Source organism: Rissa tridactyla, chromosome 5, assembly GCF_028500815.1.
Source record: "Rissa tridactyla isolate bRisTri1 chromosome 5, bRisTri1.patW.cur.20221130, whole genome shotgun sequence".
Lineage (NCBI taxonomy): Eukaryota > Metazoa > Chordata > Aves > Charadriiformes > Laridae > Rissa > Rissa tridactyla.
Window position 1 is genome coordinate 77,079,796 of NC_071470.1, and position 243,793 is coordinate 77,323,588.

Consider the following 243,793-nt stretch of genomic DNA (forward strand, 5'->3'; position numbering starts at 1 on the left):
AATCACGTCACTTTTTCACGGTCCACCGCTCAGATGCGGCTGCCGAAGTTTGAATCTCGCCGCTTGTGTGGGAGTGTGGCCCCCCCGAATAAATAGGGGTGTTTCTTCAGCCGGTGCCTCAGTCCGTGCCCGGGGCTGAGCCTGCTGTGAGGATGCGAGTGCCGGCTGCGGGGGGGACAGGAGCCCCCGTGCTGCTGTGGCTGCTGCTGCTGCTGCTGGTGATGTCCCACTCGGCCCACGCAGGTGAGAGGCGGGTGTCTTTGCAAGGGTCCCCACGGCTGTCAGGTCCTTGGCGAGGGGTGGGCATCTCCTGCGTCCTGCACCGAAAGGGACCGGAGGAGACAGGGAATCCTCCTGGATGCTCAGCCCCAGGGTTTTTCCTGGTAGCCAAGAGAAGAGCGTGACCTTCCTCCTTGGCTAGGACCCGGTAGCAGGGCATCGAGGCAGAGGCACAGATCAGTTTCCTAGCGTGGTCCCTAAAGCGTTGTCAGCAGAAGCAGGGAAAGGGACAATTTCTTTGGCCCTCCAGGAGATTCGGAGTTGCCGCACCTCGAAATAAGGCCATTTGTCTCCGTTAAGTTGCCACCTTCTCTCTTTCTCAGCCATCCTGGAGGTGAACGGAAACCTGAACTGTAGGTGCGTAAAGACAACTTCGGACTACCTGAGTCCGAAGAGGTACGAGAGCATTGAGATCCGGCCCGTGGGCAGCACCTGCAGGCGCACAGAGATCATGTAAGTGCTGCAGGCGGGGAAGGGGGGGTGTCGGGGGGCAGAAACCCGCTTTCTCCTTCGGCCCCCGTGGAGCAGCGGGGCCGGCGCCGCACCTTTTCTCCTGCAGCCGCCTCCCTTCTCCGCTCCTTTTCTTGGCAACTAAAGCTTTCCAAAATTGCCGGCGGAGCTCTCTCACGCTTAGGGGCTGAGAAACATCGGATCCGAGCCGACCCGGAGCTCCCCGGGACCTAAAGGAGCCTTTCCAGCAGGGGGGGAAAGCACAATCTCCTCATGCCGGCGCTTAGCGGGGAGCGCGATGGTGGGGGGCTGTTTGCAGTTTGGAGGTAGCGCATCCTCAGACACCGAGGCGGGATGAGCCATAACCAATTTTTCCGCTGCCGATACGCTCCTGAGAGCAAACAGCATCTCGGGTCAAGCCCTTCTCTCGTTACTCCTGCCCTGACTAAAGCGGCGCGTTAAGCAGAAGCATAAGATTTCTTTAACTGTTGGCTTTTGTGAAGAAAATTGTCTTTGAAGGGCCACCTCTGGCTTTCCAGCGCCGTCTCTGCTCTGCACGGGAACGTGTTGCGTCTCGCTTTTTCCCCGGCCGTCCCGCGGCTTCCCTCTGTCCCAGCGGCTTTCCGCGATCTGCCGGCGCTGTCAATGAAAGCCGAGCCCCGTGGCTCGGCTTTGGCTGCCCCGATCCCCGCCTCGGGGAGGGGAGGGCGACGCTCACGACTTCTCCTTGCGTTGCAGAATTAAATTAAAAACTTCGGGGAAGGTGTGCGTGAATCCCGACACCCCTTGGGTAAAGAAACTGCTGAAGCGTATTGCGAGCACGTAAGTTGCTTTGATTGGAGAAAAAAAAAACAAAACAAAACAAAAAACCCAACCCACAACCCTTTGGCCCAGGTGGGCGATGTCCCATCCCATCGGCGGTCCTGGGGAGCACTTGCAGGACCGAGGGCTCTCAGGGGGGTGCTGTGGGGGGCCACGGGACCCATCCCAAGGCGATGTGGGGTGAGACTTTGCTGTGCAAAGCAGCCTTCGGGCGCTCAACATGCCAATGCTGCCATCCCTGCATCCCGCTCTCCGCGGCTTGTGCACGGTGCTGTGATGCTGAAAACATTTTGGCAAAAAAATATATGTATTTTGGGGGCGGGGGGGCGGGGGGATGGCAAAAGCGGGGTTTGCTCATTGCGGGCGCAGAAGTGTGTCAACGCTCGGCTGCGAAAGCCGCCCTCCGCTGTGGTGCCCGGGTTGGTGGCACAATGTAGGGATGGCTCAGACGTGTCCCCGCGAGTGACGCCCGGGGAAATGGCAGCCGCTTCCTTTGGTTGGGGCAGGAGCTTCCTCTCCCGCCCCTCGCAGGAGCCACTTTTCTCCGCGTTCACACGTTTCTCCTCCTTCTGCTTTTTGCAGGAAGAAAAAATAAGTTTCCTGCTAAGGAAGTTGAGGTGCGGAGCCCCGAGCCGGGGGCACGGACGATGCGCAGGCGTGCGGACCTGGCCGCTCCTCCCTTTGCCCTCGCTTCCCCCCATCCCAAAAAACTCCGTGTCCGGCCCCAACACGGCCGCTGCTCTCCCCAGCCCCACGGCAGGTTTTGGAGTGGGGGGGTGTTTTCCCCCCCCGATTTGGTCCCCGGATCAGCGTAGATGTGAACCCTTCGTTTATTTACTTGCCCATAGACTGTGAAGCCTTTCTCTGCCAGAGGCTGCTCCTGGCTCTGTAGGAACGACTTTGCGACTCTCTCCGGGTTTTTATTACCCAGCGTGGCGTGTCCTCAAGTCAAATAAAATTCAGTTTTTTGGGGGGTTTTTTTTGTTTGTTTTGTTTTTTTTTTTTCTTCTGTTGTATTTTCCCTGCATCTCCTGGCTTCGAAGAAACGGGGCAGAGTTTTGATAAACCCCATGGTTGTAGCCTTGTTGGAGCCAAATTTGCCGTCATTTGCATCCGGCGCTCTTGTCTGGGTGTTCTCCCGCACGCTATGAAAACGTGCATTTGAATATATGTCAGGGGAGGTATTTCGGCTATAGGTAGGGGAGCGAGGGCAGCACCCAGGCGTGGGCCAGGCACCAGGAAAACCCCTTTTACGCAGAGGAATAAGACGAAGGCAGGGAAGGGTTTGTCCAAGGCAATGCTGGCAGCTGGGATGGGCGCTGGACCACCAGCCAGGGATCTGGCAGCCCCGGCAGAGCCGGCGGAAAGCGAAGCTCCTTCCCCACGTAACCTGTTCTCCCCCGCGGTGCCCATTTGTGGGCCACGATGTTGCCGGCAGGGAAATGGGTGACACAGGTGACGTCCCCCCCCCCATCCAAGCATTGGTGATGGGGCTGGGGCATGCAGGCGGGTGTACGGCTCTGGAGAGCAGCGAAGGCCATGAAGAAAATATAAGGGAGGGGTGCGAGGTCACTTGGAAGAGGTTTTTGGGCTAATGGCAAAAGGCAAATGCCCCCAGAGCCCAGGCTGGGATGAGCCTTGCAGGGGGGAAACCTGGGTGTAGGAGAAAATGAGTAATATCTGATGGTGCAGAAGAGAAAAGCAGCCCAAAAACCCTCCGGGCTCCTGTGGCCGCTAAGAACAAGGGCTGGGGGAAAGGACGGGTATATTTGCAAGACCCAGCTTAGGAGGAAGGGGAAAACAGAGTCAGTTTCAGGAAGCCGGGGCCCCCGCCAAGCCCGGAGCTGCTTTTATCAGCATCGTTGCAAACTCCGCGAGCGCCGTCAGCAGGGAAAGGGAGATGGGCAAAAAACCACCCCGACCGACCCCGGGGCCTCCCGCCTGCGCTGCTTCACTTCTCCTATTTTCCGGCTCAAATAGGGGGATGCCGGCGGGGCCGGGGATGGGGCCGGCATGGCTGCGCGGGCGGCCCTGCTTCTGGGGGTGCTGCTGCTGATTCACCGCCCCGGGGATGCAGGTGAGGCTCCCCGTGACCCCCCAGGCGTGGGGCTGGAGGATACTTGCGGGGGGGGGGGGTGGATGGAGGTTTTTGGAGGTGGCATCCCACTGTCACCTCTGGGGCTTAAATACATCTGAGGCTCTTCTGGAAGTGGGTCCGGTGATGCTGGTGGGATGTGGAGCGGGGGGAAGATGCATTGCCCAGAAAGGGTTTTGGGGATTTTCGGTGGGTTTTCGGGACACGCAACGCGTGAAGCCGCGGCCGTGTGCCCCTCCAGCTCTCCTGGAGGCCAATGGCAACCTGAGCTGCCGCTGCGCCAAGACCACCAGGGCCTTCATCTCCCCACGGAAATACAGCAGCATCGAGGTCCGTCCGGTGGGGAGCAGCTGCCGGCGCCTTGAGGTGGTGTAAGTGGCTCCCTGGGGGGGGAAGGGGGGGGTATGAGTCCTCTTCTCCCCCCCATCCTCCCCAAATTATTTGTTTCGTACTCTTTTCCTTTATGAGAAGTGCTGAGGGGCTCGGCTACTCCAGCCCCCCGACTAGAGGAGGATGTGCTGAACCCCCTCCGTGTTTTCTAGGATTAAGCTAAAAAGCCTGGAGAGGGTCTGCGTGGATCCTGACACCCTGTGGGTGAAGAAACTCCTGCAGGACCTCCCGCACCTGTAAGGTTCCCCCCTCCACTCACACACACACCCCCTCCCCAGCCAAAGGGGCTCCTGGCAGGACCTGGGGCGTCCCGTGGGGACCGGTCTTCACACGTTTCTCCCCACTTCTGCTTTTGGCAGGAGGAAGAAAGAGGCTCCCCGCTGAGGAAGCTGCCGCCGCTGGGACGGCCAGATGTGCCAGGCCCCAAACTGGACCCCCCCCCACCCTGCTGTCCCCTTGCTCCGGTGCGAAGGGGGGGTGCGCGCTGCTGCGTGATGTCCTCAGCCCCTTTTTCCTTTGCGTTTTATGCATTTAAGCCCTGGAAAATGCCAGTCCGCGCTTCCCCTCCCTCCCACCCTGTGGCCGTGCACTGGGTGTCCCCTTTGGGCGCCATCCAACGGGTCCAATAAAGGTGGAAGCCCTCGGTCACCGTCACTTGCGTCCCTTCCTGCGGCACGCCGGGGGTTTGGGGGTGCTCAGGCGGACCGAGTCCCCACGGGGTGGAGGGGCAGAATCGGCGTTTCTCCACCGACAAACGTGGGGCAAGCAGGAGGTTTGGGGAGGTGGCCACCGTGTCTTCCGCCTTTTTTGGCGGGGGGGCGGCGTGGGCCACGTGCGTCAGGGGGAAGCGATGGCAGGGAAGTTGAAGCGCGGGGCAGCTCCTTTTTTCCCCCCCCCCTCCTTGGCGTTTCCCTGCTTGCAAAATCCCCGTGGAGGCTGGCTATAAAGCAGCCCCCGTGGCGGCTGGGGGCGAGCGGCGAGGATGCGGCTGCTGCCGGCGGCGCTGGCCCTGGCCATGCTTCTGAGCGACCTGGTGCCGGTGGGCGGTGAGTGACATGGGGGTGTCCGTCCGTCTCCCCACCCAAACCCCTCGGTGCCCCGGATGGAGCCATGGGCTCCTCTGGGCTTTCACATTTGTCTCCGGCCCATCTTTGAGCTGGAGTTTATCCTTTAAACCCGGTGGCGAAGCTGGAGGGGGATGCATGGGACTGCCGGGGGGTTTTGCCCGATGGGTTTAAGCTGCTTCTCTTCAAGACCCCCATGAAACCAGAGCGCTTGGTGGGTGGGTGATGGGTTTAATTCATAAAATGTTGGTTTTCGAGCCCTGAGGCGCTGAACCCCTTCCGTGTGCATGAAAAGGAAGCTTTGGGAAGGATTAGCCTTGCGTCAGCCTCGCCGCTACAAACCCCATTAACACCAGTCCGTCCCTGCAAGCACCCCCATGGGTGCTGGGGAGGGGACAGGACGGTGGCAGGGGGATGGCGGGGATGGGGGGGATGTCCCCGTCTGCCTCCCTCCGAGGGGACGCGGAGAGCTGGGTGCGGGCTGCTGTGGGGCGCAGGTCTGTCGCTGGAGAGCCTGCTGACCAACATGAGGTGCAAGTGCATCAAATCCACCACCCGGGTCATCAACTTGGGGCTGATCCTCGCCATCGACGTTACGCCGCCGGGGATTCACTGCCGGAGGAAGGAGATCGTGTAAGTGGAAAGCCTGCAGACCGATTCCCGCGGGTCGCTTGCTTACGTTCCGGCGCAAAAATACGCTTCCACCCTCTCCGAAGCCCCTGCATCTCGCAGTGACTCTCACACGGGACACCGCTGCTCGTTTTAATGGGGGTCACCCCTGGCGCGGCTCATGGAGCCCCCCAAAATCCCGTCTATCTCCCAGCGAGGGTTGCAGGGGTTGGCTTATAACGGTGCCGGGGAGCAAGAGGGGTTTTCTCTGCGGACAGCGGCGCGGTTGGAAAAGCGCTGGGGAAGCGGCGTGCGTGGGGCTGAGGGGGGGGTCTTGTCGCCCCCCGCAGCCTCACCCTAAAGAAAAACAAGAAGGTGTGCGTGGCCCCCGAGGCGCCCTGGATCCAGCTGCTCATCCACAAGCTGATGCAGAGGTATGCGCTGCCCCGCCGCCCATAAAGAAGGGATGTATCCAAGGTGGGGCCATCCCTTCCTCCCCACTGCTTTATTTTCATTTCTTTCCTTCCCCCCCCCCCCCAAAAAAAAACCCCGCAGGAACGCCACCAAAAAAGAAGGGGCGTCGCGGGCACGGCGGGAAGCGGAGCGGTGGGCTGGGGGAGCGGGGCCGTGGTGCTGGCCCCCCCCCCAGATTCCCTAAAGCATCTCTCTCCCTCTCTCCTGACACGACGATAAATAACTGGCCGCGGTTATTTATTCCTCTGCGCCGTGATAACGCTGGGTTTCACGGCACAACCCTGCTCCCAGGGTTTTGGCAGGGGGTAGGAGCCTTCCCCTGCTACCCACCCCCCCACCCCCCAAAAAATACGCTTCCCCCTCGGTCACCCGGCGTCACCCTCTGTCGCCTGCATGCGATGGCAGCCTGTGCCAGGCGCCATCAATAAAAGGATGAACGTGTTTCGCTCCCTGGGCTGCAGCAGCTCTTTCTGCATGGATTTGTGTGAAAATTGGGGGGTTTTGGGGGGGGAGGTTAGACCGGACCGTGGCACCACGGGGCCCTCGGCTGCTTCATCTTAACGTGCCGCTTTTCGTCTGGCCCGGGTTTTGGTGGCTTTTTCTGACAGCTCCCAGGAGGAGCAGGTCGTGCTATGGGGACACGGGGTGGGGTCTGACCTCTCCAGCCCAGCGGCGTTGGCTCCCAGTTGGGCGAGCACGGGAGGAACGGGAGATACTGGGAAATTTCTGGCTCTCTCCGTGGACCCCCATTTCCCTGGGAGGGATGCACAGGTCCTGCGGGGACCTCGGCGCGGCACAGGGATGTCCCTTGGCCACCGGGACCAAGGTGATGCAGGTGTGACTTGGAACCCAAATCATCGCTGTTTAAAGGTCTCCTTGGCGCCTGAGGTCTGGGAACCTCCCCAAAAGGGTAGGAATCAAACCCGCGTCACCCTCCCCACCACCCAAAAGCATGTCCCAGGGCAGGGACAAGGTGTGATATCCCCGGCCGGTCCCCGCGTCCCCCTCCTGCCCACCCCTGGGCTCCTCGGGAACCACAGCAAGGGGCCAAGAGTGGTGGCAAAAGGGACGTTTATTGCCTACAGAAGGAAATAAAAGTACACAGGTGAGGAGAAACGAGATATTTCATCTTATCCATTGCGCGTGAGCAGTACCCCATCTCCACGGTGCGGGGTGGGGGTGGGGGGGGCATTTAAATTAAATTTAAAAAAAAAAAATGGAAAAAAAAATTAAAAAGGGAAGAAAAAAGTAACAGAGAAAAAGAGGATCCTTTTGTAAAAGCCAAGGGGAGAGCTGGAGAGAAGGTTTCTTATTATTTATTCTCGTGGGAAACATGGAATAAGCAAGTTACTTGGTTTTTTTGCTGAGGTCTCGGTTGAAGTTGGAAGCGTTGGTGCCCAGGGCTGGTGTCAGACTTTGGGCTGGTGGGGATGGCAGCCGCCCAGGGCCCCCCCTGCCCCAACCCCCGGCTGGTTTTTTCCATAAAATGAGATGTAAACCCCCCTAAAACTTTACTGTAAGCGTGCCCGGGAGTGACACTGCCACTGCCGCTTCCCCCCTCCCCACGTGCACTTCCATCTTTTGAGGGACAGGACCTTGCGGTTGCAAAGACAACGCAGAAGGAAGAAAACCAACTTTAAAAAAATTCCGCCCCCCGCCTCCCCGTCCCGGACATCCCAAAATAACCAGTGGGAAACGGGGGCGGGAAGAGGGGGAACCCGGGCTGGCACGGCCTCTACTGCGGCCTAAGCCTGCGAGTTTGTGAACGAAGGGCATATTTGGGTAACACGGTGCGCACAAACGCTTTTCATTGCTCGGAAAGCCAACAGAGGACGCGATAATTAAAAACGGAAAAAGTCACGTAACGTGTCACTCGTAAAGAAAGCCACGAGGAGGGTTGGGTTTTTTGGTTGAGTTGGGGTTTTTTTTTGTTTTTTTTTTTGTTTTAGTTTTTGTTTTTTTTTTCTTTGGAACAAAGACAAATACAGACAAATGCCAGCTCAGAAGGGGCGAGAGGTTTTGCAAGCTCAACGCACCATACGGCTGCCGGGGGAGGGGAAAGGAAAATAGAGAAAGAGTCATATCACTTGGCGTGCTTCGCCATCAAGGCTGAGAAATCACCCCGAAGTACCAAAATAGCCCAGCATCTCTCCATCTTCGTGCTTCTTTTCAGACACACTCCGAGAAACCGTGTTCCTGAAGCCCATCATCCTCCAACGTAGCTGAACCAGCGAACTTTACCCTCTCTCAATACCTTTTTATAGGGTCGAATTGTTTTTCTTAGGATGAAGGAGTTCTTTAAAGGTGTTGATTTTGTCCCTTTTCTGATGGTGCGATGCCTGCACCTGCCTCGTCCCCTCTGGTTTTTGTCCCTGCTCTTGTTTCCTGGAGGAAAAGCCAACCCATGGTCGGTGGCGGTGCAAAGAGTGGTCCCAGGAGAAGACACTGTGTCGCTTAGAGCTGCGCCTGTATCTAGAGCCTAATAATCTCCTAAAAAGTGTTTTTAATCTTAAAAGTGAGTTCTCGGGTGATGCTCGGCATAGAGACTTAAGAGATTTATGGTTTCCACCAGGTTCTCTTGCGGTTTGTGTGGCCTTTGAATGCCGCGGGGTGGGAGAGGGGAGGTACATGACTATACTTTGATTATATTATAAAAACTGATGAGCTGTGTATTGCAAGATGCTTTCCCTCGCTATGAGTGTCTGTCAGAAAAACCCAAACCTTTCTGCATCTAGGGCTCGTTTATTTTCCGGTCTCTAACAAAGCAGGTCCTCTGCTCCCCAGGGTAAAACCTCTCCAAGACCAAGCGCTCGGGCACCTTTTGGGACACGGGAAATGAGGCAGGCGAGGATTTTCAATGCCCGTGCTTGGTGCTGAAACCATACCCCTTCTGCAGCCAACATGAACTTCAGCCAGTCTTCGTGCGCTGCTTCGCTTCCTACCAGGTGGGTTTTGGTGGCGAAGACCGCCCAGACCATCATCCCACCCCTGTGGTGACCCAGCAGGCCAACGACCCGCTGCACCTCCTGCTGCTGCCCGGTGTACCAGGGCGTCAGATAGGGATGCGCTCAGTTCGGTCACCCCTCCGTACAACAGGGAGAAGGTCTTCAGGTTTAAATCAGGTCTTAGATCTTCCTTATCATTACAAGAGAAATATCTACGGAGAAGCCAAGAACAGAGGAATCGTAATTGCGTACAAAGCTGCGGTCGCTGGGGAGAGGACAACTAATATTTGTGACTAAACTCCCTTTTATACCAGTGCCTAGAGGGTGCGTGTAGCATTTGGGTGATGTTTCTAAGGCGGGCCGTTGGTTCGGTTTGGGTGGGACTAAAAGACCTTTCGCTCCGTCCCGCTACGCCAAGTTTCATCCCAAAGGAAGGGTCTGATGCTAGAAGCCGAAAATGCTCGGAAATGGTGGAAGCGAAGTCTCTGCTCCTCTGTCGCTGGGTTTAAATCTGGTCTTTGCATAGCTCCTGCTCCCTACCGAGAAGGTGCGAATACTGTGCTCCTGGACTAGGAATCCTTAAAGTGTTTCCCCCACCCGTCTTCTAAATAAACAAAGAAACTCTGAACTTCAACAAGCCCTTCCAGTCTCCCCCCCACCCCCGACCTCATCCAAACCAACGCCCCGAGAAACAAGTGATATGAACCTTTGAGGTCTCAAATTCTCGCTTGCGATTTGGACCCGACATCTCTCACGAGCTGGGTGGGGAAAACCAGTCTCCAAAAACCCAATATCGGGGATCAAGTGGGAGCTGCAGACGCTCAGCGTCTTTGTAAAGTGGGCAACCGTCAGCCATCCGCAGCGTTGCCCAAACGCTGAAGATGACGACGTGGTTTTGAAAGCTGTGGTCAGCGGTTGAGTGCTCCTGAAAAGGTTAAGAGTCAAAGATTTTGGCTTTCTAGTCTATAAAACACAGAAGGGTGAGGATTTGGGACTGATGAGACCTTTTCTGAATGTGTCTGCGGACTAACAGGGAGTGGCTTCCGACAGGCAGCGAAAGGTTACCGAAAAAATGACGTATTTTCTCCACGAATGCTAGAAAGAGACAACAAAAGCTTTTAAGGAGGCAAAATGGGATGGGAAGCTGGTCTCGGAGCCCATTGTGCCATACCTGACTTCAGCATGGGGGACGCAAGTGTTCACGCTCCTTAACATCGAAAGAAGGAAACAAAAATATTCGGCTACATTGTACAAAATTCTCTTTTTTTTTTTTTTCTTTTTTTATATATATATATATATATATACACACACACACACACACAAAACCCCGTATCTAACAGATTCACCGTATTGAATTTTTAAAAAGTTGCATGTAGAAGGGTGTTGGATTTTATTTTCTCTGCTTGCTTTAGGCAGTGCTGTCGCTTCGAAGTTGACACCAGGCACCGTATTTTCCAAAGCAAACCGAGCCGGCGAGGAGCGGTAAAGGATTCGGAGCTTTTTTATTTTATTTTATTATTATTTTTTTTAATCTTCCCGGCGTCGCCTGCGACGTGCTGGGAACCGAGGGTCGGAGATGGAGGGAAAGTGATGGTTTCCCATCCGTCTCTGCTCAGGATTAGGGATGTTTCGCTTTGTAATACTTCCTCTCCCCTAGGAAAAAAAACCCTCCCGTCGCCTTCCGTCTGGTCAGGAGAAAATCAGCGTCGCCATCTGGACGATGCGTATGTTTTACCCAAAGGGATCTCATCCTGCGCCGAGGGCTGCCTGCTCCCTTGAGAGATTTTTTACAAAATCACGTTTCTGCTCGGGGGGGGGGGGGAAAAAGCGCAATCCCCTTACTGCTCCTGCCGGGAAAGGGGGAAAAAAACAGAAGGAAAACTGGGAGGGAGCCAGACACGTGAAAGGCGGGTAAACACGTCCCCAGTTACATGCATGGACTGAAACATAAACAAGACTCCTTTATTTAAAAAAAAAAAAAAAATAAAAAAAAAATGCAGAGGTTTTGTGCAATGTCTGTTAAAATAACGTGGGTTTTGGGTTTGTTTTTTTTCTTTTTAAAAATCACAGAGCGTAGCGGACATTCGGAAGTGGGTTTCGCAGCAGAGAAAATCCAATTAAACACCTTCCCGCAACGGAACACTTCAATCGGTTAGAAACCAAAGAAAGTCAAACGTAAGCAGCGTACAATGTTTACCAGGTTGGTTCGTTTGGTTTTTTGTTTGGTTTTTTGTTGCTGTTGTTGTTGTTTTTTTTTCTTCTTCATCCCCATCCTCTCCCACCCCGATATTACAAAAGGATTGTTGTTGGTTTTGCTTTTTATTAACAAACGGGCTCCTCCGCAGTTCATATACAATCATAGGTGAAATTTGAAATTCCATTTTATACAAACAGCTCAAAAAATATTGGGAGTGAAGTATGGTAGGAAATATTGCTCGCGTCGCTAGTTACCATGCGGGTAGGAAAAGGAGGAGAAGGGTTTGTTAGTGCACACCTCCAGAGCAGAGCAACCCCCCCCCACCCCCCCCCAAAAAAAAAAAAAAAAAGATACAGTAGCTGATTACAGAAAGGTAATGTCCACAAAATTAAGTTTTTCATGCTATTCTACTTTCCAGTACTATACTCTCAAATCGCTCCCGCAATTTACGGGCAATGGCCAGGTGGCGAACGCTGAGGTATGTTAAAAAAGAGATACCTGCACCTCGAGGAAAATCCGTCTTTAAAAAGGGCTTTGTTTGTTGGTTTGTTTGTTTTTAGCGCTCTCCAGGGATTTCACCCGGCTGCGATCGCTTCCAATTTAGAGTAGACAATAGATGACGCCTCCTTTTTTCTTTTTTTTCTTTGTTTTTTTTGTGGGTTTTTTTAGGCACTTCTTTTCCAAGGGAGCTATGGTTTCGTTAAACCCCTCTTTGCGTTCTGTCCCACACCACCCCCTCCCCGGCCCCCAACAAGAGTCAGGGAATAGTTTCTACTCTAGATCCAATTGATTATTATTATTATTAATTTTTTCCTATGGGTAATTTCCTATGTATAAAACGACAAAGGAAACGCTTAATTATAGAGTTAGAGGAACAGCCTGACTTGGCAGTTTTGCGAGGCAGAAGATGGCTCCTTAGTATTTAAAATTAATTTCACAATTTAAATTTGACTTTTTTTTTTTTTTTTTTAAGTATACGAATGAGACATAAATATAGGCTATCAATCTCTTTAAAAATTTCATTCACATCATGGAAAATTTTTTTCATTTATTAAAAATATCACATTTTGAGACTAGAAACAGTAAAGTGCATGAAAAGTTTAAAATATAAATTCAAGAAAATCTTATAGCAGCAAAAAAGCAGAATAAGGAAAAACTTAAAAACACAGACACGACCTTTTCCTATCACTGTGCCATTTGTTGTTTTGCCCTTTTTTTTTTTTTTTTTTTTAACCATTAAGCAGCCAACCAATTTTTCAGAAAATTGCATTATGTTTAACGCCTCTTGAGGCACAAGGTTTTGAACTGGCCACCTAAAGCATAAAAAGGGGGAAAAAAGAAAAAAAAAAAAAAAAAAAGGATTTCCAACACATCCAAAGAGCATTAACAGTTGGGAATGAACCAGCAGCTTTTTAATTCAACCCTGACCGACAACAGAAAAGCGAGATTATTTTAAAAAAGGTGGGATGGCTATTTGGCAACTAGGGTCAGGAAAAATAATCCCAAGGAATGACTACGGCTACCGCTCGCTCCCCCGGTGAAAAAAGCTTGTTGCCAGCTGCTGCGCGGGCCCTTCGGAGACAGAAGAAAGGTAATTTCCAGCGGCTTCTCCCCGTACCCTACGCTTAGGCGGTTAATCCCAAGCTTCCCGTCTTTGAGACCGAACTTTGGAAAAAAGGGAAGCTAGGAGGGATTTGCAACGTCTTTACTCCCCCACAACCCGAAAGCTGGCGACGGCAATCGCTTCAAGTGCAATTTCTTACCATTTCTACGTCCTGCTCCCGAACTGCGCTGCTCAACAGCGTCGCCCCGGCTTTGCCGGAGCGGAGAGGTTCCTTTGGATCCCTGCGCGTCTCGCCCAGGAAGGACGGAGTCCTTCAGAGCTCCGGAAAAAACTAATCACCGCGGCATCGGCCCAGCAAGCGATCTACACGCAGCATTAAACGCTCACCCGCAATGTCTTGCGAGACGCAGCTTGGCTGGAAATTTCGTTGTGAAGGAAATTACATCAGGAGAATTTAGACCTCCGATTTTATCACAGGTATGAAGCCATCTTTGGTTTTCTAATATGAGTTAGAGGAGGGGCAGGGCCACGCTGCTAATCATTTATAATCAGGAATTAAGTGCTTCGCTAATGTGCAAAATTTATTTCGGATGCAGAGTTCAGTCTCCGTTTTGGGTTCAAACAAACAGTATTTCTAATAGCCTTCCTACAAAACAAGCGTTTCTATTTTTGTTTTCCTTTCTCCTAAAAGGCTGGCTCATTTCGCCACGTTCTGGAAAAAAGCGTTCTCTTGAAATATGTCAATAAGCAAGTTTTTAATCTCATTTCTCCATTTATAAGTGCAGCTTCCTACCGAAAAGAAAAAGCTTGCCAGTTTTTAAAAAAAAACAAAACAAAACAAAACAAAAAAACCCAAACTTAAATTAAAAACCTGGAAAGGGAATAATACTTTGGTTCCAGCCCTAGTGCCAAATGATACCAATATGCACCAAAATGTGCAAAATCTCATCTCAAACACATAAGGAAAGGAGCTTGAAGAAGCAGCTTAAGGTTGGCCATACTTCACTCCTATATACTTTGATTTACAACTGTACAGGTCCGTAACAACAGGTCCTTGCCCTCAAAGGGGCAGGGCTCCACACTACCTCCTGTTCGGCAAGTGCACACCGTTGACAAGAGGCAGGAGCGGAGGATGGAGTTCGAGTTGTGTTAACAGTGAGAAGTGGTCTGAAGGGATGTGAGGGTGTGGACACCCAGTGATGTTGTTGTCAACCAGCCACTGAGGGTCCAAAGGCCCCAGGACACCAAGCACGTTCATGTGAGTGTTGGAATAGAAAATGTAGTCAATCACACCCTAGGGAGAAAGAGAAACACGAGAGTGAGAACAGACCTGGCTTCTTCTGGCAACCTCAACTCGACTGGCCTCTTGGCTGCGACTCGCAGGAAGAGGCACAGCGCTGGGATTAGGGTAAGAAACGCGCGCGGCGTTTTGTGTTCAAAGCGCGGCATCCGTTCTCATTAAGTCACTGGCCAGAGCCAGGTGGGAAGCTTAAAAACACCAGCAAATCAAGGATTTGTGTGCGGTAGGAAAGCGTCCAGCGAGTGTAGGAACCAGTGATGAAGCACTTAGAGGAACAAAGAGAAAGACAGCCAACGGTCAGAAAATTAAGACAGCGTCCTGGGGAGACCAGGTCAACGCCTGCCATTTCAGAAAAATCGCTGCTTACTTTGAAATCAAAAGTGTAATTGGTGTAAGGCATCAAGTTGTTTTCATAGGCGCTCTTGAGTTGGAAGCCATGCGTTATTCTTCCTTCAGAAGCCCCGTTTTTTCCGTTGCCACTGAAGTTCATGAGACACTCGTTGTAACGCAACTCCTTGAAGTCCTTGTGGTTGTCAGCTACTATGCCATTGCTTAAGTATTCCACTACACCTGTTTGCAAAGGAAAGGATTCAGGGACTTGCTTTAAAATACAACGTTCAGGGAATGTTGGCCTCGGAGTCAAAAACCAAACCGCCAATAAAACACCCCACGAGATGAGAAAAGAGCTTTCCACCTAAGGGGAAGTCTAAACAGCAGCTGCCTTGTCCACATCTGAGCCACCTTTCCGACCGTCAGCCAGGGAACTGAGGTTCTCCAGCGGTTCTGACACCATTTTTTGAGGATTACAGGAAGCCCATAGAACCTGCACTGTAGTACGCATATGACGGGGTGCTAGAGAGGCATCTTTCATAGACATACCTGATATTACAGTATCAAACCTGTCCGCTTAGAAAGTTTTCACGTTCCATCACAAACTCACACCTTTCCTATTATTGCTGCTCAAGGCGTGGGTATTTATTTAACGATTTATGGCAGGCACAACCAACTTTTCTGGAGCGTATGACCGATGGCGAAAAGCGGTCTACTCAACCGGAGGACTTGCATTCTCTTCAGCCAGATTTCGAAGGACAGCTGTTACTGAGGAAGCTTTCATCCGTACCTACCCAGGGAAGCGCAAACCGCCCCGTTGCCCTCCGAGGACAAGAGGATTCAAACATTCTAAAAACGTAAGTTAAGAATTAAGGCAAAACCAGTCTTACCTGAATCAGGCAATGAGTTGAGATCTGCACACAGCACCAGAGGGATAGAGTTAGGATCTGCTGTTGGGCTACCGGGCCTGCTCGAGGCTTTCTCCAGGATATTTTTCAGTTCCGAGACAAACATCATAGTCTGAATGAGTTTCACATCTGAGTATTCGGGGTCCCAGTGCATGTGGGCATTGGCCACAATAAGCAGCTGTTTGTCCACATGAAGCGATTTCATACCTAGATAAACAAGTACATTTTTATCAGTGGATTTTTTTATGTGTATAGACAATCAGGGTCTACCTACTAAGGACTCCAAGTCAGACACACCAGCAGATGGAGGCATTACCTGAACCGCTATTCTTTTCTAAATTAGCAGCATTTACGTAATGTTATGTGACTAAATCTCTCCAATATAGGAAAGAAATAGCCAGCAGAATCTGATACCATTACAATTGTACCCCTTTTCTACTGCTCAGGCGGTCGTCCCTTGACCGTGCACCGCTATTCAATATTTAAGGCACAAGGGAGTTTCTCGACTTAGCTCCTACGCTGCGGCAAATTGTTCGCTTGGGTAAAAAAACCTGCTTAAATGAATGCAGCGTGAACCTGGCCGCTGCCAAACGCTACAGCTGGTTTCCCTATTTATCTGAGAAACAGTACGCTGAAAGACGGGGCATAAAGTCACCGGCAGCTCCTTCCAGTCCTGCGATTTAGACATTCTGCTCCTTTGAAGGGTGCACCGGAAACCAGCAATCAAAAAAACAGACGCACAGACAGAGCAGGGTGGCAATTTTAAGTACGTTGAAATTGTCTGCTGCCTCTGATCGAACTTAATGAAAATGTGACAGTCGGTCAATCAGGTGGCATGAAAAGATACCCGATAATCTCATTCCTCCACATCAGTACATTAGCACTGTCATATAATCACTGGGGGAGGATGGAAGGATTCAATCAAGGGGAAAAAAAGAGAGTTGAGAATAGAAGTTGAACGCTGCCGGCAACTATTGGTAAGAGCGTATGCATGTGAACACGCTGACCTTGGAAAAGCTTAATTCTTCAGGTAGAATTTAGCAGAGCAAGTCAGCGGGGACAAAAGCTTGAGAGGAGAAAGGTAAAGCTGGGCATCTGGCTGCGAGCGCAAGCAGACCAGGAAATCATGTCATCTGTGCCCCATCTTAGCCACCGACTTAGCCACACATTTCCCAAATTAGCACAGTCAACAGCGTTTGCTCATCTGCGAGCATTTGGTTACCGCCACCGAAGGCAATAATATTCTATAGAGACGTTTTACCTAAAGAATAACTCATGCCTTTACGTGGAACTGAATAAAGAGAGAACCACGGTCATACTCACTTGCTCCAAATAATTCTTTGTGCACCTCCAACACCACGGCAACTCCGATGTTGTCCTTCGTCATCACTCTGTTTAACATGGCTTCTGAACCTTCAGAGTTCGCCATGGCCACCTGGTTGAACTCCACCGTATGCTTCTGCACCAGCGTGAATCTGGTTAAACAGAGAGAATCACGTGTGAGCACGCGTGACGTCCAGCTACGGGCAAAGGCATGGTTTCTACCTGCACTCCGGTCTACCACGTCCAAGGAGAGAGCCTGCAGGACAGGGTGAGGCGTATTTCTTTTGTTTTATAAAAGGAAAAAACAGTTGTAAGAGACATTCCCCCAGTCAGGGGAGAGCTCTCGGTCTGGCAAGTGAGATACTCTGAGGGGTGATGAGAGACCTGGGGTTTGGGAAGTGTTTACTTGTTTCAGCGTAGCACTATTCAGAGCAACGCTCAGAGGTTACTGCACCTCCTCCGGCGCGTTCTAGGCAAAAAATTAAGATGAAATAGTAATTAAAGGCTTGCCTTTTACTTTGGGCAACTGCAGTATTATAGACCAGCTTCTTCCAAACCACCAGCTGTCACCACTAGTTTTGTGAAATTGGGTTTTTACTCCATCCCAGCCTTAGTATGCCCCAAAACACCTTGCTTCGGGACAAACTGAAGGCTACCTATTAAAAGGGGTTTTTTTGGTTTTGTCCTCTTAGAAGTTAAAAAAAAAAAATATCAATAGCAAAACAAGAAGATATTTTCTGTTTGTTAACCGAGAGTGCCACAGCGTAATAGCCAGTTCTGTATATACCCTTCTTTGTACCAAGGTTTGAAAAACACCAGTTGTTTGTTCCCACAGACTTCCTCTATTCAAAACCAGTCGGGTTGTTTTTATACATGATCCCAAAGGCATATTTTGGTTTCTGGAAGCAACGAAAACTCTGTAAAAGAGGTAAAGCTTTGCAAAACTTCCATTCTCATCACCGAAAACTGTTGCCAGGGGAATATTCAGAGGGATGCTCGGGGTGGTGCAACCCATCAGCAGTTTACGCAGATGAGAAGCCTGAATGCCAGCACCTCCCTTCCCTTCCCAACTGCTCGCTGTTTTTGGTGTAGCAGAACTTTTTTGGAGCGGGTATTCAATAATGGAAAGTCTCCATTCGGAAAAGCAGAGAATATTCTGTGAGACATCTTCTAATACCTTAAGCCAGCACAGTTTATAGGTCTTTGATCTTAGAGGGGGTGAAACTTCTGTCAAGCAAGGCAAAAGTTTGTAGAGAAGGTGAAGTATTTGTTAGACCTGCCAAAAAATGCTCACACGGAGCACAGAAGTTTTTACTCACGCTAGCTCTCCCGCAACTCCCGTGTTTTGGGAGAGAGAGATTTGTTCGTAGCCTGAAAGGAATGGAAGGACTCTGTCGCAAAAAGAGCAGGAAAAGGGAAGGGAGGATCATTCTTTGCAGTGAAGTTTATTTTTTGTTTTATAGCACAGTACTTTAACACGCACCCTGAGAGAGGAAAGCTTTCAGACCTACATCACGCTGGTTTTAATGTATTTTTAAAAAGCCGCTTCTGCCCCTTACTTTTCAGTTTTGAAGAATATTGCACAGCCGTCCACATGCTTTTTCTCCTGCTCGGACATGATTTTGGCACGTGACTTTGGAGAGAAGAAGCCATCGTATCCCCGTTCTTTCAAGGCTGGCAGAAAAAGGGTGAAGTATTGCTCTGTTTCCACTTCCTGCAATTGAACACAAACACCCTAAGGCTACCAAAGTCAAAGAAACCCTTCCTGCTGCTGTCTGGCAACTCGGGCCTGCCTTGGCTTGCAGGCAGCAGCTCTCACCAAAAACCAAAAGGTTCTGTTTGCACAAATCATGTCACTTCCCAGATGAACGGCCCGCTGGAAACAGATCTGCATTCCTGGATATCCTGGAATCCTCCCAAAAGGGCAAGTGACAGGTGTATTTTGAATAGCAACAGATTACACCTGGTATTTTTGACAGCTGAATGCCGATACCGTCCCAGGTTAGATCGATAGATATCCAGGAGCAATTAATATTTAATCTGGAGAGCTCTTTGGCACAAGGGTCTCTCGCTGTTCTATAACAATATATTTTCTTTGTAGTAACGTTTGGTCGCCGAGAGGATTTCAGAGGTTGATCTCTTGAGGTTTTCAGACCGAGGTAACTACTCTCTTCTTGTGCAGGATTTTTGCCTACCACAACTTGCTTGAAAGCCGAAAAGATCAGTTTAAAGGCAGAAGCATTCAACTGTTCTACACTTTGGCGATAAATTTCTAATAACACAGCAGGATACACGTACCGATGATAACTTATATTTAATTTTGACCGCGAGAATCCCCTTGCTTGCCGATGAGAGTATTTTTTTGGACTTTAGCTTCTGTACTTACAGCAGTCTATATTCTCCCTTTCTGCAGTAAACCCCGTATGCACAGAGGGAGAATATTCAGGATGCTTACCTGACGGGGAAAAGACCCAGATCTTCCAATGCAAATTACCTACCAATTTAGCTAATTTTATCTCGCTCCCTTTGTCTCATTTTGTAAAACACAAGCCAACGGGTAAGCAAGGTGCGTAAACCCCAGAATTTGTTAGTAAGCAGGCGAATATGGTGTTTTCAAGGGAGCATTTCATTCTAAAGGTGGAAGTTAATGTTTTCTGTTTCTGATGAAAAATACAGTTATGTTCCAATTACCTGAAGACTAATGATATCTGCATCACAGTTGACGATTTCTTCCATGATTCCCTTTTTTCTATACTCCCAGTTGAGTGCCCAAGATGGGCAGTAGCCGTAGAGCTGCCGGGTGGCGTATTTATCGCACAACACGTTGTAACACATAACTGTGAACGAAGCTGGAAGGAAAGAAAGAAAGGGAAAGGTTATCGGCCTCTGAAGGTTACGAATGCTGATCTTATTCAAGCCAAAACTACTGAATCTTACACGGTCTGTTCTGGAGGGCTTAGCGAACACAAGTCAGTGGGCCTATTCCACTGAGCGTTTCGTGAGCGGGAGTAAAAAAGGCCCTGCTGAGCCAGCAGTTACCACGTAAGGCTAAACTCTTCCCGAAAACAAATCAGCATTGCTACCAAAACGAGACGGCGTCGTGTGCCTAACAAAGCAATGCAATCCCGTTTCACGGTCAGTTCTTTATTCCGTCTGAGGATGGAGGAGATGCAGAGGTCGGAAACAATTAGGAACAGTCTCCCTCTGAATTTGGGGGTAAGGAGAAGGAAAGCAGCAGCCAGATGGAATCAAAACCCAGTATTTATTGCATGAAATGCCCCGATAAAGCAACTTCAGGCTTAAGCAACCGGTACAATTCTAAAGCAAAGGCAAACCCAGGCTGCTAAAGCAGCTGATACCATGTCATGACACCACAACATCATAGAGAAACGCTGCTTTAGAATGCTTCATTTTCAGACAGTCTCATTCCAAAACATCTGTACAATTTTCCAAGAGCCTATTCAACATTTCTAAGTAGTATCTAGTTGTATCTGTGTCTATCAAGTCTGAGGGGGAGAGAGAGGTCTGGGTGAGGGCAGGGAAGGGAAGGAGAAATGAAGTCATAAATTAGCAAGCAGCTAATACGTTATTTGGTCGCATTTTTTTTTAAAAAGAGAGAGAGTAGTCAGCAGGCAGCTCATCAGCTCGTTCAACCTGAAACACACTTCTTCCACACAAACTTCTGAACTCCCTCAGACTTCACATCAATTTAAAAAGATAAGTAAATGCAACATCCTAGCACCCTGCCACTGGGAAAAGACTGCTCGTATTTGCAGGGAAAGAAGTGAGGTTTTACTATAAGCTGTATTTTTTTATACTACCATGAAATATTCCACAGCTCACTTGCCTAACTATGCTTTCTAAGGACTTCTGAATTCTATTTCTGCTCAGGAAGTATAAAAAACAAAACCAAGGTCCACAAAGCTCCACCGAGATACTGATTTGTAAGGGAATTTGAAACAGAAATGCAGAACTTAATGTTGTGGTGGCTTACGGGACTTTGGCATCTCTCATTTCTTCCTTTATTTTTTTTCTGGTGTGTTGTTATTTAACAGAAAAAAAGTGACAGATGATCTTAGCTGCAACATTAGCCAGCCTAACGCACAACCGAGGTAAGTTTTGAAGACCTGCCGTCTTCATGTTTCTAAAAAACTGTAGAGGACCGCCACGTTATTCTCGCTGGTTATTAATCTGATCATCTGCAATAACAATATTAGTATTTTTCTTCTTTGTACAAGCCCACAGATGCTTTTTGAGGGCTATATCCAGGATGCGCAGGGGAAGAAGAGCCACTGGATTTGGACAGCCAACGAAACGCTGCCTCTTGCACTTTACCAAAAGCAACAATAGAGGGCATTAAATTAACTTCATACCAGGCGCTCCAGGGGTTTACTTGCAGATAGGGACTTCTCAAAGTCTCACTTTAGTCAGCCCGTGCACGGACACGGCATTTTCAGACAGTTATTTTACAGTTCTTATTATTTCTGAGAAATAAGGTTTTTTTAAAAAGCTCTTTGGCTTGGGCATCCGTGGCTAGAACAGTTATGAGAAAGCCTAACGTGGAAAAGAAATGACCGGCATCCCATTGAAATTACAAAAACGATATTTACAGCACAGCTGTATGTCAATTGTTTTAGCACGGAGGAACACAAACTGCTATTTTCAACCCGATCCATGTGAGGCAGACGACTCCTCTGAAAATCGAGCCAAAGAAAAGTTTTTCGGTGCGCCATTGTGCGAATACGGGGAAAAGAACCACAGATTTACCTGAGGGCAGAATTTGGTCTCGTTCTTTTAAAGTAATCCATGGCCTTGGAGGCAGCTGCTCTGGATGAACTAAAAAAAAAAAACAAAAATAGTGATTTATTCGGGTTTATATTTGTAAGTTACAATTTCTAAGTCAAAATGACAACCGAACAGTAATGTTCCATACTGTGCTTTGCAACCCCAAGTCTTTTTACACTCCAGGGGAGGCAAAAATCATTTAAATGGCTAGCTATAGTAAAAGCAAATTTGTCAGTTTTAAGATTCACAACTACGTTTGTCTCTTGCTTGCAAATCTAGAAGCACCGCTGCAATATTCCTGCTGAAGAAGGAGGGATAAATCCTGTAGTGGTTCAGGCATCCTATACCCCTCCGTTCTCCAAGAACTTCACCCTATAGCCATCATTCCTGCAACGTTTTAACTTAGCGGACGTCAAGTGGCAAAACAGAAAGCTCAGTTACGGCACCACGAAGCAGGATTTAAGTCAGGTAATGGATATTCTTAATCACTTTGGTATTTTTAGATCTCAATTTGCCATTCTGCTAGCATTTGGATTATGATTTCTACTGGGAAGTATCAAAATGGCTTCGGTAAGGAAGTACTTTGCACTTTGTTGGTAACTGAAGGGTTTTAAACAGAACAGTGGGAACAACTGGCTGTAACGTGGTAACATGGGAAAAGCTCGGACAATATATGTCAACCGCTTCCACTGTGTGTGCGAGCGTGTGTTTGTGCGTACGACTGGAACCGCTTGACAAAAAGGCAAAAGCGGTTAGGAAATACTCTCCCTTCAGGGGTTCGGAATCTTGTTTTAGCAGGAAACGCTGTCAGAAATGCACGCTTTGAAACCACTTCGGTCAATCAGATTTGTAGGGCTGTCACCTGCTAGATTGTCGAGCATGTAGTTCAGTAGCTTTCGAGTTCCGTCTGGATCCTGGTAGAGGCTGAGAATATCTTGTGATAAAGGATTGCCTGCCAAGAGGAGAAAACGACGACTGGGTGATTAGCTGCCTGACTTTCTTGAGGCTTTCCAACCAAAGAAAATCTCCCGTAATGAGAACAGACAAATTGACCCTGAAGATATTTAGGTTGCTTAACTTGGAGCTGTGGAATCCCACAGCAATAGATGCTATAGAAATAGCTAACACACAGAGACTTTCTTACTTCGACTCACCTCAATCAATAACACAGTAGGTTAAAGGGTTTATTTACCTATCTACAGGTTTGAAATAGGCTCGTAAGGAAGTTTAATAGCATTAAAAAAGAAAAGCATTGTTTTCCAAACTGGCTGGTCATTTTTGCTCCGAGCTTACTATCTCAAATAAACTGTAAGAAAATGTTGAGGTAATACACAAAGCTTTTGAGCCCCGTAATTCAAGAGTGCTCCTAGGAATATTTAAAGGTAAAGAACTCGCTCACCTTTCAAACCTAGGGTTTGTAGCTGGAAGAGACGTCCAAGTTCATAAGGCAAAACCCGTAACAGATTGTTATTTAAAAGCAATTCCCTGCAGCAAATGCAAAAACACTTTTGATGAGTATCACTTCACAAGAAAACTCTTAAAGCGCTACGTGCCGCTCATCTTCAAAGATGACATTTTCAACATCTTTTTTTTTTTTTGTATTACGGAAAGATATGCCAATCTTCCCATTTCAAAGCACGACCAAAATACTTTCATTAGAGGGGAAAAAAAGCCGCAAAAGCCCCAAACGCGAAAGTAAATCAGGGAGAATTTAAACAGCAAGCAATCACCAAGTCTCAAAGAACGTTTCAGAGCAGAAGACTACGTAGCTTACAGACGTTTATCTGTAGAGATCAGAAAAGAAGGGTAACGAACCCAACAGTAATTATTGGAACTGAAGCTTTGCACCAATCTTGAATTTTTTTCAGAATTATTTTAAATACAAGAATGGAAAGCAAAATAAGATTCTCGGTCCCAATCCCAGAATGTAGATTTTTGACTAGTGAACCGGAATAATTGCTCTCACCTGAGAGATACCATGTTTCCTAGTTCTGCTGGTAAACTTCTGAGTTTGTTGGATGACAGATCCAGGTAAACCAGATTATGAAGCTTGGCAATATCAGGTGGAATGCGAGTAAGATTATTGTCATTGAGGTGCAGAGCAGTCAAGTGCGTCAGCGACCAGAGAGACGTACTTAAGCTCCGCACTCTACCTAAAAAAGAAAAACAAAGAACCACCTCTTCAGTCAGGTTTGTGCTCTCAAACCATCAGATACAAACTGTGGGGGATGTCCGAATATGGGATTTTCGGGGTGGAAACCCTACAACTTCACTGGAACGCTCAGTGATGCTTGCGGAAGATAACTCCGTGTATCTTTTCCACGAGCAGATTTTAAATAATTATTTAATCCTCCCAGTTAGAGACTGAGGTACAGTTCTCGGGAAGCAGATGTGCTACCCACGTCCAACCTGAGTTGGCGTTTTAAATCAACTGGGCCGAATATGAGCCAGCCAAGCCCAAAGGCAAGCTGGTAAGTCACTTATTCTTCCTCCCCCAGCTCAGAAAAACTATTTTCACAACAAGATCTCCTGTCTGAAAGCATCTGGTGCGATTCTGGGGTACTGACATCTCCGCCGAACCAAAATTCAAACCCAAATCAACTCACCCGAGATCTCCAATTCAGCCCAGTGCGACTTCTTCCCGTTGGCTACCTCTTCTGCTGACATGATGGTGTAAATTCTGCGAGGATCTGGAGGATCATATTTTTCCTTTGGCATCCCTGTTAGTCTGAAAGACCATCACAACCGTTACGGTCTGCCACTCGCCAGCGTTTCCTCATTTCTAGCCCGCCAGATTACCTTCCCCAGTGACACTCTGCAAAAACACATGCCCTGGAGTTTATGTACAATAAATATTATGCTGATGTCAGCCCAACTGCTCCCAGCGCAACGAGTTAAGCAGGTGCTCAGACCTTTGCAGAATAGGGGCCCATAACGGAAAAGGGCATTTCTTCCTACAAAGTTTGGTTTTCTGCAGTTATCTGCAGTGTTACCTTGTACCGCCCTGATGCAGACTTTCTGGATTTCCTAGTTTATCCCCCCCCCCCAGACCGAAGCCTAACGTACGTCATCGCTGAGTTATTTGCTGTGTGCAGAACCTGCAGACAAGATGACAGCGTTTCGCTGTTCCCGGCGAAAGCGCAGGGATTGCTCCCTCCTGTAGTTTTCCCAGGGAACCAACGATTGAAGGGAAGGCTCTTCTCTTTGCTTCTACAGCCATTATTTTCAACATACAAAGTCCTACTTTTGCGCTCCACTTATACAAGACTTGAAATGGCAACGTGAAGGGGAATTAGCTCAAGTTTTCCATGAACTATCTAGGATTTCTGTTCTGTGCTTTTTCACACTCAGTATCAGTCAAGACCTTTTTACTCCTAATGGCCTAGGAGACATAAAACGAGCTCGGGTAAAATTCTCGTTAGCCGTTCTTATACATACAGGGCTTCAGCCCATGCCAAAACTTTAATATCAGATGCACACATGTCTTAAGGCTGAGCTTGCGCATGCACAAATTCAACCGATCGCATTTTCCAGATTCTTGTCACAAGGGAGTTCCAATGTCCCGTTCAAAAAACAAGACACTTTCCAGATGACACGGGGAGAAGTTTCCCTCCACACCTCCCCGGTTATCATCGTGCTGAGAAAGACTGGGGCGGGAGAGGGGCTGTTTGGTTTAAAAACATAAGGTTAGCTGAACTTGCTGTTCACTGCTCTTTTCCTCCCCAGACACACAAAATACACAAACCTTGATTTTACACAAATCCAAAGCAGCTGTTTTACAGGCTGTGTTTTTTTCCCTCACCCATACGTCTCTACTACAACTGGCTGCAATAGCTGCGAAGCTCTTAAAACAACTCCAACTCGTCTGGTTTGCCGAACTGACAAGACAGAAAACTATGAAGAATTTGAGAAAACTAGTTCAGGGGCTTTTTTAGCTAGTCCAGCTAAACAAAGACCACACGTCCCCTTTATGAGCTTAACGTACTGCAGTTTTTTCCAACTGATGAAGACCAAAAAGAGCGTTGCGGCATTGCACGGGAGCAGGAGCTCTCAGGGCTGTCCCCAGCGAAGGCTCTCGGTTACAGGTCCGGTGCTTCCTTACCCGACAAACGCCCGAGGAAATTCCATTCACGCTGAATTAAGGCTCCCTGTTGCAGGCGCAGGGCAGATGCGAGCCCCACATCTAATTATAGCCGACTTCTATTTACAGGTGAAGTCACACGGCGAGGAACGCTACAGGGTAAGAGGATTCTGCGCTCACGCTACTCAGCTGCAGCAATTCAGTTCGAGGTGATGAATGAAATAGATAACTTAAGGACACGGGATTAGACCTGAAATCGTTCGATCCTCATTTCAGAACCCCAAAATCGGGAACGGTACTTCCCGATACAGTCAGAGTTACAGGCTGTGCTTCGGATGTGCTAAATCTCCAGTGGTCGGGGTTTGATGGATTTATTTTCACTGTTAAATACGCGGATGTGCAGAGGCAGGGAAAAAACGGATTCCTCAAAGCCCCTGCTGAAAGCCACAAGAGCCCTATTTCACCTTTTTTCTCCCGAGCATCCCTGCCCTTAGACGTGTATGAAACTAATCCACATTCCAGCAAGTCTCGACATGGCTCTGCCTGGATTTTCTTCGACCCCCGGAGCCGACCAGAGACATCCAGCAGAGCCGTGAATCGCTGCCGAGACAGGGGGGGCCGAGACCCGAGCGCTGGGAGAGCCTGAAGTCCCTGGCAGCTGCGGAGGGCACGGCCCCAGCCCCAACACCTGCGAGGAAGCAGATCCCAACGCTACCGCGCTTCGTATTAAAGCCTAATTGCCTCCATCAGCACCGAGTGTATTATCTAGCGTATTACTCAACAGAAATTTTACGAGATACACACCCAAATCAAGACGACAGTCAGACGCAGCATAAATGGAGCGAGCCTATCCGTGCCAAAAAGCAGCAAGCCAGTTTTGCGGCAAGTAAAGCTGGCACGTCACTGTCACACAGTTACCTACAGTAATGCTTTACTAGAAAATGAGATTTCATTGCCTGGCAATATTTATTTCATCCGCAAGGCGTACTGCACACTAGAAGGGGAAAACCTAAAAGCTGGGTGGTGGAAATCAAGCAGAATACCAACAAAGGATTAAGTGTTTATGGCAAAAGGGAGTTTTTTGGATCTTTTAAGTCTTAATTATCGAACATTTGAACTGATCAGGATGGGTATTCATTTTGCTTTTTTAATCTGTCATATATTAAAACAATCCGTACTTCCACCACATCTGGACCTCGGACATCGCAAACCTTGCTGTGCAATACCCGGCATCACCATTTGGGTGAGTGCTCTGTAAAACACGCTGTCCTCGCCGGGTCTTCGCATTCTTGTTTTCTACAGCGTAATATTATAGTAATATCAGACACAGGCAGATTTACATTTCAATTCCTGCATTCTGCAAGTCCTCCCTGCCCTGCATCCTGCTGGCAAAAGCTTTGGCCACGGTTGCTTCTCAAGGTGCGTTTCCAGGTTAAAAAAAAAAAAAAAAGGCAAGTGGGAAATTAGCTGTATTTCTGCTCGCCGTTTCATCGCAAGCCAGACACAGATGGCTACGAGCCCGAAGAAGGCTCAGTCCAGCCAGTTGTCCTTGCTGTCACACACACGTTGATTCGAAGTCTGGAGGCGGCAGAGGTCTTCTCCAGCTGCTGAGCAGCCTCGCCGGAAACCAGAGCCGAGGCTCACCGTTCCCACTGCCAGATGCCAGTAGCTTCACTCCTCGCAATGGGAGAGAAGTCAGACAAACACCCCAGAGCCTGGTGATAAAGTCTTTAAAACTGCGGTGGTTAAACCATCTGAGTCACCCCATACTCATCCATACCCCTCCCCAGGCCAAGAGATGACCACTGACCAGGTGACACCATCAAAAAGCTTCAGGATTACAGTTTCCTCCTTGGCAGGGAACCCAATTAAATTATGTTGAAGTATGGCTCATTATGAGAAGTGCTCTGCCAATTTAAAGCAATTTGCGGCAGTCAGAGGCCCTCCAATGAAATGAGCCCTGAACGGCGAGTCAAACGACACGCACATTTTTCAGATATTAGTCACTTTAATATTATTTTGAAATAGTAGTGAGTCAAACGAGCATCAGTGTAATTTCCACAGTTACAGAAAAGGGAAAACAAACCTAAATCAAATATACTCTTTTTTTTTCTTCTGCGTCACAACAACATTGAGCAAGACTTGAAAGCCACCACATGTATTTTTTTGAAGCAAAAATGAATTCTGCCTGGGTTCCCAACTCCTATCGTTCCCATCTCTTCTTCTGCTTGTCCTGGAACTAAACCAGTATCCAAAAATCTCAGCCTATTTTTCCTCGGTCTTCAGGGAGCTACACTGAGTTCCCTGAATCAGTTAACCCCAAAATCGGATGGGTATTAGCAAAAGGAACAAAGCAGGAAGATGCAGCCAGGGATGTGGGAACTGAAGCAGCACTGATTTAGGTCAGCTTGAGCTGTTGCGGAGTTGCACCCTGTGGGTTCAAGCAAGGCCTTTGCTAAAATTCAGCTTACGCAGGCATGACATGCGCAGAATAAGTGCACTCAGTTTCTTTGCTTTTCAAGTGGGATCAAAAAAGGAATTCTTGCCGGTTTTTCTTCTAAGGAGTTCCCTTGGAAAACTTCGGAAGCTGCTAAAACTTTACAAGTCTAACCATGTAAACCTAAATTGTATGACCCTGATACTGTGTTAGTTAAAGAAAACTTGAACATGAGACCATCACTGTATTAGTAAAAGCAGTATTTAAGCTCTGAACAAACTTCAAAATCCGGGGGTTCCTAACAATGTCATGTTTATGCGCTAACTCTTTGGCTACAAGTCCATCCCTCAAAAGCCTAGAGCTGAACTGTCAGAGCTGGGTTACTCAGCTGAAACCCTTTGTGTGTCCCAGGTGAACTTAATCAGCTCTCACTCAGGTGTATATAAAAAGGGCTCGGGGGAAGTTGCTTGGTTTGGAAGTGTTGCAAAGGGTGGGTCTGTGGCTGCCTTTTTTTTACACTCTTGTTTCTATACGCTGTTGTTTTTGCTGGTTTTTGTGTATGGGGCACACTGACTATCAATTAAAGCCCCCCAAAAAGGAATGCCTTAACAGTAGTGAAGAGCGGCAAAGAAGAAAGTTTTCAGCTATCAGGCTGTGTCACTGGCTTTTACTCTGAAGACATGTTTTTTTGGCAACAAACAGGAGCTTCTGCACTCTCGGAGTTTCAGACAACCAGGTAATAACAAAAAAGAGGACTGCTATTTTCTATTTAACTGTCTAAGATCCTCTGAAGTTATACAGGTGTGGAGAATAGGAGATAGGGAGGATATAGTTAGCAGTATGAAATATAAACTGTGATTTTTCTTAGGGAGAAGCTGAAGGCAGCCCTCCAAACTGCATCAGCACGAGAGAAAAAAGGATGCTATGCTAGGGATTAAGAAATTTCTTAAATCACAGTGTATTTTTTCTTGTATGGGTGGGGGAAATCAACAGCAGCTGTGAACACAGGAAAACCTCTCCCATTACACAGCACATCCAAACCCACCAAAGTAACTACCTCAGGGTCACTATGAGAGATGAACTGCATCACTACAGTTTTTAATGAAGTCAGATGTCGTCTTCCGAAGGCAAATACCCCTCATCAGGCAGTGGGATTAATGTATGTTCAGAGGAAAGAGAAAGCCTGCTCAAAGCTGTCCAGATTATTTGGTGTCTATGTTGCAGGAGGACTTTGAAGCCAGATAGGTCAAAGGCCCTTAAAGCAACGTGCTGCTCCAAAATAATGACCAGTCCCTTCCCCAGAGAGGTTAGAAGATGCATTTCTTAAATTACAGTGACTATAACGTGTCGTTCCATTTAAGTTTTCCTACCTCAGTGCATAAGGTCTGCCTCTAACGAGGAAGCAAATCAAAAAGAGCTGCAACTTCATCTCGCTTCAGCCCTGTGTTCACGGATGTGTTGACGCAACTCAAAACCCTCGCCTCTGACGGCGTGCCGTTCTTTGTGATTTTTATTTTATTTTTTTTTTCGGTCTCTGGATAGAGATGAGTCAAACTGCCGAAGTGTTTTGAAAACTATCCAGGCAGACGGCCCTGAATCATTCCTCCTTCCTCTGCGTGCTAACAGCCTACTGTCCATCCACTTCCATATGGTGATCCCTCCCAGGATTTAAAAATCCTGCTGGCTGATGAAGCCAGAGCGTGTGCGTACGTGTGTATACACGCGGGCACATGTTATTTAATGTTGGAAAGTTGGACCACAACCCGGAAAACGGTGCCATTTTTATGTGTTTATTTTGTAAACGGGACTAAAAAGTTGCAAAGGGAGGAGAGGAAGGCTACTCGTCTGTAATAAGCGTGCTCTGCTTTTAAGTGAGTGTATGACAAAAGTCTCCCCATTTTGGCCTTCTGAAGGAGAAGTACAGTCAATACCCACAAACATAAAAAATTCTTAAGAGTCCTGTGGGGGGGATGAAGATCAAGAAAATAAGGTGATTGTTTGAGGGTATGTTAAGGGGATTTAAAACAAAACTGCTAATGCTCGGATATGTATATATATGTTAGCTTAACGTAAACTACTTAGTGTATCAGTGTATATATAGTAACTAGTGTATATATGCTAGCAAGAAAACATGCATGGGGAATTTGGATCGTCTTTTGCTTGGATCTGAATTTCCTTCATTGTGCTTTCCTGCAGGAACACGTTCAAGCACCTCTGTGTACGCCATCCCTACCGAGAGAGTTCAACGAGCACCGCGAGTCTGCCAACAAAGGTACTGTCCCTTTTCAGTTCCTTATTCCAAGTAACCTGGTTGGGAATAGAGAGTATCAGCAGAACAAATAAAAATGCCTCATTGTGGGGTTTTTATTAAAAAGAGGAAAATAAGCGCTTTGTTGCTGTCATTTCCAATGCTGAGATTTCAAACAATCTTTGAGGAAAATATAATTTAAGTACAGAAATAGCAACTACTTGGACACAAGTATCCTACCAACAGGAGGAGTTAAACAGTAAGTGGAAATAAATCGCAAGGCAAAAGATGCAATTTGAAGTGAATATTACATCTAAGGAATAACAACGAAAATGTCAAGCTTAGCAGCATGGAGCTAGCAACAAATGATGAAGTCCACAAGTACAACTGAAAAAAAAAAATGTTTTGTTTTACAAATCTGTGAAAAGATGTATTTATTTTCACGCCATCCATCCAAGAAAATTGTTTCTCGTGAGAAGGCACGCTGATTCTGCTGTACAAAGGGCTCCTCTATGTGAACTCAGTAGGACTACTGATCTCCACTCACTAGCAATCTCTTATTTACCAGGAAGAGTCCAAAACCACATAGTGAGGAGACATCTAGACCATTAAAGATGATCTCCTTTCAAGTCTGTAGTAACTGCTTCTATAGTAACCTGTAGGCAGGGCCTCAGCCCGGTTTGCTGCTGCTTAAATAATCTGGGCTCCAAGTGTGAAGGAGACAGGACCTTACTTCTGTAATGCTGTTAGCAAATTACATCAGCTTGTATTCTTCTCGTCTGCTAATACATTTAAAAATACAGCAAGGTAATGGGGGGGGGGGTGGTTTCTTCAACCACATCAGTCGTGCATCTAGAACCAAACTTGCTCTGGTAAGACATCTTTGTTACTCTTAGGTTCGGTAATTAAATACCTTAACGTGAAACTTTTAGAGAGCATTGACACATAGCGCAGGCTGAACATTTCAATATAAGTGCCGCTTCTGCTACATGATCAAGATAAATACTAGATGTAGAAAACATACCAACAAAACAAGCTTCGGTCCTTCCACGTACCTATCACAAGGCAGATCTCCGTCAAGGACTATAGCTTTATGTTGCAGCTGATGTAGGCAAAATACGCAGAAGTGGAAAGACTTTAGTGGGATCTCTATACTGATGCCAAGAGGATGAAAAGCTGTTCCTCTAAGATGTATATATATGACCTATAACTGGTCAGGAGGCATGTTTGTGCTGAGAAGCAGAAGGGACCAGACTCTTACTATGGTGCTGCCCCTGCCTGGCAATTTTATCTTTGCCACAGTCGAGGGAAACTCACAGCCATCCATTGGGTTTGGAACAAGGTCGTACAGGCAGGAGGCATCTTCATGGAGTAACTTCAGGGTTGGGAATAGAGCACTACTCCTTGATGGACTTGGCTGACAATTTGGAAAGTGTTGCCATCCTTACCTGAGCGGTGACAACCCTGCGAGAACCTGCAGGCGGGATTTTGGACTTGCATTCACCCACTCCAGCTAGCGAGGCCAGAAGCGTGGTGAAAAGGATGCGTCAACAAGTAGCACGGCAACAATACGATGGAATTTGTCCAAACCTTGCTCTAGTTTTTATTCCATGTGGTACTTAGATTAGGCTCAGCAAGAGGAGGCTATTTAGGTTTTGCGTGTTCAGTTTCACAGATGATCCTCCCTTTGCTCATTAGCGAGTTCTCCATCGCGCGAGAGGTGCAGCAGTTCATAGGGATCTGCCAGCGGCTGCTGTACAAAGGGACTGTTTTCAGGGATTGAAAACACAGTAGCTGTTACCTTAACTACACAGCTTTCTTCCTTTCCAGCAGGGAATTGCCTATGCCCGGCACACTGGTTAGGGTACCGGCTCAGCTCACACTGAGCTGCTTAGGTGCTGTCGAGCCCCTGTAGGGCATGGAAAACAAGACGTACGACCGGCTGCAGGGATGTTCAGCAACCACATCCTGCGAAGCTTCTCGCCTCCTCGGCCTGTCAGACATGAGGCACAAGCCCAAGCGCAGGGAAATTCAAGTTTGGGGTGGGAATTATGAAACGCAAGTGCTAACCAAGAACCTGCAGCTGACAGTCAATGCCGTGGTGAAGGGATCCCAGGGGGCTTCGTGTTATCACTTCAACAAAGACCATGAAAGCCTAGAGAAGCATAGAAAAGTCATAAAGCAAATCCTGGAGAAAAAAAAAAGGCAGCAGAAGCCAAGGGGAGGAGTGGGAAGGGAGGGAACGAACTGTATTCGATTAATTCTAGAGCCAACTGGCACTCACTTGATGGAAATGCTAATTGTCCTACTGACATACACCCACTAGTTATTTCCCCCTGTTCACTCATCTCCTCTAAATGAAGTACAGAGTCTTTTCTTAAATCACAGGTAACACAAGAATATCCAGGTTTCCACCCTTCCTCTTCCTCTATGTCACATCCCCACTTACAAGAACAGCCGAACTATTTACTGCATGGAAAGAATATGTAGCATTACGCAGCTATTTTTAATTTCTGTACTTAGTTAACACTTCGGTCCTCACTCCAAAAGAACAGTTTTTGCTCTGTTTTAAATAGTCTGTTACCTCTTGTTGTGTGTGTATATAAACTCTTGAGTATCTGCATCAAGTCACAGGGTAATACCCGCCTTTGTCTGCAGATGCCTTTTATTCTTATTGCTTTCAAAGGAGCTCTCAGGGACTAGTTTACATGCAAACACAGGGTAGTAGGCAGCTCGTCAAAACCAAAGCTCTGATTAACAGAAATGCATACAAGAGGTCTATTATAGGGCAAGAAGAGGTTTCAACAGGCAGCCTGTAAATAAACCTAATCAGAAGCCCCCAGAGGGATGGTTTAAAGAGTACATTTATTTACACAAGTATCTCACACCAGTTCAAAGAAATGACCCATTTGCAACGCCGCCCCATCCCCTGGAGAGCATTGGTCTTTTAATGAGATACAGGACAGAGTGGCTTAAAGGATTAAGAACTGAAGTCACCGGGAGTCCGGGGAAGGAAGCAGGCAGTGCCGGCTCAGTGGCAAGCATCAAGAAGGAAAGCAGCAGTGCGTGGCTGCAGTTTAAAGCAGGAGTTTTTCCTAGTACCGGTTTGACAGCGATAGGACCGGGGACGCAGAAAACTCTCAACACCAAGAACCGAGCACGCTTACAGCGTCGCGGGGTGTGCGAGCGTCCCGCCGAGCCTCGAGGGAAAGAGCTGTTCTATCGACAAGCCTAATCCCGCACCTCAGCTCATCCAGGCACTCGCTTAGAAATGGTAAAGACCCTGTTCAGGTCGCCCCGAGCCAACACCTTATCTCATTCAACCCCTCAGGATCAATAATTGGAGAGAAGTCAGCTATCGACCTGTTTTTTGCACAAAACTACACCGGAATTGTTAATTCACGCACACCGCTGCAGCAACTTGGAAGTGGTCTTCTCAGCGAACGTTTCCTCCGTTCTTTAAAATACAATTCGAATCATCAATAACCTTTCATCCTTCAAAGAAAAGTTTGCTAGGAGAAAAGAAGAAACGAGATTATTTCTGCGGCTACGACATTATCTTACCCTTTTAAGTGGTAGGCTGCCAACACTTTTAACAAAATAAGCGAAGCCCAGCAGTACTTCAGCTACTCTCCTTATATGATAGAAAGATAACGGCCAGCTTATCGCTCACAATCTGTTCTTTGCAGCAATAATTAACAAGAGAGAAATCTGCCACCAGAAAACTTAGCTTTAAAGTTACACGGCCTGCTCTGCTCAGCTACAGGTAGGTTTGGATGAGTCAAAGCTCAAGATTTTAAAAGGAAGGGGGGTGGGGGTGGGGGGGGAAGACATAGGAATAGGTACACACCAATAGTGGAAACTGTTTTGCAATCGCTGGCGCAATAAATTAGTCCTTTAATATTACAGCCCCGTTTCGACAGGCCACAGGATGCTGCATCAGTGCTCAAAGTAGCTAGGCTTGTATGCTCAGAAGAGGAGGAGAAAGAAAAAGGGATGTCTTTAAAATCAAGGCGTTTGTAGGCATAACCCCCTTTCTCGGTAGGGCACACTTAAATGTACTTTACCTCTTTAATCAAAGTATTAAAAAAGCTTGCCTGATAGCCTAAGAAAAGCATATTGTTTGGATATCGAAAGATAGTTAGTTCAGCTGCTTCTGTATCTGATTACACAAATCTTTCCCGTGCGCATTTACACCACACTTAAACTTGCAAATACTACATTTAGTTTTAAAATCAACGTTGACAAGTAACAGATACTCCTCTAGCTACATTCCAGCAAGGTGGAAAATGAGAAACTACGGCAACGGTAGCCTAAGACAATCTGTGTGGGGCCCAGGAAATTCACCTCTCACAGAAAGGGAGACGCGGATATCCGGAGGTTAAACAACGAGCATCTGTGAAATCTGACTGCAACAAGACACAAGATCTGGGATCTCCAGTGGGTTAAAACGCTACCCCGTGCAGGAGGTAGCCTGCTCTCTAAACCAAAATTTGCAGAAGGCTACTTCTGTTGCCCAGAACGATCGCTGTAATGTTTCATTTATTAGAGGGAAGCAGGCCGTACAGGAACAAACCCTGAGGTCTGTGTTAGCTGTCAGGGGGCACGGCCGAGAGCCGACATGAATTTTACCCTTTCCTCTGCCAGAAGATAGGTTGTACTTGGGTGGATTCCTCTGTTCAGCCACTTGAAGGGATTTCATCTAAAGTCCATGTGTTACCTAACAAGGGAATACCTTTGGCACTTCTTGCTGAAGTTTTTCAAACCGGCCAGTTTCCTGCTAGTTCTTAATATGCCAGCATGAGAGAAGTTAATTCAAGAGTTTCCTAATGTTTGTGTTTGCAAAGGCTTCCTCGTGGTCCCCCCTCCCTCTCCGGCATGCTGAGTTTTGGTCACGGTCCTTTGCTGCGGATTTGGAGTAACGCAAGCCATCGGGCACCATCGGAAGAGCTGTGGCACTAACACTTTCGAGGCACTGAGGTGCTAGGAGGTCCAAGTGCTCATGGCACTAAGTACTATAAACCTGCAAAGAAGATAATGATCTCTGAAAGGAAGATAAAGAGGAGGAATACAGTCCGAAGCCCCGGTCCTACCAAACATCCCTCACCGCTGGGTTGCAGGCACACCGCCGCTTTACAGAAGCAGAGGCTAAAGCAAGAGCACAGAGACAGTGGGGTATGCGGAAGAGGCAGGTAGGCATTCAGGAATGCTGTAGCATTGTTGACAGCTTGAGGTTTTAAACCAGGTAATTTTCCAAGTAGAAAATACTTATGAGTTATACTCATCTCCCCGCATGCATGTCCAAGGTTGTTTTGTCCATACCTGCAGCTGCCGTGAAATATATGGCCATCAATTGAAAACTGAGCGGTACCACCTTTACCTGCGCGGGGAGCTTTGTTTGGCAGCACTTAGGGATTTCTGCAGCAGGCAGAAAAGCATCTTGCAGTTCATCGCAGGACTAGTCACTGCGCAGCCTTCAAGTCACACCACACACCAAAAAACACATCAAAGAATGAAACGGATATCCTACGGTCAAAGCCTCGCTCAGGCTTTGCTACTTAAATCTGCAAAAAAGCCGTAGAACCTTGTAATCCGAGACATTTGAAAGAGATCTTAATACTGCAAAAAAAAAAAAAAAAAAAAAACCAACCCCAAACCTCCTATTCTATCAACAGGTCTCAAACACTTAATATATGTGCTTCTCTCATCCACTCAAAATATTACTAATTTACCTGATGAACTCCACCCCTTCACAGTCTTGTGCTCCAGACCAACAAGGAGAAGGAAGAGGATCATTGCACGGGTACAGAAATGCGCCTAGAGATTGAACTACTCCCAGTGGTAAAACGTAATTTGGCTGGAGTTAAAAAATGCAAGCCAAGGGCCATCTGACGAGCTGAACCCGAGTCTTCCTGGCACTTGTGACTATATTCTGGTACGTGAGAAGCCGTCTGGCCCCGTTTTCCTTTTGCTTTCTTAACTGTCCAAAACAAAAAGGGATTAGAGGAAAGGCGTTCACAAGTGGAAATTTCTGCTGGGTGGATAATTCATCCTGTGCTAGCTCTCTCCCACTTGCAGGGCCAGTCGTAAATTCACGTAACAGAATAAATACAAATTGAATGTTAAGGTATAGAGGAAGCAGTAACAAGTCTTCTGGAACTATGCTCAGCACTGCCCCAGTTGGTCTTCTCCTGCCAGGAGCTGCAAACTCCACAAGCCTAAGAAAATGCAAAGAGGAGTGTTTTTTTACCTGGAGAGCATGGTTTCTGACAACTGTTCTGCTTTTATGTCCCTTGCAAGCCAGTTTTAAGTTTCCTGTCTGTATCAGCAGGAAGCTCTATCTTGCAGCAGCCCTTGCGCATACTGATATGCGCTCCGACAAGAAGCGAGCGAACCAACCCTTTCCGAAAGGCCAGGAAACACTGGCAGTTTCGCAGCGCTGGTAGCGGTTCCTATCTGCGTTTCTCTCCGCAGGCAACGGGATGACAACTTTACGCTTTCCTCCGAGCGTCTTAATTCTGCTCCAGCTCTCAGCCTGAAGCAATCAGAAAAGCAAAGGGTATTCTCCACATGTGAAGGCTGACTCGAGATAAAAGACATTTATTTGAGGGAGATACGCACCCCTTGTGCCATCGGGAAGCTTATTGATTTCACACAAGTACGTATGGCAAGCAAGTCTCAGGTACACATCCACCTCCACCCCCGAGAGCAAACTCCCTAGCTTGCATGGAAGAGACGAATGTATCCGGAGTCCTTGAATGGGACCTTTCCATCGGAAGCTCTCAAATACCTTTCTAGGCCATAAAATCTTAGCCTTAAAGCACCAGGAGCAGGAACAGCTGCAGGCCACAGAGCTGAAAATTTAAAAAACGTCAGGATCTTTCCACTTGGCTGTTTACAAAACTCAGGACGGTAGTATCCAACAAAACATACTTTGTATGTTTTCTGCTTTCTCCCTTTCTGAATTTTCCAGCTAGTATCGCGTAGAAAAAAAACAGACAGAACTCTGCAGGAGGAAGTCTTCCGCAATGTGCTTCTCTCTCTACACCCTTAAAGCCAAGCCAGAACTTTCAAAGAGAGCCTTTAGATTGATTCCTTAGGCAGAAAAAAAAGCAAAACTAATTTGTGATTAGAAGGCACAAAGATGGTCAGTCAGATGGAAGCATTCCTGAAAAGCGAGGGGAGAGCGACCCAATCAATTCATTCAGCTGCCCTGCAGGGTAAACAGCCAACTTGAGCCCAGTCTACAAATCCTGATTATTACTAACAGCTTGACTAAAAGCGGATGTTTTTTTGTAGTTATCTTTGTACTCGTGAAATCTGATGAACGGAAAAAAATACGTTGGACAGGCCCCGCCACCAAAGCAAAAAGGACAAAAAAGAGAGCGGGTTGCTTTGCGCTACTGCTCCCAGTGTGAGGTTCGGGTCCCTCACTCGGAGAATAAACTTGCTGAAAAAGGTCGTTTCGCCTGGCAGTGGGCATTCGAAGAAATGAAAACAAAAGAGGCTTTCTGGGTTTCAGATTTACCCGAAAGGCTTACATCTTAGCACTCACAAAACTTTGCTTAGCAGCCCATAAAAAAAACTCCTTTTCAAAATGATCTGTCAGTAAAGCAGATTTCTGGAGCTGTTAAAATGTCTTAAGAAGAAAACCACAGCCGTTTTTTACATGGCGAAGGCTGCCTTTTCAATACCAGGGCCCCGTAAGGTGAAGGCTCCGTACCCTTTCTGTCCGTAGCTGTGAGCTGTGGCAAGTGTATTGCCACAGCAAATGCCACAGCAAAAGGCAACTCCCTCTCCCCCTCGGTTTTCCTGAGACCGTTCTTCTCCTTGCCCGCTCTGAAAGCGGACAACGGAACTTCCCTCTGCAGCAACACAAGGCTAAACGTTCCTCTCTCTTCCAACTTGCAGAGCTGCTTCAGTCCACCAGTACTTTTTGCCTTTAAAAAGCATTTAGGATATTTTAATTTGGTTTTTAGTTTCAGGTGGTTGTAGGTAGGAGACTGGGAAGCTCTTGACTTGCAGTAGTAGTTGCACGAGACTGGTGGCCAGGATAAAGGGCCCTTAGTCGGGAGCTTTGGCTTGCCTTCCCCTTCTTCCTCCGGAGACCTCGGGAAGGCAAAGGCCCACAGGCTCTTCGGAGGAGAGCTGCCTCCGGTAGCTCCCCAGCCATAAAAATTCCTGCTGCTCCTAGCCGAGGGCACAATAGGTTTGGCTTTACGCTTGGTTTAGGGTAAGGAATAATCCTGATTCACATCAGCAGGGATGAGGGCAGGCTGCTCTGAAGGATTAGTTGCTCCGTGTCTGTAAACAGTCAAAGATTTACTGATCCTCAAGCCGCAAATGGCGGGGGAACCCTTAAAACTAAAAGCCCTTCTGAAGGTCCATCACCCCATGGACTCAGTAAGTACGTGACCCCTCCCGGGGGTTGTCATCTTCATTCCTAGACTGATCATTGTCATTGGCATGATGGACGCTTTGGTGGGACAAGTAAAATAGTACAGGAGCTCCTGTGGACCTGCCTGAACTGGAGCCAGATGGCAATGCTGCTGTTTTGATCCTGAGATCCCTGTTTTTGACACCTCCGCTTTTCATCATGAGCGTCATCAAGCAGGCCTCAACTTGCTTTTTCGGCAGCGAGGCAATGAGCGAAAACGCCTCCTCTTCCTCTCTCCTCTGGCCCCACTCTCGCTTTTGTGCTCAAAGTGGAAGTTCCAAAAGGGAAAAGTATTTCATTTCTCTGCTGCTACGGCAGAGACGGTCTGAGCACCTTTGCTAACAGGACTGTGTTGGAAACCTGTGAAATCTGTCTGCAGACAGCGTATGCGCGGTGATAGCTTTATTTAAAATATGCACCTATACCACAGGCTTCGTATCCTAGGAAATCTGCAGATAAGAGTCCTACAGCCCTTTTAATCTCATTTTTTATATACCTTTCTCAGAGAAAACATAAAGTTCCTTTGCAGGCAAGCAGAATGGGAAAGACGATAAACCATTTAGCTAAATGCTAGGCATAAACAGCTACAACGCCGTGCAATCATAAAACGCCATTAATCATTTACATCAGGAAATGCCAAAGTAAGGGCGAACACACACCACCTTATCTGTTCCTTGTGTACACATGTGGGTTACAAGCTTGAGTTGAATTGCTTGTGTGCCTGACACACAACGGCTAAATGAGGTTCGGTTCCTTGCTCCTACGTGCTGACTTTGTACAACTTCAAAAATTTGTGTTCGCTGATCGTGTGTGACTTGTATCTAAAATTGTTTGTAGCTGTTTCTTCATCTTGGAGCACTTTTACAGGTGCTGGCTTAACTTGTCCCCTTGAAAATAACAGCATTTGTTTCTTGTAGAATATCGTATAAGGCCTTTTTGCCCTATGTAAGGCACTTCTGCCTACCTTTAATCATATTTTCAATGACCACCTCTCAGACCCTGGAGAGAAAGCTTTCTGTAGTGTCTGAACGTTAAAGTCACGCTTCTTGATCCTGTGTAGGGAGATGTGCAAGCGGCTGCAAAAGTTGTTATAAACAAGATTCCAGAGCAACTTTTCTGGAGAGATTTTCTTCCAGTGCTGCTCTTTTTTTTTTTTTTTTTTTTTTAAGAGTAATTTTAGTTTGGGGTGGGGTTTTTTGGTGGATGTGGTTTTTTTTCTCCCGAGTAACAGAAACCAAGTCATGTCCAGTACCTTGCCATTACAGGTAGCTGTCACGTAGCCCTTTTGCGAATTTTGCGGATTTACCAAGCTTCAAACAAAGCCAGTCAGTGTGTTCAGCCAAGGGCCTTACACGGTCTTCTCGGCACCTTGCTCTTTGAGATCTACTCCGAGGCACTCCGGAAAGAGGCACGAATGGATCCAGTAAATCCTGTGCGTATAAAGTCTTTTTGCCATCCCCTGTGGGATACTGCAGAGTGTTTGCTTTGTTCCCTCTGAGCTGTTTGATTTTTTGGGGGGGTCCTGCAGTGGGAGGTACACACGTGAATTTTGCTGACACAGACCTGAGACGCACAAGCCTTTTAAGATGGGGAAGGAGAGCAACAGAATTCCAGAAACATTGTCACCAGCTAAAGATACCAATAAAGAAACGTCTTAAGAAAGTCTCTGCTTTTATCTTTACAGGTGAGATGGAGAAGCTGTACAGACAAATCACTGCAACCTGAAGAATTAATCAAAAAGTGAAGCTAGAAGGTACTGTTGCTGCCAACATGAGAATCAATGCTTTTAAAAAAACCACGAATGCTTTGCAGCCTCCATCTCCTGTTTTGTTTCTTTATTTACTGTCAGGTTAGCAAGCAAAACTGCCTCAGCACAGGGTCCAACCAGCGGCAGGGCTGGGAGCAAAGCAGCGCTTCCCCTTCCGGCAACCAGCAAAGCTCCATCAGCTCAGCCGGGGACACTTGCACCGTCAAAACAGCCTGCTGCGTGTTTTCACACATACATTAACTGATAACCTGATAAACGCAGGAGAAGGAACACCTCGTGGATTTAATCAGTTTCTGCACGGCTTTCTAGAGCGACTGGAGAGCTGACAGCAAGGTAAGTGCAGGGTTAAAGGCAGTTTGCTCCCCTAGCCAGAGCCACCAGTGGTGCACAAGGGGACGCAGACAAACGCAGGATATCTTTATGGCGCTAGCAAATCTGCTTCAGACAGGAGAAACGCTCTGATAAACTGAAGAAAGGAAATAACAAGCACCCAAGCCTCGATTACAACAGGCTATCGTCAAGAGAACCACAGAATTTGGGGGAAAAAAAAATATATTACAAGAGGCTTAGCATTTAATGCTCTAAAGCAGTAAATCCACAGCAAATCCTCCTGAAACTAAATATGCCTAAGACATATTTTAACTTATTTTTTTAAAGTTCTCTCAAATGCCATCTTATGCTCCCGAACAACTAAGCTCCACCGTTACATTTGCTTTCTCACTATTCCGCAAATCAGGCTACAGCCAGTGCCTCGAGTGCCCTTTTGGCATCCCAAAAGCTCTTTCCAATAAATAGTAAGCAAGCCATTTATTCGTATTTATCTTCCCCTTTTAAACACAAGTAACCGAAAAGCGTCCAACAGATTAAAGCTGATCTAAGCAGGTCCGGGGTTTTTTTCAGTTCAAGAAAGTTTGCTCAAACTGCACTGCAATTGACGTGCAATTTTAACACTTAAAAACAGAATGGCCTCGGAAAGGTTATAATAAGAAAAAAGAAATACACCTCCCCATTTGTGCACACTGACTCTGGACAAAAAAGACAGCGGCTCCTGCGACCTATCTAAATGTAAGTTTTTGTTCTCAGTGTTTTAGATTTAAATTAAGTAAAGACTTACCCCAGTGTGGAAATTAATTAATTTTTCTCCAGTGGTGCCTTTTCATTTTACTCCCAGAGTCCACATGCAGCTTGGGATCACTTTCTGGCTTATTTCTTGTACGACTGGTGTGAAAGCTAAATATTACTGTGCTTGGCAAACCTGATCAAAAGCCTGTCTCGCTCTTAGCAGAAACAAGGCTGTCATGGCAAAACAACCACAGTCCACATGGAAAAAAACATAAAAATAAATATCCCAGCTTTATCACATGAAATGGAAGTTTTAGAAACACCTCTGGAGGGAAAGAAAACAAGTAGCAGCTAGAACACTACTTACTTCCACAAGAGAATTCCCACCGCAAGCGTGACCGAGCTCCTATAGATGGTGGATGGGCAAAGGAGAGCCACACGCAGAAAACACACCCTGACCAGTCGTCCCTTCCAAGTCAGGTAAATAAATGACCAATTACGCTACATCCCTGCAAGCACGGGGCTTTCCTGCCAGCGGCACTGCTAGCAGGACAGGGAAAAACACCCTTTAGAAAACGAAAACAAGCTATATCAGTAAAAGTGCGCTTTTGCAGATAACTGCTTCTACAGCTGGGACTTCTGCTGGCACAGCTATGTCAGTCACGGGTCACACTTCGTCACAGCGCTCGCAGACAGAGCTGTGCCAGCAGAAGTTTGCCATATAGACCTGGTGGGAAACTCAGCAGCCACTAAAATGAATGTGTAAAGTGTCGTGCTGCCGCCAAACTAAGTTTTTCTAACAGCCTGATGATGGGTAGTCTTACTTCTGTGCCGCTGACACGTTAGGATCTCGGCTTCCAAGGACAGAAGAAATCTAAACTTAGCTCAGGAACATGGCAATACCTATCAGCCATTTACATTGTACTTTATCCTTCAATTAAATACACAAACTAAATTAGAAAGAGCCCCTGTAGGAAGGAAAGATAAGACGGAATAAATTAAATACTGCTGTACTTTAGCACTCAGACCGCCCTCATTTTTAATAGTAAGAAGAGAACAAAACTGAAAGTGTTTAATTGGATTTGTTTAGCTGACAGCAAAGCACTGCAAAATTCCCACTGTTCAGTTAAACCAAACAGTCAAACTGTAACGGGGCTTTTGTCACCTTCAATCATCTTTGAAGACAACGAGCAAGGAGATTTAACGCCCGAGCTGATGCTCAAACACAAGTGCTGTTTGGGTGAATCGACACGATCCGGCGGGTCGTGCGTACGGCAATGTGTATCGTTACTCCAGAGCACGGAGCAACAAGATGTCAGAAGCACACGCGCGTGCTGCCGGTCTGCTTTGGAGCAAAACTACAAAAATCAAGTTGTAAATAAACTCCCACCACCCTCCGTGGGGGGAAAGAAAGCTACAAGCGAGTGCTTCGGTGCCTCCGAACCCGCTGGCGTTCAATAATGAATAAAGCTGTGCGAAGCGCGGGGCTGTGGAAAGGAGAAGGGTTACGTACAGGAAGTCAGGTCAGGCTGCGGCGCTTGCACGCAGCGCAAAGTAAACCTCAAACGTAAAGCCTGCCTTTATTTTTCAGGAGGTATCACCAGCACGTGGCCCTACCTAAAGCGGGCTGCATGTCGGAGGGGCCGTGTTCGGCCATACAAATTTCCCCCCTGCTTCTTATTTTGATAGGGAGAACACAGAAATAAAATCGCTGGCGGTGCTGTGTTTGTAAAGGCCGTGCTCCACCTTTGTCAGAGCCTTCTGGCCCTCCAAACTGGGATACAGCTTCTAGGAATTCCTGGGGTTGTGTCAGAGGGAAAACTTTCTTGCTAGAAATAATGCCTTTATTAAAAAAAAAACAAACCCACACTAAAAAATATACTAATTTTTTTTAGGGAAAAAAAAAAAGCACCAGGGCAAAAACATCTCAAAGGAATGGCAGAGGCTAAAAATAGACACATTATCATCACTTTCATTATCAGCCATGTCTACACACACAAGAAGTATAACTCTGAGCGACTTCAGGATGAGGCATTTTCCCCTCCACGTTAGTTTTAGTTTGCGGGGGAGCACATTTGGGCTTGGCTGAGCGTTGCAGGGAGGGGATGGCATAGGTATTAATTTAATTGTAGCAACCTCCCCCCTCCCGCTTAAACAAGGCCGTCTAAAATTCATATCAGCGGGCTGGCTCGTGAGAAGTTGTAACTCCCCAAAGCAAATACTTAGCCTATTCAAAGTTTCAAAAATTGCCTGATAAAGGCTACTCGTCTAAAGATTTCAGAAGGTCAGATAAAACTTGGTGTGGCTGCGAAACGGCAGAAAGCCACCGAGCCCTCGGCCATATTTACCAAGAGCACTGAAGTTTAAAAACCAAGCCCCAAACTGTCCCGAAAACTCAGTGTTTAGGCGCATTATTTTATTTGCGAGCACCACCGCCTGAGCTCGAAGCCCTGCTTTGATCGCAGGTGACATTCCTGCCATCCTCCTCCTACGGGACTGCTGGGGGCCATGGGGAAAAAGCGCTGAGACCCACGTCTCCCCAAAAACACCCTCCCCAACCCCGCCGAGGGGTCACCCGGGTTGTCCCATCCCGGGATACTGGTGGGTCTGGAAGGGCCCGGGGCCGAGCACTTGTGGTTGCCCCATGGGCAGGTTCACCCCACAGCCGGGGTTCCCCCCACAGCCAGGGTTCACCCCAAACCGGGGTTCACCCCACCGCTGCCACCCTCAGCCAGGGCTACGGGGTGAGCCTGGCACCCCCGAAAGCAGCTCGGGGGGCGGCTGCCAATACGCCCCAGCCTCCGGGGATCCCCTACCGCCGGGCCCGGGCCCCCCGCTCCCTCCTCACCCCCCGGCCCTTCGGAGGGGGCCCTATTCCCCTCCGGGACGCCCCCCGCCGGGGATATGCCCGCACCCCGTCCTCCCCCGCATACACGGTGCCCGTGAGGGCGCGGAGCGGCTGCTGCGAGGCGGCCCGGGCCCCGGCGGCCGCCCCGGGTGCTGGCCCCGGTGCTGGCGGGGCGGCGACGGGGCCCGACATGGCGGCGCGGGCCCGCTCCCCTCGCTCCCCGCCCCGCCAGGCCCCGTCGGGCCGCGGCGCTCACCTGCATCCGGCGCGGCGGGGCGGCGGGGCCGGCGGCGGCAGGGCGGCGGGGCGGCGGGGCGGCGGGCAGCAACGACATGCAGGCGGCGGCCCGCCGGGGAGCGGTGCCGGGCCGGGGACGGAGCCGCGGGGGCCGGGGCGGCGGCGGCGGCGGCGGCGGCGGCGGTGGCGGGGAGGAGCGGGCCGGGGCTCGGGCGGCGCGGAGGGCGGAGGAGACGGAGGAGGAGGCGGGGAGGGAGGCGGGCGGTGCCGGGGCCGTGGAGGAGGGGGACCTCGGGCACACGCCGGGCCTTGTCACCGGCCCGCAGCCGGTGTCAACACCTGCTCGGGGCAGGGAACGACGCGCTACCGGCCCGGGGCGGGGGGGCATCACCGGCCCGGGGGGACACCACCGGCTTGGGGGGACACCACGGAGCCGGGAGGGGGACACCGGCAGGTCGCCGAAACACCCGACGAGGGGAAGACACCCCATTTTTACCTCATGATTTTGTCGGTGACAGCTCTGCGGAGCGGGAGCCGAGGAGGCGGTTGTCATCGGCCCCCCTCCCCCCCCCGGGGGGACGTGGCTGGGGTTTGGAGGAGGCTTCTTTGGGGGGGCTGCTTGACCCCCCAGGTTATGGAGGTGAGGAGGGTTGGGAGAGCGGGAGAGGGAAACGGCCGCCGGCGAAGGCGGGGGGGCCGCAGGGCCAGACCTCCTCTTTGAGGGTGCAGGCGTCTCCTCTTCAAGTGTCGGTCCCGCTTGTTTCTCCACAGGCTCCCTTTTTTTCCGGGCAATCCTTTTCGGCGCCCCAAATTTCAGTTGTACGGACCCGCGTGAGACGGGGGATGCTCTTCCCGGCAGCTGGGGCGAGGAAGCGCAGGTAAATGTGGCTCCAGCGTTAGAGCCCCCCCTCTTCTCTCAGGCGCACCAACATCCCGTCGGTGGCCCGTTCCGCGGTCGATGAGGAGGAAACGTGGGCCTACCGTGAGGGAAAGATGGGTTGAAAAATAAAATAAAAGCAGCAGCCGGGGACGGGGAGGGACGTGGGTCTTTGCGCGCTGGCCTGTGGGACAGCCCGGGTGGGAAAATGGTGTGGGGAGGTGTCTGCAGGAGCAGCAGGCGGCGGAGGGGGCACAGGGTGGGACGAGATCAGGGCCAAGAGCTTTTTATTCCAACCTGGTTTCTGCCCAGGCTCGTGCTGGACCAAAAAAGCTCATTTTATGCTCCGAGAGCGGGAAGTGCAGACGGAGCCCCTGCAATAGAGGCGGGGGGGCTTGGGAGCAGGTTTCGAGTCACGGGGAACGGCTGCACGTTAACCGTGAGTCCGTGTTTCCCTCCCAGGGCCAAAATCCACAGCAGCGACCCTGCGCGTGACGAGCCGGAGCCTCCCAAGGGACCGAGGAGTGACGGAGGGCGACCATAAAGGATGCAGCTCGTTACCTGATGACCGTTTAAACGGAGCCACGGGGTGAGTCTTGTGTGAAATTGCCTCCGCTATGGGAGACACACGCGCCTCGTGCCCACCCGAAAAGGCGGCCTTCCCCAAACCCGCTCTTGCCTCTGTGATTTAAATTCACGCTTTTTCACTCCTCACTGAGACTTTTTGAACCGAGGAGAGGGTTTTGTTTTGGTTTTTTTTTTTCCCCGTCACCCTCACGCCTCCCCATCTTGATCCTTTCCCAGGACGCTGAGCGTATAGTTACATCGGACCGACCCGTATCGCTCGCGTTACCGCTCGTTTTACACATGCACACACATCCGATTTAAAAATAACAATTCTAGTTCAAGAGTTCTAGTTCACAGCGTATATCTGAACAGCTTAGGACCCCGCTAAACAAAGCCCTCATAGGTGGACGCTGCTCCACGAGGAGGTTTGTAGACCCGGCCCATCTTTTCCTAACCCATTTGCGAGGGAACAAGAGTGATGGCAGACGGAAAATCTCTTTATTGAATTACTTGGGATTCGCAGCAAAAAACGTCCAGAGTGAAACGGCCAGCGTTAACCCACGCAGATGGTTTTTTTTTTTGCGGCGGAAAGGGGCCGGTTTCTGAGGGATGGCAGCTCCGGCCGCCCGCAGGAGGCGCCGGCCGCCATGTTTGGTCTCTGTGAGGCAGGCCCAGCCTCCTGACCCCTTCCGGGGGCGTGTCTGTGTGTATCAGTTTTATCCGAGGTCGCCTTCCAGGCCGGTTCAGACCCGATCTGGAGGTTTTTAATCCGGCCCCGGCAATAACCCCCTCAGCGGGCACCGGCAGCAGCGGAGGGGGGGAACGGAGGACCCGGGACCCCGGGCGGCACTTCCGGCCGCCGCCGGAAGCTTCCCGCGCTGCACCGCGCGGCTCCGCAAGATGGCGGCGCCCGTGGGACGCTGCCTGTGGAGAGGTGAAGGAGCTCCAGCGTCTCTCTCACTGTCGGCCTTTCCCTTCGTGGTGGGGAAGGGGGGCGGTGGGGTCTGTCCGGGCAGGGGTGGCGGGCGGAAGGCGAAGCGAAGGAGGCCCGGGCGTCTGTTTGAGGCGGTGTTTGCTTTTCTCTCGTAGCGCTGGCCCCGCGTCGCGGATGGGTTTTCCCCGGGCTCGACCAGCGCCTGGCCGCCGCCCCCGCCGTGGTGAGCGCCGCGCCGCCCGGCCGGCCGTACGCAGCCGCAGCCAAGTGAGTCCCTTCCCTCCCCTTCGAAGCATCTCTCTCGGCCGTTGGGTGTTTATAAATGTCAGGGTGTTCTGGAAGCGCTGGGGGGGATGTGTGATGTTTTTGGTGTCTGCAGTGTCGTTTTACCAGCCGAGCTGGCCTTGGCGGCATTCTGCAAGTTGTTAGCTCCTTATGAAACAGCCTGGCGAGAGAAAAGTTTAAGCTGGACTTGCAGGGAGTGTTTTCTCTTGCTGTGGCTTACTCTAGTAATAATGAACGCAATGGTTATGGGGAAGGTTTTACTTGATATTTCTGGTGTGTGCTTTTAGAGGGTATGGCTGGATTACAGCTGAAGGTGCATTATCAGCCTGAATGCTGGTGAGCTTATGGAATTGGTTTCACACAGTTCCTTTTCTTGTTTCAGGTTGCTTTTTATTGTTTAATTTGTCATCTCTTTAATATTACGGCGTAAGCGGGAGAAGTAAAACGGACCTCTGTGTACAAAACAGCGAAGCGTGCTGTACAGCAAGCGTTCTGAAGCGTTGCAGACCCTTTCACCATAGTTACCAGAGAAATGGAGTATTTAGCTATTATTTTAATATTTTTTTTCTTTCATTTGCGAGCCTTTGAAAATAGGTGGGAGAATAAGGATTGGGGCTAGCGTTTGTTAACTGCATGCAAAATGATACAGGAAAGGGAGGAGAAACCTTTTTTGAAAGGTGGGACTGCCATGATCCATGGTAAGAAGAAGAGAAACTCTGCAGGCGTGGGTCCTTCTGATAACCAGGAAAAGGCGTATGGCATTTGCTTGTATTTAGAAGCAGCTTAGGCACAGTGCCCGCTGCCAGCTTGCGCGAAGGCAAGACGTGTAAAAGTGTGTTATCTCAAACTGGTGTTGTTTTGATATGGTAGGAGGCCATTAATTTGGTTCCATGATGCATAAATGTGGCTATGTTGTTTGAGAAGCTTAATTGCCTTCAGAGTGTTTGATTTTTGTCTTGGCCATCTGAGGCAAGTAACTGGTATGACTTTAGAGATGCTGTTCATCTTTGTGTAGAACATTTCTTGTTAACTGGTTGTTACTTAATAAGTAACACATGTCAATATTTACTTTTTTGTTTTGGAACATGTGCCAAACTTTTCATTTGATGATCTAACACTGTTTTTTGTTTGTCTTAGAACTGCAAAAAAAGGTTCACAAAAGACCAAGCAGGAAGAAACAAAAAAGAAACCAGCGACTAGGAGGTGGCCGCTGATGAGCAAGCCTGTGGATGATGTATACTTAACGTGGTATTATGAGCGGCCCTCCTATGATGTGGAAAAGGCTGTGGGTATGCTAAAGAAATTTCAGGAACTGGACTTCACTCACCCCAAACAGTATGTCTATATTAACGTATTCCTAGATATGGCGCTACAGAAAAAGGTAGGTTGGAAGCGTATACAGATTTTGATACTTGTTTCTTTTTAATGTGGGAAGGCTGTATTTTAAGCACAGAGCAGATGCTGCTGTCGGCCTTCTTGGCTGCCTCTTGCAGCTTCTCTGATTGGCAGAATAACGTGTGCTTTTGCAGGTGGCTTTGTGCCTTTATACATGTATAATTATTAAACATCCTTCACATTCCTGAGCTGAAGATAGCACAGTTGAGAATTTGGAAAATAGGCAATTATGTGACTAAAATTCATGTCCGGACAGAACCGATCAAACTAAGCCTTACATCTTTTCGTGTTTTCCATTAAAAGATGCGTTACCAAAATCGTGTGTGTGTTTTGTTCTGGGATGATTGTTGACCGGGAGAAATGTGAAGACAAGCTTCTTCCCTCCTCTGTCCTTCACGTTGTTTTGAATTATTTTTTTAATAATGTTCCTTGAAAGTATGGTATCGCTTGTTTGCCTATGACATTTTTGATTTAAAGGTGTCTAGCCCAGTTCAGTCTTTCCCTAAAACTCCTTCTGCTTCCCCCATAAGTAGAAAACATTTAGGCCACTTGAGTGTTGATTTCTTTGCATGCGTAACTAAATATCCCTTTGGTAAACCGGGGGTCCTGTAGGGCTAGAAAATAAGCTGATGCTTACGGAAATGCAGAGCTCTTGCACCTGCTTTGGGAGGCTGTGTGGTATTCGTGAGGCTTGGTGAGAGACACATTCCTTGCCGATGCTTTCCATTGGCCATTGCATCAGAAATATCACTTAGATAAGCTGCAACTACAGCACAGTTCGTTATTGACTGCACCTGAGCCTGGTAGCGATTCTACACTGGAGTTGCTAATCCCAGCCTTTTTCTCTTGGGCAAACTCCAGCATAATTAATTCACGTCTCTTAAGTCTGAGGATATACCAGACATTAAAAAGCAGTCCAAACTTCTGCATCGTGCTTGTTTGTTATGGCCTCGGTGCAAGGAAATTGTAAGATAGATTGCTATGTAGGGCACCCACTCCATGTGACTGTATAACTTGCCCTTAAGCCCTTTTTTTTTTTTGTTTGGTTTAATATTTTTCTTTCTTTATAGAAAAAAGTGGATCCATTTGCAAGCAATGTTCTTCTTCCATATCGTTTTACAGATGAAACGAATAAGGTCTTGGTTTTCACAGAGGTGGGTAAGCCTGAATTATTTGCTTTAGGCATGTTACGTATGCTGTTGCAACTAGTTCCCATGCAAGTACTACACCTTTTATACCCTCTGCGCATGCTTTACAGAACTCTTCAGCCTGTCTACGATTCATTTTCAGCAGCGTCTTAATGTATTAACAAGCATCTTACAGGATTTCCTTCGTCTTGATAGTTTTACGTATATGTAGATTATTCTGGCAGGTCACTTCGGGAGTAAACATCTGCATAGATGTGACTAAGGCAGAGATGTTTAAAGATCACTTAGAGTAAAACCTTTGTCACCTTTTTGTTGTACAGGCAGATGGTTTGGCGTAGCGGCTGTGTCCAACCCTGCTGTCTTAAGCCTTAGTAGGAAGTGTGGATTGGAAGAGGGTGTTATTCACAGTAACTTGTGCTATAACAGGATGCCTTTGGGAGAGGAGAGGAAAGTACCTTCTGCTTAAAAACCCTGAACAATTTAGCAGCCCTCTGCCCCAAACCCTTTGCTCCCCTAGTAGTTTGTGAAATGGTGTGTAGAGCGGTTGTAGCATCTGCATGAGACTAGTTTCAGCCTCTGCTGCTGTCCTTTGCTAGCCAATCATTCAAAGAGAACGGACGTACAAATATGTGTATGAGATTATCCTAGAGAACCGTCACAGATCTAGTTGACTGCCGTTTGGGCTCAGTTTTTGTGAAACTCTCTACCTGAGCTACAAGATGAGAATACTCCTATAGAACGGAGGGCTGACAAAACACCCGAGCACGCCAGGGTCTTTGGTGCTGCACCTCAAACTTTCTTCACTCGAGTTTGTGTGTGATAATAGATGCCATGCCTTTTGAAGGTGTGTATGTGGAAAAAGACTGAGCGACTGAAAAGCTTGCGAGTGCTTTTGGATGGAGGGGTGGAGCTATTCAGTTTATTCTTGTGAGGAAAAGTTGATTCTGGCTTTGAGTCACGAATATCTGCTTGTATCAAAAGTTCGGGCCAAAGTTTTTACAGAACTGATGCCTTTTACCTTTCCATATTTCAGACTATTAAAAGCGGAACCTTGCGGAGGACAGATGGGGTTAACTTCAAAATGAAGTTTGAAGCCAAAGTTTAATAGGAGTTTCATCGGTCGAATAGCCTTATTTTACAGTGGGTTATAGTAACATGTTTTGTGCTTTTCTCAAAGCTTAGAGTAAGATGTTGGCTCCATCCAGTGGTTGGTTGGTTGTAGTTTCCAGGGCATGGAAGTGGGAGAAGAAGAGCTTTTGATAGAGCTCCTCAGCAAATGCAATGGGCTTTTCTCCTTCGTCTCCAGTAGAAGTTGACTAAAGGCTTGACTATTGCTTCTTATCGGGATCTGGCGTGAAGTGGAATTGCTGCTTCTATATTATATCACCAGCATTAGATATTTTTGGTCTTTGATGGCCTTAAACCATTTTTTCTTTCTTAACCTGTAAATAGCCTGTTGTTATACCCAGTTATTCAAGATAAATCACTGATCCAGTGCCATTGATACAAACTAATTAGCAGTACAGATGTTACTAAATTTGTGTTTTTTCTCTCAACAGAATGAGCAAGAAGCTGAAATAGCTCGGGAGAATGGAGCTGCCATTGTGGGAGGAGTTGAATTAATCAAATGGGTATTTCTTTTTCTTTTTTTTTTTTTTTTGAGAATCACATAGTTCTCCTAACTTAAACAGTGACTGGTGGGGAGCAAGAAACCTCATGTCCAGTAAACTCTAGCTTGAAGTTAACAACCCGTATGAAGGGTGAGAGATGGGTTTCTGGGCTCAGACATGCTTGTAGGTCAGCTTGTGTACCGAGGTCATTTATTGTATTCCTTAATATATTTAATTGTTTTTATTATAGATTTTGGAAGATGAAATCCAAGTGGACTTCTATGTAGCTGTTCCTGCAATAATGCCTAAGCTAATACCATTAAGGAACAAACTAAGACGAAAATACCCAAGTACAAAAAGAAGTAAGAATCGATTCTTTCTTATGAATCTCAAGTACTGAACAAGATTTAACTCTAGAGGTGACACTGAAACTTTTTTGATGAGAATGTGTAATGACATTGAATATGAGACTGTATGTGACTGAACCGCTTGTTTTGTCTCAGATAAGGGTAGTTTTAGGAACCTAGAACTGTGTTTTCCTCCTACACCAGGAAGATGTGGGATTAGAATCAAGATAACTTTGCCTCCTTGTTGCCCCTGTGCTTGTTAGTTCCTGATGAACCATGATAGTATTCTGAAGTTACACAGTAAAACAGAAACAACTTGAAAAAAACATATTCATTGATAGTTGCGCTGTCGAACGGTTGTGCAGTTGTCTGGATATTGGCTTCGTGACTGCTACTGCTCCTTCTGCCTGTTCATTACTGCTCAACAACAGACACATCGGTCCCTCAATGCTTTTATCCTCCCTCGCTGACTTAATTTATTTTAGCTATGTGTCAGGGGTCTATTTCAAGTATGGGAAAAAAAAAAACCAACCTGTTTTTCAGACACGGATCCTATGCCAGCTGTGTGAAAGCACTGAGGCTTGAACTGTATCTCTTCCTTCCCTGACCCAGCAGTCTAAATGCCTTACAAGCTGCAGGCAGTGTTTTTAGGTTGAGACAAACCTATTAACCTGTCCAAAACACTGCACCAGAGACTACTCCAAATACTTCTTGGAGCAAATGAAAGCTATATTATGCCGTTAAGAACTTGGTTTGTAGCGTCTCCAGAGCTGATTTCTCTTGGAGCCATCAAAAGATGTGTAGGAGAAGTAATACTTCTATTTGAAGCAATTGAGTGATGGTGTAAATCTGTCAAAGTCGCCCTTGCAGCTGAGATAAGAAACAACGTCTTGACTTGTGGGAATGGCTGGATTTGGCAAGGAAGACTTGAGGCTTGTTCTAAACCTAACTCAGTAGGTTTTGGTCTTTCACACTACTTTAATTGCATTAGGTAATAAAGCTTTGTTTTGTATATACATAAATAGGTTCTTTATTTGAAGTGAAGCCGACGCTGTTCGTGGCTGCTCATTAATGAGGAAGGAGGGAAGATAGATGCAATTTAGATAGTATGTGTTGTCTTATCTTCTCCGTGAAACTGCATTTTTGATTGGAGTTTAACTGCCTTCATTGAAAGATTGAATTCTTTATTAATATCACGCTTAGCCCCGCTAATAAGAATTACTCAGATGACTTTTTTGCTTTTTTTTTTTTTGAAATTAGATTCCCTGGGCCATGATATTCCCAAAATGCTGCAACTATTCAGAGAAGGTCTTGAGTATATGGTAGAAGACGAGCGTGTAATCAAGACAAGAATAGCAAGAGTAAGTTGTATATACACTTCTTAGTGTTTCTGTACTGCGCAGAACTAAAGTTAGTAATAAAACAGGGAGAAAAACATGGTTTTAATCTGTGTCTTCCCAAGATTTTTACCTATGTTCTTTAACTGACCCGTGAAGTAAATGGAAGTCTTTGTTGTGTGACATCTTCAGCTGATGCGAGCCCTGTACGTTGTTAATGTGTGATCATAGGAGATGGCTCCACAAAAACTGAGAGCAAGGCATACCCGATGCTAGGAAGTTAAGGATGCTGAGAATGGGCATCCTTGTTTTGGCAAGGAATTGTAATAATGAACAAAATAGAATGAAAAAGGTACTATGCCTAATAATGTCCTTGTGAGGTGACATGTTAACGTAGGCTTCCTGTTCCTCCTGCCTTCCCCATGGCTTTTCTGTGGGTAAAATAAAGCTTATTTGATAATTTTTTTTTTATAAAGTAAATAAACGGTGGGTTGTAAGTCCATGGTCAATGCGCACAGGTGGATCAAGAAGTGTTTGGTTTAACCTAATAATTAAAGACTCATTTAATTTGGATAACTTTTGCTCTGCACCGGAGCAAAAAGCAAGAACTGTTTGCGTTACATCTGAGATATAAAATTAATGTGTGCTTTGCTGTCGTGTAAGAAATTGGGTTATATAAGAGTATTTTTTCTCTTTTTCTTCCAGGCCATTAGTATGTTTTCCTTAATGTTTTCTTTCATTTATTTATTTTCCTTGCTCCAAACTGTGTTTTTTGTTTTCTTTCTGTCTTTTTTATAATCCTGCCTAACTCTTAGTTTAACCGATGGTGGTACAGAAAAGAAGCGTACGGGATATCTAACCCCGAAGTTTTGTCTGGCGCTGTTAGAGATAAGCGAGTTTATTAGTTCAGGCTAGCTGCTCTGAGTTGTACGTGTGAATTTCAAGGCCTTTCTTGTCTATATGATACTCAAAACTGAGGTTCTTGGGACTGTTCTGCGAAAGCATGTTACATATTACACTTGGATATGGACAGGAAGTACCTTTAGCTCTTTGTAAGTTTAATGGGCTGTGTGAAATGCTTCAAATCCATAGATGAGTCTTGGTTTCAAGTGTTGTGACGGTGTTCTTTAATTTTGCTTTGGACTGCTTAAATTTTAATCATTAGCCTGTAGATCAGGCTAAAAATACTTGCAGTTTAAACTTACTGTAAAGTTTCTTCTTGTTTAGTAAAGAAGAAAAATCATGTTTTTAATAAAGGTGAATGAGGAACTCTGATGTCTTGACAGTATTCGGTACAATTGCAGCTGGTTCTGCTTAGCGTAGCGTCCCGCAGCTGCGGCGAAAAGTTAAAACCGCGTCCTGTTACTGGTGTAAGATGGTGGTGTTAAAGATGACCTTAGGCTCTGTGTCTGAGGCAGCTCAGCCCTGCCGTTTTGTGGCGCTTGAGAAGATTCGGTGCAGCCGGAGATGTCGCTCTGTACAAGTAAACAAGAGGTTCTTGTGAATGAGCTCTTCATCTTGGATCAGAAACAGTCCGATGAGGGTTTGCTTACGGAGAGGGTTCTCATCTGCTAAGTTAATGTCAGCTACGTGGCAGAGGTGACTCTTAACACTGCGCGCAGCGTGTGACATGCTCTGTCGCGGTGTTGTGTGTTGAGTTGTGTGCAGCAGGGTGACTCAGTTGGTTATGGCTAGCGTAAAAATGTCTCCGCCCTCTCTAGCTACTATCCTTTACCTGACCTAATTTTCTCACTGTTTGCGTGGCGGCGCTGGAAGGAAATCGAGCGCAGGCGAGGCTGCGAGAGCCTTGAGTGGTTCTGCGTATCTGCTCACCACTAAATCAAGAGCTTTTTAAGTTTAAATCTTGTCATTGAGAAAATAATAATTTACGAATTACACAGAAGGATGGAGATCTATTGTTGTGTTCCAAACAGTAGTGTAGATGTTGCTGGGAGTCTGCCAAGCTGGTGTTTCTCAAAGTGATGTTTTCCCTGGCGTGCCGCTGTCTCACGTTGCCTGTTAGTTCGATTATGGCCAGCGGCTTGATCTAATGCTGCGCTCACACATAACTGTGCAGCCCCAGTGGTGTTTTCTTAGTAGTAATTGAGATGTCTTTTGAAAAGCCCAAAAGTTGGCAGCGGTTAAGTTTAATTAGTAGGTCTGAAGCTGTGAAACTGAGAACATAAAATGTTATTTTAAGACATGGAGCTTAAAAGCAGAAGGGAGACAAATGAGGACGCTCGGGATATCTCCTTCAGTATCAAGCTATGTGCAGAGGATAGCTCTGGAACACTGTTTTGTTCACAGGGTTAGACGTATGGAGAGAGGTGTGCTGAAACAGGGATCTCAAACTTGGTAACCAGAACGTAGAGGTGCGTGGAAATGAGGTTTGAGGCAGGAAACAGAAATGCCGGTTTGCACTAGAAGTAGCATCTACCTTCCTCGAGTGTTAAGGGGATTGAAGGCCTGAGTGTGAGTGTCCCTTGAAAAAGAAGGGGCATTCTGCAGAACCTACTTTATCCCACACGAAGCAGACACTCCGTACTGCTTCTACCGTGAAGAACAGCTTTGCTGCGTCTACTTGTGGGTTTTCTTACTGGCTGGTTTCTAGCTTTATTTTCCTGCCCTACGATTCTTAAAGCACTGAGTTAAATAGCTGGCAATGATCTTGGTTTGCAGAGCGTTCATCATTTTGTGTTAGTCACTTCTCATCTTCTACCAAGCGTTTCTGCCCTGCCACGACTGTCGTTCTCTGCATGTGTGTTATATTTGAACTGCCTGGTAGTTAAGTCTGCAGTACAGTTTCAGCGCTCTGAACGATCTCTTGATAGAACTCTCTTAAGTACAGTTTAGAAAAGCTGTTCTGTGGTTAAAGCTAGTGTTTTAATAGCAGGGCATCTTTTTTTTGTTCATTTTCATATTCAGCCAGTTGCAGTCTTCTAAAGATCCCCTTAGAAGATCAGAAGCATTGAGACTTCATGAATCAAGTTTTAAAACGGCATCTGTTTTGGTCAAACTTGTGCAGTGCTGAGTATTAATAGGCAATTCCCCATTAAGCAGCAGAGTTAGCGGGAGGCCCATTTAAAGACAAATATAACATATGTCCTAATTAAATAATAATAATAAAAAAGGAACAAATAACTTCCTTGAGCCTTTTTACAGCACCTTATGCTGCTCTACAGAGAAGCGTCCTAAACTTTAAATGGTAAGATAGGTAATACTTGATTTCTGTGTTCTGATTGTAGTATGAACTGTCATTTTCAAAGGTACTTTGTAGTTGAATTGTATTTATACAAAGTGGACTAGAAATTGACTTACAGTTGCTCCCTCCGCAGGCGTGGTTATTCTTCAGGAAGGCTCAGGACTTAAAGATATTTAGCTCTGACTGCGATCGATCTGAACAGAGTAGCTTGCACAGCCTTGAAGACCTGGTCCAGAGTGCTTTTGTCAGTTTGGTGAAGGTTTGAATTAAATATCTAAGTGCTGACACACAGTGACTCTGTGTACCCAAGGAGTTACTGTGGAATACTTATTTGGAAGCTGGAATATTTAGTTGGATGTGGAAGCTATTTTGAAATACTTGGAACCCTCTGAGCGTTACCTGTCTTCATTAGGGAGCTGTCAGCCTCTCAAGGAAATTACGGTGTGTGTGATCTCTTGGGATGCGTGGTGTTGTCTGACAGAATGCAAGTCACTCTGTCCTATTTTCCTGTCTTAACAAACACAGAGTATTAACTCATGTCTTTGTATTTTGCGTCTTGTCTCATAATGTGTTGTACTTCTAAATCCTTAAGAGACGTGTAACTCGTTTAGAGCAACTTGCAAATTTTGTCGCTTCTGAATGCTTCTAGACTTAGTTACAGGTGACGAATGCCAAGTAGCTTACTCAAACGGTACAACTGAAGGTTTGCTTAAGACCTGAACTTCGTGTAAGGTCTGGGAGCAAACACTCTTTGAGCTTCCGTTTGAAGTGTAGTTTCTGATTAGTTATTACCAATGAATTGTTTCGTTTAAACGGTTCTGAGTATTCCTTTATTTTGAATTCGATACACCGTGGTGAGTCTGCCAGCAGAGTGGAATGCTCAGCGTTAACAAACAGATTGTTACGTCTGTAAATTTATGAATGATTAAGCACGTTGCAATCCACATAACAATGATAAAGACAAATGTGTTCTGGCCTGTGTAACAGAGGAACAGCATTTGGACTGTAAGTCTGCCAGAAGAGCATAGAGAGAGATTAATGGGCCAGATCTGGGAGGAGAGCAGTCAAGTATAACAGTATTTCTGTTGCAAAGTAACGCATACATTTACAGAGAAGTGAGATATTAATAAAATACGCTCATGCTACCTTGGGAGGTGGCAGAGAGGAAGAGAGCCCAGCGATGCCTGTACGCTCCCCTGAAACAGAGTTGATCCTGTGAGAATAAATGCTATGATTTTTTCTTAATTCCATAGCTGAAACCTCGAGAAAAATAACTTGATTTTTCATCCAGATGGAGACAGGCGGATGGTATGGGTGAGACCAGACAACACATTAAATAAAGCATAGCAGGGCATTACAGCAGCCGAACGTTAAGTTCTGAGAAATGCACGTTGAGCTCTGCAGAAGCTGAGAGATCGGTCAGTCCTGGCTTTGACTTGAGGGGGTTTTCAGGTTGACACGTCTCTCGATCAGGAGTTGCGCGTTCTCGAAGAGATGAATGGCGGTCGTGGTTTAAGGTAATCGGTGTAGGATGGAAGATGGAGGTATTAATTTTTTGGCAACGATGTTCACTTACAAGTTGATTGGTCCAGTGAGGATCACCTATGTGTCTGAAGTGAGGTGTGCTTGAGTGCTCTGTTCGATGAGGACATTGGGCAGAATGAGGAGCCAGCAGCCCACGGTTTTTGCTGGAAGGTCAAAAATGTCATGGACAGGAACCAGGGTGTGTAAAAATAGTAGATCCAGAACTGGTATGTGTTTAGAGCTCAATGCTTCCATGTACGTTATGGAAGCATTTCTATGAAACAGTAGAAATTCTGTGTAATATGTTAAAGTGGGAAGGAAAAGGGGAAGGAACTTTATAATTTTTAAATGCTTGATTTGGTTCTGCTGAAGTTCTTAATATCTTCAATTTTAGATGCTTGTGTTTTTTGACTTGATCTGTCTTGTGGTCTTTGATATCTACTTCTTGAAGCTTCTTTCCTCAATTACTTTATTTGAATATGATTTTTGAAAAAAAACACCTTGTACATATATAGTAGGGTGGTTTTTTTTAAGACTTTTTGCCTCTTCAAGGCAACATGTTGTTGCAGAGCCATGGGAATTTTATGTCACGAGTAGAAACATGGAGAATAATGATGAGCGTATAACCACGTATAAAATAGGTTTTTTTCTTCTGAGTCATTTGGATAAGGCTGTTAATGGGATTTGTAACTCCTTAACAGGGAACACAGAGAAACAAAATCTCTCCAAATGTAGAATAAGTATGTACCCAGTGCTTTCAGATTTATTAATCCAGGCTTTAAGTATCACCGTGGCTAACTTCGCATTATCCTTTTTCAGCTGGATATGCCTACTGAGCAGATAGTTGCCAATCTAAAAGCAGTTATCCAGGATATCTGCACGTTCAAGCCATCGACTCAGGGTAAGTAGTTGTTATTCTGATGTGGCAGTTGAAGTTAGAGCAAACAAAGTTAAGAAATGAGCGGTCTTCGCTGGGTTGTCGTTAAATCACCTTGCTGCTTTTGCACGAATAGCATGTGCTCTCATTTAAATGAACTCTCATTGCACCGCAGCACTGCCTCAGTGTCTGTGTGAGGAAAGAAGTGAGATGATGTACAAAACTAAGTTTGCAGGCTTGATGCTGAAATGGATTAAAGCCAGAGAAGGAAACCCTGGTGAGAAATGGGGCCTTCAGCGTCCGTGTGCGTTGGTTTTACCCCACTGACGTGACGCTGTTGTGGCTCAATGCAAAAAATCTGAACCCAGAATCCACCTGCAGTTGCCTTCGGTAAAACCCGTGCTTCAGTTAACATCTAGCCTGATGTTAGCTACCCTGTTTGAAGGTATACCACCATTTTCTTTTCTGTAACCAAGACAGTTTTAAAATTTCTGCTGCTACAAGGGAAAATGTGTTGATCTTTTTTTTTTTTTTAAATTTTTATTACTTGATGAAAGGATCAGGGTACAAAAGAGCGAAGGTGTGAATTCTGGGTGGTGTTCCTGTGGGTTGTGCTCACAGAGTGTGAACAACTAACGCACTATCTGCTCTTTGTTGTAATGAAGTAAACTTGAAACAAATGTCGTCTGCTTTACTGGAGTGGAACGGTGATATATGAACATAATTTTATGGAAGAATAGCCTCGTTTAAGTTAAGAAAACAACTTTTTATATTCATGTTGGCTTAACATCTGCATAAAGAATCATCTTGCATCTCTTCCAGTGATGCAGTTAACTACTGTACGGAGAACAGGCTGCAAAAAGCCAAGGACACATGCCTCTAGAAGCATTTCAGCCCAAATAAAAAGTGTAAGGGGTCGGTTGACTTGAAATATGAGTAAATAGAAGCAGAAAGTGATGGTATTTCTGTCCTCAATGAGTTTATATGTGAACTACACCAACCTCGTTAAGTAAGGGTAACCTCTTCTGGTCTTAACGCTTCTACTGATTTTGTGATATCAAGCTTGATTCTTGTGGTGGGTCTTTTACTGGCTCAATTAAAAATATTTCCTGTTTGTAGGAAGCAAACTTGATAGTTAATATAGCTTTACAACAGTGGAGTCTAGATACGCTTGCTAGCTATCAGTCCCTTAGACCAACTAGTTATAGATATCTGTTCCTTTCACACTTTCCATGTGTACTAGCACGTCTTCGTGCAGCTATGCGGTTATCACTAAAACAGCATTCCTCTGCCAAGTCACTTGATCTAATGCCAGACTAAAAATACCACCAGGCAAATGTTCTCAAAGTGTAATGTAGATCGATTTCATCTTCCCTAAAAAAATCGGACTATTTCTGTAGTAGTTATTGTCAAAATGTTCCCACAGCGTTTCATGGTGGGATCCTGAATTAGCAATGGTTTCTTTTGTGCTCTGAGTCATGTAGGAATATTTGGGTAATCGGCAAACTTCCCCACCCCCCCATATCTTGCCAATCAAGATTACTTCCCAAAGTGAGTTTGCCTGTGTCTTGTTTTTTTGGAGGAGTGTGTGTGTGTGTGAAGCTTTACTTGTATGTTCTAAGGCCCAGGGGCACCAGTGATGCCAAGCGCGAGGTACCAAAGGAATAAGGTAGCCGTTAAGTTAGTATCTGTTACAGTGCCTGAGTGGGAATCGCATTTTGAACCCAAGCTGCCAGGGTGGAGGTTAAACTCTCTGTACTAAAGGGATGTGTCTACAGGTGTAATTCTGATTCTGGTCGCCTCCTTGACACAGTGTGGATTAATACTAAGATAAATCAACCTGGAGACACGAAAAGTAGAGTGACCGAATTGGCGGTGCGGTGTTCTTTGTTTTCCAGGTCCTTTTGTGCAGAAGTTGGTTATTAGATCTTCAACCAGTGAAGGTTTGCTATTGAACCTTGATGGACTTCTACCTCAGGTGGAGAAGGCAGAAGGAGAAAAAAATGTAGAAGATGAAGAGGAGCCTGCAGAAGATGAAGAAAAACGTGTCCAAGAACCTGTTAGTACCTGATGTCTCTCCTTGTAGACCTGATGATCAAGCTTGGAAAGCAAATGGTGTAATTGAAATCATACTTCATGAAAAGAAAAAAATAAATCTAACTTGTGAATTTCACTTGTAAATTCTGTGTAACAAGAAACATTGTCACAAACAGAAGTCCGTTGTCAAAACCGAAGACATTTTAAATTCCTTCTCTTGGTAGCTGAAAGCTCCCTACTTTGTGTGTGGTTTTTTTTTTTCTTTGCACGTTATAGTTCGTATTTTAATAAAAGTATTTCTATGACTTCTGAAGTATTGCCATCCAATTTCCACAGTTGCAGCCGAAAAGCTAGCACATGTTATATCCGTAATGCTGGGTTTTTTACTCTGGGAATTGCAGAATCTTCAATGCCTTTGTTGTCTTGACTCGGTCTCCCCCAGAGCAACTAATGCAGCTACTTGTGGCAATACGGCCGCTGTGTAAATCGCGAATGAAAGAAACTAGTTTTTGTTTACTATTCCATTTTTCTGCACAGTCCGAGATGGTGGTCTTTTTGAGTTGGTGGGAGTAACGTCTGCATGATGCCTGTGATATCTCACTCTCTTTTCGTTTAGTCTGCCTGCCTAGATACCGCAGGGATATACAGAGGATTACTGCTCTGCTACTTTGAGCCTCTGAATGCAGGTTAGTCTTTGTGACAGACTGTAATGGGTGAGGTTATTCTGAAGAAAAATGAGATGCTTTCCGTGAGAGGAGTGGTGATGCACCTTGTCTTTCAAATAATGCTATTTTATCTGTACATAACTGATACGATGTCCCTCAGAGATGAAAACCACGTACGTAACGGGAGCAGTGAGTAGCTAGGAGCTGTAGGGCTGTGGTCCTGGGCCAGTTAGTCGTCTTGGAGGTACGCTGGGCTCTGTAGACCTGGTTAGAAGACACTGATTTTCTAGCGGCTGGATGGAGGCTCCCCATCCCCTCTGACGGTGTAGGGGGGGCAGGCTGTGGGGTCCACCTTTGGTTATCGACCTGCTTAACTTTGTTCCTCTGACTCTTAGTAGCTATGCATACCACTTAGATTTGGCGTAAAATCTTGAATGTAAAGATTCTTTAATGGCAATAGAGGTCTCTCTCGGCAATGGCACAGTTTGACGTTAGTGGTAGATTCCCAGTAAATGATTTGAACTCTTGTTGGGGTTTGAGCTCTTAAACACACCAGAAAACTCAGCTTGGCGACGGTTCCGTTTCTTGCACAGTTAGCGTTTTGTTCTTGGGGGCTGGTTGGTGTGGGTCAAACAGATTAAAACCAAAGCACCAACCCTTTTTTGCAATAGCCAGTCTCGAGCGTGCTCGTAATGTAATCTTACCGTTCTGCCTGATTTAATTCAGTCTGTGGCAATTGCTGTGACTTTTTATTTTGCTTACCTTGTTTTCCTCCAGCATAGTTCTTAAATATAAACTGGAGACCAGCATAAATATCCATGCAGCTTTTAACTGACTGTTTAAAAATAGGTGGGTTTTGCTTTGTTGCAGAACTTCTTTCCCAGTTTTTTCCACATTGTTTCCAGCAGGTGGCATTCTTGTTCCTTTCTGTAGAGGTGTTAGGGAAAGGGTTTCTTAGTGGTTTGGGTTTTTTTTTTTGGACTTTGTTGCTAAACATATGTTACTACAACTGCACCCTAAAATGTAAGATGGTTCCAAAAGGGATGAACTTATCCAAATCTGGAAGGGTGGTTTGTGTTTGCAGCTTTAACTCATCCCTATTATTGGAGGCAGGGCTCATTTTTCAAAGAGGTTACCCATATCTGTCTGCATAGACATTCTTGTACCTCCCATCTGAAGCACCGGGCAGCTGTCGGACAAGGTGCTTGACAGATTACTGTTAGACCACGCTGCTGTATTTTTGATTACGTGACGTGCTCTGCTCAGAGTTCGATCAGAAAATTCTCTTAGGGGTAAAAGAAGGTTTCACACGGACTTCAGTAAACTTACTAGGTAGTATGTGAAAACAGCAATCCCGATGTGCTTGAGTAGCCATCTAAAAGCATTTTTTTACTGTGGGCGGTGCTCATATGCCTGGTAGAAAGAAGAAACTTAAAACTGTTGCTTTTCAATGTGAACAGTTGACGTGACTGGCAAAAATACTCAGATATGTTCGGTGATGTTAACTGCCCTAAACATCCCATTTGGTCCACATCTCACATCAGGAATTGGTGATGAGGAGGCTGGTAACGGTAGTAACTTGTGTCTTTAGGATGGATAATGTCTTGGTTTTTGTTGTTTTTTTTCCTCCTCCTTCTGTTCTGCAGAAGTTCAAGTTGCAGAGTAAAACTTTTTTAGCTCCCTAATACTGATTAGTTAGTCTATTAATTTCTGGTCTGGAGCACCAGGCAAGTTTCAGAAGATGGGTGAGGCGAGGTAATCGAGAAGAAACAGGGTTTTTTAGCGCGTTTCAAATCTGTGGGTTTTTTCCCCTCCACCCTGTACCCTAAATAATTGATTGTACTGATTACTGATGGTTGTGTACTGGCAAGTCTAGTCTGTGCCAACATGGAATGGGGTAGCAACTTAATCAGTCTGCCGCAAAAGGCTTGGTTACTTATGACGAGTTTTACCTAGATGTTTTTTTTCCCTGATGGAAAAAAAAAGAATTAATCATATTGCATAAGTGCCTCACCTGCAATATGTCTGGCGTCATTAGCCCGAGTTACAGCATCCTCTGCAAGTACATCACTTAACGCTGTAAGCTTTTCCTAGCCGGGGTTTGTGCTGGGGATGCATGTGCTTGCGTGAAGGGGAAAGATGGGGCCATGGGGGTGTGCTTTTCTCACCTCGCACGCATCCCAATTCAATTACAGGTGGCTGATTAACACTGCATTTCAGCAAAAGGTAGGATATTGTTTTACAGGAGCGTTGTTTCGCCCTGCAAATAATGTTTTCTGCCTGTGTGAAAGCAAAGAGTGTTTTTATCACTCGTGAATTACACATACAAGGAATATTATGGGATATTACAGTAGTTATGTGCTGGTTTGTGACCCGAAAGTAGCAATGCGAAGCTAAGTTACCTGTTGGTGTAGAGAAGGAAGGGTTACGATATCATTTGCATAGGTTTCTTGGTCTCTTCTCTATTTTTTTTCTTGGCTTATTTCAAAGACTTTACTAACCATTATGGAAAAAGGTAGACCTGCCCTTTTGAAGATGGGTGGCTTTTTAAAGAAGTGATGCTTAAGCGTAAATATACAGGTGAACTTAAATCGTAAGCTCTCAGACTGCTGGGTGTACTTTCAAAGCCGGTGAGTGTGGAATAATGGGTGAGTGTGGAATAATGGGTGAGTGTGGAATAATGGGTGAGTGTGGAATAATGGTACAGAAAACTGTACTCTGAAAATGTGAATGCTATGGGAATACTGTAAATCTGAGCCTCTAGAACTCAAGCGATCAAAAAAAGTAGCTCATGAACTTAGCAAATTTTCAGGTGCATTTGTTGAGGTGTAATCATGCGGTTCTGAATACGTGTTACTATGCTACTGATTGATAAAGTAATAATGCTCCTGGTCTGTGTAATACTGAAATAGCGTTATACAAGCTGTCGAGTACATTGTGATTTTTAATCCTGAAACGCTTGATCGGCGCGCGGGAGAGATGAAAGGGAGGAAGACAACATGAGATTATTCCCCTTGAATAAACTTAGTCCCAAAACATGAGGAATGGGAATTGTACATGTGGTTCTTGTGCCAGTACGCCTTGGAAACCGGTTTAATTATTACAGTAGCGTAACCAAAATGGCATCGCTGGCTTCTAGAAATTGATACTAGTGTACTCATTGCAAAGCGTGGAGTTGTAATGCTTTAGTTGTTTCTGATGAGTTAGAGCAGTACGTAAATAGGTTACCTGTCTTGAATGTTAAGTTCTTGTAAGTCCTGTATAATAAGAGGCACCCTTTTCACCAGAGTTTGTGTTAACGAGTGCTTAATACTCCTTTGGTAGGTAAAGAGAGCACACATCTTCTATCAAAAGCAAAATGGCAGTAGCTCAGGACCTGGTTACCCAAATATGTGGTGAAGCGAGAGAGGATGTGTTATGAGGCATTAACCAGTCCATGCAGTAAGTGGAAATTTATTTCAAGTAAGTTACTCCGTAGGGAAAGGAACTCTAGGCAAACTCTTTGCACATACTTGGGCATGAGAGCACGTACTCTTGGGGCCTGTGGAGCAGCTGACAAGTTCCTAAATTTTCTCTCCCGTTAAGAAACGGTACCTTGCTGTGCACGCGTGGCCCTCAGCAAGAAGGGGGAGATGCCTGGGAGGGTGATGGAAGGAGGAGACCGTCTTCCAATATACCACAAAAGTGAAGAAGGCCGATCGCTGTGCCCCAGTTCTCTCCCAAAGGGCTTTGTGTTTTTCAGTGCGTTTACCCTTCGTTTTCTCCTGTCTAATTTTTAGCTGCACAATCCAAGCTATGCTGAATTTGCTTGGCAGTTTAATTTCAACTAAAAATATTTCTTGGGGAAATATCGGGTTACGGCATTGGAGGTCGCAGCCTCTTTGCCTCTAAAAAGTGTGCTCTCACTGATGGTAAGAAAGCAGGAGTTGATGTATGGGGCTCGGAATCCCCGCTATTTATGAGCATTGAAAAAGTTCACTGAGGTTCCTCGTGGAAAAAAGGGAGTGCTGGAGTCCATTTAGTAATGCAGATGATGTATGATTGCTTTTAACATTGTCTTATATGAAAGTGCTGTTAGTTTAACTAAGGGAGAAGCAGACAATAAACTGGGATTCACAGTTAGTGCTTACAGAAACATTTGCCCAAACAAGGAAGAAATTGCCATAGAGGCATGCACGCAGTTGCGGGGAATGAAGGGTTTAGGCTGACACTCAGCCTAAACCTAGACTTGGACGGGAATTAGTTGCACTCCAAAAAACTTTTGATTCTCTACAGGTCAAACTGAGTTCACGGGGCTTTTGCCGTAAATTACGGCATGGAGGTAAAGTTCGAAGAGCAGGACAGGGATGTTACAAATGCCGTGTTCAAAACTGATGCAGGGAAGACTCGCCTCTCCATACCCCCTGGGGGTTTTCCAGGGTGCTGGCGGTTGGAATTAGCCCTAGTCCCACCGTTGCGGTTCTGCTGTGTTGTGGCTGAGCATAGTCTTGGAAACGTCAAGTAAAATCAGCCTTGTACGCCTCCTGAATTTAACTTGTCGGGTATAGACACCGATTCTAATTTCCCAGGGACAGAGCTGCCAAGTCGTGCTGCGTGTCTGCCTCTGCTCTGAAAGTCAGGCTGGTCTAAGACGTCGGGCCGAGCGCTTCATTTGAAGTATGTAAAAATGCTGGGCTAAGCACAACACCCAGCCAGGCAATGTCACTGAGGAAGTTTGTTTAAAAATCTAATTGGGCCTACAAGGGGTAAGATGTTCCCAAATGCTGAGACAGGCGTTATGAATGATTGCATTCGTATTCTGCGGTACCACTGGTATTGTCAGCCTCCAAACTTCGGGTGAAGCTAATGCTGTAGCCTAAACTCTGTCCGTGTGGTAGAACTTGCATTGACTTAAATAGGCCGGCGGGGGAAAAAAAAGCTGTTAATACTGACTAAAAATATTGTTGGGGATAAATATTGTTATTTTACAAGTGGTTGTTTCTGTCAGTGCCTCAGCTTGCAGGTGACTAGAGAGGCTTCATCCCACAGCTACATGAAGAGGCAGTTGTCGGAGTGAATTCCTCCAAATGTTGTACCTTGCAGTGCATCTGCAAGTGGTTTTAATGTTGGGTGGGGGGGGGTGCTGTGGCATTCAGGTGGAAAAGAAGTTTGGGAGGAGAGCAATGTCCTCACTTCCTTGCGCTGTTCTTAGAAAACAGGATTTTTTTTTTATGCCGTGAGGATAAGCAGCATGGGAATTGGTCCATCAGGGGTTTGTACTAGCAGCCTTTTGAGAGGTGGAGGCTTCGTGAGAGACTTGATCTGGGTACACTCATTGACTTTCAAGGTTTAGTACTGTCTTTCATCAGTGGCCTTCAAAATAAGCGGCTTGTTTTTAGGGTTACCTTTACCCCTAGTGGGTAGTGTCCTACCATTTAGCGAAGGCGAGTGCTCATTTGTGACAGTTTTGAGAACAAAGATGGGGCTTTCTGCTAGAACTGCCTGTGAAAAATGTGAAAGTAGTTGGAAGAGTATTGAATTTCTTAAAGTCAAATCCAGTTATGTTAAGCATGAAGTTCTTCATATCCAAGAGTACTTGGAAAGCAAGGGGGAAAACCCAGTCTGTCCAAATTGCCAGGTACTGGGAAATGCTGGGTCAAGATAAACTGTTACTGCACATGGCGACCGTGCAATGCCACATCGCTTCGGTCGCTGGCAGTGCTGGACGCGTGGATGTCGGGGGCTGTGGCGCTTAGAAGCCTTGGTGTGACCCTCAGTGGGGTGGCAGGTCTTTCCGTGAACCTCTGTGTTCTTCTAGCGGGCATCTTTATACTAAAATCCCGTCCCGATGGTATTTATTTGCAGCTGGAGTTATAAAGGTCTTTATATTGTTGAAGCGGAGAAACACTTGGGGACTCTTCTCTCAGCCTAAAGAAGGCTTAAAAAAAAAACAAACAACAAAACCCAAGCCAAATGTTTTCAGAAAAAAGGGTAGTGATTAAAAAAAACTTTTTTCTTTCCGTAAGCTTCATCTTGCCAGCAGGAGGAGTCTTGCGATTACATTGCTAGCGGTGTGGACTGTGAGTCACTGGGCGGAAATGAAAGAGAAGTAAGGCAAAGCTTTTTTTCTTTAGGATGCCCCTTCTACGAAATCAGAGAAACTTCATTTGTCAGTATTAGTGAAATCGGTTATGAGGAGAGAAATTTGGAAGCGGCCTGTACGCAGGCTAGCTACTATTTTTAGGGTTTAGGGTGGGTTTTTTACCATTTAGAAAAGGTGGCATGCTAACAAGGTAGACAGTGACCTTATGCTAGAGGTGCCCTGTGAAAAATAAAGCTTTATTTCAGGGATTTTGAACCATCGTAAGCATGGTTCCTGTAACAGGGCTTTCCCAGGCGCACCTGCTTTCAGCTCCGAAGGTTTGTTGGGGGCACTCGGTTTGCGGAAGCGTCACTCTTCTGCTTCTCAAGGGCTTTCCAACGGGATTGTGAGTAGATGAGACGGCAGTGAAACTCGAGTTCTTCATATTTCAAGAAAACTAGTTTTCAATATTTCATTTTTTCCCCAAATCCTTAAAAGCATCCGCTATCAATGGATAGGGGCTTGAAAGAGATGCATTTTTTTTAATGGCCTAATCTCACTGGGTTTTAAAAATGTTTACGAACAAAATCTGTAGTACTCTATGTACTGCACAGAGGTGGTGTCTTATTCCCTGCTTGTGTGCAGAGACATTGGGAAAAGATTGAATTTATTTCATTTCGGTAGTGATTTGTGGCCTTAAATGTTATGTGAAGGGGTGAAATATCTACTAAACATAGAGCTTCCAGATTCTGAAATGCGGACTCTTCTTGAAGTGTGTCAGAGTGGCCTTCAAGTTGTCATTTTCTCCCCAAAGCCTTTATAAGTTGGAGAACTTGGAACTAAAATCAAAGACCGGCACTGTATCCTAGTGTGTGTGTGTTTATTGAGCTACAGACACTTAGGTATTTTAAAAGTATATTTTAATGTTTCTGAGGGAGATTGACCAAGTGGGTAGAAGGTCAAATTCATAATCTTGGAAGGCATCATGTTAAAAACACATGTGTCCTCTCCAAAGACATGTCTTGGTAGATAAAGGAGTTTTGCTTACCTCTGACAAAAGACAGGCTGCGATTCAGTTTGTAGTAGTCGAAGGTGGCTGGGGTGTATCAGGCTTCATGCTGCATGAGAGAGAATTTAATCTCCCAGCCTTATCGCAGCATCAGAATATTACGAAAGGAAGTTGGTTTCTCTTTGGCCAGATAAAAGCCATTCAGATCTTGATCTCACGCTTAGGCTAGGAAAAATGCTTTCTTTTTTAAATTAAAGGAATAAATCCTTCATTCTTCCGGGTAATACAATACCACCTGCGAACAACCACGAACACATTAAAGTCAAGCCAGCTTCTAGTCAATGACAGTGTCTTGACACGTTAGGGAATGAGTGTTAAGTCCTCTCCCAAAAAAACTTGTGCCACTTTATACGGCGTTTGTTTACTTTTCATATGAGAACTGGGAATTACTTACGGCACAGTTGCAGCCTCTGGCACTTTATTGTTCTGTGCCAAGCAAAACATCCACCGGTAGAGATTTTCGTTCGACTTTGACGGGGTTTGCTGCTTGGAATTCAGCAAAGCACTTTGATAACAATCAAAGATGGATTGGTTTTGCTATTTAATATTGATTAGGAGACTCGCATCCGGTGTGCGCTTTTTAACTCCAGGGAAGGGAACAGGATACAGTGTAATTTTGTTGTTCGTGGATTGCTTGTACCTGTAGCTATTGCTTCCTTTGCCCTGAGTTTTCTCTATGGAGAAAACCATGTACGTTTGTTTCTTTTCCTCCCAGAGATGCTAAAAGCTCTGCTCAGCGCAAGCGCGGCACTGACTCTGTTGCTCATGGAAGAAGGTCAGTTTGTTATACCACTCTATGGACTTCAACAGATCAGCTTGTTCGTAAAGAAGAGAGAGCAAAAGTAGACCAAGATATCAAAAAAAATCAGCTCTGGCAAAATTCTGCTCGTGGGACAGGCTGGAAATGTTAACAATAGGAAAAGGAAGAGCTCTGCAGATTCTGGCCTCGTGTTCACCTTCTTCCACTGAAGAGCGATGACTAGTTGGACCAGAAGTTCGAAGTTCAGAGGGATTAAATGTAATTAATACATACAAAAATAATTTACACAACGCATTACTATAATTTAGCAGCCTTAAAGAAAGGAGTGTATACTTAGATCAGGTAAAATTTGGAAGGATTTTTAACTGAAGTGTGAAGGGATTCTGGAAGCGGGGAATTTGCAGAAAAATCCATTTCATAATTGTCTACTTGTTAGGTTTTTTAATTGTCCCAGAAAGCAGCTGGCTTGATTCAAGTGTAGGACTACATCTGAGTCTGCTTCTATCTGACAAGTTCCTGTAGGAAGGTGGCAATCTTCTTTGGAAGGCTTAACCCACAGATTTCCCAGTATGGACCGCGTGGGCTAAATTCCAAGAAATTCGCAAGATCCCGAGAAGAGACCCCAGTCCGCGGAGCTGGAATGAGATGCATCCTTTTCAGAAACGTGTTTCTTCAGCTATTCCGTGTAAGTCTGTGCCAGCACATGCCCGGCTTTCAATGAACGTTAATATCTGGCTCCAGTTACTCAAACCAGTGATTTGCATGCCAAACTGAGAAACGGATCCTTAACACCAACGTGCAGAAAACTGACCTCTGCCTGGAGATTTGATAAAAGGATGGTTAAAAATGGTTTATTCCTACAACCTCAGTGACTTTTTGTGCCGCTAGCTCCAAGAGCCGCAGCTACAGTTGACAGTTGGGTCGTTGCTTTGCAAGATGCACCCTTCAAGCTTTCCATCTTAGAAAAATCTCATATTTCTTTAGACAGTCTGAAGCTTATTTTGTATTTTTGTTTGTTGTTAACTTGTAAATGGACTCAGAACAGAAATGCTGCTTTTGTATTGAATTAGGAGCTTAAAAAAAGAATCTGAAGGACGAGCATTTATAAAACTTTGAATTTCTGAAACTGTGTGGGAGGCCTTAGTGCAAAACTTTAGAAATATCTTCTTTCAAGTGCATATTTTCTTTTCCAGAGGGAAAAGCTCTTCATTCATATTGTGGAATGGGTAAATTTCCACAATTATGTAAATTAGGGATCTTGAGTTCTTCTGACTTTAACAGCTTCTTTGGAACAGTGTTAATATTCATTTAAGTCGCTTCCATGGTCGCCTCAAATGATTTAAAACCTGTAGCACCATCTGCCTTGATAGCTAGTGGCGAAATACCTGTTCTCTGCAGGTAGAAAATCTACTTTTTCAGGTCTGGTGAGACCAGAATGGTGTAAATTCTAAACAAGGAGCGTTTTGCTTCTCTGTGTGGGTACATTGGTGAGGCAGGAAGGAAATGATTTCAACTTTAGCTTTTCTCCTGTGTTCCACCAGGACTTGTGTTATGGTCTGAAATAGCTGTGTGTAGGAATGGATTCCCTCGGGGATCACGTACCTTCTATTGCTCCACTTGGATCCTTCTCTTCTTCCCTGCTGGCTATTAACACACGCCTAAAGGAGCTGCCTTGGTTGGCTTCGAGGTCTCCTCAACTTCCTTCTTAAATCCTTTGGTTTCTTGGTAGTAGGGCCAAGGAGGGGACAGCACGGAGGCAAAAGCATCACAGCAGAAGGGCTGGACCTGGTGGGCATAGGCGAGAGCTGGGATTGGGAAGGTAGGAGAAATAGGGAGGGGGAAGCAGCAGCTGAACAAGAGAAACAAACTGTAAAAGCCCAGAGAATAGTAGCAGAAAGATGGACAGCAACACAAATTAGTCAAAAAATGTGCAGATAAGCAGTTTGCTTGGTGGCTTCCTTCTCTGTGTGCATCTTCCCCCTGGAAAAAAAAAGTGGAGGGATAGCGAAATAGACCGGATGCAATTGAGCTCAGCAATGAAAAATACACGTGAAAGGAAAAGACCAAGGAAACTGACTCCCAAGTACAGCTGCTGTGAAATAATGGCTTATTTCTGTCTATTTCTTTCTATCTTGAGTAGTAAGGAAGGACCTGTCTTGCTTCTGTTAATGCCTTGGTAAGAATCACAATCTCACCGAGCGTGTGAGCAGGTGGTAAATTTTTGTTTCAGCTGTTATGTGGAGTGGTGTCGATCAAAAATCCCTTATTTTCCTGGATTATGCTGCCTCTTGGAGCTTTTCTCCTGCGCTGCCTGAAACGCTCGGATGTCGGAGGCTGCATTTCTGCATCTCTTCCGGTGATCCGAAGCAAAGAGCCAGACTGCTCCGCAGCCGTAATTTGACAGGAGCTGTGCAATTTGACAAGGTGGGTTTTATGGCAAGAAAATATTGGCAGCGTTGTCTTCGTTTGCCTTGGTTTTACCGGTAATTAACAGAAAGTGAGGACAGGGGGCAACCAGAGGTGTTCCGCCTAGTGGCCGCTTTGTTGAACGTGCACCTCGTCTCTACGTGGCAGGCATCTCTTGGATTTTACACATCTGTTAAGTTAATGAGCCCTGTATGTGCCTGGCTCTTCTTACTAGGAAATATTTGAATTAGACAAAATTATTTGTTTGGTTAGTGTTTGTGTGTGCAGTGGTAGTAATTATGTCTCTGTCTGCTCCTATTTTTACAAAAACTACCTCCTGATAATAGTTAATGAGTAATAACTCGGTGAAGCACTGAGAAACCCATCATGCAAATTGCTGTTTGGATCTTGGACCGGTGCCACGCTGTACGTTTCACTTCGCACATTTGTTGCAGGAATTGCGGTACAGTAATTAATGGCATACAATCCTGGGGGGAAAAAAAAATGACCTCCAACTCAGAGTTCAAGATGGTAGTGTTCATTTGAAAGTGAATCAAAATTGAACAGATTGAATTACTATGAGGAATTACTATTAAATTTAGCTGGTATAGTTGCGTTTAATCAGATAGGCTTTGTTTAAAGCAGGCGAGAAAAGGCGGCTGCAGAATTCCGGCTTTGTACGACTGACTGACTGCTCTATGATAATTGGGATACCGCTGTGAAGCAGGTACGTTGCAATTAGCTGAAAAAGATTATTTCTTTCATAGACTGGTAAAAGTAGAATCACTTTTCTAGCTCATGTCAGTTTTAGGTTTTTGCACGTAGCAGTTCAATGGCTGTGACTTCGTGACTTGTGGCTGGTTTTCTTTATCCCGTCACTGAAAAAGAACCCGACTCTGATATTGTGGAAGCACATGGAAAAGTCGGCTCTGGTATCTTCTGGTGAGTGTGCAGAGCTGGAGGTGTGAAATTAGGATTTTTTTTACCGACCGTCCGGGAGCTGGCGAGTGCCATGGGTACTGTGTGTGTAGGGAAGAGCCTTGGGAAAGAAAATGTTAGAATGGGAAGTGGTGAGCTTGGACTTTGGTAGTTTATTTTCTTAGTTTGTGTGCTCTCTCGGTGATTGCTGATGCTCGGGTCTCCCTTGATAGAGGATATCTATAGATAGAGGAGATCTATACAATGGGTGAGGAGCGCAGGAACTGAAATTGAAGGGAGAAATTGAAAGAATCTTTCAATGTGGACCTGTGTGAGGAGAAAACAGTCCTCCTAGTAAACAAACCATGCCCCATTGATATTATTTTTTTTTTTATAATCCCGCACACAAAAGCGAGATCCAAACATAACTACCGAAAAGCTTCAAAACCCCTAGAGAGGATGACTTCTCCGTTCCAGCCCCTCATTTCTGACCGGGATAAATCCCCCTCCCGCAGCTCCCTGGGCTGGGAGATCCTCTTGGGGTTGGAGGCCTGCAGGGTTTTTCCAACGCCGTCGCCTTTTCGCCCCAATCGGGGGACAAACGGGGAAGCTGTCACTGCTGCGGGCGGGACGGGCTGCGGATTTACCGGGGAGGAGGAGGAGGAGAGAGAGCCTTCCCCCGCCAACCCGAGGGGCACGGCCGGGCAGGGCCGCTCGCCTTCGCCCCCCGCCGAGGGAGGAGGAGGAAGCGGGAGGGGGGAGAGCGCTGCCCGAGGCGGGGCCGGGCGGGGCGGAGGGGAGGGGAAGGGCGGGTTACGGCGCATTTCTTGCGGGGGCCGCCGCCGCCGCCGCTTTGTCTGCGGGGGGAAAGTTTGGCGAGGAGAGGCGAGGCACTGCCCCGGCACCTGCCGAAGGGGCGGCGGGGCCACCCCGCCGCCGCCATCCCCTTCCTTCCCTCTCGTCCCCTGCAGCCGGCGGCGGGGCCATGGGCGCTCGGGCGACGCTGTGCCTCCTCAGCGCGGCGCTGGCGGCTGCCGCCGCCTCAGGTGAGTCGTTCTCCGGTCCCGCGGGCGGTGGGTGCCTTGAGCTCTCCCACGCTGAGGAGGGATCCCCCCCCTTCTCCCCGGGGAGGTTTGGGGGCATCTTTCCCTCCCTTCTCCCCGGCCCGGGCGGGGGTCCGCTTCCCGCCCCCCGCCATTTTGGCGGCCTCTCCGCAGGCGGGGCGAAGCCGTGCCCGGTGCCTTCCCGCGTCTGTCCCCCGGCTCATCCCGCTCGGTGGTGGTGGGGTGCCCGCTAAACGGCTGAGGGCTGGCGGGCGGGAAGCGGCGGGGGTGGAGGACCGTGTCCCGCTTCGAGCGTACGGGGCCGGGGGGTGCCGCCGGTCGTCGGGCTGGGGCTGCGGGGCTTCCCCCTCGCGCTCGGCGCCTTTTCCTGAGGGCGAGGAGGCGGCCCAGGACAGCGGTAAATTCCCTGCCGAGCCGAAGGAGGGGGGTTACCCAAAAAGGGTTTTGTGGATTTTAGTTGTCCAAACCCACAGAAGGAGCCCGGGTGTGAGCTGGGTCAGTCAGCGGCAGGGCTCGGGGCAGAGCCACCCCCTCAGGGCTGTCGCCGGGGCTCGGGGCAGAGCCACCCCCTCAGGGCTGTCGCCGGGGCTCGGGGCAGAGCCAGGCTGTCCCCGCACACCCTCCACGGGTGTTGGTGGCGGTGGTGAGGGCTCAGTCGCTTGCCCAGGGGGCTCGGAATGGCTATGGTGTGCACTGGTCATCTGCTGCCCTGGGCGGCTGTGACAGGAGCTGTGGGGAGTCGGTACCAGTCACCCACTGAGCCTTGTTTTGGGAGAATAGGGCTGACCTGCGCTTGGCGTGTGTGGATGTTGCTCTGAGAGCGCCTCAGCAAGTGTTGAGCGTTGGTTTCTTCTGTCCTTAAAAAAAGCCTTCAGGACAGACTTGTAAAAAGCGCAAGGTTACGATCTTGTGATGCTGGCAGGCAGTAGAGTTACTAATGTTTTAAGTTTGGGAGTGCAGTGTGGCTGCATTTGTGCCCTTAGGTTGTTTTCCCGCTTTTCCTTTGGCCGCGAGACTGCAGGTTGTTGGTTTCCAAAGTGGCGGACTCCCTGAGTGCAGCTCCCACCGCAGTCCCACCGCTGTGATTCCCATTCGTTAAGGGAGTTTTCTTAGTGAGTAACAGTACTTAAAAGTAGCTATGCGTGCGTGAGCTGAGGAGCTGTTAGATAGGAATTTGGGATATTAACTTTTGAGGCAGTGCTCTGAGAGACTTCTACAAAAAAAACCCCACCCCAAGCCAGAAAACTACCCTGCTAACCTCCTGCATCCAAGATGCCCAACAAGAAAATCCGAAGGCAGAAAGTTCGGGGATTTCTTCCCAAGTGTCTTCAGTATGTGAAAGGCAATAGGATCATTTGAGGGAAACCCTTTCAGGTGAGCTTTGCAAACAGTCGTTAATCACACTGGTGACTTGGAGTTGCATGCAGAGCCCAGGCACTGTAACAAAGAGCGATGTTGCTTAACCTGCGTGTCATGTCGTGGGCTCGCTCACAATTGGGAGTAAAAAGATAGCTAAAAGGTAATTGTAACTAAGGATTTTCAAAGTCCTGTAAAGATGGGTTATATCGTAGTTATCCCCCTTGATAACTTGTGAGGGAGTGAGAAATGTCTTAGGTTTAATGGGGAGGAAGAATCAGACTTTCTGTGTTTGCTTTCCAGTCCCGCATGGGCCGGGGTGAGCCTGTCTCTACAGAGTGCAGTGGGGGGAGCTGAGAGAGAAGTTTTTGAAGGTCTGTCTCATTCCTGCTGTTGCCTGCCTGGGCTGTTTGAGGCCTTGGTCCTTACTCTGTGCTCTGGCCCTGCAGAGGACAAGCTCTTTGGCACATGACTGCTCTTTCACAATGTGTTTGTAGTGCCTGGCACAAAGGGCCCTAGATGTAATTACAGCCTCTTGAAGCAACAGTAGGAAATAACGATTCATTTTTTTCTTTTTTTTATAGTTTCCCGCTGTCTCTTTGAGGTTTTCAAATCCTCAGTGGGGGCTCTGATACCATATTCCACGTTTCAGTGTATCAAACCATTGCTACATTGGTACTTTTACGGAATTGTAGGTGTCAGTGAGCAAAAAAGAAAGGGCAGCCAGCACATTTTTTAGGAGTAAAACAGTCCAGTTGTGCTGTTTTTAACTAACTGGTATTAAGTTTGGTTTTTCTTTTTTCTTCCCCACATGCCTTCCAACAGTATGTGACCTTGTATTTTGCACGGAGTTTTGAGGTGCAGCTGGATGATGAACCTTGAAATTATCTATTGCCAGAAGAAGAGTGTGGGGGACAAGAGAGCTATGGGGGGGTAGGAAGATAATTGGTATTTGAAAATCAGTGCAGTAACATGAAGTTGAGGTATGGTGAAGTGTTTCAGTTTGTTTTTTTTTTTTCTGTAAACACAAATTGCTATGGAAGTCAAGTAAATAAATGAACAGGTAATTGCTGAGACTCTGAGTCTTAGTTGCATTTGAGTAACTTGGCACCGCCATGAATGTGCAGAGCTTGCCAGTCAGATGTGAAGTGGTTAATCGTAGGGTTCGTGAGGTGGCGGGGGGATACTATGCAGATGTGGGAGTGAAACCCCGTGTTTCAGCATGTTAGTCCTCTTTGGTGCTCAGTCTGTGCATGCGATGGGTAGGGCTTGATTTGTTTACTGTCAATATGAGTAGAAAGGTATCTGTTGAATTTGAGAGAAACACGATTGGGCTCTTGTGGCTCATCTTCTTGGCAAGAGAAAATAATTCCTGATGGTGCATCTGCAGCCTCTAGTATCTGAGCCGAAGACCAGCTCGAAGGAGGAGTTTTTGATTCGAAGCAGTGTAGCTCCAAGGTTTTCTGTACAAATTAGTCTAATCTGCATTTTATGGAAAACACCACTCTCTGACGAGGAAATTCTTAGTTCCCTGGGTGGTCCCTTGAGGCAGCTTTTCCCGCGTTCCCAAGAAACTCGAAGATGAAAAGAGTTGTTCTTGATTTCACATTGTTGTCACGTTTTCAGTAGGCAGATATGTGTAGTTGTTTGAGAATGGCTGTTTCCCGGAAAATCAATGAAAGAACCGTCATTCAACTTTTTCATGGTTTTATTTTCGAACCTCTTATTTGATTTATTGAAGTAGAATATATAAAGTATACTTGAATGGGTGTATATCATTTCCTTGAAGGACCTTTCTCTCAGCTGGGAGTGTAGGTGGTGAGGGCTGGGAAGGCTGAAGCAGGAGGAGTCCTGTGAGCCTGTCATTAAGTGAAATGTGACCCATTGCCCATGGAGGAGTGATCTGGGAGCGGGAATTCAAGCCGTCTCTTCTCACCATGATTGCGTTTTTATGCATATATTCACATGCTTATTTGTTTCTCCTGTCAATGGTAAAAGGATTTATAGGAGCACAGAGAAGAGGCTGCTCTTTAATATGCGATTTAAATGCCATGTAACCCTGCATTTTTAAGGGCCATATTTTGCCCTTGAGTAGCTGCCCTTTATTTCAGTGAGAGCTCGGGCAATTATTTGAAGTTGAAATAAAATTCTGAGCTTCATCTTACGTGTATTTTGTGAGAATTCCCATCTTATGACGGGTAGCCTTTGTGACAGTGGAGGAAGAGAATGAGTGCCATCAAATGGCTGAATTTGTCACCCGTCTGAGAGAGTGTGAGGTGATTGCGGGAATGGGTTATGATACTAGCCCTGTTCAAAAGTGAGTTGTTATCCGTGGTGGTGCGGTCAGGTCCTTCTGAGGTTTGTGTCCGCCCCTGTTCTACTGCCTCGAATTCTCCTGCTTTCTTTAATCGTGTCCTTGACTGCTGTCTGAGAAAGATTCGGCAACTTCCTGCAATTGTGATGCTGCCATGCTTCATCAGTGGTCGGGTGAGGTGCTGCAGAGGCATGTGCTAACCTCTTCTTTGAAGATCAGCTGCATTAAAATCCATCTTGGCCAGAGTCCCTGGCAATGCAGTCTGAAGCTTACCCAGAGGGTTGCCCTGCTGCACCAAAACTGCATTTGTTTTGTTGCTGGCAAGCGCGTGGCCAGAGGTGGCAGCTCAGTGCTGCTCGTGCTGTTACGTAGCACGTCTGCTGGAGAGGGTGCTGGTGTTACTCGCTTCTAATCTATTTTAATTTTCTTTTCTTTTTTGTCTCGCAGGTGCCTGTATCTACCAAGGCTTGTTGTTTGAGGTAGGTAAGCTTGAACGTGTTAGGCTCGGCGAGTGTTAGACAAGGTGCTGTTGAACTTGACTCTAGTTCCTGATTTTTGTCACGCCTGCAACTGGGATGGCTGATCTTGCAGCAGGTCACAGAGCTGTGAGCCCTTGCAGAGGTCAGAAATTCTCCCTGGGCCTTTGAACCCAACCATTCTCCTTCTCAGCACAGCTCTGCCTGCTGCTAACTGGGGCTCCGTTGTCCAGTGCGTGAAGAGATGTGAGAAATTTCAAGGTTTTTGGAAGCCGTATAAGTCACAAATGTGCAGTCCTAGGCAGGATAGAGGTTATGTTTTGTAAAACATTACTGTGATGCTGGGGTATGTTCTGTGTTAATTTCCCTGAATTAATAAGGTATTAATGACAACAATTTAACACCTTTTCCTCTCAGCTGTTTATGGTGAGTACTGTGTACCCTGACTCTTCTTTATAAATCCAATGTATTTTCTTTTGTAGTCTTCCCCTTTGCATGTACATTATCCATGAACAACTTTGTACAAGAATCACGGTTTTTAACAATTTATAAACATTGTTTTGCTCTGTAACGCTTGTCTGCCTTGCTTCAGTACTCTGGGCTAAAAGGAAGTCCTTGAGCAACTTTACGTTTCTGGAGGGCTTCTGTATCTGCCTCCAGTCCCACAGCAGATGTGCTCAGGGATTTGCTACCGTAGGCTGGGAGGCAGCAGCTGTCAGGGAAAGCCTGGGGTTTTATTTCGCTTGCAGCTCTCAAGCAAAGCTGGATGAATGCTCTCCGTGTGTGACATGTGACCGCTGAGTATCTGGGAAATAACTGGTGGCAGCTGGTTCCTTTGGCCTTCCAATGTGGACTCGGGGTCTTGGAAGTTTTTCTGCTCTGAGAAGGGAATGTGGGGGGAATTGCTGGAGGCGAAAGTTTTCGGTGGGTGGCTTGGGAGGAAGCTGAAGCAGGCTAAATGTGTTTGCTGCTCTTAAGAACGTGCCGTGGAGCATCAGTGTCTTAACAACAGTTGGGAAGTTTGTCTGGATTCCAGCTTCAGTGAACTGTGTGGCAGGTCACTTTCTGCTGAGTGTTACAGCTTGGTACGGGCAGTATCAGAGTGGAAGGGTTAGCAAGTGAGGGGTTTCATCTGTCGCTGATTACTACTGCCATGTCAGTCACAGATTTTTTTTTTTTTTTTTTGCCTTTTGTGGTTTCTTGGTGGTCCGATGTTTTTTCTGTCCTTTCTTTCATTGCTGCTGTGCGTTTGAAGTGCCAGTGTGGGTCTCAGTAATGTCTTGCCATCACATTTGTACATAAAGTCTATGGGATATTCTAGGTTAGATGCTTCCTGTTTAAAGCACTTGCTCACAGTGTCCTTGGTTTTTGTCTTTATCTCTATATTTAGTAAGATTATTGGGTTTTTATTAATAAATGACTTCTGTAACTGTAGTAGTTTTCATTAGCTGTACAAGAGGGTTGCTCTGCTTTACAGCTTGGAGCAGACGCAAAACTGATGCAGGTATACAGCTGGCATTTAAAAATCAAGTAAAACTTGAACAACGGGAGGTTGCCGTTCTTGGAACAAGGGCCTGTCCTGTCTGTTGTTTGTTGTCATGTCTGAAGATGTGCTGCTTTCCTCTCTGAGTGATGTTTGCTGTGGAAACAGGCCTTCGCTTGCTTTGCCACGACTATGTTGATATTTCTTCTATGTCCTATGTACTAATGTAACAACTTTTGATTGCTTTTTGGAACTGAATACAGATCAAAGGACAGGCTCTGTGGCTTCAGCTAGCAATCTCAGAACAGGTACTAAATCCACATTCCACTCATTTCCACTCAGACGGGCAAAATATCACATGCAGTGCACCAAACTAGTGGTTTAAATGAATATTCCTCTGTAATGCTGCTTCACGGGTTTCTTTGGGTAGCTGTTTTCCCTGAGAAAGCAGGAACTGCACAGGCAACCATGGAAATTACAAATGGAAAAGAACCTTCAATAGGACTCGTTTCATTCTCTGGTTTGTGCCACTCCCGACATCAGTACTGGAGTTGGCTTTGTTAAATAAAGCTGTATAAATCAAACACTAGAGGTAGCGTGTGAGTGATTTCAAGGCAGTTAGTACTTGTGGGTTGGTGGCACATAGCTGGGATAGGGCTGCAGAGCTTGTGTTACCTTTGCAGAAGGCCGCTGTCTCGGACAGGTCAGTTGTGAAGTGGAAGATGACAAGACAAGCAATCCTGCCGCTGCCATCGTTTTGGTTCCTGCAGTTTCCCTGGCTTCAGAGTGAACGTTGTTTTCAAAAAAATACGAAATCTGAAGACCCATGTGGGAGGCACTTGCTCTGTTTGTTAAACTCAGTGCTTGTAAAGCGTTGATGCAGCTGTCTGACAAATAAAGATGAGGAGCTATTGCCTCGTGGCTTTGCTGGTACAATTGTGTTTATTTGAGCTGGGGAGGAGGGGCTTTCTGAATTGGGATTGGGATTCTGGCGGTGCAAGTTGAAATGTCATATCTGTTATACTGTCGTCTTAATGAACGCTTTTTTTTTTTCTTCCCTACTTTATCCCAGATCATGAGAAAAGTAAAAGCCTATTCTGCCTGTAATCTGTGTCTGTGTGTTGCTGTTTATTCTCTCTGTTAAGACTGGTGGGAGCTGTGTTCACCGGCCTTTTTGCCAGGGCTGGTGAGTTTGTGCAGAGCCAGCGCTGCGCTCGAGCTGGTGGCACAAAGCAGTTCTGCTGGCACTTGCGACCTTGGAAAGTTCCACATAAAAGAACATGTTCAGTGAGGAAATGTCAGTGACATGATAAACATGCAAGCTAAGGATGTCATCTCTGTAGAATCTGTTCCGGAGGAGGAATGTGCCTTCTGGGTGTGTTTGCTTACAAACCATTTACTCATTGAGAAGATGGCTTTTCTGAATGACAAGAAGGCATCGGGCCAAACGCTGCAACCTCATCTGATGGCTGTCACCCACAGTGGCAGCAGCACAGTGTGCCTGTGGCACTAATAGAGCTGTTGACAACCTCCAACAGGAATCCATAGAAACTTCTTTTGTGTTTTAAGCTGTAGTTAGAAACACTGTTTCCTTTCAGTGTCTTCTGTTATTCAGTATTTTCCTCATTGTTCCATGTGGAAGTAGTTGTAGATGAGCTGTTACTGGATTATTGTAGGAATGCTATTTGCTGCAAGTCGTGCTTTATGGCATTTGGCTGTCTTGCTTGTCCTGCAAACCCAAACTCTGAAATCACTTGAAAAAGCCAGGGAGCTGTTGGAGCGGGGCCAGAGGAGGCCATGGAGATGCTGGGAGGGCTGGAGCCCCTCTGCTGTGAGGACAGGCTGAGAGAGCTGGGGGGGTTCAGCCTGGAGAAGAGAAGGCTTCAGGGAGACCTTCCAGCCCCTTCCCGTCCCTCAAGGGGCTCCAGGAAAGCTGGGGAGGGACTCTGGAGCAGGGAGGGGAGCCACGGGACGAGTGGTGATGGTTTTAAACTAAAAGAAGAAAGATTCAGACTAGACATAAGGAAAATACTTTTTACAGTGACGGTGGTGAGACACTGGCCCAGATTGCCCAGAGAGGTGATAGGTGCCCCATCCCTGGAAACTTTCAAGGTCGGGTTGGATGGGGCTCTGAGCCCTGCTCTAATTGAAGATGTCCCTGCTCACTGCAGGGGGCTTGGAGTAGATGGGCTTTGAAGGTCCCTTCCAACCCAAACCATTGTACGGTTACTTGAGAAATGCTTGGTGCATAAATCAAACAAGTAAGTGTAGTGAATGCAAGCACTGCAGAGTTGCTTGAATTGGTAATGCCGCAAAAGTTCTGCGTCTTGCTTGACTGATGTAGCTGCTTGTATATCAAGGGGTCAGCTTGTGTTCATGTGTTTCCTCTGAGGAAAAACACATCTCTCTGATTTCCAACTGCGCTGAGGAGGTTTGCATTCCTCCCTCTGTCTTCACCTCTGAGGGAGTTTTCACGCCACACAACCAGCGCAGCCTCTTCCTTTACTTAGCAAAGAAGAAAATATACATTGCTGTTTTTTTTTCTCAGCTGGAGGGTAGTGTAGGTGGAGATGAGGAGACATTCATGCCACAATGAAAATAAATGTCTGAGAGAGGCATTGATCAAGTGTGTGTCTGCATCTTTCTGCCAGCCGGCTTGTGCCGAGAAGAGTTTTCAGCCCTGGGAGAAGGAGAGGGGAAGCGCGGGGCTGTGATTTCAGGTGGGAGTTGGTCTAAATGGGAAGTGTGACTTGATAAATGGCCCTTCATGTCTGGTAGACACTGCAGTAAGGAAGGACGAGTCCAGCTGAGCAGTCTTCACTAAATTTTTTATTTTGGCTGTGTTAAAACATGGATGTTGTCTGCTGCAACAGCTGCTGGTAATGCACATAAGGATGAATTTCTGGACTGGCAGATTCCTTTTGTAAGTTTCAGGAGACACATATGGGGCTTTTTTAACACTGTAAAGCACCAGAAAAGCCAAGCAGCTTTTCTTGAAAGGAAATATGTTTTTAATCTTCAAGTTTGAATGAAAATTATGAACAGGATAAAAAGCCTTAACTTAATCCATAGTAAATGGTACGTTACTTGTGCTTCTACCAAAATTTTGCTTCCCTTTGGAAACTGCCTGAAAAAAAGATTCAAGTTGATTGAAATGCGTAGTTGACTTGAACATCTTAAAAGAAGAGGCTTTGGGTTTAGCAGTCAGTCAAAAGAGCAATGTGCCTATTCCAGAAAAGAAAAACATAATAATTGTTGTAGTTCTTCAGATAGTTCAGCTTTTCATCTTTTCAGTTCTGTTCTGCAGTCAGTCATGGTAGAGGTCACAAAATAATAATAAATAAAAAATTGACATGTTCACAAGTACCTATTGTATAAATACAACTTCCATCAGCTCCATTATAAATCAGCTCATTAATTTAATGTGCACGTTAACTATAACTTCTTGTAAACACTTGGAAGGTGTTGGAATGATAGGGGCGAACACCAGGAAAAGATGAGGAGGTGAAATGTAGTTGCTTGCTCAGCTTCAGAGATGTTTTGGTTTTTTTGTTTTTTTTTTTTTTTTTTTTACATAATTACGTTTGGTTTATTTGGCTCATTTCAGTGGCAAGTGTCATCAGAGTGGGGAAATCAAGTGCTCATTTCAAGTTCTGTGTCTGAAGAAAAAAAGTGCTGATGCTAAAAGTTTGAAGCTTATGTCAATAAAAAAATTTGAAGTACCTGATGTGACTGACTGCATTGAACACCTTCTGGTTCAATAAAAAGTATCCCTTTAAATCTTCTGATTAACTTGATAACATTTTGCAGTTACATATGTACATTTTGTTGCGAGAAGTTTAAAGAAGGCCTGATTTTATGCTTTTTAATTCAGATTTCTGTTTCCATCTACAGTTTGTGCTGAGTCAGAAATGAAAGGGAAAATATAATAAATAGAAAATACCTTTTTTTTTCCAAAATTTTACATCTCCTACTTTAGATAGCTGCTATTCTGAATAAATTTAGTGACTACTTAAAATAAATATTAGCGGGTGCAGAGCGCTTCTGGTTAGGGAATGTTTCAAATTTGCAATGGAAAATGAGCTTCACTTTAGTTTCTTTAGAAGGGTAACAAGTTACTATTGAAAAATGAGATCAGAATTGAAGATTTCAGTTCAAGTTTTGCTTGCTAACTTTTACAATGGTCAAAATGTTTTGGGGTTTGTGTTGTTTGTTGTGGTTTTTTTTTTTTTTAAATAATGTGATTTAAATGCCACTCCTTAGCCTTGGGGTACATCCTCAGCTCCACCAGGGAACAAAGCTATAAATTTCTGGTTGGTAGCTATAAACTCTAGTTTACAGCAGCATGAATCTGCCTTCTGTATAATGTTGACATGAACATTTTAAAGAACACGACGACATCATCCACTTTGCAGTGGGGGTTCCTCTTGGAGCAGCCTGAGGTCCGTGCTCTGGATTTGCTCCTCTGCTGTCTCCCACGCTGCCACGAGCAGTAGGGAGGTAACAAGTTTTTTGTGTCGGAGGCTGGGAAGATCGAGGTCGCTTTTTCCTGCTGTTGCAGGGTGGTTGCATTCTTGTAGCTATGGGTTGACTAATATGCTATATATGATGATTTTTATTTATTGGACAGATGCAATGAGGTGCCGTAACCCTCCCAGGACTTGAAAGCGTAGTGATGGAAAGACTGGGAGCATTTGGTGCAGCGGGGGCCTGGTTCTGCAGTGCCGTTGTGCAGTCTTCTAAGCCTGTTTAGAGCAAGCTCATAACACTTAATAATTGTTTTATGCGGTGTGTAGGGCTTACTAGCCAACTTATCCTTGCTCTGTGTGGCTATGAATGGAAGCGCAAGCTGTGATGGAAAATAGACCTCTCAATTTAGATGAATGGTATGCAGTTAAGGTTTATTAATATAATAAAGAGATGCTTCTTACGTAGGAAATCCCTTCTGCTTGTGGGTTTCAGAAAGCTGAGATCAACAACAAAGACAAAAGTGTTTTTTGAATAAAGCATGTGCTGCACGTGTGTTCCTTCTTTGTGTTCCTTGAAAATAACAGTATAATGTAGAGCAATGGGGGTAGGCTCTTTATTTCATGGTACTGGGTTAAAGAAACTTAAATGTAAGGTGAAGATTCTCCTGAGGATGGGGACAATTCTTGTCTTTTAATCAGTAAAGGTTTTTTGGTTTTTTTTGTGGACTGAAGCACACATTTGTAATGTATAATAATTATTCTTTTGTATCTTAGTGGTTCTCCTACAGAAGGTGTCTAAATGTCATTTTTTTTGGTCTGAGAAAATGAACCCTCATTTCTGTAAGGAAACACAACACGGCGTAGCTGAGGGTTGGTATGTTCTGGAATCATCACATTTATTTTGTTTTGTTGCGACTTCAAACTTGTTCTGAATACTAAATAGCACACAGTGAAAACTTAGAGAACTTGCGTTAGTTGCCTATGACATAGTACGTATAATCAGTACAGTTTGCGTGTCAGTGGTGGTTTAGTTTGGGGTTTTTTTTGCTTTTATCTCTGCGAAGAAGTCTTATGGAGCTCTAACATCTTTACACAATTATCGTCTCTGTTAAAAACTTCTGTAATGAGGAAGTACTGAGACTCGGGTGTTAAAATCTCTTAAAAACCCAGAAGGATCTGCTTAAACTGTACTCCTACCCTACTGTAAGGAGGCGGGAAATTACGTTTTAGTTGGAAAACCATGGCCCCAATCCATAGCGCTTTGACAACTCTCTAAGCTGATGCTTTTCATGGGTTTTCACGTTTCAGGAGTGCTGTGAGGGTATTTGCACATCAGAAAAGAACTGTGGCTTTGCCTCCGGAAGGGTAAATGCTGCTCCTTTTACTTGCTATGTTTGTGGTTCAATGAAGAAAGCGACAACTGGGACAATTTGCAACTGAACTGCTGTTCGTAAAATGGAAGACAAATTCATACAACACAAACTTCGTTCAAGAGCTGCCTGTACGTTGCTCTGTGATGGATGCAGAAGGAGATGAACACAGGGGCAGGGGCAGAGGGTGGCAGGGCTGGCTCTGTCTCTGGGGCCACGCATATTTCTCCTGCAGCTTGGGCCTGTGGTTGGTCCTGCTGAAGCAGCATCTTTCAGTTCCCCCGGTGCTTGGGGCTGGGCAGGAGTTTAGGTCCCCATCATCCTGTGTCTGGGAGCAGCAAGTTGCGTCCACAGGGCACCCTCTTGGTTTCTCCAGGTGCTGCTTGTTGACAGCAGCCATCTCCCTTTTCATGAACTACATAAGTAGTGGTGAAGCAGACTTTTTTACATCAAGCGCCGTGCCTTAACGTTTAACGTGATGCAACTGAAGCACGAAGCTGGTGTCTTTGCTTACCCTGGGGTGATTTATCTGCCATACTGACCTGCTCTCTCCGCAATGAGCTTCCAATATGCTACATTTATCATCCAGTTCCACCCTCCTCAAGTCTTCTGTGTGTATGTACATGCCTGTCTTTTTTCCTGGTACATTTACTGGTCAGAAAGTGTTCTTTTTTCCTCCGTGTAAATGGGATCTCATGTTGTAGCAGTCCGGGGCCCAGCGGTGAAGTCACGGTCCTCCTCAGTTGTCTCTGTGTGTTTAAGAACAGCGTTTGAATCTGCGGGGTGCTTTTTCTAAACATTCAGGTGCGCGTGGTGTTTGTGGCAAAAAGAGATTTTGAAACAGCTCTTCTTTACTTTAGGTAGCACAAAAGAAACGAACACAAATTAATGAACTAAAAGAGACGATTCTATGGGTTGTGGGGCTTTTTGAGCTTTAATCAGAGACCCTGGGCTGGCCGCAATGACTTTCTGCAGCCTGTGGGGTTCTTTCCTGGAAGGTGTTGAGTGTCTGCTGGCTCTAATATTCTGCTTCAGGGGTCTTTCCTCTCCATCCTCTGTCCTGGCTGGTGAACGACTCGTGCTTTAATCTCCACTGGGTCACGGGAGGTGATCTGGCATCAGTCTTATTTGGAGATCAGGGTCTTTACAAGAGCTGCCCTGTTCCACATTTTCCGTTTCAGTGATCTTCCTGGATGGTAACTGTTCATCCACAAACACTGACTTAAGTAGATGATTAACATTTAATAACACAGTTATAGGAGCTATATGCCAGAGCCTTGGCAGGAGATGGTGGATTCTCGTGGATTTTTGCACCAGGACAACACTTTCACAATTTCCTAGCATTTATAAATTTCACAAGTCATCGTGCCTTTTACCTTTCTGGGTGCGTTTGAAGAGCCTTGTTTAGGAAACAACGTCTTGTAATTTGTCATTTACTTTTCCTTTTTAAATTCCCAGCATGAAAAATTCTTTTTTCCTTTGCTAGGTCACTTCCTCATTCCTTCCCTCTCCTCAACCCTATCAAAACCGTGACCAGGTTTCCCATTTGTGTTTTCTCTTTAGAGTAGGGGTTGTGCTGTCTAGTTAATTGGTAAGAGAAATGATGGAAATCGGGTTTGGCCAGTGGAAAAAGCCTATAATGCATTGATAGTTGAGACCCGTGGAGTGTGCAAAGTAATGTAGCTATAGGAAAGATGATAGCTTACATCACGTGGGCACCTGCCTCACATGTAATTTCTCACTGGGCTCAAACTGGCAACAGACCATTGTTGTACTGGTGTGTGTGCCTGACTTGGGCCTTGCTTTGAAAACTTCCCTGTTCTTGCTTTGGGAGCGTCAGTGCCAGCTTTGGAGTTGGAAGCAGTGTCCCACTGTGAAAATGTTGGGAGAAGATAAAATAGCTGTCTTCGTAGTGGGTTATATGATAAAAGCGTAAATGGAAAATGGTACTCGTCAAATCTGTAGATTTATTATATTCTGCTGGTGCTTTTGAAAGCATAAGCCAACGCTGTTCTTTGTGGAGTGGTGAAGTATGTCTGCAGGTGAAGTGAGAAGTGGTTGTGTTCAGCGGGGTTAGCAGGAGTGGGTTTACGTGCACATACACGTATATGAGACTGGGCCCCTTTATCTCTCAGGGGCTTTCAGTTGTGCCGGGCAGCGGCGGGTCTGTGTGCCGCAAGCAGAAGAGGCAAGAGGGCACTGGGGTTGGAAGTCATAGCCTGCTTTTCCGGAAGGAATTTCATCGTATCTGTGTGTGTCCAATGTGACTTTAGTTTTGAACTATCAGCCCTTGCTTTTCTTTTCTTCTTTCTTGCACGAGTCATAAATGACAGCTCACTTGAAAACTGATTTTTCCCTCTCTCCAGCACAATAATTCTAAGCTGTAGAAATCACCCGGTGGGACGCAGTTTTGGAGACAGTCATCTTACTCTTTTTATGGGCTACTCAAAAATCTGTAATCATATTCCAGGACCATAACGTTAATGTTCGTCAGATGACTTTTAAAGGTCTCAAACTGATCAGGAAAGTCAATATCGTTTTAATTATCCCCAGACAACGTTTTACAGAAGTAGTGTTTACACTCTGAATGTACGTGTACATCAGTGGCTTTAGGAGAGAGAAAATGAAGACAGAAGGCTGCAGCAAAAAAGTCAGGAGAATTTGTCGTTCCTTTTTTGTGTTAGAAAAGAAACAGAAAGATCGTGTATTGGAAAGAAATTTGAAAGCGCGCTGTCGTGAAAAGAGCCCACCGAAGGTAATATAAGCTCACTTGCTTGTAACTGGAAGAGGGATATAACCTCCAGCTAGAGGTGTAGAAGCAAGTCTGCTTTGAGTCTCACTTTTCCTCTTAGCACCCACGCACTCTTTCCAGTCCCCTTGAGGCAGCAGGTTCTTTGCATGTGTCTTTCTCCTTGGCATATGGGGTACAGCATTGTTGCGTTAGTGTGACTGCAGCATATGCTGCGACGACACGTAGATTCATCCTGCACCCAGCAGATGGTAGGGAGAAGTTTACCACTCCCTGAACGGAGAAAGGAGGTTTTGTCTGGCAGCTTCAGTGCTTTGAGAACGGATCACTTCAGCAAAATAACTTGAGATGTTTGCTTTCTTTATTGGCTGTGGCTCGCTGGAGCAAGCGATTTGCCCTAATGTGTGTGCCTGAGATGTTCTTTCAACTTCCTAAAAACACACAGATCCTCTCTGTATCACTCTGTGCAAGCGTGGGCAAGTCCCATTGAAGGCTGTTGTGATCTGGGAACTTGGGCCGTTTGCTTCTAATGTTGGTTTTCTCCTGGAGGGGGCCTGCCAGATACCGCATCTGAAAAAGACAATGTAAACACCAGTGAGGTTTTCGTGGGGGGGTGGGGTGGGGTTTGCCACCTGGTATCTTCTAGTGGAGAGGTGAACTTGGTTTTGACTGTTTCATTTGATCTAATAGGTAAAACCAGAAATGATACAAAGAGGAAAATAACCGTAACGCCCTTTCTGCGGGAGACAAGGCTGTCTTCTAATGCGATAACAGAAATGGCACGTCGCCTTCTGCTGTCACCTGAGCGCTCGGTGGAGCTGAGCGAGTGTGTTACTGAACTTCTGCGGGAAATTGAAATTCCATCCTAACGTTGCCTGCTGCAGGGCACCTTAGAAAGTAAACATGGAATTTCTCTGCATCTAAAGAGTGCATCTTTTTCTGGCCGCTCTGGGTTCTGCCAGCTTTTGATTTCTACTGTAATGTTAGTTATCAGAGGTTTATATCACAACTGTGAAAGTTTTCTTTGGCATGACATTGGGCATTTTGTGCTAGGATTTTTTTGGTAGTTTGAAAAGTAATTGGCCCTGGATACGACTGCTGAGAACTAATAAACTTTGCTGTACATTTTTGATGACACCCAAAGAACTTTTGGATTGAATTTGTTAGATAACTGAGGAAAATGGATCCCTTGTTGGGATTGACTGGAAATTGGGTACTTTTCTCTAGTACGGGTATAGGAAAATCCTAGGCTTAATTTTTAGGTAGAAACGTTGAAGCTACCAGTGTGTATCAGCAAGAAACTGTCTCCCTCTATAGAGAAAAACAAACCTGAACCAAGCTGGTTTTGTGTAGAAATGGAAAAGAAACTGTTAGTATAGACTGAATTTCTTCTGTCCTTCCCATGTAAATGGCTGTCTCGCTGTGGTACAGTATCAGTTGACATGAAAATGGGTCAGGACAAATGAAACAGCCCGGTTTAGATGGAGCTGTATAACACAAAATGATACCGAACATACAAAAGACAGTTTGGATGCGATCTTTTTAACTGAATCTCAAAACACTGGAAAAGTCTATTAAGGTTGAGCTTTGTAGTTGAATAGTCACGTGGGCAGCAAAAAAGGGCTTTTAGTATTGAAAAGCAGGATTTGACGTGCTCTGGTTCAGGGGTCAAAGCAGAACTACTTGGACTTGCAAAGCCTAGAAATGTTTGTCCTTTGTCCTGTTCCTTTAGGTGTGCTTTCAGGGAGGCAGCTGGGAGAAATGGCAAAAGCTATGGAAAAGAGCTGCCGGTAGGTGAATTTGTGGGAGTTCTGTCTGCTCCAACGTGCCTTAGAGCATTGGAGAGGCAGATTTGCTCTATACTAGTACCAGGCTACGCTTGCACATTTACCAGCCCAGGATGTGTTGGAGACCTTGTTCTTCATCCTCAAAACATCTTGGGTGAAGAAGTTGTGAGGAACTGGTGGATGTTTGCTCAGTCTTTTGAGATAAACCACTAGTGCTTTAATCAATCATAAAACTTAGGCAAAATTGGACTACTGTGTCTCGACAGTGGTCCCACGTGGAATTTCTTGTCTTCCAGGTTGGTTTCATGTGTTTCTTTTTCTCTTTTTGTTTTTGCCTTGAACAACTCATATCCCCATCAGAAATGCCAGTATGAAACCCGCTCGTCGTTACAGTTCTTGCACAGGCTTGTTAAATTAATTCATTCGGAGTTGTTCAGGATGAATCATTCTCTGAGCCTTTTCAGTAAACATCAGCTCTCCAGTTGTTGCTATTGTAACTCCTGAATTTCACAAGGAGCCTAAGATATTCCTTGGTGCTTTCAGGAAGACATATAACAGATGGAAAAAAATCCCAAATATGAAGCTCTTCCAGATGGGTGCATTGATTTTATATCACTGCTCAGATCTGTCAGCCTTCAAAGCGTCTGTAAAGAGAGCCACACGATGCTGTGTTGCTCTGAAGTTTATGATGCTAGGATATCTATATTTCTGCCATGCATATTAAATAGCTTCTAGTGGGAATACGTACAACAGATTTCCATTGGAAGACCACTGTAATTCTCCTAGTGCTGTGATTTATTGTTGAGTCATAGATTAAGGAGACCCGTTAGGATAAAATACTCGGTGCTTACTCGGTTTTGTAATCATTATAGCTACTTTGGAATCATTCAGTAATGAATCCTCTAAATAACCCTGCGAGCTCAGCATCCGAAGTATCGTTATATTACCAGCTGGAATACTACGGCTAAGGGAGAGTTCTAGACACCCTTAACTGTGTTTCTGAGGATCAGTGAGGGGAAAAAAGCGCTCCCTCCTCCCCCAAATAATAAATCCTGAGCATGATTTCTTCCTCTATTAATTTGAACAATTTTAAGCCAGATGTTTCATGACTCAGAAAAAAAATAAGAAGTTTCATAAACTGCTTCCCGTGTGTTTTATGGAGATGAAAATTAAACTTTTTGCAGGCTCAAAACTGGGAAATTTTAATTCAAGTTTCATACTGAGCATAAATTTTCAGTGACATCCAGGGGAGCTGAAAGTTTGGGTCTTGCAGCGGGGTGACAAAGATGAGAAATTTCGGACCTTGCAGCTATGTACATACCCTTTTATTTATCTCAGTTATCAGGCTGGAAATCTTATTTCTAATGGGAATGTAGTCTCCCTGAAAATTTTAACCTTTTCATTTCCTGGGGAATTCATCTGTTGTCCTACGTTAATATATTTGGACGTAGTCATGTGGCAATAAGTTACTTTTGGGTGCTTAGCCAGCACGAGACCAATACGCTGTTAAGTCAAGTCTTCTTTTCTGGTTCAGGATATTCATAGTTTCAGAGGAAATACACGGTCGGTTATTTAGTTAGGAACTTGAAATCCTGCGCTGATTTAGACAGAGTTGTCATTACTGACACACTAATAGCCAGCTCTGAGTTAGTGGATGCAGTAAATCCTTTTATGCACTGAGCCTGGTGGAGTGGTTTCAGGTGAAAACATGAGCAAACTTGTTAGCAATTTCTTTCCCACATTTTTTGCAGTTTTATAGGTTCTTCTATATATGTAAGAAGCCTAATTTTCTTGAGTATTTAAGGAATTAATTTACAGCTAAATTCTCAGTATTTACAGAGTAAAGGTAACTTGCTACAGTTTTATTCTGGTGGATTTGTTCGTTTGTTTTAAAGAACCAGAATTTTAGAAGTGTTCCATTTTGAAAGCCTAGGTTTGATTTTAAATTGGAGGCACTTAAAAATCGGATCAGTAGATCCGATCCTTTCTATCTCAGTTTCTCAGTGAAACTGGGGGTCATCATGCTTATGGACAGAGAACCTAGAAGTGCCTCAGTCTACCGTTGTGGAAAACCTTCCAAAACAAAAGGGAATTATGTGCTTCTAAATGTAGTACATCTTGCAACTGCAGAAGTTTGGGCGTGACTGCAACGTAGTGTTTTTCTGCATTTTTATTTTTTTTTTCAAATGCTGTAATTTTACTTCCTAAGAGGTTTTTGGATGCTTGAGTGCAATCCAGTGAGTGATCCTATGTATGCGATGTGTCATTGACAAGGTAAAATGAGGTCAATCCATGATAACTGAGACACATTGGCATGGTAAAAAGTAGAACACACTTTAAAATAATTTCCCTCTGTTTTTTTCTGTCTGGTCTATTAATACTTGGACTCTTCCGAGCAAACTTAATTAAGACAGCACTGATCCTACAGTTTCTTTTGGAAGATGATGTAGCTTAACAGCCCTGTGTCTGTCCTGCTTTGGTATTGTGCAACTTAGGGGTTTCTCTTAGTACTTTTTTAGCAACAGCCTGCCCCATAAGGTCACGGGATCCTTCCCAGTGAATTTCAGAAGAATTTTCTGGCTGTGGAAGAGTGGTGAGACCTCTGGATCTCCTCACGCTTTGGAGAGGAGCGCGCTGGATTTACCACACATGCTTCCGTCTCCTCTGAGCGGCCCTTATTGCAATGCTTAAATATCTTTCTGTGGGGGAAGATCTCAGCTCACAAGATGTAAGAGTGTCAGTTCTCCTTCTTGCTTCAGGCAAAGAAATATCTATAAGATCAGAGGCAAGCCTCTCGAAATCCCCAGGAAAAGGCGTCATCCATGATATTTTGCATCGTAGGAGTGCGCTGTGCAATTAAACTGCTTTTCTTCCTATGATTAGCATCCCGTGTGTTGTTCAGTTATTAACTTGGCATGGCATTTCTCTCTAGTAATAGTTGGATGTGGGTACCCACTGTGTCATGCTGTACGTTCCTGTATGAAGCACTGATTTGTATTGTGAAGCACTTTCTAATTATTATCATAATGTCGATTTCCCTAATAAAAATAGGAAGTGTTAGTATCAAAAATAAATTGGGAACGACGCTTTGCTGAGCTTCCCCTGCTTATCAGCAAGGGACCAACAAGCAGTGCTTGCTGCTTTTGACGTGTGGCTTTGTTAAGAATATGTGAGGTGCAGGCAGCTCTGATTTAAAAAGCCTATCGGTTGTTAGGCTTGTTTCAATTTCGAAGCTTAACAGTGCTTCGATAGGTGCAGTGTGGTTTAGTAGACCCTTTTCTAATACTAAAATCTAGCACAATGGACCGCAGCAGTTTGTTAATATATGATCATTTCCTTCCTGTTAGTCTTGCATTTGAGTATTTTGTTTTGCAGGTACCAGCAAAGGGGCTGATCTGATCTTCAAGGTCATGTCTTTTACTCAGCGTCCTGTTTACACAGATGCCTTCTTTAGCCTCTACAAAAAACTGATGAATCCACGTGAATCCATATGTTTAGACTGAGGAAATGATAATTTCTCATATGGCAGCTCTGATAGGTAACCTCCTTGTTAAAATCAGCAGTAGTGCTGTCAGTGTAAGAGCTGCAATGAGGTCTCCACACTTAACATTTTCAGTGCGTTCTGTATGATGCCAGCATGTTTTTAACCTTACTGAAGTAATTTCATGCTTCTGTAATTCATTGGCTTTTTAGTGTATTTATAGAAGCTGTTTTTTCAAGCACTGCAGTAGAAATGATGAGAGCATCTGGTTAAATCCGCCACATCTTGTAGAACAACCTCTTAACGGTTATTCTCAGTTAGCTAAAATAGGAAAAATAACCTTGGTAATTGAGCCTTTCCCCCTTTAGATGGTTACACCAATATTTTAAAGGCTTTGGATATTTAATATAATTAGAGTGCCATAAGTGTCACCGCTGTGCTTTTCTGCGATGGAAACCGCATGAGTTAGCTATGAGAGCTGTAAAAACAGAGACACGTTTCAGCTTACACTTAGTTCCAGGGAGCTCTGCTTATAACCACTTGTACCGTAACATAACAAAGAACGCATCTGGGAGCTTTAATTTTTCTGAAGAAAGTTTTCTTTCTCTTCTGGGGTCCTCTAGTTTCTGTGGCGTTCCAGACCGGTCTGTGCAAGCAAATCCAAAGTGGATTGAATTCAGCACCTCAGTCCAAATATGTGACAGGAGTAGAGGAAAGGAAAGCAGGTTTGTATAGGAGGACAGTGACTTACCTGGGTTTAGGGTAAAGCCGTCTAAGGGCCCTATAACTTAGCTGAGAGTTGGGTAAGGATTTTATTCCCTTCTGGCTATGTTATATCCCTTCCCTCTCCTGCCGCAGCTAAGAACACACTGATGCAGATGTTGGCTTCACATTGCAGAACTTGCTTCCTCCCATGGAAATCCCTGCGCTGAATGGTGTCTGGTTTACTGGGAATGTGGCCTTTCCTGTTATCCCTGATCAGGAGTTCCCACGTACTCACCTCGTAGGTTGGCTGTTTTTTATGGCTGTTGGAGTGACCGATGCTGGGACTGCATCACGGACCAGAGACAGGAGGATGTCTGAGGGAGCGTGGTCTTTTCCTAATGTTGCTACACCTACGGAGGTAGCCTGTGGTGGGGTAGTGCTACCTTTTAAGAGTGTAATTTGTGTAATCCCTGTAAGGGTATAACTCATTTGGTGCAGTTGTGGGTGCCAGACAACTTTGTAGTGTTGCGTGCAGGGGATGTTTTCTGGTATTTGCTCTCCCAGCAGTATGGGAGTGGTCTGTTGTTGTTACGGGCTTACCCTGACTCTTGACTGCAAGATGACGTAGAAACGAAAAAGCTGTGATTTGTTGACATTCATATTTGGAAACCTCCCTGAGATGGCGTTGACAGCGGCATCTGTCCGGAGGGACAGAGCGAGGTTATGTGAGGATCACTGGGCAGGTCAGAAAGCTGAGAAATACCCGCCCCGTGCTGGCATGGAGAGTTGATCTCTTTCTTTAATCTTTCAGTCTCTGGAAAGTGATGCCGGAGCGATTTAGATGGTGACTGTAGAGTTGCCAGTTTGCAGTGTTGCAGAGAAATTGGAGGTGAGGCCAGAGTCGCTTATGGAAACGTGATCAGCATATTTCTATTTGGGGAGCCCACATTCCCGCACTCTTCAGCTTTATAGGGCTGGATCCTCAGCTACTGTAAATGGCTGTAGCTGCTTTGATGTCAGTGGAGCTGGGCATTTTGCCATCTGAGCGTTTGACCCTAGCGCGGGCAGTCAGCCTTCGAGCCACTGAGCTTATTCAATACATGAAGCAAGGCTGCAAAATGGCAACTGGTGTGCCAGTTGGTGTTTTCCAAAGAGAGCATGGGTTTACCTTTTAACTTTACTTGCAAGAGATTTGCAGTAAGCCCAGCCACTAATCTGTCTCTTGTTCTTACCTCATCTTGGCCCTACACGGGAAGTTTCGGCTCCTTTGAGTCAAACTCACGTGTACGCATATGCAGAAATGATTCAGCATTGGATACGAGTAAGCGGTTGTAAAGGAAGCTGGCTTTGGGGAATGTGTTAAAGCAGATGTGCTGATGGTGGAATTGAGATATCCTTCGCTTGGCCGTCTTCAGACGGTTCCCTGTGTTATTCTTGTTCTTATTAACTGTTTTTGTGGGCCGGTTTGAAGTGAGGGGTGGTGATAATTGTTTAGGATTCTTGGTTTTTTCGTGTGTGTGTGGGTTCCCGAATCAATTACAAATATGCTTGCAGCATACAATCTTACTTGGCGGCTCCCAGACTGACCAGTCTGTGAGATCTGCCCTAGTGTGTAGCTGGTGGGAGGGAAGAGAGAAGTTACTCATTAATTCATTCCCTCTCTGTGGTGTTTGCTGTTCCTGTGCATATGAAGATATCGCCTCTAAGGCTGGACTGGTTGGCTTGGGCCAACTTGTTATTTTCTTAAACCAGTCTGTGCTCTGTTTCTTCTGTGTGTCGTGAAGAAGTCCCTCCCTCGGAGTAACACTTCATCGTGCCAGCTTCTGAATACAAAAATGATGGTTAAGTGGGTTTTAATAGACTAATAAGCAAAAGCTCTGGGCTTTTGTAGGCATTACACAGTATTTGGGGTGTCTGAAAGCTTGAGGTTAAACCAGATGCAGCAACGTAGACCCTTGTGTTAGATGAGGGGTGTTGGGGATTGCGTGTAGATGGAGAGTTGTGGGCTGGACTCCCTCGAGAGCTGCCTTTGGTGTTACCCTTCTTGCCTTTTATAGTATCATCCGTGAGCTGCTGGTGCGATTTGAGATCTGAATTACTCCACACACTCGGCATTAACACTGGACCTGATGGTGTGTGCTGGGCAGCGTGCTCTGGCATCCCGAGGCTGTAGCCCAGGCTGGAGTAGGGGAGCCCTTAGAGCATAGATGTTGGCTGGTTTGATAGGCCCATGGGTACAGGCCCTGTCCTGACGGGGTTCTTGTCACTGTGTGAATTTGACAGAAAGGGCTATATTTTGTACTCCGCACATATTTCTGCAGTAGTTGCCCTGAGGTTACTCTTCCTCTAATCGAACATGACTATCCTTGCCTTCCCAGGCACTTCGAGTGTTGGAAATCCATCCGTGCTTTGCCTCTGGCTTCCCCGGGAACAGCTCCTGGCTCTGGTTTGTGTTCGTGTCTCTGTTTCCTGGCAAGGCAGTTGCTGTGACTGCCGAGAAGTCAAATGAGGTCTTTTACTGTCGTTCATTTTTTTTTTGGCACAGTCAGTTTGGTCGCTAGGAAGGTCGTGATCCCCATGTGTCTGAAGGAATGGGAAGACAGTGTTTCAGGAATCCAAAGAAAACTGCCTTCCCCTTCAGTTCCCCTTTCTCTTAATCATCATTTTATATAGACTTCCAGAGGATTTTCTAATGAGCTTTTAGCCTCCTTGTGTTCCAATTGCTAGTTTATTGACTACATTGTCCATGTGGCGACCTTGAAATGAAAGCAATGCAGCGTAACTGGTGTGCTGGAGTCTTTTGCTACCTTTAACACAGAAGAGAAAGTAAAAATTTATCAGTGACAAGGGTTTTTTTTATAGCGAAGTTCCTGAGATCCTTCCCTTGTCCCATTCTCTTTCTCCTAGTGTTTTCCCTGGCTTTTTAATAGGAGCATCTGTATGAATAAATAAAACTACCTGCAGGCATCGTGCTTTTTTGCACAGTACTTTTAAGGAGCTACACTTAGAGGAGCCTGTTCGCAATTTTATCAGATTTCGTTACAGACTTAGGGGAGGAAAGAATGTCTACACCGTTACCTGTGGACTTTATACAGTCAGTGGAGGCCGGAGTTTAAATCCTGTAGGAGAAGACAGATCCAAAAAAAAGGGCATTGTAGTAGTACTTGGTCTGCATTCCTCTAAGATGGGTACCCACGTTAGGAGGAGTTCATTTGCAGAGCCACGGGTATTTTCTGTGCATTGATGCCGAAACGCCATCTCAGTGAGCTGATTTGCGCTTGTCTTTCAAACATCCGTTACACGATTGAAAAAACACACCATTAAGCTGAATTGCCCGCCAGCCAAAACTATGCGATGTGGTTGTTGTCGCAAGGTGCCAGCACACCTGGGAATTCACAAGCACCAAAGCTAGTATTTTATTCCCAGAGCCCTTCGTTGCAGTGCAGAATTAATTCTGAGATGAGCCCTGTCAGAGGGAAGGAGATGTGATAGTCAGCTTCGGGTGAGCTTTTTGACAGGGCATCATTTGCAAAAACTACTGCTGTAGGAATCCATCAAATGGTTAGCAGGGGACCCTGAACATCCTGAAGACCAAATGTGTAGGTACCGGATGTAATCCAGCTCTTACTTGGTGGTTCTGGGGAGTATTTTGACGGCATAAAGCTGTTCTCGGGGCTCCTGGTGTGGCTCCCAACTGCGTGGTTCTGTTGTGAACACAAGCCAGGGCTTGGGGATATCCACAACAGCTGATTTGTGTAAGGGTAAGCCGTACCCTGAACCTTTGAAGTGTTAAAAGCAGGTATGCGCATCATGTGCCAGGTTTTTGAGAAAGGTGTGTGTACCCTTTAAAAAAAAAAAACAACTTGGAAGCTGATCAGAAAGGCGGTTGATTATGTTTTTGTGCCCTTAGGTTTACTGCAGTTTTGCTTTCTGCCAGATGTTTTGCTGAGCTTATTTTGTGTGCACAAAATCTGAAATGTGGTTGTTGGTAAACGCAGTATTTTGGGTAGTTCCTCGGAATAACATTTAAAAAAAAAACAAAACCAAACCCTACAGAATTTTTCAGTCCAAACAAAAGAGGTTGTGCATGAAGGTTTTTGTTTGCTTTCAAAGTGTTTATTATTTGAAAGGTTTTGGTTCAGTATTTAGAGCAGCTAAATGTCATCTTTGCTGGGGCTGTAGATGAAGGTACTCTGGAGAGAAGCAAACACTTTTGCTGTCGCCTTGGCCCTTTCACTGACACCCCCACCCCAGTAGCTGAGCAAAGTCCCTTCTCCTCTCCGAGCTGAACTGGCCTTCTTTCTCTCGGCTTTAGGTTACCTCTGCCGCAATCATGTGAACTGGCACTTGCTCTTTGTGCTAAGCATTTAGGCAGAGGGGACCCTGAGCCCGTTTGGGTCTCCCAAACTCTGTAACGCACATGAAAGTTATTAATAAAAGTTGCTGAGGGCATCGCTGTGAGCAGAGATGCTTAATTTTGTTATTCTCACTTTGAAAGTTTTATCGGAACTGAGGCCTTCTTGCATATTTCTTTTTACCTCTGTCTTAGTTTCTTCTGACCGGGAAACATGGGGGGTTTTTCCCCCCCTTTGAGTCATGTTTTTTTGCTCCTGTCCCTCTGTGACAGGAAAGACCAAGGTACTGATCTGGCAAAGCCCCTTACTCAGATGTTTGTTGGTGTTTCAGCCTCTTGCGGTGGTTTCAGAGGGCAGTAATTGCCCCTTTCAAATGGGTGTAGACGGAGCGCTGCTCCTCTGTTTAGAAGTTACTGTGTCAATGAAAGCAGCTTGTCTCTGAGCCTTCACGTGTCATTCGCATTAAGCATTTATCCAGCGTGGGATCATTTGCCAGCCCCAAGGAGAGGAAATCCAATTTGTTCAAGCCAACAAACTACGGAGAAGTTCAAAAGCTTAGGGGTTGCTCCTCATTGTTTGTCTCAACCAAATCTGTGAACTAGAAATGCAAAGCTGGATTTGCTTTGGAAAGCAGTGATTTATTGTGTGGAGTCAATAAACATGTTTGCACGGCTCCTTTGGGCATGCATAATAGTTTATCTTGGGAACCTACCACAAAAGCATTCGTTTCTTCTTATCTTCCACCAGAGGCCAGGGCCAGTTGCACATTTTTTTTTCTGTTGCCAAAGAACTGTCTGCAGGCAGAGAGGAGTTAGAGGAAAGATATTCAGGGTCTTCAGGCATTCAGCATTTGACCTGTTTCCTACCTGGTCATGCTTCCCTTTTCTCAAAGAACAAACTCCTCCGTCCTTTTTCCTTTATTTGTTCCCTGGTGAAAGAAGGTACCACACTTCAAGGACACTTTTGTTTTCATTTCTTTTATTGTTTAAGGAGTTCAAGTGTGCTGCTAAAGAAGAGTGTCTATGAATGTGGTCTTGATAAATGTGGCCATAAGATATAGGAGAGGGCAGTTTTGAGAAATCCAGGTTTTTCATGCTTTCCTGTTTAAGGTGTCTTTGGGTGACCTTTTTAAGGAACTAGGCTGACATAAAATTAGTATGGTTGCTAATGGACAGCTTAAAATCTAGTGGGATGGTCTAAAAGAGCTGTTCCCTTGCCTGAACCCTTCGCTTCATCTGCCCAGTGAGCCCCACAGAGCTTAGTGGGGGGCACGTGGGGAGATGCACAAGGATGGGGAGGGGATCTGGAGGAGAGGCATGATTCCTCGTAACAAAAGACTTGAGCTCTATCATCTGAATCATTTCTCAAAGGGAAGGTTAAAGGGTGATTTGTAGAAGGCTACAGAGGGAATAGAAATTCTTATAAATAAAACTCTTCTGTCCATAAGAAAATAGAGTAGCCAGAATATGAAAGCTACATAAATTCAGCTTAGGAATTAGGTAGATTTTTACTGCGAAGATAAGGAATCATTGAAACAGTTTCCTGAGGTGTGCTATGAATTATTCTGTATCACTAGAAATCTTTAAAACACGGTTGGCTTTTTCCCTTAAAGTTATGCTGTGCTTAAATTGCAGCTTTTGGGCCGGGATCAGGAGTTCATTTATTCAGTCAACTAGAACAGGCCTCCTTGCGTTAAAAGACAGGCAAGCTCCATTTCGCTATGAAATCTGTGAAGGAACAGTAGCAGACAGACAGCGTCACGAAGAAGGTGTAGTATGCATCCCACCTACTTTTTAATGTCACACTGAAGGGGAGGCTGAACTCTTGCTGAAGAAGCCGTGTGAAAAAATACACAGAAATGGTCAGAATTATACATCATTTGTGTGCTTCTCAATTTCTGGCTCTGGGAAAAGGGAAGGGAAAGAAAAAGGCAAGGAAAGAGGAAAAGGACTCCTTCCTGCCTGCCGTTCCTGGTAACATCCAGCTCATTTACAACCTTTTCCTGTGGGCCGCGTTCCCCGCTGGCTGATGTGAGTGGCCAAATGAATGCAGAAGAAGATGGCATAAAAATGACGCGAGATCAGAATTACGGAGGTTATAAGCTTGTACCACATTAGAAACACAGCTTGCGGTAACAAACTGTGCAGCGTTCTAGCTCCTGGGAGGATTAATTACAGATGGTAGCTGTGACAGCTAAATCAAGTACCTATAATGTTGTGTAAACTTCATTAAACACACTCGGTAGCAGTGCTGTAATCTATGAGAAATGGGATAGGATGACGAGGGTAGAAAAGGAAAATACTCTGTAGGAAGTTTAAAAAAATCTTCACTGTCTAAATCCGCTGAAGCAATTTCTTCTACCTCGTGTGCTTTAATGGTAGGACTTTAAACCACAAGCTTTTAAACTTCTTATCTGGTAAAGCCTTGGTAGCCTGAATTAATAACAACTTTCTGCTAACGTCTGCTGGGTTCCTCTTAGTCAGCAAGTGCTGTTTTTGTCTGATATGCTAAATCCTTCCTGATATTCTGCAACCGCATATATTTGATCAATTCTTTCTTGCGTGTGGAAATCTGAGAGGAAAAAGCACAGAAGATCAACTTCATTGTTGCTGCTATGGTTGATTATGGTACAGGGTTTGTAGGAGGCTTTGATTCTAACTTTGGCTGCAAGTTTATGCTTTAAAAGTCAAGCATTTCTGTATGTTGATATCATAAGTGATATTTTCTAATTTAAAGAAAAGTCCAACAAATGAGAGTTCACCACATGCCAGCTGTCACCAGTAACGTGAGGGTGTCATTTAATATTGCACCGAATCGTAGGCAACCGTATGCTGCCACACTTTCCCCTGCCTCCCTCAAAGGCAGAAGCCTGAATCAGGGAAAAGTGAGTAATTCTCTGCTGATTTAGCAAGTTGAATCTGCTCAGCAGAGGGTCCCGTGAATGGCAGCACCGGGGCTGGGAAGCAGGGCACGAAGGAGGACGGGTCGGGGAGAGAGTTCACCATAGAGGCCACAGTGGGATTAGTCCATCTGTAACTCATCATTTCACCCTTAGCAACTCGGTTATTGCAGTAGTGAGGAACTGAAAGGCGAATTAAATTAACTGAGCTTTTACTTTCCAGACAGGGAGAATTAACCGAGGAGGAAGAGCCAAGTTTCTGCTTTGAAGCGCTTCTGCTTTTAATACGCCGTGTCTTGGTGGCCAGTGCAAAAACTTGGTGTGCTTGTTTAATTCAGTTGTTTGTTTGGAATTGAGAAGTTGAGGTTGTATTAGACATTTATGACTATATACACTCCCAGCTGTGCCCCTTTGCCTGGTAGAAGAATAAAGCAGATAGTAGCTTGTCCTTAAAGAAATTACAGTATATCTAATACCCGTGGGAGTATTTTTTTTTTATTTTTCCCTCAAAATAACCCTATTGTCTCTCCATCCTCTCCCAAATCACTTTAAAGTCACTTTAATGGTGACTTGCATAGCTTTTCCAAGGTCAGGAGGCTAAAGCTAGGCTGTGGATTTAGGCAGCCTGATTTTTGATTCTTTTCTCTGCTATTTTAGCTGTATGGTGGCTCCCTTCGACTTGCAGAGGGTCAGCTGAATACAGTATTTTTGGAGAATAACACTGAACATTTTGGTGCATAAATTTAGGTTTGGGAGCTTGACTTTACTCACCTATTTTGGAAAATGGTGACTTTTAAAAACGTAATCTTTCGCTTGTAATTTGGGAGAGCTTAAAATAGAAACCAGTCTTACCTAGCGTTCCTTTTCGATGTAGGAAGCAAGTAGAAAAGTTGTACCATTTAAATAAAGGTAAAATTTGGGCAGCGGAATTATTTCAGCTTTCATATTGTCATTTCATATTGTCAGTTTTTGGGCTTTTTTTAAATGCATTTTTGTCTTTAAAGCCTTCTTTAAGGAACCCAGGACTAGAAGGCTGAGCCTGCACTAGCCTGTAGGTGAGTGCTCATAGGAATTGCTGCTGTTTCCCCATACTTTAGATGCATCTGAGGAGATACTTTGGCCTTTGGGCCTCATCAGGTAACATGATATAGTCTCCTTGTTTGGCAGGTCAAAGACATGTTTTTAGGGGAAATGTCAGAGTTTTTATACTTTGTTGTAAAATGCTGCAAAATTCCATTTTTCTTTTCCTCTCAAAGCTATTCCACTAAAGGGAATTCCTCAGCCCTGGTCTGAAAATGCTTTGTAGCTGGTTATGCGTGCGCCTTTCAGTGGGAAACACAACACAACCACCGAATGCTGCCTTGTTCCTTCCCACCTTTGCTCTCTCCTCCTCGGGTACGGCCCAGGAAGTCCGCGTGTGTTCTGTGCCCTGGGTATGATCAAACCTGAGTAGTTTTACAAAGCTGATGAGTGGAGTATCAACGGGATCTCTGTTCGCTCGTTTTTCGGCAGGGCGGGACACGGCTTTCCTAAGACCGTGAGTTGGGCAAGCGGCCAATCAACTCAAGTACCAAAAATAATAAAATCTTGCAAGTCCAAACCCGTCTGAATCACAAACGACTTTGAACAGTCATGACCTTTAGCCAAAGTGAAGATGGATTTTTTTTTCCAGGTTTTTATCACTTTTTTCCCCCCATGGCCTACTGCTGTGACAACATATGATCGTCTGCAGACCCTGTTTCAGCACGGCTTTTGTGTATTCAGACTTTACAGTAAGAATTTTCTGTTGGATTAATCAGGCAGTCACGTAATGCGTTTTTGCAGACGGGAAGGTAGGACGCGTTTGCCCTTCCTATAAAATCACGTGCCACTGTGGTCTGTATTCACTTTGCCATCATGGTAGAGAGGTGGCATTCATCTTGTTTCACAGATGACGTGCTGAGATGCTAAACCATTTGCCCAAAGCCACTTTGCAGTCCGTGACGGAGCTGAAAACCTGTTTTTTCTAACTTCTTCTCTGTCCTGCAGCCTTCATGCCGATTTCCTTGAACTTTTCCACTTGGACTTTTTATGGCCCTGTCACTTCTGTGCACGCGTGCATGAAATGATAAACTGTTTTGTGGCTCTTTTCCCGAAGGGCTGAGGAATTTTACCTTTCTCCCGGCTCTCTTGTGGTTTCGTAGGTTTACAAAGCCTTCTATTTTTTTTATAGCGCATGGCACTGTGGTGTGCTGCAGTATTAGCCCGTGGTCTCTAGGCGCAACCGTAGGACAGATTGCTCTTAAACAAGGCTCTTGCCTGGCAGAGATTGTCCATTTGTAATCATTACTTCTTCTAAAGCTGACAGAAAATGATATGTTTCTGAGGTTAACAAACAATAAAATCCTTGTTTGCAAGCGCGGGAGATAATAATGGTTTGAATTATTGTCTCTTCCCTATAACCACTAGCTAGTACTTGACTTCAATAAGCATCAAGGGCAGAGGCTGTTTTAAGTGAGAAAAATAATTTTAAATGGCCCTAAAATCACAAATTACAGGAGACTGCAATTTTTCAGAGTAAGACTCCTGCTGCAGTAAATACTTTTTAAACTGTGGCTGTTGTTTCTGCGTGGTCTGAGCTTTGGGTGATTTAACCAACAGCGTTGCTTTCAAATTCTAAGCTGTTTCTACACAGGCAATAACGATGGAAAGGTCCTTATTCCTTTTTTTTTTTTTTTAAAGAAATACGGCTTTCTGTTCACTACAGGGATGGTATGTTGTTTGATGAAGTTTCAGCAAAGAAATCACCTTTTGCATTGCAGTAGCGTGAAGCATGATTGCCCAAGAAAGATGGGTCCCCAAGCAGGGCTCTGTTGGCACGGGGGACGTTAAAAATGGCTTTGCTAGTTCTTTTCTGGGACTGTCTGCAGTTCGCGTCGCATCTTCTCGCTGCTGCCTTCTGCTCTGGGTCCAACGCGTAGCTGAATCACGTGAGTGAGGCCTGCAGTGACCTGAGGCGGGCAGGGGGATGGACAAGTGCTACGCGGACACTCTCCGTAGGTCAGCTCAGAACGGTTCTTGAACAGGGAGAAATTCTTGTACAAACTAGGGACGTGAATCAATAGGAAAAAGAAGAGAAATCTGACTTTCCACCTGTTCTTTACAACTTTAGGCATTATAAAACGCATCTTTTCTCAGCTGCTTTTTCCTTGAGCATACTGGCAGGTACCAGAGATGTAGTTGCACAGCTGAAGTCAGTTAAAGCATATTTAAGGCCATTATAAGGAAAAACCATAGCATTTTATATACATGCGGGCAACTAAATTGCTCTTCAGACTTGATTGAGTTAAGTGTAGTTTTAAGTTTTGTTTTAGGAGTTTTGGGAAACAGACATGTAAAAAAACTGAGCTGATGAAAGGTGGAGTGACACCAATTCTGACAGTTAAAAGCCCACAAGGACAAAGAGGAAAGACTGATAGATCGGATTTAGTCTGCTGCATCCCTTTTTTTGTGAGCTTTATACCTCAAATGTGAAAAGGACTATAAGGATATGGGGGAAATAGAAATTAAAAGATAGTTTAGACACTGGTAGGAAGTCTGGTGGGAAGGGATGGCAAATACCAGAATGTTTTTGGCAAATATTAGTGGCTGGGCCACAGGGGACCTTGAAATGAAATCCAGTAACCCCAGTCGGATGAAGTTGTTTTATCACAGGGAGCGTTGACGCATGGTACGTGGGGCTTTGTGACTGCCCTGCTTGCTGAACGCCGTCACTAAAAGCACCATTCCTGTTCATAATTGTTGTATAGCTGGTAAATGATGTTCAGCGAGGCTGGAAATGTTCCGTTTGCTTCCCGTCTGGTGTCAGCTCCGCGAATTTCGCACTCAGCATGTGTTTTCTGAAACTGTGCTTGCATCTTAGCCCTGTTACATCATTTATTTTGTGACTTTAGAAATGTCTCTCCGTATCTGTCACTGCTGCAGAAAAAGGCCATTCACTTTGGTGGCTGAAAACACTTGAGGGTTTAGCAGATGTAACAATTGGCCAAAAAAAGTACAACGTTTCACGTCTGTCAAACTGAAATGAAAAGACATGACCTGTAACAGGCTTACTTGGTATTCAGGATTTCATAGCCCCTTGTCTCCTACCTGATCCAGCAACCAGCTGTGCATTTGGCCTTTTTTTTCTGTTTTTAAACTTCCTGCTGTTAGGAATGGTGAATGTGCGCCAAGAAACTTTTTTTTATTAACTATAAGTGCATAAATGGGCATAATGCAGACTTTTTTACAATATGCAAAGGCATAATTTTGGCACTTCAGGGCATGCTCTAGTGGCAGAGATTGTAGGTTGTTTGTTTGTTTGTGGGTTGGGTTATTTTTTGTGTGTGTATGGTTGGACTCGATGATCTCAAAGGTCCTTTCCAACCATGAAGATTCTGTGATTCTATAAATTGTACCTACAGCGTTATTGTGTACAATTACACTACCTTGTGCTAAATGCAGCAAAGATCTGACTTGTGTCATTATTCCTATTCACCTTATCGGACCTCAGTCATTAAGGTAAGGCACGTGTAAGTCTGCGAGGTCAAGGACTTGTTCTGCCCAGAGCTGCTCTTGCTTAGGCCTGGCCATCTCGGAGCGAGTGCGTCGTGTCCTAACACTGGTGCGTTCCCATTTACCACGGTGTTTGTTTTGCGTGTGAGGTCTGTGTCAAGCCCAGTAAATACTTTCCTGCAGATGCTCTGAAAAGGAACATTCCTGCAGAAATCTTAGGTTTATCATCATCTATTTGACATCTTTTCCTTCCTGCTACGTGGAGTTATCTGTATCATTGCGAATTGTGCTTGCTCAGGAAAGGTATTTTCCAAGAAGAGCGTTTTCTTGTACTGAAGTTAATTATTCACAAGAATTGCAGAGCTTGTTCTGGCTTTTTATTCTCATACCAACTGCCTCATCTCCAGGGTATTTGTGGTAATAGAAAAATCTTGCGTAGACCTCGCTTAGTTTTTTGCCGGTTGCTAAATATGGGCTTTTTCCTCAAAGTGGGAAATAGCTGTGTCTTGTGAAATACCCGCGGACCATTTGCTGTGTATTGAGAACGGATTCTTTGATTAGGAAACAGGAACAGCACCAAGTGTTTTTTGGAGACTCCTCTTTGTGCAGAGCCATCGTGTCTAATAAATTCTGCTTGTTGCTTGCACTTTGTGAAGGTACTTTGTGCGTACAATGTCCCGTGCAATTAACAGATGACAGAATAAAATGAAGGGTGCAGGGTCAGCTTACAAATATTGGCATCTCTTCAATGGAAAACTGAGACATAAATCACCACCTGGGTCAGACTGCAGCCTGCGCCGTGAATGGGATCACGGGTAAAGCTCTCCCATCCGGGCAAACACACCAAAAAGGGCAGGCTGCCGTGCATAGCTGATTTCGGTGAGGCATCTAGGGATAGCTTACCTTAGCTTTTTCAATCCTGACTTATCGCATTTCCCTGCAAAAGATAACCCTGTTAGAATTAAAGGAGAACCTAGCTAAAAGGTAATGCAAAATCTAATGCCCTTCTTTTTATCATAAAGGAAAGGTTTATTTTAGGTGACTGAAGAATAGGTCAGACTTCCTGAAATTGGGATAATCCTTTTGTATTGAATCAAATCGTGCTGTTTTGCATTTTGAGACTGCTCCCGTGTACGGGTAGGATTCAGAAACCTTTGCCTCCTTTGTAGCTATTACTTGGCATAAAGCAAGAAAGCATCTGAGAGAGCTTCTCGGTTTCCCGACCATCATCTCTAAGGATAAGCTGCATAAACTCTAGGAGACTTGGATTCATTCTGCCCGTTAGCTGTCCTTTTCGTTTATTTGAGTCCCGCTGTAGACCTTTTTCTTTGGCAAAGCTCACGCGGAAAGATCATCTAGGCATTAGGAGTTGGTGATAATGAACTCTGACTTTGTTGTCATTCATCTTTGTTCCCCAGCTTGTTGTTTTGTTAGTAGACCCAACCTGTGCTTCTTGGGAGGTACCTTTTAAATTGGAATTTTAAAAATAGATTTTAAATTTGTTTCTTCTTGAGGTGTCTGTTAAATGTCTTATTTTGGGGGTTTTTAATTTTTTTATTTTTGCAGTCTTTTTAGAGCAGACGGTCGTCTTGTTGTGCGCCGCTGGGAACTGTGTTTTTCCCTGGAGTTCCTTTGAATTCCCAGTGGAAAAGTGAGACCCTGTGCTCATGCAAGCTCCAAACCCAAATACCCAATTCAGCTTCCATTTTAGAAGCCGTGCTGCCGAAGGGGCAGTGAGAGACTGAGAATAGGCTGTTAGGAGTGGGATGGGAGCTGATGCAGGCTGGAATGCGCAGGATTAGATTTCAGCAGGAGAAGAGGTTCCCCTCTTCCTTATTTTTGGCTCCTCTTTGTCTGGAAAAGGAATTTGTGTGAGACGAGAGGGTTCTGTAGCAAGAGATAGATGTAGATGTTAGCAGAGGTTATGTTCGACAACCAGCTGTGACTTGGATGTCTCTATGTCTGCTGTTTCCACTTCATATTTTCCTGCAGATATTCTTATTTTGGAACACCACCTTCCGCAGAACAGCTGTTGGTACCATGCGCAGGCAGGTACTGAATAGTACGGAAATCTAGATGTAAAAGCGTCATATTTTTGCGTTGATGCTTTTCAAATGGATGAGTGCCAAAGAGCCTTCAGATCTATAATCCTACCAGAAACAGGTCCGTATAGACCTTACCTCTGATTTCAGCAACGTTCAGCACGTCTGTCTGTTAAAAACTTCCTCGGAGTCCATGCCAGAGGGAAGCCTGCTGTTGATCGCAGGGAATACACAGCGAATGCAACCTGGGGTTGCGTGTGTTATTTGCGAGCACCAGTCTTTGTTTTGTCTGAAAAATCCTGCTGAAGTTTGAAAGGTGAGAGGACAGCAGTGAATGTAGCTCATGGTGTCATAGACACGGAGAAGGGTAGAGTACGACTGGGCAGACTTCTATATTTTGGTAGGGAGGCAGGTGCTGGGAAAACTCCTGCCCGAAATTGAGATCCCAGCCAGGACAAAACGCTCCCCACCTCTCTGTCCCTGGAAAACTGTAAAACATGGATTCTTTGGGAGGGTTTCCAGAGAGTCTCTTGTGAGGATAGTTTGGTACTTTGGAGTCAGTTCTTTTTTTCTTACTTTAAGAAGACTAAATTAGGTTTTGTGGCCTTCTGGGTAAACCTTGTCTTAATTTGCATCCCTCTTACCTGCCTTTGACTATGGGAAGCTTCAAAATGTGTCTAATTAGGGGAAACATTTGAACGAAAAGCAATTAAAGCGTTGTTTCTGATGAGGTTTTGACACTAGCGCTCGTGCTGGGAATGGGAAAGTAAAGGAGGAGGGTACTGTGTGTATGTGCTCTCCGGGGCTGAATAACTGGGGGGGTTTGGTGGATCTGGGTAGCCACTGGAACGCATTTTGCGGCTTTGGGCAACAGTGAAATTACTGTTGGCTCTGTCTTATTTTTTCACAGCTCTGCGTGGTGGGAGGTAACAAGCCGTATCTGCTCACGCCAAATGGAGAGGAAAGCGGCCTCCAAGTCCCAGGAGCTGCTGCCTGGCTTAGAATAAAGCACTGCAGAGCAAGACGCTTCACTGGAGGCCAGCTTTAGATAACTCCTCACCCATAACCATGGGGTTTGTTGGGAGAAGGGAAGACGGGTTATTTTGGGGACTTTGCAGCCAGCGTAGGAAGCTGCTTTGGGGAGAGGTTGGGTCTAACTGTTCAGTGGTCTTCAATCAATAGGAGACGGTGTTGCAAAGAGTCTTATTGATGGAATCTTCACTGTTTGTTTGACCAGCCTCAAATCAAATTGACCCGTGCCTTTCTTTGGAGTAAATTGCTGAGCACTTACTCAAATGAAATTATGAGTCTCTGTTCCAGCATTGACAAACAAGTGTAATAATGAGTGCTACAACTCATACAACTGTGGTTGGTGCGGTGCCTTTAATTGCAAGTTCCTGCAAGTCAATGACTTTTAGATATCGTGTAAAGGAATTAAATCCTAATGGCCTGACCGTGTGATACAAAGCCCTGTGACAGTTGGATGGATGATAATGATTCCCTCAGTCGCTGGAGATGTAAACAGACACTTCACGCACCATTTTCCCTGCAACTGTGCTTTAACTCTGTTGTAATGGGAGGATTAGTTGTCCTGAATTTAACCAGATAGGAAGAGGGAAGGAGAGAAAAAGAAGAGAGGAAGCCTGTACTTGCTCATGTGTCTGTGAAATGCTGAACACACAAAGATCAAGTGATTGAGACGAGCCAAATGTTTATACAAGGGCATTTCTAGTGCCCCCATCCTTAGCAGGGCTGAAGTTCAGTTTGCCTGGAGGATAGGATGAAATGAGATGATTGTAGACCAGGGACTTGTTTTCTTTTGTTTATCTGCGGGAGAATCAAAGCAGGGCAAGGTACGGCTTTGATGCAGGGTCAGACGTGGGTTTTGTTAAGTGCAGCTTTTGTTTTTGATTCATTAGCTGGAAGCAGAGGGAGGAGAGCTGGCCTGGATGAACACCAGCAGGAACAGTTGTTTTGCTGGGAGAAGAATATCTAACAGTGGAGGAAAGGGTGCATTTCTGCTGACTTGTTGGACTCCAGTATTTAAGAAGCGAGGAGTTATGGCTTTATTTCTGGATTGCTCATGGACAGATGCTAAAATAGCCTTCAGAAGGGCAGCTGTCTGCCATTACCCGGTCCCTTTTAAAGAGTTTATTGTGGACCCCCTTCTCTTATTCCTCTTTACAGTCAGTTTTCTGAACTGGAATAATGGAGATTCCCTTATGAGGAAGGTGGTTTTCCTCATTATTACAAATTACCTCCTATCTATTAGCACTGTGTCGTGTTTCAGAGTGGCACCCGGTGCGTGCTTAGGTATACTGAACAGCCAGTGTTCTCCTTGAGTGCCAGCAAATATACCTGGCTCCTAGAGACAGAGTTTGGAGATTTTGGAGAGAGCAAGTTGTGTAACAGTAGGCCAGCAAAGCATCGATGCCTAACACTTTTGTTTCTAAAAATGCTAACAAAGGGCATATTGCGGCCAAAACTTCCCTAGATAGCTTAATTTTGGCTGCTCCTGTCTGTTCTGGTGGAAGTGCTTTGTGGGGATCAGATTATCAGTTCATCCTCTTTAAGATTTCATTTGGTTTTGTCCATTTTGCTGGAATTGTCATTTAAGGGGGACGCTTATTTCCGGCTGTGATTTAGACGTGTGACCGTGTAGGAGTAAAGCTGATGCTAGCAGCTCATTTTATGAAGGCCACCAAACAGGAATGACCATCCTTCATTACCAGCTTGTTGGAACAAAAGTGGAAGGCTCTGCTTTTCTGCCAGTTTCCTAAGAGGTATGGTTCCCTGCTGTCTCGTTCCTTTGAATTTGTGCAATTTGCCGTTATATTGGAGCAATGGACGACGTACGAGTATTGTATGTGACAGGCAGCTCCTCCTAGGACTTCCATCTTGCATAAATCACTTTTCTTATGCCTCTCTATAAAATTTAAATGACATCTGGAAGGAAGGGACTTGCCAGACCCATCCATCTGAAATATCAAAGTTGTTTTACATTACATTGGCATTGCTCAAATCAAAATCTCAGCTCTTGGGATGGGACGTGTGACCAGCTAAAAATGAGGGCACGGCATCCACGGGACATATTTTGGAGAGAAAAGATAATATTATTTTTTACCTTAAGCGTCTTTGAGCTTTAGATTTTCTTGTCGTGTTACCCTGGCTGCTGTGACTCCTCTTTGAGAGCACCGACTACTTGCAGTCCTTGGATTTTGGGTCAGGAAAACTGAGAGGCTTGGGTCCATCTTACTTTCTGGTCCATTAAGAAAGAGTCCCTGGCTGCCAGCTTTGACCGACAGCGTGGTAGCAATGGATACCTTCAGGCCGCTTGCGTTTTTCTCTTGTGCTATTTGAATGAATCATTGCTTGCGCCAAAATTAGGGAATGATTTCAATCTAGGAACTGAGGGTTTTCCCATTGTGTTATTGTGAGGTGTTAACGAAGTTGTAACGCTGTCCAAAATAATCTTCTTGGAAAGAAAGAAAATAGTAACGAAAATTTCCAAGAATTTGGAAAAATTCTTTTTCCAGAAAAAAAAAGAATTTTAGATGACTAAAATGTCATCTCCTTTCAGAGCATTTTTACATTCCGGGAATGTTTAAAAACTTAAAAATTAAGAGATTCAGAGACTTTGCAATCTGAACATTTTGAAGACATTTGGATAACGAGATGGCACCAAGATGGCAAAATTTGGATTTTCCTTTTGTCACACCGTGACTTTCCGCAGCCGGTAAAGTTTTGAAAAGTTCCTGAAAGTAGCAGAGCCGAGCAACAAAACAAAGTGAGTGCAGGGGCAAGTGGGAAAGGGTAGATAAAGTAAAATAGCCTGAATATTAAGAATTTAATGCATGATGGCAATGAGAAATAGAAAAATAGCAGGGAGGAGAAAGGAGAAACTGTGGGAAAGAAGGACATTATGGGAAGAGGAAGAAATGCTTCCCTCCCCCAGATTCAAAGCGTTAGAAATAACATTTGACGTCGTCAATTTTCTGAAGATACTCTGCCTTTCTGCAAACCACCACCTTGCCAGGCATCTGAGTTTCAGTTCGGTTCCTTGAGCGTGCGTTGCAGGGCTTATCGGGGTCACGGTGTGAGGCTGGATTAACATTCCTAACAGGCTCGCATTTTTGGATAGTCCGTGGGATCTTCTGTTATCCCCTGCTGTGTGGTGGGAACCGTGTGCTGATGATGCCGAGCAGGTGGCGTAGCTGGAGGAGATTATTGGAAGTGCCGGTCCCTTTTCTTTACCCTGGCCATGACTTGGAGAGCCAGCAGGGAGCCTGGGGGCCTGTCCGCTGTCCTTCTGCCACTGGCTGTCTTGCTTTTTTGCTCTTGGAACCAGATGTGTTCACTTTAGCATGGCAGCATGAGTAAAACCCCATCTTTTCCTGGCATCCCGTATGAAATATTTCCATTGTGCTTGCAAACCCAATGTGTAAATGCAGCTGTAATAACGTATGGATGACTCCTAGGGTAGATAATCCTCTTCCTGGAGAGGAGACTCTCTTATTTTATAAAACTCTTATTTTCACAGTGCAAATTGTGGGGTGGTGAGGGGTGGGGTGGACGCGATACGACTTGTGTGCGTGGCTCATGGGCACTTTAATCGTGGAATACTGTGTCTGCAGACATGGGAGTGGTACCCGGATACAGGTAAGAGGCGTAAAAAAATCTGTGTGTTGGCTTGCTTTCAAGCCAAGTATGCTCTGAGCTAGGCTGCGAAATTCTGCATCTCTCTGTTCCTCTTCAGGGGATGGAAGAGCCCTGCAGATTAATAATGGGATAAGAAGCGATATTTTATCCCCCAGTAGATCCCTGTTACCAAGCACAGCGTGGCCTGGCTGTCTTAACGTCTCAGCCCGGTGGGGGTTGGTACGGGACGTGGGGAATTTGGGATTTCCCTTGAGCAATCTGCTTTTGCAGGGAGAGCCGAGGCTTTCATCGAGCATCTTTCATCGGCCAAAAGAAGCGGTGTTGCGTTGCAGGCATCCTCCCTCAGCTACACACCGTGCTTTGGAGGCTTCAAAAAGACTGACGCCCCTTTGAAGGTGGGGGGAAGCTGAAGAATTTTTAGTGTGCTGTGTTGAGAAGGGTTTGCTTTTGGTAACCCTCTGTGTTTTTAGGAGTCTGTTCTCTATTTGAAGCTGCCGCGTGCGTGTTTTCAAGGGCAGGATGCTAGGTGGCTGCGTTCAGGCTTCACAGGTGCAATTCCCACTTGGTCTAGCTGCTATTTTAACGCCTTTGTCCTGGAAGGTGATAGTGCAACCGCTTTCCCACTCGTCCATCACCGCACTACTTCTGTTGAACATTGTAGTGCTAGTGCAAGGACGGTCGGGTATTCCTACGGATAGGAGACAATTATAAAATGACGCTGGTGAGTCAGCTCTGCCAGATGTGTGTGTTACAGCCTTTTGTACTACTAATGCTGTGTTATCACAGCTGATTCTGGACTTGTTTTGTGTGGAGGCACAGAAACTTCAAGCAGATCCAACTCTAGGATGTTACGTGGTGATCTCTAGGGTTTTTTGGCTAGAGTGGGGAGATTGCTTGAACTCTTTGGCAGAGGAATGACGCTGCCCTGCACAAAAATGTTCTTCTTTAGGCTGTTGCCTGGTAATTGGTGAGGGCTACATTTACGATAGCTTCTTTCAGGCTTTCTCAGCTTGCAGAATGAACCCATAAACCTGTACTTCAGGTCGCAGGACTTGAAAGTAAGATTAATAGCAGGACTTAAACACCTATCGGATGGATTTAAAGTGCAATATTTACTGCAATATAGAAGAGAGCACTGAAATACTTAAGGTACCCGAGCCACTGAAAAACAGGCTGTCTCACCATGACTGAACATTATGGCAGTTTCTTTCCAGAGCCTTAAACAACGTTTCTCATGGCGCTGAGTAGGAGGAAACAAGAAGGAACAAGTTCAAGGCTGTGATTAGGACTGTGCTTCCCGCTGTTACTTCATTTGTTTCCGGGCAGCTCATTGAGAAGCAAAGTTTCTTGGATTCAGGCAAAATATGGCCGTCTGGGGAATGCCACTTGGAGATGAGAACAGCACACTGTTTATGAGAACAGCTCATACCGCCATAGCTGTCTCCTGCTCCAACTGGACGGTGGGGTGGCCTGGCTCTGGTGCTGAGGTAAGGTGGGAGGCACCTGATTTGTGTCGGTGCGGTCCGAGACCTGTGCCGCATCCAGGGAGTCGTGGTTATTTCCCTGCAGGCAGGGAAAGAGTAAGCCTGGCTGCGAGCTTCACTCCGGTAACCCACATTGCTTTCCTTTTTTTTTTTTCATTTTGAGGTAAAACTAACTAAAGTTGCAGGGAAGAACATGAGCCGTGGAGGTCAAAATCAAATGACGAATGAAGGTGTTTGGAAAATCCATCATGCCGCTGTGCGTAGACCTCTTGAAAGTATTGCAGTGCAGAGGAGTGAAAGAGCAGTGCTGGAGAGGATAGTTTGCCGGCTTGCTTGTCTCTGGTGGTGGCAGTAAAATAGAGTGATTTCTCTTGAGCTAACCCTATCGTCATTAATATAGTGTGGATTCCTCCCTGGAGCTGTATCATCTCTTCCTTTCACAGTACTGGACAACGTTGCATTTGCACATGCCCTGCATTGTGTCTGCAGCGTGTCGCCTGTCTTAATTACAGTCCATGGCAGATGCTTCCAGGTGTCTCATGAGAGTGGAAATGGCTGATTATGAGTTTCTTTCCTTCTCAAATTCCTTGCATTCTCAACTGTAATTTGTTATGCCGTCTTTACAGTGAAACGTGGAGTATGTTTTGTTTTAACATCATTCAGTCTAACGGGCGTGTGAATCTGCCGTGTCTTTGAGTTCAAATCAGCATTTATTTGTGTGTTGAGGTTTTATTTCTCCCCTTCCAGATTATCAGGTGGCCATAGGTAAATATCCTACAGAAAAGACAGTGAATTCAGTAGTCTTGCATCTCCCAGTTCAGTTTTATTTCTTTGCTGGGGGAAATAAGGGGGAAGAAGAGGAAGGAAAAATATAATCGAATGTTTTTCTAAATCTCCTATGCTTTTTTTATTGTCAGGTTGTGCTTTATTTACATGCTGCTGATTTGAAAAACGTGGAAAGTAACTTGTAGAGAGACACATGAAAGTATTAGAAGCACCAAGGCCTTGGCGGTGGGAGCTCCCATCACCACCGTCTTCGGGAGAGATGGTTGCGCTGAAACAAGGCTTGTGTTTCAAGTTGCTGAAAGTTCTTGTCAGGTCTTGTAGTTCTGGGAGCGTTCTTCGTGCTTCACTGCAGTGTTCATAGAAATAGGTCTTGTGCAGCAAAGGATTAACCTCCTTTTCTTTTGGAGGTCTTCTTCCTTATAACTAAGTTCATCCATGCAATTAGATAGGTCACAGTCCTACCTTTTGTGGGATTCCTTTAGATCTAGGAAGTCTCCAGGCTGCCGATTTCATCAGCTGCATTTATGGCACAGTGTGAATCGGGCAAGATGAAAGTGGGGAAATGAGAGGGTCTTTGAAGCTGGGATTCCAGAAAGGGGTCAGATATTTTATGTGGGTCATGAGCTATTGCAGCTGGTGCTGAGCAAACTTCTTAAGGCCTATGGAATCTTGCGCCTGTGGGTTTAATGCCATCTTGGGCTACTAGACACCCAAGTGGGCTTTAATGCCATCTTGGGCTACTAGACACCCAAGTGGGCTTTCGTGATGATGTTGAAGGACTAAAGCTTCTTAAGAAACTACTGTTTTCCAGACCACATTGCACACATCAGCCAGCCAAGCTCCTTCGCCTGCTTGGTGAGGACAGTGGTTTTTGCCTCCTGACAGTTGCTTGACAGCGTGCCTGGGAATAAATGACGCATGCCGTGTTGTGGTGTTACTGCTTGGCTGCTCTGTGCCTAATCAGTTAGCAGAAACTTGGATCAGGAGGAAACTTGAAATCAAGAGAGACCCAAAAAATGCAAATCGGTATTTTTTTTTTTTTTTTTAATGTGTATTGGGGTGATGCTTCCAGATTTCTTATTCTGAGCATCTGAGTAATGGCAAGGTGAATAAAATGCTGGGGCAGTCATCTGTGCAGCAAGTAGGTAAGCCCAGTTTTGTCGTGACTCTTGAAATGGAGTTACCCATTTGTGCGTGTGGAAAAGGCGGCCACGAAGCATCTACCCACCGTAACCTTTTCTCAGCAGATTGTCGTCTTTGGCAGTGTGTGCGTTTACCTGCAGGACTGTACCTTTCCCCACACTGAGGAGAGGATGAGTGTGATAGCTCTTCTGCTTTGTGGCCCTCTCAGAGCCTCTGGTTGGCTGCGGTAGAGGTGCCGACGTAGATTTAATGCCCTGCTCTCCCTGCATCTGTCCTCATTCCGACCCCAGACTGTACTCTTCCCTGTGAGCGGGTGCACAGGTGAGAGAGGAACGGGAAATACACTCTCCACGTGGTGATTTTCATTCCTAACCCATTCAGCGGAGAGGATAGTTCCTTAAAGACAGTTTCTTGTGTCACTTTTCCTAAATCTCTTCATTTTTCAGGGAATGAAGTGAATCATTCAGGATACAGGCAAGCATCAAGTATGGGATTCTTCCCAGACTTTCTGAAAGTAGATGCAGATAAAGGAAAACTAAAAACCTCACCAGGATCCTGCAGGAAAAAAAAAAGCATTGTAGAGGTGTTTCCTAAGCCCCATAAAAAAACTACCTGAGCAAAATCTTGAAAAATGGGATTTCCTTCTTCAAGGAAAAAAAAAACTAATTAAAAATACCTGGGCTCTGTAACAGTTAATCTGTTTCATATCTTCTTTAAGAAGAAAAAAAAAAAAGAAAAATGGAAGAGAAGAAAATTGCAAAGAAGAGTTACACCATATCGCAGTGTCATTATTGAATTTGTAATGAGGCAGCAATTATTTCTAGCCAAGCGTGAAGTAGCACGACAAGCATTAGCTCACACCACGTCAGTGAGCCGTCTTCCGACTGGCAAATATCCGTGGCAGCTCTGAGAGTGGTGTGATGAGAGCTCTCTCTGTCTCTCGTCTCTGAATGCGTGTGGACATCGATGCCTGAGGCTTTGTATACCCAAGAGATATGCTTTGAAAAACGCATTGCCAAGCATTCGTTTAAGCTTATTAAGGAAACAGAATTAAAATGGTTAACGAAAGCAAATTCTGAGGTGTTCTTTTCAATACTGTTCAGCCCATTCTCGCGTGCCTGTGGATGGAGGGCAGAATGCTTTTTCTTCTTCAGCCTGAACTTAAGGGATGCACGTGTTTTGCCTCTGCTAAATATTTCATAGAGCAGCTTCTGCAGATTAAGACAGCACTACAGTGAAGGAATAAAGTGCTTTGATATAAAACTGTCCCTTTTTTAAACAATGAGCGTTGGAGAGATTTAAGGACCACCCAGCCTGTTTTCAAGAGTCTAAATAAGTGCTTATGCGTGTGCTCTTTCTTACCCTTACTGCTCCAGTCACCATTACGGGCTTGCCATATAAATCGTTCCTAAGCTTTTACCACCGATTTATTCCGAGCAAGATGTTAAGTACTGAGAAGGGGGTGAGAGAGAAAAATTCATGTGCGTGAGCTGTAGAGGTTATGGTAATCTGTGTCCCTTAGCTCGCTTCTATTGTGGACAGTCAAATTTTGTAAATTTTCTACAGAAGAAAGAGTGTAGTAAAGGGAGCAAACTGGAGAGCTGTGCAATGTACGAATTGTATTTATTTTCAGAGCAACTCCTGACATCTCCCTGGCATTATATTGGAAGAGCAGTTCTTGGAATCATGGCATTACACATTCTTATGCATTGAAAAAGTAAATATACTTTAGATAGGATTATAGGGCTTTAATTTTAAATAATTTTTTTTTTTGGCCATGACCTTTTATGCAGCGCTTCTGAATAATGAGCTGTTCCAGCACGAGCCCAAAGACATCTGCAATTTATTTCCTGTGGAATGCTGCCACTTATGAATGGATAATATGATTTATTTCTGGCTGATGGCCAGTCGTGCTAATTAACACAATGGTACTTCTGCTGGGACCGGCTGTGCCCTGTTTTTTGCTTTTCTCTTCTCTGTCTCACCAGCGGGAGTTTAAATGCCTTTACGCAACTGTTTCTTATCCCGGCCTCCCCGAAAAGCCACGGCTCGTGATTCATCGGAGCACCGTTTTCGGCCCCGCAGTTATTTCTTGCCTCCACTGCACCCGCTCTCAAAGACTGCTCCTCCGTAGGTGTTCTTCAGAGGTTTTTGCAGCCTGCTCACTCCTCTTGAACCTTTCTTGCTCTTTGTGGTGCTTACTACCTGGTGCCAGCCTGCGGTTGAGGCTGTAGACCAGATGTGGCCCATCTTGTCAGTGTTTTCAGTACCGTGAGTCAGTCTTTCTTGATTTTTTTTTTCAGGAAAATAGTCATGGATGGTGATTTTGGCATTGCATAGCTTTCAGGTTTGTTGTTAAAAAAAATAAAATACTTGGCATTGGATGTGGACGGGTTCATAACCTTAATAAAGAACAATATTTGCCTTGCCATCAGTAGCCTGTTGGACTGGAGTACAGCGGTGCTGAGTGCCCAGCTGAGGTATCATCATTTTGGGGTGAAACTGCAGCAAAGTGGACATACTCTATACTTTGCTGCATCCCGGCAAGGTTTGTTTCTTTCTAAGAATCCCTGTCATAATTGGTGACCAGTTGCTTATAGAAGCAATTGCCCTTGGTTCTTCAAGGATATATTTGTCGCCATCCCCCATTTTCTCCCCTTTTCAGCTGTTTCTCATTGATTTCTGAGCCTCCCGTGTACTGTTGTGGAGCGATGCGCTCTGCTGCTGAATGTGCCCTCCGTCGCAACCAGGTGTTTGGCTTTTAGCTAGTATTAGCTTGAATGACAGAGTTCACTGCGGTTGCTCGGCAGTGGCTTTTCTCAGGGCAAGTGACATCTCGCTCATTAGTGGGGCTGTCACTGAGCGAGGCCATGTACCAGGTGGTGGTCCCCATTCTCTCTAGCTCCAGCGAGCTGTGCGTGCAAGCTCTTGTTATTTAACGGTGCAATAAAGAAAGAAAAGTTCATAAAAACTGAATAATCCATGAAGAGGAGGGAAAGACTCGAGAGAGAATAAAAAAAGGCATTAAACAGCTCCCCAAGCAAGGCCTGGTCTTGTCTCATTACAGTTCAGTAGCAAAAAATCCTGTTAACGGAGACGTGTGTGGAGGCAATGAAAACAACAAGACACACAGGGTAACCTTACACCCACGGAATTCCTTCTTTTGTAGAGCAAGAGACAATTAGCTGTAATTCTCAGCTTGTTTTGCGTGGGCTACACTTTGTTGTCACTGTAAAAAAATAACCACTTTTAGAGCGTGTGCCACCCAATTTATAGTAGGGACCACGTTGCTTAACTCAGCTGCTGCTTCTCTCCTTCCTCCCACGCTGTCACTCTCAATCCGTCCTGATAATCAATCACCGTCCCAGTGCGTGGCTTGGAAACAGTCTGGACTACAATTCCAGGCATATATTGTTTTTTTCTTTAGGTAGTGAGTGTGCCAGAGGAGATTATGGCTTTTATTGCAGCGTACACAGATGGAGGGATGAGCACAGGAAAGTCTCTTTGTGTCTTCCCTGCTTGTCCAGCAGTAATCTTGCTGGGAGTTACAATCTGACTTTGCAGTGGGAGTTGTGTTTGGTTTGTTGTTTTTTTTTTTTTAAATATTTGCAACTACTTGGCGTTGTTGTTGTTGTTGAGTTGTTGGGGTTTTTTTTAAGTCAGGCAGGAAAGAAAGGCAGTTCTGGCATCTTTCAAGGTGAAATGGTTGCGTGTAATGTTTTTCTGCACACTGTCCGGACAGTCAAATGTGCTGATAATGCAGATAACGACTGGACAGATGTAATCCCTAAGGCAAACACTAATAAAAAATGTGCTGCTGGAGGAGTTGCTGTTTTTTGGGAGTGGTACCAACCTGTCACAAGGTAGTACACCCATCCACCCCGATATTTCCTTCCAGCGCCACCTCCCTTTCCTTCTAATCGCTTAATAGAGGAACTTCTTTCATTGTAGGATGCTTAGGCTGCTCCTTTGGGAAAACTGTATTTCTCTATTGCCAGGACCTTGGGATCTGCTGCAGCCTCATGCTGATACCACCCTTCGATGCAAATATTGTTGTTGAACCCACTATTTGATTGAAATTCCTTCTTTCTTGCCAGACACTCTCACTGTGTTTAAGCATCCGTGCCAATTGCTTCTGCAAATGAACTTTTCCCACCCGTCCTTTAGGAGCTGGGCAGTTGTATTTAATAGCTTGATGTGCGTGTTCTTCACCCACGCTGCCTGTTGCTATTGTGAATCCAGGTATTACAGTATTTTGGCTCTTCAAAGACGAGTTCCTCAAAATAGTCCCTCCCTCTGTGGGGCAGAGAGGAAGAAAAGCCTCTTCGTGTTACCTGATTAACGCATGGGGAGGAGAAATGTTAAACACCGCTATCAAATAGAGAGGAAATAAAGCAAAAGATGGATGGTATGAAGCGTTTAAAAACCACTGTCTTTTATTACATCTTACCTATCAAAAACGGTCAGAGACCTCTTTCCTTAAAAGAAGCACACAAACGCATATATCATTTTTGCCCTTTTCAGGCTATTTTAAGCCTGATTTTGTTTTCAAGCCTGTAGTTTCTGCGTGCCACAGTCAATTAATTTAATCATTTGTAATAGAAGGCAAGACGGAGCCTGTGTATTCGAGTAAAATACTTAGCTGTTACGTACCTTTTGCTGCCATTAATTTCAATCTGTTTGGTCATAAAATTACCACCTTGTTAAATCTTGACAGCTACCAGTGAACCAGAGGCTCTGGAAACAATACTAGAGGACAGGAAGACAGCCTGCGAAATCCCTTTTTCTACAGGCCTTTCCTAATCATTTTTGTTCAGTAGTGAAGTCTTTGTTCGCAAAGATTAATGACTCTGCGGGACTTTTGCAGGGGTCCCCTTCCCCCTTCGAAGGAAAGAGAGAACCAGTTTATTAATCTGCTGCACAGGGAGCTGAGATTGAAGATAAGGACATAAAGGGCTGTACTTTCTGGGAGCTGTATGAGAGATTACTGCGCTTGGATCCACGGTAACACTAGTAGGATTCGTGGTGTGTAATTCCTTGCATTGCACTTTGAAAAGACACCTCCTAAATACCCAGCTTGGAATCGGAGGTACCTATATATTTGCTGAAGCGGCTTGCAAAATTGCTCTAGAGTGTATCGGTGCCTTCAAGAAGTAGAAACAGAGTTATGTTTCACCCGGTGCAGTACTTCGGAGGGCCTGTTGCAAATGACTTTCACTGAAGGATATTTTCTTTCTTTGCTGAATCAGCTGGCTGAGTGGCAATGATTTTCATGCCCTGATGGTTTGGTTTTTTTTTTTTTGTTAGAAATGGGATAAAAGGCTTAGCTTGTCTTGTTCATTCTGTCTGCCCTGGCTAGATACATTCAGCATCGAAGCATTTGGCCCAACACAGCCTGTATTCAGCAGCATGACAGCATGAATTTGAAATTATGCATCCTGCTGGCAATATTACTTCATCATTTGACATATCTGTGTTGGGACCGCAGAGGATATTCCCTCCTCCTTTTGAAAAGGCTGAAAAAAAAAGCTCAAAAGGCCAGGAGTGTTTCCTAGAGGGTACAAGGCAGGCTGTGCTCCGCAGGGAATCCCTTGTAATATATGCACCGGATTAAGTTGGTTTAATGGCCAATTTCAAACCTGTGATTATTTTTTTTTCAGGCTGTTGTTCTGCGCACGCTGGTTGACAGCGGTTGCCTGCAGTTCTGCAGCCCTCAGCGTTTGATGTTGCTTGCTAAAGTCCTGGCGGCTTTCACAAGTTCAATTCTCAAAGCAGCGGCGTCGTTTTGAGGAGGCAGAACATAACCTCCGCAGTGCTCTTGGACACGTAAAGCTGCGCTTTGCCTTAGGTAAACCTAAGGCATGCTTTGCACGTACACCGGAGCATCGCACAGTGGAGATTGCGACTCTTGCTGCTCCAGAGATAGCCATTCTATGGCAATAAATACCATAATTAAAACTGCGATCAAGTTTAGGTTAAATTAATCCCTTACCTCCCTTCTTTTCAACAGCTGTTCCGTCAAACGCTCTGGGTTTGATATCTATTCGGAAGTCTTTTTTGGAGGGAGGATGTTTGAAATTTGCCAGTTCTGGCAGGTTAGGAACTGTTTGAGTAAAGGGGGGAAAAAAGTAAAACAGCGGGAGGACCCCAAGTGTTTTTCTGGATGCTGAGGAGAATTACTGGTGTGTGTGGCTCCTCAAACGTGGCGTACAATTTGGCATGGAAAAAATTGCCAGCGAAACTAAAAGGAAGAAAGCCCCCACTTTTTAGCTTAATGGTCATCTCCCCTGTGTGCCCTTTCCAAGCTTATTGCAGCAAAGGTATGTGTGCGAGGGGTGGGTTTGTTCATGGCCTGGTGGCGTCAGCGGGATCAGGCATGGATCGGCAGCGCTGCCGCTTCTTGGCTGGCTCGGTTGAGCCACCGCAGACGGCATTGTGTCCTTTTCAGGCCTTAAGATCAGAGCACGTGATGCCAAATGCTGGAGAAGGGTGTAAGAAAGGCTGGTCCTAATGCCAGGAAATTTTCAGGGCAGCCCGAGCATGGAGAAGGGAAACATCTTGCCTGGGATCTCAGAAGTTGTCTGCAGAAAGGGGAATTGAGTGTAGATCTTCTAGGATTTTCTCTTTCTTCTCTTTTTTTTGCTGCCCTCCTACCCTAAGCTGCTGAGCGGGGAAAATCCCTGTTCTCTGCAAGGATCCAGTCTGTGTCAGCATACCATTTATTTGCCTGACCCACCATTTTTGTCCCTTTTTCGTAACAGCATGGTGCAGGCTTTAGTTCTCCACGAGGGAGATGCTTTTTTTCGCTCTGAGTGTGATAAAGCACTAAAACCTTGCTGTAAGATGTCGATGCTTAAAGTTTATGTGAGTTCAAGGGGAGACTGGAGACATTCCCAGAGGAGAAATCTGTGAAGATTATTAAATACAGAAACCCGACTTCTGACTTGGGAAGTCACTGAACTGTGAACTGCCTTGGGGGTTGTTTTGGAAGAAGTATCACTTTCTGTATTTGTATTCTCAGCTCTCTGATTCTGGCTTTTGTCAAACGCAAGCTCCTGGGCGAAATGGTTCTTTGCTCTCGCTGTGTCCAGTGCTGTTAAAATTGCAACCCCTTCCCCTCTAGCAATTGTTTTTGCTATTAGTTGTTTGCCACCTCCTTTTATAGATGGACCCAACAGGTGAAGAAAGTTTGCAAAGAAGCTGCGAGCTGGTTTGGGCCAGGCTTTCCTGCTCCTGCCACATCGTTGGCGCTTAAGAAGATGTTTTTAAAATAGGTCGAGTGGAGGAAAACTGGAGCCGTGCAAAAATGCCTCACCGTAAGCGTTCTCGCCCTTCATTTCCTAACCCCTGGGATGCTGATTTAAGAGCAGGCTGTGTTGCCCGTGGTTAGGTGGTCAGAGCCCGCGCGCGCTTTTTTCCAGCGGTCCTGGGTGGGTTTGTTGAGCTTCTGGATTTTTTTCAATAAATATACAGAACAAGTGCAGCGCTGAGTCAGTTTCTGGCAATGGTAGCCCCCTATGCAGGGACCAAGGAAATAATTATTAATTTCAATGTATTCAAGCACTTTATCCTTTTTCCTTTAAAGCTAAGGGTTAAAGAGCATGGGAAAACCCCCGTTCTTACAATGATAAAAGCTGGGCTGAGATCTAGGTCTAAAAACTTAATAGGATGCAACTATGTTACCTTTAATTATTGCTGTTAAATGCAAAGCTTTCTCCCAAAATACTCATCGCAGAGGAAGTTATTTAACTAATACAGATTACTTCAGAGATCGTACTGCTGTTAATTTTTCGTTCTAGAAGTGCCGATATGAATTGATGAGAAACGGGGAGGAATGCGTAAGTATCGGAATAGAAATGTGGTAAACTGCAGTCCCTTGAGTGATTATAGGGCACGGTGTTTCTTCCAGTCAGGGAAAAAACGAAGTGGAGTGTTTGATATAAAGGATATATTTGACTTTTTGATTTTTGGCAACCAGAAGGCACTAACCTCTAGAGAGGGACACAGCTGCAGAAAAACAATTGGCCTGTTGGTCTAAATAAAGATTTCTGCATGCTGATTTAAATCATGATGAGAACTGATGATTTTAAAAAATGGCTTTAATTTACCTCTCCTTTTTGCTCTGAGCTCTTTCCTGGTGACTGCTTTTGTGTCTGTATGAAAGATAGGACAAAGTTTACAACGGCGCCTGAGGAATTTAAGAATATCTTAAAATATCATAGCCTTCCCAGCCCTGAAATAGCTTAGGGCTGCTGGGAAATTTTAGCTGTAGACTCTTGATTTTTACAAGGCTGGTACAACAGGCGAAAGGCTTAACCGTTAGAAAATGTAGAAAAGCATCAGACTAACGGACCATGAAAACAGTACCTTAATTTTAATTTGTGTAACTTTTTCATTCCTTAGTTGGAAGAAGGGGGAAAATAGTTGCTGATTCCTGAAGGAGTGTGTTCGTGTTAACGCGTTGTTAATCAAGCTGTGTACGCTCTGCCTTAACTGCTCTGTGCTCCACCAGAAGTGTAGGGCTAAAACTTGTTTCCACTGAGATGGGCTGAATTTCTCTTTGGTTTCGGAGACCGAGCCGTTCCTGTGTTGTTCTGCTTGTGGCCATGCTGGAATAAGCCCATTAAAAACCCATTTTCAAGGGGTTTTTATTATATGCGAGCGCATACCAGATTTGAAAACCTATTCGGTGGTGGCAACAGCTCCCTATTGCAAAAGATAAAACATCAAGTCTAAACCCGAATGGACACTGGGAATCCTTTATGTGTCTCTGAATTACTTTCATCTCTTCATCACTCCATTAACGGATGTCCCCACAGACCACGCTGCGCTCTCTCGGCTTCCCTTACATCTGGGTTTCTTCTGCCAATTGCCTGCTATTGTCAACTAATTGGAGTGGAAATGATAAATGCAAGCGGCGTTACGGAGCTGCCAAGTCTCTTCACTTGGCAGCTGGTGGGTGATGCTGGTAATTGTTACCAAAAATGTAATTGCTACGGATTTCAACAAAGCAGCCTGGTATTCCTTCTCTGAGACACCCGATACCTGCCTTTCTTCCCTGGTCTCCGGCGGAGGACGACTTGTGAAATAAATCCGAGCCGGTGCCCATGTCGGGGAGCGCTTGGGCTGGGGGCCCGTTGGAGCGTCGCTCCGAGAGGGGCGGCAACCCCTCTCCCTGGGCTCCCCAAAGCCAGGGTGCCGCCTGGTCCGGGAACAGAGCAGCCCCTTGGAAAGTAAATCGCACGAGTTTTACTGGTTTCTCATCAAAGCAGGAAAGGTAATTAGTAGGGTGCACCATAAGCAATAACCACCTTGTTTTCGGCATGACAGTTAAAATTTCTAGCTTGGTTCCTGGCTAACGTAAAGGCTTCAGCTGTAGATTGCTGGTTTCACCCTGCTCTGTAATTGCAGCAATACCACCAACCAGATGACCGGCTTTACGGGCCTGGCGTGCTACGGAGGACAATCCAGCATCCAGTGACGTTTTATGGATTGACTGAATATTTTCGTGAAGCCGTAGGAATTGAAAGGGGGCTGGGGGGGAGGACACAAACCAGCTGTTGTATGCTTCTTATTTCCACAGTCGCTGCGCCAGAATAGAGCACGGATTGTTATCTAGTGTGATGATATCCCGTGTTAAGCGGCATCTGATCAAATTACCGAGGCTTTTTACATGTTAATAGCAGGCTCTGATTATTTTTGATTTGTTGGGCGTGTTTTTTTGCTGAGGTAGAGGAGGAACAGGTGCAGCTGTATGAGGTTATGATAGCCGGTTGAAAAAGCCACGGTCAAAGGGATTGTGGTCTTTCTGTGCTGCAGTTAATGTGACAGTGTGGCACCAGCAAACCATGAGTGCTCCCAGCTGCTCTGCGTTCCCACTTCCACGCTGGGTCTGCTCTTTGTCTCTTCAGCTTATTCTTTGTTTCAGCCCTCCTTTGCTTTTACTGCTGGTTGCTTTCTTGCCTCTCCGTCTTCTTTGTCTTTTCTCTCTCCTGCCTTTTCCTAAATCCTCATCAGTATTCTCCAAACCCTGCACGTGCTTCCACTGTGTTCCTGCGTCTTGGGTTTTATTTTATTTCATCTTCTGTCTGGGTGCCTGCGAGCTCTAAAGCTTTGTGAGCGTATGTTGCTTTTTTTGGCCGCTGTTCCACAAACCGACCAAGTAATGTAGATATCTCTTCTTGCAGCGCGGCGTTTTAAAATTCAGTTGAATTAGGTATCGTTTCTTCTTTTGATGTAGGGAAATCCAAAGAATTAATAAATTATAGCGGCACTACTGGGCGCTTAAGGAGAGCTTTCCACCTTCAAAGTGCTCTGTGCGCAGTATTTCATTATTTATACTGTTAATTATATTAGTACTTGTAAGGAAAAAGCCCCTTAAATTGTCGTTGATAAAAGTACACTCTTAACGGGATAGGAATTCAGCGCTTAAGTTGTAGCAGATAATTTGTCCACTGAGGTCCGTTGCCTTGGAGAAGATGTAAGGCGGATTTACAGCAGTTCTTTAAGTGTCTACTGAAAAGTCTTGCTTTATGTTTAAACCAGTAATACCTGGGAGCTTTAAAGTGTCTTTGTAAGTGCTGGATGAATACTAAGGAAGCCTTAAGGCATGCAGGACAGGTAGGTGAGACTCTCATTTTGCAGCTGAGTGATGAGTATTTCGGTTCCTATCTGCAGAGTGACTTAGGAACCTTTCCTACGGTACTGGGGCTCTGGGTCACTTGAACACGTTGCCCCAGTTTGGGTGGACCAAGATCTCACAGTTAGCCTGGGGCAAAACTGGGAAGAACATTCTTAAGCTGTTGGCCCACCTTTGGTTGCCTTAGGGATAGTCACATTTGAACCGAAACAAACAGAAAGAATAATTAACATCCTAGCAGTCTGCGTTCTGCAGGTCGTAAGAGCTCTAAATGCACCCCAATAAATCTTTTTATGCGTTCCTGTATTAGCAGCTGTCAGCCACGCGCTTCCCTGTAAACAGGGAACAAATTAAAATGAGTTTGAAATGTGATCCTGAGATAGTCAGCAGCCAGGAATACCACCAGAAGTAATTGTCGCAATAACCTCCCCGTTCTTTTATGTATTTCCACCATGTGTATGAAGTACCTGTGCTGCATTTCTCTCCCATCTCCAATTAAATGGCCTTACACTTCAGATGGCTCGTAGCCAGACCATTGCATTTTGCTCAGTTTTCCTGTGGCTGTAGCATTCAGACGTTTGGTAGCATTACAGAGAATAACCCCCCACCTTTCTTTCGGGAAATGGGGAAACTTAATTGTCGCCAAACTTTTCAAATTTGAGTTTGGCTCTGTTGCTCCACGGTCAGGAATCCGAAGCTCAATGTTGAACCGTCAAAAGAGCCGAACACCAAAGACCCATGAACTGCCTGGAAGACTCTCATATCTGAAAAATCAAGTAGTAGTTTCCTGCCTATTAACTAGGTTCTGAATTCTTAAAACCTCTGCAGAGATGTGCCCCTTTGGATCTGATACTGGCAAATGGAAATCACTGACGCGTGCAGACTTCCAGGCCTCTACCAGGTGGATTTAGAAAAAGCTGATTTGAGCCCCCAGATAGAAGTCAGCCAGCTTAGACTATACTAGAATACAGGGGAGGGAGAAGACCAAAGAGAGGGTTTTCTGATCAGAAACTTGAGCATTTAAGTCTCAAAATATGAGTAAGGGTGGCTCTGTGCTGACCTCTTGCCATGTCCTTTGGCCATTATTCCACTATGGAAGTAATTCTTTTTTTTTTTAATAAAGGAGAGGCCACAAGGTGAAGGTTTAGGAGCCAAGTGATGAGGCACTACATCTGCTCTCTCCCTCTCCTCTGTCGGTGCTTACCCCATGCCTGGCTTCTGAGACACCAGCTTCACCCCGCAGGGAGCTGCCAGCTCTAAAACGCGGAAATTCAGGCTGCTTTTCACGGTTCACATGGTTCTCGCGCAGGCTTTCTCCTTGCCCACACGCTGTTTTGGGATCCTTCTTCCAGCCGGAAAAAAACAAGCGAAGGCATAAATCAATAGATATATCAAATAATCTCGTCGAACAGATTAAATGTCACTTTTTGCCAGTGGAAAGATACTAGGAGTTCTGGGTATTATGGGTTTAGGAGTCTTAGGATGGATCTGAGTATGATAAAGCTTTGTTAGAGAGAGCAGAATGAGTTAACTCCGATGTGTGTGTTAGCCAAAGCTTGGTACCCAGGTAACTTAACCTGAATTTATTCTATAACTGCACCATAAATCAGAGTTTGAAGTCATGTTTTCTGTCGTACAGCCACCGCCGTGTGTACGCGAGAGGAGAACCGGCTGTGTCCCCAGAGCAGAAATTGCCATTTCTCTTTGTCTTGTTGACACCTTGCCCCAAGGGGCTGTGCAGTTGCTGCCACCTCTTGCTGTTACTAAGATTCGTGTTGCCACCATCAGCATGTTTACAGAGAGTCTCCCTAAATTTCTGATGGCTGCCGGAGTGTTTGTTACCTGTGCCGTGAACCTTGCCACGAGAGAAGAGCACAGTTTGAAATGAATTAAATGCTTTTGTAAAGCAGCAAAGAGACGCAAGGATTTTTCCGCAGTATTTCTGGTTATCCCGCTGTTTCCTGCTTTGCACTTTTTTATCCAGCGTTGTAGCATAAGCCGTTTTGTTTTGACAAAAAGCACAGTTTTAGAGGGGACGCGTCCGGCCTTTTCTACTCGACAGTCGGCCCTGGATGCAGGATGGGTCGAAGAAGAGAGAACCTCTACCAGTGTCCTCCCTGAGCAACTCCGGTGTGACGAAACCTTCTCAGACACCTAGAATTGCCTCTCCCCGTGGCTTGCTTTGAAGTACATCACATTAAGCTTTCAGAAGAGCGCAGCAGCCAGCAGCTTCTGCGTAAGTGCCTGAGCGAGTGGCTGGATTTTTCAAGATTGTTTTGCTCTCATTAAGCAGTCTAATGGGCCTTTAAGGCACATTTCAGTCTTTTATCATTACGCTTAACAATTTTAGTAGTTAGCCCGAAACGTGTTCTTAGTAGTAAGCTGTTAATCATCTTTTCATATCTTAATTTGCCTGAGTTGTACTTTACACTGTTAGTAAATCGCTACATCATGTAAATGAGTAGCAAAGTCTCGTCTTCTTTCAAGTCAATTAAAAATGAGGCTTAATGGCTTGGATAGCGGCTGGCTGTACTACACGGGAAAATTTCCCGCACGGCGTAAATTTGGACTAGTGTACGCACAGGGGTCGTCTAATGGAAAAGAGTTGTTTAGATGAGAAACTGATCTTCCGCTTTCCGTTTTCTTTTGGTGGATTTAACTGAAGGCTTTTAAAACCAGGTAATTAAATGCGAACGTAGCAATTGTATCATTCAGATTACCTCCGTATGTAGTTGCTGGTTGTTTTTTTTAAACTGGCAGAGAAAGGATACATGGCATGGGCGAAGGGACCCTGCAGAGGAGCTGAGTGCAGGCAAGACATTTTCATAGGAAGAGGGGATGACAGGCAGACTTGGCTGCTTCTCTGGGATGCTGCTGATGCTTTTTGATATCAGGATGGCTGGAAGTCAGCATTCAGGAGTAAAGAGAAAGGCGGCTTTGTTTTCCACGTATCCTACTGAAAGTAATGAGTCCCAAGAGGCTGCTTAGACCTTGGAGAAGCTGGTGGGAGGCAAGGAGAAGCTTGGCAAGTGTTCAAGCAACGGGCTGAGGGCCTGAGATGCCTTCCAAAAGCACGGTGGTGGCGTGGGATCATGACCTCGGCGCAGAGGGAATGGGAAGGGGTCAAGCAGGGGTGGTGAAAACCCTTAGGAATTAGCTGCGTGTGTTCCAGTTGGGTGCACTGATGGAGTGGTGGCGACAGCCATTTCCAAATCTGTTGGACTGTCTGCTTGGCCAGAGTCCCCTTCGTGACATTTTGGAATAAACGGGGCCAGGTAGAGCCTGTTCATACCTGGCTGTGCATTCAGTGTCTTTGACTAAATCAGTAGAATTGCATCTTAGGCTCTTCAGACCTTCCATCTTACAGCCGAACGTAATGAGCACAGTTTATATCGTGGTTTTGATGTGAGAACTCTTTATTTCCATGATCCTGCAGGCTGAAAGTTTTGAATGTTGCGTTCAGCAGCTCATTGGGATTCAGGCATGTCGATATTTCCCTGCGTTCCCCATCAGCTCCTGGGGTGCTGTACGGTGCCGCCACTGTCTGTCCAGGAGTGGGTCAGCCTCAAGGCTGGCTCGGCTGCCTCCGCACAAGCTGTGATCGTAGCAGTAGCTGCAGTTTGGACAGTCTGAACTTGATTAGAGAGAAGTTTGCCAGAGAAGGTGTAATCACCTTGAGTTTATTGGCGGTGAAGTCCTATCGATTATCTTGCCATTGGAGTTGATTCTTTGCCGTGCATGGCCTTGTCTTTCAACTGCGTGCTGGATGGAACGAATAGTGCCAAAGTTGTGCCTGGTAAGCGTGTGGGAGTTTGGGGTGGTCTGTCGCACACTTTATTCTTCCCGTCTGTCTATATTGAGCTATTTGAGCCATTTGTGGTTGCATAAAATAGCACAGACCTTGTGCTCTACGGGTCTAATTTAAAACGTCTGTTTATTTGCAGAATAACACAAGTTGGAAGCCAGATTCTTGCCAAGACTGCCGTTGCCGCAGCAATATTGTCACCTGTGAACCTACCATCTGCAAACACCCTCAGTGTGACTTTCAGAAGGTAAGGGCCTGCGACTGTCCAAATGCCAGCTGACCCCTTCTGTGGGGTGGGAGAAATGTCAGGTCCCTCTGGAGTTCCCAGCCTTCCCCTGCTTTAAACCCCTGGAACAGTTATATCTCAAAACGCTCGTTTGGGTCCCCCACACTGTGTTATATGTAAAGGAATGGTGGGGGCAGTTGGGGTAGTTGTTCCTGCAGTCCCTCTGGAAGCAAAGGTGAAGAGGGACACAAAAAGAGGATGCAGCATGAGGCGCTTCCCTGGAGAATCTGAAGGAGGTGAGCTGGTTGCTTCGCTTTGTACGCCGCGGTGACAGCCACCGTATCAACCTTCTGGGCTCAGCTGCAGCTCCCTTTGCACCCGAGGATGTGATTTGCAGCAGGATTTGGGGGAAACAAGAGGGAGCAGTGAAATCCCAACTGTCCTCCCAGAGTGTGTGTCAGGCACGGTCTCTCTGCCCTTTCACTTCCAATGGGTGCAAACCTGCGCAAGAAGCACACAGGCAAAACCCAGCGTGTGAAGCCTTTGTCTCCTTCGCCACCCTACAGCCAGAGGCTTGGTGTTGGGACAACTTGCCGGCTGCCTGTGCCCCAAGGGAGGTCTGGTCCCCAAAGGAAACCCCTGAACTGGGTTTGGACCTCCCAGCGTGAGCCCACAGCTTCCAGTTCACCCTTCGTTTGAACGCGGAGCTGGGTCTCCCTCAAACACGCAGATGGACGCTTTCCACTCCGGTGAACAACAACAGAGCTGAGATTGTCTGTCTTTCAGCTTCTTCTGCCTTGTGGTGGTGGTTGAGCTCTCATTGTCTCCTGTTTATATTTCTCTGTCTGAGCCTTCATTAATGGTTGCAGCTAATTGGCCATGGAATTGGTCTTGCATTAGCATCTGGATTACTGGGGTAGTACGCGTGAGTGACAATGAAAATTAATGTTTTAAAGAGGCACTGCCAATATAGTTATATGGCTTTATGAAGCAGGTTAAAGTGTTTTCCAGTGCAACGGCACTAAAAAGGAAATACTTTTGATTCTTCCCGGTTTTCCCTGTTATTCTCACTGTGTATTGATTAAAGCAAGACTGAAATACTAGCAATTTTTATGCTAAAGAGGAGAGAAATAAAAAAAAAGGGTGCTGTCATGGCACACAACAACGAGCGGGCTAGATAAGAAGTTGTTCACTTTAAAAAACTGGGTAAATTAAAAGGTGGTGACTTTAAAGCTTATAAAGGGAAATAGATTTATAGTGAGAAATGAATCTGCGTGACTCCTTGACACGGGTAATATTCAAGATAAAGAGTTTAAGTGTTCCATAAAGGTCTGGACATTTAAATGTTGAAAAGGATCATCAAGGGTCTCAGAAGAAAAAAATCTGATCATCCTTCGAGCATAAACAAACCACGGATGAACAAGGTCAGAAATCGCCATCGTCTCCATGGCTTATTTCTTGTCTGCTTATTATGAGATTTATGCTAATATTGCTGATCTTGTTTACAGCAACAAGGCATAAACAAAAGCAGGCAGCCCTTGCAAAAAGCATACCCAGTGGTGTTCTAGGCATTTGTGTGTAAAACCTACTGCTGTGCGTGCCGAATGCTTTGAGTCGGTGGGAAATCAGCAAACGTTATTTCTTTTGCGTGAACCAAACCCAGCCCACAACCAAGAAGGGTTCCTCCGCAGCAGGATCACAGTTGAATAGGGTTTAATGGTTTAAGCTAAATGAAATTTTTAATTTTGTTTCCCACCTCCTAAAAATGGTGGCATTGAAGGAAACCTTGAAGGGAAAGACTTTTTTCGCTTTGAAAAATCAAAATGTTTCTTTTGGAAAGCAGGGAAAGAAAACTGGTGATGTTTGAAATGATTCTGGTTGCTTTTATCATATAAATAGAGAAGTGAAAGGTAAGACGGTTTTTTTTTGGCATCGCAGTGCCTTCATTTTTTATTATAACAAAATAAATAACGACTCCCTTCTGAGCGGGAATCCCTTACACGTTGGCCGTGCCCTTTCAAAGCGGAAAGGATGGAGTATGTCTCCTGAGAAACACCATTGCAATATTTGGAAGAAAGTGACCTCGTGGATAAAATTTTTCTACATTTCACTTCCTCAACCTGACATGTTTCTCTCTGGTTTTCCTTTTCTGTTTTCTCCCTCTCCAGCCCCCATGCTCACCTCAGTAAAACTGTTTGTTATTGTCACTGGCTGTGTATTATTGTGTATTATACAGGAGAAGGAAGTGCCACCTCTCAACAAAGGGACCCGGTGTAGCAGCATTACATATTTCACTTCATACGCTTCCTCTCTAAACTGAGAGCACTGGGTCCAGCAAGGCCCCGTGTCTTTACCTTCATGTTGAAGTCTATTTCGTGCGAACTGCTTATCGGAGTCTTGTCTCTTTTTAGGGAGAAGTGCTCCAAATAGCGCCCAACAAGTGCTGCCCTGAGTGTGCCTCCCGAGCTGAAGGATTTTGCCAGCATGAAGGACAGATCCGCAGCGTGAGTGCTCTGTCGTATTCCTCAGCACGGGCAATCCTTCCCAGTTTTTAGATCTCTCTTTCATTCACGTCCATGAAGGATGCTTAGCTGACATGCGGGAGAAGGATAGTTCATTGGGATTACATTCTGTCTCTATCAGATAATGTAATAAATCGGGAGTTTGGTCAGCAGGGTTTGCAAAAAGGGAACGTTGCTGAGCAATGGCGTGTCCTGCCTGGCTTAAAAGGAGACGGTTTCCCACTCATTCATTCACTTTCCTGTTTCTGTGGATGACTGCGACGATATAATAATGTTGGGAGGGGAGCAAAGCACATTGAACTTGACATATTAGCTAGCCTGAAAGAAGGCTTTTCTCTCAGCAGCCGTCTATGCTGCAAGAGATTGATTGCCGTTGTGCATTTTGTAACCCCGAATTATTCAAGAAGCAGATTCCAGGATGCGGTTTCACCTAGAGGGGCTGAAGGGCCAAAAGAATAAGAATAAGTGTCTACAAATAAGGAAAAAACAAAGATTCATGGGCAGCAGTTAATGAATCATGTCAAACAATAGGCAAATGTAGAAAAATGGCTTAACAGTGAACCCAAGTCCTGTGTCTGGTCTCTTAAAGACTTTTCTGTTTGACGAGAGGCAAGTCAGGTCCAAATCTTAAGAAATATGCTAAAATGCCCGGATACGTTTGAATATCTGGACACCTGAGATGGATGCTGTAACCACTGTTTCAGCGTGGGGCACAACCAGCGTGATTCTGCTACAAGCTAGGCAAAGACTGGAATAGGAGGGATAACGCATCCATCCTCTTATGTTTCTTTGTGCCTGCCATTTGGGTGATACTATATTACATCATACGGCATTGTATTTCTTCTGGTTGTTGCTGTTGCTGCCTTTTGCTGTGTTGTATTTTTGGTGCAGCTTTTGTCTTTTTCTCTCTCTGTAAGCCTGTTCTTTGGGACGCAGCTCAGGTGGATAAGTAGGCATCCCCACAGGGACTGTAGACATATTTGTAGCTAGAGTCCAATTCCACTGTGAGGGGGTCATTCAGCCGTGTTTGTGTCAATGCAAAGTCTCACCCTGATGATTGGCACAGATTTCCTGAAGGAAGAAGTTTTCTTTTTGGTGATTAAGCCACTGTAATGGTTTATGACTTGACCTTCATTCTACAAGTATCTAGCTAGCAACACTGGCCCTAGTGGTAGCTCCATCAAAGAAAATATCTGTCCTCTGTTTGGCAAGAGCCTTTTTACTCCCTGCCTAACTCAATATTGCATATTTTGTAAAAATTAGCATTCTCTTATTTGTTGGAGAGTGTCACAATGCACCAGCAGGTTTCTTCTTGGGGCCAATTTTTCCTCACCATGCCTCAGGGTAGAGGTGTTTGTTTCTGCATTAATGAACACGCAAATCTAACGAGATTTTAGTGAAGTGTGTTAAGTATGTGGGGCAGGCGGTGTTCACCCGACCACCTTGTGATGAGGTGTGTGTCAGGGCCCATGATGAATATTTCTCTAAAGAAAACAAGTCTCTAAATGTAGAGTTTGCCCTGCAGAAGCTGTAGCGGGGGGGCGGGATACAATAGCCTGTTTTTTTTGCAGTACATTGTTGCTGGATGCCACACTGCAACAGGAAGGAAAATCAGGCCGATCCCCAGGTTTGCCGCTTTACCAGTATTAACTTACTTTTTGCCCCAACAACGCAGGCAGGAGTAAGGGCTATAGCGTGCAAAGATTGACCGGGCCTGCAAAAGAGTGAAGTTAACACTAGTCTAGGGGGCATTAAAAGGGAGAAGAGATATTTACGGGTCTCACTGGCAGCTGGATTCACGTCTGTGTTTTCTGTGCCTTCGGTTGTGTCGCGCCACAGCACGGCACGCAGTGGACCACCTCTGGATGTGTCCGGTGCTCCTGTGCCCACGGGAAGGTGAACTGCAGCCCCACGACCTGCCCGGCCCTCACTTGTGGACGAGGGGAGCTGGAATACACTGCTCAGGGATCCTGCTGTCCCAGATGTGTGGGGCTCGGCGGTGAGTGTTGCATGTGAATGGGGCACTGTCTGGCTTCGGTGGTCCGAGCGGTAGGTCACTGGAAATCTCCTTTTAGTAACAAATCTGGAAAGCTTTTCTCTTGTTACTCATTTCTGTTGGGAAGACGCTGGTGTCAGGTGTGTCTCTTAATTTTCTTTATGTCCTGCTATCATATTTACATTTTTAAGGGCTTCACCCACAGGCCAAGAGGAAGTGATAAGCTTTAAGCAGTGAGCAGATATGCCTAATATGTTCTTATTTTGGAGACTAAAATCTGGATAAAAAAGATGCAAATATTTCCTACGTGCTGAGGGTACCTTTGGCACTTGCAGGCCCGGACTGCAAGTTCCAACAATGGGATACCTTTTCTCATAGAAGTCCAGTGGGAGAAGTGCACCCAGAGCTCTTAACTCACAAGTCTAAACCCCTTGAAAACTGGTGGAATTGTTACTGTCCTTACCTGCTTGGACAAACCGGAATTTTGAATTCTGAGATGCGCAACATCTGTGTTTTAATTATGGGTGACGGAAAGGGATTAAAGGGCCCTGGAAAAGATGATTACCCCTTGTTTCGTATCTCTTAGAGCCTTGCTCCTTTGATGGACGCTTGTTCCGGGATGGTGAGGACTGGCGCCTCGGTCGGTGCTCCAAATGCGTCTGCAGGGACGGCGCGACCCAGTGCTTCACAGCTTCCTGCCAGCCTCTACTGTGCAGCCAGGTCAGGACCCATCGGCCTTCTGTCTTTCCCTCGGCAAGGGCCATTTCTCATGCAGATGGACGAATTAGCAGGCAAATCTTCTGTCTGACAAGTGGGCGATTTGGAAAAGGGAGTTTTGATGTATGGAAATGATGTGGAGCGGTGAAGTCTGTCAGTATACACTTGCTGTCTGTCTCATCCCCTGTATCTTCTTTCCCCGTCATTTTACTCTTATCATGCCTTTGCTGGCTAATTAAGTACAGCTACTGTCTGAAGAAGCTGCTTTTTGTTTTATACTGTAAAAATTATGTAGGGTTGATCAGGAAATGTTTTATTTCTGTAAGGGAAGGAAAGAAAGCACAAGATTTTTAATGGGGGTTTATCTTCACCAACTTCAGTGTATGGTTTGCGGCTGAAAAGTTTGGTTTGCAGGTCGTGTTTACTTTTTTATTACGGGAACTCTAGAAATACAGTTGAAAGTAGTCAAATGCGGATGAAATTCCCTTTTTGACTTAAAGAGTTTAGAAATACAAAACAAGTTCAGCTGAAAGAGAAGCCTCAGAGCACTATTCCTTACCTGTGCTTGTGTTGAGAAATCGACAAAACCAGTAAGGTAAGTTAGGGAAGCTCAAGTAGTAACTCACGGCGTTAGTCCAGTTAAGAGAACAGGGACATTTCTGTCTCCAGGGACTTTTCTGTGGACAAATGATGAGTTCTTAGCACTTACTCAGCGATCAACCCAACCGAAACGCTACAAGATTATATACAGTGTTAACAGAGGGATTAGTAAAGGCAGCAAACTCTACACAGTACTCCACACTCTCTACAAGTGACTCAATTTTTTGAATTCTCTTTATTATATTGAAAATGCTTAAGGGTGTGACCGTGCTCGTTCGATTTCTTTTCACTGGGCCCATTGTACCAGTTGTCTTGGGCACCGTGCTGTACTCCTCTACAACAGCATGCTGTCCTAAGGAAACGCAGGAGCCGGCTCCCTCGAAATCCCTCTTTCTGACCTTCATTTATGTTGTAGGGGCTGCCATTTCCCAGATATTTTTTAATCTATTACCATGCTCCAGTGATGAATCCAGGCGCTCCCTTGGAATGTTTCCTCTGGCTGAGGGCACTTCCCTGTAGCACTGAGAAAAACAAAAGCAGTAGTCATAAACTTCTCTTCCTGTTGACGCTTACCCAGCTTTCTATTACTGGACCAGGTGTTTGTGCAATTAACACTTTTTTTTTTTTAATAGAAGGAAAACCCACCTGTTTCTGTGCCTGCTAATTGTTGTGCTTTGTCCTGAGATGACCAATTAGTATTCGTTGACTAAGTACTGTGCATTAAAACAAATTTATGCCTGCTTTAGATTCCTCTTTACCCACTCCAAATGGACCGATGTTACCTGCTGACTGATTGCACTAATGTTTAATCGGCTAATCATTAGGATTCAATTTGTGGAAGCAGAAACGACTGTGTTGTTGCTGTGGTGTATCTGAGAATGGTTGGCTGAGAGCATCCAAGTTAAAGCAGCAGAAAGCCGATTATGATGGTGTTCCAGATATTTCCTACCAAGGTGCCTGGTGGAAAGGACATCGGCAGGATGTGCAAGGATCCCGTTCTGCTCTCAATCACACCTATCATTTTCTCGCCTTTATCTCTGTCACTTTCTTCATTCTGCACTCCCCGTCAAAAGCAAATACATAAATTTTCCCAGTATTAAACTCCCGTCTTCCGTCTTTCAGATAACTGTGTCCTTCCCTGGGTCCTGAGGGAGAGGAACTTCAAAAATGCCTTGTTGCATGCAGGAGTGCACCTGAACGTCCCACCTCATATCCCACCGAAATCCATGAAAGGCTTCTTTTAACTCTGCTGGGAAATCTTATCTTTATCCAAAGTCTTCCACTCGTTCCTTGAAAGCTAGTGATTTGACTAAGAGAGCAGAGGAGATAATAGTGCTTGGCATTTCTGCACTTACTTTCAGTCCACAAGTCAGTCTTCTGGTCCATCCTGAGGTGGCCGGAGGGAGGTGCTGGTGAACGCTGCTATATCCAAATTATTGGATGTATGTGAAATTGCAGCTGGGGAATTACAGACACGTTTTGGATGGCCGGAGTTGAGGCATGCAGAAACGGTTATATTGATGTGAAGTGCCAGCCTATTCCAGTGTGATTGAAATCAGTCATGAAAAAGTTTAAATTAAGGTAATCCAGCTTTAAGCATAATTTAACACCCGTACAGACAGTTATGCTCTATGGATTTAACTAAAGCAGTGCAAATGCCTGAGAGATGGCAAGTGTAAATCACACTTTCGAAGCCTTAAAATGCGGCAGTACCAGGAAAAAAACCTCTTCTCTTCTCCGTCTCATGCTTTTCTGTGCTTCTCTACATAGCTTTATATATACTTCTTCTTTCTCTGATTATCTGTATACAGAATTTATGTACTTTATCGTGTGTGTGCGTGTGTCTTTATTGGCTTCGATAAACCTGTCTGTGTATTTGGAGCTCGGTTGCCATTCAAAGAAGCCCAGAAAATGAGTTGAAGGAAATATCTTTCTAGCTTTCTACGCTGATCTCGTGCTGTGAAGCCAGATACCGGAGCCAAAATGAAGCCTTGAGTGGCCGTGGGTTATCGCACGGATACTAAATACCTGGAATTCCAGGCGGTGATGCGGAGCTCCACATTACCCGTTCATCCTCTTACTTGACTTCTCTCTCCTGCTTTCTGTTTAGGATGAAGTTATGGTGATGCCTCCTGGCAAATGCTGCCCAGAATGTGTCCCAAAGCCCTGCTCGGTGTCGGGAAGAGTGTACCAGGTAACTTTTGACGAGCCGCACCGAAAGGCAGTTGTTCACAAGTTCTGGCACAGCTCTCTCTCCCTTCTCCGTGACATCTGACTTTCTGCCAGCACTGATAGCTTAGCACAACCGTTGCTTTTTTTTCTTCCTGGAAAGCCAGAAGAGTTGAAAGAAATTAGGACTAGATAAGAATTTGCTGGCAAACGGAAAGGAAGTTTGCAGGGTGAAGCAGATCAGGCACTTTCTTTTCACACTTTTTTGAAGGAGGGAAGCAGAAAGCACTGGTGAAGGTCAAAGTATTTATTGCGTTCTTGTATCTTCTGGAATTAACTTGGTGCATTGTTTAATGAATATATGTAGATGGGATTTTCTGTTAATGATTATTTTTTGCTAATAGTAGTAGTTAAGGCCTCACTAATGTACTAGCTTGCAATTAATGAGAAACACACACCACAGTGTCATCTAGACTTCCTACCTCTTCTTCCCGTTTGCTGATCTTGTAGAGATAAGCATTTTTTAAGAAAACTTTATTATCGGGTACAGACATGCAGAAGGAGCCTTGGTATTCCGTAAGCAGCACAGATTTCGGGAAAGAGTGTGGTCATTTACAAAGTGCACTTAACAATTGCATACATGTTCTTTTTGAACAGCATGGCGAACAGTGGAAAAAAAATGCCTGCACTGCATGTGCTTGTCACAGAGGGGAAGTCAGGTGTCTGAGAGAGACCTGTGACCCTATTAACTGTGAGAAGGTAGTTAAAAATCGTTCACCTCCCGTCCCCTGGCTGCACGTGTCCCTGTACCCGTGCCGGCGGGTTCCGGTGGTCCTGCTCAATGGTTGCTGCTGTTTTGTAGGGGGAGAACCAAGCGCAGCGTCCTGGGAAGTGCTGCGAGGAGTGCGTGTCTTCCAAGGGAAGCTGCTTGTATGATGGCACTGTCAGGTACCACGGCGAGATGTGGAATGGTACCCGCTGTGACTTCTGCGTCTGTGAGGAAGGGCGAGTCACTTGCCAGGAAGCAGAGTGTGCCAGAGTGGAGTGTGCCAAGGTAAGAAGGATTTTCTTCTTTCAAGATGTATCTGTCGAGTCTTGTGATTGTTTTTTCCCCCCCTTTTTTTCTCAACCGACATCTTCAGACGCTTGAAGAACCTGCCCTTCTCTCGGGGCTTGTTTTGTGCAATTCCCTCGCAAACACTTTTGCAGGAAAGGAGAGTAAGCTTCGGATTTTCTATGCAAGGTTGACTGCTAGTAAGCTTGTATTGTGAAGCGAGCCGGTGTGAATCGGTGACTAATTGAACTTGGATTCCCTCCCACGCTGTTGTCTGCCTGCTCTAATGGAGGGTCAGGCACCCAGAGGTTTCAGCGACCACCGGCTTTACCAAGAGCTGGACGCGGGGAGGGACGTACAGGTCAGAGGTAGTTAAAAGCTTAAGAAATGTTCCTTTTATCTCATTCTGTATGCTACAGGGGGCTTCGGTAGGGTACTTGGATCTGGAAGTCGGTGTTCCACTTTTCTCCTTTTTTTTCCATGCCCTTTTTGGCATGGAAGTGAAGCTGGTAAGATATTTTATTCCCGGTGCTGTTTACTCCAAAACTGAATCTCCCCCCCCAGGTTACGTTAGATTTGCTCTATAGTGGACGTGCAAAATGCATTAGATAGGGTCGAATGCTTCATGCACAGACACACACACCCACCCGCCCCCCGGAAATATGTTTCGAATTGCCTTTTTGCAGTGGGATAAGACTTCTGTGGTGTTTGTCACTGCGTCTGTTTTAATTGGTGGGCTAATATCAGCTTTGTAGCTACTACTCCACAGCGTCAGTGAAGAATAAGGAAGGAATTGTAGCCTTCTAAGTTTTTCTAAGTTTTCTCTCTCAGTGGCTTTTCTGGCGACGGCCTGCAAGCTAAATCTTGAGGAGCAGCGCTCTTTTGTTGCGTCTGAAGTCCAGCCAAAATCCGGACATAACGGATTCACTGGATTAGATTGTTTTAATGAGTGTTCAAAAAAGTGAGAATCCACGCACAGCGTCCCAAATGACGATCGTGCGGAGAGGATGTATCTAGGAATAAAAGTCCTTCTTCATCTCATACTGTGCCTTGTAAATAGCAAAAATCCGTTGAGTGGGGGACCCAAGCTCTTGTCGCTGGCGTAGGACTGCTGACGATCGTCTGACCTTAAACTGCATGGAGAGATTTTGCTGGGCGGAAGGTCGTGGTTGTCATAAAATCTTGTGCGCTTGCATCTGTTTCAGTCAGCTTCCCGCGTGCTTATGGCTGTAAATTGGATCATTTACACTAATGATGATGGTGTGCTGTCACGGCTGAGCAGGGAGAATTATTTAATATTCATGCTCATATCTTGGGCACTGACGAAGGATCCATTATTCAGAAAAGCCAGGGATATTTTACAGAACAATAGCTGAAGATGTTAGCGTGTAGGGTTCAAAACTGGGGAGTTAAAAAGTGTGCAGCGTTATCACTCGCGCAGCAATTTTTCAAACGCAGGCTCTCACAAGTAACCACCCCTCTACAAGCCCGAGCATCTAAAAAAGTGGTACTATTTGTCAGAAGACGAACTGCTGCAATTTTGAATGGAACGAAACATGATTGCTGGGGGGACAAAAGGAGGAAGGCGGTGTCCTTTGTTGCAGACAAGAGTTATGGTCCCGCTTGATAAAAGGTATTTGCCCAAGGATTTGTTATCCTGCATGGCTTCCCTTAAGATAAACTAGCTTCCTCAAGTCACGTTCAGTCGTAGTTTAGCTCAATAGTACAAGGCGTGCATTAAGTAATGACAATAAAATATTTACCCAAAAAGCAAATGCTTTGCTTTTTCCTTGTTGAGTTGCAGGTCTGCTTTTTAGGCACCTGCATCAATAAATCAGAGCTGATGTGAAGCTGGGAGCATTTGGAGTCGTCTCTTCATTAAGGCATTATTAATTTCCTGGTCACATTGTCCTATTTAAAGTGTAATGAGGCCACAGATACGAACTGCAAATCCTAGGCAGCTCGACATTATCTCACAGCGTTACGTGAGGGTCGGGTAGAGGTTTAGCTTATAAACCCTTTCAAACAAACCTCTCCAGCAACCGTCAAATGAAAGCGTCTGCGGTGATTCTGACCTAATCTTCAAAAAGCCGTTTTCAGCAGGTTACTGATGAGCTAGGAATACAAGTTACGCGGCGGGCTGGGATAGCCGTGGATGTGGATGCGCTCGACCAAAACCACTCAAACTGTCAGAGCATCAAATCATCCCGCTGGAGCACTTGCCGGCACCCCAGCTAAGTAAGGACGCTCGTGACGGTGTTCAGAGGAGGATGGGTGCTGGCAGGGGATGCTGCAGCCCACCCGAGCAGGCTGGCGATGGATTATTTCTGTTGGCAGCCCCGCCAGCCCTAGAAACCACAGGATCAGTAAGATGGAGCCTGCAGGGTGCGGCGTGATTACCGTACAGCCAGCGCGCCGCAGGGGTCTTTCTGGTATTTAGAAGAAACGGAGCCGGGGTGTCGCGAGTTACGGACGGTGCACGTGGATGTGGGTGTGTACGTGTTTGAGAGACATGGCACAAAACATCATTTTCTCTTTTCTGCCTCCCAGCCCGTCACTGCCTTTCAGTGTTCTCAACCTGGAATATGATGAATCTCTCTCCAGCAAAGCCACAAGCCATCTCACACAGCCTCTCCCTTTGCTGAGCCCTGGCAGAGCAGCGTGGTTGCATTTTTTTTGGCTAGGCGAGCCATGTTCCGTGGCTAGTTCTTCTCAGTTTTCCTATAGTGTGCGTTTACGTGTGTGGGTGGGGACATGGGCAGGGATGGGGATGGGAGGATTTACAGTACATAGTAGTGACGTGAGATCCAACCGCTGCCGATGGCATCTTGAAGTAATGATTTAAGAGCAAAAATGTGTGGAACAGGCAGAGAGAGGTTTAGGCTGTGTGTGGTCCTGCACGGCGAAGAACCGTACGGTTTCTCCTCTCTTACCCGTTCTCAGAAATACGTGAGGGTTGCCAGAGCGTGGCCTGGCTTAATTGTTCTACCTTGGTGAAACTCACTGTGGCCAGTGCTGTTATTGCGCTGTCTGTGTCTAAAGTAATTCACAGACACAAATTGGTGACCGTGCCAACGTGGCACAGTGAAAAATCCCCTGGAATGACTGCTGGCACAGATGCCCAGTTGGTGTAAATCAGCAACTCGGTAAACTTGGCGCTGGGCTCAATTTTGTGAGCCGAGATCAGAAGAAAGCAGCAACACACTGAAATGGAAACCGGTGTGAGCTGTGTGATTGCACTGGGTATGCGAGCCCCTCGCAGACATTTAACGAGCGGTCACGGCTTCTCTTTTTGTCGCAGGTAAACGATCAGCCCAGTTGCGAAGTGAAGATTATGCCCACTGAGATTTGGGATGGGGATTAACACTGACATTTATTGGGCATGGGTTAAACAAGTGCTCAGTGCAGAGCAGCACCAAATCTAATTTAGTCGTTCGTTTATAACTTTTTAATTGTAGTGGTCTTGTATACGTATGTCTGTTTTCTGACTAGTATGTATTACCTTACCTGTGTTTACAGCGCGTGAAAATCTGGTCCAGGAAAGCTGCTCAGGTCAGGAAATCAAAGCTGTTTCTTTCGAGCTGTGTCCTGGTTCCCAAGGACAGAGTCTCCCTCTTTTCGAAACGTTCAGCTTTCACTTGGGCACAAAAAGTTGTGAGGAATTAGGGCGCTTTATTCCCTTCTCCTGCTGCTAACTTCTTGTCTTCAAACTGAAGTTATTTAAGTGGATTCTGTGGAGTTGTACAGTTGTAACAAAGGACAGGCTTTTTCCATCTGGGATAAGTAGAGCATGTGCTTTGAAATTCTCTTGGGGAAAAAGAGTAGAACATTCAAAATGAAGGTAAGCTTCTATGCATTGAAATCGTGACAGTGGTCCAGTAAAATCCTAGTGATTCACAGTAAGTAAAAATATGGCATTCCTATTCTCCGTCCTTGCGGTGGATTATACTGGGGGGGGTCTCTCTTTGCGCGACAGAGGGATGGAGTAATGGCCTTATCGCTGAATTCTGTGGCCTTTTCTGAGGTTCTTTCTGCAACTGCCGTATTCACTAAGCACATTTTTCTGACTGTGCCTACAGAGATGAAGTAGGATAGAGAGAAGATAAGGTGAAATTAGATATCGAAGATTGCATTCCAGGGCAAGAGCTGTTCTGCCTCTGCATTCCACAGTATTTTTGGTGGTGATGTTTCCGTTTGAATTGCTGCAACCTTTCTCTTTGCAGGGTGAAGAATTAATTCACTTAGATGGGAAGTGCTGTCCTGAATGTAGTTCAAGTAATAGTTACTGTGTTTACAAAGAACATACCAAAGCTGTGAGTATCCTGGTACTTTGGAGCACGTAATGGTGAGTTCTGCTCGTAAAGATTTGGAGGAGTTGGCTCTGCTGCTCGAGTTCAGAGAGGGATATTATTTGCAAGTGTAGCAGAAGAATAATCTATTAATATTGTCTGCAGATTGCTTTTACAATTTACAGAACACGCTTGTTTATAACGTATGCATCTGCTGCAGAGTTTAAGTTTGCCTGGCTTTCCTTTGTGCGGTATAATCAATCATTTCCCTTTAATATTGAACCTACATACTCACAGGTTTCCTGCAGATCTCGTGGTGTTAAAGATGCCTGACTTTAATCCTATAAAGTACAGGCTGCAGAGCTGGGGCAACATACAGCTCTGTATCCCACTGATTATAATTTTTACTGCCACAAGAGTCCATTATTTTATAAATACTGTCAAGGAACTTTCCTTCTGAAGTTAAATAGAAAGGAAACGTTAAGTATCTTGGCTTAAATATACCAATATAGTGGACTTTTCCTTGCTCTGACAGATGAGGACTGGAGCTAAGCGCGGCTGTTTGCCAACGGGTGTGAGAAATGGGAAGTTTCACACTGGTTTGGGGTTTTTTTAATGCCAGTGCTTCCCTTTCCTTCCTCAGATGTCTCTCTCTGACCCAAGTGAAGTAAAACGTATGATGGTGTCAGGTTTATTCCCGTTTGTGCATTATCCCTTTTAAGAGAGGACCAAAAGCTTCACAGGATTTAAGATCCTTGCTCTCTCTTTTCTGCCTTTTGACTTCCTCACGGGGTGCCAGCAGAGCCCCAGCCGCTGGGGGCAGCTTTGGTGGCCTTCTGAGGAGAGCCAGGGATGGAGATCGCAGGAGGGGAGCAGCGGGCGCGAGATCTCTCCCCTCCATCCACTGGTCAAAGTGCAAGTGTCAGGTGCGATGGGTAGTTTTGACGAAAGCTGCTGATACCTCTTCATCTCCGTGGTGTTTCAGCCAGTCCTCGATGATGGTAGACAAGGCAAATAGAAGAGAGGACGAGAGAAAATAAAATGCTGTGAAAGTTAGAAAGAGCTTTAAAGTGTGACAAAAAGGTCGTTATGCAAAGAGATAGATTCAGACAGAGGACAGATTACGGGCATCTGTCTGTTCTGATAGAGAGCAAATTCAAGCACTTGTTACCGGGCTGTGGAAAAGAAGCGGACAAGTGAGGCAGCAAAATTCCGAGACAGGAGAAAATGCTTTGAGTGAGAGAAAAAGAAGGGAGGTGAAGAAGTGGAAAGGACTTACTGCTAACCGAAAAATGCCCTGCTTTGGAGGGAGTGCTGAGAGGGAATGTGTTCACGGGCCTAGGACTCTTCTCAGTAGGCGCTGTGCAGGCTGCCTTATTCTGGAAAGGCAAAGAGGGCAGGAGGGTTAATGGTACAGAGCCACACAGTCCCGTGTCGGCAGGCCTCCGTGCTGAAACAGTCCCCAAAACGTTTCATTTATTGCTAGCACTGATGTAGCCTTGCCGTTTACCCAGAGATTTCTGTGCGTGGGAAAACCGCTTTGTGCTCTCTCCTTTGCTCCTGATGCTGTCTGTGCGGTTCTTCTTTTGCAGAACGGAGAGAAATGGGAAGACGGGCCGTGCGGAGAATGCGAATGCCGGGATGGGGAGGTGACCTGCTTCCAGCGCTCCTGCCCGCCCTGCCCGCCGGGCAGCCTGGCCGTGGAGGCGTGGGGTGACTGCTGCCCGCGCTGCGAGCCAGGTCCGGAACCAGGGGCCGGCATTCCGTGCCATCCCTCCTGTTGGGTGGGAGCATGTGCATCACACGCACCTCTGGCACGGGGCATGTCCTGGCCTCCCTACAGCCCTCACTGATACCTGCGTTGAATTTTATCTTGTCTTCAGTGTGCACTTGCTAATTAACTGGTTTCCATAGAACTTAATTAGGGTTCTTAAGAGATGTTTAGAGCTCCATCCAAAGGCTCTCCCTGACTTCCCCTGATTTAAATGTCAGTTTTCTTTTCTTTTGGCAGAAGAGTTTTTCCTTGAGGTTGGTGTTTTGGAAATGTTTTGTCTTCTTTCTTTTTTCTTCAAGCAGAGTTTTATAAGGACTGCTCCTTTCTGAATCCTGACGTGGGTTTCGGAATTTCTGGGCTCCTGATTATTTCTTGGGAGCAGAAAGAAGAACGAACCTGCTTTACACTGTTATGCCACAAGCTCACCTGGGGCTGAGTGGCTGCCAGTTAGTAATTGTTTAGAAAGATCAGGATAGCCTTAGCTTCTGTGTTAATTTTGCATATAAATTCATTTTTCTCCAGGATGTTGTGATTTTCCTTGATTGACATTTCATAGTTGGTAGGCTTGAGCTGTAGTTTCCTAACTTTTTTTCCTAATTTTTCATGTTGGTAGCTCTTCCTTGTTGCATTCACGTAACTTTGGTTTTATCAGAGCGCTCCAGTTAATGTTTGATCTCAGTCAAAAGAAAATAGCTCCACAGTTTAATTATGCTGTCATTTGCAAGAGTGCCTTGGCACGTTTACCATATGAATGTTTTAAAGCTTGTTATTTACTGCATGCTAATAAAAATGCAAAGCACTGCAAATTGAAAAGTGAGGCAAATGGGTTTTGGATAGTTCAGATAAAGTTGTCCTGGATTTGCAAAAGGGAACAGCATCTGCACAGGCTCCTAAGGAGGGGACGGATAATAAAGTGCTCTCAGCCCTGTTCTTCTTATCAAGATATCCCACTGTGTACTGGTTACCCTTGAAAATCTGACCTTTTTGTTTAGCTTTCACACCATTTTGGAAAATACAGGTTTTGAAGTCATGGTATTGTCCGTACTGAGCCAAACTTGCATTCTTGTGTCCTAAAAGGTAAATGGAAATTTCATTTACCGAAGCCTGTTGTTTTCCTTGTATCTTTTTCTTGGTTGCATTGGATGGAATGAGAAACAAATGCAGAATACAGCCTGCAGCCGTTCAATGTGTGAGCCCAGAGCATCAGTCCCCATCATATCTGCTTCATTAAAGCCAGCAAAAATTTATTGCTGCTTCTCACAGACGTGCTGGGGGAAGCAGGCAGAGGGAACCCATGCATTCTCAGCTCATCTAAAGCATATAGCCCTAAAAATAGCTGCGTTTACGTGAAAACCGGCAAATACGACCTCTGACTGAGAACATTCGGGTTGGAGCAGAGGGAATTTTTTTGTACCCAGAGAAGTAGTCGGTTCATTGTCGTACTGGAAGGATGGGGCTGCACATACCCTTGGAAAGTTATTGGAAAGAAATGGGTAGAGACAGAGTCTCCTAGTCATTCCTCCTGTTTATTGCTGTGGATTCGTTGTCATCTTCAACTGTATGGCTTCTGTAGCTCTTGATTCCTGATTTTTTTCCTTAGGTACATCTCCCTGGAAGCTTGCAGGTTATTTAGTGGAAATGGAGGAGAGTTTTCAGCATTGGGGTCCTTTTTGCGGACTTGTCAGGAAGGAACCGACAGCTTTTCTTCCAGCAAGCGGAAGTAGCTCAGTAGTAAAGCGAAGGTTACCCTTCGCTTGGCCTCTCCTCTGCAGAGGGAGCAGCCGTGCCATTTGAGAAAATACCTGTGGTCAGAAGACGCTTGCTACGGTGCTGTGGCATAAAGCTTTTGACCGGCGGGAGAGTGGTCTGCCACTGCTATGGTGGCATGGAAAGAGTCTTGACTTATTGCAGGGTTTGACTGAAGGAAACTCAAATTCAGGTTGTTTCGGACCATTGATGCCTGATGACTTAGGACTTTTATTGCTGAGAAACCATGTGGACAATGAATATCCTTTTTATCAGTAGTCTAGAAAATCTGAGTCTGTGCAACGACTTCTCAGATGCTAGGATACAGCACTATAATATTTAGCCCTTTTCCTGCAATCTTGGGGGAAAAAAACCACTCCAAAACTAACAGGCCTTGAACCACCAACAGAACTAAGTAAAGAATTACACTTGGATTTTGGAGTACGCATTGTTTTGTGCCTTCCTGATGGAAAACGCTGCTGATGGTTTTTACCTTTGTGCCTTTTCCTTGTGCCAGTTGAGTGCCACCCGGACTGTTTGACCTGCTCTCGCTCCTTTGATCACTGCAACGCCTGCCGCGACGCAAGGAGGCAGCTGCAGAGCGGGCGCTGTGTGGAGACGTGTGACTTGGGCTTCTACCAGGACGGGGGTACCTGCTTAGGTAATTCCTGCAAGGGGTTCTTACCCTGTCAGATGGCTGTCTTCTCTGTTGCATCCTCTGCTTTGGTTCGTAGCATCCCCCAAGCTTATTATGAAGAGATTACCAGGCTTTGTTTGGAAAAGCATTTAGGCGCGCACTGAGTAGTAACCATGTGCTTAAGACTGGAGGAGGTTTCAAGTGGAAGCCCTTGAAAAATGCAAATTCTCAAACTCTTTTGCCAAAATAGAGGCAAAATTGTCTCGTTTTATCAGAGCAGGGGAGTCTTGCTGCATCGAGGCACTTGGGATTAATACATCTTCCTTCTCTATTCTGATTTAGTGTATCTTTCTTCTCTGTTCTTTCTCTTGGAAGCCTGCAATGAAACGTGCTCAGCCTGTACCAATGGATTTGAGTGCTCCTCGTGCCGGACATCCCTGCTAATGAAGAACGGGCAGTGTGTGACGTCGTGTGGGAAGGGATACTTTCAGGATCAGCTCCTCTGCACAGGTAACTCAAGGCAAAAAAGACTGCAACAGTTTGTGACAGCGAAAGAGCAGACAAAAGCTGTACCCGAGGTATTCGATACACTCTCCGTTGGGGGATCTGCTGTTGACATAGGTGTTAATGTTCACCCTAGAGTAAAGGAAGGAGTGAACAGAGGAACTAAGTCATACAGTGTAAAATTGATTACTGGTTGGGGAAATATTCATTAAAATTCCTCAGCGGATCAGTTCTGTTGGTCTAAAACTCGCTGCTTTTGAACGTTGCGGTTTTTCACCGCTGTCCTCTTTCAATTCAGAATTCTCTTTTGGAAACGTGACCGTGGTTTTTGTGGCGTTAAGGCCACGGAGCAGGATGTATGCACTAATTTTACTAAGGATATAACACCCTGAGGCACGTCTGGCAATCCGATCCGTGGGGTTTTTCTTTGAGTTCGGCGCAGACGAGCTGCAGCCGCTAATGCCAGACTTCTCAGGAGGTGGTACTTTGAGGTGTGTGGAAAATCGCTTGGAGGGATGGGGGATTGATAGGACTCAGAAAAGCTCACGGAAAATACTTTTTTGGAAAAGTTTTTTGCTTTGTTTTGCCGTGCATTTGTTTCATATGGTGCGCTCTTCCTGCAAGTTGATTGGACTAACTGTTCTCAGGAAACGTGTTTACAAAGTAAATCAGTAATTCTGTAAAACACTGAGATATGTCTAAATCCCATATCCAAGCAATTGGAAAGACTGAAAATAAGATCGGGAAGTTTCAGTTTTCTCTTTGATGGAACTGTGCTAGTGCTTTTATGAGCTTCCCCTGCTCCTTTGAATACTTTTCCCAAACTGTAAGGCAGCTGCTTTTTCATCACGACAGTTTAATTGTTTTCTCTAAAGATAACGCTTTTCTCCTCTTGATGTTGGCCTTTTTAGAAGGCTTCGAAGTATTCCTGCAGCTCTAATGCAGCAAAGGGATGGAGCATACGCTTAACTTCCTGAGACATGGCTTTGGGAATAGCCCTGCTGCTTAAAATTAAATACAGGCTTGGGGCTTTTGGCAGATTTCAGGGGGAAAGCACCTTAGATTGTAAGTCCAGCTTCCTTTTCTGAAGCGTTTTTTCTTGAAGAGCTGACCGTTTGTTTTGAAAGTCTGAAAAACCTCTGTCCTCCAGCAGTGACTATAGACTAGGGCCCCATTGTGCATGTATAAATAGAAGAGACCCAGTCCAAAAGAATTTATAGACTTAAGTATCAAATAATCTGCTACTTCATTTGGTTTTATTTTACCATTTCCTTTCCACCTGCTCCTAGTGTTTTAATTGGCAGCGCCCACGTACTGCTGAAGCGGTGGGGAAAAGCTAATGTTTCATTTTATTACTGGTTTGTAGATTACTGATTGTACATTCCAGCCAAATTTGCAGTCACGCATGCCTGTAGCTGAAAGTTGCTGGGAAGATTTGTTCCTGTTTCCTCAAGGGAATTAAACCAATTTGCTTTAGTTCTGCCTGGCTACATTTTCTGCATAAAGTCAAACCGGTGGAGAAAGTCTTAAATTTCAGATACGGTCCGTAATTCATTGCCGTTCACTCTTTCTTTGTATCCTCTTTATTTTGACAAATCTCTAATCTGATTGTCCAGAGGAGCCTTAGGCTGTTCAGAAATATTTTTCTCGTAATGATTTTAACATCTCCAATAAGCGTGTTCCAAAATCACGAAAGGGATGAACTAGACTGTGTTAATTGCTATAGTTCCAATAAACTCCCTCTTGAGGAATTAGTTCTGGAGATGAAAAAGACCTGTAAGACCAGGTTTCTCACTTCATCCTATTGTTGAAACGCTGTTGTCTGCGTTGTAACAAAATACAATGAATTAGTCTTTCCTTTTGTTCATGTTTTATAACATCTGGTCTAATTGAATCTCTCTTGAATTTTGGAATACAGTCGTTTGATCTCTGCCCTATTTTAATCTTACACCAAGATTGTTTCCTGCCCCCGTCCCTCCACCTGCTTTTGTAAAGTATTAAAACCGTTAAGAGAAAAGTAAAGTTGAGAAGAAAACGTAATAGATTCCGTGATGTAGCAGTGTATTTAACGATCCTCGGTCAGTTTGCGTCAGGCTTAGAGCAGAGTGGTAGATGAAGTCTTCTGTGTCAGAAATAGGCCGTGGAAACAGTTAAGACACCCCCCCACCACAGGCAAAGCAAAGGGGAGCAAAACTAAAAGATGTCTGCCTCGTAGAACAGAAAGGCTCGAAGGACTTGCAGTGTTCGGTGCTCTCACTGCATTTTTCTAACTTAATTATTTATGTTTTCAAGATTATTCAAAAGCCTAGGCAGAGCCCAAGTGTTTCTGCTTTGAGCTCCCAAAACGCGAACGTTGAAACGTGTCACTCGACACTACCAGACCCGGCTCACTCTCTTAGCAAAGCGCTTCCGTTTTTATTCACAGCCGGTTGTTTTTCTCTGCCGTACCTGGCTGCCGAGGCTCACTTCGAGGATGAACGACTGAACACCACGACGCTGAGCTTGCCCAGCTCGTGCTGAGGAGGGCGGGTTGGAGGTGGTTGGACCCCATCTGTGCTTTCCCAAAACCAAGCAGTGATTTCTTACTGTGTTTTTGCTGGATTGCCATTTACATTAGCCCTCCTGCTGGCGTCAAGCCTGGGAATGTTATACCTGCGCTGATGCAGATGAGAGGCGGTGTGGTGAGTGGATCTTTAATTGATTCTCTGACTTCTGGTCAATCATGAAGGAATAGAAAGGTCACTTTGCAAGACCTCTCATCTTCTAAAAGCCCAAGCCTGTGTCACTTCTGTGTGACTCCTACATAACACCCCCGCAGCTCCTAACAGAGCAAAGACCCGTTGGCTCAGGAGCCACCGGAGTGCTCTGGCTTTGACCAAGAAGCGAGACCATGGAAGTTTTGTCTGTTTTCCACCAGTTTTCTGGAAAGACATGTTACTGCAGCTCAATGAATGCTATCACGTCAGCTGAGGCAGAGTAATGGCACGCACTATTGCACCTGGAAGGTCAGCTGTGTTCTTTTGAACATCTTTCCTTCGGCAGCAGTGTCTGGTTAAGCTGCAGGGTCTTGCCTATAAGTCCTGTGTCCGCACTGAAGAGAAGGAGGCAATGCAAAACGGCCCCTACAGATCTGAGCTGAAAATAGCCGGGAAGGGTGAAAACAAGTTTCCTGGCGATGCAGTCCCTTCTGTTGATTTATTTTCACACAGCCGCTTCGTTGCTGTAGGCAAAGATGTTTTAGCTGACGGTGGCTCATTGAGTGCTTCCATTTTTTCCCGGGCTTTTTCAGCAGAGTTGGTTACTTGGCTGTTGGGGCGAGGAGCAGCTGTTGGGGCTGGCGGTGATCCAGCGCTGAAAGAGCCAAAGCTTCTGCGGGCAGGCTGTGCGTGAGTGTCTAAAAACACAGGGCAGGAAGGGTGTGGGGCTGCTGTTCCAACCGCAGGAATCCAGGTCCTACACGTTGGGTGTCCATTGGTTACAACTCCAGTTGTCCCATCTGATGGCAAACGAGCGTGGAGATAGTGGCTGGGATTTAGTAGCTGCTGGACTTGCGACAAAAAAAGTCCTCAAGACGTGAAAATAAATGTCCGGGTGCCTGCGGCTGCAAGCACGAGAAGTGAAGGATTGTATCTGTAGGAGCATGAATCAGGCTGCGCGTGTTTCTCATCTGGAGACTGGCAGGTGATAACTCCTGAAGGCGCTTGCCACCTCGCATACAGAAACGGCAGCGTCGGAGGGGTGCGCGGAGCCTGTTCCCGGGGAGGGCTCGCGGAGCAGAGCTGGTGATTGGCGCAGCGCGTCAGAGCTGAGGCTCGTACTGCAAGTGCTTTTTTTTGTTGTCCCGCCTGCGGAAATTGTTACCGATCTGTACTTTTGAGTCGTTGGTACTGCTTCCACATGCTAAATGTGGCTGACTTGCTAAAAATCAGGTTGAATTCTTTCCCCTTTCCTTCCTTTCTTCCAAACCCTGCTACTTCGATCCCCTCCCTTTCTGTCTCAAAGAAGCCATTTGGGCCTGATCTTTGTCTTGGGGTCCGGAGGATCTGTTTCATATCAGCTTGCCACATTCACTGCAGCTTCTCAGAAGGTCAGTTGACCTCTGGCAGCTTCTACTTCATCTTTACTTCTCTCACTGTAGCCTTTCCGTAGCTGAGATACCACAGAAGTCACCCCCCATCTAGGAAGACAGGCAATTTTATCCTAAGAGCTGCCTTACTGGAAGACTTGAAAGCTGCTGTGATACCCAGGAGTGGATTTGCAGGATCTTTGCCAAGTGCCAGTGAGGGCCAACTGGGAACTGGAGAGAAGGGAGTAAAGTAAGATGTTAAACTCCTCCAGCCTGCAGATAGTGCCGGTTTGTATCATCACCTGGCTTGAGCCTTGTCTAAAACACCCTTCCTTTTTGTCTGGCTCCCTTTCTTGGTGGCTGTGTTTAGGGTGATATTTGAGGTGAGTTTCTTTTGGCAGCGGGGAACGGGGGAATGAGCCAGGCTGGCCTGTCTGCTGCTCTCTCAGCCCTACGGCCACGTGTCCATGGGGGAGCCGGAGCCAGAAGGGAAGGTGAGCAGGGAGGGAGGGTCGTTTGCACCGCAGTTAGCTGTGTGCAAGGATAGCGGTGGTGGTGACAAAAGCCCAGCAGAGCGGCCGTGCACAGACTGGCAGAGGAACAATATTGCCGGGCAGCGTCTCCAGAGAAGGGCTGGATGGGGTGTGGGTCCAGCCGCACCAAAGACCTTTCCAGCCTGGGTGTTGTTTATGGTAGACTTATATCCAGCAAAATGTGTGGCGCTGGTGGGAGGCGAAGACGTTATTTTGACCTACATAGAGGGACAGCTTGAGGCAGCTGCTTGAGAGAGGAGCCTGAGGTCAGGATGTTCTCGGGAGCACTCGGTCCAGTGCAGGCAGCAAATGGTGCGTGGTGGGAGCCAAAGCATGTTTGCCCAACTGACCTGGCTTTCATCAGAAGCGCTTTTTTAATACAGCTGTATGCAAGGCGGCATGTTTAAAAGCAGAGTCTGGAGACCGCGCTGCCAGGAGAGAAAAGCGTGTCTTGGAAAGGAGCAGCATCTCTGGAGAGGACTTGAGAACTTTGCAAATAACCGGGTATGTCCAGAGGCGTCAACATATTGAGGCAGGTTAACAGCAAATGGGTCAAGCTCTGCCGTGGGAAGTCTGTAGTTAAAAGGTCTGCATCCTGGTGCCCGCTCTTTCAAAAAGATGTTGGAAGTTAGAGTGAGCTCAGAAAGGAGCAAAGCATCTGGCAGGTGAAGTGAGGACATTTCAGTACTTCGGAATTTACAGCGTGAACTCGTACTCTGCGGTTAACTTTCGAGTGTAGACGTGCCCCGAGAGTCATCCAAGCTGGAATGAGATGCAGCTTTTTATCAGCAAGGGAAATTACCGACTGGAGCAGAAAAGTGCGCAGTCTTTGCCTCGGGATTGGATGTTTGGTATTCATTGTCTTGTGATTCGGCCACAACTAGACGCGCTTGATAGTCGTGACGGCGCTTGGTGTAGGAGTCAGGGAGAAGATCCTTTCACGTACAGGATGCCCAGCGTCCTTATGAGACGCTTCTCACGTAGGAGTGAAGTAGAAAAGCCACAGCATTCTGGAGAGATCAGGAATAAGGCGGTGGTGGGGAAAAGATGCAGGAAGGTGAGATGGGGGAAAGCAAACAGCTAATTACACGGCAATAGAAGAAGACGAGAAAAGGGAAAATAAGCAAAGACGGAAGTGTGGAGAAGGAACATCCAGAATGTCAAAGGACCGTGTGCTGGGCGTGAACTCAAACGTCCCGTGTCTTGGCCCCCTAAACACTCCCTGTTCTAACCCCGTGCGTGTCACATCGCATCGCTGTGTTTCAGTTCCCTGCGCGTGAGATGGAGATGATAACGCTTCCCTGCCGCGGGGAGCGGTGAGATCCGCTAAGATGGGGTGTTTATCTCCTGCTGCGCAGTGTGACTCATCTGCGAGCACAAATGTAGGTGCTCCGTCACACTAATTAACGAACCCAAGAGCAGCTAAGGCCTCAAGCGGGCAGAAGCAGCATAGAAACAGGAGTGAGATGGGGAGTAGTGGTGCTCACTGGTTTGCTATAAACTTACCTTGGGGCTGCGTGGATTGCAGACACGTTCACTCTCGCCTGTTACTGGGGAGAGGAGGAATTGACATCGCTTAGGGGATTTGTTTTGGCAGGAGGGCTTTTGTCGCTGCTCTGTATGTAAATGTGCTCTTAGTCGTGTGGATGAGCTGCTGCCGTGTCTGCCGGTTCCTGCGGTACGCTGAGGCTCCTCACGGAAGAGTTTTTTCGTGGTTGGCTGCAACTTAAGACATGTTTGCGGATACAGGGCAAATGTCAAAAAGTTCTCTTTTCTCCCACCTGCCGTGGTCTGGGAGCACAAGCATGTGCCTGCCTTATTGTGAAATAATAAATTTAAGAACACCTTTGGAACATATTTGGGGGTAATGGAGAAAAAAATATGATAGCTAGAAGAGCTGTGATTTGCACAGCTCCCGCAAGCACTGGTAGCACAGGATTTAACGTGAGTCTGCATCACGGCTTCCATAAACAGTAACCGCAGTGGGCTGAATTGCCCTCGCAGCTGAACTTGGCCCGTTTCGAATAAGGTGGCTTGTTCAGCAGCTGTTCTGGGAGGCAGAATTGATCCCTGTAATGTTATTAGTTTAATTGGAAGGTGTCGTCGTGCTCTGTTTTGCCTTTGTGTTCCTGTACCCAGGTGCCGCAGAGAGGGCATTTATACTGCCTGCACTGCAGGAGTGTGAAATGCTTCAGGAATATCTGAAATATTACTGTGTCCTAGCCATGATACATGGCTCACCCACAGAGAAAAGTACCTGGTCGCTGAACTCAGTGAGGGAATGCCTGTCCCTTCAGCTGGCGATGTCAAGGAGAACACAGTGCCCGCTGCACTGGCCCTGGGACCCACTGCCCACCTTTCCCCAGCAATGACTCAGGCTGAGCACGTGAGGATTTCTGCCCTGCCCGACCAGACCGGCCAACAGCCAGTTCCTTTTGCACCAGCGTGGACTCCTGGAAGGGCAGAAGGAGTTGTTTCTAGAAGCAGGCTGTCTTCTTTTTAATTTTGCAGGATCTTGGTTGCAGCCCTGCAAGTGTACAAAACATGGAGCTGGGTTAACGTCAGTGGTCTGCGGGTCTGGTTTTTAAGCAGTGTGTGATGGGATGCCTTCCGGTTTCCCTTTGTGCTTGCACAGCCCCTAGCACCAGGAGGGACAGCATTTAACTGCGTTACCAACACTCCTCCTCGGCTGATTACAGCTACAGAAACCGCTCTGATGTACGCTGCATGTCATATTGCACCTACAGAATGAAGCTGTAAATCGTACCCCTGAGAGGGCATGGATGAAAGATCCTAACATAAGTAGAGCAGCATTTTTTTTGTTTTCTTTTCCTTTTGTGAAGCAGTGAATGCCTGTGAATTTAAGAAACAAAACTGGGGAAGGAAAAAAAAAGTGGATTACTACAAGCTCTTCATTTTAAAGAGATGATTGGTAGTTGATTGTTTTGTTAATCCTGCACCTTTCTTTCCTGCAGCTTGTCACGAATCCTGTTCCTCCTGCTGGGGTGCTGCCGAGGACAATTGTTTGTCCTGCAAAGAGCCATCGCGCGTGCTGAAAGCCGGTCTCTGCGTGGCCAGCTGCGGGCAGGGATTTTATACGAAGGACGGAATCTGCAGCGGTAAATACCTGTTTTCTTCTCCAATTGCAAGAAGTTTGAGAAGCGCTCTGCAAAAAAGGAATCAATATTTCATTTAGCCACGTAGCAGCTGTGATTTTATTCGTGTCTAAGAAGCCAGATGCACCTTCTGCATAAATATCGGATGAGGAAAGCTGCTGTTCGTTTGTAGGATTATTAATTCGTTTAAGCTAATCAGATGCTGAAAGGTTTAAGGATTTTTCCCACACTGAGCAGCATGAAAGCCTAAGTGAGTTGTTTCTGAGGGCTTGACAAATCCGTTTGTCTGCGGAAAGAAAAATGGCCTTTGCCAGCAGGTTTCTGTAAATTTGATTATAATTCAGCATCACAGTAACTAATACCTGCGCAACGGATGAGGCTTGGGAGCTGGGGAGGTTTGCTGAGAAAAGGGGAAAAGATGGCTGGAGGGAATCAAAAGACCTGAGTCAAACAGATCATAAAGGGGGAAAAAAAATCTCAAATAAATAAAGAATCTACAATTTGCCGCAACCATTCAGGTCAAACCTGTGTTTTTGCTGGCAGCTGCCTCCGGCTGCTTTGAAGGACTGTCCGGCAGAGTCAGTAAAAATGACACAGGGGTTGTCTGTCTTCATGGAGGTCTGTCTGAGCCACAGCCAGCTAGAGAGGGCTTAAAACCTGGAGCACGTTGACAAAATTGTTGCTCTTCTGGCCGCTTCTGGATGAATTTCACTTTGCCCAAGTTCCAGTAAATGTTACTCACCTGCGTTTTGAAGTGTGCAGGCTTGAAATCTTACATCCGTAGCCAAAAGTCCTTTAAGCTTAAAAGGAAATTTAACTTAGATGCAGCTTGGCCATAATTTTGATTTTTATTGCCAGTGATTTCTCAAAACTGCATAGTTGTTGCTCACAACCTCCAGGATTCAGGCCTCTCATCTTCTGTCGAAAACATGCATTTTGATACCCAGCTGGAGAGCTGTAAGCTGACTTGGAGGGGGGCTGTCTGACCGGTGAAAAGAAACAAATATTGGTTAACTAAAATGCGTGGGCCTTCTGCATATACGGCAGCGGCGGTGCCGCTGACGTAGGGGAGCCAGAGTTTCACAGTGATCGTAGGCAACAGGTCAGTTAACTTCAGAGCTGGCTGCCTGGGGAGAATATAGACCAGAGGAATTGATAAGTAACGTTGTCATGCTTGATTTTAGATGTATTTTCACACTTAAAACTTTGACTTGAAGAAAGAAAGCAGGGGGTGTAGGAGGATCACAATTTATTTTATCAACTCTTCCCCCATCTTTTACTTCCTGAACAATCTGATAACTGATGCTTGTTGTACAAAGGTATGTGAAGGTTTATGAGATGGTTTTTGTACATGAAATTGTTCAGAACGGTGCTGCCCGTTCACAGACTGGTGGCGAACAGGAAAAGGATACTACACTAGCTGGCGGGGGTTGTGTCAGGAGCGGAGGGCGTGCTGGGGTAGGCCCATTTCTGGTGTTTGTACTTACTCAGAGTCCTAGACGGGATACAGGTCAGGGAATACGTGTCTGCACTCGCACGTCTGCCTCCGTGAATGTCGCTGACTTATTCCGGGGAAGTGCGAAAGGTTACTTGTGTTGGAGACGAGGGTTTAAAGATGCCTTTCTGGCAAAGAAAGGACAAGGCATGGTTTGGCTTACTTTATTTTGTCTGTGTAGCCAGGCTCTGTTATTCTTTGCTTATTGAGTGCGTTTCATTAATGAGCTGTCCTCTTTGGCAGCTTGTGACCAGACCTGTGAAACGTGCTATTCCGACCAGCCCAGGTGTTTGACCTGTGCTTCGGATAAGTTCTTACATGATGGGAAGTGCGTTTCAGAGTGCCCGGACGGATATTTCCCAAGTAGCAATGGAAGATGCAGAGGTAAGAGGCGTATTTACATGACCGTTTCTAAGGCTCTCGAGACACCCTCCGCGTGCTGTCATCTTTTCCCCAGATGTTTACCTGTGGGGGGGGACTGTTAAGAGCAAGAAGGGCCACCAACATGATCAAAGAATTGGGAAGCCTGCCATATGAGGAAAGGCTGAGAGAACTGGGTTTGTTCAGCCTTGAGAAAAGAAGGCTCGGAGGAGACCTTACAGCATGTGCCAGTCTTTAAGAGGTGGCTGCAAAGAAGATGGAGACTCCCTTTTTACAGCGAGTAAAAGACAAGGGTACAAGTCACTCCAGGGGAGATTCCGGTGGGACACAAGAGGAAACATTTTCACAGTGAGAATACTCAGCTACTGGAACAATCTCCCCAGGGAAGTGGTGGATTCCCCAACATCAGACACTTTGGAGATTCAGCTGGGCAGCGTGCTGGGCCATCTCATGTAGACCGTGCTTTTGCCAGGAAAGGTTGGACCAGATGATCCATGGGGTCCCTTCCAAGCTGGTGTTCTGTAATCTTTGATTCTTTGAAGTGCGAGTGGGGATGGGGAATTTGATTTTTTGTTTTCTTTGGTGCACTTGGGAGAGATTATTTTAAATAACCTCTTTACCTTGAGAAGCATATTAAGACATGCTGGGATACACACTCGAAACACTGTGTGAGTGAGGGTTATTACTGTTAGTAGCTGTTAATACCTGTGCCCTTCTGCTCTCCTTAGTTCACGTAGCTGAATATCATGCCAGCTGGGAGTTTTCATTGTTGGCCGGAGGAGGCTGTAGTCAGGAACACCACTGTCACAGAGGAAAAAATGGGATATTTCAGTTCTCTGTGCTCTGTTTCTTTATCAGCTTGCCATGCTTCGTGCTCCACATGTGAGGGACCTCTGGCCACCCACTGCACCTCCTGTTCCTTTCCTCTGGCCTTGCGCCAGGGCCAGTGCCTGCAGGGCTGCGGAGAGGGTTTTTACCAGGATCACGACGTCTGCAAGGGTAAGCTGTGTACTTAGATCCCCAGCTGCTGTAATCCAGTGTGTCTGTATTGGCTTTTGTGGGGCTGTGCTCGGAGTACGCAGCTACGATGCCGATCCTTTGTCCTGTGCTGAACTGGTCAATGAGTAATTCCTGTGTTTGCCTGCTGATCGTTTGCTACTTTGAGAAAAAGCAAATTTTCTCAAATACTCTCTGCTTTCATGCCCTCAGGATTTAGTGATCTTGGGGACATATTTTTTTGCTCTGTGCTGTTGAAATAAACGTACATTGCTTCCAAGTTTTTCTTGAGTTAAGAGAAGGATGAAATTCTACACGCACCTAGTATATCTGCTAACGCTGAGGTCATTTTTGCAGCACTGGAAAACCTGAAAATTCGGAAGATGAATTTATGCTTCCTATGAGTGCTTTGGACTGCCATTTCTTGCTGTCTCTCCTAGTGGGATTGTGTTCACCGTTGCGGTTCCAGAAATTAAAGGAAAATTGACTGCCTGTGGCACAGAACTGCAGTTTTTTTCCCCAATGTTATTTGTTCACCGGGAAAAGAGCTGTTATTTTGGGGGTGGGGGGAAAGACGTCGAAGTATTTTTCTAAAATCCCTGTTCCGTTATAGAAAATACAGCACCCCATCAGATTCCTTAGCTTGCGAGTTGCTGCAAAGGGTGTGCTCTTTGCTAGTTCTTTGAGCATCAGCTTATCCGCGGCAATACAAAACCGGAAAGAGGGATGAACAAGAGGACCCAAACCAGTTGTGTTCTCCCCTTTCTGTCTCGTGTTCACGGCCAGATTCCCAGGTTTGCAGGGTTGTTGGACCTTGTCTGTCTCTCTGTCCCCAGAGCTGTGGCTCTGACGGCTCTCTCGATCTGTGCACAGGTTGCCATCCGTCCTGCCGGACCTGCGTCGGCCCGGGGGCCTCTCGCTGCCTGCAGTGCAGGACGCCAGAGGACGTTCTTCAGCCTCAGCAGACCGTGGAAGGAGCCGTACGTGGCCTTTGCCTCTCTCACTGCCAAGCCCGGTTCTACGTGGGTAGCACAGGAGTCTGCAGACGTGAGTAGAGGGTGGGAATGGCTCTTCAAAGCCTTCAGCACAGGGCTGCGCTGGATTTTAGGCGTTCAGGGTGATTGTTGTGCAACGTTTGATTCTTACATGCTTTGAGCTCCTTTGTTTGCCTTGTGTCATGAATGTTTAAACTCAGTAACTTTCAGAATGGCGTATGCTAGTACTTTCGAGGGAAAATATACATATAATTTCTGATTAAAGAATTCAGGTACTTTTTATTTTAAAATGACTGTGTTCAAGTCTGCACGGTTTAGCTTAGCTTAGCTTAGCTTAGCTTTCTTTTCATTGAAGTTGAGTGTGTGATTTTTACCACTGACTTATTTTGAAGCAGGATCAGTCCTTAAATCCTTTTCAGAAAAGACTGAGCTGTCTCCTTGTTAGCCTTTGGAGCGGGTCAAGACATCCCACAGCAGTCTGTTCTTTTGAGGAGGCTCTTCTGATAGATACCCCGCAGCACTCGTGCCATCTCTGCTCCTGAAATACCAAGTAGGAAGCATTTCCATGAAGACTAGAGTTTGGAAAAGGGGCTGATGTGGTGTGTATTGGGGATGTATGTGGTTTCACACCGCTTCGAGAGAAAACCGTTGTGGAGTTCAGCGAAAAATATTCCCTGGATGGATTATCAAGCCAGTCCATCTGGCTGTACAGAGCTTGTGGCAGCTGGTGTGGATGTGTGGACAACAGACGTGTTGCAGTATCTTGAAAATAAAGCAGGCAGAAGCAGGCTGAGAGGTAAGACGGAACGTCTTGTGCCAGCACAGCCCACCCTAAGCCTAAGGAGAAATGATGCTTTCAGAAATAGCAGTGATTTCCCTGTGTGGAAAGACCAGTCCTAGAGGCAGTGACTCTGCAGTGCTTAAGTAAAGTAACAGTAGTAATAATAGCAAGAAGACTACTGGTTGCTGTTTCTTCCTGTTGTAAAAACATTGTCTAAAAGTGGACGTAATTGAAAATCCGTTTATTTTGATTTTATCTCTTCATCTCAACTTGATGGAAAGAATCTGTCCAACTCTTTTTTTTTTTGCCTCGGGGGATCTTAAAAAAGCAAGAAGTGGCATTTTTTTGGGTGGAATGATTCCGTCTTTAACGGTGACCTACACAGACCGTAGGGTATCCAGTGCTTTGGATTGGTTCCCGAAGGCATTAGTGTAGAGCCTCCAATCCACGCAGTGGCAATTCCTTGGCAGGGAATGGGTTTTCTTGGCTGGGTCCAGGTTATGGTGTAGAAACTGAGTGAAGAAATCCATATACCACTGCCTCAGATGGGTGAACAGACCTGTACGAACAGGCCTGAGCAGAGTTCGGTGACAATGCTGAAGTACGTCATTGGGCAGGAATTCCGGCACAGCCCCACGTGTTATTAGCTCTACTGTATTAGTAGTGGCATTAGAATAGCAGTTTGATTTATTGCAGAAGGCTGTGGAGATTCAAGATGTCAGACTTTGAGCTACCCCTGGAAAATACTTGTGCAGAGTTCGTAGATGCACCTTTTTGAAAAAGTAAACCCACAACAGATGTGTACTGCGCCTACCTTAGGTTACCATGCCTACGCTCATATTTAGGTTAAAATGCTGGTCTGGAAGGTTTTACCTGTGTGGTTGTGAATTTCTCACCGAACCGCAGAAATACCTCTGTGTTTTTCTAATGCTCGAGATTTCCCCGATGAGACTGTAGGAAATTTCTCTCTGATGTGATTTGAGTGACTTGAACCAAAGATAGTCCTGGAGGCGTTCAATTTGTGCTGAGGATCCCTGACTTTCGCTCCTTGGCTTTTTGGCAGACAGATAAGTGTACTTGTATAAATCATTTTATTTCATTTTGTTTCTTTCCTTTTCTTCTCCCCCGCCCCGTGTCTCTCGTGTCTCCCTAGAGGGCAGGAAGTCTCTTTTTTTCAGCCGCGACTCACACAGTGGAACCCGTGGCCTCAAGTCACTGCTGTAATAAATACTGGGTTTTTAACTAATGAGTTTATATATTTATTTAATTGGATTGCATAGTTTAAGGTGGCTTGTTTTAGCGTCACTACCAGCAAAGGTGAGGAAGTCTGACTTTTTAACTGCACTCTTCTCATTCTTGCTGAATGATCCTTGTAATGACCGTTCACTTACTAGCCGTAAAATCAGGTGGCCAGCCCACCTCTGCGTTTATTTGCTCTTACTGCTCCGGAATGGCTAATGATGCTCCGAAATGGCTAATGATAATCACGGAGTGCCGCTGGATAGAAAATCCTTCCAACCGTAGGGCGATAGCAAAAGATGATTCCAGAATCTGGTAAGTTTGCGGAACCCCAGAGCTCTTATAGGGAGGAGAACGGTGTTACACGGCGTTGTGCATCTCAGCTTTCCATTTCAGTAATGAATTGTGTGGGTGCAAAAATGATTAAATACATGGTTGCTCCTTATCTTTAAGAAACGTGCTGTGCAGCCTTTGTGCTCTTGCTCTTTCAACCTTTCACAAGCAGAGAAACCTGTAAAGGAAATACCTTCCTGTGTCATTGGGGAGAAAGAAATCCAGCCGTACTCTACGACAGTAACAACCAAGATAAGCTAGAATTAATTGGGCGCTCTCTGTCTTGTTTTTCCCTTCCTTGCAGGGTGCCACTCCTCCTGTGCAGGCTGCGTCGGGAACACTTCTCAGGACTGTACGGCTTGTCTGTCTTCCCACGTCCTGCTTGAAGGCAGATGCCTCTCTGAGTGCCCGGAGGGGCTGTTCAGCCACGAAGATCGCTGCTATTGTGAGTGCGTACGGGCATCTGCGGCTTACGCTGCTGAATTTCATTGCATGCGCATTTTGTAACGCATTTCTCAATATAATTAGAGATGCTGTCAGTTTTATATGAGGCTATTTAAGTATTTTCAGGGGAGAATAGGATAGTCCAATTTCAGGAAATGGAATCTCCTCCTAATGGGAGAGAGGCGTACACATTGAATCATACATTATGATCAGTTTTGCTCCTCTGGACTGTTTCCCTGAAGGTATTTTACGTTCCATTTCAGTAGGCTTGGAAAATGTTCTCAGCCAGCGTGCTGCGGCAAAAAAGGTCTTTATTGGACCGCACTGAAAAACGGTCTGCTTTTATTAGATTAGATAAGCATATTGTCCGTATGAGGAAGCTTTATTTTTAATCCACTCCTGCCTATAGGGCTGGGTTTAGAAGGAAGGAATTCTGCCGATACGGGAGAAGAGCAATTATACCTATGAATATGCCCGATGGGTAGTGGGGACAGCATTATTTATGTGTGTCTCAGCCTTGCCCACCAGTCGGCGAGTGGCCTTCGTTCAGCTTGTTTGATCTCATCTGAGCAGATGACTGTGACTACTGACCTTCTGAGTGACTCCAAGGATTAAATCCTGTTTGCCACTTGCAGAAAAGGGTGGCCTTGGGGGTATGCCGTTCATTATGAGCTGCTAAGTACAAAGGGTGAGGAAATGCGGGCGTTTGAAATCTGATCGGTCCCTTCAAGGTCATCTGAAAGTCGTCTGCTGTTTTTATAATAGATATTATAAAAATAGGGCAGGCATCATGTATGTGTTCTGGCAGTAGGAGAAATTTACTGGTCGCTTCCCTGGAAGGCCTCAAGTTTAGAGAGAAAAACCTCTCCGAAAGTCCATTGCTCTATTTACCCAAGGAACAACTCTATAAATATGTTGATTTGGCAGGCCGCTGTAAAGATTCGTCAGATTTGAGGTTGTGCGCTGCCACCTTAGAGCTGAGGTAGCTGCCGAATGCTGCATTACGCAGTTTCAGGCCTATGTAAATGTCTTAAAAACAAAATTTCCGTGTCAGGAAAAGTGACATCTTTCTGTACGCTGCCAGCTTAGATCTCCTGCTGGTTTTGAGCAGTGAAGCTCGGTTACTATAGGTGTGTCTAGAAAAGGGATTCTTCCTTTGGAACACTGAACTCACGAGCGTGAAGCTGAGAAGGTGGTGGGACGGGACGCGTTTAGGTCTTAAACGCTTGGAGCTTTATGCTGTGGCAGCTCTGAAATGCCCAGCTTCTATGTGGGGAGCGAGGGATTGTGTGTAGCTTGGGGGAGTCCCGAGGTGGGAGATTTTTCAAGTGGTGTGCTTTTATTCATAGAAGAGCTTTAAAAGTAGTTTTTAAGAATTTTTTACAGATCATGAGCCATAGTATTTCTGTCTCCCTCGGATCTGTAGCACGGAAATCCTGGAAATACGGCACCTGTCTTTAAAGGTGGAAGAATACAAAAGCAGCCTGAGTGAAATGGTTTTGAGCAATCTCAGCCGCGTTCTCTGCAATCTTTTCACTGAGCTTTTAGCAGACAGAATCGCCAATGAGCTGGCGTGGCATTCAGGTTTTATAGATTTCAGTTTGGGAGGGCTTTGTGCACCAACCATTCCCGGATTTTCCACTCGTTGATATCAAACTCATGCCACTGTGATGTTCAGACAAACCCAGGATGTTTAATTTATCTCCCCTGTGCATCCCACTGTCTTTCTTATGTGCGCAACCGTATGCTGGAGGGAGGAATAAAAGGGCCAATCTCTTTATATTTTTTATTTTGTATAGATTTATACCGTGATTAATGCAGCGAACAAATCCCATTTTTAAATTGCCAACTCATTTCTCCCCTTGTTTAGTCAAAACGACAACGTAAGAGCCTTCCAAACCACAGCTCTGAGGTCACTGGTGCTATTAGATCGTTGTATGTCTGTGTTTTGTAGGAGTAAATGGTTATTTCGGGGGCTGGCTTTCTGGGGAGGGGAGAGCGTAAGGTGGACTGTACCAAGAGCGTAACAAGCGTTGATTTTTTTATCCAGCCTGTCATCCATCCTGCAAGACATGCCGTGGCCCTTCTGATTCGGAGTGCTTAACCTGCCATCCCCACGCGACTCTAGCCAGCGGAAAGTGCAGGACAAGCTGCAAGGAAGAGCAGTATCTCAACCTGGTGGGATATTGTGTGGGTAAGTAAGAGGAGATGGCGTGGGTCGTCCAGTGTGATGATCTTTCTGGGGCGTTACCCAGCTACTCGTGCACACACCGTGAAGCAAATCAAAGTGCCTGTTAGGAGTAAAATGTCACACAGATGAAAATACCATGAGGAAAGTCTCCAGTGGGCATAGTATATAGCACAGCCACTTGCCACTCCTGGTGTCCATATCTTTAGTAAAGCTGCGTGAAGTTAATTGCACGCTGTTTAGGGCAGATAGTCGGGAGAGGGAGACAAGGTTCTCCTTCGCCAGGGTTGCTGCTGCATGGTTTACGTGAAGACTTGAGGTCACTTGTACGTGGGCCAGTACGTCTGGGAATCATCACAGCATTCATGTACTTACTAATAATATAATGAGCTTGCTCTTACCAACAGGATGGGCTGCCCCTCCGCTCTGGTGAGTGGCGATGCGCTTGCCTTTGCCAGCGTCTCGCTCCAGTCTGGGCCTTAGAGCGTACAGCCTGGCACCGTAGAGCCAAGCCTGGGGGACCCAGAGCCGGGAAAGCTGCTTAGGTCCCGCACAGAGCTTCAGAAAAGTGAGTTAAGGAAACATTTGTGATTCAGAGAAGCAGTTTGTGGGACCCTAAAGAAAAATTGGCACAGCTAGCATTGCTGTGTGCATTTTTGGGTGGTAACAGGAGTTCTGTGTAGGGGTTATAGTTTGTGGGTGCTCGGTGCCCGCACTTAAGCCTCTCATCAGAAGCCACTGATTGCATTTATCTGTTTAAAAAGAAAAATCGCTTTTAATCCATCATGCAGGCATGTATAAACGCATCCTGGGAACTGCTCCAACAATCTGAGCTTTATCAAGCCATTTTTTTCTTTATCAAAAAAAGATATGGTGTGTGAGGCTTATTCTAGGATGAACAGTTCCAAATGAGATAAGGAATCCTAACAAGAAAGAAAAATGCATTAGAGGTAATAAACGTATCCATGGAGAGGCTTTTGTTCTCAATTTAATAGAAATGACGTCTTTTTGTTTACTTACATGTGTTGGGTTTTTTAAATGAAAGACTTGTTTCTTTACTCTCCAAGAGATTAATTTTATGAACCTTTTCTTCATCTTCCGTTTAAATAACAGTTACTGTTTTGTCTGCAGAGGCAAAGAGGGAAGGGAAGCAAAGTATCTGAGGAGTAGGAAAATATCCTAACAGTATTGTACAGCTCCTTAGGTACGCAAGAAATCAGGCTGGGGAATCGTGATGTTTCATACAGTCAAATAATTACAATATGGAAATAATTCAGCATTTCAGTGTAAGGAGCTGTCTCTGCCCTGTAAAATTTCAGGGGCTCCAACGATGCTTATTAATGGCCTGTCACATCATAGCTCTAGGCGCTTTATTTCTTCTGCCTTATTTTCCCATTACTTTGGATTATGCTTCCTATGAAAAAAGGCCTGTGGGAATGTGGTCTTCCAGCTGTAAATTTTGCTGGAAAAATTTCACTACTACCGTATGTCATAAACCAGGATTCTTTCTGAGGAGGGCTTATTCTGCTGCTTGCTGCGTGCGATGTGCTTTAATTATCCCCTTAGACTGCTGTTCCCTGTAAGTTTGGCGAGGTGTCATGGAGCGGTAAGCGTGCTCCCCAAATCCCAGGCGATGAGGTGGACACCATGGTGCCTGGCAATAATGAGGAGCAGAAATTGGAAACGATGGGCTTGTTCAGGCAACGTGGAGGGCAAGGTTCGACCTCCAGACGTGCTACGCTGACAGTGATGGATCATCTGCCAAGAACCTTGCCTGGCTTTCTGGGCTCCAAAGCAATTGCAGGTGGTGCATCCTTTCATTGCAAACGAAGAAGCTTTATTTCAAAGCCCTGTAGGTCATGAGCATGGTCCGCTGTTTGGAGACTTGTCTTCTCGCAGTAGAAACGTGTTTTTAAGGCTTGGTTCGTAATGCCTGGCATCATTGCGAGATATTCCTTGTAACGTAGGAAACCGTAATGTTCACGTGGTCACGCACATAGATTCATTGATGTTTCTTCATCTAACTGAAGTTTTGAAAATCCTTGTAGAGGAACGTAGTTATTTATTGCCTTTAAAAAAAAAAAAAAGCTGTGCTTTGGTCTCGATCTGCAGTCTGAAGGCTGTTGCTCTTTGTGCCAGATTTATGTCTGATGTTTAAGCAAAGGATGCGTGGTGCCAGTTCTGCTAGAGATAAAGAGCTCCACATCCAGGTTGTTAAATTTCACTCGTTCTCAGTCAGCACTGATTGAAATGCTAAATTTGCCCTTGCAAGTTCTTAATTACCAGTTAAAGAGCAGCTGTCCCATAAAAGAGAACATTAAAATCCCTGACACTTGCGTAATATATGAATTGCGTCAGGATCTAACAAAGCTTTCTCCTTTGCTTCGCAAAGTAATATTTTTTTACGATTATCTTCCCATTTATCTCTAATTCCCGAGCCTCCAGGCAGAATTGTGTTACAACGTATGGAGGCTGCTGTGCGTTATAGCTGCCTGCCAGACTTTTATGGACCTGCAGGGGAAAATCTTTCATACCGGGTGGAGAAAACCAACCGTCACTCGAAACCATCGCCTGGGAATTAATGTTGTTATTGTACATGTTACCTGAATGAGGATTGGAACATTTGCCTTGTTAATAGCGAAAAAGATCTTGTTTTCAGCAGTTTATCAAATAAGCATTTCAAATGTAAGCAGGAGAAAGACAAAATGGCCTCAAGTTTCAAAAGATTAATGAGTTTCTAAGCTCTGGTTTGGGCACGCCGAATCTCTGCCAATCTTCTTTGAGAGTGCTCAGTTGATTCATTTTATTTTACAGCTCAAGTGTATGTGCAGGAACGTGTTTGTGGCTTTAGCCGTCCCCTGTTGAGTCTCGGGGCTTTTGTGGTTTTTGTTTTCCCAGTTTGAAAACACTCTTTGATTTCCCTCTCCCTCTTATCCGAGGCAACTTCAGCTTCGGGAGACGTTGGAGTCACCGGTCTGAAAAATAGGACCATTGCTAAAACCATTGTCCCGCTCATAAACCCCCGCCCTTACTTTCCTGATTTGGATAAGTCATACACCTGCCTTGAGGTTTCCTTGTTGATCTTGGGGCTTCCTCCTTGATCTTTTCCTGACTCAGTGGAAGGGCAATTAGAAAAAACGCAGTGGCCGAAGCAAGGAGTTCACAGCCTGAGCTCTGCTGTCTGCTGGGTGCTCAGCTAAGCCGTAAAGGGATGCGAAGGACATCCCACCGGAATTAGGAGGAAGGGCAGCTGGCATGAAATAAAACTCAAAGCACCCGCTGGTACAGTATCCCCCAAGGTCCTGTCTTAACTTCCAGCGGCGTCTTCCTTGAAAGGGAACTCCCAGTCCCCATGTTCAGCTGCTCGGGCCCTTGCTTTCTGTGTGCAATAGCAAAAATGTTCAAAGATAAACCAGAAAAAACTCACTCAGGAGGAGGCCTGTAACAAGCCTTTTTGCCTTGCTCTTAAAATTCCAGAAGGGACCCTCTGACAACAAGAAATACATTCGACTCCTTGTAAAATTAATGAGCTGTTGCCGTACTCTCAAAAAGACATTGATACCATCACAAAGAGCTGGCGTTTCGCTGAGCAGAGCAAGAGGGAAATCGGGGGCTTAGCTCTGCTAAGTCACTGGTGTGCGACCTTCTGCAGAAATGCCCAGCTGAGCTGCCAGAGGAGGAAAATGGAACATCATTTCCCTACTTGGCGCTGGGCTCATTGGTGCCAGGCACCATCCAGCTGCATTTCCCACCTCACGCTGCCGAGAGAAGCTGCACCAGAAGGTGCAGGCAGATCCTTGCAAACCTGGTAGCACTTCGCCAGGAGTTCACCTCGCTTGTTTGCGTGACAAATTCCCTTTCAGGTCTTCTAAAGGAGAGGCAGAAAACCCCTTCTAACAACCAAACCAAGACGAAAATCCTGGTCAGTGCTAGGTGTCCTTCTGAATCAGCCGATTCTGATTTTCTTTCTGGATTTCCTGTAAGGCGCTGGAGAACGTTTGCGTGCTGACATGCCTGTGAATTGCATGGGGTTGTAAGTACTGATTGAAGAGTGGTGCTCTGTTGTAAAGCTCGTACCTTACCTTAGAGTATAGTACGAAACTTGCGTCAGGACATTTTTTTCTAAAGAGCCCTTAAGAGAGGAGTTGTATTTAAACTACACAAGTGGTTGATTGCTTAGCAAAGGGTGGAACTGAGAGGTAGAAATGCCTCTGGTTTCCTTTGTGAGCATTCACAAACACTTTACAGATAATTTTGTCTCCCCAAACAGCCTTCTCTGCCTGGACAGGCGAGGGAACGGTACATAATAGATACTTCCCATGTAGGAAGGGCCCTATTTGTTTTGTTTTCTTTGCTTGTTAAGAGAGAGCTAAGGAGGTGTGGGAGCATAGTGACCCTGGAAATGGAAATCTCTGTAATTGTATTATGCCTTACAATGAAAGTTGCTCTATAGGAAGATCAGTGATAGGTAAGGTGGTTGGTTTGGGGTTTTTTTGTGCATAGAGGTGAATCGACAAGGAGGAAATTCGAGCCAGCTGAAAGGGTAGCAGGAAAAAGCTTTGTTTGGACAGTGGGAGGCAAGTCAGTAGTCTCAAAAAGGTGAGGAGGGAGGCATCGGTGGCACTACGAGCAAGGTGGTGACATGCTGCCCTGGAGAATCCAGTCTGGATACTGGAAGAAGTCAAAGGGAATGAGGTGATGTGTTGTACTGACCTGCAACAAACAGGGCACGTGAAGCCTCCGAAAGCCCAAAGCCCGCGGGCAGTAACTCGGCTGCTGGCTGAGCCGGAGTGAGGATTGACAGGGAGAAGGCAGAAGCAGGGAAACAACTAGGGCCGTGCGGTGTTAGTGAGAAGCATAAAGAAAACACTCCGCTTCCGTTAGTCCTCATTTCAAAGGGAGCGTGCTGTGAAAAATTTAAATAAGCTTTTCCAAAACAAAGCGCTTCAGTTCTTCCTCTGCTCTCTCACTAGTTCCCCAATGTCCCTCAAATTCACCACGAGCGTCGGTTCTGGGGTTTTAGTTGGTGCTGCGTGCTCTTTGATCTCCAGGCTCGCAGAGGAACAAGAGAGCGATGGGGCTGATTGATCCTGAAACAGTAGCTGAGAAAAAGAACTCTCTGAATACAGAGGAGCAAACATAGAGGCTGTAAAGAGAAAACTACTGCAACAGGGCCTAGTTTTGTAGATACTTAGCTTTTTAAACATTGGTTTGGGAGAGTCTGGTTATTTACAGTAGATACTGGTTATTTGGACACCCTAGGTTTTCTCTGTCTCATTTTTGTGCTCTGTTTATGGCACCTATTGACAATGTACAGTGAGTTTTGTTACTTATTATATCCAGCCAAAGCTCTCTATTAGAGACCAGCGGCTCTGGCAAGAGATTAAACTGGAGGAGTATTATTTTAACAATAAGGGGAGTAGACACGTTGCCAGCTAAACGTGGAAGCATGAGAAACTGATTGGATTTATGTTAATTTTCGTGAATAGAAGCACATAAAACTCTTCACCTTGCCTCCAGCCCCGTGCATACAAATTACATACGGTGCTCAGGGCCTTTGGGATGGTATCTTAGTCCTTGCTCTCTGCGGTGAGCTGCGTGTGGTCATTTCTGGCTTCAGGGGAGCCACAGATAGATGGCAGGTCTTTCCACTCCGAGGTCAGCACAGGTTCGGGGTCTTTGGCTGTGAAGATTGACGGGATGATGCCTTGGGTATTGAGGGGTTCACCTGTGCAGTCAGAAGCTGCAGTACAATAACCCCTGTACGCTGTTTTGAAGTTTGTCATCAAGTTTGGGAGCGTGACCTTATGCGCTGCTTTCCTTTTCTTACAGCTGTCCTGACAGTGAGGGATCGAGAACCGACAAGGTCCCTACCTTAAGTCTTAAGCATCATGTTTCTTCTCGCGTGCCTTTACCTCCCCTCTGGCTGTTAATGTCCCATCTGCAAGGTTGAGGGCGTGGGGCAGAAACTAGATGGATTCTATACCCTGTAAAGTCAGGAGGTGAAGGCGGCGGCTGCTTTAAGGACTTGAATCCCTGCATGCGGTCAGAGTTGTGCTCATTTTTGAGTGACATCTGTGCTTTTCCACCAGCGTTTGGTAAGAATCATCTCTGTGTAATGTAGAGAAGTCAGGCTGGGTTAGACTGCGGTCGCTATCGCATTCTTGCAGGTATGGATGCAGAATTCCCCGGGACTCCGATGTGAGCCTGTCTTCAGCTTGTAAAATTAGATTGCCTGACAATCTGTAGTAATGCTGTCACAAGAGACAAAAGGCAGAAAGTTGAACCTTCAGTAGAAATCTGACAAGAGGCCAGGTACTCAAATCAAGCCCCATTATTACATTTCTTTCAAGACAGTCGTCATTTCCTTTATAATTTTCTGAATTACCATAATGAGGATTAATTTGGCTTCCAGGTTGCCTTGCAGTGCACCGTTGCGCATACAAAAGCCTTGTTGTAAAAGCTTTTGAAGCACCTAAGTTCAGGCGGAGGTCAGGAGACACGAGCTTGTGTGCTGCTGGGGAAAAAAGGGAAAAAGGAAAAGGTTTTGAGGCACTCTCATGCAGCTCTGAATGCCGCTCTTGGCTTGGCTTTGGGGTCTGCAGTGGCCTCTTCAGGGTATGGATGTCTCGTTTGTGTGGGAAAAACCTGAAAGTAAGAACTACGGGAGAAGGTTGTACAGCTGTACAGGTTGCGCTCTTCGTTTTTCAGCAGTGGGAGCAGAGGGAGGTGAATGCCTTTGTTAAAGACGAACCCGTAGGTAGAAGCACCTAAAATCAGAGAAGGGTTTGGGGCAAGCGGAGAACTTTGAACTGGCTTTGTACAAAGCTTTCCCAGACTCACTTAAGGATGGGAAAGAGGATGCGGAGGATGTGGTTGCTGAGAAGGAGTGAAAACATTGTGATGCTCAGGAAGAGCACAAGACGGGGAGGAGGGCAAGAGGAAAAGAAATGCTCCTGGAATGCGGTTATTTCTGGTCATCTCTCTTGCAGACACCTGGAAGTGCGGAGCTTAGCACCTGACGCCAGCCCTTGTGCACCAGTTAGCAGAAAGGGGGCTCTGAAAGTTACGTGCCTAATGTCTTCCTTGTGTTCTCAGCAACGTGTTCCCCCTTAGCAGTTCTGTTTTGTCCCTCTGTGATCACAGTGTCTGTTACCCCCTGCTTCCTTTAGACTGCCACCCTTTGTGCCGTCAGTGTGTGGCCAACCTGCGGGACACCGGCAGCATCTGTCTGAAGTGCCAGAACACCCGTCACTTGCTGCTGGGGGATCACTGCGTTCCTGACTGTCCGGTGGGACACTACGCGGAGAACGGTGCCTGCAAAAGTGAGTAGTCCCTACAGATGCCTCAAGGAGCTGCACGGGACCGCCTGGATCCTTGCGCGATGTTCCGTGAAATGGTTCCTTTTTAGCAGAGAAGCTTTGTCCAGCTGGCAGGACGCTGTACTGGGAGCTAGAGGTGTCCTTTCTGGCTAATAACTCTGCCAGCTGAGTTGCTGCCAGCTCTGCCAAGTCTCCTTGCTCCCCGTAACCTGTGTCTGCGTTCAGACTGTGAGTTCTGTGAGGCAGATGGTGCTGTACCGTCCTGAGCACATGCTGGGGCTACTGGGACCTAATCCACTGTGACAATACAATTAATAAGTGTAACGAGCACCAGACAGCAGTATGCTTGTGAGGAGGAGGCGAAGGTGAGTTTTTCTCTCCGGTAAATCCCATCTCTCAAAGGTGGTGGCACGGAGAGTAGGACGACAATACACTGTGTTCTACCTGGGATCGCTCCTAGGAAGAGATGGGCTTCTTAAGCGCAAGAAAGGATAACTTCAAACAGAGTTATCACCAAGTCTCCAATTTGTGTGGTACCAGCACAGTTCTGGGATGCTAACACTTGGAAATACTTTCTGTCTACGTGCTTCGAAGGGCCCTGCAACTTCTGCTCACAGAAGGCAAAACTCGAGCTGGTAGCAACTTCTCAGGAAGTTTGCAACCTGGGATGGGGCATCATCCTCGCTAAGGTCTCTCACTGAGACTTGTCTTGCTACAGTAATGGTCCAAAAGGTGATCGTTTGTAGCAGCTTCTAATACAAAGAGCCAGTTTCGTTCAGCCTTTTGGGCTAGCATGATAGATGGAGCGTTCCAGCTGCCTGGGTGAAGCTGCACCAATAGCACATTTTGTTCTCCAGCCTTCTGTGCCTTCACCTATCCCTGGATCTCCCCCAGTTTTTGCTCTTGACGTGGTTTCATATTCCAGTCATTGTCTGAGCTGCTTTATATTTCTTGGTCTCGTAGAAGGAAATAGCTTGCTTTTCTTGTTAAATGGTCAGCAGAGACATGTTAAAGCCCGATGCGTCTTAAACTGAGCAAAGGGTATTGCAGTTTATTTGAAGAGAAAGAAATCAAGACAAGAAATCACGTATATTGGAATTAAGATGTAGATGCTCCTTTTGCAGGAAGTGGCATTTCCTAATCCAGTCTAATACCGGATGGTTAGTCTTTCAAAGCTTCTCTCAGGCACTCCATGTTGTGCAGTGTTTTTATTTACCTGTTTTTGACAAATGAAATCTCAGAGATGTATGAAATATGCTCTGTGTCATTTAATTGGAAAGACCCCTGAAAGTGATATTGCCGTCCTGGAAGCTGAAGCCTAGGGATACCATTTCTTCCCTTTGGTGTAAAGGTTTCATTTAAAAGAAGTTTTGCATTATTCAGACTGTGTCAGAGCTCGTGTTACATTTTGTGCTGGCTTTGAAGATCTCCAGCGCGCCATAATGCAGTCGCTTCTCTGATTTCTTTGCCCACTTTCGCTCATGATTAATTTGGCTGGATAGATGTAATGATGGCATCAATCCTTAGGTAAAGGCCTATCAAGAAATAAAGTGGACTAATAATTTTGTGAGCGTGTACCCCCTTTGGAGAAATTCATAGGATACTTTGGCCTTATCCGCTGTGGTATTTTAAATCTCTTCAATCAGACTAAGAAGCACAAGAATTGGCAGACCAAGGGATGGAAAGGAAACAGGGAAAGAAACCAAGATGGGTAGCATAAAAATGTCTCTTAAAATGCAGGGAAAGAAAAAGATAGTGATGTACCTCCTTACTCGAGGCAGTCGGAGGGATTTGCTGGCTATGAAGGATTGCAGAAAGATCTTGGAAGACTTGAGTGTCTGGGCAGTAGCGCCAGAGGTGTAAGTTTGGGTTAGGCAGGTGTAACGATGCACACAGGGAGACCCGGTTCTAACCTCACACGCAGAATGTCGGCATCCTTGCCGTGATCTCCAGGTAGTGATCCGTCAGCCTGTGAAAATGGCATCTCAGCGTTGAAAGGGAAATGAAATGTTAGGTCCTAAAAGGAAAGAGGAATAGAAGAATTCATGCCGAATGCTGAATGTGGGGGATGAAGGGCTTCTGTGCGGTGAGCAGCTGAGCGGAACACGGTGCTTCAACCTGAAAACCAGGGGACCTTAGGAGGGGGGAAAATACGACAAAAGCCCACGAAGTAATGAGTGAAATGGAGAGGGGGCGCGTAGAGATTGCCTGTTCTCTCCTCAGTGTTGCTTTTTGCAGTAGGGGGCAGCTGTGCAACTCCTGCCGAAGGGAGGGATGTAAATCTTCAGGGAGGTGTGGAGGTGTCGGAAAAGCACTAGATGGTTCCTAAATAGGCAAAGGGCATCAGGCTCAGGAGGATCTGACCTGCAACTAGTTCGAGAGAAAGCATGAGAGAGAGGTACTGATACGTGCTTGCCCTTTTTTCGCTCTGTTCTGATCGACAGGTCTGGGCCAGATCCTGTGGGGTTGTTCTTAAGGAGAAGGGAAGGTTGAAGAGAAGAGGAATGGGTAAAAAGAGAGAGAAAGGAGAGGAGGAGAGGGAGCTAGTATGCGTAGCACACGGAGCACAAATAAACCCATTTAATCCATCTGTCCCAAGCTGGATTGCCTGTTTCTGCTCCTGAGCACTATGCAGCCGTAAGGGCTTCGACTTAGCGGGAGCTTTCGGTACGCGGTGTCACTGTGCTCAGGCTCTGAGAGCACTTCTGCTGAACCTTGTGAAGCTTCCTCAAAGATCTCCTTTCCCTTGAACAGAAACACTTCTTGCTGTCCTTGCAGGGTGTCACCCCTCGTGTAAGACCTGCAGCGGCGGGGGTCCTTTTTCCTGCTCTTCCTGCGACACCAGCCTGGTTCTCTCCCACACCAGCATGTGTGCGCCAGCCTGTTCCCCGGGATACTACAGGGACGACAGGCAGACCTGCAAACGTGAGTGTCTCTCTCCTTTCCACGGCGTATTCGCCGACATGCCTTTTCTTGTTCCTTCGCTTAGTGTTCCTCTCGCCAGGAAAAGAAAGATTTCAAGTGCCTAAAAATTGGCTGCGAGTTGACAGAGGTGATTAGCTGCCCTAGAAACGGAGCCTACAGCGTGGGTTCCATTTGAACGCAGTTGTGGTGTTGGTAGCGACTTCAAAGGCAAGAGGCTTTGGGTCCCGTAGTTAAAAGCTGCAGGAGGGTTTGTGTAGGCTTCCTTGTGAAGTTGTCTAGGCGGTACATAGAGAAGTGGCCAAAAGTCCTGGTGGATTCTGGGCTTTGTGAAAACTTGACAAGTTTAGACCGGTTTTAATCAATTCTTGCTAAGGCAAACCCCCTCCCCGCTGCACAACCTGCCAGCACCTGCCGTGGAAGCTGTTTTAAGACTGCAGCATTTATGCTGAATTTTTCCACGTGTAAAACGTCGGTAGAAACAAGGTACGGCTTGGGAGGCACAGCCCCCACTGACTTGAGCTGTGATGTTTTTACCTCCTAACGGTCTGATGCAATTGATCTGGTGTTAAGTCCAGTAATGTTTTATCCTACTCCTGCTATCCCGTGTGAACCTCTCGGCGCCTCTCTTTTCCTTTACTAGTCTATGTTCGCTCTGGCCCTGACATCAGTTGGGTTATTCCTCACATAGTTGTGGGGCTTGGTGTTCCCAAACGGAAAATTATATGGCCCAGAGGCATAAAACAAATGTGAAAAAACCCTGCTTGAATTGACCCCCTGTAATACCCGCACCTGAAAATGAGTGAGTGCTTCAGTGGTGTGGTTGCTGTGAACCTGAACGCTCAGATTTCGTAAGTCCTGGTTTAAATTATCCCCGATTTATGATAAAATAACTCTGTTGCACCGCACTAAGGATAGGTATCGTTGTCATCCTGTCTTGACCCAGTTTCTTTACTGATGAGGTCCTGCAGGAGGAAGCTGGTAGCAGCTGTCAGCTTTACCCGCCTTTTGTTGAAATATATGGTTCTCCTGAAACTATTATTTCCATCTTGCAAGCAGAAATGGAGACACCTTGCATAAGTTCAAGGAAATAGGTGGAAGACTTTGTACCGTTCTTCTGCTGACAGAAAAAAAAAAGGCTATTCAAAAATAATGAAAAAAAGGAAAGTGATAAAAAAGATGAATAAAAAAAAGGAATCGTGGGATTCTCACTGTCCTGCCTAGTTTCCTACAAGCTCTACGAGATATTCACTGTTCTCTCCTGCAGTATGGATTCTCTTATTGCTAACTACACCAGAATACCTCCCTTCCTAATTAAAATGCCCTTTTCTAATGAAAACTTCCCTGTCAATACCTCCTCCCTCAGGACATCGTGGTCGAAGTGGAACGTTCCTGAGGACTGTCCCCTTCCTGAATTTGGTTTAGTAGCTCAAGTGCAAATAGATTTTTTGCGAGCAAATTGAACGGCTCCAATCTCCTTAGTGCAAATGGCTTTTCAAGAAGCGCGTGTAATCCTTGCGGCAGGAGCCTCACGGCGAAGTGCATCGGTGCACTGGAATTTTGTCATTCCAAGTGTCACTTGTGCCTTTTCAAGTGAAGCACTGCTGATAAGCCACGTAGGTAGAAACTGTCCCAGGCTGCTGGAAAGCTACCGCTTAGAGGTAGTGAAAGTTGTTTAAACGGAGGTCGGCTCTTAGGCTGAGAAAATTTGGTCTCTCTTCAACGTTTATTTTAGTCGCGTTGCACTTTTGAGGAACTCGGGTTTGGAATGAAGTTCAGAGAGATGCTGAGTGCAGGTATGGGCTCTCGGAGATATTTTTAAACTCAAGGACCTACTGGCCGAGGAACAGGGCAACGCTTAACAAGTTCTTCATGGGTTTAAAAATGCAGATAGGGACTCAGGCTAATAAAACAAGCAGACAGGATGGATTTCAAATACAGTTTTTGCTTGCTGTTCTGGCATGCCTTCACGGGTAACCCAGCTTCTATAGATTGAGACCTCGTGTGGAATTTTTAACATACTTGTAAGAGTTGGCTTTTCGTGGCACTTAGAAATAGCACTTTTTCCGTGTAGTATTCTTAAGTGAAGGGAAATCAAACAGGCACCAGAGCACGTAAAACCAGCTGCCAGGTTCTTTAGATAAACATCTTGTTAGAAATCATTTGTACCTCACTAAAACACAGGCCTTCTGTGACATTTTTTAGATGAGCTAAAACGACTTCACTGTTTTGAAGAGCGCTGGGTTATCACTTCAGTGAGAGCAACACGGCTATCTTCACATGTACTTTGGTATTTTGAGGTTTTACGGATATAAACCTCTGTCTTGAATTACAAGCAAATTGAAGTGCATTTCCACGGTTGGCATACCACTAAATTAGCATCCCACAATTAGCGTGTCACTGACATGGTACCGCAAGTAATGTCGGTATATAGCACCTGGACTGTAGTTGTGCTAAATCCTAGGAGAGGTTTTGTTTGGTTTTTTCCATTAAAAATGGCCAGCTGTGCTTTGTTCTTTAGTTTAAACACGCAGGGCTGTGTTTTCAGGGCTTTTTCTCATTTATCGCGAGTACAGAATTGAGCTTGGGCAAAGATGCCGACTCCGTATGGATTTAGGGGTAGTTGGCCAGGAGTTTAGGAGTCCCTTTTGCGTACGCCATCGTGGTACTTGCTAACAGGGTGGTTACAGTTGTTGGTATAAAGCAAACGTGAACCTCCATGAGTTTCCCGCATGTTTTATTTTATAAAGTTTCTTCTCACCAGAATCAGAGCGAGCTTTTCAGTGCGTAGGCAGAGGGCTAGGAAATATTTTTGGTCTTTCATAGCTATTAAATCTTCTGCTGTGAGTTAACTAAGAGCTCTGACATCAGCACTGCGTGCACGCGGCTGTTAGTACAGCATCCTGAGAAGTTTAGACCCTGGACATCAAAGAGGTGAGTTGAAATATTCTGAACCTCTGGACTTTGATCCTAGATTCAGTAAAGCCCTGAATTCTTTTGTTTCCTGGCATCCTTTCTTTGCTCCAAAACTTCACACTGTGTGCAAATAAAAAGATGGAAACCTGAAGTGAAATTAAACAGGTCTTCGGTCCCACCAAGGTTTGCTAACTGGATTGCAGCGCTCTTCTGTGGTCTCCAGATTTGTGCGTTCACGGGTTAAGTCTGGAATCGTACGAAATGCAGGTTACTTAAAGAAAATAGGAAAAACAGAGGCAGGGAAAGCTCTTACTTGGTGATTTGAATTCAAGGGTCAGTGTTTTACCCTGACCTGTCCAGAGGAGAGTGAGAAGCAGCGTGAGGAGACGTAACAGTCTATTCCAAATGGAAGAAGGCTTTTTACATTTTGGAAACGGTGAAATGGAACATAAGCAGCAAAAACTCTGAAGTCTCCGCAGGCGTCTTTCAAAGAGGACAAGAGGAGGAGCAAGCCTACAGGATAATACCATTTTCACGTGTACCGTTGGCTGGCGTGTCAGTAATTACAGTTATTTTTCGTTGTCTTTGTCTTTCCACAGCTTGCAGCAGCCAGTGCTCGAGCTGTGAATCAGCTGCCGGCTGTACGTCCTGCAGAGACCCAGCGAAGGTCCTCTTGTTTGGAGAATGCCAGTACGAGAGCTGTGCTCAGCAGTATTACCTGGATTTTTCCAGCAAGACTTGCAGAGGTGAAAAATACATTGCCACTTTAAAGAAAAAAAAAATAATAATAAAAAAATAATTGCTGAGACTGCGGTACGTTGCAGCGTGATCTGTGCAGGTGGCCGGCTTTAAGAAGCGTGTGTGAGACGGGGAGTTGTTTGGCGAGAGATTTCTTGTGAGGCTTTTGCCGTTTTTTCTCTTTTTCAGCACTTCGCCGTCACCTATTTCAGCCTTTCAGCGAAACGAGATTGTTGCAAACCTGTGTCTTGTAAATGATTTAGTAAGTGAGCCAGCGAACTTTTCAAGGGTCGGGGCCAGCAATTCGTTTGGTCACGGGTCAGCTGAATAATGAGTGAGCTTACCGGGCTAAATCTGGTTTAGAGTGCTTGTAGGGCCTCGTGTGCTTACCTGCTTCTCTCCGTCTTAGTAAATACTGCATCACTGGCTGAGTGCAGAAACAACAGTTTGGAGTGATTTAAAAGACACATGACTTGAAAGATGTCCAGAACTCCCAAGGAGAGTGGAAATAAGTGAGGATAACGTGGCTTTATTGCAGCTAACGCCACTAAGACCAGGATAATAACACAAATGAGTTGTTGTTGAGTGCTCATTTCTAGCTGGCTTGCTCAGTACCCGAACCTGGCTTGGCTGAGTAGCATCCGTCCCTTTAACACTGTGGTTCTTCAGAGAGGTGACATTGGTGTTTAGGGTGTTGGAATGAGGCAGGGCTCTTGTCCTGGCTTTGTCTTGGACCTGCTGCGTGGACTGGAGTAGTTCTGCTCACCTCAACGAGTCCTTGTTTCCCCCCTTTTTGCTTTTGCCTGTTTGTCTGTCTCGTCAGCCAAGTGGGTCTGTCATTAATTGCTGATACGGACCGTCTAAGTGCCACCAGGAAGCGAACAGCAGTGTTGGCAGCCGGAGTAGTCCTTGGGCACGTGTGCATGGTTGGGACTCTGCTGAAGACTTGGAGAGGACATAGAACAAGGACATGTGAAGGCAGATCTGATCCCAGCCGGATCCAGCGTGTTTCTGGCCAGTGGCCTTTCCAGAAGGGCATTTGGACTGTGAGCGACAGCGATTTCAGTTTCTTTTGGTCGGAGTCATTTGGAAGCATGAGGTTGATGAAGCAGGGTGGATAGTTGCTAGTGAGCAACAAACTCAGTGTTGGCAGAAAAAGAGCGTTGCTCCTTATGGGATAAAGTCAGGTAACAAAACTGTGCCAGTGTTAGCGGGCCTGAATGCTGACCAAGAGCCAACCCTGCTCGAATTTGACATAGTAGAACGTGTTAAGTCCGAGAGGGGGAAAAAACCCCGCCAGTATCTTGAATTGTAATACGTCTCTGAGTACAAATCACGCTTTCTTCTTTTTTTAGTCTCTCTTTAACAGTTTTTTACTGTGCTTTTTGCTCCTAGGGCTTATATTCCCATGGCTCGTAGACCCCAAGTGCTAACGTATAGGGTGAGCGCCCCAGAAAGGGCTGCCCTGCATTGACTTTTGAATTGTTTGAATTCCAGAGTGTGACTGGAGCTGTAACGCTTGTAAAGGTCCCCAGAGGACCGACTGCCTGCAGTGCATGGAGGGCTACGTTCTCCACGAAGGAGCTTGTGTGGAGCGGTGCCCTGCAGCTTTCTACAAGGAATCAGACACTTGCCAGAGTGAGTTCTTCTTGAGCGTTACTTCTAATGGCTGCTGCCGGCTTGTTCCCCCGATTTGTGCACGTCTTGCATTCAGAAGGCATGCTTTAGCTTCAGATGTCTCGCTGCCCTCCAGCACACACACGCAGGAGGGCTGCGGTTCCTGCGGGGTGTTACAGCGCGTCTTTCAAGCCGTTCAAAGCGGTGTCAAGCCGAACTCTTTTCATACGACTTTTAGGGTGTGACCAACGCTGCCTTCAGTGTCGCCAACCAGATGAGTGCAGCCTTTGCGAAGCCCCCTTTTTCCTCTTGGACGCTCGTTGTGTTCACAAATGCGGGAAGCGATATTACGCAGACGACGCACAGCGAAAGTGCTCAGGTAAGCAAAGCGAGCGTGATGTGGTAGAGAGGGACCAGGGTTGTAGGCTCTGTTCTTTATATGCTGCTTTTTCTCTCCAAAGCTGAGGTGAAGAGGAAGAGCTTAGATGCTGCTGAGGTGATGCCGTCACCTGAGAATTAGATAACGGGCTGCATCTGCATTTAGATGCGCCTAATTCAGGAGGAATGAGATTCAATGTAGATGGCCGCTAGTGTGTGTGTATGTGTGTACGCACTGGAAATAAAAAGCCAGGTGTCAGAACAACATTTTTAGAGAGGTTTCAGTTGTATTTGTGGGTTAACAAGCTGTGTTGGACCTGAAAGTGTGTTTGGAGTATTTTTTTCAAATAGGTATAACAGTTACTTGAAAACGTGTTCCTTCCATTTGGAAGATCGTCTCAGGTGCTCTGTAGTCAATGGGAAACAGTCGTCAAATGGGGAAGGAACTTCTTAACAGCTCTTTTATCTCAACTCCCCGCCCCTTCTTTTTTCATTATTTTGGCAGGTAGGTAAGACACAGACAGCAGTGGTGTTTCTGTTCTGAGCCCCGGGGGCAGCTCTGCGCACCAGCGGACGCGTTGTTTTTGCAGTGTCTCAATGGGGTTGTGCTTTCCGTCCGATTCAGCTTGTCCTCCTGGATGCTTGGAGTGTGACGGTGACAGCCTGTGCCACCTCTGTGACAGCACCACCTTTCTGAAGAATAAGATTTGTGTTTCTGCCTGTGGCCAGGGTTTCTATGGCAATACGTGGACCAGAGAGTGTGAAGAAGGTGAGTGTCTCTCATGATAAAGCAACCGAGCCGGCAGACATCCAGCAGATTTTAGGGCCAGAAGTAGTGTTCATTCAGTGGCATTTTTGGAATTCAGTTTTGTGCAGTTCCGTGTTGACTGTTAAAAGTTGGCAGCTATTTTTCTCCAGCTTTTTTTTTTTTTTTTTGTGCATGGATATGGTTTTCTAGTGAAGTTACCTAGTTAGATATAGCGGCGTGTGTGTGTTGGCTTTGAGTTTTGTGACGGGGACCTCGAGATGGGAGTGAGTTGCCCAAGCGTCTCAAAATCACAGTGGGGACTGGGATGGATTGCGGTTCTTCTCAAGCTGGCGGTTGTCCACCTAGGTCAGTAACGAAGAGGGCATTATAAGGGTCCGGTCTGTTATCCAAAAAGGTGGTAGTGACAGGCAAGATGCTAACGCAGCCCATGGCTGCAATTCATTCAGTAATACTTTCCCCTTCTTTCTTTTTAGCCAGCAAGCATCCCCCGAGCTTCCGTGGGAACAGCACCCTCACAGTAGGAATTGGTGGGGTAAAGCCCCTGGACCTCTCCTTCCTGGGTGTGCGTGATCCGGGTGGCGACAGAGGACGGCTCTTGTTCCATATCGACGGTGCTCCCTCCAACGGCAGGCTAGTGATGGCGGTGAACGGGAAAGAGGTGCCCCTGAGCAAAGGCGACCGCTTCAGCTCCCAGGATGTGAAGGAGAAGAGAGTCCGCTTTGTGCACAGCAAAGAGAAATCCAGGTGACCGTGCCGAAACTTTTTTCAGAGCTCTTGCCTTAAAAAAAATGACATATCTTGAGAACAGGTATTTCCTTGTTCCTTGGAAACATTCTTCCAGGGAAGCGCACTTTTCCCTGCTGTTGAATAAATTACCAATGTACTTACACCGCACCGTAGTATAAACGATGGTGCAAAACTTCTCTGTTTATGGTATAAGAGGTCACTGCGATCCAGCTACCAAACCTGTTGTGCTTTGGGGGTGCAGGAGTCTGTCTCATCTTTAGGGTACTCTGCTGTGGGTTTAAAACTGGCGTATTACTCTAGTTCTTACAACAACTCCTTGATACCGTCAGGAAGATGGTCCAACGATGCCACCGCTATGCTCTGCGGCACAATCTGCGTTCAGCCATTACTTCTTTGCCTGCAATATGAGCTCTGTTAGTGTCGTAGGATAATTAGCGGTGATTAGTAGCTGGCAACGCTCACGCTGCCAGCATGTCACAAGGAAGCAGATTTTTTCCTGCTGCCAGGCAATAAGCCAGTCGTCCTGCCAAATTTCACGCTTGATTGACATCACCGTAAAGCCTTGGGACTAGACTGCTATCAGTGGAATTGTTCTAAATGTCTGCCTGTATTTATTAGGGTGTTCTTTGATCCGTTGTTCTCGGTAAGACTTGCAGGGTGTCCTTCTGATGCCAAGGGTTAGCTCATCTTCACTAGACTTCAGGCACGTGTTTCTGGGTCATGGTTTTTTTCCTGGTCTGCCTGGTCTGGAGCTTCTGTTCCAAAGCCAGAAGAGTGAAGTTTTTCTTTCGCGGCAAATAACTGACATTTAGAATCGGTACTTTATCTTGGAGATGCCGTCCTATGTGCGTATCATTAGTTAAAGGGAAGCGAGGGTATATTATTACATAGTTAAAGGTATTTTGTTACCTGTTGTGACTATTGTGAATCTTCAGAAAAAAATACTATAAAAACATAATTGAAAAACCTTGAGCTAAAGCTTCTGTCACAAAGCTGGTAATTTACTGAATATATAATGTTTTTATCATTATTGAGTCCTGCACGAGTACTTCATTAATTTATATTATCCTGTGTTTTGGCTTGCTTGGGACTTGTTTAGGAAAGGACAGTTTTCCTTGAAGGTCAGCGATCAACAGTTCTTCTCGCGTCCTGAGGTGGTCAACATTCAAGCGTTTTCAACACAGGTAATGTAACAAAGCTTGGAAACAAGCGCAAATTCTGTACCATTCGGAGCCGTGGTTTCTTGCAGTGATAAGGAAGGAGCTGGGCAGAACTTGAGCTGGAGTTGAGGTCAGGCAAATTAGACTTAATTCTTACATAGTTGAGAGGCAGCCAAGAGTCACATGGAAGAGCTGGACTTGGGGTAAGTGACTGAAGAAGCTGCTCCGTGTAATTTTACTTGTGTGGGGAATTGTAGCTGTGCAATCCTGGAGCCATTATCAGTGAGGGTTAAGGAGCCCCTGCTGTTTAAATTATTCTTTGGATCCGCGGATGGTCTAGTTCGGTCTCTTAGTGCAGGGCAATTGAACGATGATTGATCCCTGTGGCAGGGGGGCTTTGACAATCAAGAGCATTTACTTAACTGCTTTCTTCCAGGGCAGTTGGGAATTAAATCAGCGTGAGCCGGTTAAAGTGTGTCTCTTAAACGTCTCACCACTTGTGGCAAGTTGATGGTACCGTCGAGTGTCCGTGTCGCTCGTATTATTGTTATTTAAGGTCTGTAGCATGGTATCGTGGAGGGGCCTCACCCAAGGGGTGGCACGGAGGCAGGACATCTGTGACTCCTTTTCTGAGGGTAGGCTTTCTAAAAAACAAGGTATGAGGAGATGTTCAAGATTACCTGCCCTGATGTTCAAGTCTTACCTGCTCTAAGACGACCCTGCTCTGGCAGGGGGGTTGGACTAGATGATCTCCAGAGGTCCCTTCCAACCCTATGATTCTACGATTCCCATTAAAGGAGAGGACACAGCAGCAGAGCAAAGAGTTGTTCAAGCCCAGCCTAGCTGCGTGTGCCAAGCGCAGCCTCTCAGCCTGTCGTATCACCACATCCCTCCGCACAGGCTTTGATCCCGCTCAAGCTCCAGTCGTTCCTCCAGGGCAGTGGATGTGCTGGAGCTGCCCAGCCCAGCTTCCCCCTTGCTGCTGGTCCTGCTGGCAAGGAGTTGGCCGTGGACTCACTTGAATGGGGTCCAGGTTTCCAAGGAGGCTTTGCAGCTTGCAGCGAGCTTTCTCCATAGTCGAACAGTCTAGTTGAATGCTCGATGAGATAGCTTTGCTTGGACGGAAGTTGTGGCTACTTGGCATATTCGAGCAGTGTAAAGAGACTTTAAACTGCAAACGAGAGTCTGCTGCTCTTAAGGCCCATTTACATCCTCAGAGGAGCATTAAATGGCTTGATGAAACTGTAACTGGAAATCTGGCCATCATCCTTTCCCTTTTAGTGCTGACTCCTTCCTGCCTACGAGCCTGACTCGGCGTCCATCCTCACAATGAGGGATCGAAGAAATGAATTCCTTTTAATCATTGCAGTGGTGGACGGGGCTTGTGTCTGAAGGTGCTGGTGCTCTGCGGTGCCTCATGCCGAGTGCAGCCAGCAGCTCAAAAACATGGTGAGCTGCTGCCTTTGTCACCACGTACCGTGCTGGGGTCCTGCGGGGGGGTCTCCAGTTTGATACATCTAGTGTTCCTTATAGGAAGCAGCTCCTCCTGAGATGGGTGATTTCTGTGCTTCTCTGACAATCTCGAGACTTTGCGCTGCTCGGCTTTTTTCCAGTTTGGGATCCTAGAGGTGTGGTAGCTTCAGGGTTAGGAATTGTAATTTCTTTTAATTGCACTTTGTTGCTTTTAATCATTGTGTTCCGTATTAGTCGTTCCGTAACTTCTGGAAATTACAAGTGTTGTAGTTTGTCCTTTCGTGTAAGAAAAACCGCGGATGTTGATCCTGTTGCATGTCTATTGATTCTGGCTGGCGCTGAAAGCTTTGCTTGGTCGAATCTCTTGTTTACCCTAGTAGGACATTCACCTAAGGAAGAGCTGCAGTCACTGCCCCAGAATACGTAAGTGAGGTTTAATAATAGGAGTTTTGCCTGCCGATCCTTAATAACCCTGACGAGTTGTCCGCAGGTGAGACGGCAGCGGTTCGCGTTCTACTGAACGTTCCCGGGGCTTTGCCTTTGTCTCTGCGGGATCTCCCCCCTCCCGAGGCAAGGTATTACTGATGGCAAATGATGTTTTATCGGGATCAATAGACACTGCAGATTTAAACTTTTTTGACGGCGAAGAACTAGGGAACTAATTTAAACCAGCGGAAACGTGGACTCTAGCTGGTCTTCATTCTAGGAGGAGCAGGGCTGTGTGGAGTCTTTGAAAATAAGTCTTTGAAGATAAAGAAATAATGATGCTGATGACATCCAGTTTTCCTGTCTTCAAGGTGGACTTCATCAGTGCGGGACAAGCAAAAGCACATCCTTCAGTGTCACTTGATTCACTCATTTCTACTTAGAAGCGTTAATTCAAGCTTCTGCCTCTCAGTTTGGCTCACTGCTCTTAGTGTAACCTGTGCAGGTTATTCTCCCTCTCCTTTCGTTCTTCCTTGCTTCCTTTTTTCCCCTCTCTGCAACTCATTTGAAACAGGTAACCTGGGCGTGCTGGTTGTCTGGGGTCTTATTCTCAAGCGTCAGTGCTCTGAAAGATGTCTGTCTGAGTTATCGAAGCTGTAGGTTATACGCAGCGAGAATATGGTGTGTCTCCATCCCCGACCCACCCTGAACTGATTATTCAGATGTAAATCTTCAGCATCTGAGGTGCCTGCATTCCCGTTGGGCCTGCAGACATGCATGGAACACGTAGACCTCCCAAAATAGTTGGGGTCCGCGTTTCCGTTTGAGTTTCCGTGGACGGTAATAAGGCAAAGCTGTGTCCCTTGTCTCGTATCCATGCAGACGGCAAAGGGAATACAGGCTCTAGCTGATAACTAAATTGCTTTCTATATAAATGTCTATATAAATGTTTTTTTCCCTTCCTAAGCTAGCTGTGGTATGAGAATCTTATTTTAATGTAACTAAGTCAGTCTAAATTGCTAGCTATTCTTCGATCTGGCCGCTGGGGGAGAAAGTGTGGAGAGTGATTCTCTGCTGCTTAGAAATAGGAGGTTTCCAGGGATGAAGTGAGCTAATTTCCGTAACCCCACATTTTGCATTCCAGACTATGATCATGATCAAATTGCTACGGTTTAGCAAACGCCTAAGAGCTGCTTTTGTGTTTCAGGCCCCCTATGTGTTCAGAAATGAGGCCCTCCTCATCCGCAGAGGGAGAATTGGAACGATAACAGAGCTGTTGCTTGGTGTGAGAGACAGTGACAATCCTCAGGACGTTGTGCTGATGGTTTTAGAGCCTCCACGTCACGGGCGTCTGATCAAAGCTCCTGGAGACTCGGCTTCTGTGGTCCGCGTATTCCACCTGGATGACCTTGCCAGCGGACTGCTGCGTTACGCTCACGATGGCTCCGACACTCGGGATGACACCGTTCTGTTGCAAGTGAACGATGGGTACCACTTCCAGAACATCCTGTTCCACGTTAAGATTGCTCCCGAGGTACGTGCTGTGGCATAAACCCTCGGAGACAGATGCGAAGTCTGGAGAAGTATCGCTATGTCCCTGAGGTGTCACTAATCCCACATTACCAACAGGCTGTGGTCACAAGACAGGAGAAAGCGGGGGATCGATTGAGTTTTGGAGGTCACCTCAATTTTTGGTTTGCGACAGGAATGGTTCAGCTCAAAATGTGCAGCTTCGGACAATTCGAAGTCCGTAGTTGCTTGATAAAAAGATTTTCTGGAGTTGCAGGTGAGAGTTTTGCAAAGAATTAGAGAATTAGAGAACGAGCAGATGGTGGGGACAGGGCTGATGAGAGAGGCAAACCAGTTAGTGGGCTGATGGGAGCGTGGTGGGAGACACAAAAGGACCACACGCGAACCAAACAGTGTGGCTGACAGGGTGTATCAGTGGTGCTTCGGTGGCGGTGTCTCCTGCTGTTCACTCAGCGTTGCTCCGCTGAAATCTTTCACTTGATGCATCTTTCTGTTGGATAACTTCCCGAAGGACAGGGCACAGATACCTAGATTCAGAAATTATTAACATGTATGTTAATTTTTGTTTCTTGCTTTTATTGCAGTTCGTAATTAAATAGTGGTCGTTTGTCTCTTCTGTAGTTGGAACATGAAGTGGCGCTTTATATTAAATTTTAAAGAGATTACAGCAGGAAAATTAGAATCAGGGGTGCTTTTCCATTTGTTTATGAAACAAACCCCAGCCAAACAAGGCGTGAAGTACGTATGGTATGTGTGGCGGAGCCTTGAAAAAAATTGAGTTTTTAAAAGCTGAAAGTGCTTGCAAGCATTTCAGTTCTGGTACTGTGGTATTGTAAAAAAAAAAGAAAAAAAAAAAACAGAAGGAAAAAAAGCTGAAAATGTCCTTATCCCTTAGTTAATGTGAAAGGCTAATGAAAAATGGAGCTGTCAGAGAAGTCGTCTGCTGTTTGCAGTCTTTTTCTGTACGGATCTGAGAATTACACAATCTTGGAGCGGTTCTGCTCTGGGAAATGGAGTCAGGAGCAGCTGATGTCAGCCCTCTTTTGTCCCCTCCTCTGCTGCATTCGCTGCCTTTCACAGCAAGTTGGGCATGAACATTTTCAGCCAGGTTTACAAGCGCTACTGCGTCTGTGTAGTTAGCACAAGGAGGGACCGATCCCATTCGGACCCTGCGGGCGCTCCTGAAGCTGCGGCAGTAATTAATGGTAATTAGTGGCACGACTCACCCGTCAGCCTGGGAATGAAAAAGGGGCTGCTTTCAAGGCTGGTGCTGAGTTATTAAACTCCTGGAATAAAAGCAACCCTGCCTGTGGTTTCTTTACCCAGATCACTGACGTTGCCCTAAGGAGCCTGTATAAGATCGGAAGGACTCTAAAAGCGCTTGGACACCACGCTGTGCTGTTTGTAACACGTTTTAATTTTTTTTGCTATTGATTAAGCAGGTTCTCGTAAATGCCAGTACGGGTTGATTGCTGAGTAGTTTCTTTTATTGGCCCATTTTGCGCTCCTTTGTCTCTCATTTTCCTTCCAAGTGCAGCCCTTGGCTACAGAGAAGAATGAAGGTTGGTGACAGAGGCGAGAGCGGAGCAGCTTTTAGTGTGAGGGTAGAGCTGGCAGATGCCCAGCTCCTGCCTCATCCTAATGATCGTGGGTGTGGAGTAGCCTCGGGAACAGAACTGCGTGCAGGGTTTGGTGCTGAAAAGGTGCTGTTGAGACACACACGCAAAGACACTTGTTTTTTTTCCCTTGGTGTACACCAAAGATGGCTAAAGAGCCTGGTAGGACCCTGGCTGGGGCTGTGGGAGTTCAAGGTGTGTTTTTATAACCACGTCGCTTACCTGAGTACCCTTGTTATCATGTGCTTCTGGATGGTTTTATATAGTCAGAACTGGTGTGAAAGGCCATTTCTAGGATTCCTGTTCCCTGGGCTCAGACAGCGTAATTCTCAGCCGTTAATCCATAGGAGCAGTGCGGTGGAAGTGGGAAAACATAAACGAAGGACAACATAACCTTCCAAGTGTTGTGAATTAGAGGGTTTTATTTCTTCACAACAGGTATGCCTTGTTTTCTGCAAGGTGCTTTTTTAGTCCCTTTGCTTGCTACCAGCCTGCTTTTCCCTGTTTGCCCCCATCCAAACACTTCGTTTGACCTGCTGCCGTCTGAACCGCTGGCCTCTCTTTTCAGAGCTCTTAATAACGATTTGCACTGCTGTATATTTGTGTTGACGTTCTCGAACAATTACGGCTTCTGTGAAGTTAATTTGAGACCTGCCGGTGCTTCGTTTTTGGCAGAGCACCACCGGTGGTGCTCCAACGGGGAGTAAGGAACCCATGCCCTAGAAAATGGGATTGCAGGCTATGGACTGTAAGTCAGAGGAGCTCAGACCTACCCACATGTCACCTGCCCATCCCTGACAGGATATGGAAGCCTTTCTTTTCCGAGAGAGTGGGGGGAATGCAGGAAAAAGACAAAAGATGTTTGTTCTAGGAGTGTGTTGGACCTCTAGAGGAGATCCAGCCAAGGGAGGTCTCCAAGATATTTGCAAGGCACTGCGTCTTGGGCCCTCCCTGGGGGAAGGTAGGTGAAGAATGGACCGGGGAGATTGTTGCCCTCCCTGGGCTCTCCAAAAACACTTTTCCCAGGCTGTGAATGCCTTCCCACAGTTTGCTAACGGTGTGCTCGGCTATCAGTAAAAAAAAATAGATAATAAAAAATCTACTGCGATTCTAGCTGTTTTGCGGAACCCAGGGTGAGCGCTCAGATCAGACCATAGCCTGTCGCTAAATATATTTTTTAAAAAGATGACCAAGCAAAAAGAGCTGTCTCCTGACTGTGTTCTTATTAACAAGCAGGATCGCAGCATCAAAACCAGGTGGAAATGCTATTACAAAACGTGTGACTGGTTTAACGTGGCCAGTGAAGGAATATTCAGTCCTTTAGTTAGCAAAAAGCCGCAGGGTTCTATGTTTATAGCAAACCCACAGCCTTGTGTTTAATTAACGTTCGCTTTGAAATATTTTATTTTCAGACAGTGCGTTTTGCCTGTTACTGTTTGCGGTGTGGCTAGTCCCGCTTTTCTCTCCTTACACAATAAATCCAGGGACCTTTCTGACCTTTTTAGTGTGTTTTCTGGTCCAGAGTTACGCTTCTGTGTGTGATGTGATGGAATCGATAAGGTCAGGGGAAAGTTATCATATATATTGGCAGGGTTCTCTTGGCTGGCACAGCGCCTGGTTTTCTTCTCCGCTGTTCTTCAAAAAAATAAAGCAACCATTGTGCTGGGAAACTCTTGACCTGACGCGGTCGAAGATCACGCGGCATTTTAGAAATGAACACGGTGCGAAATAAGCACAGTACGAAATGAATCTGTGAAAGTAGCTCAGCAGACGTGTCAAAATGGAGATGAGAAATCACCCTTTAATGTGATTCTTTCTCACAAACATCTTTTTAGCTCTCTCTACTGTCTCTATTGCAGATTCAGAAGAACATGAGTGATTTATCAGTTTTGGGGCGACACACGGTTACGTGGAGTAGTAAATGAGGAGGAAGATGCCACGTAGGTGGAACAGTCAGGATTTTGACTGATTATGCAGTTCGCCACAGCCAGTTTCAAGGCGAAACTGCAGAAATCAAGAAGAAAAGTCCCATTTACAGCAACTGGGCTTATAAGAAAAAACCGTGTCACAGAAGAGGTCACCGGGGGTTTTGGTGGCCTATCCAACAGAGCACGAACTAACAAAGTAATTTAGAGCCAAGAAGGGCTAATATAATCCTTGAATGCCAGAGTAGCATTACCGAAGTAAGTGAAAATAGTAGTGAAACCATGCCTGCATCCAGTCCTGACATCCACATTTCAGGAAGCGTGAATGAATATCGGATAAATAGTCATTTGAAGAAAAGGCGCAGGAGTAATTTGAAGGTTAGAAATCCCACCAAAGTAGCAAAAAGCTTTGATGGACGCTCAGGCAGACTTCAGTTTTAGAAACGTGGTGTAGAGATGACTTGACCATGGGTGTAAGTCCCCACATGGAGAGAAGATATTTGATCTAAAAGTCTTCCTACAAATATGTTCTAGCTTAGCAAAAAACGTGATGTGGGTTTGGTGCAGTAGCTACTAAGTGAACTTTGTGTATCTGATTTCTGAATGTTAAACTGCTTCTGTTCAAGCAAAGGATGGAAAACCATCATAGTTCATGTTTCTGCCAAAAATTCATCATTAGTGTTTGCATACCCTGAAGTTCCTTTTTCCCCTGTGGTGTAGAAAAGCATGAGGTTGGTCTTGAACCTGGGTTTGCTCCTGAAGAGCCATTATAGATGTGTGTAAAGATAGTGAAGGTGCCATAAGGAGATAGTTTCAAATGGGTAAGAAGCTGTTGTTCTCCAAATACCTTTGAAAGGTGTGTATTTTTAGGAATAAAATGAAGAGATGTGATAGAAAATGTGGATCAAATCAAACTAGTGTAGGAGACTGCATAGTTTTTTTCGGATGTTGTTTCCACTGTGCCGTGGAGATCAATTCTGTCAAGGTATGTCGAAAGTCAAGTGGAGAGAGAATGAGGATGGTGGTAAAAGACAAAATTACAGAGGGACACGGAGGTCAAGAAGGTTTTGGGTCAGCAATAGGAATTAGAAACATTGGAGGACAAGGTCAGTTCTACAGGGTGAGAACTGGGTCCGAGGGACATAGGTGAAGGATGCAAAACCATTTCTTGAAGCAGACAACCAGAGCTGAACGCATGAGAAATTCCAAAATACTCTGCTTGATCCTTTTCACTTGAAAATCTGTTTGCATCAGTGTGGCCTCGCTGACGTTGAGTTAATTTTTTAACTTTTTCTGCTGTCCCCCTGCATGCAGAAGGACAGAAGCCCTCAGCTGGTGACAAATTCCCTGGTCTGGGTGCCCCAGGGAGGCATGCTACAGATCTCCAGGACAATTCTGCACGCCGAGCTACCCGGTGCCCGTGACTCCGAGATAACCTACACCATCATCAAGGACCAGCCAAGACACGGTAAGTATCTTCAGAGTTCTGTTGTCGAAAAACAGCTGTGGGGCGTTGCTTTTCACCCCACACGTCCCAAGGTGTCCATCTGCTAAATAAAAGTGCAAGGTTCTGGTTACTTCTGGGAAAAAGACCTATGGGAATATGGTTCTTCCATGGTATTTTGCCCACAACAAATAGCATTTGAGGGAATATTTCCTTATAATACTATACTGAATAAGTGCTGCTGACCTCATCTTTTTCCAATTCAAATGAGCATGCAAAATAATGAAGCACTATCAGCCTGCCTGGTAATCTGAACTTCTGCAGCTGCGCTTCCCTGGTTAAATTCTGGTGGATTTACAGCCTTGGGAGGGCAGATTCTTACTCACTGCCAAAAGATAATATGCTGTGATGAATGTGTAGTTTAAGAGCAGCGTAGAGTAGTGTCTACCTCTGGAAAATGCTGAGCAAATGTTTACCGTGAAGAATTGGAGAACTCCCTAAATTCCACGACATTTGATTTAATTTCTTCTAATGGGAGGGGTTATTGGCTCAAGCAGAAATTGGTGACATTCGCACCCGTATATAATCCTTGTCTCCAAATTCCTTTTGAGACGCTCTGATCTCATCTCTCAGAGCAAGGGCTTTCACGAGCAGCCCCACGCGTAGGACTGCAACTTATAGAACATCTTCTGAACCCGAGGCAAGGAGGAGCATGGAAGGTGCTGAGATTTGCAGCTGAGATACAAACGGAGAGAAACTGGATGCAAAAGAGAGGACGCCATCTGTGGAGGGAAAGGAAATACGGACAGAAAAGAAAAATGCCATTTTCCTGCTCAGCATCACCGTTTTCTTCACTAGAACCGTGTCTTTCAATAATACATTTTTGCACTTCCATGAAATGATATCATTGATTTAAATTGTCTGAGCCCGATAAAATTCGAGGATCCCTTTAGCAACATCAGTGCTGGGTTTTTTGCCTTTTGCTGTAAGGATGGGCCGGTTTCCATAACAGCTGCCAGTACCTGATGGAAACAGAGATTATGTTATTTTTGCAATTTAGAAGAGAAGTAATTAATTTGTATTCCCCCTTTAGTCTACTGCAAATGAAGGAGTGTCTTCTTGTATTTAATAAGCATTTACATGAAAACAAGAATTTTTCCCGGAGGAGCTTGTCTCCTGCTGCCTAACCCTAACCAAAATTTATAATCCTGTATTTGTATCACCATAATTATCTCTACTGTAATTAATTGCAGCAACACAAATGGGTTTGTAGCTGCAGGTGAGGAATAAGCAGTAGAAATCAATGAACTTCAACATTTTATCTAGAATACTATTTCACCGAAAGGGAGGAAAAAAATAAGACAGAGAAATGCAGGAAATGTGTCCTTAATGAGGGAGGGCTTATCTGCCTATCTTAGTATTTGAGTAATGGAAAAGATATTCATACCTGTAGAAAATACATAATTTGAGTTTTAGATAGGAAAGGAAACCACTTTAGAATTATCTACTACACGTAGCACAAGCGCACGGACCAAGAAGGCTTCTCACCCTTTATTTGGAGACTCTGAAACCAAAGCAAAGGGCTGTAATTAGGGAAGGAGGATCCCTGTCCGGATCCCCTCCTGCTGCAGGGCTTGATTTGGTTCTGTGCGATGGGGCACCGGCGAGAGGTCGGTCTTTCTAAGGATCTCTTTATGCCGGACCTCTTGTTTTATCTCTAGAAATAGAAGCGGTGTCTGACCTGGCTCTCCTCCCAGCATGCAGGATGCCTCAACACAGCTCTGATACCTGCCAAAAATACGTGCTTCTGTAGGAGTAGGTATCGTTATGCCCTAAGCTGCTCCACGTGATGTACCTTCTTAGAGGATGAGCTCTCTGATGCCAGTGAAAAGTGATGCAAGTGTCCACTCTTCTTAAAACGTGTGAGACCGCAGCGCCTGAATCCTCAAGACAGCTCTGGAAATTGCAGCTTTATAGTCTCCATATGTTTTAATAAATTGCCTGAGTGTGCCCAAGTTGTACATTCGTGTGTGTAACCAACGAACAGGTGCTTTTCTATTTAAAAAAATGTGTTTGAAATGAAATGGTAGTCGTAAACCACATAAGGAAACATCACAGAGTTCTCCAATCTGATCGCATTAAATATTAATTTATAAGAAGGCACGCAGGCATGCGTCTTGCTTAGAACAGCTGTATGTTCTAATTGTTTCTTCTCTTTGGGAGGGATAAACAACTTTCAGGCCCTGACTCCTTTGGGTATGTGATTAGCATCTTTAGAAATCCCACGGAAGATTAAGGTGGTGAGCTCCCATGGGCAAAAGCCTAAGATGGGGAGTGTAATTAGGGCCCTGATAAGGGAATATTAGCATAGAGTTTGACGATAAAAGGGAAGTGTGATATTTCAGCCTGATGAATTATTTTCTTATTTCTCCAACAGTTTGAGGGTGGTTTTGGGGAAACGAAGTGGGAGAGCGTAGGATGGGTGTTTTGCATAACAGAATGATTAATGCTGTAAGGAGAGTTGAAGTGATTTATCATATATGTGGCTTCTGAATTGGTAGCCATGAGGGATACTTTCAAAGACTAATAGAAAAGCACAATATACAACTCTCAAGTTATTTAAGGAGCAGCCAAATTATATATACTCAAGAATAGTAAAGACAGGGGAAACATATAATTTTTTCACAGACTATATGTTAACTCCAAACCAAGTAGATTACATTGTAAAATAGAAAAATATGCCATTTGTTTCAATACCATAGCTCTTTGTCATGTTTTAATTTCCTTTATGTGGGTGCTTGGGAAAAACGGTCACACCAATGAAATTGCTGACCAAAGTTTTGGTACCCTTCTCTTGGCTCTTTGAGTAATTTTATTAGAATGATGTTTTTGGATTAAAGTGCGTTGAACAGGAGTAGCGACATCAAAATCCAGCCCTTGCAGGCGTCTGTGAGGAAAGCTGATGACCAGGGGGTCGTGCCCCCGTCCTGCTCTTCTCTCTCTTCTCTGCAGTGAAGCCAGTGATGTTGCGGTCCAGCTGAGAATCTGTTTCTGATACAAAAATCAGAAATAAGCTGGACGTTGGAGATAGAAACGCTACATACTCTTTGGAGGAGAAGCGACAAACCAGGACGTACACACTTTGTGTACAGCCTGTGATACAGGGCTCCGTCGCTATCTCTGGTGAAGAGCTCTTGTTCAGCTGAAGACTTCTGTTCAGAGAAGTCGGTTGAGTATACTTTTTGGCATAATAAGTACCCAAAAGAGCTGACCTTGAAAGAAATTAGTATGCTGTATTCTGGTGCTCACGTTGTGCCCCTGAAGGGAAGATGGAGAGTCTCCTGCAATGCTTTTTAACCCTTTCTGGGTCTCACTTCTCTCTTGGCCCTGCGCAGGCACTCCAGAATGTCCTTTGCGTCTTTTTTTCTGCTCAGTTTATGAAACAGGCACGTTTCAAGGTTGAAACGGGCTGGTCAGCAGGCAGAACGACATTTTGGGAGCTTAAAGTTGCAGATGCTGTTTTTTGCTTGACCGTGTATTTCTTCTGTCTTGCGCTGCCAAGAGACGAGATAAAATTTCCCTGTGTCAGTGGGATGTTGCAAGGTCCATTAGTGGTTTTTAGGAGCTCTTCTGCTATTTTTGTTAGTCACACTAGATGGAAAAAACCTAAGCCTGGATGGACATTTGTTTTGGATGCTCATCGGTTGGTGAAAGGGCGTCTGTTCCTCCTTGTTTTCTCACAAGCTGTGCCCTGGTTGTTCGTCTTTGCTTTCCCCAGGTGAAGTGGTGCTTCTGGTCCCAATGCCGGCAGATGGCCCAGCAGACTCGTGGCAGCTTTTGCCTGATGGAAGAGCAGCCTCGCCTACAACCTCTTTTACCCAGCAGGACATCAACGAAGGCATCGTGTGGTACAGGCACTCCGGATCTGAAGTAGAGAGTGACTCCTTCCAGTTCCAGGTACATTCACGGGGAGGGTCACACAGCAGTTCTGCTGGCATTTTTCTCTGAGATTACTCAGTCTGCCATTGCCTGTATCTTATACCCCAAAGTTTTAATAGATACACATACGTGAATACAGGCATGCACACAGAAGTATGTTTGCAAATACGTATTTGTATTTACGTACAGACTTATGTGTATATCGGTGCACGTTGCATGCCTGTAGATGAATATGAACGTGCTTATGCGTCAGGGTGGATGCAGCCCACCGTTGTATTCGTGGGAGAGTCTTCCTCATGCGCAAGAGAGCTTTTGCTGCGTGTTGATCCCCAGGTTTTAATCTGTGGCAGTGGAGCCAGCCAGCCACCCACAGAGTTGAGCCGCATGCGATGGCATTAACCTTCTGGGTGTCAAATCACAGGCCGTCTTGCAAATCTGGAGAAAATGGTCTTTCAAGTAGCATCTAACATTTAAGCTATTAAACTAATAGCTGGCCTGATTTTTTGTGGAATAATTCCATCTCGGGGAGGAAAGGGTTTTGTAGAAAAGCTCGCTGAGATCGAGTCCGCAGAGTGAATGGGCAAAACAGATCTGCACTTACAACTTCCACAGGATGAAACTAGCAGGTTTGTAACATCCCATCAGCGTGACGCAGTGTGTCCAGGGACTCCTTTCGCCCACCCTTCTGCGGGATGAGGCTGGTCCCTGTGGACAAGGGAAAAGTGGGGAGGTGGGTCCAGACAGCTGGGGTTTGTCTGTCCTAGAGGTCCTCCAGCTGGATCTGCATGAGGAGACCCATACCTTCATCCTCTGGCCTGCTCTCCTAAGCCATTCCTGCCACCCAGACCTCTGTGAAAGGACTTCCCTGTGCAAGGTGTGATGCTGCAGCCCGTATCTGGCCTTTTTAATGCCCCCTTTGCAGTTCGGAGAGGGAGGTTTCACCCCTTGGTGCTGCACGGCGAATACATTGCCCTCTCGTAAAACCTGTAATATTTACTCCCAATTGCACAGTGTGCAGAGTGCCTTTTTTAAAAATTCTTTGGCGAGCCCCAAAACCAAGCGACCCTCCTTCGTTCTGCAGTCCCTAAGCTAATAATTTAATTGTTCTGTGGCGTACTTCTTCTTGCGAACAGGCAAGAAGGCACAAATACTCCCCAGCAGATGTAATACTAAAATGAATCCCACCTCCCCACAGGTTTTACGGCCATAAAATTCCTCAGACAGGTCCTTGTTGTTTGCTTGGAAGGTTTAACAGCCTCCCATAATACTAAGCCTACGTGAACGCTTGCACGCAGGATTTGTTACATCTGGTTTACAAGTCAGAAGCTATTACTGTAGCACCAGAGAGGCAATTAAGGTAATTTCTAAAGTAATTAACATAAGCGATAATGAGGAATTTGTGAGTGCCAATGTTGAACAAGCTAATCTTTAGCTTAATTGCTACATTCCTCTTTTAGAGTATGCGTTTTGCATGAGTTAAATGTGTGGGTTTAGTATCTTGGAGCGGTAGCAATAACCGTCCGGCAAGCCCTACGTCACGTCAGGAGACCGTGACACGTCTCTCTGAGTCTTGAGCTGTGGACCGGGGCATTTCGGAAAGGGCCAACACGTCATTTTCATCCATATTTTGGCTATTACCATTCGGATGACGGCAACTCAGAACAGGGCCAGCAAACGGCTAAAATAATTTCATTCATTTCAGAAAATCGATGCGCTTTTATACATTTTCTTGAAATGAAGCTTGTGCTGAAGTCCGTTCTTGCTCACAAAGTGCTCTGTTGAATTCAAGTGCGGAATTCCATCCTTACTCTTTATCTTTCATAAAGCCATAACTGTCTAACAAGGAAGGGGACTGTATTTCTTTGGGTGCTTGCCTTATCTCAGGATTGCTGTGAACATTTGCAGGCTTATCTCTAGGGCATGGCTTTGGTCCTTTGAATTTTTACAAATTCCACGTTATGTGTTTTATCTGTCATTACTGCAGGTTTGCTGTTACGAGTTAGATACCGTTGACTTCACTTAGGTGTTGCAGGGGCGTATGGGACATTTTTATGGGTCTCCGTGAAACGCAAGCGCAGCCTGTCTTGGAAGATGTTGGGATCGCAGGGAGTCCCTGCCGAGGCAGTGCCCTTATTAAAAGTCCAGTTAATTTCACCTTGTCAGCACAACTGGTGGTCATTTTGAGGGTGGGAGGAAGGTTTAAAAACCCATTCTTTTTTCCTGTCCCTGTGATGAAAAGTTCCACTAAGCTGCAAAGACAGTTGGAGTAAAATTCAGCAAAAAATTCAGAAGCAGGAATGAACAGCAGGTAGGGAATTTGCAAGCAGACGTCTTTCTAAATGTTAATAAAGAGGTAAACCCTTTCTAGATTGTACAGGTAATAACGGAGAATCTGGTTACTATTTAAAGGCCTATATGACTATTTAAAGGTTGGTATCTGCTGGAAAGGTGTGTCTTTGCCTTCCCAGAGCAGCAGGAGAGGAGAGGGAAAGGAGGATGAAAGTGGTCTAGAAGAGCAGCGGTGTCCTCTGTCAGGTCCCCACTCATGTGATCTTTCCTTCCCAGGTGTCCAGCTCTGCCAGTGCGCAGACCACCTTGGAAAGCCACGTCTTCAACGTTGCTGTTCTGCCGCAGACGCCCAGAGCGCCTCAGCTTTCCCTCGGCTCCTCTTTGCACATGGCCGTAAGTGGGAACCGACCGATTATTTCTGTTTTCCCACTCTCCTTCCGGCGCTGCACAGGGCCCGGAGCCTCGGGCAGAGCGGCGACCGCTGAGCCTTGATTCCTGTCCTTGCTATTGTCCGTGCCGTTGTGCTTGGTTCAAAGATGGAGCTGAATCTGCAGAACAAGGTGTTACGCACCAGATAGATATCAGGCAGAAATGAGGGAAAAAAAAGACAGGTTAGAAGAGTAGCTGGAGAGGAGAAAACAAAACCATAAAGTTGAAAAATTCAGTATTAAAAGTGATGACTGTATAGACTGGAAGGGGGAGGGAGAGAGAAAAGAAAAAATTATGTTTAACGTCTCTCGAATGGAATTCTTAACATTTTGAAAACCCCTTTTCCTGAGAAGCCATTAGGAGTGGCAAGAGTGAAAAACTGCGGGTTAGAGAGACTGTAACGAATAGATCTTGCCTGTAATTCCACTGTAAAACTTTATTTATCAGAACTGCAGCCCACCCGCATTAGAAAGTTTTCATCCATCATCCTGACATCAGGAACACAGACTGACGTAGGTGGAAAACATTCGGGCGAGCCGATTATATCTGCATCCGTGGAACTGAATGCCCTTTTCTTGCGGCATCAACTCTGGGAATGACCATTTTGATAGAGTGGTCTCTCGAATGTAGTTATTTCCCTGGCTGTTAACTGAAAAGATGACCTCGAAGTTTAAAGTTGGTTTGGGGAGCTTTGTGCGTGCCTTCTCGGTGTGTCCCCGTCACATCTGTGGGTGAAGTCCAGCTTTCCTCTCGACTTCTCCTGCTGTCTCCTGTTCTTTGATTCCCTAGGGAGGGATCCCGAGTGGATGAGCTAGAGGAGAGCTTCAGGGCTCTGCACCTTGGGACACACGGAGAGCCAGGACCCCAGAGGCAGGGAGTTTGTTTAGTCATCACCTTGGCTTTGTTGTGGTCTGTGGGGCTTTCAGAGGGGCACCAGGATCATAATCCCCTGAGCAGCAGTCCTGAGCTGGCTGGGACAGGGCAGGCTGCGGTGAAAAAGCAGAGCTTTGGCTCCTGCCAACCCTTCAGGAGAGCTGGGCCTACAAACTTGAAGGGAGCGTGCAGGCATCCTTGGCGTTATTCATTCCCGATGATTTATTTAGAGCGTCTGAGGTGCCAGCAGTATGTTCAGTGTTATCAAACAGAAATCCTGTGCCCTTGGGCGCTCTCTGACAGATAAAAGCACGCTGAGAGGCCCATGCGGTGCAGGAGAGCAGATGTGGCAGACCTCCCAGGGGCAACGGGTCCCCGGGAGGAGCCTCCTAAAGGAGGCAAAGGACTTGTAAGCCAGCACAGCTTGCCAGCCACGGCACCAGGACAGGCCAAAGGAAGCTGTGGGAGAGGGATTAGTGAAAAGTCCGTGACACAACGGCCTTGTCAGGGTTTAAAATAGTGGTGACCTTTCGTGGGCAATAATAAAACATGCTCAGACTGTTCCTTGGAGCAATAGCCGGCGATGTATCTTTCTGCTCTTGACTTTTTGTTGTTGTCATTATTGGCAAAATTGATGGGGGAGATGTCTGGCTGAGCCATGCAGTGCTGGGTTTTATAGCTAATTACACACCACAAAATTCAATAGAGCCATAAAACACGTTTTACTGAGGGGCGCCTTGCAACCTGCAAGTCCTACCTTTGGGAGAGACAAATAGGCCTTGGAGGCAACTATGAAGCAACCATAACCTTAAATCTTTTCATCAGAAAATTGCACTTCCTTGCATCAACATGATTGAGTTCTGTTCGTCCGCCTTCAGACGCCTTCAGAATTAAACTGGCTGCTCGGCTGAAGAGCGAGCGCAAAATGTTAAAGTCTTCCCATACCTCCAGCCTTGTCTTTGAGTGTCCTGCTGGGAAAGGTCAGAGAGAGTTTGGTGTCTCTTTGGCGGTTAAACTGGACGTAACATCTGTACTGGTTTTTCTTCAATCAAGTCACCTGTTTCCCCCATATTGGTAAAAGGAGCAGTTTCGCTCTAGCCGGATGCAAACTGGGATTGGGTTTGTGAAGGAGAGAGTTTTGCAAGCGTATGGAGGTGCTCCTCCCTTCCCTTACCGAAGTGGCTGTACGAAAGGGACACCACTGTTAATTTTAAGCCTGCCCTTTTTATGCAGAGCTGTTGATAACGCAAACTTTGTGGCTTTTGGTTCCAGTTAGATCTGTGGCACTTTCACCTCTAAGAAGGACTGAGAAGGTTTTATTTACTGCTTCACAGCGGTCGTTCACCGGCTGCGGTTTCGCCTCTGATGCCTTTGGGTGAAAAACCCTGTAGAGAGACGAACTGGGGGTTTGGTGGCATTTGTGGTGGTGTCAGGAAACCTCGCCTTGCCGGTGCCCAGGCCAATGTCCAGTCTGTGACCCAAGGCCAGCAGAACGAGACGCAGGTTGGACAGGGTGGCCTTAAAGATGTGTAACCAGCACAAGTCAGCGGCCAGTGGCAACCTGTAATTTGTTCCTGAACCTGATCATTCCGTGTTCCAAAGCAGATGAATTAATTACCTGTATCCTTAATTTAGCTTGTTCTCTCCATGATTTTGTTCACGATTATGAAATGAACTGAATGCTTTTCATACCCAGCTCAACTATTTAATTCAAGTGACTTCTCGTAGCTGTTAATTCCGCAGGATTAAGGTTCATGAACACATGCAAGTTAAGGGCTTTTGTGCACTTAAGTCTGTTCATGCAGCACCATAATTCCTGTAACACACTGCCAGCCTTTGGCTAATGATAATCTTGTAATGGAAGGATCAGAACAATTTTAGGCAGATTTAAAACAAAAGGGAAAGCTTTGATTCCTCTATATTCCAATGGAGATGGCTGAGTCATTTTCAGGATTTCTTTTAAAAGGAAGTCCAGTCCAGACACATCAGACTATACCAGAAAACTACGTAGGCAATTAATTATGTCTTCATCTAGGGAGTTTTTGATCAAATTAGATTTTCCTTTACCTCTTCTTAGTTGCCGTAGGTCAAAAAAGAAACTCCTCCACCTGTGAGCATAGAGATTGTGCCTCTGTAGGGGACAGAGTGCACTAAAAACAATGCCATTTTCCTGGACGACCTGGAAGTGGGCATCAGCTCATAATTTTATGAAGGAGGAGGTGTGTTTCTCTTTTTCATAGGTTTATAAGCCCCTTCTGATCCTCCAGAAAGGACTTAACAGAGGTGGGCCTGTATAGAGCTCTCTTCTGTTGAGCATCACAGTACGCAGCTTCTGCGTTACACATTTGCTGTGGTTGACGGGTGAGCTGAAAGTGGTCTTAGGTGGACCATAAGATTCTATCACATTTTACTCATTATCAGGCTTTAGTGTCCTCTGTAATCTCCTCCCAGATAATCCCTATTCTGTACAGGTTTGAGAGATTTGGTAAAGGCTCAACCCATCCATCCCTTGTCAGTTTTAGGTCTGAGAACTAGGATTTTACATTCAAAGACTCCCTGATCTTTAACTAGAGCAAAGCAAATTCTCTTTCAATGCATTTTTGGGTGACTCTTCCCATGTCTCTGGCCTTGATGCTCATGGTCTGATGTGTTTATTGAGGTGCTGGAGGACCGTGTGACAGTGATTGAGCCCCATCACCTCTCCTTTGTAGACCCGGAGATTCCCAGTGAGAAAATCCTGTTCAACGTGACCGTCCCTCTCCTTCCTGGCCAAGGCAAGTGTACCTGTTCAGAACCTGGCAGCTTGCTGCTGAATTGGTGGCTGAGCACATCTGATTTTTCCCTCAAAATATCATTCTGTGGAGGCATCTGTTAATCTGTTCAGCTTTCAAACGCCTTGTTTCTTAACCCAATTTCTTTGGCTCGTTTGGGAGTAGGCCACAGAGCTCATTTTTCTTACTATTGTCTGGAATATATTGAATGTTGTACTCCATGACTTTCTGCTTTCCACCTCCCTCGTGAGAGGTATTTGCAGAAATGACTAAGTGAGGAATCTGTCTTTAACTTCTCATGTCCCAAGAACCCATCCTCGGCGGAGTTATGACCATCTGACTCATACAGGAGCCGCTGAAGACGTAAAAAAAAAGTACTTGGGGGGGAGAAGAAAAAGCTGTGGCCTTTGGTATCTTGTTTTAAAAATGAAGTGCATTCCTCCTGTTAATACTGAGCTCCCTCCCTCCGTAGGTATCGTGGAGCACAGAGACAGACCGCTCTCCCCCGTCAGGTATTTCACCCAAGCAGATATAAACCATGGCAAGATTGCTTATCGTCCGCCGACTGCAGCTCCTCACCTGAGAGAGATCATTGCCTTCTCCTTTGCGGGTAAGGAACTGAATGTTCTTTGTGTCAGACTGGTGGAGGTAGCTGGGACTGCTGGTCTTCCTCCAGTGCCGGAATGACTTGATGGTTATATCCATACTCGCGAGGGCGTGAGGCTTGACAATGCAAAGGAAGTAGGAATCTGCCTTGGAGGAGCGTACCAAGAGTTCACCCGTTTCTTGTGACTTGAGCAAGATTTTCCCCTGCGGTTTGGTGTAGCAACATTCGGTGAATTATGGGGATGCGGCAGTGTTCGCTGCAGCAATTAGCGTTGCCAATGCTAGATGCTGTGCTGGGCAAACTGCTGATCAGCTGCTGTGTGGTTAGGAACTTGTCGTCCCTCCTGTGCTTCAGATCTTTGATGCACTGAGGGCTTAATCCTTGAGGTTGAGACTAGAATTGATCTAGGTATACCCTATTGAACTAGGGTATTAAAAGATTGCTGCCATCAGAGGAGAAACAGTCTGGAGCAGGAGGTAGAGGGGCAAAAACAGGACAAACGTGAAGCACGTTTGACCAGTTGATGCACAGGATTGTGTGATGAAGTGACAGTGCATGGTCGATGGAGTTCTATGCATCGCCATGCCCTCCACCGACATCAAGAGGAGTTTCACAGTTCGGAGGAGGGGGTGGCATTTTATCTCTTATTACTTGAAGCAAAGGCAAGGAAAGAGTGCTTTCCTCAGTGAGGAAAGACTTCGGTCTGGTAGAAACCTCTTGCTTTCTCCAAAAGTTGTTCAAATCCACGTCAGTATGTGTCTTCCCGTCCTGACCACAATTAACTCTGTGCTTGTGTTTGTCCTGTCAGGTCTCCCAGAGTCAGTGAATTTCCGATTCACAGGTATGTGAAACATCTGCTCTCTCCTGGACGAAGCGGTTTTTATCCTCGTGCCCTTCACGTTGCCTGTTACTCCTTGGCCTTTATTCTGCTGCAAGCACACCTGTGGGTGCTCAGGAGGGTTTTCGGAAATGCACGTGCCTGCAGAATATTAATTCATGTGTGTCCCAGCAGTGTTTTATAGAAGCTAAGCTGCAGCTCAGTAGACACCTTTTTCTAGTAGTTGCCTGGAATCTATCCTAAAAGCCTGATTCATTCCTGTTATTTTTCCCAATGTGAACAAGGGCATCAGAGTTTTGGGCTTTTTTTTTTTTTTTTAAATATAGCGTGGAAGCATTTCCACAATTAAATTGCGTAGAGGCGAAGAGAACTACTCTTTGCAGGTGTGAATTGCATGTGTATGTTCATTGACAAAGGTGGGAGAGAAGTCAGCCGTGTGGGGTGGTGATTTTGTACAGAAAGGTGAATTTCCCAGCTGAGTTGCCCCTGAAAACGCATCCCTACACTCAGGCGTGGTTTTTGTCTGTGCCTAGTGTCTGATGGAGAACACACAACCCCGGAGATGGTCTTTGTCATCCATTTGCTCTCTGCGGAACAGCAGCCTCCAGTCTTCCAGATCACAGCTCCCTTCCTGGAGGTCAGCCAGGGGGGCAAAGCCACCATCGGTGAGTAGGGTGCCAGAGATGGGGTGCAGAGCTCAGCCTCAGACACGGTGTTTGTTGCCAGGAGGCCGCATGGATGGGGCAGAGGAGGGTTTTGGTCTTGCTCACCTCTGTCTGTTTGGCTGAGGAGCTGTGCTTGTGCGGGTGTAGCAGCACCCACTGAGAAAACTGCAGCGGTGCCTCAGAAAAGTGCCTGGAGATGTGGCAGTACTCCTCCAGCGTGTGGCAGGACTGTTCGTGGGCTGAGGCAGGGGAGAGCAGCATCAGGGACCTGCTGCTCCTTTGCTTTTTCCCTCTTAGGCTGCTCTGCCTAGTGGTGTGATCTGGCTTGTTAAGAATAAGCCACTTTCTGCTCGCGTCAGGAGGTTCTCTGGGGATTTTGTAGATACTCCCCCTGCTATAGGAGCATGGGCACATCTCTCTCATAAGCTGAGGGTTTGCATAGCTGTCATCTGTGAGCCATACTGGTAACAGCTCCCTCATACAGCCTCTGATCTGAACATCGTCAGGGGACTAATTATTTCCACGAAACCAGCAAGCCCTTGGGCTAGGGCAGCTCCAGAATTATTTTACTTTTCACGTGCTGACTGAATCACAGTTTTTTGACTCCATTCACGAGAGCACATCACAAAGGGATGTTCCCAGTGTCGTGTCTGAGGATGCTGAAGCCGTGCTCCCTTTCCCTGGCGCAGGGATCCAGTTAGCCGTGAGCGACACAGATACGGCTCCCGAGGGTCTTTTCTTTGAGCTGGTGGAACCTCCCCGTCATGGCATTGTGCTCAAGTACAGCGCAGGCGTGCAGGAGCGCATGAGAGCAGGTGAGTCGAGCAAAAGTCTTCCTCAGCGCCGGAGAGGGGTAAGCGTGTGTTTATCCACGTAGCTGGTGTAGTTGACCAGGAGGAGACCGATGCCTCTGGCAGATAACGGCTGCATCCACAAGCGTGCGAATTTTCTGCCTGGAAGTGTGCGCCTGCAGGAGAGAGCGCGTGAAAGGTCTTTTCCCTTCTGTTCCTGGCTGAGTCAACACGTTTCCTCTGCCAAGGATGTGTGGGCTAGTTGACAGTGACTCTATTATGATAAGTGTAACCAGCTGCTAATCACGGAATCACGGAATCTTCAGAGTTGGAAGGGACCTCTAGAGATCATCTAGTCCAACTCCCCTGCTAGAGCAGGGTTGCCTAAAGCACATCCCTCAGGGCTGCATCCAGGCGGGTCTTGAAAATCTCCAGAGAAGGGGACTCCACACCCTCCCTGGGCAGCCTGTTCCAGTGCTCTGTCACCCTCACTGTAAAGAAGTTTTTCCGTGTATTTGAACGGAACTTCCTATGTTCTAGCTTGTGCCCATTGCCCCTTGTCCTGTCGCTGGGAACCATTGAAAAGAGCCTGTCTCCGTCCTCCTTAAACCCACCCTTTAGATACTTGTAAACATTAATCAGGTCCCCCCTCAACCTTCTCTTCTCCAGGCTAGAGTCCCAGCTCTTTCAGCCTTTCCTCATAAGGGAGGTGCTCCAGTCCCATAATCATCTTGGTTGCCCTACGCTGGACTCGCTCCAGTAGTTCCCTGTCCCTCTTGAACTGGGGAGCCCAGAACTGGACACAGTACTCCAGTTGTGGCCTCACCAGTGCAGAGTAGAGGGGGAGAATGACCTCCCTCGACCTACTGGCCACAGTCTTCCCTATGCAGCCCAGGATGCCATTGGCCTTCTTGGCGACAAGGGCACACTGCTGGCTCATGGATAATTTGCTGTCTACCAGGACCCCCAGGTCCTTCTCCTCAGAGCTGCTTCCCAGCATGTCCGCCCCTAACCTATACTGGTGTTTGGCATTCTTCCTTCCCAGGTGCAGGACCCTACACTTGCTTTTGTTGAACCTCATTAGGTTCTTCTCTGCCCAGCTCTCCAGCCTGTCCAGGTCACGCTGGATGGCAGCACGGCCCTCTGGAGTGTCGGCCACCCCTCCCAGCTTGGTATCATCAGCAAACTTGCTGAGGATACACTCTGTCCCCTCATCTAGGTCATTAATGAATATATTGAACAAAATTGGTCCAAGTATTGACCCCTGAGGGACACCACTCGTTACAGGCCTCCAACTGGACTCTGTGCCGCTGATCACAACCCTCTGAGTTCTGTCACTCAGCCAGCTCTCGATCCACCTCACTGTCACCTCGTCTAGCCCATACTTCCTCAGCTTCCTAATGAGGATGTTATGGGAGACAGTGTCAAAAGCCTTGCTAAGGTCAAGGTAGATGACATCTACGGCTCTCCCCTCATCCAGCCAACCCGTTATAACATCATAGAAAGCTATCAGATTGGTCAGGCATGATTTGCCCTTGGTAAATCCATGCTGACCACTTCCAATAACTTCCTGTTCCTCTATGTGTTTGGAGACGACATCCAGAATGAGTCGCTCCATTACTTTCCCAGGGACAGAGGTGAGACTAACCGGCCTGTAGTTCCCTGGGTCCTCCTTCTTGCCTTTTTTGAAGATTGGAGTGATGTCAGCCTTCCTCCAGTCCTCAGGCACCTCTCCTGTTCCCCATGACCTTGCAAAGACAATGGAGAGTGGTCTAGCGATAACATCTGCCAGCTCTGGCAGATCAAAAGGGATGTTTTGTTTTACCTGGTAAGTTATATCTGAAGTAATTTGGTGAAGTAACGTAGTGAACGTTTCCACTGAAGTCCATGTAAACCTGTTGTGACCCCGCAGTCGAAAGCTCCTGTGGAGTTTCACTGTTGATTTTGGTGGCAGCACTTCCCAGTGTGTGATCAGATGAACAAGTGTTGTCTGTAGGAGAGCAGCGCAAGCAGAAGAGGTGGAGAGGGAAGCTTTACCTAGCTATGACAGGCATGAGCTTACAAAGCAGCTGGGAAGAAAGCAGGATCTGTGCGCTCCCTGAGAACCGCAAAGAGTCGCTGTGCCTGTGGAACTGTGAAGGTTACAGCTTTTCCTCTGCCCTGCATATATACTAGCTCCTTCATAAATGTCTTCATAACTCACATCCCTGTAAGGTTGGTATTAAATGCCAGTTTCGTACGTGATGAAGTGTTTCACTAAATCGGGGCCTTAGGTCACTTGAATTGGAGTGTTGCTCTGAACAGAATCTTTCTGACTTGTGCATTTTCTTTTGGGGAAGGTGACACCTTCACCTACGAGGACGTCACTCGAAATGCTCTGCAGTACGTGCACGATGGTTCAGCAGCAGCAGAGGACAGCATGGAAATCTCTGTCACCGACGGTGTCACCACAGTGACCACAGTGCTGAGGGTGGAAGTGTCCCTGCTGGATAACAACGGACCGCAGCCAGCCCCGGGCTGCTTGTTGGCAGTCACCGTGGCTAGTAAAAGCTCTGTGACTCTCTCTCGATTGCACCTCGCTTATATTGTAAGCTTTCATCTGTTTCTAAACCCGGTGAATGCTGCCAGCTCCCTTTCCAAACCCTTCGCCACACTCACCTCTCTGCCTTCGGCGTGGATTCTCGGCAGAGAACTCGAGTTGTGTCTGTGTCCTGACAACTGCTGCCAAAAAGGGGATAATAGACTCCTTCGTCATGCAGGGATTTAAGGCTCTCCCTGTTTGGCTGTAACAGAGGTGAACCACCACGCTAAACATGAGAACTGAGTTAATCCTAGATTTTAGTATCAAAACAGACTCGCTAAGAAAGCACATGGATTTGCTAAGTGCTAATCCCTTGAAAATTTCCTCCCCCTCGCCTCCCTTCCAAAATTGCCTGGTTCTTTTTCTGGACGTATTTGAAGGGGGGAGGTTTAAGCGACCCAAGATGCTGCGCTCTTCGGTAGCTTGGAGTTGGTTGCAGGGATTGCGTGTTGTACAAGGGTTGTCCTGCTGGTGGAAGGCAAGGTGTTTTACTCCTCGCAGATGGTTTAGCAGCAGAGGCAGTAGCAGCGGGTTTCAGGTATGCAGATGTGCTCCCCTTAGCGAGGAGGGAGGAGAGATTGCAGTGCACGTGTGAGGCTGGAGACACCTCAGGTAGTAGCTGTCAGAGGTGATGAGGGAACTGCAGGGGGTGAGCTGGGATAAGAAGGCAGGTGAATGCTTTTTCCAAGGGATCAGTCTGGATACAAGGCTGGGGACTGTCCTGTTCTCCTCGGAAGGAGGAGGGCTGACAAGGGAGCTCTTCAGGTTTAATCTGAGTAAGAGAACAGTTGGGGAAAAGAGGATTTCGTTCCTGACCCGTACGCTGAGGATACGATAATTTCTGCTTTGGGTCTTCTCTTTCAGGCAACCAACAAAAACTTCTAGAAGAAAGATGACATCTGAGTTGCGATGTCATAGAGATGGTTGTATTTAATGTAGTTAAAAAGAGCCAAAAATTGGCTTTTAGTTTGATTTGAATCTGGCTTTTGCAGCATTGCTCCTCATTAACCCTTGTTTTACTAAGAACTGAACTTAGCTTTGTGTCGCTGAAGCACTGGTGGGCAACAGTTCCTCCCTGTGCCAGCCATCAGCTAAATTTTGGCTCGCTTTATCTGGAATCAGGAAATGCCTATTACATAAATGGTCCAACAGTCCATTCGAAAATCCGGATTCGAAAACAAAAATACCACGTTTATGTCTGGGAGATTGTGCTGATGCGATACAAAGACACACAGAAAAAACTCTGTGAGCTGAGAGAAGATAAAAAGACATTTTGTGGTAGATTCTGAGGATGTCAAGCCAATGGAGTCTCTTCTCATCAAGAGAGCTTCATTTAATATTCATCAGCTGTGGGTCTGACCCAGCTAGCTTGATGTATTTCCCTATAAAACATCTTATTCCTCCCATTTTTAGTGGAGGGAAACAAAAGCTAATCTTGTCTTGATTTGGTTTGGTTTGTTCCTTCATGTTTAGGACAACAATTCTCCTGACTCAGAGATAAGAATCCAGTTAATATCTCTGCCTGCATACGGCACCCTCTTACGGATGTCTGGCTCTCACGACGAAGAGCTTTCCAAGGTTTATAATTTCACCATGGAAGACATCAACAACCAGCGGATCAGGTATCAAAGAGCTATTCTCCTTCAAGCTGTGCCAGTTAAAAGCTGAGAGGGCTTTCCGCAGGGATCTCTGGGCTATATTATGTTAGTACAGTGTATCAAAGATATTTTTCCCTTTCTTGGCCCTGGTATCCTGTGAGATTATAAATGAGAGCCTTTCCCGCCTGCGGAATTAGGTGTTTGTGCATGTCTGAAATGCCAGCAATTGGTGCGGCTTCAGATTATGGGAATTTGTTCTGTATCCGCAGTGTCGTGGTGATACTTTAGGTGGGCGGCACCGAAAACCCCTGAATGCAGAGATGAGATGTATTTGCCTGACTGGCAGTGAGACTCCCTGACCCAGATCGCGTTCTGTCTTCCCCAGCTACTCCACCACGTTTGAGACCAGCAATCAGCCAGTTACGGACATCTTCCACTTCGCTGTTTTGGATGCTGATAACAACCGGCTGGACAGACAGATGTTCACCGTCACTATCACGCCTGCCCAAACCACGCCGTCGCTCCTTGCTTTTGCTGACCATATCACTGTAAGTGGCTACCCAGGATACTGGGAACCGTGACAAGAATGTCGTAGATGTGAGGAACTGAACAGCTTTCCTGAACTGAGGGGAAATCACAGAAGAAACACGGTGTCGTGCGTGCAATCCTGTGAGGGCAAAGGGTTAACAAATTACTTGGAGACCAGAGAAGGCTGACAATAAGGCTGCATCCCTGAACCTTACCTTCTTACATCTGTTCCAGTCAGGAGATGGGTTCTCCCTAGGGTGTCCTGTTGACATCAGTGGAACAAGTCTCCCTTCCTCCTGTTTAATATTTTGCCCCTTATTTCCCCAGCTTGCATGTAAAAAATGAGCAAAGACAAGTCTGAAAACATCTGGTGCTTTGGAGTGATACGCAGCATTTCAGACTCCTTATCAAAGCCTTTTGAAGTCATCTCCCACCTTTTCAGCTTTGCATTCCCCATCCCTTGCCTTCAAAAGGCTCTGCTCAACAAGAAATGCAGATCTCGCCTCCCAAGAGGTCAGCATGACTCTGCCAGCTCTCTTCTTGCCCCGCAAAAGCACTCGCAGGCTCCTCTTGGGGGCCAGGCAAGCTTTGTTCTTCCCGTCCCACCTCACCTTCCAGCTGATTTCGTGCTTAACAGATCTAGGGGAGGACAGGGCAGGACTTCGGAGACCGGACAAGCCTCTTCCATAGAGGCAGACTTGTTCAGTAACCATTTGTGTGTAGCTGTGTGTTGTGTGTGTTTCCAGTAGTTCTGTCACCTGCTTTTGCTTTCCAGGTGGATGAGGCGGGCAGGGTCCCACTGCTGGCCCATCACCACTTAGCTGCTGATTATGATACTGCTGCCAAGGAAGACCTGAAGGTCACAGTTATCTCTCTGCCTATGTATGGCTACATTGAAAACACTAAGACAGGTAAAGTGCTTGGCTAACTCTTCTTCCTCATGGCTAATGCAAGGGAACGTAGGAATTGCCGTGCTGGAGCACATTCTAATCTGGCTCACCGCAGTTCCTCGGTGCGGTGCTGGTTGGCGTCGGTTGATCATAAAGAGCTCGTGAGATCAGCGTTAGGAGATAAAGTGTCTCTGGGGAGCATTTCCTCCTAATTGTTGTTTGTTCCAGACTGGTCAATGTTGTGAGATTGGGACATGAAAAGCTTCTACAAGCCCATGTGATGTATTTTCATCATGCTTTATTTTGGCTGTCCTCATTACACAGAACAAACTTTGCTAAATCCCTCTAAATGTCCCAGCAAGCTTTAAGGCTGCGAGAGCTGTGGCAGAGCGTGGCCAGTAACGTTCTCTTTTCTCATTGCATTATCAAGAAAAGGTAGGATTTCTACCATATTGTGCAAAGATGTTCCTCCAGGAGACTTGTCTGCTTAATCCTGCGTGCTGTCCTAACAGGAGTGGCATATATCGTTTGACTTAAATCATAACTCACCTTTTTAAAATATCACTGTGGATTTGCCAGTCTAGTGGCTTGTTACAACCGTGATTGCCTTTCTTCTGGAGAGCACAGGTTGAGAATCGTTACACATCATCCCTCCTAATTGTGGCCTATGAATGAACTCCGGTTTGTGCCATTTTGGTAATGGTGAGCCTCTCTCCTTGAATATAGGCAACGGCTGGGTGGTTTTCTTAAGCGTAAGACTTAGTTTTGCAAGGTGGAGCTGGAGGTAGAGATTATTTTGAGGCCAGATGGCACATCAGCCATTGTCTCATCTTTGAAGAAAGCCTGAGTAATTCTGGGACGTGGCATTGCTTGTATTACACATAAAACTGCAGCTTCCCTAATGCCTGCTCTAAGGCAGCAGATGTTCCTTTCTGCAAAGGTCACAAGATGTGTGAAAGCCGTGTTGTAGGAACGGGCATCCTTCTGCACCCTTCACAGTGTGCCATTCTTCTCCTGATCCTGCTGCTTTTATTTTTAGTTCGTCAGTGAATTGAACAGCCTTTCACTGGCAGCGCTCTGGTTTGCAGGTGAGAGTTTTGGCCCGCAGAGTGAGTCTGCTGTGACCGGAGACGCATCCTTTTCCCTTCGAGATGTTCTAGAGAACAGCATTTACTACTTCCAGAGCGTCCATGAGAGCATCGAGCCAACAAGCGATGTTTTCAGCTTTTACGTGAGCGACAGCTTTGGCCAGTCTGAGTTGCAGAGCATCAACATCACAATTCAGGTACGTCTGTGCTCAGTGGCTGCCAGAGCCCTCTCCTTTCCCACAGACACATGCCCTTTAAAGCGCAAGCTTTGCGCACTCCTTTGTGGGAAGGGGATTAAAGGGAGTTTCCTTCCTCCTATCTGTTTGCTTCCCCTAGTGCAGCCCCGTAATTCCCCTGTGACGCCAGAGTTGTGCGTCGCAGTGTCTTCCCCAGGGCTTATTTTTCAGATGTCTCCTCCCTCTTTAAAAGATGCTGGATAGATTTGGAGAGGCTGGTGTAGCCCATTAATGGATATCAGCACCAGTACTGTCATTCGGGAGCCTGTATTTCATTCAGGGAGGCAGCGGTCTTTTCCCCTTGGCCGTTTCCCTTTTTTGACTGTGTGCCTTTGGGACCCGTGCAGCGGCGGAACGATGAGCCCCCAAAGATGGTGCTGGAGCCTGTGAGAGTGCGTGAGGGCTCGGGTGTGGTGGTTACCAACGCCTCCCTCAACCTGCAGGACTTGGACACCCAGAACAGCGAGCTTGTCATCGTGGTGACCAAAAGTCCTGAACGTGGTAAGTCCTGACAAGCTTGGGGGGGCTGAGAGAGAGAGCGAGAGAGCATGTCTTTGTGCGTCCGTGTCCGTGTGTCTTTATAGCTGAGAGAGGAGCCTGGCGTATGTGTGTAAAGCACATTTAGTCTGCGTTTGGAGCAGCAGCCGCAGAAAGATTGTGTTTCAGAACAGACCTGTTCTTTGGGAGATGTCCCTGGCTGTTTGTGGGAGAGGAGGAAGGGGGACTGCACGCATTTCCCTGGGAAGTTCCCTTTTGTGTTACCCCATTTCCTATTGCGGGGTTCAGTTCCAAAGAGCTGAGCACCTGGTGTCTATCTGCAGTGTGTCAAGTGACGGCTAGAGTCATGTTCAACTAGTGAGGGCTCTGCTCCCTTTTTCACCTCTCATCTCTGTAGCCAAATTCTTACCAGTTTTGGCAATAAGCAGGTAACTTCCTTCAGTTTTGCCGGTAAGGCTACGTCCGCCTCTGTGAGCTGGCATGGAAAAAGTCCCCAGCCGGCTGTCTTCTCCCCATAATTTTCATCCATCTATTTGTCAGGTCATCTCCGCAGGAGGCAGACTGCCACGGAGCCCCCGGAGCATGGACGTGTGCTGTCCATGGGCTCATCCTTCACCTACCAGGACATTTTGGATGAGCTGATCGTTTATACTCAGAGCGGTGCGGCAGCACAAACAGATGAGTTTGGCTTCTCCATCACGGACGGTCTCTACAGGCAGACGGGGAGGCTGGAGTTCTCCATGGACCTGCCGAAGAAGCAGCCCCCCACGTTAGCTGCCAACAGGAACCTGCAGCTCCCAGCTGGTACGGGGAGAGGGAGAATGGTATTGCTTGGTATTGCTGTATGGTCCAGTCTAAACCAGTCATTTAACTGGACTGGCCTGAAGTTGTTTGTGGTCTTCCTTTCTGTGGTCCAGGCTCTGCAGCACACCTCACAGATCAGCACTTGAGAGCAGCAGCTATTTATTCAGATGACACGACGATCAGATTTGTCATGAAGAGAGATCCCAGCGTGGGGCATCTGCAGTTGACCAAAATCGATAATCCAGTCCAGATCTCTGTCGAAGGACCTGTCAAAAGTTTCACCCAGGCTGATATAAATAAAGGTGAGAGTGCTTGACTTCAGATAATCATGGCGAGTAATATGTGGCCGTCTTAGGTAGTCCTGCGAGGCACAGCGAGTTGGACTCGATGATCCTTATGGGTCCCTTCCAGCTTGAGATGTTCTGTGATTCTGTGATCTTTTTGAGCGGAGGAGGATGACTTGAAGCAGGGGAGGGAAAGAAAGAAGATAAGGTTGTTATGTTACAGCAGAAACACGTATCGTTAAGCAAGTGTTAAAGAAAGTCTCTCTCAGCGGGAGAAAAAGCATAAAGAGAAAAAGTAATGAAATCCAAATCCAGGAGCTCTGTCAAGCCCCAGGTCCCTCGGCCTGTGGTGCCAGCCTTGTTCCAAACTAAGGATTAAATGGTGCAGCCTGTAATAAACCACCTCTTTTCTCCTGTCCCTCTCTCCAGGACAAGTGGTGTACAGTCACAAGAAAGGGGATCCTGGCGGAAATTTCACCTTCACCTTTGATGTGATCGATGCAGACGGCAACAAACTGACGGACCAGGTTTTTTATATTACTGTGTTAGGTAAAAGATAGTGCTGAAGCTATGTTTTCTTTGCTGAGAGCTGAGGCCTTCATAGGTGCCCGTGCCACGTGTCCTGCAAGTTAAGATGTCATTCTTGAGATGCACTTTTTATTTGCGGTTAATTCAAGTTTGGGGCATGGGGAGAGTTCATGGACGTAAGGATTAGTTCTTTGGCTTCTGACAAACTCAGTGGAATAGGTAGAAAAATTCCCCTTAGTATCTTCATACTGTCTAGATTGTCTTTAAGACTTTATAATGTTGCCATCCCCTCGATTAATGCCGAGGCCCAGAGTACCTGTTTTGGAATTAGCAGTCTGGGAGGTGTTTTTGTGTATGTTGTCTTTTGCTTTTTTTGCTTGAGCACAAGTACCTGGTTTGGATAACAGCAGGGAAAGGAGGGTGGCTGTCTCCTGACTCAGCTTTGCATTTAACCCTTTCAGAGAACAGATTTCCCCCCTCCATCATCGCTAACAAAGGGCTGGTCTTGGATGAGAACTCGGCGAAGACGATCACAACCCTGCAGCTCTCTGCCACTGACCAGGACAGTGAGCCCACCCAGCTCCAGTACAAGCTCACCAGGCAGCCGCAGCTGGGGCGCCTGGAGCGTGTGGCCTCCCCAGGTAAGCAGGGTGGTATTTTACCCGCTTGGTTACTCCTAGCAGAAAAGCGCCGGAGGGGCTTTTAAACCCCCCAGGGTCACTGCAGAAAAAACGTGCTTGGAGGCAGCAGCGAAGGGTTATGTTTCCCGATAGAAATCAAATGGTCGTTAGCCCAGAGAGGTGGAGAACAGGGTGAGTGGAGACAAGGCAGCCCAGTAATCACAGATGAGGATTTATTCAGCCTCTGCGTGAGTTTATGCCCCACGGGAACCTTGCCTGGTGGAGTTGGCGGGTCAGTCCCGCTGGCCGCTGTGTGAATCTCCTCTTTCAGGACTTACTGCTGCGGACAAACCTTCAGCCATTTCCGTGACCACATCCAGGACAACTCCCAGAATAATCCATCCCCTGTGTCCATGGTAATAGAGCCCACCTTGGTGAACAGACAACTTGCTTTCAGTCCCCTTTTGACCAGTATGGCCCTTCATCCCGAAACACCAGCCTCTTTTCCCAGCTTTGGAGAGAGGAAGGGAACTAACCACAGGGTTAGTTTTAGTTGTGGCGAGATGGATACGCTGGATAATGAATTCTGGTAGTTCGGAGAGGGGATATCAGTCAATCCTGTGAAACTCGGAAAAGGATTACCCGCAAATGTGATCTGAATTTTAGATTTGCCTTCCATGCCCACTGACAGTATGACTGTCCTACCCCTCTCTGATTAATTTGTCTAAATCTGTGCTGTCATAAAATACGCTCTTCTGATTTAGATCATACTCATCTAAGACTATATTTCTTCTTAGAATTAGATCTCTCATTAACATGAAGCGAAAGCGGAAATATCTGCTGTATGTTTTCAAGATGCAGACAGACCCTGTACAGCTGAGATTTAGTGCGTGGTTTGCCTCATTTTCTCACGGTGTAAGCTGTCCTCTGGCGAACGCGTTGGAAGGGTAGGAATAATGAATCAAAGTTATAATCGGCAAACCCCCTGCTGAGAGAAAATTAAGAACTTGCAATATTTTTGTCTAAATTGCAAACTTAACAGTGAATCTTGTCCTTCAGAGACCTGAAAGAGCTTGATTAAGGATTTTATTCCTCCTGTTATGTGATGATTCTGATTTCTGTGCTTTTTCATGTCTGCGATGGACTAAAAAAAGATACAGAGTCGCACACTGTGAAAGAGTTCTCGTGATTTAAATGACCTAAACTTAGGGAGAGAGTACTGGAGTCTTCAAAAGAGAACACGGACTTCTAAAGCTAATGAGCCCTGAGGAAACCTCGGCTAATCATCCAGTTTGGGCTCATTTATTTATATCAGATCCCGGTGTCTTTTGTAGTGTGGCCAATACTTGTCAGTAGCCGTTTAGCGTGATAAAGTGGTGACAAACGTTTTGTCGGGCTTTTGGTGGCTGTTAAGAGCAGTAGGACTGTCGAACGCAGCAATGAGACTTAAAGGCTCAAATGCTTTTTAAAATGCTTGTCGGGTACCTTTCTGTGTCCGCGTCACACCTAATGACCTGTAAAGATGTCACAAAAGAAGTCAGCGTTGAAAGTGGGGCTTACTCTGTCTAAATGCAGGGGCGCAAGGAGGGGAAGAGAGAGCAGAGACTTTAAAGGCATTTTTGAAAACTGCTGTGAGGCCGGGAAATTTTTTGCCCATACTCAGTGATGCCCTGGTTAGATCAGGCCTGAACAGGAGTGAAAATCCAAGTGTTAAATCTACTGTTTTTCTCACAGCTTCTCTCTCGCTCTCTGCCCTGAGAGGCCCACCCGTCCCCAACAGGGTCTCCTGGCAGTGTGAGGTGCCTTTCTAAAATTGTAAGTTTGGGAAGAAGTCTACGCTGCTTTTTGCAGAAGCATTGCCGCTACGTTAATTTACAAGTTGTTGAGCAGAATTTCAGGAGGCTCTGTGCCAGCTAAATCCCTGGCTCAGCTCAGCTTCATGGTACAGCCTGAATTGGAGCAGAACAGGCCAAGACTGAGTGCTTATGGCTAGATATGTCCAGCTCCCTGTATTTTTCCCTGCCTCGCTTTTTCTGTTGCACATTTTCCCCTATTTTTTCTTTTTCTAGGGACAAGAATTAGTTCTTTCAGCCAGGCAGATTTGGCCTCTCGCAGCATCCAGTACGTCCACACCAGTGACATCGAAAAGCATACGGATGCGTTCACCTTTTCTGTGTCTGATGGAACGAACGAGGTGAGTCTCAGCACGGTTTTTTGCCTGAGTCAGAGCAGGCTGCTGATTCTGCAGGATGCGATGGGACTCAGTTTTCCTCTTGCGTGCTTGCAAGAGACAGTTACACGTAGCAAAGGAGATGAAACAAGCCGCCTGTGGGCTTGTCGTTTGGCAATGGTGGGAGCTCTTACTTCCCCTGCTGCGAGAGATCTTAGGTACCACAGGGAAGGGAGCAAGCCCTGGGAAGGAAAGCCACCTGAGATGTAGCGTCATGAGAGTGGCATACTAAGATTTCGTGCCTGGTTTTCATCTGCTTGCCAATTGCTCCTGGAGCTCAGCTTTGATCCAGCGCACTGACAACGTACCCAGAAGCACAGTTAGACCCTTGAGAAATGTCTCCTTCCTACTGTCTGAAAGGGAAGAGTCATAGCTGCAAATAGAGGGAGAGGGACAAAGGAGAATGAGGGAGCGAGGGGAAAGGGCGTATCCATAAATATCACAGAAAGAGGAAGGATAAATTAGTGGGGAGGGATAGAAGAGGCCACGTTCACAAGATCTGAACTTAGAAGCTCTTGTTTACTTACTAAACAAGGCCAAACCAAAGTGACCCAAACTCAGTGCATCACGGTGGTCTGCTGTTTCAATGGAGTTGTGCTCTTGGTAGGCTGAATTCGTCAAGAGAGGCTTTTCCTCCTGTTCCAGGTGAGCCAGACATTTGACATCACCATAAACCCTGTGGATGACTCCTTACCCATAGTGCAAAGCCTGGGGATGACAGTTCAGGAAGGCGTGAGAAAAACCATCACAGAGTTTGAGCTTAAAGCAACAGACGCTGACACAGAGGTAAGGCAGGACTCCCCCTCGCCTCCTCCCTCCCCTCTTCTGCCGCACATCTGGGCTATCCGCAAAATGGGCTTGTGTTCAAAGAGAGAGATTCCGGGGAGTGTCGTCTCTCCCTGTGATCATACCCCGTCTGATCCCAACATCAAACAAACAGCTTGTGGGAGGCCCAGTTTGTATATAAACAGATGAATGAGTGAGTGCGTGAGCGAAGCAAAGCCCTGGCTTGAGAAACGGCGTCATCTGGGGCGTCTCTCAGACACATAAGCAACAAACCTGCGTGGAGAACACTTAGAAGTTGTGATAAGAGCTGATGCTTGCCCTGTCCCACCTTCTCTCTGTGGATTTGAACTCAGCTTATGCCTAGCCTTGACACTGAGCTAGCACAGGTGAAAATGACATTTCCTCCTCCTCCTCCTGGGTCTGTCTCAGGTGTCACGTTGGCTCTGCCTCATGCGCCGCAGTTTCCCCGCAGCAAGAGAGCTCCTGGCTGCCGGTTATTGCCCTGAGCCAAAGATCCTGCCCCAAAGGTTCTCGCTGCTTCCACCCCGACAGAAGTGACAAGGGGCACGTTGCTTAGAATGGCTGCAAAAATGGGGGACTGCTCTTGTGTTCAAGGGGTTGTCAGGAAGGCGGGAGCCGTCTCAGACCAGCCGAACCAATAGTTTGGTGTGATGGCTCTGGCATAGCTCTCCCTGACTGGGGTTATTTTGTAGATGAAGACAGGGCAGGCCTCAGGATGAACCAATTCAGCGCACGGTGCCGCGTTTCAACCCCTGGTTGGAAACACCGCGCAAGGAAAGCTGTCTGGGCGTAGAGTCCTTCTCCAAGTATCTCGAACTGGCAGGACCTGCCTGCCCTGTTCCTGGGCTCAGATCGTCAGCTTTGCCACTCTGTCTCCTTGCTGCAGGCTGAGTCTATTACGTTCACCGTCGTGCAGCCCCCTCGGCACGGCCTGATTGAACACACCAGCAATGGGCAGCGTTACCACCAAGCCACCACCTTCACAATGGACGACATCTACCAGAACCGCATCAGCTACAGTCATGATGGCAGCAACTCGCTGAAGGATCGCTTCACTTTCACTGTGTCTGATGGCACCAATCCCTTCTTCATTATGGAGGACGGGGGGAAGAAGGTAAGGGGAGGAGAAGGGATGCGAGGAAGATCTTCTATAGCTAATAGAAAACTACCTCCTCTCAGAGAAGGGGAGACTTAGCTGCTGTCGCTCCGCTGAAGGTAAAAGCTGAGTATTCTCAGTTATGTGTTGCCGCACGCTTTTTCCCTGGTGTACCAGCCCTTGTGTGTGCAAACTCACCGCAGGACCTTGATCCCAACGGAGCTGAAGGGAGCAAAATTGGTAATACGGTGGATGAGGCTTCGACTCCCAAAGTAACATCTGTCTCTCTGAACTTCTGTCAGGTTGTGACAACAGCACCGCAGCGCTTCAAAGTGGACATTCTCTCTGTGGATGATGGGACACCCAGGGTCGTCACCAACCTGGGGTTGCAGTGGCTGGAGTACGTGGATGGCAAGGTAACTGCTTGCTTAGTTTGTTCCTCTGGCTGTTCCAGGAGAAGGAGCTTCACGAGAGAACCTCCTGAGCCCTCAGCATTTTTATTTTTGTGACAGAGCACTGGTGTCCCTCTGTGCCTCTTGGAAAAGGCAGAGGTGTGCAGGGATGCCTGCCCTGCAGCTCCATTAGCTAAACCGTGGCTCCAGGGCACTAAATTGCTTCCTGGGTCACCTCCTTCCCTTACATCAGCAGGACCGCCAAGCCTGGCTCTTCTTGGTTCTTGCACAAGAACCTGGGTGGACACGTCCTGCCCCTCGTCCCTCCTCCCCAGGGCGGTCTGTTTTCAGCTTTGCTGGTGGCAGAGAAGTCTTGATTACGTGCCGCAGCAGCCATGGCAGAGATATCTGGCTTTCCAAGAAATGCGGCATAGGGATTTCTTGCTGTGACGCGCCTTCGTTTTGCTGACGTTCGAACAAAACCCCCGGAAACTCTCACGCCTGCTTTTGAGGACCCGGCGTTAATTGCAAAGAAATACTTCAGTTCTTCCCAGGAAAAAGGGTTAGAAGACGCTGTAGTAGGAAATTGCATTAAGAAGTGGCTATCTCAGCTCAAATTCCTGACTGCAGAAAAAGCACTCCTGCAGCCTCAGGCAGCTCAATTCTCCTTTTTCTCCTGTTCTTAAAGCTGGTTTCTTTTTAAAGAGAAGGCAAAATGTGGTGGAACTGAGGCACATCCCTGTGAGGTCATTTGAAGGAGGACTAGTGCAGGCACGCTAAAGCAGCATGAACTGTCCTGAGCGAATCGTTCAGCTCGAGGCGGTTTGCAAATGTTTTGGGCAAAGCCAGGCCTCACCTGAGCATCAGCACAGTTCACGGAGCAGCGGTTTCCGGGTGAAACCCAAATATTTGTCGTAGCTTTTAGCCCCAGATCGATAGGGCTGGGCAGCTTGTTCTGGATTTGCTTTTCTTTGAGCCACAATGTCTCTTTTCTTTTTTTTTTTTTTTTATTAAACAAAGCAGATGTGAGGCAGAATGTGAACCCTTCCTGTGCTGTGTGCTCTGTGCTTTTACATCCCCTAGCTTTTCCCTCGTGGAGCACTGTTTGACAGAGGGATGGTTGGGCTTTTTGGATGAACGGTCAATCAGGCTTGCACTGCTGGATCTCCAGAGTTTTACTCCCTTGGTTTGGCTTTAATCCAGGCAACCAATCTAATCACTAAGAAGGAATTACTGGCGACGGACCCTGACACAGATGACAAACAGCTGATCTATGAGATAACAACTGGTCCCAGAAACGGTTACGTGGAGAACAAGCTGAAACCGGGGACAACTGTGACCACCTTTACGCAGGGTATGGAAGTTGGGCTGTGTATTGTTGCTTTTTCCCTTCAGCCGCTTCAGTTTGTCAAAACAGCTTGTGTGTGGGGAAGAAGAAAAGGTGGGAGGGGAGAAGACAAGGGGGAGATCTCAGAGGTGTGTCAAAAATAAGAATTGAACTTAGCTCTCGATTGCAGAAATCCTGTAATTTCGTAGAGATGCCAGCCCGTGTCCCGTAGCACACCCAGGTTCTCCAGACTTGTTAGAGCTGGAGATTTGACTCGGGACAGTAAAGAGGAGTTGTAGGTACTGTATGTGGATCTAATCATCACAAGGTCTGGTCGATGTTTAGACTATCGAGGGAATGTCTTGTCACAGCTTGTAGGCTGGCTTCCACCACAGGTAAGACCAAGGAAGTTAGAAAAGCTGCTGCAGCATAAAGGGTGTGCGGAGAACCCGATCCCTGCGGCCATGCAGATGCATGTCTCGGCACCGCTCATCTTTAAAACTGCGTTGAAGTCCTGGGTTGGCTCATCGGATGTCTCCTCCCTGCAGAGGACGTGAACCAAGGCCTCATTCGGTACGTGATGCACGAGGAGAAGGTTCAGGAGACCGTGGACAGCTTTCAGTTCCTAGTGAAGGACAGCAAACCCAATGTGGTCAGCGGCAACATCTTCCACGTCCAGTGGTCTCTCCTCAGCTTTACGTACACCAGGTAAATGGCATGGGCTTTACAGCACTCTTCTGACGGTTGGGCTCTTACCTGGAGCGGGGCAGGTTGAGCTCTGTCATATGTCATTGGACCTACAGCATGGAAATGAAATTCTGGGGCAGTTACCATCATTTCTGCCTGTATTTCGCTGGCGCCCCATCAGGACGGAGGTCGCAGTGCTGTGCACTGTAGCACCACACGTGGCATTCCTGTTGAATTAACGCTGTTGATTTTGGGGAGAGGGCAACAGCAGCCAGCGTGGAAGTGGGAACTCATGTGCGCGTCAGCAAGAAGAAGACCCAGCTGGGTTAAACCGGGGAGTAGGGTTGCGGAATAGCTGCCATCTGCCCAAGACCCTGCTTATTAGCGTCCCTTGGATTTTGCATGGAGGCCACAGTCAGCCTGAGTCTGTGGTGCTCTGCATCAGCGTGAAGACATAGGGTTTGCTCCCCAGCCTGTTATTTGTATCTGCTTGATAACATTTCCAGCTACAACGTCAGAGAGAGCGCAGGCTCTGTGAGCGTCACCGTGAGGCGGATTGGTAACCTCAACCAGTACGCGATTGTCTTGTGCCGCACTGAGCAGGGAACGGCCACCTCCAGCTCCGGTTCGCAGCCAGGAGAGCAGGACTACGTGGAGTACGCAGGGCAGGTAGGTTGGGGACACCAGGAGAGGGAAGGTCTGACTATAGAATCATAGAATTGTCATGGTTGGAAAGGACCTTTCAGAGGTCCAACCATCAACCCAACAGTGCCAAAAACCACTAAACCATGTCCCTAAGCACCACGTCTACCCGTCTTTTAAATACCTCCAGGGACGGTGATTCAACCACTTCCCTGGGCAGCCTGTTCCAATATTTGATAACCCATTCTGTGAAGAAATTTTTCCTAATAGCCACCCTAAACCGTGCAGGCCATCAAGCCTGGATGAAAGAACTGATAAATACACAAAGGAGATGATTTCCTTTCTAAAAATTAGTGGTTTCTTTGCTTTCAGAAGAGGTTTCACCAGTTTTCTTGTGTTGGCAGACACACTTTGCAGCAGTGTTCTGACAGACCGCAAGTGTCCCAGGCTGCCCTGAGCAGGAATGTCATTCCTCATCATGCAAAGGGCTAAAACCATGACTGAAATTAGGGGGCAGGGGGCTGTGCACTGCCTTTGCTGCTGCCTTTGACCTCCCCCAGCCATTTACCCTTGGTGAAGGTCTGTGTCTGATGCCACCCGTGCCCAGGGTATGTGACTCAGGCCAGGGTAAGGCAGGAGGGACAGAAAGTTTCAGAGCCCAGTCCGAAGAGAGCAGGCCACTCGCTGCCTTCCAGGTGCAGTTTGAGGAGCGGGAGGACACCAAGGCCTGCACCATCGTCATTAACGATGACAACGTCTTTGAGAGCACGGAGAGCTTCGCCGTGGAGCTCAGCATGCCAGCCTATGCTCTGCTGGGGAACGTCACCCGGGCCACGGTCACCATCATGGACGCAGAGGACGAGCCCACCCTGCAGTTCGACAGGAAGACGTACCACGTCAGCGAGAGCGATGGCTTTTTCTCTGCTCCTGTTGAAAGGAAAGGTGGGTTGAGCCAGGCAGAATGACTTTCATAGAATCATAGAATGGGTTGGGTGGGAAGGGACCTTAAAGCCCATCCAGTCCTACCCCGCTGCCCTGGGCAGGGACACCTCCCACCAGCCCAGGTTGCTCCAAGCCCCGTCCGACCTGGCCTTGAACCCCTCCAGGGATGGGGCAGCCACAGCTTCTCTGGGCAGCCTGGGCCAGGGGCTCACCACCCTCACAGTGAAAAATTTCTTAATATCTAATTCCTGTGCTCCCTGGTGCTCTGTGGCACGGGAGGGAGGGAAAGCAGCTCCGCAGGCACTGCTGTGGGTGAGACGTGCGGAGTCTGAACCCACTCGGCAGAGAGAGCAGATGGGGAGCCCTGGAGACTGTGGCCAACAGTAAACTGGGGACAGAGAGAACTGAAGCCCCTGCGGACAGACTGTGAACTATGTGGGGCTGCCTAGAGCTTGGATTTTAATTCTGTGCTTTATTCTGCAGTCTTTTATCGCATGACGAGGATTACTGCAAAGCTGCCGAGGAGTCTTTGCACTATATACCTTTGCCGGGCTCAGGCAAACGACTGCTTCCTGCGGCAGGCAAATAACAGTGACCCCCAAAACAAGTGGTGTTCCTTGGGATTTGTTTATGATTTTGGGGTGATTCTTTGATTTTTTGGAAGTAGCTTTGTGGCGCAACTGAAATGACAAGCCACCACAACAGGGCAGATGTTTGGGGTTTTTTTATCTTTCCCAGCTCTGCTGTAAGATTCACCAACGCAGTTAAAGCTCCTGACTTTTGGATTCATTTCTCCTCCCAGCATGAGCAGGAGCAAACCCTTGTATTTACTTGCAGCTTCTCTATCATCTGGATACTGTGTTTTCTGTGGACCCTAACACTGTCCTGTATGTTCTTTAAGAGGCAAGTGCCACCCGTTTCCTGATCACAGTAACCAAGAGCGCAGATTTGGAGGGTGCCTTCCTGGAAGTCAGACCTAAGCCAGCTTTTATGCAAGTTTAGGAGCAGGGATGGTGTTCTTTTTCACTCCTCTCCCTCTTTTCTGAATGCTGCTTTATTATTTAAGTGAGTGGTGTCCCCACCAAATAGAGTAAGAATATTTCCATAGCTTTATGGAATTAAAATATATCCGTAGCTTTATGGAGTTAAAATATTTCCATAGCCTTGAGTTTTTTTCTGTTGTGTCTCAGGGGATACCAGCAGCACTGTGTCTGCCGTCTGCTACACTGTCCCCAAATCAGCCAAGGGAAGCAGCCTTTATATGCTGGAATCCGGCTCCGACTTCAAGTCCCGGGGGATGGCGGATGACAGCCGCATAGTTTTTGGTCCGGGTGTCACCGTGACGACGTGTGACGTTACGCTGATCGATGACAGTGAATACGAAGAAGAAGAGGAGTTTGAGATCGTCTTGGCCGATGCCTCAGATAACGCACGCATTGGCAGCCGGGCTTCAGCCAGCGTCTTCATCGGTGGTCCCAACGATGCCTCTACAGTGTTCCTGGGGAATGCTACTTTTACCGTCAGTGAGGCCGCAGGTGAGGAGGAACAGGGGGCTGTTTCTTCCCTCTGCCCCTGTGGGGAAGGCTGGGGGTTGTTCTCCGCAATAGCCTGGGTGCGGGAGCGGTGGTGAAGGGAGAAGGGCATGCTGAAGGGAGAGGAGCGGTTTTGTGGTGCGTGGCTGCTTTCTCATCTTGGTTCTCTTTGACATGCAACTGGTGATGCAGGGAACATAGAGATTCCAGTCCTCCGGCAGGGACCTGATCTCTCAACCCCCGTCTCGGTGTGGTGTGCCACTCGGACGTCAGACCCTCCGTCTGCCAGCCCGGGAATCGATTATGTCCCCAGCTCCAGAAAAATAGAGTTCAGGCCGGGCAAGACAGAAGAGGTGAGAGGCCACTGTGACTCCTGATGAGTCTGCTCTGTCTGGTGACACTTCTCTCCTGTTTATGTGTGTGCTCCGTGTTTGCCATGTGCCGGTTTTGAAAATCGTCTCGGGGCCACTTGAGAATTGTTAATGAATCTGCCAGGCACAGACCCACACCTGATCAGCACTTCAGCCGGAAAAGATTCGGTCAGGCCACCTCTCCCAGGATAAAGATGGCTGCCTGTTCTCTGAAGTGATGTGCCGGATTTATCTAGAACGTCGTTTCCGTTGATTAATGAGTTCAGAAAAGGCCTGACGTAATGACTTTACATTGGACACCCAACTGTGAGTGCCGGGAAGGGTGAAAACCTTGCGTCTCTAAAAGCAAGACTTCTGCTTTCCTTCTAGTCCTGCACTCTGACAATCCTGGACGATGCGCAGTACCCGGTGATAGAAGGGCTGGAGACATTCGTTGTTTATCTCAGCTCACCCCATGGAGCCGAGCTGACAAAGCCATTCCAAGCGGTCGTGGCCATTAATGACATCTTCCAAGATGGTGAGTTACCCGTGGCAGCTGTATCTGGTCAATCCTGGCCTCTTCCTTAACACTTCCACGCAGCAGGGGGCTAGTGCGAGTTAGGTTGTTTCTCGGCTGGATTTAGCCTGTTTTCCTGGGATCCTCCCGTTCCATTTGTCTGCCCTTTCTTTCCATGCCTCACTGGCCGCTAGAGCTTGGAGTTTTCAGAAGTGCAGAATGAATTTTCCCGTAGCGTTCCCGCACTTTCAGCCACGCTTTGCCTCCTCTGCTCAGAGCTCAGTCCTTGTTTCATGCTTTCTGGGAGCTAAAGTCCCCCTTACTACGTGAGAAAGTCTCACTGCACGTTTACTTTCTCCTGTGTTTTAACGTCTCCCGCGTTTGCTTGCCTAAGGAAAGCACACACTGTATAATCGAACTCTGTAGTAGTCTCTAATCGTTTCTGCCTTTGTATCTTTTGTTGAGGTCTGCCCTCTTTGCTGCGAGCCGTTTGTTCCGTGTCTGTCCCCAGACAGCAGGATAATGCTTTGAGACACAGCATCCATTGCAGGACTGAGTCCTGGTGTAATCCCTTCCTGACATGCCTGGCAAACACAGCGTCCCCGTATGGCCAACCCTGTCTTGTTCTCCAGCGCATTGCAACGGCACCAAAACGATAGGGAAGGAACAAGTCTCGTCAGCTCTTGAAGTTAGGTGCCTGAGAGGTGACAAGGAGAGACGCCTTCTTTCTGAAGCGCTGCAGGGTCTCGATCTTGTGCTCTATAGAGGGTTGATGGCAGTAATGGTCGCTTGTTTGTTTGAAACCAAATCCTGCGTTGAGGCACAGTGAAGCCATTTATTCTCCCAGGGGGTTTGTGTCTCGATTAGCTCCTGTCTCTCTGTGGAGCTTCAACGCTGCTTGACTCTTTTTATTACCTCCTGCAGTACCAAGCATGCAGTTCACCAGGGATACGTACACAGTGAAGGAGAAGGAGGGTACTCTGCACATCCCCATCTTCCGCACCGGGGACCTGAGCTACGAGTCCTCTGTCAGGTGCTACACCCAGAGCCAGACAGCAGAGGTCACGGAGGACTTCGCGGAGAGGAGAAATGCGGAGGAGTCTCGCATCACTTTCTTGAAAGGGGAGAAGGTGAGCTGAACCTGGCTTCTAGGGAGAACGAAGAGCCATTGATGAGAGAGGTTCAGATGTCCTCCTCGACTCTGTGTTGTCAGAGGGAGCTGACAGAGGCTGTCCAAACTGGTCTCATAGATGCTTAAAGTCACAAATTCTTCTGGTCCTGGAAATATGCAAGTTGTTGAAGGGGTTGTTTGTTTCATGATAAAGCTGGTTAAAACATGAAATGCGAATCCTCTGTGTCAGCAGGACTCGGGATTGTTGTGGCAGAGGGCTGTCGGTTTGTGGAAGTAGATGTTTTCGCTGCTGTGCCTCGTCATGTAACACTGTGGTTCATCCACACTGAAGTAGCAGTCTTAAAAATAGAAGTGTTTCTTCCAGGATTGACAGTTCTCGGACATTAAACCCTAGATAGCGAAGTACAGTGAGGCCTTGAAGTGGCTTCATCAGATTTATGAATGTTTGCCGTTCTCTCCGGCTTACTTGGCTTCAGGTGAAGAACTGCAGTGTTTATATCAGTGACGATTCTGCCTTTGAACCAGAAGAACAGTTCCAGGTCTATCTTGGTAGCCCGCTTGGAAACCATTGGAGTGGAGCTAGGATTGGGAAGATGGACGTGGCAACCGTAACTGTCACCAATGACGAAGATGGTAAGGGAGGACACTCGGCAAGGATGTAGGATGCAGTTCCAAGGTAGTCAGCACAGTCTCATCAACAGTTTGCGGTTTAATTTAGTACATGTAAAATGCCTTTGGTGACACAGTCACAGCTCTGTGTGCAGGTCACTGATGTGATGGCTTTGTGCACTCCACTGGTTTTAAGGGAAGGATTGAATAACGGTGGCTCGAACCCACCATTTGTCCCATTTCCCATCCCCCTGCAGTGGCACTGGCAGTTGCTGTGCTGGGAGACGAGGCCTTCCCTCCACAGCGTGACAGCCTGGAGAGATCTGTGGGGAACGCCGGGTCCCTCCGATGTGACTGACAGTGGGGGCTGTAGCACCATCGTGTGGCCTGGATTTTGTGTAACCATAGAATAGTTTGGGTTGGAAGGGACCGTTAAAGTCCACCTAGTCCAACCCCCCTGCCATGAGCTGGGACATCTTCAACTAGATCAGGTTGCTCAGAGCCCCGTCCAGCTCCCTATTCCCAACCTGGCCTGGAGCGTTTACAGGGATGGGGCACTGACCACCTCTCTGGGCAACCTGGGCCAGTGTCTCACCACCCTCAGTGTAACACATGTCTTACTTCTATCTAGTCTACATCTTCCCTCGTTCAGTTTAAAACCCTTGACCCTTGTCCTGTCACCACAGGCAGGGGACGGGAGAATCATTTGCCATCCTCCGTAGCCAATACGTGCGCTGAGTTTTGCCCAACCCTTACCCTGATTTGCATCCAACCCTTAGAGCTGCAGTTTGGGCCCCTGCTTTGAGGAGCCCCTTGCTCTGAAGGTGTGTAGATAGTGTCTAAAAGGAGCTGAGCTTAGCTCTGCCCGGTTGCTGAATGCCCTTTACGTGTAAAGAGTCACCTGCTGTGCAAACCTGAGGCTTTTCCTTCACTGCTGTTTCTTTAGCACCCACCATTGAGTTTGAAGAAGCTGCGTATCAAGTACGGGAGCCGCCTGGCCCGGAGGGTGTCGCTGTTATAAATGTCAAGGTGGTCCGGAGAGGGGATCAGAACAGGACCTCGAAAGTCCGCTGTAGCACCCGCGATGGCTCAGCTCAGGCCGGAGTGGATTACTATCCCAAGAGTCGAATGCTCAAATTCAGCCCAGGTAAAGGGTCCTTGGAGGGAAGGTGGCATCACCAGTGTCATTTTGTGTATATCGGAAAGGAGCATTGAAGGGAAATACTTGCGAGATTTGGAAAAAGCCACTTTTTGCACGGGGTTTACAAGACAACACAGGTCTAACTGCTCCCAGGGAAGTGATCTGCATTAGCCGTAAGAAGGCATAATACACCCTGAGATGTGGGGGTTTAGATTCGATTTGGGGTTGGATCTTGGGGTCATCGTGGTCTTTGCGGGAGGAAACACCTATCCAGCATTTCAGTGGCGTGCAAGACTTCTCCCCTTTCCTTGCGTGAGACCTGTCCTTTCCCCTCTCCCCTTCTGGTTGCCTTCTTGGTTCAAACACGCTGGGCTTCTGAGCACCAGCCCTCTCCGCTCGGTGAAGCAAAGTGCCAAGCTGCTGCCCAAGCCGGGGAACAATGAAAAGGCGGAGGGAATGAAAGCCCGGCGGTGGTGAGCTCTTTACCGAGCAGACCATAAATGCCTAAGGGGACAGAAAGATGGTTGAGACTTTCCGCTCACTGGAACTGATGTCGCTTGAAAAAATGGGAAGGCCGTCCCACATCTTGCCGTATTTTCTCTTGTGTACAACATTTCATCCCTTCACAGTGCCCCACGGGATGGGAAGGATCTGGGGTTTGGTTTGTTTGTGGGGTTTTTTTCTGGTTTTTTTGGTAATGTATTTTAAATAGAGCACTTACTGTGTGGTCTTTTTTTAAAGTGTGACTCTTCTGGGCTGCAGCCTTGCGCTCTGCTGTGGCTGTAATTTTTTACCGCAAAAAGACTGAACTGTTAAATGAAGGGTGATCAGAACACGGGAAGAAGAGCTAGAATCGGGCAGGCGAGACTAAAGTGCTCTTCAGAAGACGTAAGGCTCAGCAGAGATCTTTCAGGATCCAGTGCAACAGCTCAGACCACATTGCTGGAGCGAGAAGCCCTCACCAAGCAGTTCTGCATACTGGCGTGAGAGAGAGCAGGGCTGCCCACAGCAGGGGTGGGGGACGTACTTCGAATCGTAGGTTTTTACTACAGACAGCTAATACAAGACGGGCATTATTAATCCTCGGGTGGCATCTGCTAGTAAATCTTATCGCCCCATCAGTTGGATCAGTTGTCATAGCTGGAGTTGTATGTATAGAGTAGACTCCTGTGCAGGCAGGGCTAAATTATTAGTAGAAATGAGCGGAAATAAAATCTATAATGCGTATTTTATCATAATGATTCAGTGGTCATAGCCTAGCCCCGCTGTGCGTTTTTTTCGTGGGGACTTTAGAGCAATATCTGATGATGAATCGAGTTCTCTCTGTTTCTCTTGCATTTCCTCTCACAGGTGTGAACCACATCATGTTTAAGGTGGAGATCATGTCCAATGAAGACCGGGAGTGGCATGAATCCTTTTCTCTGGTGCTGGGTCCAGATGATCCAGTGGAAGCTGTTCTTGGAGACACCAGCACCGCAACAGTGACTATTTTGGATCAGGAGGCAGCAGGGAGCCTGATTCTGCCAGCTCCTCCCGTGGTAAGTTGCCCATTGCAATGGATGTGATTTAGAACCCCTCCAAGTACAGACTGAAAAAACCCCAGTGGGGTTTCCGAAATAAAATTAAGAGCTGCGATGATGTAGCAGGCTTGGAGTGTGTGGGAAGGATTGCCTTTTCTGTCCCTCCCCTCGGCACCAGGCGAATGCTGCCGTCTTGCGTCCGGACAGGTCGTCACCCTGGCTGATTACGACCGGGTGGAAGAAGTCACCAAGGACGGTGCTAAGAAATCCCCTTCCCCAGGCTATCCCCTCATCTGTGTCACTCCTTGTGACCCTCACTTCCCCAAGTACACGGTCATGAAGGAACGCTGCAGCGAGGCTGGGATCAACCAGTCTTCCATACAGTTCAGCTGGGAAGTAGCAACCCCCACGGACGGGAACGGAGCCAGGTCGCCTTTTGAAACCATCACCGACAACACACCGTTCACTAGCGTCAACCATAAGGTACGTGGCCAGGTGAAGCCGCAAGAGCGCGTGGCGTCAGAGGCTCAGTCTGTGTGCTGTGTGGTCACTCACATGTGAAACGTGGTTGCCTTCCTGCAGCTGAAAAGTCACGCGCCTGAAAAAGTGGCTGCGCCCAAATAAGAGCTCAGCGCCCCGATGGGACCTGTGTTAGCAGGGTTTGGCTGGGGGGATTGTCCGCTTTCCTTCCGTCCCGCTCGAGTTGCGGGAAGGGCATAGCTCAAGTTACGAACCGCTCTTCCTTCAGGCACTCGGTTTGCTGCACTGCTCCGTGTGTGGCCCAAGACTTCTCTGTCCCTGGACTGCTCACGTCCTGCCCCACAAACAGAATTACTGTTTTCCCCTGGGGGCTTTTCCCAGGCGCTCCCGACTGTGATGTCTCAGCTCTTCTCAGGCATCCAGGTGTGTTTCTAGACCGTGCCAACTCGTGCGTGAGCCTGAGACATTTTTAGTGGGTAGCGCACACTTCAGTTACGCAGAGTTGAAAACGTAAAATCTCCTCGGGTTTGGGAACTGGCATGAGACATCTGGGTGCTTCCTTGGGGATTATTGTTTTTCTTTTGGCTTCAGAAAACGTAGCGCTGTTCTTCACTGAGCCTGCTAAAAGCACCACTTCTGTTGACGTGGGAAGCAGCAGTGAACGTTCAGACGCTTCAGGAAATCCCTGGTGGCAGGAGACAGATGGAGCCTGGCAGATCATAACAGCTCAGGCTCCCTCTTCCCCTCCCTTCAGCATGTGGGCAGAGTTTGGAAGCTGCAAAGCACCCGCTATACTCGAGTATCTACTACAGCGTAGGTAACGAGAAGCCGACCACATCTGCGTGTCCAAGCGTTGGTTGGCACAGACACGCTCCTGGTTTGCGTCTGCCTGTGCCTTGGCTCCGTGCGGCCTCAAAAACAGCAGGACAAAGTGATTTTGTACACGGCCGGAGGTTGCGGTGGTGGCGTCTGACCCACCTGCGTGTTTCTCCCTCCTCGTTCCCTGCAGGTGCTGGACAGCATTTACTTCAGCCGGCGGTTCCACGTGCGCTGTGTGGCCAAGGCTGTGGACAAGGCTGGCCACGTGGGCACCCCCCTGAGAAGCAACGTGGTTACCATAGGCACAGACAGTGCCATTTGTCACACTCCTGTGGTCGCAGGGACAGCCCGAGGTTTCCAGGCACAGTCGTTCATCGCCACCCTGAAGTACTTGGATGTCAAGCACAAGGAGCATCCCAACAGGTAGGAGCCTGGAGGAGGGGAGAGCGCAGTCCGTCAGCGGGGTTACAGAGCTGGCTTGGGCCAGGGGGAGAACGTGTGTCTGAAACCACGTCCCCCCACGCGCTGCGCCCTCTTGAGCAGCGTAGGGTGCTCAGGGTAGTGCTCCCGCTCTCTTCCTCGCACCCTGCTCTGCTGAGGGGGTGCCCTTTCCCTCAGGCGATTGGAGCTGGTGGGACAGCTCAAGGAGCGGGTGTGGAGATGGGAAAATCCAGCTAAAACTAAATATCAGGCTGCCACCAGCGGGCTCAGCCCGTCTGTGCTGGGGGGTGAGGGGGAATGGTGAGGCTCCCGTGCCCGCCAGGGCTGCTTTTTCCTGCTCTCTCATCCCCTGTTTGTTCCAGAATCCACATCTCGGTGCAGATCCCCCATCAGGATGGTATGCTGCCCCTCATCTCCACCCTGCCGCTGCACAATCTGCATTTCCTGCTCTCCGAGTCTATCTACAGGCACCAGCACGTCTGCTCAAACCTGGTCACCATCAGGGACCTCAGAGGCATCTCAGGTAATCTTTAAAGCCAGCCTTTGCTTTCTGAACTTGGGGGCGGGGAGAAGCCAGTAAAGAAATGCAGAGAAAGAAGGTTTTGTCTTCCTCTGGGCTCTCTTGCCGTTATGTAAATAATTATTAATCATCCTGTGCTACCAGCAGCGAACAGAGTTGCCCAACAAAGTTGTCTTGAGACTGTTTAAAAGATAACGGGGTTAAGCGGCGTTGCTCTGTTTGAGGAGGTCGTAGGTTCACACCATGCCGGTGTTTTTCTGCTCTTCAAATCTGTCTTGCGATATCCCTGCGGTTAGAGAAGGATCCGCAGGAAGCAGATCACCGTGTCTGTGTCACCGAGGTCTCCCGCCTGGCAACAAGAAGCAGCAAAAGCAAATTCACTGCTGAAGGAAATGCCAGAGCCAAAGAAAAAAAGCAGTTTGTGTCTCTGTCGCTCAGGGCAACGTGGTCCGCGCTTGTCCCATGGTGGGCAGGGGGCGGTTGTGCTTCATTCTCTTCATTTCATACTCAAGCTGTTCTGCGTTTCTTAAAGTTTGACTTACGCCTTTCGTTAGTAGGTTCGTAAGTTTGGTTTTGAGGATTCTTACCCCATTCCTATAACGTTTTCCCCTGTGTATATCCGGTTTGACTTCTAGGATAATGAAGGGAGAGGAGCCCATTAAGTTCTTAACGTAATAAAAGTCACTGACGTGATTTGAGAGTGAAAATGGGACCTCAGTACTTGGCTTCAAGCTCTTTAAAATCTGGAGCGCTCAGTGTCCTGATGTCTCTTAATCCCAGAGGCAGGGTTTCTGGATGAAGTGACCTACGACAGCATCGTTCTCGGTCCCGGCTATGACCGCCCTTACCAGTTCGACCCCACCGTGAGAGAGGCCAAGACAATCCAGCTCTATAAACACCTCAACCTGAAGAGCTGCATTTGGACTTTCGATGCTTATTACGACATGACTGAACTAATCGATGTCTGCGGAGGCTCTGTCACCGCTGACTTCCAGGTGAGAGGCCGTGTTTAAAAACTCTTCCACGTAATCCATGATCTTTCTCAGTCCTTGGGCAAAGGTCCACTTCGTGTTCCTGTCCATTTGCTGCCTCGTACAACGGGAGCATGGCTTTTTCCCTCTTTTACCTAGAAAAGAACGGTGCTTTGTGAAATGCACTTGATGAATTTATTTTCGTCGGGTAACATCAATTTTATTCTCTTAATCCTCAAAGCACCGGTAAAACATTTATTTTAAATACAAGGATGTATTAGAAACACAAAACATTCTCGGCTGTGCTCAGTTCTTTTACAATTTTGGCTGTATTCTTAGCCAACGGGAATGAGAAAAGAACAGAGCAGAGGCACATCAGTTCGTACTCCGCAGCGGAGCGAGGTCGTGGGAATTTTTAAGTAATTTCTTCTTTAACTGACTGGCAGACCAAAAGCCAGAAAATGTGAATCTATAAAATAACAGCTTTCGCTACTAGACGCGTCTCACTGCCCTCTCACGGGTGGATTACACATGCACATCCCGCTTGAGTGAATATTTCATCTGCGTTACGTTCTTGTATTAAATTCCCCGTCAGAATGTTAGGGCCAACGTCATCTCTTTTAATTCCTGCCAGTTTGGAATACATGGTTAACTTTCCTTTTATAGCTCCAATTATTTGCACAGATCCAGAGAAGCTGCGTAAACGGAACAACTGCAGAATTTAGTACGTGGAGACTGGCACCAACCAGTCTGGAATGTCTCCCGGAGCTCCCTCGGGGCCTTGGGGAGTACAGCTGCGCTCTGCAGATAATAAATGGCGTACATCGAGCCGGAGAGCTGTGGTATTTCAAATCCTCTTAGGGCCAGTCCTGAACAAGCAGAATTGCTTATTTTTAATTCACGGAATTGGAAACTGGGAGGAGGGGGGGAGGGTTTGAGGCGAAGTTGTGACCACAGCTCCTTTTGTACCATGGCACCGGTGTGTTTCAGCACCTACCCTTATTTAAAATGCAGGTTTGTCTCAAGTACCTACAGTTCAAGCTAAGGAAAGTTCAGACAATCGTCTCTGAGTTAATTGTAGTGTATAAGGAGCGCTCTGCGCTTGCATACTTCTTTCCCCGCAGTCCATTATTATTTTTCAAATGGCAGGCCGGCATTAACTTTTTTGCAAATCGGCTAATTGTTTGCCAATAACGCTCAGTCTTTATGGAGCAATGACATTCTGTAGCTTTAGAAATACTTCGTCCCCACGTTATCCTCCCTGTGTTTAGGGCGTCCACGGTCCAGAACTAAAAAAAGCGTCTTTTGTTGCAGGTTCTCTGGCTTTTTTTCCCCGTTTGCAGAGCAGAACGCGAATGCCATGGGTGCTGCGAGTCTGGGCCGGTGTCTCTCCTTTGGAAGGCGCATAACCACCTTTTTGGGGTTTATTGACAGGTACGGGACTCCGCTCAGTCCTTCTTAACAGTCCACGTCCCACTTTATGTGTCCTATATTTACGTGACAGCGCCGAGAGGTTGGGCATCTCTTGAGCATCACACAGAGATGGAGTTCTCCTTTTTCTACGACACTGTTCTCTGGAGGACGGGTAGGTCCGAGGCATTTGAATTGTTTTGTTCTGGGGGTTGGTTTTTTTTCCTTTCTCTTAGTTTCTGCGCTGCCAGCGCAGTCCTGAGCATGGGGTAGCACTCACTGGAGTGAAGAGCGCGCAGGCTGAGTCCGGGTACGCCTGCATTTGTGTAAGCTTGGCGAGGGGGCTGTTGTTTCCCCCCGAGGTGTCACTGGGACCCAGAAAGTGCTGCAGGAAAAGAGCTGTCTCTTCATCAGGGTCTCCACAACCAGGCAGAGGTTGCTCCCCACGGGATATTCGGAGTGACTTCTGCGACGCTTTTCAGTGATTCTCATGCGGGAGCTGCAGTCACCAGTTCTTCAGCCTCCTGGCTCTCACGGATGGACTTTTTTCCGTAGTATCCCTAAATCATTCCTATCCTCTGCTGGCGGTTGCATCCAAGACCTTACATCCATCCGTCTGTGTGTGGTTTATCCTGTGCCTCCGAGTCTTCTATTTCCAGCTTGTTAATTTTCCTTTCCCACGATACCTGGAGCCTGTGTGTGCTGTGAACCCGAGCCTGTGGCCCTGAGCAGAATTGCGGCTCAAAGGGCTGCGAGGAACAGACGGTGCCTCACCTTGGAGTGCCTTCTGCCGGCGGTGACGCCAAGTGTTGTAGAGGAGGGACGCGCAGAGCTTTGTTCATGGCGGGCCACTCAGGAATTAAGGCCAGGAGTACCCAGAAATAATGATCTACAAGTTATTATGTTAAATAAGTTACATTCCCAGGCTAATCGTAGCGGGAAACCCAGTGTATTTCCTTCCTTTATGCTTAAGTGAGACTTAGGCGGCAGATGTGGGTAATGGAAGAAGTGTGTAGCTGATTCACTGGAGCATGATCCCAATTAAACCGTGGCTTTTTGGAGCGCTCTCAAATGCTTCTGGAGCCCACCTGAGGCCTGACTGCGCTGCGTGGCCTCCCCGCTGACTCTGTTCTTGCTGCTCTCCACAGGGATTCAGACGGACAGCGTTCTCTCAGCCCGGCTGCAGATAATCAGGATCTACATCCGCGAGGACGGCCGGCTGGTTATCGAGTTCAAGACGCAGGCCAAGTTCAGAGGTGAGAGCATTAGCCCTGATAAAGAAAGAAATCAAGGTACAAATACAGATCCGCTCTGAAAACAGGTAGCGGAACAAGCCCCTCTTGCCGTGAGGAGTCCCTCTGGGCTGAGGTGTGCAGCATGGAGCGTACTCTGCCTTATCTGTCACCTCCTTGTCCTCGCCCCAGGGCTTTTCGTAATGGAGCACCACAGCCTGCCAGACGTCAAGTCTTTTTTAATGACCCCAGACCACCTGGGAGGGATCGAATTTGACCTGCAGCTGCTGTGGAGCGCTCAGACTTTCGACTCTCCCTACCAGCTCTGGAGAGCAACCAGCTCCTATAACAGGTGAGGACGGCGGGTTCAGCCACCTTCGGCAGCTTCCCACAGCGCAGTGTTCTTCTTAACCATGAACGTGCGCGTAGGCGAGAGCAGCAGCGGAGCAGTTTCGGATCCCGGCCGGAGAGAGCAATCCCTGTCGCCCTTTCGGCAGCCACAGCGATAGCGCGGAGCGGCCGGGAGCCAGCCTTGCTCGAGGCCTCAGAGCTGGGAGCACGCAGGGCGCCGCTCTCGGGGCTGAAACGCTCCTCTACTGCTTGTATAAGTAGAGGGGAAAATCAGTTCATCTCCTTGTAAATGCATTTTTCTAGCAATTAAGGCAGCGCGTAGGTAGATACCAGAGGTGACAGTGTATTCAAGGCCGTTCTGCAGTCTGCGAGTTAACAGCAGGGTTTCTTGGCCATGACTGAATTAATCGGTAGCACTGTGCTTGGTGGAGGTGGGTGTGTTACGATTTAGTAATATTCGGTTCACTTTTTTAAAAAAAAACCCTTTTCATTATTGGTTCTGTGTGTGACTGCTTATTCTTACAGTCTGTGCTCCTTGCACAGAGGGGCGAACGAAACACCCCAGGTCACATTTGTCCCTCCTGCGACTGCTGGAGGAGATGGACATCTCTGGGGCGAGGGAGAGGTCCTGCTCTGAACTTTGTCTTGCCTGCTTACGCCACTTGCAAAATGGTGGATGTTAGACAAACACCTCAGCTGGGCGAACAGCTGGGAGTCTCCTTCGGTGACCGCAGCGTCTCCTGTCTGTTCCCAGGAAGGACTACTCTGGAGAGTACACCATCTTCTTAATCCCCTGCACTGTGCAGCCCACGCAGCCCTGGGCAGAGCCCGGAGACAAGCCCCTGCCCTGCACGGCTCACGCTCCCGAGCGGTAAGGAATCCCTGTCGTCACGGCAGCGGCACGGTTTCAGCCCGTGCGGGTTGTTGGCGTGGTCCCAGCAGAGGTGGGACACACTACAACGGCAGCAGGAAGGGGAAAGGGGAGGGGAGGAACCTCCCCTTGGGCTCAGGAGTCCCCCTGTCACCGAGACCGTCCCCCTCGGGGTCTGTTACGCCTGAGCGCAAGGCAGGCGTCTGTGCTTTCTCTTGAAAAATAAAACTTCCTTAAAAAGAGTTGCCTTCCCCTGTGTGCCTGCCTTTCCTCTGTCACACCTAGCGAGACTGTGGACACCCCGAACAGGGGCTGCCCTGGGCTGTCCTACGTCTCGGCGAGGGGTTTTCAGCCCCGGGGGCTGCAGAAGCCCGCGGGGCCTCGGGTCGTCCCCAGACAGAAAGAAAATCAAACCTGTTCTGTCCCCGGACAGAAAGAAAGTCGTCGATCAACCTGTTGGCTTCAGCTGGTCCCGCAGCATTCCCGGAAAACTGGGGCAACGAGTCCTCTTGGGCTGGATACCAGCTTAGACTAGAGTAGGCTAGAAATAGTGAAGCAGGAGGGAAGAAAGGGGTGAAGCACGCTGCAGGTAGCTTCGCACTCGTCCAAACTAAACCTCTCCTTTCTCCTTTCGTTGTCCCGATTTTAGATTTTTGATCCCGATCGCCTTCCAGCAGACGAACCGCCCGGTTCCTGTCGTCTACTCCCTGAACACGGAGTTTCAGCTCTGTAACAACGAGAAGGTCTTTCTGATGGACCCCACCAAGTCCGAAATGTCTCTGGCAGAAATGGATTACAAAGGGGCTTTCTCAAAGGGTAGGATTTGTTTTCTTTTTCTTTTCCTGTTCTGCTTGTACCTCGTGTTTCTCTGTCTTCACAGCTTCCGTTCCTCTGAAAGAAGGGTAAAACCCGCATTTGGCTTTGCCTCTTTTACAGCAAAAAATGGCATTTGGAGCGTGTTACAGGCCTGTAACGGCAGGACAAGACAAGAATGTGCCCTGGCACGGTATTTTGTCACCTGCACGCACAAATCAAAGCCCTTCAAAACCCAGCGCCGTGGGTAGTTTGGCACCAGCAATGGTTCTCTCCTGTTGGAGAATTTAACCTGACCGTTTTCCTCCCGACCTCCGCAGGGCAAATCCTGTACGGCCGCGTCCTCTGGAACCCCGAACAAAACCTAAACGCCGCTTACAAACTGCAGTTGGAAAAAGTCTATCTGTGCACGGGCAAGGACGGCTACGTGCCTTTCTTTGACCCGACGGGCACCGTCTATAACGAGGGGCCCCAGTATGGCTGTATTCAACCCAACAAGCACCTGAAACACCGATTTCTCCTCTTGGTAAGTTTTTTGCGGTGCGCAAAACCGCGATGTGGAATATCGTGTGTGATCACACCCGGAGAAGCCTGGTCTCAGCCTCTTGCTGACCCAACGGACCTGGGGTCAACATGGCCTCCCTGCTTGTGGGGGGAGGCATTGCCCACGTTGATACTTAGCTACTGTTAGCTATTTCAGTCCCGTGTTCTCGCTCGCCCGACTGTCCCAGGCGATGCAGCGCGGTTGGTTTTCTCTTTGAGAACCCCAGGCACCCCCAAAACCGCCCCCCCAGCGTCCTGCAGAGTCGTCTCCCACCCTCCCAGCCGCCTGCGCCTTTGTGCAGCCACCGAAAACCAGAGGCAGAATGAAGCGTGGTGCCCGCGCTAAACCCGACGGTTTCGCCTCCTCGTCTGAACGCTTCCCTCGTCCGTGAGGGGTCTCAAATACTTGCAAAACCGCCCTCTGCTTCTGCTCTCTTGGCGTTGTCTTTTTTCCTGACTACGAACAGATTCTGACTGCAAAGGGCTGAGCGGAGAAATGCGGTGGAGCTTTTGAAATACTGGGCAGAGAGGTGCAAACCGTGAAGGACAAGATCAGCTTTTCCTCGGTCTTTATCCATGAGTGTTTCTTAGTCTAACAAAAAAAAAAAAAAAAAAAAAGAAACCACAAATTAGGAAGAAAAAGAAGTGAGGTACCAAACTCTTAAAGTTTCCCGTGATCTCTGCAACCCCGTGGCTTGCAGTTGACACACTGGCGTCGTATAAAGGGAGATTTATTTACCAGTGACACAGAAATTCTTGTATAAACCTAGAATAAGCTCCCGGTGTGCGTTCAGCTCCTTTTACATGCTTTGTAATTAACATTTGCCAGCGTCCTCGCTGGCAGCCCCGCTCACCAGACAAGGGTAACGTTGATGGTTTGAGTTTGGATCAAACTCGCTGCTCAAATTCTTCTCCTCGTCTTCGCCTCTGCAAAGCTCATGTTGACAGAATCGGTGCTAAAACAGTGTGAAGTGCCTACAAATCGTATCGGTCATCAGTATTTCCCGCGCAGTAAGCTACGCGTTCAGGGAAGTGTCCGTACCCACGTGTAGCAGCGGGGACCGGGCATTTGGGTTCCGTTTCTGCAGCGGTAGGTGGGTGTTATTCAGTGACCTGGCTTCTGGCATCCCTTCGGCAAGACGACGGCGTGCGCTCCTCTTCATCACGCCTCTCTGATTTCCAGGACCGAAACCAACCAGAAGTGACGGATAAGTATTTCCACGACGTGCCTTTCGATGCCCACTTCGCTTCCGAGCTGTCCGAGTTTCACTCGGTAAGCAGCATGCCCGGCGTCGACGGATTTACTCTCAAGGTGGATGCTCTCTACAAGGTAGGTGCCAAGGGGTACGGGTAGCCCGAAACTCCCTTCTCTGCCCAGGATGTGCCGAATCCTTTGTGAATTGTAGGCTCTGGGCCTGACGCTGCTTAGAGAAACCAAATTCATGCTAAGGTGGGTCTTGCAGCCTTCTGCAGCTTAACGGTAACCCTCAGCTGACTTCTCTGATGGTGTGGTGGGACGTGATGTCTCCACACAACAGCACTTGTTTGGCTTGTGTTGGCCCTCCCCAGAGAGGCCCTCCTTGTAACTCGGTGACCTCTGTCTGCTGAAGGGGCTTAGAATCATAGAATTGCCGAGGTTGGAAGGCACCTTTCAGCTCATCGAGTCCAACCATCAGCCTGACTCTGCCAAAAACCACCACTAACCCGTGTCCCTCAGCCCCACGTCTACCCATCTTCTAAATACCCGCGGCGATGGTGACTCCACCGCTTCCCTGGGCAGCCTCTTCCAACGCGTAATAACCCTTTTCAGTGTAAAAATGTTTCCTAATATCCATCTAAACCTCCCCGGGCGCAACTTGAGGACGTTTCCTCTTAAGGCATCTTGGCATTGCTGAGATTGTACCATAAATTAACAGCGGAGCCCGTTAAGAAGCAAACTCCGGCACAGAAAATGGAGATGAGGAATTTATTCTGGTGATTAAGATGATTTTTTTTTTCTTTTCCAAAGCACCCGGGAAAGCAGCTCTTTCAAAACATATCATTAATGTTCCTGAATTAATTATTGCCGTTGCCAAAGATGGAGAGCAAGACTGAGCACCTCACTCGGTGATAAATATTATTGCGGGTGCTCACAAAACCGCTGCGCTGCTTTTGTTGCTGTTTGCATGAGGAACGGGACACAAAAAAAAGCCCCAAAAAAACGCAACCAGCTTTTCCTTTCATTAAGAAAAAGGCTTGATTTAAAAGCCGTGGTTAAAATTCCCTTGCGCACCTCTCTTCCCGTTCTTAAAGGTGGAAGCCGGCCACCAGTGGTACCTTCAGGTCATCTACGTGATCGGGCCGGAGAGCATGGCGGGGCCTCGCGTCCAGCGATCCCTTGCCCGCCGCTGGCGCCGGGACCTGGCGGACGGCGCCGGGAGGCTGACGCTGGACGACTCCTTGGTCTACGACAACGAAGGCGACCAGACGAAGAACGGCACCAACATGAAGTCGCTGGTCTTGGAGCGGGAGGAAGCCGCCGTGGCAGCCTCCTTGTCCCAAGCCGGGGCTTCCCTGGGAAGCGCCTTCGCCGCCCTGGCCCTGCTGCTGCTGGTCCTGTCGGGAATTTGCCTCCTCAGCCGCAGGTGTCGGAAGCTGCGGAGGAAGCGGGAGGCTGCCGGAGCCCCCCCGGAGGAGCACCCCCTCAACACCAAGGTGGAGCTGCCCAGGGGCGCGGGGAGGGCCCTGGACAGCCGGTACTGCACCGTCCGGAACGTTAATATCCTGCGGGAAACGGGGGGTGCCTGCGAGGGGAAGGGCAGGAAGGTGAAGCAGGTGAACTTGGAAGTCAAAGTCCACAGCAATTTGCACGACGGAACGGAAGTTTAATGGGAGCGCGTGCATGCGCGCCCGCTTTGGTTTGGAAAAAAAGCTTTTTTTTTTTTTTATAAATTGTAAAAAAAAAAAAAAAAAAAATCCCAAAAAAGAAAAGCTAAGAAAAGTTTATGCTGGTATTTTTTATGCCGCGTCGCTCACCTCGGCGCTGCCGGGGCCGGGCGATGGCCGAGCTCTCCATCCGTGCCTCCAGCCGGCTCCGGCTCTGCCGCTTCCCGGGGTGTCTGGGGGCAGCGTGGGGACACCCTTGTCCCCCCCCGGCGAGGAGGGGGAGAGCCACGGGGACCCTCCGGTCGCGGGGCGGGGGGACGGTTCCCCCCCTCGCCGGGGGATAAAGCGAGAAAAGCCACGCTCCAAACGGGGCAAAATCATGCGGAAAACCAAAAGGCGGATGGGGGTCTGGCGGTGGGGAGGGTCACGCTGGGGCGGTGGGGACACGATTGTCACTGGGGGGGTTGGGGGGGGTGTGAGTTGCCCCGTCTGGCCGCGCACCGGAGCGCGAACTATGGGCCGTGAGCAGGGTGTCCTTTCCCTGCGCCTCCGCCCGCCCCCGGGGACCCCCTGGGGGCGCTGCGGGGGTGTCCGATGGCCCCGGGGTGCCCGAGCCCCCCCTCGCCCCCCGCCGCGCTCACCGGTACCGGGGGTGGTGGGGGGGCTGCGGTACCGCCAAACATCCACCAGATGGCGCTGCGCGGGGGGCAGTGCCGGGCCGTGTCCGCCAGGCGGCGCCCTCCTTTGCGAGCGGGGGTGTCCCTGCGGCGTGGCTGCGCGCCCGCCGGGGGGCGCTGCCGGGCGGGAGGCGGTTGTGTGGGCGTGACCACGCTGCCGTGACCACGCCCCCGTTCCGTCTGACCACGCCCCTAATCAGCCCCCCCCTCCCCAAGTCACGTGGCTGGGCGGCTCAGGTGCGCGGTGGCCCCCCCCGAGGCTTCAAAAGGGCCGCCCGGCCGCCAGGGGGCGCAGCGCCTGCGGGGAGGAAGGGCGGAAGCGGCGGCCCGGGCCCGGAGGACCTGCCGGGTTTCGGGCCTGTCTCCGGGCTTCCCGGGGCCGCTTCCCGGGGCCGAGCGGACACCGGCGCCTCCGGGCGTGCTCCGGAGCGAGAATGCCGCCGGCAGGCTCCGGTGCGGCGGCTGGGGTACCGGCCGCTGCCCGCTCGGCGCCGCCTGAAGCTCTGGTCCCTGCCCCGGGGGCGGTGGCTGAGGCTCGGCCGGGGGGCACCGGCAGCTCCCGGCTTCCGCCGCGGTCTCAGCCCCAGCTCCGACCGTGACCCGGCGACCGGCCGTGGGGGCTCCGGTACCGGGGGGAGACGGGGTCCGGCGGGGCCGGGGGTCTCCCGGGGCGGCCGGTGACCCCTCCGGCCGCCGGCACCGGCCGGTTTCTCTTCCTCGGCCCTTTCCCGGAGCGGCCGCCGGCGGGACGGACCCCTCGGAGCGGTGAGTGCGGGGGCGGCTCGGGGGGGCTGGTTGGCTTTGCCCCGGGGCTCCGCTGCTTTGCCCCGGGGCTCAGCCGAGGGCCGGCGCCGGCAGCACCGGGCGCTGGGGCGGCTCCGAGCTCTGTTTAAATCCCTGGTTTTGTCTAAAACCCTTCTTTTTCAGCTGGAAACGTGCCGCGGAGGGAGCAGAGGCCGCCGCAGGGACCCGTCGGCGGCCGGTGGAGCCGGGCAGGGGCAGCGGGGGCCGCCCCGGTGCCGCCCGTCCCTCGGTCGGTGCCGGCGGCCCCGGCGATGCCCGTGGCCGTGCCCCGGCGTGGGGAGGGCTCATCCCGGCGCCCGGTGAGTGCGGGGGGGGACCGGGGGACGGGACGCGACCCCGGCGGGGATCCCCGTTTCGGGGCTCCGTGGCTGCAGGGCGGCGTTCGGGGAGGCGGGAGCGGGACGTTTCTGGTGTCCCGTCCCCTCTCGGGTGCGCGGTGCCGGGCTGCTGCTGACGAGGGTCCAGGCAGAGCTGCCCGTGCCCGGGCGGCCGCAGGTTTGTCCGTCCCGGTGCCACCGGGAGCTGATTGTCCCACCTCTCTCCCTCTGCAGGGACGGACGGACGGACGGAGGAGCCCCGGGAAGGAGCCGGGCTGCCTGCGCCGAGGACAGGGGACACCCCAACCCGCACCCCACCGGAGACCCTGCGAGGACTGCAGCGCTCCAGCTCCGTGCGGCTTCAGGTCAGTTCTTTGGGCCTCTGTTTGTTCTTGTTTGGTGGGTTTGTTTGTGAGTTCGGGCTCCCCTTTGTTTCAGGTCCACCTCCTGGACGGCTGAAGTCCAGTTTTGGCTGCGCCTCCCCATTGTTTCTCTACCACTTTTTTTCTGTTCTGGTTTCAGGTCAAGCTCATGGATGGCTCTGGCTAGATCTGGGTCCAGTTCACCAGTGCCTCCAGGACATTTCAGGTCCAGCTCCTGGTGGGCTCCAGTTGGGTTTCATCTCCTGGGCAGTTTTGGCTCCAGCCCATTGATGGTTCCAGCTCATTTTCGCCTCCAGCTCTTGGGTGGTTCCAGCTCTGGCTCCAGCCCCAGCCCATCACAGCTTGTGCTTGTTCAACTGCTCCTGGCTAGGTCGTAAATCAATCACTGTCATGGCTTGTATATGAATATGAACTGTCATAATTGTACACGTGTTGCCTAATGAGCGTGTTTATTGTTCAA

General features: G+C 46.8%; 6 protein-coding genes and 2 long non-coding RNA genes across 21 annotated transcripts; 7 read left to right on the forward strand and 1 right to left on the reverse strand.

Annotated features, from left to right (window-relative positions):
• The first annotated feature begins 135 nt into the window (after positions 1 to 135).
• Positions 136 to 2,432, forward strand: LOC128910367 (interleukin-8-like). Its single transcript, XM_054203486.1, has 4 exons — positions 136 to 243; positions 603 to 732; positions 1,468 to 1,551; positions 2,134 to 2,432. Exons 1-4 carry the CDS (start codon positions 153 to 155, stop codon positions 2,144 to 2,146), a joined length of 318 nt encoding a protein of 105 aa, XP_054059461.1. The 5' UTR covers positions 136 to 152; the 3' UTR covers positions 2,147 to 2,432.
• A 1,093-nt stretch (positions 2,433 to 3,525) lies between these two features.
• Positions 3,526 to 4,593, forward strand: LOC128910326 (alveolar macrophage chemotactic factor-like). Its single transcript, XM_054203392.1, has 4 exons — positions 3,526 to 3,628; positions 3,888 to 4,017; positions 4,189 to 4,272; positions 4,396 to 4,593. Exons 1-4 carry the CDS (start codon positions 3,565 to 3,567, stop codon positions 4,418 to 4,420), a joined length of 303 nt encoding a protein of 100 aa, XP_054059367.1. The 5' UTR covers positions 3,526 to 3,564; the 3' UTR covers positions 4,421 to 4,593.
• Positions 4,594 to 4,956: 363 nt separating this feature from the next.
• LOC128910364 (C-X-C motif chemokine 2-like) lies at positions 4,957 to 6,457 on the forward strand. The gene is made up of 4 exons (XM_054203478.1): positions 4,957 to 5,082; positions 5,598 to 5,733; positions 6,060 to 6,143; positions 6,265 to 6,457. The coding sequence occupies exons 1-4, from the start codon at positions 5,019 to 5,021 to the stop codon at positions 6,365 to 6,367; spliced, it is 387 nt and encodes a 128-aa protein (XP_054059453.1). The 5' UTR covers positions 4,957 to 5,018; the 3' UTR covers positions 6,368 to 6,457.
• Positions 6,458 to 11,099: 4,642 nt separating this feature from the next.
• Positions 11,100 to 44,727, reverse strand: CNOT6L (CCR4-NOT transcription complex subunit 6 like). Of its 5 annotated transcripts, XM_054204298.1 has the most exons (13): positions 41,936 to 42,947; positions 41,621 to 41,799; positions 24,142 to 24,263; positions 23,502 to 23,688; positions 22,935 to 23,020; positions 22,398 to 22,487; positions 21,518 to 21,586; positions 19,442 to 19,599; positions 18,310 to 18,464; positions 16,751 to 16,902; positions 15,410 to 15,634; positions 14,557 to 14,759; positions 11,100 to 14,183 (listed from the first exon to the last, which is right to left on the reverse strand). In XM_054204298.1, the coding sequence occupies exons 3-13, from the start codon at positions 24,251 to 24,253 to the stop codon at positions 13,971 to 13,973; spliced, it is 1,650 nt and encodes a 549-aa protein (XP_054060273.1). In that variant the 5' UTR covers positions 24,254 to 24,263; positions 41,621 to 41,799; positions 41,936 to 42,947; the 3' UTR covers positions 11,100 to 13,970. The 5 variants fall into 5 exon arrangements, with proteins under 5 accessions (XP_054060273.1, XP_054060275.1, XP_054060274.1 ...); XM_054204300.1 differs by lacking the exons at positions 41,621 to 41,799; positions 41,936 to 42,947 and adding an exon at positions 44,673 to 44,727; XM_054204299.1 differs by lacking the exon at positions 41,621 to 41,799.
• On the forward strand, positions 19,597 to 31,078 carry LOC128910716 (uncharacterized). Its single transcript, XR_008466841.1, has 3 exons — positions 19,597 to 20,862; positions 21,815 to 22,003; positions 25,746 to 31,078. It is a non-coding gene; the product is annotated as an uncharacterized LOC128910716 (long non-coding RNA).
• LOC128910717 (uncharacterized) lies at positions 39,953 to 43,520 on the forward strand. The gene is made up of 2 exons (XR_008466842.1): positions 39,953 to 40,491; positions 40,588 to 43,520. It is a non-coding gene; the product is annotated as an uncharacterized LOC128910717 (long non-coding RNA).
• Positions 44,728 to 46,541: 1,814 nt separating the features above from the next.
• On the forward strand, positions 46,542 to 61,098 carry MRPL1 (mitochondrial ribosomal protein L1). 5 transcript variants are annotated; one of them, XR_008466840.1, is made up of 10 exons: positions 46,542 to 47,031; positions 47,187 to 47,298; positions 48,454 to 48,697; positions 49,782 to 49,865; positions 51,419 to 51,490; positions 51,720 to 51,831; positions 53,077 to 53,177; positions 56,489 to 56,796; positions 57,647 to 57,872; positions 58,699 to 58,780. XR_008466840.1 is itself a non-coding variant. In XM_054204304.1 (9 exons), the coding sequence occupies exons 1-9, from the start codon at positions 46,998 to 47,000 to the stop codon at positions 59,011 to 59,013; spliced, it is 870 nt and encodes a 289-aa protein (XP_054060279.1). In that variant the 5' UTR covers positions 46,552 to 46,997; the 3' UTR covers positions 59,014 to 59,159. The 5 variants fall into 5 exon arrangements, 3 of the variants coding, with proteins under 3 accessions (XP_054060278.1, XP_054060279.1, XP_054060277.1); XR_008466839.1 differs by lacking the exons at positions 56,489 to 56,796; positions 57,647 to 57,872 and adding exons at positions 58,932 to 59,201; positions 60,655 to 60,735 and having other exon boundaries at positions 46,545 to 47,031; XM_054204304.1 differs by lacking the exons at positions 56,489 to 56,796; positions 57,647 to 57,872 and adding an exon at positions 58,985 to 59,159 and having other exon boundaries at positions 46,552 to 47,031.
• A 12,382-nt stretch (positions 61,099 to 73,480) lies between these two features.
• On the forward strand, positions 73,481 to 241,245 carry FRAS1 (Fraser extracellular matrix complex subunit 1). 6 transcript variants are annotated; one of them, XR_008466567.1, is made up of 73 exons: positions 73,481 to 73,718; positions 77,854 to 77,885; positions 130,411 to 130,518; positions 132,909 to 133,001; positions 134,859 to 135,018; positions 135,602 to 135,735; positions 138,443 to 138,526; positions 139,159 to 139,260; positions 139,364 to 139,555; positions 143,779 to 143,868; positions 145,437 to 145,584; positions 147,882 to 148,025; positions 148,377 to 148,511; positions 156,080 to 156,223; positions 157,959 to 158,099; positions 158,955 to 159,095; positions 159,966 to 160,139; positions 162,745 to 162,885; positions 164,935 to 165,078; positions 172,245 to 172,397; positions 175,173 to 175,319; positions 178,832 to 178,978; positions 180,468 to 180,608; positions 180,826 to 180,966; positions 181,591 to 181,734; positions 182,208 to 182,478; positions 183,581 to 183,665; positions 186,748 to 187,074; positions 191,926 to 192,079; positions 195,834 to 196,012; positions 198,560 to 198,676; positions 202,245 to 202,359; positions 202,829 to 202,966; positions 203,772 to 203,804; positions 204,335 to 204,466; positions 205,156 to 205,281; positions 207,597 to 207,844; positions 209,312 to 209,460; positions 209,822 to 209,984; positions 210,740 to 210,875; positions 211,943 to 212,139; positions 212,526 to 212,679; positions 213,217 to 213,480; positions 213,594 to 213,782; positions 214,194 to 214,313; positions 214,754 to 214,933; positions 216,982 to 217,106; positions 217,788 to 217,928; positions 218,836 to 219,063; positions 219,348 to 219,461; positions 220,641 to 220,791; positions 221,313 to 221,472; positions 221,958 to 222,120; positions 222,789 to 223,035; positions 224,226 to 224,570; positions 224,760 to 224,920; positions 225,308 to 225,455; positions 226,359 to 226,564; positions 227,043 to 227,199; positions 228,122 to 228,322; positions 229,667 to 229,854; positions 230,044 to 230,319; positions 231,326 to 231,558; positions 231,939 to 232,099; positions 232,877 to 233,091; positions 234,502 to 234,652; positions 235,626 to 235,733; positions 235,902 to 236,061; positions 236,815 to 236,931; positions 237,581 to 237,747; positions 237,868 to 237,937; positions 238,065 to 238,270; positions 239,471 to 239,607. XR_008466567.1 is itself a non-coding variant. In XM_054202557.1 (73 exons), the coding sequence occupies exons 1-73, from the start codon at positions 73,658 to 73,660 to the stop codon at positions 241,153 to 241,155; spliced, it is 11,970 nt and encodes a 3,989-aa protein (XP_054058532.1). In that variant the 5' UTR covers positions 73,481 to 73,657; the 3' UTR covers positions 241,156 to 241,245. The 6 variants fall into 6 exon arrangements, 5 of the variants coding, with proteins under 5 accessions (XP_054058532.1, XP_054058534.1, XP_054058533.1 ...); XM_054202557.1 differs by lacking the exon at positions 237,868 to 237,937 and adding an exon at positions 240,580 to 241,245 and having other exon boundaries at positions 239,471 to 239,617; XM_054202559.1 differs by lacking the exon at positions 237,868 to 237,937 and adding an exon at positions 240,204 to 240,564 and having other exon boundaries at positions 239,471 to 239,617.
• Positions 241,246 to 243,793: the final 2,548 nt, after the last annotated feature.

Bases quoted from the DNA above. Each gene is read 5' to 3' on its own strand.
- LOC128910367 (XM_054203486.1), top strand. From the start codon at position 153: ATGCGAGTGCCGGCTGCGGGGGGGACAGGAGCCCCCGTGCTGCTGTGG. The intron at 244-602 runs GTGAGAGGCGGG...TCTCTTTCTCAG, and splicing joins GTCCCACTCGGCCCACGCAG to CCATCCTGGAGGTGAACGGA. The intron at 733-1,467 runs GTAAGTGCTGCA...CTTGCGTTGCAG, and splicing joins TGCAGGCGCACAGAGATCAT to AATTAAATTAAAAACTTCGG.
- LOC128910326 (XM_054203392.1), top strand. From the start codon at position 3,565: ATGGCTGCGCGGGCGGCCCTGCTTCTGGGGGTGCTGCTGCTGATTCAC. The intron at 3,629-3,887 runs GTGAGGCTCCCC...GTGCCCCTCCAG, and splicing joins TCACCGCCCCGGGGATGCAG to CTCTCCTGGAGGCCAATGGC. The intron at 4,273-4,395 runs GTAAGGTTCCCC...TGCTTTTGGCAG, and splicing joins CTGCAGGACCTCCCGCACCT to GAGGAAGAAAGAGGCTCCCC.
- LOC128910364 (XM_054203478.1), top strand. From the start codon at position 5,019: ATGCGGCTGCTGCCGGCGGCGCTGGCCCTGGCCATGCTTCTGAGCGAC. The intron at 5,083-5,597 runs GTGAGTGACATG...TGTGGGGCGCAG, and splicing joins CGACCTGGTGCCGGTGGGCG to GTCTGTCGCTGGAGAGCCTG. The intron at 5,734-6,059 runs GTAAGTGGAAAG...CGCCCCCCGCAG, and splicing joins TGCCGGAGGAAGGAGATCGT to CCTCACCCTAAAGAAAAACA.
- CNOT6L (XM_054204300.1), bottom strand. From the start codon at position 24,253: ATGCCAAAGGAAAAATATGATCCTCCAGATCCTCGCAGAATTTACACC. The intron at 18,465-19,441 runs GTAATTGGAACA...GTTCAATTGCAG, and splicing joins CAGATATCATTAGTCTTCAG to GAAGTGGAAACAGAGCAATA. The intron at 16,903-18,309 runs GTAAGGGGCAGA...CTGTTTAACCAG, and splicing joins ATATTCTTCAAAACTGAAAA to ATTCACGCTGGTGCAGAAGC.
- MRPL1 (XM_054204302.1), top strand. From the start codon at position 46,998: ATGGCGGCGCCCGTGGGACGCTGCCTGTGGAGAG. The intron at 48,698-49,781 runs GTAGGTTGGAAG...CTTTCTTTATAG, and splicing joins ATATGGCGCTACAGAAAAAG to AAAAAAGTGGATCCATTTGC. The intron at 51,832-53,076 runs GTAAGAATCGAT...TTTTGAAATTAG, and splicing joins ATACCCAAGTACAAAAAGAA to ATTCCCTGGGCCATGATATT.
- FRAS1 (XM_054202557.1), top strand. From the start codon at position 73,658: ATGGGCGCTCGGGCGACGCTGTGCCTCCTCAGCGCGGCGCTGGCGGCT. The intron at 212,140-212,525 runs GTACGTCTGTGC...GGACCCGTGCAG, and splicing joins GCATCAACATCACAATTCAG to CGGCGGAACGATGAGCCCCC. The intron at 212,680-213,216 runs GTAAGTCCTGAC...TCTATTTGTCAG, and splicing joins GACCAAAAGTCCTGAACGTG to GTCATCTCCGCAGGAGGCAG.